The 208,778-nt window shown below is 40.6% G+C and overlaps 2 protein-coding genes across 4 annotated transcripts; both read right to left on the bottom strand.

Annotated features, from left to right (window-relative positions):
- Nucleotides 1-1,137: 1,137 nt before the first annotated feature.
- On the bottom strand, nt 1,138-62,067 carry LOC138756715 (ADP/ATP translocase 4-like). The gene is given in 6 exon segments (XM_069923105.1): nt 1,138-1,371; nt 2,646-2,800; nt 6,641-6,758; nt 32,908-32,949; nt 32,951-33,036; nt 62,022-62,067. Coding segments are annotated over 6 exon segments (681 nt in total).
- A 2,136-nt stretch (nt 62,068-64,203) lies between these two features.
- Nucleotides 64,204-151,715, bottom strand: intu (inturned planar cell polarity protein). Of its 3 annotated transcripts, XM_069925242.1 has the most exons (17): nt 151,493-151,715; nt 133,605-134,200; nt 128,406-128,491; nt 114,225-114,434; nt 106,482-106,600; nt 105,813-105,902; nt 105,637-105,714; nt 102,414-102,597; nt 94,081-94,134; nt 92,162-92,224; nt 82,774-82,992; nt 81,717-82,196; nt 77,057-77,154; nt 76,026-76,215; nt 68,730-68,890; nt 66,113-66,225; nt 64,204-65,579 (listed from the first exon to the last, which is right to left on the bottom strand). In XM_069925242.1, the coding sequence occupies exons 1-16, from the start codon at nt 151,669-151,671 to the stop codon at nt 66,114-66,116; spliced, it is 2,919 nt and encodes a 972-aa protein (XP_069781343.1). In that variant the 5' UTR covers nt 151,672-151,715; the 3' UTR covers nt 64,204-65,579; nt 66,113. The 3 variants fall into 3 exon arrangements, with proteins under 3 accessions (XP_069781343.1, XP_069781344.1, XP_069781345.1); XM_069925243.1 differs by lacking the exons at nt 64,204-65,579; nt 114,225-114,434 and having other exon boundaries at nt 65,858-66,225; XM_069925244.1 differs by lacking the exons at nt 64,204-65,579; nt 66,113-66,225; nt 68,730-68,890; nt 76,026-76,215 and adding an exon at nt 81,395-81,529 and having other exon boundaries at nt 77,074-77,154.
- Nucleotides 151,716-208,778: the final 57,063 nt, after the last annotated feature.

Below are 208,778 nucleotides of genomic sequence, written 5' to 3'. Positions count from 1 at the left end.
TCATTTACCTTGCCTTTCCCTTTATCTATTTCACTGTATTCTTCCTCTTCTTCTTCCTCTGGGTTGGCCATCTGTTGTTTCTTTGTTGCCCTTTCCTTCTCTTCTTTCTTGTTTCTATTGTCTTCTGTGGTCTCTTCTTGCTGCAGGTGTTCTGCAGCTGTCGTTGCCGGCTGTGGAGATCGACTCCCCAGCTGGTCCCCCCTCCCGTCGGTGTGTTTTTTTTCATGCGCATCGCGCATGCGCGAGGAGTCGCGCATGCGCGGTTGCGCACTTTTACTCGGCTCTGCAAGCCATTTTTGTAGTCCTATTTCTACCGACCTGAGGAAGCGGGCTTCTCTCTCCACAGCGGGCCTCTTCGGACAGGTAAGGCCTTCTCCTTCTTCCTCCGTTGTCTTCTCTTCCTCTCTTCTTACCGTTGATTTTGATTTTTCTTTTTTTGTCGCCATCTTCTTTCCACCTTTATACTCACTTTTCTGTAACTTTTATTTCTGTGCCTTTGTATTTTCTCTTGTTTTTCCCGACTTTTCTGGAGAGGGCTGGAGTTCACCGTCCGGCCACTACTCCATCACGTGACTCCTCCCCGGTTGTATGTTAGGTTGAGGGGTTTTACAATGGTCAGGAATCTCCGCAGGTTGTTGCTGTGTTAATGCACCCCATTAAGAAGAAGCAGAGGTTGTTGACCATGACATACCAAATCGCTTCAAAGTCCAAATGAAATATAGCCATTGGCTAGCTTTCTTCCTGAATGCATCGACATGATAGCCCCAGGATAGATCTTCAGAGATGTTAACACTAGGAATTTGAAGTTCTTTACCTTCTCCATTTCTTTCCCCTCAATGAGGACTTGTTTCTGTTCTCCTGATTTCCCCTTCTTTAAGTCCACAACAGGTGTCATTGAGTGTCAGGTTATTCTTGTGACAATGCTCAGCCTGCTGATCTATCTTACTCCTTCATGCTTCATCACTGCTGTCTGTGATTCTGGTGACAACTGGTGTCTTCGGCAAATTTGCCTAACCTCACAATCATGGGTGTAGATCAGTGGGCTAAGCACCGATCTTTGAGGTGCGCCTGTGTTGATTGTCAGTGGAGGAGATGTTGTTACTGATATGCACTAACTGAGGTCGTCCAATGAGGAAATCAAGGATCCAGTTGCAGAGGTCCAGGCTTTGAAGTTTGATGACTAGTACTGAGGGGATAATGGTGTTGAAAGATGAGCTGTATTTGACGAAAAGCAGCTTGATGTATGTACTGCTGTTGTCCAGGTGATCCTGGGCTGAGCAGAGAGCCAGTGAAACTGCATCTGCTGCGGAACGATTGTGATAGTAGGCAAAATGCAATGAGTCAAGGCCTTTTCTTAGGTCTGAGTAAATTCTGGTCATGACCAACCTCTCAAAGCATTTTATTACAATAGCTGAGAGGACGACTGGGAGATATTCAGTGAGGCAGCTCACTCTGTTCTTCTTGAACACCCACATGATTGATGCCCTTTTGAAATACGTGGGAATCTCTGACTGCAGAAGTGAGAGCCTGAAAATGTCCATGAACACTGCACCTAGTTGGTTGGCATAAAGTTTCAGTCCCCTGCCAGGAATGTCAACAGGGCCTGCGCCTTGCAAGTGCTTACCCTCTTCAAAGATACATACCCTCAGCATGGTAACGGACCCTTCTGCCCACGAACCCGTGCTACCCAATTACATGGAATTGACCTAAAATCCCCTATACATTTTGAAGGGTGGGAGGAAACTGGAGCACCTGGAGGAAACCCATGCAAACATGGGGAGAAAACTCCTTACAGACAGCACAAGATTCAAACCCAGGTCTCAGTCACTAGCACTGTAATAGCATTGCACTAACTGCTACGCTAATTGTGCCGCCCTGTTTTGACGTTGGCCTCTGAGACAGATGTCAAGGGTCACCAGCTTCTGCAGGGATTTTCATTGGGACAAGTGGATTCTCCTTTTCAAAGTGAGCATAAACGGAGTTCATCTCACCAGGGAGTGAAGCATCACAGGCATTTAAGAGGTTAGGCTTAGCCTTGTAGGATGTACTTCACAATGCTCAATAGGACTCTCAAGTAATCCAAAGTGTCAGTGTCAAATAAGCAAATTATTTAATGACAACATGCTAGTAATCTTTTCTAATGTACACTTTAGATACATAACCAAACAATCCAAAGGTTCACTTTTTGTTTAGGTGCGATATAAGGCTCCAGTAGCTCAGCTATAAAAGGACTGGTCTTGCAAACCAGGGGTTGTGAGTTTATTCCTTGCTGGGGCCTTCTGTGAGGTCTGCAGTGGACAAAGTTAAAGAATTTCATGTATGTTACATTCTAAAATGTAGTATTACATGACAGCCTGCAAGTGAATTTGTTGAACTAAAGAAAATTACTACATGACCGAGTTTCAAGCCAGTCTTAATTGATAGTATTTAACAATCTAATCAAAAGAAAATCATAGTTCATGTGATCAAAATTTGTGGCTGAGATAAATTGAAGATAATTAAAATAGAGATCTTGGGACTCAGGAACCTTGATTAATATGAAATACAAGTGAAAAATATTTGCAAAGTCAACAGACTCAAGAATTGAACAAACCCAAAAAAGCAGACATTTTCACTAACTCTGAATAGAAATATTTTAAAGTCACCTTGATTGTATCATAGCATCCAAAGTAGGAAGCTCAGTATACAATGATGCCATTCACAGAAACAGCAAATCCTTGATAAAGACCCCGAGGTCCATCTTGCTTTGCAACTTTCACAATGCAGTCAGCAAGACCTGTAAATTGCCTTTCTTTCGGACCTAGTTAAAGGGAACACTCTAGTTAGAATTAAAAACATTTTTGGTGCAGAATATGTAAAACACTTTTGTAAAACTAAATGGATTTCAAATTGTGTCCCAAATGGATGAGTGTTTAATAAAAATGCTGGACCACCTCTAAATTTATACAACATAATTATAATAAAATTCAATTAATCTGGCATAGAGATGATGTTGATCTAGCACTTTCCAAACAACACTTTTAATTCTCATTTTTAAAAAGATGTTAGAAATATTTAAATTATTCATTTTTAAAGAAATGCAGAATATACAACCAGGTAAATTTTAAGAAGGGTAGGAATGCAGCAAACATTTTCTGATGAGCCAATTGCTGAACTACTGGGATTGCTAGAACTTCCCTGTCCTGATTATATAAAAGGACATTGTCCTGAAATGTTACTGTTTCTCTCTTCATAAATGCTGCTCAAATATTATCAGAACTTCCCATTTTAAATATATCCTCAGTCGACATAACTGATTTTTGAAATTAATTTGCCATGCCAACTTTTGATTTCTATCTCCTTGGGAATTTTCATTATCAAATATCCAATTTAAATCTTTGTCTTTCTTAATACTCCTGAAAATCCAGGACTGGATCCCTCTTAAATAATCCTGCATGGATGCTCTGTGCTAATCTTTTTTTTAAATCCTCTGTTTCACTTCCCTTAGTCAATAAACTCAAATTATCTCCATTTTGTGCACAAATATCCTTTGATTTAGAAGTAAATCCCAAAAATCTGTTGACATTATGGTTGAAGTAAAAACACAAAAGGATGGAGAAACTCAACAGGTCAAACAGTGTCCCTTATGTAGCAAAGTTAAAAATAGACAACTTACGTTTCAGGCCTGAGCGCTTCATCAAGGTATGGAAGAATGTTAGCATTCAGCAAGCATCCAAACAAAAGGATGAGGGTGGGGGAAAGGGGGGGGGAGCAGAAAAGGCAGGAGATGAAAGGTGGAGAAGAGCAGGAAGGGACAGAAGCATTGAGGGGGAGGACGGTTGTCTGGGTGGGTGAAGGGGGAAGGGAAGGGTAAAAGAATGGGAAAAAATGGAAAGGAGGAGAGGGGGAAAAAAAGCAAGCAGTTAAGCAGAAAGCAGAGGTCTATGTTAATGCCATCTGGCTGGAGAGTGCCCAGATGGAAAATAGGGGTTGTTCCTCCAATCTGTGGGTGGTCAGGGTGGGATGGACAGACTGCTAGTAAGGGAGTGTGACTCAGAATTCAAATGGTTGGCTACTGGGAGGTCTCGGTGGTAGTGGAGGGAGTATAAATGATCTCCAAATTTGCAACTGGTCTCTCTGATGTAGACAAGGCCACAAAGGGAGCACCAAATGCAGTAAATCAGTCCTGTAGATACACAAAAAAAGTATTTGGGGCCCTGGACTGTGGTAAGGGAGGTGGTGTGGGCTCAAATGCTGCACCTCCTGTGGTCACAGGGGGAGTTGCGGTAGGTGGGGAGGGATGAGTGCACAAGGTAATCACGGAGGGAACAGTCCCTTTGGAAGGCAGAGAGGGGAGGAGAAGGGAAAATGTGTCTGGTGGTGGGATCCTGTACTAAGTGCCGGGAATTCTGGCAGATAATGTGTTGGATGCGGATGCTAGTGGGGTGGTTGGTGTGTCTGGGGGCAGAGAAGGCCAGGGCAGATGAGCAGGAAATAGAGGAGATGCGGGTAAGGGCTGAGTTGATGGTAGTGGAGGGGAAGCCACACTTGTGGAAGAAGGCAGACATTTCAGAAGATCTGGACTAGAAGGCCTCATCTTGGGATCAGATGCGGCGGAGACGGAGAAATTGAGAGAAGGGAATGGAATCTTTGCAGGGGACAGGGTGTGAGGAAGTGTAGTCAAGGTAGTTGTGGGAGTTAGAGGGCTTGTAATATATATCGGTGGAAAGCTCATCTCCTTCTTTGAGTTTAACACCTCCATCTTCCACTCTCACCTCCTCTAAACCCACCCCCACAAATTTCTGTCCCCATCCTTTGATTCAGCTTTTGACAATGCGACATAGCATTTTATTTCATTTTCCCTTCTGAATTTTCTGCCATTCCATCATCATTTAATTTTTTTACAATCTAACTCATTATTCATGTTCAAATCTATTTTGCATACACTGTTTACTATTGTGGCTTAAAAAGAGCATCTCTGATTATTTTTTTCGCATCTCTCATTACAAATATACCTCAACCACCCATCAATCTTTCTTCAGGATTACACTGGAAAAGACCACACTCACCGTACTGTACTTGGAATCCATAACTGGCCAGCACTTGGCCTACCTTTCTCTTGCTCCTTAATTTTCCTTTCATTCACAACTTCACAGAATGGCATGAAGATGGTCATATAGGCCATCAAGTCTCTACTGGCTCTTCAAAGAGCAATCCCATCATTTCCAAAACCCTGTTTTTCCTTTTGACTTTGCAAATTATCTTAAATTATCCAATTCCCATTTGTAAGCCCTGAATATTTCAACAAAACAGTTTTTGCAACCTATTGTCCAAAAGAAAAATGTCATATCGAGCATACAATTAGTTGAGACCATGAATGTCAAGCTATCCATTGCCACTGGATCATCCTCGGCACCAAACATAGCCCATGCTTTACTTTCTCATCTATCATCATGTTCTGAACTGCATCTCTGTTTACTTTCAATTGTGAGAGACGTATTGACTTCTTTGACTCCAAGATCAAGATACTTTTTTCAACCTTTTTATTCCTGTGAGCAAAGGGTTAATTCTGGGCCTGAATCTCAATTTTGCAGTTTCACTTTCACCTTACTTATGAATCCAGGCTCTCACAACATTGCTGCTGTGGCAACTCTCATTACCAATGCTTTCGAAGCCACCAACTTTCCTCAAAAACATCATCCTCTTGTAAATTACCATTATATTTTTTTCTCCAGACAGACTGCCGTTGTTTTCCAAGTGTATGCTGCAATTCCATGCATTGAATTTTCCGAATCGACAAACATTTGCCATATTTATGCCTTTTTAGTTCAGCTGGGGAAAATATGCAGATACCACAATAATTAGGTATGCTTACTTTTTCTAGCAAACATTTTGAGTACAAGTGAGAAATCCTGTTGAGATTATGGCAGGTACATGGGCTTGTGGGCTGGAAGGGCCTGTAACCTTGCTGTATGTCTAAATTTTAAAAAACTTTAGAAAGGCCTCACTTTTGAGTGATATGTGTAGTTTTGGTTGCATACTGGAATTCAGAAGATTGAGAGGGGATCTTATGAAATGGATAGACAAGGTAGAGGCAGTAAACCTGTTTCCACTGGTAGGTGAGACTAGTTAGGGGACATAGCTTCAAAATTCAGGAAAGTTGATTTAGGACTACTTAATTTTTTTTACATACAACACAGTAACATGCCATTTCACCCAATGAGTCCGTGCTGCCCAATTTACACCCAATTAACCTACACCGCCGGTACGCTTCAAATGGTGGAAGGAAACTGGACCCCCATGGAAAATCCACACACACACACAGGAGAACGTACAAACTCTTTACAAACAGTGCAGGATTCGAACCCCAGTCCCGATCGCTGGCGCTATAAAGGTATCGTGATAGCCACTACACCAACCATGCGACCCCATAATGAGGAGGAGGAACTGCTTTCCCAGAGAGTAGTGAATCTGCAGAATTCTCAGCCCAAAGAAGCAGTAGATATTTTCTCATTAAATATATTTAAGGCACAATCAGATAGATTTTTTGATAGTAAGGGAATTAAGGATTATGCGAAAAATGTAGGAAAGTAGATGGTCCAATTGGACCATTTCTTATGTTTTAGTACTGATTATATTAGGAAAGATCTCCAATTACTACCTTTGCCAACATCAGCTGCCAAACGTGTTCGTGCGAAATCCAGAGGATATACAAAACAGAGGGAAGTGGCACCTGCAGCTCCTCCAGAGGCTAAGTTTGCCAAGAACCATTTTCCGAACTGAAATTTAAAAAATTCTCAGCCTAATGAATATTTTAATACAATATAATGAATTAATCTTGCATTTGCACAAATTTCATTTCAACAACTATCAGAGGTTTTAACATGTTATTTTAAAATCTCCTCCATGGAACTTCTGTATAACTTAGCCGGCACGGGACTGCAGGGCTAGGGCAGCCGGCGTGAGACGTCAGGGCTGGGGTATCCTGCACGGTTGCCCCAACCCCGTAGTCCCACATCAGGGACTGTCAGGCACCTGAAAGCTGCTAGCTGCTTTGCCTGGTGCTACTTTCTGGTGCAACAGGGGATTTTCCAAGTTGGAGAATATACCTACAGGAGGAAGGTTAGGTAATTTTCAGGTGGCCAACCGACAGCCACATTGGTGTAGAATAGCGGCTTTATAGTCGGGTATTCTGGCCACCTGAAAGCGGCTTCAGTGTTAACTACATTCAACTGGGCCATTCTTTCTGGGAACAGCATGTTCTTTCTGAGCTAAACTGCATACAGCTATAACTTTTCCCGTGCTATAGGCTCTGCAGAGCCATAGCTGGTAGCAACAGTGGTGACCCCGACAGTCCAGGTGGCACTCTCAACTCAGCAATGGAGACAGACCCTGCAATCAACTTTGTGTCATTGAAACTGCTAAACCTCTGGACAGCGCAGCCTGAAGTATGGTTCCAACAAATCGAGGGACCTCCGACAACACCCTTTACTACCACGTGGTGGGCGTCCTTTTTTTAAAAAAAACTTTATTTATTTGTTCAAAAAACAAATAATATATGACGTATATAGCAATTAAACTTAGAAAAATAAAAAAGAAAAGAAAAGAACCCCCCTTCAGCCAACTCTCCTAAGGAGAGCCATAAAAAAAAGAAAAAAGAAAGAATATTAAAAAAAATTAAATATACACATTAAAATCTAATCCATATAAATTGAGTATAACAGCCACATTAATAAAAAAGTTATAATTATCATGCAAAACATACATAATTTTTTCCATTATTAAACAATAGTATCACCACATCTAAAACACAAATCTGATTCATTAAAACCATATTTTTTTAAATTTTTCAGGTGTCAAATATAATTGATGAATAATGTGCATTTATCAATCGAGTTACAGTCCCGCAACTGTGTCTGCCTGTCCCGCATCAGATTTGTCAGCCACAAATGAGCCTGCAGCTGACGTGGAGATTTACCCCTCCATAAATCTTCGTCCGCGAAGCCAAGCCAAAGAAGAAAGAAGACAGTATCATAACAGATATCTAACTAATCCTCTTCAGAAAAAATAAAACCAATATCCACTTCCCATTTAATTTTAGATTTATCCCAATCCTTTTTATCCATACCATCCTGTAATATTTGATTCATAAATGAAATATACCCCTTCTCTGGTACCTTCATAAGAGTCTCAAATTTAGTCATTTTAGGTAAAATCATATCTCTACCAAACATACATTTTCTCAAAGATCGAATTTGATAATAAAGAAATAAAGAATTCTTATCAATACCAAAATCTTCCTTCATCTGATTAAAAGATAAAAACTTACCCTCTTTAAAACAATCTCCCAAATTTTTCACACCTTTAAATCTCCAATGCAATAAACTTTGATTATGTATTGAAAAAGAAATAAGTTGATTATTATACAATGGAGTCAAAGCCAATAATTTAACCCTAGAACCTATCATTTTATTTTTCTTTAACTTCATTAAATGTTTTAGTATAGGCACATTATATTGTTGTAACAAATTCATATTCCACCTAAACAATAATTGATGTATTTCAAATTCAGAAATACTTGCCATCTCAATTTTAGCCCAACTAGGAGGCCGTACCAAATCCATCAATGAGCTAATAAATTTAAGTTGGGCTGCCTCATAATAATTTTGAAAATGTAGTAAACGTAATCCCCCTAATTTATATTTCCAAGTTAATTTATTCAAAGCTACTCTTGAAAATTTACCTCTCCATAAAAACTCCCTAACCATTTTATTTAAATCTCGAAAAAAAATTTTATCAAGTAAATACGGAATAGATTGAAACAAATGTTGTATACACGGAAAGATATTCATCTTAATTGTATTTGTCCTTCCCACTAAATTAATAGGTAAATCTTTCCATTTAATCAAATCAATTTTGATTTTTTTCATTAACGGAGCATAATTTAATTTATATAAAGAATGATAATTAACATTCAAAATTATACCCAGATATTTAATTTGGTCAGTCCACTTCAAATTAATAATATTCTTATAAACTGAATAATCTCCTTTATTTACCGGTAATATTTCACTTTTTTCCCAGTTAATTTTATATCCAGAAAGACATCCATATTGTATTAAACGTTCCTTCAAATGCAAAAGTGACTGAGCTGGATTTGTTAAATACACCAATACACCAATACGTCATCAGCAAATAAATTAATTTTATACTCCTCATCTAAAACTTTCATACCTTGTATCTGTGTATTTTGTCTTATCAGCTGTGCTAAAGGTTCAATCACTAACGCAAACAAAGCTGGTGATAAAGGACAACCTTGACGAGTTGATTGAGTTATCTTAAAAGATTCCAAAATCAAACCATTCATCAATACTCTAGCTACGGGTTTACTATATAGAGCCCTAATCCAACCAATAAAAGAAGGACTAAACTTAAATTTCTCCAAAACTTTAAACAGAAAATTCCATTCAACTCTATCAAATGCTTTTTCTGCATCTAAGGGTATCACCATCGGATGATCTAAAAATTGTCAAAATCTATTAATCTTGAGAAATCCGCGTTATTCATAGGCATTGCTTCACTTTTATTTACGTTTATCTTGTATCCCGACACTTCTCCATATTCCTTCAATTTCTTATATAGTTCTTTTATTGATAGTTCTGGTTCTGTTAAGTACACTATCACATCATCCGCAAACAGACTGATTTTATATTCCCTGTCTTTTATTTTTATTCCTTTTATATTATTATCTCTTCTTATCGATTCTGCTAGTGGTTCTATAGCTAGCGCAAATTTAAGGAGGAATCCCCATTCAGATGGCAAACGCAGGCAATAAGATACCTAGGTGTGCAAATAAACAAAAATCTAGGCCAATTATATAAACTCAATTACAATCCACTAATGAAAAAACTACAGGACGATTTAGAGCATTGGAAAGAGCTACCACTAACACTGATAGGAAGGATAAACTGTATTAAAATGAACATTTTTCCAAGGATACTATACTTATTTCAGGCATTGCCAATACAACTGACAGAAAAATTCTTCAAAGAGTTAAAGAAAATAATAAGGAGATTTTTATGGAGAGGGGGGAAACCGAGGATAGCACTAGACAAATTAACAGAATGGTATAAACAAGGAGGCTTACAATTGCCAAACTTCAAAAATTATTATAGAGCCGCACAATTAAGGTACCTATCAGATTTTTATCAAACAAGGGAAAAACCAGACTGGACGAGACTAGAATTAGATAAAATAGGGGAAAAGATACCTGAACACATATTATATAAATGGGACGAAAAATTGGTACAACATAGAACTTCTCCAGTATTACACCATCTCCTCAATATATGGAAGAAGATACATGTAGAAAGAAATAAAATAAATTACCAAATACCAAAACTAATATTGACGCAAAATAAGCTACTCCCTTTTACAATAGACAACCTTGCCTTTAGAAAATGGGAAAAAAAAGGGATTAAAAGAATAGAAAATTGTTTTTCAGGAAGTAGATTCTTATCCTTTGAACAAATGAGAGATAAGTACAATATAACGGGAGATACAGCGCTGGCATATTACCAACTGAGATCCTACTTGAAAGATAAATTAGGAAGCAACTTGAGTTTACCAGAGGGAAGTAACCTTGAATATGTGATTACAGATACAATGTTAATCAAAAGATTTATAAAAAATATGTATATTAAACTGCAAGAAAAGGAAAATGAGGAAACAAATGGTAAAACTAAACAAAAATGGGAACAAGATTTAAATATAAAGATAAAAAAGGAAACATGGGAGAAGTTATGCTCTGGAACGATGAGAAATACAATAAATACGAGGCTGCGTATGATACAATATAATTGGTTACACAGACTATACATTACACCGCAAAAGTTAAATAAATGGGACCCAACAGTATCTGATAGATGTTTTCGATGTAAAAAAGAAAGGGGAACAACAATTCATGCAATCTGGACATGTGAGAGAGTAGAAAAATTTTGGGATGATCTCAATCAGATATTAAATAAAATAACAGAAAACAATATACCAAAGAATCCAGAGATCTTTCTCCTAAGTAACATAAAAAATAAAGAATTTGGAATTGACTTGGAGGATGCACAAAAAAGATTTGTTAAGATAGCCCTAGCTGTAGCAAAAAAATGTATTATGTCAACCTGGAAATTGGAAGATAATTTGAAAATACAACAATGGTATATAGAAATGAATAAATGTATTCCATTAGAAAAAATAACATATAGTTTAAGAAATAATATTGAAATATTCGAACAAGTATGGGAGCCTTACATTAAATACAATAGCGAAAACCTACCGGGAACAAACATTACCTAAGTTGATGGAAGGAGAAGAGAAGAAAAAAATGGACTCAGTAGAATTTCTGGTGTATTTTTGTTGAATGACAACATTGTCTAACTGAATTAATGCAACCTAGATTGTATAACTAAAATGGATGAGAGGGGGGAGGGATGGGGGGGTGGCTTGGGAGGAGGGAGGGGGGAGGGAGAAAAAGTCACTGTAAATGTGTGGAAAAGAAAAAGTGTATATCATGGCTATTGTGATTTATGGTGTGAAAAATAAAAAATTTAAAAAAAAGAAAAAAAAAAACAAAAAAAAAAAAAAAACATGAAAGAGAAAATACAGCAGCCAATGTTACACACAGTCATGTTCCACAGAGGAATGTGATTAAAAATTAACCCCTGTGATAAATATTGGCCAAGACCCTGGTCGTACAAAACCTCTGCTTACATTCTAAAGAGTCCCATGGAATGTTTTACCCCAATTACAGCAGAGGGGCACTGGGTAACATCAGCTGTGCCTGGGAAAACAGCCAACAAACAGTAAAAGTCTGAAAAACCGGACTGCTCGGGGACTGGGTTGGTCCAGTACTTTTAAAATCCAAATTTAAGGAGGAATAAAGAGATGAACAGGTAAATGTTGATAGTTTATTCATCAGCAAATTTAGCACGCTTCATTTATCAAAATTAGACATTTTAAAGAAAAATAAAATCATTGCTTGACAAAAGAATAAACATAAAATCTTTTCACTAAAAAAAAAAAAAAAAAAAAAAAATCTATTAATCAAACTAATCATGTGCAAAATGTTATCTGAAGCATATCTATTCTTTATAAAACCTGTTTGATTAATATGAATCAACTTTGGTAAAAATTTAGCCAATCCATTCGCTAATATTTTAGCTATTATTTTATAATCTACATTTAACAATGAAATTGGTCTATATGAAGATACTTTCAAAGGATCTCTTATCTTTTTTAGGAATTACTGTAATTAAAGCACTAGAACAAGACTCATGTTCTCCAACTTGATGTAATACATCCCCAAACACTGTAGATAAATCATCATAAAAAATTTTATAAAATTCAACCGAGAATCCATCATCGCCAGGCGATTTACCATTCGGCATTTCCAGCATAGCCATTTTAATGTCCCAATCAGTAAATGCTTCTTCTAACTCCTGAATATCTGCATCCTCTAATATCGGTAAATTCAACTATGATTAAAAAAAGACCAATTGATCCAGTTTCCTGTTTTCCTTCAGATGTATATAACTTTTTATAAAATGAATAAAATTCATCATTAATCTCACAAGGTTTATAAGTGATAAGAGAATTTCGACTAACAGCATTAATAGTCCTCGAAATCTGTTCTTTCTTTAATTGCCATGACAATACCTTATGTGGTTTCTCTCCCCATTTGTTATACCGTTGTTTAGTCATATTAATCACACATTCAAATTGATAAGATTGCAAAGTATTATATTTCAATTTCAGCCTAGATAATTCTATTTTCTGATCTTCTGTAGCATCTTTCTGAAATTCCTTTTCTAACTCATCGATCTGTTTTTCTAATTCAAGAATCTGATTTAATCGATTTTTTTTAATTTTAGAAGTATAACTAATTATTTGTCCTCTCAAATAGGCTTTCATAGCATCCCATAATATAAACTTACTTTGAACAGATTTAGAATTTTCTTTCAAAAAAAATTAATTTGTTTTTTCAAAAAAATCAATAAATTCCATATTTTCAACAACATTGTACTAAATCTCCAACGATAAGCTATTTGAATTTTCTCAGAAGTTTCATATGTAAAATATAACAGAGAATGATTTGAAATCACCCTACTTTTATATTCCGCTTGTTGTATTTTCCTTTGTAAATGTGCCGATACTAAAAAGAAGTCAATCCTTGAAAATAATTCATGTCTAGATGAATAAAAGGAAAAATCTTTCTCTGTCGGATTAATACTTCTCCAAATATCTACTAAATTAAGATCTTTCATCAATGCTTGAACCTGAATTGCCATCTTGGATTTTTTAACTTTCTTCGGAGATTTATCTAATAAGGGTTCCAAAACACAGTTGTGGGCATCCTTGAACAAGCCACAGCCACCAAGATCACAGATTTCTTGAAAAAGCCGTCATGGGAGGGCAAGTACAAAGCCATCTGAGAGTTATTGACCCGCACTTTCAGGCTGCCTGAGCACAAGCGCGCAGCCCGTCTGCTGCATATGGACGGGTTGGGGGTCAGGGACCCATCCGACCTAATGGGTGACTTGGTCTCTCTACATGCCCCCTGCTCGCTCTTAAAGGAACTGTCTTGGAAAGGCTGCCACAAAACATCCAGATGATGGTCCTGGAAGTGACTTCAGCGACCCATGAAAAGTACCAGAGAGGATGGAATCCCTGATAACCGAGAAGGAAACCGCTTTAGCATTCCATGAGACATCCACGCCCATCAAACACCACACCCCCACAGCACTGGAGCATGTGGGCAGGCTACAGCATCAAATACCCAACCGCTGACCAGCCAACCAACCAGCCACGAGGACAACAGACACCCCTGGTGAGTGATACTGTCGTTATCATCAGTGGTGGGGGGAAGAGGCCATTCGATGTCTCTCCTCCTGCACATTCCTTGGAAACGCCAAAGCCGGCCATCTTTAATGGTTGCGATGGCTGGTCAACTTAACAGCCTCCATGTCCAAGACTCCCTATGCAGCTGCCGTTTTATAGAGGACACAGGGGCAGAGATAAGTGTGCTCCCCCTGACCAAAACTGATGTCCACAGTGGCAAAACAGTCCAACAACTAAAGGCTGCCAACAATTCGGACATATCAACTGATGGCACTCGCACCATCCCTCTCTGCTTTGGGAACAGCCATTTTAGATGGGCCATCATACTAGCAGCAGTTCGACAACCACTCCTGGGCACGGATTTCCTATGAGCCAACTCGCTGCTTGTGGACATTAAAGGCCACAGATTAGTGTGTGCCACAACATTCCAGACCCTTGAACTAAAGGGGAAAGAATCCGCCACCTACCACCTGCATTCGGTGACGCCGGCTGACAATGAGTTTGTGCAAATCTTATCCGAATTTCCCGCCATTACTTACGTCATCCAAGACCAAGCATGAGGTAAGACACCATATTCTTACTACAGGTCCGCCTCTTCTTTCCAGAGTGCGCCGCCTTCCACCAGAAAAGCTCAGCCTTGCAAAGAGATTCTGTAAAATGGAGGAGCTGGGCATTATACATCGCTCTGACAGCCCCTGGTCCTCCCCACTCCACATGGCCCCTAAAGCTACAGGAGGGTGGGGGCCATGCGGGGATTACAGATGCCTCAATGAGGCCATGCCTGACTACTACCCAGAACCCCACATTCAGGAGTTCACCACACATCTACAAGGGTCACGGATTTAATCCGAGGCTACCACCGAATCCCGGTCCACCCAGAGGACATCGCAAGAATAGCCATTATCACCTTACTTGAGTTTTTAAGGATGCCTTTTGGACTGAAAAATACAGCCCAAACATTCCAACAAATAATGGACGCTGTGGGCAGGGACCTCGACTTTATTTTCGTCTACTTAGATGATATTCTAATTGCCAGCCACCAGGCTGACCATGTCACTCATTTAAGACTACTGTCCAATAGACTGAGTGAATATGGACTGACAATCAATCCAGCTAAATGAGAGTTTGGAAAAGAGGTAATCAACTTTCTGGGCCACCACATTGACATACATGGTTCTCGGCCACTACCCGAAAAGGTAGAGGCCATTAAATCCTTCCCACAGCCTACGAAAGTTAAAAGCCTTCAGAAATTCACAGGGATGATTAATTTTTATCATAGATTCATACTGGCAGCAGCCCACATCATGCGTCCCCTTTTCTCTCTAATGTTAGGCACCCAAAAAGATCTCAACTGGAATGCAGAAGCCTCAGAGACCTTTCAAAAGGATAAGAATGCTTTAGCAAATGCCATTCTTCTGGCCCACCCACAATCAGAGGCATCCACGGCCCTCACTGTTGATGCTTCCAATATGGCAGTCAGAGGAGTATTAGAACAATTAATTGATGGACACTAGAGACCTCTAGCTTTCCTCAGTAAACACCTGCAGCAACCTGAAATACGATACAGTGCATTCAACAGGGAACTACTGGCACTGTATATGGCCATAAAACATTTTCATTACTTCCTGGAAGGAAGGAGATTCAAAGTGTTTACTGACCACAAACCACTCACTTATGTTTTCATAAAGGGCTTGGACCCTTGGCCAGACAACAGCGTCACTTTTCTTATGTCTCAGAATTTACCACAGACATTGAACATATTGCTGGCAAGGTGAATGTTATGGCAGATGTGCTGTCATGCCCAAACATGCTGGCTGTCCATACCACTCCAAGCATCGATTACAAGGCCCTCGCCGAGGCACAGTACTCCGATCCCGACGTTGCAGCCTACAGAAGGGCTATAACCAGCCTCCACACCGAGGACATTCCCTTCGGTACAGGACATATAACTTTATTCTGTGACATCTTGACCGGTAAGCCCCGTCCCATTATTCCCACCACATGGAAGAGGCAGATATTTGAATCCGTGCACAATTTAGCCCATCCTGCCATCAAGACCACGGTGAAGATGGTGGCCAACTGTTACATCTGGCACGGCCTTTGAAAAGAGATTGAGCTAGAATGTGCACACTGTGCCAAACTTCACAAGTCCGGACACACATTAAAGCCCCACTCCAAATCTTTGAACCTCCATAGTGCAGTTTTAGCCATGTTCACATTGATATAGTTGGCCCCTTACCAGTTTCCCAAAGCGCTCGTTTCATACTTTCAATGGAAGGCAGATCTACCAGATGGCCGGAAGCCATTCTGCTACCTGAAATATCCACTGAAACATGTGCAAGGGCACTCCTGAATGCTTGGGTGGCACGTTTCGGGGTCCCTGAGCACCTTATCTCAGACCGGGGAGCCCAGTTCACCTCCAGTCTTTGGGAGGCCCTAGCAACAGCACTCAGGACACAGCTGCACCACACTACAGTCTACCTTCCCCAGGCAGATGGCCTTGTGGAGAGATTCCATGGGCACCTAAAAGCAGCCCTGATGGCCCGACTCACTGGGCCCAACTGGGTTGATGAATTATCCTGGGTCCTCTTAGGTATCCAAACCATGCTGAAAGAGAATTTGGAAGTCTTATCCACCGAAATAGTATAAGGGGTGCCGCTGGTCATTCCAGGCAAATTCCTGGCCACTAACAGGGGAACCGAAGAACCCCCCAGGGAAGCGCTAGCGCACCTTCATGAGAGGTTGGGAACCCTGGCCCATGGCCAGCCACACACGTTGGTCCCCAGAGATTTTCAGAACTTCACACACGTTTTCGTAAAATGCGGCGTGCAGGGACCCCTGTTGCAGAGACCCTATGAGGGGCCATACCACTTCGTCTGGTACAATGGTTCCACCTGTGTAATTGACATCGGAGGATGACAGGAGACCACCTTTACCATTGATAGGTTGAAACCAGTGTGGTGGGCTGTTAGACAGAATCAGACACACACAAGGTAAAGACTGTACAACAGGCTTTAATCCACAAAGATTTCCACAGAGCCAGGCTGGCTGTGGCTGCAGCAACTCTGAGTGAGGCCTCGGGAGGCCGGTGCAGGCTTATATCCCGGAGGGTGATTAACACCCGACCGGGTGGGGCTTGATCCATTCAGGCCAACTGATTGACAGCCGGCCAAATGTCGTCCTGTCCCCTTACACTTCTGCAGGTACAGAGGTTGCTCCCTGCAGTAGGCCGGTGGTGTACCACCACACACAGCCAATTGACCACCCTTCCCCACCCCACCCCTGCAAAAGAGGCCAGCCTTCCAAGAATAACAACATTCTGATCGCCGGTTCTGGGGGGGTGTGGGTGTTGTGTGGCAGCCCTTTGCAGCTCCACCAAGGGACCTCACAAAATGAAGGATGAACGTGACGATCCACCAGGCTGCACGAGGCCCACAGCACTGCCCTCCAATTGGCCACAACCAAAAGAACGTAACTGGCCTATCAGGGAAAGCGGATCACAAACACACCAATCAGTGCTGAGAGGGTTTTCACCACAGCTTGAGAATAAAAGCAGGGCTGTGAGCCCAATAAAGCTCAGTGTTAACTACACTCAACTGGGTTTGTGTCATTCTTTCTGGGAACAGCATGTTCTTTCTGAGCTAACCTGCATGCAGTTATAACTTTTCCTGTGCTATAGGCTCCGCAGAGCCATAGCTAGTAGCAGCTAGCTACATTATTATATTGTTAATTCAGTTATTCACTTTTACTATTGAACAATTATAATCAAAACAAGGACAAAAGATAAGGGTTGCGAGTCATGATGAATCATGTGGCAAAGATACAGGATAGGGAGGATGGGTAAAAGTTAATGGTGGCGGAATATCATGGAGAATGTGGTTTGAAGCATGATTAGATAAAGGAATGAGAAATAATGGTGGCAAACCAAAGAATGGTATGCTGCTAAAATAAGGGACAAGATCAATTGAACAAGCAAGGTTGGGATTGTAACTTAAAAAGAGGATACATGCTATGTCCAGTGGGTTTTGATCAGTGACTTGTTCTCTGACTGCCTTAGCCTTTACTTGCAAATAAAGGTTCAACTTTTCTGAAGAATTCTCCATATTGCCAGAATTTGGTGTTGCGAGCATGATTGGAAAGAGACTCATTAGAAAAGAGGTGGTTGGTTGAGAGTGCTTCCCAGCGCCTCAGGGTTCTTCTCGGAACCAACAGATAAAGGGTGGCCACCTGCAAAAAGTTAAGCAGTTTTCACTTTAAATTCGGACTAAAATCTGTTGGGAATGGGAAGTTTCTGGGGACACAGGAGTAGCAAACGACAGTCAGAAGATCTCTCTGATCCAAAAGAATCTGCTGACATATTGATTTTGAAGGAGGCTTGGAAAATTGATCAGGAAAACTGCGCAGTGGGGTGTACAGAAATAAGGGATAGAGATTGATTGAAGAAAATTCCACATGGTGTTAAATTCTCGTGGATACCGCCCAAGGTAAATAGGGGTCTGCATGGGCAGGATAAGACATTCTGTGGATACCACCCTAGGTAAATAGGGGTCTGCACAGGCAGAACAGATAAGACAGAGAGAATTGGGACCAATTGGATAATACAAAATCGCAAATTGTTAAATGAAAAATTAGAAAATAAAAGTAGTGTAGAGAATAGCATCTTTCTTTGGCTTGGCTTTGAGGACGAAGATTTATGGAGGGGTAAATGTCCACGTCAGCTGCAGGCTCGTTTGTGGCTGACAAGTCCGATGCGGGACAAGCAGACACGGCTGCAGCGGTTGCAGGGGAAATTTGGTTGGTTGGGGTTGGGTGTTGGGTTTTTCCTCCTTTGTCTTTTGTCAGTGAGGTGGGCTCTGCGGTCTTCTTCAAAGGAGGTTGCTGCCCGCTGAACTGTGAGGCGTCAAGATGCACGGTTTGAGGTGAGATCAGCTCACTGGCGGTGGTCAATGTGGCAGGCACCAAGAGATTTCTTTAGACAATCCTTGTACCTCTTCTTTGGTGCACCTCTGACACGATGGCCAGTGGAGAGCTCGCCATATAACACGATCTTGGGGATGCGATGGTCCTCCATTCTGGAGACGTGACCTACCCAGCGCAGTTGGATCTTCAACAGTGTGGATTCGATGCTGTCGGCCTCTGCCATCTCGAGTACTTCGATGTTAGGGATGAAGTCGCTCCAATGAATGTTGAGGATGGAGCGGAGACAACGCTGGTGGAAGCGTTCTAGGAGCCGTAGGTGATGCCGGTAGAGGACCCATGATTCGGAGCCGAACAGGAGTGTGGGTATGACAATGGCTCTGTATATGCTTATCTTTGTGAGGTTTTTCAGTTGGTTGTTTTTCCAGACTCTTTTGTGTAGTCTCCCAAAGGCGCTATTTGCCTTGGCGAGTCTGTTGTCTATCTCGTTGTCGATCCTTGCATCCGATGAAATGGTGCAGCCAAGATAGGTAAACTGGTTGACCGTTTTGAGTTTTGTGTGCCTGATGGAGATGTGGGGGGGGCTGGTAGTCATGGTGGGGAGCTGGCTGATGGAGGACCTCAGTTTTCTTCAGGCTGACTTCCAGCAACATTTTGACAGTTTCCGCAAAACAGGACGTCAAGCGCTGAAGAGCTGGCTCTCAATGGGCAACTAAAGCGGCATCGTCTGCAAAGAGTAGTTCACGGACAAGTTTCTCTTGTGTCTTGGTGTGAGCTTGCAGGCGCCTCAGATTGAAGAGACTGCCATCCGTGCAGTACCGGATGTAAACAGCATCTTCATTGTTGAGGTCTTTCATGGCTTGGTTCAGCATCATGCTGAAGAAGATTGAAAAGAGGGTTGGTGCGAGAACGCAGCCTTGCTTCACGCCATTGTTAATGGAGAAGGGTTCAGAGAGCTCACAGCTGTATCTGACCTGACCTTGTTGGTTTTCGTGCAATTGGATAACCATGTTGAGGAACTTTGGGGGGCATCCGAGGCGCTCTAGTATTTGCCAAAGCACTTTCCTCCTCACGGTGTCGAAGGCTTTGGTGAGGTCAACAAAGGTGACGTAGAGTCCTTTGTTTTGTTCTCTGCACTTTTCTTGGAGCTGTCTGAGGGCAAAGAACATGTCAGTAGTTCCTCTGTTTGCGCGAAAGCTGCACTGTGATTCTGGGAGAACATTCTCGGCGACACTAGGTATTATTCTATTTAGGAGAATCCTAGCGAAGATTTTGCCTGCAATGGAGAGCAGCATGATTCCCCTGTAGTTTGAGCAGTCTGATTTCTCGCCTTTGTTTTTGTACAGGGTGATGATGATGGCATCACGAAGGTCCTGAGGCAGTTTTCCTTGGTCCCAGCAAAGCTTGAAAAACTCATGCAGTTTGGCATGCAGAGTTTTGCCGCCAGCCTTCCAGACCTCTGGGGGGATTCCATCCATACCTGCTGCTTTGCAACTTTTCAGTTGTTCAATTGCCTTATATGTCTCTTCCTGGGTGAGGACCTCATCCAGCTCTAGCCTTAGGGGCTGTTGAGGGAGCTGGAGCAGGGCGGAATCTTGGACTGAGCGATTGGCATTGAAAAGAGATTGGAAGTGTTCTGACCATCGGTTGTGGATGGAGATCTTGTCGCTGAGGAGGACTTTGCCATCTGAGCTGCGCAGCGGGCTTTGGACTTGGGGTGAGGGGCCGTACACAGCCTTTAGAGCCTCGTAAAAACCCCTGAAGTCGCCAATGTCCGCGCTGAGCTGGGTTCATTTGGTGAGGCTAGTCCACCACTCATTTTGGATCTCCCGGAGTTTGCGCTGAAGATGGCTGCATGCGCGACGGAAGGCTTGTTTCTTCTCTGGCCAGGACGGCTTTGTAAGGTGAGCCTGGTGGGCAGTTCGCTTCTTTGCCAGCAGCTCCTGGATTTCCTGGCTGTTGTCGTCAAACCAGTCCTTGTTTTTCCTGGAGGAGAAGCCCAGTACCTCATCAGTGGACTGCAGTATGGTAGTCTTCAGCTGATCCCAGAGGGTTTCAGGGGACGAGTCAGTGAGGCGGATTGCATCCTCGAGCTTTGCTTTGAGGTTTGCCTGAAAGTTTCCTCTCACTTCGTCTGAGTGCAGGTTTCCAACATTGAACCTCTTTCTGGGGGCTTTACTGTTCCTGGGCTTTGGCTTGAAGTGAAGGTTAAGGTTGCAGCGAACCAGCCGGTGGTCAGTGTGGCATTCCGCGCTGGGCATGACCCTGGTGTGGAGCACATCTCGTTTGTCTCTTTCTCGCACCAGGACGTAGTCCAGGAGGTGCCAGTGTTTGGATTGGGGATGCATCCAGGTAGTCTTCAGGCTGTCCCTCTGCCGAAAAAGGGTGTTTATAATGACAAGCCGCTGTTCTGCGCAGAGCTCCAACAGGAGGCACCCATTGTCGTTGCACTTGCCGACACCATGCTTGCCCAGGATTCCTGGCCAGGTTTCTGAGTCTTTGCCGACGCGAGCGTTGAAGTCGCCAAGGATGACAACCTTGTCGGCTTTAGAGGTGCGTTGAATGAGGTTGCGCAGATCAGTGTAGAACTTGTCCTTTTCTGGTTGTTCCGCCTGAAGGGTTGGAGCATAGACACTGATGAGGGTGATGTGACGCTTGTTTTGAAGGGGGAGTCGCATGGACATGATCCGGTCCGACTGGCCTGTCGGGAGGTTTTCGAGTTTGGAGGCAGCCCGGGTAAGAAACCTGCATAGGAGAAGGCCACTCCAATATAAAACCTACGACCCAAGAACCTCGCTGCCACGTCCCAGCTTGCTTGGCACGGCACACGAACCATGGGTGTAAAGGGTGGGGCCAGTACTGCGCGCACTGCACTCCACCTAAAAGCTCCTTTGCGCAGGCCCGAGGACAGGTCCATGTCCTCCCCCTCCACGTCCTCCCCCTCAAAAGATGCTCACAAACTCAAACTAGCATGCTGGAACATCAGAACCATGCTAGACAAGGCCGACAGACACCGACCTGAACGTCGGTCTGCCCTCATCGCACATGAACTCCTCAGACTTGGCATTGACATCGCCGCTCTCAGCGAAGTCCGCCTTGCAGATGTAGGCAGCCTCCAAGAACGCGGCGCGGGCTACACACTCTACTGGTCTGGCAAGCCTATGGATGAACGACGCCTATCTGGTGTCGGCTTCATGGTCAAGAGAATAGCATAGTGACTGCAAAAAGCATACAGGGCAGAAAATAAAGACTAAGACTGGAGTGAATGATGACGTGTGCTGAACAAAATAGCACAATGAGTAAAGTAACTGCAGTTGAGATATTAAACAAGTTCCCAGTATCGAAAAACAATATCGTAAAAACCTCTCAAAAATGGGAAATAAACTGAAAAAATTGTTAACCAAATGGCCAAAGGAAGGTACCTTCGACATAAACTCATGTAATGAATGGAAGTACTGATCAAAATTATAAATCTAAAAATAAATCCTAAAAACGAGAACAAAAGAGAGAACTAAAACTTTTTAGAGTAGAAGAGAAGCTGGAGAAAGTGAACCAGGTGGTAGAGATAACTGAAGGACAAGGAAGAAGCTGGAAAAACAGTATGAAGGGAAAATGCCCCATATCCAAGCCCAGATATCCTTGAGAATACCCCTCCCTATTCAGGTCTAGGAGACTCATCGCAGAGCCCGGTAATAAAAGGAACAGTAGAAATAGCAGAAGTGGACATAAATGAGAGTAAGGAGTTGGAAATGTGGCAAGAACACGAGGCAAACAGAAAGGAAGAAGCTAGAAGAAGAGATGAAGAAAGTAGTAAAGCAGAGAGAAGATGGAAAAAGAATTAAGTAAGATGTAGCAAACAAGAGAATGGATGGAATTTGAGGAATATCGCAGGTTGTAAGAAGGGAAAAGAGAAAGTGCAGAAGGAGAAAGAGCAGTAGGAAGTCATGTCAGTGAAGGAAAGGAGCAAGATCCAGTCAGGACAGGGGTTCGCAGGATAGCAACCATTTGAGATAGATTCAGATCAGGATGAAGTTACAGGGGATTATAATAGCCCAGATTATGGGTTAGGAATCAACAGGGAAGAATTTTTTCAGCCTAACAGCATGATGCATATATTAATGCAGTTATGTTCCTTGGGGAACCTAGGATCTTGAAAGGCTGAAAAATGAATTGTCCAGCATTTACAAAGGGGCAGGAAAATGGATCAGGGCATTTGAAGAAGAAACCTTGGGATGAATGTTGGCTATGTGAGATGTAAAGGCACTGCTGGTGAAGGTGATAGGACATGCAAAGCTGGTAGAACTAATGGGGCTGGTGAGAATAATAAAAACATGATGGATCCACTGAATGATGGAGCGCCGTTTGACCCAGTGAGACAGAGGGTATGGGGAGCCCTCAGAAATTGCTACCCACCCAAAGTGGACCCCAAAATTTTGAAAGGGGATCCACTGGAGGACACTGAAAATCCAGCAGCCTATCTGGAAAACCAACTGAAAAAGTGGAGGCTTGAAATGGAACAGGAAGTAGAAGGCAACCAATTAATGACTACCATGTTTTGAACTGCTATTCTGGATGTAATGCCCCTTCAAGTTGTCTAGACTGGAGGAGATAGTGGGATTAACATTACCTGAAAGGAGAAGCTATAATAATGGGAAAACAGAGGGCAGCCTTACAAATTAAGTGGAATGCTTTTCTGGAAAGGTGGTCCAGGATACCAGAAGCTGCACCCATGTGATGTTGCTTGTGAATGAGGGTCACCAGTCCAAAGACTTGGGACCCTTGGTGATCGGAAAAAAATTACACCAAGAGTATGGAAGTCTGATAAGTATCTACATCAAAATAATGATAGACGGAGGAGTCACGTGATGGAGTAGTGGCCGGTCAGGGAATTCCAGCCCTCTCCAGAAAAGTTGAAAAAAAAACCGCACAAAACACAAAGGTACAAGAGTAAAAATTAAAACAAAGTAAAAATAAAGGTGAGAAGAAAATGGCAGTGAAGAGAGAAAAGTCGAAAACAACGGGAAGAAGAGAAGATGAAAGAACGTCGGAAGAAGGTGAAGGCCTTACCTGTCCGAGGAGGCCTGCCACGAAGAGAAGCCCGCTCCCTCAGGTCAGTGGAAGTCCTGGGCACGGGACTACAAAAATGGCTCGCAGAGCCGAGTAAAAGTGCGCAACCCTCGCGCATGTGCGATGCGCATGAAAAAAACACACTGACAGGAGGGGGGAACAGCTGTGAAGTCGATCTCCACAGCTGAGAGAGACAGCTGCAACACAGCAACAGGTGCAGAACATAGAAAATAACGACAACAAGAAAGAAGAGGGTAAAAAGAAAACAAGGAAACAACAGATGGTAAACCCAGAGGAAGAAAAAGAAGAACAAAAAGAAATGGAAGAAGAAGAGAAAGTCAAGACAATATATCTTTTTTTAAAGAATATATGGAATCAGTGAAAGAATGGCAATTACAAGAATTTAATAAGATAAAAAGAAGAATTAGGAGTGCAGAAGAAAAAATGAATAAAATAGAAATGGTCATATCAGAGATAGGAAATAGAGTGGATAATGTGGAAGAACGAGAAATAATCGTAGAAATGGAAGTAGAGGACTTAAAAGAGAAATTAGAAGAATCTAATAAAAAAAGTTAAAGAGGCACATGAGCTGTTAGCTCAGAAGATAGATATAATGGAAAACTATAATAGAAGAAATAATATAAAGATAGTGGGCCTTAAGGAAGATGAAGAAGGCAAGAATATGAGAGAATTTATAAAAGATTGGATCCCCAGGGTCCTAGGAAGACCAGAATTACAGGAAGAAATGGAAATAGAGAGGGCACATAGAACACTAGCCCCAAAACCACAACCGCAGCAAAAACCAGGATTCATTTTAGTAAAATTTTTAAGATGTTCAACAAGATAAAATATATTGGAGAAGGCAATGAAGAAAATAAGAGAAGACAAAAAGCCACTGGAATACAAAGGTCAAAAAATTTTTTTCTATCCAGACATAAGTTTTGAACTCCTGAAGAAGAGGAAGGAGTTCAATACAGCAAATACGATCTTATGGAAAAAAGGATATAAATTTATGTTAAAGTACCCAGCGGTACTTAAAATAGTTATTCCAGGGCAACAAAACAGACTATTCTCGGATCCAGAGGAAGCACGAAAATTTGCAGAACAACTACAAAACAAGCAGAGAGATGAAGACATGTAATGAGAGTAAAAATGACCATGAACTATATGTATGTGTATATATATCAAAACGGTCAACCAGTTTACCTATCTCGGCTGCACCATTTCATCAGATGCAAGGATCGACAATGAGATAGACAACAGACTCGCCAAGGCAAATAGTGCCTTTGGAAGACTACACAAAAGAGTCTGGAAAAACAACCAACTGAAAAACCTCACAAAGATAAGCGTATACAGAGCCATTGTCATACCCACACTCCTGTTCGGCTCCGAATCATGGGTCCTCTACCGGCATCACCTACGGCTCCTAGAACGCTTCCACCAGCGTTGTCTCCGCTCCATCCTCAACATCCATTGGAGCGCTTTCATCCCTAAGGTCGAAGTACTCGAGATGGCAGAGGTCGACAGCATCTGGGTCACGTCTCCAGAATGGAGGACCATCGCCTTCCCAAGATCGTGTTATATGGCGAGCTCTCCACTGGCCACCGTGACAGAGGTGCACCAAAGAAAAGGTACAAGGACTGCCTAAAGAAATCTCTTGGTGCCTGCCACATTGACCACCGCCAGTGGGCTGATATCGCCTCAAACCGTGCATCTTGGCGCCTCACAGTTTGGCGGGCAGCAACCGCCTTTGAAGAAGACCGCAGAGCCCACCTCACTGACAAAAGGCAAAGGAGGAAAAACCCAACACCCAACCCCAACCAACCAATTTTCCCCTGCAGCCGCTGCAACCGTGTCTGCCTGTCCCGCATCGGACTTGTCAGCCACAAACGAGCCTGCAGCTGACGTGGACTTTTACCCCCTCCATAAATCTTCGTCCGCGAAGCCAAGCCAAAGATATATATATAGATATATATATCTATATATATATATATATATAGATGTGTATGTATATATGTATGTACATGAGTGTATCTGTATTTAGAGGAAAATATATAGAGTATAGATAAGAATTAATAAGGGAATGAAAGGGAATAGAGGGAATAAGGAGGGAATTAAAAGGCTTTGTTATATATGAAAATTTAAATCTTTTCCGGGGAGGGCTGGGTGGGGAGGAGTTACGGACACTGCAAAATCAGTTGACGCTTGCGAGTGAATTCGCAAATCCAAATGGAGAGGGGAGATGTGGTTGCCCGGCAAGGGATAAAGGGCAACTCAGGAGGGGGAGGGGAGAATGGGGTTAAAGAAGTTTTAAATAGGAGAATAAGGAAAATGTTTGATGTTTTAGAAATGTTGTCTTATAAAGTGTTCAAAACAAGAAAGTAGAAATGGATAAGAAGGAAAGGTGATGATGGAGAAACGGAAAGGGAAGATAAACAAAGTATGAAATGGCTACGTTGAACTATATGACTTTAAATATTAACGGAATACATAACCAAATCAAAAGGAAGAGGCTACTAAATTTACTGAAAAAAGAAAAAAAATAGATATAGCATTTGTCCAGGAAACGCACCTAACTGAAGAGGAACATAACAAATTGAAGAGAGAGACTGGGTAGGACACGTAGCGACAGCATCATAAAATTGATATAGTATTTGTGCAAGAAATACATTTAACTGAATTGGAGCACAAGAAATTAAAGAGAGATTGGGTAGGACATGTAACAGCAGCGTCGTATAATTCAAAAGCAAGAGGAGTAGCTATATTAATCAGTAAAAATATACCAATTAAAATAGAAGAGGGAAATAATAGATCCAGCAGGGAGATATGTAATGATAAAATGTAAGATATATTCGGATTTTTGGAATCTACTCAATGTATATTCACCTAACGAAGAAGATCAAAAGTTTATGCAAGATATTTTTTTGAAGATAGCGGATACGCAAGGAAACATATTAATAGGAGGGGATTTCAACCTTAATTTGGATTCAAATATGGATTAAACTGGGAAAAAAATTAACAGAAAGAACAAAGTAACCAAATTTATAATTAAATCGATGCAAGAAATGCAACTTTTGGATATATGGAGGAAACAACACCCAAAGGAAAAGGAATATTCATATTATTCGGGTAGACATAAAACATACTCAAGAATAGACCTATTTCTGTTATCAGCTCGTATGCAAGATAGAGTAAGAAAAACAGAATATAAAGCTAGAATACTATCGGACCATTCACCCTTGATATTGACAATAGAGTTAGAGGACATCCCTCCAAGAATGTATAGATGGAGATTAAACTCCATGCTACTTAAAAGGCAGGATTTTAGAGAATTCATTGAAAGACAAATTAAAATGTACTTTGAAATAAATACAGAATCAGTGAAAGATAAGTTTATACTATGGGATGCAATGAAAGTAGGCAAATAATAAGTTATGTAACCAAGATGAAGAAGGACTACAATCAGGAAACAGAGCAGTTGGAAAGGGAAATAGTAAATATAGAAAAAGAATTAGCAATGAAGGAAGATACAACTAAAAGAAGAGAATTGGCAGATAAAAAAATAAAATATGAAACACTACAAACATATAAGGTGGAGAAGAATATAATGAAGACAAAACAGAAATATTATGAACTAGGTGAAAAAACGCACAAAATTCTAGCATGGCAGCTTAAGACAGAACAAGCTAAGAAAATGGTATTGGCATCAAGGAAAAAAGACAAACAAATTACATATAATCCAAAAGAAATTAAGGAAAACTTTAGAGAATTCTATGAACAATTATACCGAACTGAAAACGAAGGGAAAGAAGGGAAAATAGATGAATTTTTAACTAAAATTGAACTACCAAAATTACAAATAGAGGAACAAAATAAATTAACAGAACCATTTGAAATAGTAGAAATACAAGAGATAATAAAAAAACTACCAAATAATAAAACACCAGGAGAGGATGGATTCCCAATAGAATTCTATAAAACATTTAAAGATTTATTAATTCCTCCCCTCCTGAAAGTAATCAACCAGATTGACAAAACACAAAGCTTACCAGATTCATGTAAAACAGCAATAATTACAGTAATTCCAAAGCAAGGGAAAGATTCACTCGCACCAGCGTCATATAGACCAATATCATTACTTAACACAGATTATAAGATAATAGCTAAACTATTAGCAAACTGATTAGCAGATTATGTACCTAAAATGGTAAATCTAGACCAAACTGGATTTATTAAAAAAAGAGAGACAACAGACAATATTTGTAAATTTATTAACTTAATTCATGCAGTAGAAGGGAGTAAAGCGCCAACAGTAGCAATTGCTTTAGATGCAGAGAAGGCCTTTGACAGAGTAGAATGTAATTATTTATTCAAAGTATCGCAAAAATTCAGTTTAACAGAGAAGTATATTAATTGGATTAAAGCATTATATAAGGGGCCATTGGCAAAAGTGACAGTAAATGGATATATATCAAAGCAATTTAATTTAAGCAGATCAACAAGGTAGGGATGCCCACTGTCACCCTTATTGTTCGCATTAGCTATAGAACCACTAGCAGAATTGATAAGAACAGAAAATAATATAAAAGGGATAAAAATAAAAGACAAGGAATATAAAATCAGTTTATTTGCGGATGATGTTATAGTATACTTAACAGAACCAGAACTATCAATAAAAGAATTATGTAAGAAATTGAAGGAATATGGAGAAGTGTCGGGTTACAAGATTAACGTAAATAAAAGTGAAGCAATGGCAATGAATAATGCGGATTTCTCAAAATTTAAGAAGGATTCACCATTCAATGGCAAATGCAAGCAATAACATACCTAGGTATACAAATAAATAAAAATCTCGGCCATCTATATCAACTTAATTATTATCCACTAATGAAAAAATTACAGGGCGATTTAGAGCATTGGAAAGATTTACCACTAACACTAATAGGAAGGATAAACTGTATTAAAATGAACATTTTCCCAAGCATACTTTACCTATTTCAAGCATTGCCAATACACTTGACAGAGAAATTCTTCAAGGAGTTAAAGAAAATAATAAGGAAATTTTTATGGAGAGGGGGGAAACCGAGGATAGCACTAGATAAATTAACAGAATGGTATAAGCAAGGAGGCTTACAATTGCCAAACTTTAAAAATTATTATAGAGCCGCACAATTAAGATACCTATCAGATTTTTATCAAACAAGGGAAAAGCCAGATTGGACTAGATTAGAACTAGATAAAATAGGGCAAAAGATACCTGAACACATATTATATAAATGGGATGAAAAATTGGTACAATGTAGGAGTTCTCCAGTATTACATCATCTGCTCAATATTTGGAAGAAGATTCATGTAGAAAGGAATAAAACAAATTACCAATTACCAAAACTAATACTGACGCAAAATCAGCTAATCCCTTTTACAATAGATAACCTTTCCTTTAGAGAATGGGAGAAAAAAGGGATCAAAAGAATAGGAAATTGTTTTTCAGGAAATAGATTATTATCCTTTGAACAAATGAAGGATAAATATAATATAACTCAAGATACAGTGTTGGCATATTACCAATTGAGATCCTACTTGAAGGACAAATTAGGAAGTAGTCTGAGGTTACCAGAGGGAAGTAACTTTGAATATGTGATTACAGATACAATGACAATCAAAAGATTTATAACAAATATGTATATTAAACTGCAAGAAAAGGAGAATGAGGAAATAAATGGTAAAACTAAACAAAAATGGGAACAAGATTTAAATATAAAGATAAAGAAGGAAACATGGGAGAAGTTATGCTCTGAAACAATGAGAAATACAATAAATACGAGGTTACGTATGATACAATATAACTGGATACACAGGCTATACATTACACCTCAAAAGTTAAATAAATGGGACCCAACAGTATCTGACAGATGTTTTCGTTGTAAAAAAGAAATGGGAACAACAATTCATGCAATCTGGACATGTGAGAAAGTAGAAAAATTTTTGGGAAGATCTAAACCAGATATTAAATAAAATTACAGAAAACAATATACCAAAAAACCCAGAGATGTTCCTCCTAAGTAACATAAAAAATAAAGAATTTGGACTTGATTTGGATGGTGCACAAAAAAGATTTGTTAAGATAGCTCTAGCCGTAGCAAAAAAATGTATTATGTCAAGCTGGAAATTGGAAGATAATTTGAGAATACAACAATGGTATGTAGAAATGAATAAATGTATTCCATTAGAAAAAATAACATATAATTTAAGAAATAATATTGAAATATTTGAACAAATATGGGAGCCATACATGAAACACAATAGAGAAAACCTACCGGGGTCATCTACCACCTAAATTAATGAAAGGAGAAGGAAATGAAAAGAATTGACTCAGTGGAATTTCTTGTTTTTTTTTATTGAATGACAACATTGTCATTCTGTTCACACTGTTCCTTGCTTTCGGAACAGATCAGCAAATCATCTACATACTGTATCAGTCTACTTTCCAATGGTATCCGCTCCAAGTCACCATTAACACCTGATTTTAAAAATGTGGTGTTTGTTTAAATCCCTGCGGCATCCTAGTGTAGGTGTACTGAGTGTCTTTGTAAGTGAATGCAAATAAACACTGACACTGGTCCACTAAAGGAACACTGAAAAGCAAGATGCCTCTGGTGGGATATTAGTCAGCAGTGTATGTGCGTTTGGGACTACTGCTGGCCAGTCTTTCACTACGCAAGTCATGTACCAGTCTCCATTTGGACTTAGCTGCCTTAGATTTTGTACTTTAAATGAATGGGGGGGAGGTAGGGAGGGTGGGATGGGAGGGGGGGGGAAGAAAATGACACTGCATATATTTGAAAAGGAAAATGTATGTATCTTGGTCAGTGTGGTTTATGGTGTGAAAAATAAAAAAAATTTTAAAAAAATGATAGACATAGACATGTTAGGAACCTCAAAGGAAGTCGAAATAACTCCCCAGCAACACCTGCCATTGCTAAGAGAAAAAAGAGAACAGCGAAAGAGCAAAAGGTTAAGTGAGATGCCATCTACTTTTTGGTCACAACAAGATACAGAAGTTGGGAGAGTAAAATCAGCATATCCGGTAGAAGTGGAACTAAAACAGGGAGTGATTCTACATAGAAGATCACAGTATCCTTAAACCCAAAAGCAGAAGAAGGTATAGCACAAAGAATACAAGGTCTGCTGGAAGCAGGGGTCCTTAAAAAGACAGATAGCTCCTGCTGTTACCTGTTTTAAAGGCAGCTAAGTCCAAATGGAGACTGGTACATGACTTGCGTAGTGAAAGACTGGCCAGCAGTAGTCCCAAACGCACATACACTGCTGACTAATATCCCACCAGAGGCATCTTGCTTTTCAGTGTTCCTTTAGTGGACCAGTGTCAGTGTTTATTTGCATTCACTTACAAAGACACTCAGTACACCTACACTAGGATGCCGCAGGGATTTAAACAAACACCGCATTTTTAAAATCAGGTGTTAATGGTGACTTGGAGCGGATACCATTGGAAAGTAGACTGATACAGTATGTAGATGATTTGCTGATCTGTTCCGAAAGCAAGGAACAGTGTGAACAGAACACCCTAACCCATTTGGAAAGATTAGCACATGGAGGTCATAAAGTACTGTATCGAAAAAGAAGCTACAGTTTTGCAAACAAACATGAGTAGGCTAATATCTAAAGAAACAAAAGCAATAGCACCGGATCAAGTCGAGGCAATAACCAAAGCTCCCAAGCCTCAGACAGTAGGACAAATGAAAACATTTTTGGGAACATCACACACATAATTTAGTGTTAAGGATAGTTTAAAAGTTAAGACTATAGTTTAAGAATTAGAAATAAAATTACTGATTTAAAATTAAAGACTGTCTGATTTATTGCCTATTGGTGCTCATTACGCTCGGTTCGTAACACTACGTAATAGCAGCAGCGTATTTTAAAATACCGAATGTCAAAAAATAATACAGGTATTCCTTGTTTAGCACCGACAGCATTGTATCAGTGCCCACACTGATCCCACTGTCTCGATCTCTCCCTATAGCCCTTTATCGTTCCCAACACTGATCCCACTCCCTGCTCTCCCCTGACAGCGCTGTATCAGTCCCCACACTGATCCCATTGCCCTGCTCACTTGGGAGAGAGTGGGGCACGTTTTCTGATTGAACAAAATAAATGATTAACCAAGGAGGCTACAAAGAATTCACCTTAGGTGAATTATCAACGTCTATTAGAAAAATCAACGATGCTTGCGATTACCTTACTTTAACATATTGTGTGAAAGTAAATAACGAGTCACGTTACCATCCTAACTTCGAAAAATCACAAGTTGGACCATCGTAAGTAGAGGAGCACCTGTAGTCAGGTTTCCTTTAAGAGTTAGAATCAGTTAATGCAAGTTTATTTTCACAACTCTCTACAGATTATGAAATTAAACAGGTTTGTGAGAAAATTCATGCCACTTTCATTTCTAAGGTGAATATGGTTTCTTTGTGAAGCAAAGAAGTCACTGAACAATAACAACATGACATATGGGCACTGGACCATACATATTGCTATTTCAGTACAGTTTTATAAACTGCACAGTGTCTCGACTGTGGTTTTCTCATAAGGTAGGGCTGATATATTGTAAGTCTGTACAAAATTCCCTCAGTATCTGCTCACCAGGTTGGGAATGTAATGCTGTTGCTCTACATTTTTGCTAATAACAAACAAAAGCCAAAACAATTAGAAAGCAAAGTTAAACAGATACTTTATGAAGTCAAATAGGTCTATTTGTGATGAATTTTCCTTCTCCCCTTTTTTAATATGACGAAGTTTGCTGAAAGACTGGGGCCAATAAAGATCCATGTCCCATCACCTCATTTTTTAAAGTACATTTCAACAATCTTACTATGAATAACACTCCCTCCAAGATCATGGATAAAAACAAAATATGTAGATTCTCCCCATATCCAACCTATCAAACTGTTGTTTAATTATTTAACTGACAACAGGAGTTAAAGAAAAATAATATTCCAGCTATTTATACTCCTACTATCATCTATATTATACCTGTTTTTCTTTGTCATTTCCTCCCATAAATAATTGCTTGTAATTTATCCTTGAAGGGAAAATTCAGGGCTTGTGTTGGGAAATATCGAATCACATTTGCTAAGTTGCCACGCCAAAAACTCAAAAAACCTGAAAAGACAGAATTTATGTTGTATTTTTAAATATTAAGAATAAAAATTGTAAAACTGACTTGCAAATGGTTAATTAAATTAACAAAAATTTGTGTTTCAATTGGTGACATTCATGAAAAAAAGTCCCACTCCAGAGGTCTAAACTAGATTTATGGCCATGAACAAGCGTCACGAAATTCATTGTTTTGCGGCAGCTGTATTGTGCATTACAGGTGCAATAATGATTTTAAAAATTACATGTAATGCGTGTTGAAAGAATCAAAGATTTGTTGATCCAAACCAAGGCTTTTATTAACTAGAAGACTGGAGCATATCACAAGTAGGTCGACAAGTCCAGCATGACCTGATCTGGCTCAGAGCAATCCTTTAAGATTTGCCAGTAGGTGTGGCTACACTCTCAGCCAATCACAGTCATTCTACACTCTTCTTTCTTTGGCTTGGCTTCGTGGACGTAGATTTATGGAGGGGTATGTCCATGTCTGCTGCAGGCTCGTTGGTGACTGACAAGTCCGATGCAGGACAGGTAGGCACAGTTGCAGCGGTTGCAAGGGAAAATTGGTTGGTTGGGGTTGGGTGTTGGGTTTTTCCTCCTTTGTCTTTTGTCAGTGAGGTGGGCTCTGCGGTCTTCTTCAAAGGAAGTTGCTGCCCGCCTAACTATGAGGTGACAAGATGCACGGTTTGAGGCGAGATCAGCTCACTGGCGGTGGTCAATGTGGCAGGCACCAAGAGATTTCTTTAAGTAGTCCTTGTACCTCTTCTTTGGTGCACCTGACCATTCTGGAGACGTGACCCACCCAGCGCAGTTGGGTCTTCGGCAGTGTGGATTCGATGCTTGCAGACTCTGCCAGCTCAAGTACTTCGATGTTGGTGATGAAGTCATTCCAATGAATGTTGAGGATGGAGCGGAGACAGCGCTGATGGAAGCGTTCTAGGAGCCATAGGTGATGCCGGTAGAGGACCCATGATTTGGAGCCGAACAGGAGCGTGGGTCTGACAACGGCTCTGTACACGCTGATCTTTGTGTGTTTCTTCAGGTGGTTGTTTTTCCAGACTCTTTTGTGTAGTCTTCCAAAGGCGGTATTTGCCTTGACGAGTCTGTTGTCTATCTCTTTGTTGATCCTTGCATCAGATGAACTGGTTGACCATTTTGAGTTCAGTGTGCCCGATGGAGATGTGGGGGGGATGGTGGTCATAGTGGGGAGCTGGCTGATGGAGGACCTCAGTTTTCTTCAGGCTGACTTCCAGGCCAAACATTTTGGCAGTTTCCGCAAAACAGGATGTCATGCGCTGGAGAGCTGGCTCTGAATGGGCAACTAAAGCGGCATCGTCTGCAAAGAGTGGTTCACGGACAAATTGCTCTTGTGTCTTGGTATGAGCTTTTAGGCACCTCAGATTGAAGAGACTGCCATCTACACTACCATCTGTACATATGTACATATACACATTGGTGATAGAATCTGTACTATCACATTACACTTCTGTAAATACAATTTAAAAATAAATAAATTAGTGCAAAAGAAGAGAAAAAAAGCGAGATGGAGGGGAAGAATCTGTTTTTGTAACATTGAGGTTCCTCCTACCAGTGAGAAGGGCATGTCTGGGCAGTAAGGGTCACTGATGATGGAGGCTGGTTTCTTGAGACACTGCCTCATATAAATATCCTTAATGGAGTGAAGACTAATGCCCATGATGGCACTGGCCGAATTCACAACATTCTGTAGTCTTTTCCTGACCTGTGCATTGGCACCTCTGTACCAGACAGCGATGCAACCAGTTGGAATCTCTCCATGGTACACCTGTAGGAATTTCCAAGAGTGGTGACACATGAAATCTCCTCAAGCTCCTAATGAAATATAGTCCCTAGCGAGCCTACTTCATGATTGCATCAACCCAATGGCCCCAAGGTAGATCTTCAGGTATTTTGACACCCAGGAATTTGAAGTTCTTTACCCTCTCCAAGACTGTCCCCTCGATGAAGAATGGTTTGTGCTCTCCTGGTTTCCCCTTACTAGTCCACAATCAATCCCTTAGTTTTGCTAATGTTGAGTTGTTGTTTGACACCACTCAACTAGCTGACTTATCTCACTCCCGTACGTATCCTCATTGCCCTCTGTGATTCTGCTGACAATTGTGGAATCACTGGCAAATTTTTAAGTGACATTTGAATTGAGCCAAGCCACACAGACAGGGTGCAGAGAGAGTAGAGCAGTCCTTGAGATGTACTTCTTCTGATTGATAGTGTTACCAATCCACACTGACTGCAGTCTTCTGATAAGGAAGTCAAGGATTCAGCTGGGGAGGGAGGTGCAGAGGCCCAGGTTTTGAAGCTTGCAGAACAGTACTGAGGAGGATGATGGTGTTGAAGGGTGAGCTATAATAGATATAAAGCAGCCACAACCTGAGTAGATGCCTCTTTCAAGTACAGGGGGTTTGTACCTGTTAGTGTTCAGGCTGAGAAACAAGAACACTATGATGAATTAGTACTCATAATATCTTGAGGTAGTCTTTTGAAGATATCTTTTTTTTAAAAACTTTATTTATTTAAAAGATAATTTTAAGAAAAAAACAGTATACAATTCAATAAATATAATTTTGTATAAGTATAAAGAAATCACAAAAAAAACTAAAAAAAAACAAACAAACCCCCCCCCATCCCATCAGCCAACTCTCTTAAGGAGAGCCAAAAATATAAACAAAAAATAACTAAAAGTATTTAATAAATCAAAGTACATCCAAATGCAAATATTCCAAATAAGGTAACCACTTATTAACAAAAAGAGAATAATTATCATGAGATTATATGTAATTTTTTCCATTATAATACAAGCTTTCAATTCATTATATACCAATGCATTATACTTATATTATCTTTCCATGTACTAGCTACATATTTTCGTACCACAGACAACACTAATCGTACAAATGCAATTTGAAACTTATCCAACCCTAATCCCCTTAAAGGAACCATATAACCCATTAGAAAAATAGATGGGTCTAATGGTAACTTAATATTATATAATTTTTCCAAAATAACCTAATTTCTTCCCAGAATGATTGTACTTTAACACAAGACCAAACAGCATGTAAAAAAGTTCCAGAACATAAACCACATCTAAAAGAAGAATTCGAATTCTTGAAAAACCATATTTTTAAAATTTCTCTGGAGTTAAATATAACTGATGTAAAAAATTATAGTTAACCATTCCATATCATACATTCATCAATTTAGTTACACTATCATAACACATATCCACCCAATTATCTTCTGGAAAAATAAAGTTTAAATCAACTTCCCATTTAAGCTTAGACTTCTTCCATTCTGGTTTATCCATACTATCTTGTAACACTTGACACATAACTGAAATATAACCCCTTTTTGTTGTAGAGGAAATCGAAGATTCAAATTTCGTCAATACAGGTAAAATCATCTCTTTACCATAGATATCTTTTACCAAAGCTCTTTCTTTTCTTTCTTCCTTTCTTTCTTTGGCTTGGCTTCGCGGATGAAGATTTATGGAGGGGTATGTCCACGTCTGCTGCAGGCTCGTTGGTGACTGACAAGTCCGATGCAGGACAGGCAAGCATGGTTGCAGTGGTTGCAAGGGAAAATTGGTTGGTTGGGGTTGGGCATTGGGTTTTTCCTCCTTTGTCTTTTGTCAGTGAGGTGGGCTCTGCGGTCTTCTTCAAAGGAGGTTGCTGCCCGCTGAACTGTGAGGTGCCAAGATGCACGGTTGGAGGTGAGATCAGCTCACTGGCGGTGGTCAATGTGGCAGGCACCAAGAGATTTCTTTAAGCAGTCCTTGTAACTCTTCTTTGGTGCACCTTTGTCTCGGTGGCCAGTGGAGAGCTCGCCATAGAACACGATCTTGGGAAGGCGATGGTCCTCCATTCTGGAGACGTGACCCAGCGCAGTTGGGTCTTCAGCAGCATTGATCCGATCCTTGCGGACTCTGCCAGCTCGAGTACTTCGATGTTGATGATGAAGTTATTCCAATGAATGTTGAGGATGGAGCGGAGACAGCGCTGATGGAAGCGTTCTAGGAGCCGTAGGTGATGCCGGTAGAGGACCCATGATTCGGAGCCAAACAGGAGCGTGGGTATGACAACGGCTCTGTACACGCTGATCTTTGTGTGTTTCTTCAGGTGGTTGTTTTTCCAGACTCTTTTGTGTAGTCTACCAAAGGCACTATTTGCCTTGGCGAGTCTGTTGTCTATCTCTTTGTCGATCCTTGCATCAGATGAAATGGTGCAGCCGAGGTAGGTAAACTGGTTGACCGTTTTGAGTTCAGTGTGCCCGATGGAGATGGGGGGGGGGGGCGGGGGGCTGGTGGTCATGGTGGGGAGCTGGCTGATGGAGGACTCTAAGTTGGTAATAAACAAACAAAGAATTTTCAGAAATATCAAATCATTCCCTTAATTGATTAAAAGAAAGAAATTTTCCTTCCTCAAAACAATCCTGCAGTATCTTTATACCCTTAGAATCCCAACTCTTTAAATGATTATTAAACATAGAAAAAGGAATAAGCTGATTATTATATAGTGGGATTAAAATTGATAATTTACTTTTTAATCCTAAAACCTTATTTCTTCTAGTCCATACCTTTAACAAATGTTTTAATACTGGCATATTATATTCCCACAACAAATTCGTATTCCATCGAAATATAAATTGATGCACCTCAACTTCAGAAATACATGCCATCTCCACTTTCACCCAACTTGGATGTTGGTCCAAATCCATCAATCTACTAATAAATTCAACTGAGCTGCTTCATAATAATTTTGAAAATGAGGTAACTGAAGTTCACCTAATGCATATTTCCATGCAAGTTTATACAATGTTACCCACGGTAATTTACCTTTCCATAAGAATTCCCTCACAACTTTATTTAGATCCTGAAAAAAACCCTTTGAAAGGGAACATGGTATCGATTGAAATAAATATTGGATTCAAGGAAAAATATTCATCTTAATACAATTTACTCGACCAATTAAAGTTAACAGAAGATCTTTCCAGTTAATTAAATCTGCTTTAATCTTTTTAATAAAGAAACATAATTTAACTTATATAATGATTGATAATCAGTATTTACAGTTATTCCTAAATATTTAATTTTATCAGACCATTTCAATTTTGTAATATTTTTATACTCTGAATAATCACCCTCTCCAACTGGCAAAATTTCACTCTTGTCCCAATTAACTTTATATCCAGATAACTTTCAAAATTGTAATAAACATTCCTGCAAATGTAATAATGTCTGTTTTGGTTCTGTCAAATATATCGAAACATCATCTGCAAATAGAATAATCTTATATTCCTCATCCATAACTCTCAACCTTCTTATCTTTTCATTCTGTCTTATTGTCTGAGCTAACGGTTCAATAGCCAATGCAAGCAAGGCTGGTGACAATGGACACCCTTGCTGGGTCGAATTTGGTGACGCCTGTTCATGGCCATAAATCAAGAGTTTAGACCTCTGGAGTGGGACTTTTTTCATGAATGCCACCAATTGAAGCACAAATTTTCATTTATTTAATTTACCATTTGCAAGTCAGTTTTACAATTTTTATTCTTAATATTTAAAAATACAACATAAATTCTGTCTTTTCAGGTTTTTTGAGTTTTTGGCATGGCAACTTAGCAAATGTGATTCGATATTTCCCAACGCAAGCCCTGATGTTGATAGGGTGGAATGAAATTATCTATTTAAAGAACTATAAAAATTCAAATTACCTGAAATTTAAAAAATTGGATTCGAGCATTGTATAATGGACCTTTGGCAAAAGTAATAACAAATGAACATGTTTCAGATCACTTTAAATTGAATAGGTCAACCATACAGGGATGTCGACTAGCACCTTCCTTGTTTGCTTTGGCCAAAGAACCATTGGCAGAACTGATAAGAAGGGAACCCAGGATAAAAGGAATAAAAGTAAAAGAGGAAGAATTTAAAATTAGCTTTTTGCAGATGACATTATAGTATATTTAACAGATCCAAATAAATCAATAAAAAATGTATATATAAAATTGAAAGAATATGGAGAAATATCAGGATACAAGGTTAATATCAATAAAAGTGAAGTGATACCAATGAATATACTTGATTATACAAAATATAAAAAGGAATCCCCTTTTAAATGGCAATCACAGGCTATATGTTACCTTGGTATCAGGATAAATAACAATTTAAATTATTTGTATAAATTAAACTACCAACCGTTAATAAAAAAAAATACAAGAAGATTTAGAAAAATGTAAAGATTTACCATTAATTTTAATAGGAAAATTAAACTGCATCAAGATGAATATATTTCCACAGATACAATATCTATTCCCAACACTACTGATTCCCTTGACAGGAGAATTTTTTATGAAACTGAATAAATTAATAAGAAACTTTTTATGGAAGGGTAAAAAATCAAGAGTGGCTTTAGAAAAATTAACAAGGATGTATAAACAAAGAGGATTACAGTTACCAAATTTCAAAAATTATTATAGGACAGCACAATTAAGATATCTATCAGAATTTTAACAAATGGAAGAAAATCTGGACTGGCTCAAGATAGAATTATACAAACTAGGAGAAAAAAAATTCCTAGAACATTTATCCATTTATAGGATGAAAAACTGGTGCAACACAACAATTTACCAATACTACATCATATACTAAAAACATGGAAGAAAATACATCTGGAGCAAAAAATGATAAATTATCAAATACCAAAAATGCTACTAATGCAAAACCCATTAATTCCTTTTACAACGGGCAATTTATTTTTTAAAGAATGGGCGAGAAAAGGAATTAAAAGAATAAAAGATTGCTTTTTGGAAAATAATTAAAATTTGAACAGTTAAAAGACAAATACAAAATATCACATAGTACAATATTTTGATATTATCAGTTGAAAACTTATTTAAAATTAAAATTGGGAACTATCTTAAGATTACCAGAGAGCAGCTGTTATGAATACATAATAGCATTAGTAATTTTTTTATTGCAAATATGTACAGAAAATTGCATTGCAAAGAAAATGATGAAGCAATGTACAAACCTAAACAAGGTTGGGAAAAAGATTTAAAAATACGAATAAAGAACAAAACATGGGAGGAACTGTGCACAGGAACCATGAATAATACAATAAATACTCGGTTTCATATCATACAATATAATTGGCCACATAGATTATACGTGACACCACAAAAGTTAAAAGAATGTCAGACAGATGTTTCTATTGTAAACAAGAAATTGGAACAATATTGCACGCAATTTGGACATGTGCAAAAGTGAAAACTTTTTGGAGGTTTTAAACTTAATATTAAATAGAAATACAAAAAATAAGATACCAAAAGATCCAGAAATCTTCCTGTTAAACAATATAAAAGACAAAGAATTAAACCTAAAATTAGACAGGATTCAAAAATGATTTATCATGATTATGCTTGCAGCAGCAAAAAAATGCATAATCATAACTTGGAAAATGGAAGCAACCTTAAAAATACAAAAAGGAATGAGGAGTCAAATGATGGAGTAGTGGCCGGTTGGGTTGAACAAGCCCTCTCCAGAAAAAAAGAAAAAAAGTTTAGAAAAGACAAGGCTCAATGGATACAAAACTCAAGAAATAGAAGATAAAGTTACAGAAAAGAACAAGAAGATGGCACCCAAAAAAGAGAAATTAAGCACAAAGGGAAAAAAAGAAAAATCACCAGAGAAGAAAGAAGAAGGCCTTACCTGCACGAAGGAGCAGGGAGCTGCGTTGGTGAAGAGCAGCCGATCTCCAAGGTTGGTGAGTGCCCTGCGAAGTTGCGACCTCCCGACCGGTGGACTCCAAAAATGGCTCTCAGAGCCAAACAAAAGTGCCTAATCAAAGGAAAAAATGAACACTGGCGGGAGGGGGGCTCAGCCGAGGAGCAGGCAGGTACAACACGAACAGCTGAGGGACACGCGGCATCAGGGCGCTCAGCTGGAGGATAAAAAGAGAGGAAAGGAGTGAGGAGCCGGATGAAGAAGAATGACAGTGGGGTGACAGATAACAAGAGGATTAACAGCAGGAGGCCAGACAGACAAACAGCCCACGAAAGGAAGACCAACAGCAAGAGGAGGCCAGAAAAAGACATAGAAGTAATTCATCAGGAAAAACAGAAGAGACACAGATACAAAGAGAAGACACAAGCACAAGTACAGACACAGAAGAAGAGGAAGAAGATGACAAAGATCTTCACAGGGAAATAGAAGGTAAAACAGATGGACAGAATATAGATAAAGCTTTTTTTGAAGAACAGATTAGATCATTAAAAGAATGGTTATCATTAGAATTTAGTGTGATTAAAAGAAAAATGAAAAGAGCAGAAGACAAAATGCAAAGCTTAGAACTGGTCATTACAGAAATAGGGAAAAGAGTAGAAAACGTGGAGAAGCGGGAAATGGCTGTTGAATTGGAAGTAAATGGCTTAAGAGAAAAATCGGAAGAAAGTGACAAACAAATTAGAGACACAAGTGTTGTTATCTCAGAAAAATGATATTTTGGAAAACTATAATAGGCGAAACAACATAAAAATAGTGGGCTGAAGGAAGATGAAGAAGATGCAGACATGAAGGAATTTATTCTGAAGGCTTTGTAAATGACAGAATTACATGCAGAAATGGAAATAGAAAGGGCACACAGAGCACTAACACCGAAACCGCAGATACATCAAAAACCAAGGTCCATCTTAGTAAAATTTTTAAGATATACGACAAAAGAAAGTATATTGGAGCGGGCAAGGAACAAAGTTAGAGGAGATAATAAGCCATTGGAATATAAGGGACAAAAAATATTTTTTTTTTTTTACACAGACACAAGTTTTGAACTCTTAAAGAAGGGGAAGGAATTTAATACAGAAAAAATGATTTTATGGAAAAAAGGTTATAAATTTATGTTAAGACATCCAGCCGTACTTAAAATATTTATACCTGGGGAGCAAAACAGACTGTTCTCAGATCTGGAGGATGCACAAGAATTCGCAGACCGTTTGCAGGACAGAAGAAGAGAAGAAGAGATGTAAGAAGAAAGAAGACCGGTGATAAAGTATATATAAAGATGTAAAAATAATGTATATGTAAAGAACTAAAGATGGAAAAGAGAAGGGAAGGAAGGAAGAAGGGGGAAAAAAAAGAGCTTTGTTGTGTGTATAAAAAAATGTGTTTTCTGGGGGGGGGGAGAGAATAACCATCACTGCGAAATCACTTGACGTTTGCGAGCAAGATCGCAAGCCAAATGGAAAGGGGAGTTGTGGTTGCCTGGCAAGTGATAAGGGGAAACTCAGAGAGGGGGGGGGTGCATTTGGGCGTGGAATGCATAACCAAATTAAAAGGAAGAGGCTACTAAATTTACTGAAAAAAGAAAAAAATAGACATAGCATTTGTCCAGGAAACGCACTTAACTGAAGAGGAAACGTAACAAATTGAAGAGAGAGACTGGGTAGGACACGTAGCAACAGCATCATATAATTCAAAAGCTAGAGGTGTAGCCATATTAGTTAAAAATGTACCAATTAAGATAGAGGAGGAAATAATAGATCCAGCAGGGAGGCATGTAAGGATAAAGTGTCAGATATTCTCAGAATTTTGGATTTGCTCAATATATATGCACCTAATGATGAGGATCAAAAGTTTATGCAGGATATTTTTTTTGAAGACACAAGGAAATATATTGATAGGAGGGGGATTTTAATCTTAATTTGGATATATTGTTGAATAAAACTGGACAAAAGACAAGCAAAAAGAATAAAGTAGCCAAATTTATGGTTAAATCAATGCAGGAAATGAAACTTATAGATATATGGAGGAGACAGCATCCAAAAGAGAAGGAATATTCATATTATTCAAGAAGGCACAAAGCATACTCAAGGACTGATATGTTTTTGTTGTCGGCCCATATTCAAGGAAGAGTTAGGAAAACTGAGTATAAAGCTAGACTACTTTCAGATCGTTCACCCCTGTCATTAGCAATAGAACTGGAGGACCTCCCACAAAGAACATAAAGATGGAGGTTCAACTCCATGCTACTTAAAAGGCAGGAATTTAGAGAGTTTATTGAATGCCAAATTAAAACATATTTTGAAATAAACACAGAATCGGTGAAAGATAAATTTATACTATGAGACGCAATGAAAGCTTACATAAGAGGACAGATAATAAGTTATGTAACTAAGATGAAAAAGGATTACAATCAGGAAATAGAGCAGCTGGAAAGGGAGATAGCATGTATAGAAAAGGAACTAGTGAAAAAGGACGATATCAAGAAAAAAAGAGAATTGATGGGCAAAAAAAAATGTAACATTATAAACATACAAGGTAGAGAAGAACATAATGAAAACAAAGAAAAAGTATTATGAATTGGGAGAAAAACACATAAAATATTGGCCTGTCAACTTAAAACAGAACAAGCTAAAAGAACTGTATTGGAATCAAGGAAAAAGGACTTTAAGGAATTTTATGAACAATTATACCAAACTGAAAATGAGGGGAAAGATGATAAAATAGAAGAGTTTTTAGTTAAAATTGAACTGCTGAAATTGCAAGAAGAGGAACAAAAACAAACTGATAAAACCATTTGAAATAGAGGAAGTACAGGATGTATTAAAAAAGCTGCCAAACACTAAAACACCAGGAGAGGATGGATTTCCAATAGAATTTTATAAAACATTTAAAGAGTTATTAATTCCTCCTCTCCTGGAAGTAATGAATCAGGTGGAAGAAACACAAAACTTGCCAGACTCATGTAAGACAGCAATAATTACAGTAATACCAAAGAAGGGGAAGGATCCATTAACACCAGCATCATATAGACCAAAATCTCGACTTAATTCAGATTATAAGATAATAGCAATATTATTAGCAAACAGATTGGCCGACTGTATACCAAAAATAGTTAAACAAGATCAAACTGAAAAGACGAACAGCGAATAATGTCTGTAAACTTATTAATATAATTCATGCAGCTCAAGGAAATAAAAAACCAATGGTGGCTATTGCCTTAGACACAGAAAAAGCCTTTGACAGGGTAGAGTGGAACTACTTATTTAAGGTATTACAGAAGTTCAATCTGCCAGAAAAATATATTAATTGGAATAAAACAATAAAGAAATGGATCGAACCAATTCAAATTAAGTAGATCAACTTGGCAGGGATGTCCATTATCCCTCCTCATTGTTCGCCTTAGCAATAGAACCATTGGCAGAACTGATAAGAATAGAAAACAAAAGGGATAAAAATAAAGGAGGAGTATAAAATCAGTTTATTTGCAGATGACATTATAGTATATCTAACAGAACCAGGGATATCAATAAAAGAATTACATAAGAAATTGAAGGAATATGGAGAAATATCGGGGTACAAGGTCAACGCAAATAAAAGTGAAGTGATGGCAATGAGTAATGTAGATTACACAAAACTTAAAAAAGAATCTCCATTTAAATGGCAAGCACAAGCAATCCAATACCTTGGAATAAGGTTAGATAATAACTTAAGCCACTAATAAAGAAAGTGCAGGAAGACTTAGAACTTTGGAAAGAACTACCACTAACGTTGATAGGGAGGGTAAACTGCATTAAAATGAATGTGTTCCCAAGGAAACAATACTTATTTCAAAAGTTACCAATTCCCTTAACAGAGAAATTCTTTGATGAACTAAAGAGAATAATAAGGAAATTCTTGTGGAAAGGGGGGAAACTGAGGGTAGCATTAGATAAATTAACAGAGAGGTTACCAAACTTCAGAAATTATTATAGAGCCGCACAATTAAGGTATTTATCAGATTTTTACCAGACGAGAGAAAAACCAGACTCGACTAAGATAGAACTAGATAAAATAGGGGAGAAGGTACCAGAACATATACTTTATAAGTGGGATGAGAAGCTGGTGCAATATAAAAGCTCACCAGTATTGCATCATTTACTTAATATATGGAAGAAGATCCATGTAGAAAGGAAAACAATGAATTACCAAATACTAAAATTGTTATTGATGCAAAATCCACAAATCCCTTTAACAATAGATAACTTTTCCTTTAGAGAATGGGAGAGAAAAGGAATCAAAAGAATAGAAAATTGTTTTTTGGGAAATAATTTATTAATATTTGAACAGTTGAAGGACAAATATGGAATAACTCACAGTACAGTGTTTGCATACCATCAACTGAAAGCCTATTTAAAGGATAAATTGGGAAACAGATTGAGATTACCAGAAGGAAGCAGCTTTGGATATGTGATTACAGAAATAATGATAATGAAAAGATTTATAACAAATGTGTACATTAAGCTGCAAGGTAAGGAAATTGAGGAAATAAGCTATAAACCTGAACGAAAGTGGGAAAAGGATTTAAACATAAAGAATGAAGTATGGGAAAAGTTATGTTCTGGAACTATGAAGAATACAATAAACAAAAGGTTACGCCTGATACAGTATAATTGGTTACACAGGTTATATATCACTCCTCAAAAATTAAAAGAATGGGATCTAACCTTATAAGATAGGTATTTTCATTGTAAGAAGGAAATGGGAACAATACATGTAATTTGGCCATGTACAAAAGTGAATACGTTTTGGGAAGAACTAAATCAGATAATAAATAAATTCACAAAAAATAACGTACCAAAAAATTCAGAGATCTTTTAAGTAACATAAGAAATAAAGAATTAGGCTTCAAATTGGATAAAGCACAAAAAAGATTTATTATGATAGCCTAAGCAATAGCAAAAAAATGTGTAATGTCAACTTGGAAAATGGAAGAGAGCCTGAGAATACAGCAATGGTACAAGGAAATGAATAAATGTATTCCATTGGAAAAAATAACATATAATTAAAAAAATTAAGTCACATTGTTCAAACAAATTTGGGAACCATACATGGAACATAACAGAGAGAGCTTGCCTCGGACCTCCATATCCTAAAATGATAAGAAGACAAAACTCTTCGATTTAGTGTATGAAAATAGATGATACATTTTTCTTGTTTGTTTTTCTTTGTGTGAAGACATTGTTTTATGGTTTTATTGTATTGTATATGTTGAATATTTATTGGTTTTGGAAGGGGGTGGGAAGGGGGGAGGGAGGGAAGGGGAAAAAAGGGGGGAAAATGCCATTGTGTATAATTAATGAGAAACGTTTGTACATATTTTGGTTGTTCTGGTTCACAGTGTGAAATATAAAAAAATTATAAAATAAATCACAATAAATGTTCATTGGCTTGGAGAAAAAAGATACATGATACATAGAAATGAACAAGTGTATTCCATTATAAAGAAATTACCTACAATCTAAAAGACAAATATACTTTATTTGAACAAATTTGGAAACCATATATAGAGTATACAAGAAACCACCGATTTCAGACCTCCATCTCTTAAAATGATAAGCTACAATTATGAAAATATTTAAATATGGAATTTAAGATGACACAATTTTTTTTCTCTTTTGTATTCTTTTATTGTTTATTTATTTTCTTCTTTCTTTTATTTTTATGTAATAAGGGGTAGGGAGGGTGGGGGGAAAATATCACTGTATATTTAATGATGAAATATTGTTATATTGTTATGTACACATTTGGGAAAAGGTCAATTTGATCTGTGAGTGCGACATCAGGGCAATGAAGATAAAGCCACATTTCCATCCAAAATCTGTTCTACATATAATGTACACATTTGTTATTGAAGTGGTTCACAGTGAAGTATTAAATAAAAAATTATTTAAAAAAATGCAACATATAATAGATCCCACCAATAGGTGGAAGCAGAAAAAAAGTGTACAGGCTTCCTAGAAATTCAAAGAAAATTAATGCTTCTTGACAACATTCAGCAGTAAATACATTTTCCAACCAAATTTAGTGAATGTGCAAAACTGTATTGAATGTACAGTATTTCGTGCTATTTTCATGCAGTTTTATTTACCAGAAGTCCTGGGATGCATCCAATTTGGTGAAAAACTTTACTCCAACCATCTCACTTATAATTTCATCCCTGGTTGGAATCTAATCATGTAATCTGCAAACTCATTCTTCTCTTTAATTTGTACTTGTAAGCCACTATACTTGCCACTCATGTTGCTCGCATTGTCATACCTTTGACCATGGCAGTCTTTTATATCAATGCCATTTTCCTTTAAAAAAATCAAGTAAACTTTGAGCGACCTGTTCAGCACTATTACTTTCTATATCCAAAAACTTCACAAATCTTTCAACTGGTCCAGATGGCAAAACATAGCGCACAGTCAAAGTCAACTGGTCCACATTAGATATATCTGGAGTAGAATCCAATGAAACAGAATAATACCATTTTGTTTTCATCTTTGTGTGGCAGCTATGACTTTAGTTTAAAATACCTTTGTATTTATGTGTCATATTTGTATCACACACTTCCATTAATTACTATGCTAAAATAATAACCCAATTAAAGGATATAATTGGCTAAAATCACTAACCTTAAACACCAAGTTGTTCATAAAAGTTGAAGGCAGTATATATATAGTAAGTACTACAGTAATAGAGCAAGTGCAGAATCAGAATTAATACCTTGCAAGCATTTAGCATGGGGCCCTTGAAAATGTGTGGCATGTAGCTTATGCTACTTTTGCTACTAAATTAATCTGGCCCTGCAAACAACAATTCATCAGGACAAGTGGACAGTGCCATTGCATGCAAATGGCGCAGATATTCCTTTCAAGCTGGACACAGGGGAAAAGGTCAATTTGATCTGTGAGTGCGACATCAGGGCAATGAAGATAAAGCCACATTTCCATCCAAAATCTGTTCTACTCAAGGCCTACAATGGACACCACATTGACACTAAAGGAATGTAGACTCAAGGTGAAAATTAAAGGTAAAGAGCACCACTTCATGTTTGTAGTAGTCCCAGATGGACATGACTGTTTGATGACAAAGCATGTGAAAACTTAGATCTAGCCAAGAGGGTGTACCACATTAACAGCGCCAATGCACAGAACAGCATAGAGGAAATGCTGGATCAATTTCCAGACATCTTCAAGGGGTTTGGAGTTCTACCATTCACCTACAAGATACAGTTAAAGGAGGACACACAGCCAGTTGTCCATGCCCTGAGGCGGGTTCCAGCGCCACTAAAAGCTCAAGCAGGAACTCAACCGAATGATGACACTAGGGGTCATGAAGGAGCTCACAGAATCAGTGAACTCAGTGGTGTGTGTCAAAAAGAACCTATCCATGTGCATGGACCCAAAAGACTCGAATGCCACTATAAAGAGGGGACATGATCAGATTCCAACCAGGGATGAAATTACAAGTGAGATGGTTGGTGTAAAGTTTTTCACCAAATCGGATGCATCCCAGGGCTTCTGGCAAATAAAACTGCATGAAAATAGCACGAAATACTGTACATTCAATACAATTTGGCTGATACTCCTGTCTGAGGATGGCTTTTAGAATTTCCTCAGCTCTGAAGTGTTCCACAGGTCAATAGAGCACATCAGAGAAGGCATAAATGGGGTACACATGTACATGGATGACATGGTCCTATGGGGATTCACACGAGAGGCTCATCAAAGTGCCATAACACATCCAGAAGAATGGATTAAAGCTAAAGAGAGCAAAATGTCAGCTTGGTGTGAAGGAAGTCATCTTTCTGGGAGATAAGCTGTTCGAGGCAGGTGTGAAGCCAGACAAGAGGAAGGTGAAAGCAAATCTAAAAATACCCAGACTCACAGACAAAAAGGGTATATTGCGAGTGGTGGGAATAATCAATTTCATTGGTAAATTCATACCAAACCTGTCTTCCAAAACAATGTACCTGAGGGAGTTGTTACATGACAAATGTGAATTCAAGTGGATGGCCAACCATGAAGAAGAATGGAGATGACTGAAAACCAATCTAATTACAGAACCAATGCTTTTGACATTCTTTGACCTGACAGAAGGACGAAAATACCTACGGACACTTCAAAAAATGGAATAAGTGCTGTACTACTTCAGGCTGTTGGAGAAGATTGGAGGCCAGTTGTGTACATATCAAGGACTTTAACCACATCTGAATGACAATATGCACAGATAAAGAGAGTGCCTAGGTTTGGTCTATGAACTCGAGAAATGCCACAGGTATGTGTATAGTCTACCAAAATTCATGGCAGACAGACCACAAGGCAGTAATAGCTATTGTAATGGATTTATAATTTGGGAGAATTTGGTAACATTTGGGGAGAATTTGTAAGATTTAGAGTAGGTTACATACATATACACATTTTAAAACAGATCTTATTTGAAAGACTGAAGAAATACTGAAAATCTCTGGAGACTGTATGCACATTCACAAGTAGGTGTTAATTGAACTGACGTCATAAAATGAATGGACTGGAGACACTCTGGCTGTTGGAAGCTCTTTTCAAGGGTTTTGACACAGTGCACTCCTGGGTTTTGTTTATCTAAGACAACAACTTGAGCAGAAGGATAACTCCTGTTGTTTGCTGAAGAAGGTGGGGGTTTTTGCAAGTGAGAGAGTCACATGGGCTTGCTGGAAGTTTCAGTTGGAGAGAGAGGGAGAGAAGCCCTCTCAGCTTGTGTGTGTGAAACTGATGAAAAGCTGCAAACCAGTGGATGGCTGGAAGTGCTATCTGCCTGATGTTTCTCTTGAAATAAAGGAATAGAACGGAACTCTGTGGTGGCCTGAAAGAAAGAGGTTACCATCTGGAAAACCCTGAAGGGGCAAGTTTCATCAGTGAGACATTGAGGTGATTAATAGTGGTACCTCAGTTGTGGAAATCCTGGAACAACAAATCTCTCTCTGCAAACCCTACAAGAATCTTCCTGAGTGGTAAATATTTACCTTTTGAGCACCAAAGCCTGGTGAACTTTATACATGTTAAATTCTGTGCACAGTATAAGAATTTTCTGCATCCAGAGAACTTGGAAGAAGTGAGATTGAACTGTGAACCAAATAACTTTTCTTAAATTTACACACACATTACATACACGTGTGCTTAGAATTAGAAGGGGGTTAATTTGGGTTAGTTAAGTATAGAGTTAAGTTAAAGTTTGATTCTATTTTTCATGTTTAAAGTTGATTAAAATAACTTTTCTTTCACTTGTCTTGGTGAATGTTGATTGCTGCTGGGTTTTGGGATCCTTTGGGCTCTTAACACTATAATCAAAAAAAACCTCAGTGAGATGTCACCTCAAATCCAAAGACTGATGATGAAGCTACAATGTTACGACATTGATTTGGAGTACACACCAGGGGAAACTTATTGTGCTGGCTGATGTGCTGTCCATGGCGATGACGTAGAGTGAAGCACTCAATAAGAGTTTGTCGGACTCTGGCTTTACCTTACTCTTAATTTAGTCTATGTGTAGTCTGAGTCCAGCGTGTTCTTTGAATGAAGTGATAGGAGAAGGTATTCGGTTCAACAGTCAATTTATTACACAGCACAAGAATAAAACTTAACAGAGCTCTGGGTCACTCATTAGTTCATAGGTCACCTGCACAGTGAGCTACTCCCCAAGACTGACCCCTATTGTCCAGTTGGTTCAGTTTATATAGGTCAACCTTATCATACAGAACAAAAGTTGGCTTCCTTTGCTAGATTTCATTATCATACAGAACAAAAGTTGTCTTCCTTTGCTAGATCTTTTTGCATAAGGGTTATCACAAGTCCTCTCCTGTTTTGCAGATATCTGGGGTGTAGCACTCCCATCTTAATCCTCCAGGCCAGACTATCCTGTTGTGTTGATCAGAAATTAATTCATCCCCAGATATTTCTAATCACCATTCTGTTCTTGTCTGGCCAATTTCTGCTGTTCTCTTTAACACCTCCTCATGCCTTAATCTTCCTCCTAGACTGGTTTTCCATTCCCTTTGTTTCTTGCAGGCCATTCTTTGTTCTGGTCTGGCCTGTGTCTCCTGTGCTACTCACCACCTCCTTCAGTTTGAGCATTCCTCCTAAATCGTTTTATGCATTTCCTCTCCCTGTATTTGGGAGCAGACCATTTTGCTCAGCCAACTTTGCTCCATGCTGTGATTGCCACTTAATCACATTCCTCTTTTTCCCTGAACCAAGCAGTAAATATAAACTTATTAATTAATCATTTCTTTCATAATGTTTTAACCCCTAGATTCCAACAGTCCCCCTTTTGGTCTCATGAAAATGAGACCAACCACCAGTTAACTTATGGGACCAAGACCTCATGAGTTTTTGCAAGGACCGGCATCTCCGACCCCTTGTTAAACTTAACCTTACAAACTTGGCCATTATGAACACACTTCAGTCCAGTGGGGGCCCCCAACACAGTGTTCAGAAACGTCAGTCCAATCCGCAAAGTACTGTTTCAGTTCGTTATGGGCCTCCCAGGCTGACCACAAACCCTTTGTACAGTTGTTTCCTTCTCCAGATGCTTCAAGGGCTAGGAACAACATCACCCATAGTCCCCACATAGTATTCATCCCAGCTCCCTTCATTGTTTTGATGCCAATAAATGGATTATACCGTCAACCACTGATACACAATCACTGTAGTCCAATAGTCTCTTTAAAAAGGGATGTTAAGTGTTCTTAGTCCGTGGTTTCTTCACAGAGTCCCAGTCATCTCCGTTCGAATCTGTTCCAGTGTCCGTGTCGGTGGGTCCATGGCTGTTCAGACTCCAATGATACCACGTCTCGCTTTTTCCCTGTAGTCGAACCGCGTGGGACGTTCTCTCCACCGCTCTGTAGGGTCCTGTCCACCTGGGCTCCGACCACTTTCTTTTGATGACCTTTAGCAGAACCCACTCCGCGACTGAAGGTATCGGTGTTTCCCCTTCTCTGTTGGGACTTGTGACCTGTTGTGAAAAATCTGACACCAGAGCCGTTAGTTTTTCATAATAAAGTTTGCATCCCATTGAACTTACCTCATTCTTCGTAGTCTGAATTCCGGCTCCTGGTCCTGGAAACTGGTGCCCTGTTTGTAGTTCATATGGAGTAAATCCTGTCACAGAACTTACCGAACTCCTTATTGACATTAATGCCAGGGGCAACGCATCCACCCAATTTAGTTTGGTCCGTGCCTGTACTTTCCCGATCTTACCTTTTATTGTTTGGTTCATCCTCTCCACTTTCCCTTGGGATTGTGGATGGTACACCGTTCCAAAGGCATCTTTCAATCCCAACATCGCTTCTACCTCCTGTAGATCGTTATTCTTAAAATGACTTCCATTATCGGACCTAATTTTTCTAGGAAATCCGTGTCTCGGAATATACTGGTTGATCAGGAATTTACATACCGTCCTTGCATCTTCTCTTTTGGCAGGGATTGCCTCTGGCCACCCTGTCAACACATCTACGGCTACTAAGAGGTATCGATAGCCACTTACCCTCTCAATCATGTCCGTATAATCAAGTACGATTTCCTGCCTTGGTAACTTTGGTAACGGGAACTGTCCTTCATGTGGCTTTACAGTCGCCTTGACATTGAAAGTTATACATACCTCACACTCTCTAATATGGTTCTCCACCATCGCCGGCAGGAATATCATCTGCTTCTTTCCACAGTGTGTTAGCCCATGCGCCTCCTCGAGGAGGGGTTTCATGAGAACAGATGGTAAAACTGGCCTCCCGTCTATCGATCTCCATAGTCCTTGATCCTCGGTTGCCCCCCTTTCCTCCCATACCATCCTTTCCTGAGGTGATGCCTTTGCTTGTTCCTGTACTATTACTTCTACCCTACATGGTGGTAATAAGTCATGTGCTGTTCTGTCTGCCTGTATCATAATAAACTGAGGGCCGTATCCTGCTGCCCTTTTAGTGGCCATGTCCGCTTCCTGATTTCCCCGAGCCACCATCGTATCTGTTCTATCATGTCCTTTACATTTAAGAACTGCTAATGCCCTTGGTTTCAGGAGAGCCTCAACCAGTTTCCTAACGTCCTTCTCGTGTTTAATTGGGGTCATTGCTGCTGTTAAAAACCCACTTCTAATCCATTGACTAAGTTCAACCTGTATTGTCCCTACCACATATGCCGAGTCTGTATATATATATTGACCTCCATCCCTTCTGCCCATTCTAATGCTGCTATCATTCCCTGTAGTTCTGCGAGTTGTGCTGACTCCTTTCCTCTCACTGTCCCTGTAATGATTTCTTCAAATCCTCCTGTAGTTTTTCGTACCACCGCTTAGGCAGCTTTCAATCCATCTGTGGGGTGTCTATAACAGCACCCATCTGTAAACAAGGTTTCATCTGGTTCTCTTAAGGGTGTAGCCTGTAAGTCAGGTCTTATTTTAATATCCTTCACTACCCTCTTCTCACAACAGTGTGGTTCTCCCTCTCCCATATTGTCTGCCATGTTAATGCCTTCATGGGTAAACGTAACATTTGGAGCATTCAGGATCTTTTTTAGTCTCGTCTGCCTTAGCGAAGTCATTGTAAATGCTGTCGAGCTCACAAATGCTACAATACTATGTGTTGTTAATACCGTCAGGCCATGTCCCATTACTATGTGTGCCACCTTTTGTAGAATCTTTGCTACTCCCGCTGCATGTCTCGTACATGGTGGGTGTCTGTCTTCCGTTGGGTCTAGTGTGATACTCACATACATGAGCACACATCTTCCACCCCCTTTTTTTCTGAAAAAGAACACCATCAATTGTGTGTGCTTTTTCAGAAACATCCAAAAAGAAAGGTAGTTTATAATTTGGAATCGCCAAATCTGTAGCTGTTGTAAGAGCTTGCTTCAATAGAATAAAACTCATCTCAGCCTGTGCAGTCCAATCAAGTGTAGCTCCCAGATTCCTCATCCCCTGCTCATTCACCAAAGTTCGCAGTGGATGTGTCAACTCACCATACGATGGGATAAACTGCCTACTATAACCTGACAAACCCAAAAACGAAAGCATCTCTTTTACTGTCTTTGGTTTTGGATGATGTAGTATCGCTGTTCGATGTGTAGGGGAAATCCCGGTGCCTTTCGCTGAGACCATTCTCCCTAAAAAGGTGACCACCTGTTTGCAGCATTGCAGCTTTGAGCGAGAGACTTTAAAGCCTGCCTTGAACAGCTGCACTAGCAGGAGACAGGTGGCCTCCAAACAGGAAGTATGATCAGGTGCTGCTAATAGGATGTCATCTACATACTGGATCAGAACTACCCCACCTGGCAGTGCTAGCCCCCCCAGCTTTTCTTTCACCACCTGATTGAAAATCCCTGGAGATAAGATAAAGCCCTGCGGATGCCTAGTATACCGCAACTTTCTACCTCTATATGTGGACGAAAACACATCTCTTAATGATTTTGCCAGCGGCAAGCAAATGAAAGCATTCGCTAAATCTATGCAAGAGAACCACTTGTGGTTAGGGGTTAAAGTAGTCATGGCAGTATATGGGTTTGGTACTGGAACTGTGGGTGTTCGCACAATACCATTGATGCGCCTTAAGTCATGGGCCATCCGATATTTGCCCATGTCTTGTTTAGGAACAGGTAAAATGGGTGTATTCCAACTAGAACGCGAATGTTCCAACACCCCTGAATAGATAAGGCCATCAATGGTCTTTGCCAAACCTTCCTCAGCTTCAGGTTTGTGGGGATACTGCATCTGCCAAATAGGGGTGTAATCTGACAGTTCGAAGGTTATGGGTTTATGGGGATACTGCATCTGCCAAATAGGGGTGTAATCTGACAGTTCGAAGGTTATGGGATCAACCTGCTGACAAAAACCCACATCTGCTGATCCCACTGACCACAGGTTCTCAGGGAGAGAATCTAGCATAGGGGCCGAGTCGGGGTGATCCATCTTCTCTCTGCCATGAAAGCGTTCAATCTGTCTATGCTCAAGGAGGACTCGATCATATGTCGGGGACAAAATTCTGTATGCCTGACCAGATGAGGAGAACTGCACTGTCGGTAATTGGGTGTCAGATCAGTCACTAAGGGACATCAAGTTCCGACACATCGGTCCCAAATTTTTTGCCTGGTGAGTAGTGCCAATTGCAAGGGTGACATGAGGAATGGCCTCACCTGCCATCTCATACCATTCCAGCTGTTCAGATGTCAGTGCCACCGTAGCAGCCACTCCCTCCTTTCCTACCACTATGTAGTCCGAATTAATTTCCCATAGCATGCCCTCTACCTCTTCATAAAAGGCATGCTGATACATTTCATCCCCATCCCTATCGTAAAAGAGGGTCATATGGGGGGGGGGGTCCGAGGGAGGGGTATACGGGTGTAACGTCTGGATCCACGGCTTCCATTGATTATAAAGCTTTAGCAGCCCTCCCTTCTGTGGGTCCTCTGGTTCCAACAGCCCCCAGTAAATGTCAGCCCATTGTCCCTCAGACGCGGATCCTCCAGTTGCCGCCAACAACATCTGAGAACCGGAATGAAGTGTAGTTACTGAACAGTTCATAGAATATCCATTTGGAAAGGTGACCTCTATTCCGCTGGGTCCACAAAGGATCGATGCTCCGCACCTGACCAGCAGGTGTCTGCCCAAAAGATTTGTAGGGCACCTGGCTGACAAAATGTATTGATGTGTAAAAGTCTGTCCCGCCACAGAAGTGACTAGTGGTGTAGAAAACGGCAGATTTTCTGGTGTACCCGAGAACCCTATCAGCTGGACGCTAGAGGATGATGTTTTATCTTGAAATTCAGTGCCTGTGAGTGTTGAAAATCTGGCTCCCGTATACACTAAAAAGGATACTTCCATGTCCATTACTTTAATCTGCAGGAAAGAGTCTGCCAACCTAGCCTGCTCGTGGGTGCTCGGGCTCCGTCACTGTGGGCAATATTGCTCCTCCTCTGTCAGCAAAGGGAATTGTCTCTTCGGAGCTTGAGCCGCATAGGGTGCCTGAAGTACTGGGGGTGGCACTGACGATCTCTGGGGCTGGACGCAATGCTCATTTTCCCCAGTGTCCCGAGGATCCCAAGCTAGGGGGCAGTCTCTCTTCCAGTGTCCTGGCTGACTGCATACAAAACATACGGCTGGTTGCATTCGTGGAGCACCCCGACCTCTCCCTCTTACTCGGAATCCCCCCATTGGACCTCCCATTCTGGCCACATAGGTGGGACCCGGTGCCCAATATGGGGCCAACTCATATTATTCCCTTGTGGTGGCTGCGGAGGCTGCTGAATCATCTGGTTCGCACCCTTTGAGGAATTCTTTTTTGCCTCGTTTGCCTTTTTCCTAGCCTCTTCCAATTGAAGCTTAAGGAGTTGCACTTGTGCAGACTCCATAATTTGTTTGTCCTCCTTTTGCTTAGCCCTGTAACGTTTCATGTGATGGGTCAAATGTTTTTCCCATTGCTCACTCGAGCAGCCAGGAATATCAGGGTTATTCTCTAACGCTTCCCAAACTACAGCTGGCAGTCCACTTGTTATTGCAGCCCTAAAGAGTGTAGTCTGCAAGGGATCTGTGGCTGGGTGTAGTCCTGCTTTATCAGTCCAACTCTCCCTACACTGACTCAAAAAGGTCAAGATCTCCTCATCCTCTGACTCCTTTTGTCTATTGTGAGGAGTGGGGGTGGTGTGATCCTCTGACATTCCTACCGAGAAGGCATTCTCAAGTGTCTGTTCTTGCTCTCTCTCATTTGTTTTTTCCAGTCGCATACTAGTTTCCCTTACTTTTTTCCTTACTGCACATCTATCGTTCTGTACTTCGTGCACCCACTCTTTTGTTTCCTCCACTCTCTCCTGCGCAACTCTCTTCAGTCTCTCCTTCGCCTCATGTAGTTCTGGACCTGTTAACTCAGTGACATTCACTATTCCCTCACTTATCTGCATCGCTGGCATTTGGGGAATAGGATAAGGTGGTGGCAATGTCGCTGGTAACTTTGGATATAGCGGGGCTGACGGCTTCACCTCCCCCGTTTTCTCCTTTATGATAGGGGTCCCTTTTTAATATCATGTTGAAGGTTCGCTTCCACAGCCATGCAAGCCAATGTCATAATGTGTAAATCTGCCCTTCTCTGTTCCTTCACTTCTCTCTGTTGTTTAAACCTTCTTCTATTCCATATAGATCCTTGTCCTTTTGCCTCATGTTCCTGTACCTCCTTGGCTGCTTCCCTCTCTGCTTCTCCTAAGTACAGTACCAGCCGGATTTTTTCAAACCCTCGTGGTACCTTCCCCTGATTCTGCAGCTCTCTCCATATCTGTTCGTACCGTGCCATAGCCTGTACCTCCTCTCCCTTCGGTAATCCTCCCAGTAATTGATTCCTTGTTTTTTCCCACTGTCGGTTTACAGATGGGGGAACCCCTCTGTCTCCCCCGAGCTCTTGCCCTACATCCCTATTTACTCTTTCCATCTCCGTTCCGATCTTTAACCCTTTATACTTCGTACTTCACTGGGTCTCTCCCCTGGTAGGATTTTGACACCCTGCAATCTACTTCGTCCCTTCCCACGTTATTATAAACACCAGCGGCACACTACACACGATCCTTAAACAAATACTTATTATAAACTATTATGATACACTAGACGATTCCTAAACAGATACTTATCCACTATAGAAGCAAATAACTATAAAACAATACACCTTATACAGATACTGATTATACACTACTATGGTATACGATCCTTAATCAAATACTTATTACACACTATAAAAACAAATAACTATCACAATGCACCTTATACAGATACTTATACACTACTATGGTACACGATCCTTAATCAAATACTTATTACACACTATAGAAGCAAATAACCATCACCATACACCATATTCTAATTGGCCAAGTGTCTAAAGCTATCTCTCGAGATCGCTACGAGGGGACTCCAACCCCGTTCTACTAGGAGGACTCCAACCCCCTTTCTACTAGGAGGACTCCAACCCCCTTTTTACTACAGGGGACTCCAACCCCGTTCTACTAGGAGGACTCCAACCCCCTTCTACTACAGGGGACTCCAACCCTGTTCTACTAGGAGGACTCCAACCCCCTTCTACTACAGGGGACTCCAACCCCGTTCTACTAGGGGGACTCCAACCCCCTTTTGTTTTATTCTTTGGCTTTAACGAGGGCTTTTGCAGAGTAGTGACAACACACAATTTATCTTTGCCAATAGCAGAACTTCGTTTAAACAGGCGTCTGCTTACCTCCCTTTGTAGAATGGTCACTTGTTATCACCACACCACAATCGACCGGTGTTTCGTATCTTTTTCTTCCGTCACTTCTCCATCTTCATCACGTCGGGGTCACCAAATTGTCGGACTCTGGCTTTACCTTACTCTTAATTTAGTCTATGTGTAGTCTGAGTCCAGCGTGTTCTTTGAATGAAGTGATAGGAGAAGGTATTCGGTTCAACAGTCAATTTATTACACAGCACAAGAATAAAACTTAACAGAGCTCTGGGTCACTCATTAGTTCATAGGTCACCTGCACAGTGAGCTACTCCCCAAGACTGACCCCTATTGTCCAGTTGGTTCAGTTTATATAGGTCAACCTTATCATACAGAACAAAAGTTGGCTTCCTTTGCTAGATTTCATTATCATACAGAACAAAAGTTGTCTTCCTTTGCTAGATCTTTTTGCATAAGGGTTATCACAAGTCATCTCCTGTTTTGCAGATATCTGGGGTGTAGCACTCCCATCTTAATCCTCCAGGCCAGACTATCCTGTTGTGTTGATCAGAAATTAATTCATCCCCAGATATTTCTAATCACCATTCTGTTCTTGTCTGGCCAATTTCTGCTGTTCTCTTTAACACCTCCTCATGCCTTAATCTTCCTCCTAGACTGGTTTTCCATTCCCTTTGTTTCTTGCAGGCCATTCTTTGTTCTGGTCTGGCCTGTGTCTCCTGTGCAACTCACCACCTCCTTCAGTTTGAGCATTCCTCCTAAATCGTTTTATGCATTTCCTCTCCCTGTATTTGGGAGCAGACCATTTTGCTCAGCCAACTTTGCTCCATGCTGTGATTGCCACTTAATCACATTCCTCTTTTTCCCTGAACCAAGCAGTAAATATAAACTTATTAATTAATCATTTCTTTCATAATGTTTTAACCCCTAGATTCCAACAAGTTCCATAGAGACATGTGAATCTCCTCGTGAACCTGATCATTGGATCTCCTCCCGTATCTGACATGAAATCCAAGCAGATAGCAGCAGAAACAGAAAAGGACATAGTTATTCAGAAGGTCATCAAGATTCTGAATGAAGGATGGCCTAGAGGTGAATGTCAGCAATACTACAACATCAGAGTTGAGCTGAGTGTTATCAATGGGCTTCTACTCAGATAGAGAAGAATTATCATTCCTCAATCACTGTGACAAGAGATGCTGAAAGGAGTGCATGAAAGACACCTAGGAATGGAAAAATCCAAGAGGAGAGCCAGAACTGCTGTTTATTGGCCAGGAATAAATGCTGACATTGATAGGATGGTCTTGAGCTGTGAGACCTGTCTGAAACATCATGCAAAGCAGTGAAAGGAACCCATGACCATGAATGACTTACCAAAAGAACCATGACAGAAGTTGGGACTGATCTATTCCACTTGGATGGAAAAATTATCTATCCAACTTATCCTGAAATGGTGCAGCCTCCCAACATGTGTGATCAGATACATGGTTGATCTTTGCAAGATATGGAATTCCTCAAATCATCTACAGTGACAGTGGACCATGCTACAGTTGTAGAAAATCCTGACTTCCAACATATGACTTCAAGTCTTCTGCATCCCCAAATGGAAAAGCAGAGAAAGGAGTTCACATCAGGCACTTTCAGGTGGCCAATTGACCTGCTTGTAAAGCTGCTTATTTTGGCAGAATGCAGCTGTGGGAAGGCCACATGAATGCGCAGGAGGTGCCTGTGTGAGAAACAGAAGTACCTTCACAGAAATTGCTCCAGACAAAAATTGAGAACAAAGAACATTTATTATACAACAATGCAAAGTTGGGTGCTTCCCCTTACCTTGGGAATACACACATATACTGGGGCTCACCCAACTTTTATACAGTTCATTTTTCAGTGTAGGGGTACCCTCCCCCCAACATTCTTCTGACTCCTGGATAAGTTTGGCATTAGGCAATCCTGTCTGCCTACGTGCTGTTTCTGTAAACTTGGAGGACCAGGGGGTATCCTGTCGGTGTCCCATCATGTCATTGTCCTTATTCACCTGCCTTTGTCCTTATTCACACCTTCCCAACCCTCAGGGCTTACTAAACTCTTATATGCAGAACTTGCTAATTCTGTCTAAGGCTTACTAATTACATATGCGGAACTTGCTGACTCTCTCTCAGGCTAGAAGACCCTATCTCATTCAGACTAACTTTACTTTCTACATTCTATTATCTACCCCTTATCCTATTCATACCGGCTTTATTCATTACACATATTTTCATATTTTTTACTCATCTCTCACACCTGCAAAGGAGAGTTGGGTTAAGCTCCTCCGAGAGGGATAATCCCCGCAGCACAGCGGCCTCCCCACTGAATGCCTCTTCTCCCAGCCCCCACAATGTCAGGTGGCCGGCACGGGCTCTCAGTGCAGGGACGTCCCCACACTGATCCCACTGCCCCACTCTCTCCCAAAATCAGTCCCCTCACTGTCGGGCAGCCGGCGTGGACTTTCCCCACACTTTCGGGACTGATTTCGGGAGTGGAGAGAAAGGGGCTGGACCGGCCATCGGGGGAGAAGGGGCTGGCCGAAACAATGCCAGTACCCGACTCAAGCGCCTCCTTCTCCCCCACCGGCCACTCCAGCCCCTGTACTCACCTGCCAGCCATCTTCTCCTCTGCCAATGCACCAACCTCCTCCCAGCAGGCCGCCCCTGCCCCCGTATTCACCCACCAGTGCTCCAGCCACTCCAGCCCCCACCAGCCACTCCAGCCCCCACCAGCCACTCCAGCCCCCACCAGCCACTCCAGCCCCCACCAGCCACTCCAGCCCCCACCAGCCACTCCAGCCCCCACCAGCCACTCCAGCCCCCACCAGCCACTCCAGCCCCCACCAGCCACTCCAGCCCCCACCAGCCACTCCAGCCCCCACCAGCCACTCCAGCCCCCACCAGCCACTCCAGCCCCCACCAGCCACTCCAGCCCCCACCAGCCACTCCAGCCCCCACCAGCCACTCCAGCCCCCACCAGCCACTCCAGCCCCCACCAGCCACTCCAGCCCCCACCAGCCACTCCAGCCCCCACCAGCCACTCCAGCCCCCACCAGCCACTCCAGCCCCCACCAGCCACTCCAGCCCCCACCAGCCACTCCAGCCCCCACCAGCCACTCCAGCCCCCACCAGCCACTCCAGCCCCCACCAGCCACTCCAGCCCCCACCAGCCACTCCAGCCCCCACCAGCCACTCCAGCCCCCACCAGCCACTCCAGCCCCCACCAGCCACTCCAGCCCCCACCAGCCACTCCAGCCCCCACCAGCCACTCCAGCCCCCACCAGCCACTCCAGCCCCCACCAGCCACTCCAGCCCCCACCAGCCACTCCAGCCCCCACCAGCCACTCCAGCCCCCACCAGCCACTCCAGCCCCCACCAGCCACTCCAGCCCCCACCAGCCACTCCAGCCCCCACCAGCCACTCCAGCCCCCACCAGCCACTCCAGCCCCCACCAGCCACTCCAGCCCCCACCAGCCACTCCAGCCCCCACCAGCCACTCCAGCCCCCACCAGCCACTCCAGCCCCCACCAGCCACTCCAGCCCCCACCAGCCACTCCAGCCCCCACCAGCCACTCCAGCCCCCACCAGCCACTCCAGCCCCCACCAGCCACTCCAGCCCCCACCAGCCACTCCAGCCCCCACCAGCCACTCCAGCCCCCACCAGCCACTCCAGCCCCCACCAGCCACTCCAGCCCCCATACCCCCCACCCATGCTCCAGCCCTCTTACTCATCTGCCGGTGCTCCAGCCCCCATACCTCTCTGCCGGCCGCTGCAGCCTCCTTCTCCCCTGAAGGCCGCTTTAGCCCCTGTACTCACCCACCGGTGCTCCAACCTCCTCCCCCACTGGCCAATCCAGCCCCCATACCCCCCCACCCCCACCAGTGCCCCAGCCCCCACCAGTGCCCCAGCCCCCGTACTCACCTGCTGGTGCTCCAGCCTCCTCCCCCGCCGGCCGGTCCAGCCCCATGAGTGGGGAGAGAGTGGGGCAGCGGGATCAGTGTGGGGACATCCTGCACTGATAGCCCGTGCTGGCTGTGCCATCCTGAATTTACAACCCAAGGGACAGGAGCCGGAATGCGCTCAGGTGCGCATTCCGGCGCAGCTGTCCTTTCAGGTGGCCAGCGCTGTGCTTTCAATGCTGCCACCTGAACTGCAATTTAAAAGGCCGCTTCTTCGGGCGCATTCTTAGTGGATAATGCACCTGAAAAAGCCTATCGTTAAACAGCTGCTCAAGAAAGCACAAGACAGTGGCTCAAATCCTTATCTAGCTCTGTTGAGTTACTCACCACCTGAACATGGCATGTCACCTGCTGAGCTTCTGATGGAACGTATACTATGCACCACACTCGTCTACTCTGCAGACCCAATCAAGAACAGAGATGTGAAATGTAAATGTAAACAAAAGCATGTGCAAAGGAAACAAAAAGCAAACTATTACAAGTCAGCAAGAAGCATAGAGCCACTGGTACAACATGATACAGTGAGACTCAGAGATTCCAACACCTGGGACAAGAGACCACTGTTTTGGAGGAAGTAAATCCAAGATCCTACACTGTCAAGAGCAGAGGATGGTCAATTACTGAGGAAGAATTGAAAGAGTCTGCTGAAAACGCAAGTGACGCTGTAAGAAGAGACAAATGCAGATGATCCAGCCTGCACAGCAACAGAGGAAATACCAATGCTAGAAGTGTTGAGAAGAGTCACACGTGTTATCAAAGCACCCGGCAGGCTGAATTTCCAAAAGACTGCACTTTAAAAATTTGTACAATTGATGTTTGTTTGAATTCAACTTTAAATTGAAATGAATACTGTATTACCATGTAATGTTCCTAGACTGAACATCTTAAGGAAAGGGGATGTGGTGATTTGGATTTGGTGATCCTCCTGCCCACTGGAGGGTATTGGAAATGGAATGTCCTACCTTAGGTTAGATGCACAAAATGATGTGTTCCATGAGGTTGTGAGTTGATAAAACAAGTAATACAAAATAAATCAAGTTTCATTATCACAATTGAAGAAAGATCACAACGTAGAAGGACAAAGGCAGAGACGTCAAAGTTGTGTGGGGCAGGGGTTGTGTGATTTAAGATGCATGGTGATTGTCAGCTCACGATCACCCTTAGACGAACTGAAAGAAGTTGTGCAAAGCATTCTTCTGATCTGCGTTTGGTTTCTCTGATGTATACTGCATCCTCTATGTCAAATGCAATACACAAGGACTGCAATACAATGAAACATTTAATAAATTACTGCTTTAACAGGAAGGACTATGGGATCCTGCATAGTATGAAGGAAAGAGGTAAAAGTATGTTGGCAAATGGCGAAGTGCTGAGAGGACATGTTGGTAGAAATGGAAGTGTTGCATTTCTTCTGAACAGATTATCTGTAATTAAAATAATCTTCACTTCCCTCTCAGCTAACTTCAAAACTTGTATCCTCAGCAATTCTTGGTTTTCAGCCTAAAACAGACATTTCTTGTTTCCTATTGCCCCTCTCTTTAAAACTGAGTTCCAATTGAAGGTTAGTCTTGAAATATTAACTCTTGTTTCACCATAGATGATTCAAACTGAGTATACTGTATCTAGCAGTTTCTGAATTTCTGGCATCTGCAGTTCTTCACTTTACAAGTTAATTTAATGGTTCAATATATCCATGGATTTTGAGATATCAGGGGCTCAATCCATTTCTTTTCTTTCTGTTGTACCATTGTTTATGGCAAAAGTTGTTTGCCTCAATGGATGAAAGCCCCAGGAAGAATTTTGTTTATTTATTGGCCAGAAGCAGAGAAATGTACCAAACCATAAAGTACTCAAAAGAAACCTGGAAATTACATGATACTACCATTGTGACTGTTTTGAAAAAAGTTTATCATTACCAGTTTTTACAAATCTTACTACAATTGATTAATGGAATTAAGAATGTAAGCAGGTAACTGTAACCTCTAAGGTTTGTAAGAATCACTTGTCAAAAATTGGATTATTGTAGAATCCAGAACACAAGCTCCTCAATATTTACCAGCTTCTCAAGATTAAAAATTCCTGTGTGTAAAATAATCAACAGCATTAGACAATGATATCATAATGCATGACATTCTTTAACAGGATTCAAACTCAAGTTCAAGTTTATTGTCACATGATAGAGGTTGTTTTGTGAGCAATTAAACATCTCAAATATAGTACAATAAGATACTGTATAAATGTACAGCTGCAGAGCAATCAGATAAGGAAAAAAGGCAACAGAATTTCACTATTTTGCAGTTCATTCAAAAGTCTGATAACGGCAGGAAATAAAATGTCCTTGATGCACTATCTCATACTTGCCAATCTTCTTCCTGATCATACCGTGGGTGAAGATATTGTGGTTGGGGTGGTAGGAGTCTTTTAAGATGTTGGCTGCTTTTCCAAGACAGTGGGAGTTATAGATGAAGTCATTGGAGGGGAGGGAGCATGTATGATATTCTGGCCAGGTTCATAATAGTTTGCAATTTCTTGCAGTCTTGGGCTGAGCTGTTACCATACAACAGAGCTGCACCTTGATAGAATGCACTTTTAGTTGTCAAGGGAAGATAATGACTTGTCAAATTTTCTTAGGCCTCTGAGGAAATAGATGCATTGGTGTGCTTTTTTGGTCATTGTATCAATCTGGATGGACCAGGACAAGTGACTGGAGATGTTTATGCCGAGGAATAAAACTTTACTATCTCCACTCTAGTACCATTGATGTGGATTGGGGAGTGAGCTCTTCCTCTTCTCTGGAAGTCTATGACCAGCTCCTTGGTCTTGCTGACATTGAGGGAGTGGTTGTCCTGGAACTGAGACACAAGTTATTCTTGGGGTCAAACACAAGATTCTGTTGACACCGTGTTTAAGTGAAAAAACACATAAATGTTGGAGAAACTCAGCAAGTTATTCTACCTCTCCTCTGTACTCTGCTTCATCATTGTTGGAGATCTTGCCTACGAAGGTGGTGTCATCCACAAATTTATAGATAGAGCTGTGTTTGGCCACACACTCATGGATGCACAGGGAGTGACTGAGTAATGAGGAAGATTATCAAGGAGGTGCTCCATCAATTCTTACTGATTGTGTCTTGCAGGATAGAAAGACATTCAATTGCTGATCGGAATTCTGACATCAAGTCTTGGAGATTAGGTTGTTTGGTACTATTGTGTTGAGAGTGAAGATGGAGTTGATAAATAGAAGTCAGATACAAGTGTCCTTGTTGTTCAGGTGTTCCAGGGCCGAGTGTGGGGCCGTGGAGTTGGCATCTGCTCTGGACCTGTTTCAGCAGTATGCAAACTGGAGTGGGTCAAGGGTGACTGGTTGGCTGGAGATTCTGTGACCCATTGGAATCATTTAGGCTTGTCACTATCTTCATTTGAAAAGGAGTTGAAACAAAACTTGTTTCTCTTTTATTTTCCTAATGCTGTCAAACTTCCGTATCTTGTTGAAAGTGTGGAATGATTTGAACTATTGGTTTCTGTATGATCATTTAATAAATGAAATTAGACAATGTTGATTGACGTAGTCAATGCTTTAGTTACATTTATTATCTTTCCCAAAGCAGCCATAATTAAGATGTGTTACTTGCACAAAAAGAAATTGTCTCTTACTATCTTGAAAAGCACATCTAAAGTAATAGTTAAATTTCATATTGATGTATATTTAATTCAAAAACAATCCAGTAAGAAATTAAAATATTGTAAATCCTTATTTTTCTCTTTAGATTGAAATTATATTTAAATATTTTCTAGCCAGAGATTAATTGCTTTATTGTATGAATTGATCTATAAAATAAGAGCATGATCGATTTGGAAAATATTCTTGATGATTGTATATGTATTTTTAATTACTTGATGATTTACTGGTTCACCAAAAATATTTGTGGTATTTTGAATGCACATTTATGTAGGCTCAAATTCATGAAATATTCTGAGAAGAATTATGGGCCCAAGTTTTCATCATATGTGGAAATCAAATGCATTCAGAAATGGTTCTTAAATTAATATTTACATTATGTAATCAATCCAAATGAAAGTCTGAAAGCAAGCTCTACAGCAACCTCTGTCACAGAATCATGGAAACATACATAAAACTCTTGAGGATGAAGATCGACAAAAAGTCTTCTGCAATGGAAAAAAAAGAAAAAAATTACTAAGACTGTGAGCAATGTCAAGGAAAATTAAAATTTTAGTTCTGTGTAATGAAAATTATGTATTTAAATATGTCCATGGTCCTTCAAGGCACAAAGGAGGAGAACTTTATTTTGTTGCCCAAAGTTACATGGATGCAAGATTGGTTACAGTTACATTCAACCTCAAAATATTTAGTAACAACAACTGAATCAATTTCCAGTCGCCAGGGACAATTAGTGTCTGATGCTCTCATAGAAATTTAGCATTGCCAATTGAACATAATTTTTTCCTCCAGCGTATTCAAATATCTTTGTTTATAAATGTCTGGTTTAAAAATTACAGTCATAATGATATAAATTGTATGATAATGTACATGTATAACAGTTAAAAACATGAAACTCTGTAGATACTAGAGGCAGATGCACTGTACTGTAGAAATGTGCTGTAGAAACTCAGCAGGTCATGTACCATCCATTGGCAGTCAAGGGTAACCAACATTTTGGGCCTGGGTCTTTCGTTAGGAATAAGATAAAAACAGGCAGTTGCCTGAATTAAAAGGTGGGGGAGGTGTTTCTTTAATTTGTATAAACTTTGAGGTATTTGGGCATGGGTGGTGGTGGTAGGGAAGCAGGGGTAAAAAACAGACTCTATGTTATATACAGTACAACTCTGATTTATCTGAAATTGGATTCCCCAAAATACTGAATTATCTGAATTGAAAAAATTTTTTTGGATAAATGAGGATATCCCAAACAAATCAGAAATCCTCATTTATCCAAAATTTTTTTGGAGCTGAACTGACTGGGGACCTCAAGCTCCTGGCGGCAGCAGTGGACCTCGGGTTCCTGGCAGCAGTGGTGGTCTTTGGGCTCCCAGTGGCAGCAGTGAACCTTGGGACTCTCGGCGGCGACAGCAGCAGTTGACCTCCGGTGGCAGCAACGAACCTTGGGCTCCCAGCAGCAGCAGCAGGGACCTCAAGCTCCGGCAGCAACAGAGACATCGGGCTCTTGGTGGCAGTGGAAACCTCAGTGGAGAGGTGTCAGTGATTGGCAGCAGCTGGCATTTTTTTTGGAGAGAATTAAAAATTATTTTAAGGCTTCCCTTGTTTTTGTTGTTTAAACACTGTTACAAGTGATTTGCTGTTGCTACTGGGCTGTTTTAAAAAAATTACCAGTTCTCCAAAAAAAAACATTTATCCGAAATAGGCCCAGTCCTGACCATTTTGGATAATTGGAGTTTTATTGTACCATTGTTGAGAGAGAGATTGTATTGTTTTGGATTTGTGTGAGTCTTTGAAAATCAAAATTAAAATATTCAAAAAAAAAGGTGGGGGGAGGAAGAGATGGAGGGAAATGAATACAGGCTAACAGCTAAGAGATGATAGGTGGATACAGATGGGAGAGTAGAAGCTGTGAAGCAATAGGGGAGAGGGCAGAAAGCTAAAAATGGGACAGTACTCTAATAGAAGGGGGTAAGGAGCTGGAGGAAAGGAGGACAAATAGTGAAAGAGAGAGTTAGAGGGGGAGGGGTTTAATGGAAATTGGAAGTTGATGTTAATGCCACCTGGTTGGAGATTGCCACGGCAGAATATGGAGCTATCCCTCTCCCCCATCACCTCAGCTTTCCACCTATTACTTCTTTCCTGTTCACATATGCTTCTCCCCCTTCCTCCCTCCTCCCCCTACCTTTTTTATTCAGACATCTTTCTGTTTTTTTTTCTTATTCTTGACGAAGGGCCTAGGTTCAAAACATTGGTTACTCTTTACTTCCAATGGATGGTGTATGACCTGTGAGATCCTCCTATATAACAGTGATCTTACATTGGCAACAAATATTGAGCATCACAGCTAAGTTGGTAAATATAGGCTAGTTCATGGTAATGTGGAAATGTTTCTAATAAATCCTGTTCCTCTCTCTCAAACCTTACCCCAGTGCTAGACCAGAAGGGATATCTGCCACTGAAGTTTGCTAGTAGCTACCTTTCAGCATCCTATAACTAAACAAAACAATCTGGGTATATTTGACAATATCTTATTATTACTCTTACTGGGCAAATGTAATGACATTATGTAAATCAGATTTTATGACTATGTGAGTGAAATATGTTAAAGAAAGGAGTATTTTGGCTATAAAAGCAGAGTTAGGATTCGTTTTAACAGCCAGGACCATCAGGCTTCTCAAAATGAAAACAGAAAATATTAAAAAAAACTCAACAGCTCAGACAGCATCAATGGAAGCTAAACAGTTAATGCTTTAGGTCAAAGTCTCTCCAACAGAAAGTTATACTTGGTAGCAGAGAACATGGTTGAGGACAATGGATGGAACAAAGTGAATGTCTGTAAGAGGGTGAAATAATGTAACAATTAAATGTTAAGTAAGTTCCTCTGTGTAACATGTTGTTAATGTGAAGTTTGGGCAATGTAGAGTCTGGCCAAATGGGATATACTGAGAAATTAGAATTTCAAACATCACAACTTTTAATCATATGGACATACCCAACAACCCAGTAGGACATGCTGGGTGGTGGCTTCTTCCGATCAGTCCAGTTTTCAGGACTACATTGGAATAAGATACCATGTTCCTTCACTGGACCAAGTCCTGAGCTACTTTTCCTGAGAGTTTGAGCTGAATTGTGGATAATATCAGAACATTTTGCCTATTAAAACATATTGAAATAAAGTCTTAGTTATCCATAGATTATATACATAAAATTACTATTTACATCTTCAGTTACTATAATTACTATTAATTTAGTCATAGAGTCCAATTCTAAGAGTGAAATGGTGACAATGAACTTGTCAAAAGACTGCACAAATAATTATGGTTAGCATACATATTGATGTCATCTGAGTGGACATTTAAAGATATGTACAGAGAGGATATTTGCCTTGATAGTGCAAGTTGCATATAATTGAAACACAGCTGAGAGGGAGGTTTGAAAAGGTAAGGAACTCTTATCTTGCTTCTTTTTGAGTTGGAGTCAGGAGGCTGCAAGGAGGGTTTGTGCTGTGAGCAGCGAACCTATTTATTTATTTTTTGAGGACAGGATAGGAGAGGACAGACTGTGCAAGCACGTAACGTCGGCACAATTGAGAGGGAGGTTTGAATTTGAAAACATCAGATTGAATACACCATTGTACTCCTAGAATCTTTCGACAGGTAGAACGTCACAATCCAAGTCAAGATGCTTTCAATGAATGATGAAAGGAACATTGAAACAAATATAGCTTCAGGTCTACAGATTACTGGATTGAACAGCAATGAATTTTGTGATCTTTCAAGTGCACATACATGAGAAAACAGGTCATGGTGGTTATAATCACATATTATCAGAATTACGGCAGAAATATTGGATACTTGGTGCTTGGTCATTGATCAAAAGAATTATATCAAAATGTGTTATTTGTCGATGTGCAAATACTAAACCTGGATAACAAATGGCAGATTTGCCACAAGACAGAGTTTCACCTGATGAACCCCCCCCCCCCCATTTACCTATGTGGGAGTTGATTATTTTGGTCCTTTACAAGTAAAACGAGGAAGAAGGGTTGAAAAGTGATACGGAGCTATTTTTACTTGTTTGACTACGAGAGCAATTCATATTGAAGTAGTGTCATCACTCAATACAGACTCTTTTATCAATGTTCTTCAACGTTTTTAATCGCCGGATGTGGTTAAGTGAAGGAGTTATGTTCTGATAATGGATCTAATTTTATAGGAGCTCAACTAGAATTACAAAAATTGGAATCAACAACAAATTCATGATTCATTAATTCAAAAGGAAATTAATTGGATCACTTCATGGTGGTGTGTGGGAAAGAATGATTAGATCAATGAAGAAAATTCTTAATTCCATTTTAAATAAACAAATGCTGAATGATCATAATCTTCAAACAGTATTGTGTGAGACTGAAGCAATTTTAAATAGTTGTTCAAAAACTAAAATTTCTATTGATTCAATTGGCATCGAGGCACTTACACCGAATCATCTCTTACTTCTTAAATCTTAACCTTTAATGCCTCCAGGTCAATTTCAGAAAGAAGATATCTATGCAAGATGCAGATGGAGACAAGTGCAGTTTATTGCAGATTTATTTTAGAAATGATCACAAGAAAAAGGAACAGAAGGAGGCCATTTAGCCCATCGAGTGAAACTTCCCAAAGCTAAACTGTTCTCGCATCTAGTTCCAAGTTCCAGCCTTGTTCCCATATTCCTTGATACCCTGACTAATTAGATACCTATCAATTTCCTCTTTAAATTCCCCCAATGATCCTGCCTCCACAGCTGCATTTGACAATGAATTCCACAAACCCACTACCGTCTGGCTAAAGAAATTTCTCCTCATCTCTGTTGAAAATTAGTATTTTTTAATTCTAAGACTGTGCCCTCTTGTCCTGGAATCACTCAACAGGGGAAACATCTTATTTACATCTACTCTATCCAATCCTTTCATTATTTGAAATGTTTCTATGAGATCTCCTCTCATTCTTCTACATTCTAATGAAAAGATGGATTAAGGAATATCTTTCATTATTACAACAGAGACAAAAATGGTCTAAAGCTAAATGCAATTTTGTATGTGGAGACATTGTAATTAACATGGACAATTCTGCACCAAGAAATTCTTGGTTGCTGGGGAAAATCATGGAAACAGTTCCAGGCAAGAAATGTTTCGTTTGGTACATGAGGATTAAAACCAAGACTGGTTACTTAAATTGACCTATTACTAAAATCTGTCTTTTACAAGAAGCAGAAAGTTTTTATTTCTAATTTTATACTTACCATATTTATTTTTGTATCTGTAATAGTAATGTATTAGTCATTAATGTCCATTATAATAATTAGGTGGACAGATAGGAGGTTCTGTGGGAGAGATTGAGTATCTTGGATAGTATGTTGCCTCCCTGGTACAAGGGTCTGAGCTCTCCCAATTCTAAAGAGTGTGGGCAGCCAGATTTTGTAATCCATGTAAAGACTAATGATGTGGGTAGGAAGGGTGAGGAGGACCTACTAGGAGAGTTAGGTGCATAGTTGAAGCACAGGACCTCCAGGGTGATAATCTCAGGAATGCAACCTGTGCCAAATGCCAGAGGTTAGAAATGGGAAGATAATGCAGCTAAACACATGGCAAAAGAGATAGCACAGAAGGGAGGGCTTCATGTTTCTGCATAATGAGGCTTTGTTCCAGGGAAAGTGGGAGCTGTTCTGATGGGATGGTTTGCATCTGAACTGGAGGAGGGCTAGCATCCTACTTTTTTTAAAAATTTTTTAATTTTTCACACTATAAACCATATTGACCAAGATACATACAGACATTTTTATCTCTTGAATATATGCAGTGTCATTTTCTCCCCCTTTTTCCCCCTCCCTTCCCTCCCTCACCTCCTTCCCCATTTATTTGAAGTTCAATTTATAAGATACATTAAACCCGTTAAACAATGTTGTCACTTAATAAAAATAAACAAGAAATTTTACTGAGTCAGTTCTTTTCGTTGTCTTCTCCTTCTGTCATTTTAGGTGGTGGAAGTCCATGGTAGGATTTCTCTATTGTATTTCATGTATGGCTCCCATATTTGTTCGAATATTGTGATGTTATTTCTTAAATTATATGTTATTTTTTCTAATGGAATACATTTATTCATTTCTATGTACCATTGTTGTATTCTCAAGTTGTCTTCTAATTTCCAGGTTGACATAATACATTTTTTTGCTACAGCTAGGGCTATCATAACAAATCTTTTTGTGCTCCATTCAAATCGAGTCCAAATTCTTTATTTCTTATATTACTTAGGAGGAAGATCTCTGGGTTTTTTGGTATATTGCTTTTTGTGATTTTATTTAATATCTGGTTTAGATCTTCCCAAAATTTTTTCACTTTCTCACATGTCCAAATTGCATGAATTGTTGTTCTTATTTCCTTTTTACAGCAAAAACATCTGTCTGATACTGTTGGGTCCCATCTATTTAACTTTTGAGGTGTGATGTATAGCCTGTGTATCCAGTTATATTGTATCATGCGTAACCTCGTGTTTATTGTATTTCTCATAGTTCCGGAGCATAGCTTCTCCCATGTTTCATTCTTTATCTTTATGTTTAGATCTTGTTCCCATTTTTGTTTAGGTTTACCGTTTGTTTCCTCGTTCTTCTTTTCTTGCAGTTTGATGTACATGTTTGTTACAAATTTTTAAATTATCATTGTGTCTGTAATCACATATTCAAAATTGCTTCCTTCTGGTAACCTCAGACTGTTTCCCAATTTGTCCTTCAAGTAGGTTTTCAGTTGGTGGTATGCAAACATTGTATCGTGAGTTATATTATATTTTTCCTTCATTTGTTCAAAGGATAATAATTTATTTCCGAAAAACAATTTTCTATTCTTTTGATCCCTTTTCTCTCCCATTCTCTGAAGGAAAGGTTATCTATTGTGAAAGGGATTCGTTGATTTTGCGTCAATATTAGTTTTGGTAGTTGGTAATTTGTTTTATTCCTTTCTACGTGAATCTTCGAGGACTAGCATCCTTGTGGTAGATTTGCAGGGGAGGGGAACCAGAGAGATAGTGAGGTGCAGGTTAGTACATGATAGAAATAATCTCAGATGCATCTATTTCAATGTGAGGAGTATTACTAATAAGGCAGATGATCTTAGAGTATGGATTTGCATGTGGGATTATAACATTATTGCTATTAGAGAGACTTGATTACAGGACTGGCAGCTCAATGTTCTGGGGTTCTGATGATAGAGGGGGAGGTATGAAAGGGGGAGGAGTGGCATTGCTGGTCAGGGAAAATGTCAGAGCTATGCTTAGACAAGACAGCACTATGGACTCGCCTACAGAGGCCATATGGGTGGAGCACACTAATAGCATGAATTATAGACTACCCAGTCTGAGAGAATTGGAGGTGCAAATCTGTTGGGTGATAGCAGACCTCTGTAAAACAGAAAGTTGTGGTAGGAGGAGATTTTAACTTTCTGCATATTGAATGGGACTCCCATATTGTAAAAGGACTGGATGGCTTGGAGTTTGTCAAATGTGTACAGGAAAATTTTCTAAATCAATACGTAGAGTTATCAATGAGAGAGGATGCAATACTTGATCTCCTATTAGGGAACCAGGCGGGTCAGGTGGCAGAAGTCTGCATTTTGTGTCAAGTAGTGTAACCATAATGTCATTAGTTTCAAGTTACTTGTGGATAAGGACAGGTCTGGTTTCTAAATTGGTGAAAGGCCAATTTTGTGGAAACGAGGAGACAGGATTTCAGAAGACAGTCTATTGGAATAAGCTGCTTTCTGGCAAAAAGGTGTCTGGCAAGTTGAAGGCCTTAAAAAGTGAGATTTTTGAGGGTGCTGAGTTTGGATGTTCCTATCAGGAAAATTAACAGGCATAGGGAACCTTCCTTTTAAAAGGATATTGATGAATGGATCAAGAAGAGCGGTTTTATAAATGGTTAAGGCAACAAAGAGCAATTGTGGTACTTGCGGAGTATAGAAAATGTAAGAATACTAAAAAAGTAAATCAGGAAGGCAAAATGAAGGCATGAGGGTGTTTTGGAAGATGAGGGTAAATCTGAAGGGTTTCTACAAGTATCTCAAGAGTAAGAGGATAAGAAGGGCCAAAATTAGTCTCCAAGAAGATCAGAGTGGTCAACTATGTGTGGATCCACATGAAATGGTGAAGATCTTAAACAGTTTTTTTGCATCAGTAGTTAGTCAGGAAACTGGCATGGTGTGTTAGGAAGGGAAACAAATAGAAGTTCATGAAACATGGAGATTGGGGAGGAGGAGGTGATTGCTGCCGTACAGCAAATAAAGATAGTCAAATCCTCTGGGCTGGATTTGATATTCCGTCAGACTTTGGGGAGAGGAATGTTGAAATTGCAGGGGCCTTGACAGATATATTCAAAATGCCCTTAGCCATGGGAGAGGTGCCGGAGGATTAGAGCGTAGCTCATGTTGTTCTACTGTTCAAGAAAGGCTCCAAAATTAAACCAGGTAACTATAGGCAAGTGAATCTAACATCAGTAGTAGGTAACTTATTGGAAGGAGTTCTGAGAGATAGGATATATATGTATTTGGATACCCATGGGCTGATTAAGGATGGTCGGCATAGCTTTGTGTGTGGTAGGTAGTGTTTAAATGTAGAGTTTTTTGAGGAAGTTACCAAGAAGGTAACTTTAGTAAGGCCCTCAAGGTCCCACGTGAGAGGTTAGGTTAGAAGATTCAGACACAAGGCATACATAGAAGGGTTGTAAACTGGAGTCACAATTGGGTGTATGGGAGAAAACAGAATGGTAGTAGATGGTTGCTTCTCAGACCGGAGGCCTATGATGAGTGGTGTGCCTCCGGGATCTGTGTTGTTTGGTCTATATCAATAATCTGAATGATAATGTGGTGAATTGGATCAGCAAGTTTGCTGATGACATTGAGATTGGAGGCGTTGTGGACAGTGAGGAAGATTTTCAAAACTTGCTGAGGGATCTGGACCAACAGGGAGAATGGGCCATTAAATGGATCATGGAGCTTAACAAGTGTGAGGTATTTCATTTTGGAAGAGCAAATCAAGTAAGGAAGCACCCTGTAAATGGTAGGGCACCGAGGACTGTAAAGGAGCAGAGACCTGGGGATACAGGTACATTGTTCCCTGAAGGTGGCATTGCAGGTGACCAGGGTTGTAAAGAGAGCTTTTGGCATCTTGACCTTTATAAATCAAAGTACTGAGTATAGGAGTTTGGATGTTGAAGTTATAGAAGACATTGGTGAGGCCAAATTTGGAATAATGTGTGCAGTTCTTGTTGCCTAGCTACAGGAAGGCTATCAATAAGATTGAAAGAGTACACATAAGATTTACTAGGATGTTGCCTGGTCTTCAGGTGTTGAGTTACAGAGAAAGATTAAACCGATTAGGGCTTTATTCCTTGAACGAAGAAAAGTAAGAGGAGATTTGATAGAGGTTTACAAAATTGTGGGGTATATAGAGAGTAAATGTGAGGAGGCTCTTTCCACTGAGATTAGGAAAGATAAATATGAGAGGGGAGGGGTTTAGGGGGAACATCTTTGCTCAGAGTGGTGGGAGTGTGGAATGAGCTGCCATCTGATGTGGTGGGTGTGGACTCTATCTTGAGTTTTAAGAATAAATTGGATGGATACATGGATGGGAGAGGTCTTGAGAATTATGGAATGGGAGCATGTTATTGGGACAAACTCAGTGGTTTTTAACCTTTTTCTTTCCACTCGCATGCCACTTTAAGTAATCCCTATGCCATCAGTGCTCTTATGAGTAGGGGATTGCTTAAGGTGGTATGTGAGTGAAAAGAAAAAGGTTGAGAACTATTGGACTAGCTGAACAATGGTCAGCACAGACTAGAAAGGCTGAATGGTCCATTTTGTGTGCTGTAGTGTTCTATGGTTCTAATACTTGCTATCACTCAAACACTGATCTTACTATAAGGCAATCTAATTAGCCTTTGCCAAGTCATGTAACTGTAACAGTAATACAAGGTTCATTGAAATAAAGTAAAATCACCAAAATTGATGATAATAGGTTGACGAGGTAGAATTGGTGATATCATTGAATAAGACTTCAATTGTTAACTCATGGATATGCTGCATCAAAGACCACGACAAGCTCAAATTATTTCTTTCATTTAGGACCAACTTTGATAAGCGTGATTGTATCTAGTTATCCACTCAGTTTAACTTTTACATGAGTTTATCCAAGATAATTCAGTCCAAATACTATAAATATAAATAGACTACATTTTAAAATAATGACCATATATTAAATAACCTCACCCGTTTGTCCAAAGTCTGCTGGAAAACTGACCGTATTGATAAGCAACAACGATGGAAGTTTTTAATTAGCTGTGAGTGAATTGAACCATTGAGATGTGCAACTTCTGTATGTGTGGGTGTAATGAATATTCCCTGCAGTGTTTCTAAAGAAATATAGTGAAAAAGAGTGTTTTCTGATCCTGATGTCAATCTGAAAAACATGAGATGGTAAGCTTTCAACAAGGTTTAATACCAATTTTCTTAAGTACTTTCTTAAATAACAATATTCATTTGAGAAATACTTAAATCTACAAATCAATATAATCTAATGGCTTTGACACCAAAGCCTTTCCATAATTGAAAGAGATTCTTGGAGAACTTTACAAAAACATAGTGGGTAGGAGCTTTGACCACTTGCACCATTGGTCTGGTACCGTATTTGCCCAATATGCTACCACATATAATATAATTAGAAAATAATGGTTCATGCTGGCCTGACTTCTAAACGTAAAATTATACTTAAAAGGAATCTCTCAAATCTTAAGAATACAGCCCTATAATCTCAATATTTTATTAATTTAAATGTCAAAATTCCATGTTCATCTGCTTTATTTCTCAGTTTATTGCCTTTATATTGCTTAAATTTAACAGATTTACCAGTGTTGATCAAATGCTTGATGGAATGGCAGGTCTTACGTGATACACTGCAGGGGTCGGGGTAGGGGTTATTGCAGAAAGGGATGAGTAGAATATGCCTCATCCATGAAAAATTCAGACAAATGATTATTGGCCAAACTAGCGATACAATTTGTCATGGACAAAAATTATGAAGACATAATCAAACAATTAATTGTTAATTATTAAAAATCAAGAATTTTAGTGATATAATATCCATAGAAAGGCTCATTTGTTTTTTGGTCAAGTAAGTAATCAAATCATAAAACAGTGTTTAGGAAAAGGAAAATGTCACCAAATTTGGAAACTAAGGACAACCCCATCAATGTTCAAGTTACAAAAGCATAAAATGTATTAAATAATCTTTAAAAACTTACTTTTTAATATTATATATTTCCTCAGACTCTGCCTCTGGAAGGCTTTTCTTCATACTTCCCAGGTAAAATGGATTTGGAAAACGTTGTTTCTTCTTGTTCTAGAATTGCATTAGATTTTAACCAGTCATTTAAAATAAATAAGAAATGACCATCCAATAGCTTAAACTTAGCAGTAAACTATACCCAATTGTATTGTTTAGCAATGCTCTGCATTTAATTTTCAATTAACATAACATAACATAATTTACAGCACGGAAACAGGCCATTAGGCCCTTCTAGTCCGCACCGAACCAAACACCCCTCTCTAGTCCCACCTCCCTGCACAATGCCCATAACCCTCCATCTTCTTCTCATCCATATATCTGTCCAACCTTTTCTTAAATAATACAATTGACTCCGCCGCCACTATTTCTCCCGGAAACTCATTCCACAAGTCTACCACTCTCTGAGTAAAGAAATTCCCCCTCATGTTACCTCTAAACCTCTGCCCCTTAATTCTTAACTCATGTCCTCTTGTTTTAATCTTTCCTCCTCTTAACGGAAATAGTCTATCCACATCCACTCTGTCTATCCCTTTCATAATCTTAAATACTTCTATCAAATCCCCTTTCAACCTTCTATGCTCCAAAGAATAAAGACCTAATCTGTCCAATCTCTCCCTATACTCTAGATGCTTAAACCCAGGTAACATTCTGGTAAACCTTCTCTGCACTCTCTCCACTCTGTTTATATCCTTCCTATAATTAGGCGACCAGAACTGCACACAGAACTCCAAATTAGGCCGCACCAACGTCTTATACAGTCTCAACATCACCTCCCAACTCCTATATTCCATGCAATGATTGATAAAGGCCAGCATACTAAAAGCCTTCTTCACCACCCTCTTCACAGTATTTTTACAATGGGAATCATTTGTAATGATTTGCTGTTAGATGGAATAGAAATGACATATTACACCAAGTCTGACTGTAAGACGTGCTTAGGCAATTCTTGCCAGTGATGAATCTGTCTTCCTTGCAGCAGGCAAAAAGACATTTTCATGTAATAGGACACTATTTTATTTCTATGACAATAAATTGAATCTTGAAATGATCATTTTCAATACTTTAAATCTTGTGATATCATTTTAACTTAATTTGTTTCGAAATAACTGCATGGTATATTGAGCAAAAAACAATTTAATTATTAAGTACAGTTCATAGATTCAGGACAGGTTGATCAAAGGCCTAAATGCACATCTGTGATTGAAATCAATTAGCAAATCCACCTGAATTCACAACCTTTTCATTGTCAGAATAAACTAATATGGCTTAAAAAAAAATTGTATAATATACTGTGAGGAACTTTGTAATGAACTTTTCAAACATACTGTGATCCGAAAGGACAAATAGGAAGCTATTTGAATTTAACCATATGTTCTTCTTTGTATTCCTGTCATGGAGCTAGCGACAATTAAATGTTCTGGGATTGTAAATGAATTGGGTGGCATGGGTTCGTGTTACCATGCTGGTTGTCTAAAAACCTTAAAAAAACACTATTTACAAGTCAACAAATAAGTAATGAATATGATGTTGGCATGGGTGATTCTTTTTCAAAATGCCTTGGAAAGTTAGAACCTTCACCAGAGTAAAGCCAGTTCACCAACTTTTCAAGGTGACATTGTAGCGGCCCACTAACCGGGACACGACCAGTATACAAAATGGCTGACAAACACAGTAACCACAGACTGCGCAGGGGCCAACAAACAACCTTCATCCAAGGTGACCACGTGCATGGCGGGAAATAACGAGTAATGGCGGGAATGCTGCCCACTGCATCAGCAGCAAGTTGCCAATGCAATAATTCAGTCTTTGATCGACTCCTTGTGTGTGTTCTTTCCACACTTTGCAGTAGCGCACTTCTACATTGGTGACTGACAGATGGAACAAGAGGCTCTTCACACTGTTTCGTTAAAGCGACCAACTTTCTGGGTGTCACAGCCACATGTGTGGCTCGAACAGGCAGAGGCCCAGTTCCACCTTTGACAGATCAATGCCGATAACACACTATCTAGTGAGCTTGCTCAACCAGAAGACAGCAGCAAAGGTCATTGATTTCCTATGGCAGTCTCCAGAGCAAGGCAAATACAATGGTCTCAAGGAGCTGTAGACCCCCCCCGATCCAACAGTATTACTATTATCAACAGTGATGGGGTTCAGGGAGCCCATTGAGGCAGCTCACCCTGCAGGGAAACACTATGGGTAATAAATGTTGATTGGTGTGGCGGTTAACCAATGTGACAGCTTCCTCCACCTGTGGGCTCAAGAATGCACTTCCTCGTGGACACTGGTGCTAAAATGTGTCCTTTCTTCCCCCCCCCATCCCACCACAAGACACCTGGAATGGCAAACCGGGCCCAGTGCTGAGGGCAGCGAATAGCACCACCATATGATTGTTCAGCATCCACACTGACTCCCTCCACTTCAGTAGCAACCAGTTCACGTGGACATTCACGATTGCAGCTGTAGCGCAACCACTCCTGGGAGCAGACTTCCTGTGAGCCCACTCTTTGCTGGTGGACCTTAAAGGGTGGCAACTGGTGCATTCCAGTACTTTTCAAACCACTTCCCTGGAGGAAGCCAATTTACCTGCCCCCATCTCAATCTGTTACGCTTTCTGACATTGCATTCACGCAGCTCCTAGCAGAGGTCCCTTCAATCATGGCACCACAGTTTTCCACTGCTGAGTAGAAGGACTGGGTACGGCATTGAATCCTCACCGGGGCACGCTGTCTCTTTCCCTACCCCCCCCTCCACTGAGAAGCTTTCCCTCGCCAAGGGGTAATTTTTTAAAAATGGAAGAGCTGGGGATAGTGTGGTGTTTCGACTGCACCCCCCACCCACCCCCGCATAAGGTTCTGAAGGCAGCAGGAGGCTAGAGGCCATGTAGTGACTATTGCCGCCTCAACGAGGCCACCACACCCAACATCCAAGACTTTACCACTAACTTAAAAGGAGCAGAGGTATTTTCAAAAGTCAATCTCATCAGCGGCTATCATCAGATCCTAGTACATTACCCATTTGGACAAGAACGCAGCTCGGACCTTCCAGAGGCTGATGGATGCAGTGAGTTGGGATCTCCAATTTGTGTTCATCTATTTGGATGATATTATCATCGCCAGCTCCAACAACACTAAGCACTTGGTTAACCTGAGGCAACTGTACACCCGGATGCAGGAATTCGGGCTAACTATAAACCCTGCTAAGTATCAGTTCAGGTTGGAAATGATTGATTTCCTGGGGCAATGGATCAACAGCCATGGAGCAAAACCCCTGCCTGAAAAGGTGAAGGATGCTTGGCATTTAACCAAGCCCCACACAGTGAAGGGGTTCCAAGAATTCGCTGGTAATGATTAACTTTTTATCACCAATTCATATTGGCAGCAGCTTGCATCACTCTCATGGTCACTCTCATGGCAGCAAAGGGTAAGGAGATTACCTGGGACAATGAGGCCTCGGAGGCATTCCAGAAGGCCAAAGACTCTCTGGTCAATACCACCCTTCTGGTATACCCCAGGCCAGAGGTGCCAACCGGGATCATCTGGCTGTTCTTTTACTCCCAGCGTACAAGCAGACACTGAGGACCACAACACCAGTAATGAAGACAGCGAAAGTATGGTCAAGGGAGGCAGAGGAGCATCTGTAGGACTGCTTTGAAATGATGGACTAGACCATATTCAAGAACTCATCCTTAGACTTTAATGCAACATGTCACCGACTTCAAGACCTGCATGGACGAATGTGGGCCCATGCACACATACCAGGTGTTCCTCAACCAGAAGCCTTGGATGAATCAGAAAATTTGCAACCTTCTGAGGGTGAGATCAAGGGCATCTAAGGCCAGGGATCCAGATCTCGACAAGGTCAAGTACGACTTGCGGAAGGCTATCTTTGAATAAAAGTGGCAAAAGTGGAAGAAGCTAGATGGTCAAGAATTTCAAATTCCTTGGTGCCAACATCTCTGAGGAGATAAAAGTGATATTTTGGGTTGTATCACCTTGCAGAGGGCAATACCTATTTTTTTAAAAAAAGAATATGAACACCTTTTATTAAAACTTCAGTCCAATGCTTGAAAAACAATGGAGCTTTGCTTCTTCTTGGAGCTTTGTCTAAATTTGTGTACTTGTATCCCACAGAGCTAACATTCAGCACTAACTCATGTCCATTCTAGTCAAGGCATTAAACTTGCAGTGAAAGGCTGTAAGCACAATAAATCCAATTTTCATGAATGGAAGGTTGAAGAAGTGGGGGTAAGGAAAGAAGAAATTCCAGGAAAACTTTAATGGTAAGTGATACTCACTTTTGAAGGCAACTAATTGTTATAGAATGGAGAAGGAGTGGTTGGATTAGCCAACTTTTCATAAAAGATAAGTGGAAATACTGGTACTTGTTGCTGGAGGAATTTTATTTCTTCTGATGTGGTCTCCTGCTGGGACTTGAGAAAAAGCAAAATAAAGCAGCAGGTTCTACCCAGAATTCCTCTCCAGTTTACACAAACATGACAAATTTTTAGTTAAAAGTTTTTAACAAAATATTTTGATTTGTTATATCCCACACATAAATTTCATGAATATTTGATCCCTTCAAACCTTTGTCTTTACCTTAAATACATTTCCACTAACCTCAGATCCACCAGAACCTGGAATCTCACTACGTAGATGCTTCTTGATCTTGTTTGATGTAGAATATGAATCGAAGTCTACATTGAAGGAACCACTATCTCCAAATCTTTCATCTGCATAATCTGATGTACTATTGCTCCTTGGAGGATTAGATTTCCGCATCCTGAGGTTGGAGTCTCCAAATAATGTCCTCCGACTTGTTGGAGATTGTGTGGATTTAGAAGTAGTTTGCAATTTGCTGATGATGGGAGAACTGCTGAGACTTTCAAACATGTCACGAGGAGGGATGAACCTATCAGCACATGATAGGTATGGAGTGGAAGGATTGGTCAGCCTCTCTTGTATTCCGGCTTCTAGTCCCTCAAGTTTAAGTAAGATTGTTTTAACTTGGTCAACGTAAATACTGTCTGGTCCCGGATTTCCAATTGCTTTGCATGCACATCCTCCAGCTTCTAGCACCACACAGAGCATAAAGTGCCTCTGAAGAAACAGAACCCTAAATTAATCTTTATGTTTCAAATTTTTAAAAGACCTTACTACAAAATACTTATAAAATGATCCAATACTTGTCAACAAAATAATTTCTGGGATTTTGAACAAAGAATATGATGCTTGGAGGTATTTGGATAATTTTATATTAATTGTAAAATCATTCTGCAAAGGGATTAATGATTCTTGTTATCTCTTTCTACTGGCATTATTTTTAAAAGCAGATCCCTCTATTGTTATTCAATTTTTCATGATTTAATCTGAAACTAATGTGTCTTTATTCTATATCCCATAGTATATAATACAAACTAGTTGTTCAAATCTCTTTGAATTTTGTTCAATTCTTCATTTGCATTTTTTTTTGATCTTGGATTTTTCTTACTCTACAGTTAGAAATAGTTCACATAATTGGGCTCAATTAGTGACTATATGGGATGACTGTACATGATAAGAAGCCATACAATTTAAAATAAGGAAAGTGAATGGAACCAACACAACTCTTTAGCCCAACCATACATTGCTTGCATTGGAAATGCAGTGTGTCGTATATTCATATATTAATACATACCAAACCAACAATCAGCAAAAAATATTTTCCTTTCGGTTCCTGATAACCCTCAATGATTGGTTCTTCACTTGATATATATTGATATGGAAACACTTCACGCCATATAACCAGCTGACCAATCCGTTTTTCTGCTGCTAGGGGCAGTAGGCAATAATGCTGGCAATAAAGTGCAATGTCAAGGAGATCATCTTTGGGCAAATGATTGCCAATTAAATAACCCTTTAATTCAAATAGAATGAAAATAGAACAAAGTGAGAAAAGAATAGCAAAGGGGTGGTTAACCTTTTAATTTTTAATTTAGACATACAGCATGGTAACAGGCCATTTCAGCCCACTAGCACATACTGGGGGTGTAGGTTAACTGGGCAGCTTAGACTAGAGGGCTATATGTCTAAATTAAAAAGGTTGGCCACCCTGGATTGCAATAAAAATCAACAATTGCAAGTAAACATTACAATATCACTTATTTTCCACAACATAGCAAATGTATTCATGCAAGTTCAAATTGCACAAACCTTCTTTCCCAGTTGTATCTATGCTTGAACGAAAATCACTTCCACTTCAAATTACATTACTTAGATTAACCAACATTTCACAAACCTACATGTGGATTTATGACTTTATACAAAAATGAAATATAATCATTGGAATGGTTGTGTGCTTTGCATCATAGGTGAGACACTGATTTAACTTTAGATTTTGCTAAAGCACTTTCAATAGCGTCTTCATCTCTGATGTGTTATCATGAATACCTTCAATGAGAATACATTTCCACGGCCTTCTTCACTTTTCATGACCCTCTATCCTCAACTGTGCCCGATCTTACCTGTATACCACGTTTTACTGTTCTTACTGACCCTACCCACATTGATCCCTACTAACCACCACTCAGCAGATGCCTCAACATCATCCCTGAACACAATAGCAAAAGTTGTAACCACACAGGAGATCTGTCAGCTCTACACAATCCAACATTTTCTGTTTTTAACTTTTGACATCTGCATTTTTAAAAAAAATTAATTCCCTTATATCTTTTCAAAATAATCTGAAGAACAATTCCAGCATTTTCAGTTTTATTTTAAAATTTGGCAGCCACAATTAACAAGTCCAATTGGATTAACAACATGTAGCTATATGCATAGAACAGATTCCATTACGAATAGCTTGTTCTTTGTCCCTTAAAGCCTCACATAAAGAGTGAGTTAACAAAAATACCACTTGCATGGAAGATTGCTGCAGCAACATTCAAAGAAGTAAATGGTAAAGAGAAATAAGTTGCACAAAGGTTTGAAAATATTGTGTATTGTACAACTCCAATTATCCAAAATTCTTTTTGGAGCTGAAATGTCTGGGGACTTCAGGCTCCTGGGCAGAAGTGGGATCCTTGGGCTCCTGGCATGAGCGGCGCCTCGGTGGGGAAGTGTCGGTGATTGGCAGTGGCCAGCATTTTTTTTTGGTGAGAATTAAACAATTTTAACACTTAAAATGCCTTCCTTTGTTGTTGTTTATACACTGTTACAAGTGATTTGCTGTTGCTACTATGCTGTTTTTAAAAAATGACCTGTTCTCCAAAAAAAAGTTTATCCAAAATAGAACCATTTTTGATAATCGGAATTGTACTGTATAGGGATAGAAACATATTAGATTTAGATATACAGCTCAGTTACAGGCCATCCAATTACAACCAATTAACTTACAACCTCTGGTATGTTTTGAACAATGGGAGGAAACTGGAGTCCCCAGGGAAAACTCACGCAGACACGGGGAGAACATCCAACGCCTTACAGACAGTGTGGGATTTGAACCCCGGACCCAATCGCTGGTGCTGTAATAGCGTTGCACTAACCATGCTGTCCCAAATTAGATGGTAATTCTCTAGAATGCATGAATCTAAACCAAGTATTAGTCAGCGAGAAGTACAAATAAGTATGTGGGACAATGATGGAAGACAGAGAAATTGCTCAAAGGGGTCAAGACTGAGCACTTAATATGCTAGGATTGTGGTGATACGACCACCAGCCTGTTGTACAGTCGTTTAAGTTTGCGCTTGCTTGCTGCTACCTCAGCGCACCGCACAGGTACAAGGAAATCCTATTTCAGATTTATTGTCAGAGTACATACATGACATCACAGGCGAGGCAGAATTACCACTTAATGGTCGTACAAAAAAACACAATGTACTAATGTAAACAACTGTGCAAGAGAGGGGAAAAAAAAACAAACAATAAAGTGCAAAAGTATTAGTCTTTAAATGAGTTTATTGTTGAGGAGTCTGATGGTGGAGGAGAAGTAGCTGTTCCTGAAGCTGGAGGTGTGAGTCTTGTGGCACCTATACCTCTTTCCTGGTGGTAGCGGCGAGAACCGAGCATGTGCTGTGTTTGCATCCTTGATGATTGCTGCTTTTTTTAAAATTTTTTTATTTTTCACACCATAAATCACATTAGCCATGATATACACTTTTTCACACATATACAGTGACTTTTTCTCCCCCCCCCCCTCCTCCCAAGCCACCCCCCCACCCCCCCCCTCTCATCCATTTTAGGTATACAATCTAGGTTGCATTAAGCCAGTCAGACAATGTTGTCATTCAACAATAATACACCAGAAATTCTACTGAGTCCATTCTTTTCTTTCCTTCTCCTTCCATCAACTTAGGTAATGTTTGTTCCCGGTAGGTTTTCGCTATTGTATCTAATGTAAGGCTCCCATACTTGTTCGAATATTTCAATATTATTTCTAAACTATATGTTATTTTTTCTAATGGAATACATTTATTCATTTCTATATACCATTGTTGTATTTTCAAATTATCTTCCAATTTCCATGTTGACATAATACATTTTTTTGCTACGGCTAGGGCTATCTTAACAAATCTTTTTTGTGCATCCTCCAAATCAATTCCAAATTCTTTGTTTTTTATGTTACTTAGGAGAAAGATTTCTGGATTCTTTGGTATATTGTTTTCTGTTATTTTATTTAATATCTGATTGAGATCATCCCAAAATTTTTCTACTCTCTCACATGTCCAGATTGCATGAATTGTTGTTCCCATTTCTTTTTTACATCGAAAACATCTATCAGATACTGTTGGGTCCCATTTATTTAACTTTTGCGGTGTAATGTATAGTCTGTGTAACCAATTATATTGTATCATACGTAGCCTCGTATTTATTGTATTTCTCATCGTTCCAGAACATAATTTCTCCCATGTTTCCTTTTTTATCTTTATATTTAAATCTTGTTCCTATTTTTGTTTAGTTTTACCATTTGTTTCCTCATTCTCCTTTTCTTGCAGTTTAATATACATATTTGTTATAAATCTTTTGATTAACATTGTATCTGTAATCACATATTCAAGGTTACTTCCCTCTGGTAAACTCAAATTGCTTCCTAATTTATCTTTCAAGTAGGATCTCAGTTGGTAATATGCCAGCGCTGTATCTCCAGTTATATTGTACTTATCTCTCATTTGTTCAAAGGATAAGAATCTACTTCCTGAAAAACAATTTTCTATTCTTTTAATCCCTTTTTTTCCCCATTTTCTAAAGGAAAGGTTGTCTATTGTAAAAAGGAGTAGCTTATTTTGCGTCAATATTAGTTTTGGTAATTGATAATTTGTTTTATTTCTTTCTACATGAATCTTCTTCCAAATATTGAGGAGATGATGTAATACTGGAGATGTTCTATGTTGTACCAATTTTTCGTCCCATTTATATATGTGTTCAGGTATCTTTTCCCCTATTTTATCTAATTCTAATCTCGTCCAGTCTGGTTTTTCCCTTGTTTGATAAAAATCTGATAGGTATCTTAATTGTGCGGCTCTATAATAATTTTTGAAGTTTGGCAATTGTAAACCTCCTTGTTTATACCATTCTGTTAATTTATCTAGTGCTATCCTCGGTTTCCCCCCTCTCCATAAAAATTTCCTTATTATTTTCTTTAACTCTTTGAAGAATTTTTCTGTCAGTTGTATTGGCAATGCCTGAAATAAGTATAGTATCCTTGGAAAAATGTTCATTTTAATACAGTTTATCCTTCCTATCAGTGTTAGTGGTAGATCTTTCCAATGCTCTAAATCGTCCTGCAATTTTTTCATTAGTGGATTGTAATTGAGTTTATATAATTGGCCTAGATTTTTGTTTATTTGTACACCTAGGTATTTTATTGCCTGCATTTGCCATCTGAATGGAGATTCCTTCTTAAATTTCGAGAAATCTGCATTATTCATAGGCATTGCTTCACTTTTATTTACGTTTATCTTGTAACCCGACACTTCTCCATATTCCTTCAATTTCTTATATAATTCTTTTATTGATAGTTCTGGTTCTGTTAAGTACACTATCACATCATCCGCAAATAGACTGATTTTATATTCCCTGTCTTTTATTTTTATTCCTTTTATATTATTATCTATTCTTATCAATTCTGCTAGTGGTTCTATAGCTAGCGCAAACAATAACGGTGATAGTGGGCATCCCTGCCGCGTTGACCTGCTTAAGTTAAATTGCTTTGATACATGTCCATTTACTGTCACTTTCGCTAACGGTCCCTTATATAATGCTTTAATCCAATTAATATACTTCTCCGGTAAACTGAATTTTTGCAATACTTTGAACAAATAATTCCATTCTACTCTGTCGAAGGCCTTCTCTGCGTCTAAAGCAACTGCTACTGTAGGTGCTTTATTTCCTTCTACTGCATGAATTAAGTTAATAAATTTACAAATATTGTCTGTTGTGCGTCTTTTTTTGATAAATCCAGTTTGGTCTAAATTTACCATTTTCGGTACCTGTTCTGCTAATCTGTTTGCTAATAGTTTAGCTATTATCTTATAATCTGTGTTTAGCAAAGATATTGGTCTATATGACGCTGGTGAGAGTGGATCTTTCCCTTGTATTAGTATTACTGTAATTATTGCTGTTTTACATGAATCTGGTAAGTTTTGTGTCTCATCAATCTGGTTGATTACATCCAGGAGGGGCGGTATTAATAAGTCTTTAAATGTTTTGTAGAATTCTATTGGAAATCCATCCTCTCCTGGTGTCTTATTATTTGGTAATTTTTTTATTATCTCTTGTATTTCTACTGTTCCAAATGGTTCTGTTAATTTATTTTGTTCCTCTATTTGTTGTTTTGGTAGTTCAATTTTAGTCAAAAATTCATCTATTTTCCCTTCTTTCCCTTCGTTTTCAGTTCGGTATAATTGTTCTTAGAATTCTCTAAAGTTTTCCTTAATTTCTTTTGGATTATATGTAATTTGTTTGTCTTTTTTCCTTGTTGCCAATACCATTTTCTTAGTTTGCTCTGTCTTAAGCTGCCATGCTAGGATTTTGTGTGTTTTTTCACCTAGTTCATAATATTTCTGTTTTGTCTTCATTATATTCTTCTCTACCTTATATGATGATTGCTGCTTGAGGATTAATTCCAACAATAGCAAAGAAGAAAGCAAAAGGGTGATTACAAAAGTATTAGAATGCTGGGGAGAGCATGCCCCAGGTCAGGTATCCATTTGATTAGAGTATAGAAATAAATAAATTGTTATATTGTGGTCAGCAGAGCAGCTGTGACAAAGATGGCGTCATGGGTCCTTCTCTCTGGTACAGATCGGAAGTATATGTATGCGCTTACATCAGCATGATGCGAGTTCTGGTACATAAGCAGCAGGCTACAGAGGGCCTTAAAGGCTACAGCATGCAAAACAAAGTAAACTAGTCATGCTTAGCGAGTTCACAGCCTGCTGTCTCGGTTCTTCTCACTGCTCTTGCACACACACCACTACACTGGTGACCCCGAAGAGTCTCCACGTTCTGAAGACTCAGCACAATGGACCCCAAAACTGTACATGCTGTTGTGTTAAAAGTTGCCCACATTCTGAACAAACAAGTCCCATACTTGGTTCGGTCAAGTGGAGGTCCAGTTCTAGATCAAACAGATTATCTTGGATTTGACAAAATACTTCATCATCATCAGCTCGCTGAACCAGGAGGCTGCCACACGAGTCGATGACCTCATCCAGACACCACCCAAAGAAGGTAAATACACAGCTCTAAAGACCTCCCTCATAAACACTTAAGAGGCTTTCAAGATGCGAAAGGACCACCAACTTCCTCCACCTAGATGGCCTCGGGGACAGACACCGCTGCCCTCGTGGACGAAATGCTCATCCTCACAGAGGCGCACAAGGCCTGCTTCATGTTCGAGCAGGCGTTCCTCGAGCAAATGCCTGAAGATATAAAGCTGCTGTTGGCAGACACAGGCTTCAGCGACAAGCAAGGTTGCAGCACATGCAGTTAGTTGTCCTTTTCTGCTCCAAATTGTGAGACTGCAGGGATAGTCAACTGCGTTACAAAGCTGCCACCCAAGACAAGCCTGACATGTGAGCCAAAACAGTCCTGCCTACGAACAGAGAAGCCTGACATGAATCACAACTACCGCCTGTACATTCCTGAGCCCAGTGCCGGGGTCCTGACAAGCTTAATTTTATATCAACAGTCCATCGGTCTCTCCCCTCCACTTGGTGCCAAGTCCAATGGCATTTGGAGACCTTATGGAGAAAACAGGTGCCTCAACGACGGCTGACCGCTACCCGATCCCTCAAATACAGGATTTTGCAGCAAACCTCCATGGCGCATGCATCTTCTCCAAAGTCGACCTGATCCGGAGATATCACCAGATCCACGTTCACCTGAAAGATGTCCAGAAGACTGCTATCATCACCCCCACCAGCAGCGGCACTTATCTTACTTCTCAGAATTCACCACCTCCATCTGCCAGCTCTCCAGCAAAGAGAAGTTAGTCGCTGACACACACTCCAGACCAGCTGTTCACACCCTGTCGCACAGCATCAGCTAACACGAAGTGGCATGAGCCCAGCAAGGCGAGACCGAGACCCATAGCCTCACGAGTCTGCAGCTCAAGGACATTAATGGTGCGACTTTGCTCTGCGATGTCTCCACCGGCCAACCCTGACCAATTTTACCTGCTCAATGGAGACAAACGGTTTGCAACACGTTGCACGGCCTTTCCCATCCCTCCATCCAAACGACAGTGTAGATGATATCCACCCGGTTTATCTGGCACTGGCTGCGCAAGCAGATCAGTGAATGGACGCAAACCTACACACTGCCAAACCGGAAGGTCCAGTGGCACACCAAGCTCCACCTCCAACAGTCTGATGCACCGACCCACAGATTCAGCATGTCCGTCTCGATGTAGTGTTGCCAGTCTACCAACGGTCACACTACCTTCTCACAATGGTGAACAGATTTACCAGGTGGTCAGAGGCTGTCCCTATCCTGGACACCACCACTGACACTTGGGCCCAAGCCTTCCTCTCTGCCTGGGTCTCCCAATTTGGAGTCCCAGCACACATAACAACTGACCAGGGGCCCCAATTCACTTCTGCCCTTTGGAACAAACTCTTCAAATTCCTGGGCACCCAGCTGCACCGCACCACTGCCTACCATCCCCATTCCAACAGATTAGTCGAGTGCTTTCACCACCACCTCAAGTCGGCACTGATGGCAAGGCTAGAGAGGCCAAACTAGGTGGACGAACTGCCATGGGTCCTCCTCGGAATCCGCACAGCGTCAAAGGACGACCTGCAAGCCTCCTCAGCTGAGTTGGTCAACAGTGAACCCCTAGCTGCCCTAGGCCAATTCCTGCCTTCACCACCAGGGCAGGGCAGCAGCACCACCATTGTACTGGAAAGACTGAGAGACAAACTGGGATCACTCGCACCATAACGACGCTGTCACCACCCCACCCCCCCCCGCTTACCCCACTAGCCTAGATATCTGCGACTATGTGTTCATGTGCAAGGGCATACACAGGCCACTGCTCCAGCGTCCCCATGAAGGACCCTACAAAGTACTTCCCTTGAATGCTTCCACGTGACATTGATGGCAAAGAAGAACTTTTCACCATGGACTACCTCAAACTGGAATACTTGGGGTCAGCTACTGAAGCAGAAGATCTCACCCACAACAATGCACAGTGGGATCACCAGCACTGGTTCTGGGGGTGGGGTGGTGGTTTGTGTGATGGCATACATATTTGTAGCGACGAATCAGCTCCACTTGTTACACACGGTCAGCAGAGCAGCTGCAGCAAAGATGATGTCGCGGGTCCTTCTCTTCCGGTACAGACCATAAATACGCATACACACTTACATCAGCGTGATGTGAATTCTGGTATGTACGCGGCAGGCTCCAGAGGGCCTTAAAGGCTGCAGCATGCAACTCAAAGTAAACTAGTCATGCCTAACGAGCTCACAGCCTGCTGTCTCAGTTCTGCTCACTGCGCTTGTGCACACACTACCACAATGTTACTGTTTCTTCTAAAGGCTACAAAATAGTAGGCGAAATGGAAGAAATCTTCAAGGAAATTACAGATATACACAAGAGATGTAGATCAGCAGTCAGGAGCAGTGTTGAAGCAAATGACAAATAATTCATTATGAAAGTGTTGTTAATTTGATTTACTAACTTTTGAATTACAATAATTTATAACTGCAGATGCTGGAAATCTAAAATGAAAGCAGAAAATGCTAGAAAAACTGTGCAGGTCAAGAGAAAGAAACAGACTAAGGTTTCAGGTCAATGATCTTTTTATCAAAACGGGGCCCCTCTTTCTGTGGGCCAGCCATGGTAGCTATTCAATGGACTGAATTTAAGGATCCCAATTAACAATACAGATGGTAGCATTTAGTTACCTATCCATGTCTTTATATGGTGCTATAAGGTGGAGCAGTATTCTGTAGCTGAGTAGACAAAAGACCAGTGCTTGATATGTGATGTTCTGACACATTGCGAACTGGGAAAAAGTCAGAGATAAAGCATTTGTATGACCATGGAAAGGACATTATACAACTTACATTAGGTTGAAAATTAAATATTATCTTTATACCCTCATCTTTGGGACCACCCTGTTGGAAATTAATTGAAATATTCAAGCTTTAAACACACAAATTTTTTTCTATTGTATGTCAAGTGCTTAATATACAGATAATTCAATAATTTACCTTGGTGCAGATATAAAAGTTTAGTTTTGTATTTAAAAAAAAGCTTTGTTCCACTCTTTAATTTCCATTCTGCTCAACTTCATCCTCTAGGTATGTGGAAGGGAAGGGGCACGTGTGGACATCCTACATGCAAGTGGAGTGAGGGGGGGGGGCACAAAGGGTAGTGGAAGAACATATGTGCACGGAACCATAATATTTTCTTTTGGTTTGAAAGAATGATTATTTGGCAGGATATAACCCCCACTTTCCTCTCTCCACCTTCTTCTTTATGCTACATTCTTAAATGTAACATTGCCGAGAATGCTCAAGACACAATTTGAAACTTTTCCTCAAGTCTTGTCTGCTAATATCAAGAACTAGCCTCACCTTGAAGAATAGACAGGAGCCCAGTATCATGTATAATCGTTGCATATCATAAAAGTCTTCAGACTGAAATTAGAACAGCAACATAATTAGGTTTCTGGTTATCACTATTGCGAAAATAAACAGTAGGATTGCAACAAAATAAACTGATACAGGAGCATTCATCTGCTTGATTTAAATGTTGTTTGAAGAATGGCAGATTAAATAATTAATTTCTGAGCAGCTATAAGTGAATCACCCTTTAAGAAGCTTTTGAAAATTGTTCTTTTCAAAGGGTTTCACAGCCATACACCGCAATAATAATCCAAGCACTCAGTTATACAATTCCTGCACTGAGCCCATTTTATTCTTCCCACATTCCCAATACACATTTAAAAGTGACAAATTAACCTACTAATTTGCATGTCTTTGGTCAGGAGCATCTAGAAGAAACCTATGTTATAGGGAAAGCTTGCAAGCTCCACAGACAACATTGAAAGTCAGGTAAAAATACAATGCTGGAGAAACTCAGCTGGTCAGTGTACTTAATGTAGCAAAGATAAAGAAACAAAAACAATATTTTGTGCTTGAGCCCTTCATCAAGGAGCAGCTGAGTTTCTCCAGCATTGTGTTTTTACTTCATCCACAGTGTCTGCAGACCTTCGTGTTTTACTATTGAAGGTCAGGATTGGAATTGCTGGAGCTATGAGGATCAGCTGTACCAATGTGCTGTGATGTTTTTGTGGTGAAAAGAGCAAATTGCTTTTTATTTCTTCTTATCACCATTGTAAAAACATATATTGAAGTGATATTTAAAAAAGACATTTAATTTCAAAGTTTCTAATTCAGTTAAATGTGGATTTCATATATCCATTACTTCTACCTCATTTTTAAAAAATTCATTAGGACTCAAAGCTGTTAAATTCATAATATTAATTGGACTCTTAACAATTGAGTTCTGAGCAGTTTCACCCACCAAAACTTCCAATTCTGTTCCTAAGGTTTTCATCATGTGCAGTAAGTTGTGGAGAACAAGGACAAGTTTGTTATAAAAAAGTTATTATTTGGAAGACAGTTCCCAAAATGAACGGATGGATTGTGAAATTTGACTTTCTGATACCAATTGTGAGAGACAGGCACTGATTTTCTGAATGATGTATGCATATACATTTGTCACAAACATAACTGCCCATTATACTAGAAAAATTGAAGGAGTTGAATTGAAGGGTGGTAGGTAAAGACACCTTCACTCTGTCCCCACCAGTGGCAGGGACCTCCTAGTGGCCAACCATTTTAGTTCTGCATCCCACTTCCATACTCACATGTCTGATAATGGCATAATGTACTATCCCACCAAGACCGCCTGTAAATTAGAGGAACAACACCTGATTTTCTGTCCAGGAACTCTCCAGCCAGACGTAATTAACATCGAGCTCTCCGGTTTCTGCTAGCCTGCACTCCCTCCATTCCCTTTCCAGTCTTCTTTCCCTCAGCTCTCCACCCCCTTCCCTCCCTATTCACTTAGCCATCCCTTTACCTCCTACCTTTGGGACTGTGCTTCTCCCCCCACACCTCCTTACCTTTCAGTTCAGATGCCTATCGACATTTTTCCATACCTTGATGAAGGGCTCAAACCCAAAATGTTGGCTATGTATCTTTATCTTTGCAAATATAAAGGACAATGTCTGACCTGTTGAATTTCTCCAGAATTGTGCATTTAACTGTTGTTACATTGTTTACCTGAATCCTGAAGTTCTCATAAATATAAAATACATTTGGTGATTTTATGCATTTTTGACCCAACATATTACGTTAATCTTCCAACAAATGGCCTGACTACTTTTGCCAAATTCTGAACAGATATCAACAATTATATTACTTTAAATACAACCGAGAGAAGATGTGCATGCAATGATGATCTAGCGCCATTAAAGTATTATCACCAATTCTCCAAAGTCTGCTGATTCTAGATCACTCAGTGTAGTATCAATGTCCATCTGAAATTCAAATAATTAGAGTAAGTAAAACAAAATAACCTTTTTAATTATTTTCTAAAATGCCCGTCACTTTCCCATCGTTACATGATGTGCAACTGATGATTACTTAACTTCAAAATCTATAAGCAAAATATTTTAAATTGAGACATATTATGCATTGAGAAAATACAAATACAATACTGACTGGTAATTACACAATACACCAATAAAGTTTGTGATTCCTAATTTTGCTAACCAAAATGGTAGATGTTATTCAAAGTTTCTGATAGAATACATAATTTCTACAGACTCTGTTTCGGATATTCATGTATATTGCTGACATTTCGGAGCTGAAGAAGGCTAGACCAGCTGAATTCTTCAAGCATTTCGGTGTTTTTTTTAACTACAATCACAGGGTCTGCAGCCTATCATGTTTCTCTTCTAAAACTCAAGTTCAGCCAGTGCATCCCTTTATCTGTGCTCTTGACTTTCCAATCAATGTTCAACCAACTGAGGATCCAAGGTGAGGGCACACATATCCAAAATATTGCTACAATTACAGAAAGTATTGTTTGCATTCCAGAAAGCCAATTTTCTAGCAGTCACTTCCTTACCACCCATGCTAAATATCCTGCCTAAGGCTACTACTTTGGCCAATGGGAACTTCTCGATTCAGTGGACTGTTGCACAATGTCTAAAACAATAAACACAAGAAAGGCCATTTTTCTGGTTTTTGGCTAGACAAGCAAATGTTTAAACATACCTTTTCTGGTATTGTCTTTTAAATTATAAGCTATGAAAAAGACGGAAGCAAAGCCAAACCAGCTTTGAGAACTGCCCCTGTACTTATGTACACCATGATGAATCTGCAGTTCATATCTTGAAGACCAATAAATTATACCTTTTGTGCAAATTTTTATTACTTGCTGGTTTTTATTCTGGAGATCTGGTAAGCATTCTCTCAATGTGATCACTTTACTGTGAATAAATTGCAAACCAGGACCGAAAATAACTATAAAATATTTGCAAACTTTTTTGGTGGGGGAAATAGCTGGGGAGTGAGGCTAACTAAATTGTTCAAAAGGGCCCTCATGGATAGATGAACTCATCAGTCTCCTTCTGTGATACTATGATTTAAAAAGGACAAAATATGATCAGTGCTTTTTCATTGCCTAGTAATGAATGAACTAAGAGTTTATTGTCAAAAACATAATGTTTGAAACAAAAACATTTCCCCCCCCTCCTCTTTATTTGCCCCTGTGCTCCACAGGTTTAAATTTGTAATTAAATAATTCATATGTGATTAAAGTGCACATTTGAGATTTTATTTGTATACATTTTGGTATGATCATGTAGAAATTATAGCACTTTTTATACATAGTCTGCTCATTTCAGGGCACCATAATATTTGGGGCATAGCAGTGGCATGTATATTGAGGTAGTCATGTTTGGTACTTTGTTGCATATTCCTTGAATGCAATGACTGCTTGAAGTTTGCGATTCATGCACATCACAAGGTGCTGAGTATCTTTCTGGTGATACTTTATCAGGCCTCTACTGCAGCCATCTTAAGCTCCTGCTTGTTTCAGGTGCTTGTCCCCTTAAGTTTTCTCTTCAGCATATGGAAGGCATGCTCAATTGTTTTTAGATCAGGTGACTGACTTGGCCATTCACAAATTTTCCAGTTTTTAGCTTTAAAAAACTCCTTTGTTACTTCAGCAGCATGTTTGGATCTTTGTCTTGCTGTTAGATGAAGCACTGTCCAATGAGTTTGGAGGCATTTGCTTGAATTTGAGCAGATAAGATGTTTCAACACATCCCAGAATTCATTTTGCTGTTGCCATCAGCAGTTACATCATCAATGAAAGTACGCGTGCCAGTACCTGTGACAGCCATACATGCCCAGGCCATAACACCCCCACCACCAGTTTCACAGATGAGGTGATATGCTTTGGATCTTGGGCAGATTCTTTACACTTCTATATCTTGGTCCCATCTGTCAACAAAACCTTAATCCAGAATTCTGAAAGCTCTTTAAAATACTTCTTGGTAAATTGTAATCTGGCCATCCTGTTTATGTGGCTAACTTATGGTTTGTATCTTGCAGTGTAGCCTCTGTATTTCTGTTCATGACGTCTTCTGCTGACAGTAGTCAATGACACATCAACACCTGCCTCCAAAAGAAAGTTTCTGATCTTTCAGATAGGCGTTTTGGGATTTTTATTCATTATGACGAGAGTTTTTCTGTTATCAGCAGTGGAGGTCTTCCTTGCGATTACGGAGCTCACTTGTTCACTCATTCTTTTTAGGATTACCAAAATCAACTAAGGTTTGGGTGCTATACTGTTTTATACTGGTCTTTCAGTCTCATAAGAGCTTATTTGACTTCCATTGGGACAACTCTGGTCCTCATGTTGAAAAATGGCAACTAAAGACTCCAAATGTGATCAAAAGCTTAAAAGCAAGCCAATCTCTTTAATACCCACACCAATGAAGCAATTAAACATACCTGAGTACTCACAAACAACTATGAAGCCAAATGTCCCAAACATTATGGTGCCCTGAAATGGGGGACCTATGTATATATATAAAAAAAGTGCTGTTATTTCTACATGGAAAAATCAAAATTGTATACAAATAAACGAATACAATCTGGAATATGCACTTTAATCGCATATGAATTGTTTGGTTATAAATTTAAAACTGGAGCAAATAAAAATGTGTCTGTTCAAAACATTATGGAGGGCACTGTTCAAGTATTTGGATTGTCAGGGACCAATAATCAATATGGCTTTAGAACATAGCACAGGACAGGTCATTCAACCCTTAATGTTGTGCCGACCTATATATTCCTACCAAAAAAAGTACTCAACCCTTACTACCTTGTAATGCTCTATTTTTCTTTCATCCGTGTACCTGTCTAAAGAGTCTCTTAAGTGCACCTAATGTTTCAGCCTCTATCACCATCCCTGAAAAGGCATTCCAGGCACCCACAACACTTGTGTAAAAAGATGTCTCCCCTAAATATTCCTCCCCTCACTTTGTAGAGATGTCTCCTGGAATTTGCTATTCCTGCCTGACGAAAAATGCATCACCTCTCACTTTCATGATTGAATTCCATCGGCCATTTTTCCACCCAACTCTGAATCCTGTTTACATCATTTTGTTATCTATGACAACTGTTAGCACAATCTACAACTCCTCCAACCTTCATATCTTCAAAAAACTTACTGACCCATCCTTCTGCTTCTTCATCTAGGTCACGTAAAAAAAATCACAAAGAGAAGGGGTTCCAGAATAGATCCCTGCGGAATTCCACTAGTCACTGACCTCCAAGCAGAATACTTTCCATCCACTACTACTCTCTGCTTTACACATGCAACAATATGCAAGCTAATTTTTAATCCACACAGCCAAGGTTCTGTGGATCCCATGTCTCATGGCTTTCTGAACAAGTCTTCCATGGGGGACCTTGTCAAGTGCCTTTCTAAAGTCCATATAGACCACATCAACCACCCTACCCTCATCAATTTCCTTTTTTATCTTCTCAAAAAAACTCAATTAGGCTTGTGAGGAATGACCTTCCCTTCACAAAGCCATACTGACTATCCTTGAGTAGACGATACTTCTCAAAATGCTCGTAGATCCTATCCTTAAGAATCCTCTCAAAAAGTTCGCACACCATTGATGTAAGACTCATCAGTCTTTAATTCCCAGGATTCTCCCCATTACCTTTTTTAAACAAGGGGAGCACATTTGCAAATTCTATGGCACTTCCAGTGGACTCAAAAGATCATAGCCAATGCCCCAGCTATCTCTTTCCTCCCTTCCCACAGCAACCTGGGGTACATTGCATCTGGCCCCAGGGACTTTTATATAAATCTTAATGTTTTAAGAAGATTCAATACTTCATCTTCCTTAATCTTAACATCAACAAGCAAAGTATTTATTTAGGACCTCCCCAACCTCTCCAAGCACATGATGCCTCCTTTATCTTTAAGTGGCCCATCTTCATTCTCATCATCCATTCTTCACATATGCATAAAGCACCCTTGGGATTCTCCTTAATCCTACATGCAAAGGCCTTCTTATACCCCCTTCAAGTTCTCCCAAGTCCTTCTTTAAGCTTTTTCTGGCGACCATATACTTTTCATGAGTTCTTCCTGTTTCTTGCTTCCTAAATCTAATGTACGTTTCCTTATTCCTCTTAACTAGCTGCCTCACCTGTTTTGTCAACCACAATTCCTGTTTCCTACCATATTTTTCCCTGTACCAATGGGACAAACCTATCCTGAAGCCAGTGCAATTGGTCCCTAAACTTCCTCCACATTAGCTTTGTCCTTTCTCCCGTAAAAATCTGTTTCCATTTTACTCTTGTTAGTTCCTGCCTCATCCCATCATAATTAGCCCTTTCCCAATTGAACATTTTCCCATTTTGTCTGCTTTTATCCTTGTCCATAGCTATATGAAAGTTCAGGGAGTTGTGGTAACTCACTGAAATGCTCCCCCATGGAGAGGTCCGCCACCTGACCAGGTTCATTACCTAGTACAGGTACATGATCCTTTATCTGGACATCTAAAATCTGGAAAGCTCCAAAATCCGTTAAGTGGGGAGAGAGGCGGCCGGCGCTTGGGGGAGGCGGCCAGGTGACTGGAAGGGGGAGGGGGTGGATATGGCAACACAATTCAGGTGGGCTTTCTGAAATCTGGAAAAATCTGAAATTCAGAACACACTGTCCCCCAAGGGTTCCAGATAAAGGATCGTGTACCTTTACTGGATCCAGTATGCCTCTCCTTTCATACTGTGTTAGAAATCTTTCTTGGATACATCTGACAAATTCAGCCTTATTTATCCCTCTTGCAGTCAGAAAGGCTCAGTCAATATTATTTGGGGTGGCATAGTTGGCGTAGTGTTTAGAATATATTAGCTTAGATTGGATTCAACTTTATTGTCATTGTGCCAAGTAAAATACAAAGCCAATGAGATACAATTTGCATCCAACCAGAAGTTTAAAAAGTAGTGCTATATACAAATAACTACATGCAAATAAAAATAAGCGCATTCAGCAAGCAAACAATTATAAAAGTACTGACAGTAAATGTGAGTGCAGTACCACTCAGTGCTGTGATTTAAAGGTTAGCAGGGTCACAGCCTCAGGGGGAAAAAAGCTCTTCTTGAACGCAATGCCTTAACAGCATCAGTGATTAGGACCTGGGTTTGAATCCTGCGCTATTTATAAGGAGTTTGTACATTCTCCCTGCATCTGCGTGGGTTTTCTCTGGCTTCTGGTTTACTCCCACTGTTTGAAATGTACTGGGAGTATAGGTTAATTGGATGTGAATTGGGCGGTACACTCGTGGGCAAAAATGGCCTGTTACCGTGTTGCTGGTTTAAATTTAAATTAAGGAAGTCGAAGCCTCCGATAACAACAAGGTAGATTGTGGAAATCAAATTTAAAAGAAATGTTCAACAAAGTTACCAGGACCATTGATGAAGGAAAAGCTGTGGATGTTGTCTACATGGACTTTATTAAGAACTTTGACAAGGGCCCACATGGGAGCTTAGTCAGGAAGGTTCCATCACTTGGTATTCATGATGAGGTTTTAAACTTGATTCAACAATGACTTCATGGGAAAAGCCAGAGAGTGGTGGTGGATGATTGCCTCTCTGACTGGTGGTGTTGCCTCAAGTATCGGAGCTGGGTCCATTGTTGTTTATCGTCTATATCAGTGATCCAGATCAGATTCTCAACCTTTTTATGTCTATGGCCCCCTTTCCCTGTGAAGCAGTCATGTTGCGTTGGTTTCTTCTGTACTTCTCTCCCACTGATTGCATATAAAACAGAAAAATGTTATGATTCAGTCCATGGCCCTCCTTAAATGTGCTAAGGTCCCCAAGGAGGCTGTTTGGCCCCATTGAGAATGGCGTATTTAGATGATAATATGGTGAATTGGATCAGCAAGTTTGCAGATGACACAAAGATTGGAGGTGTAGTGGACAGCAAGGAAGGCTTTCACAGCTTGCAGAGGAATCTGGACCAGCTGGAAAAATAGGCTACAAAATGGGATATGGAATTTAATGGAGACAAATGTGAGGTGATGCACTTTGGAAGGACAAACCAATGTAGGATATACACAGCAAATGTAGGTCAGAGAAGTGCAGTAGAACAGACGGATCTAGAAATGCTGAGATACATCATTCCCTTAAATGGCATCGCAGGTAGATAGGGTCGTAAAGAGAGCTTTTGGAACATTGGCCTTCACAAATCAAAATACTGAGTATAGGAGTTGGGATGTTATGGAAAAGTTGTATAAGACAATGGTGAGGCCAAATTTGGAGTAATGTGTACAGATGTGGTCATATAAATAAAATTGAAAGAGTGCAGAGAAGATTTACTAGGATATTGCTAGGACTTTAGGAATGGAATTACAGGGAAAGGTTAAACAGGTCAGGACTTGTTTCCTGGTCCATAAAAGAATGGGGGGTAGATTTGATAGAGGTATACAAAAGTATGATGTTTAGAGATAGAGTCCTTGCACCAACCCTCCCTCTTTACTATCTTCTTCAGCATGATGCTGAAACAAGCCAATAAAGACCTCAACAATGAAGACGGTGTTTACATCCGGTACCGCACGGATGGTAGTCTCTTTAATCTGAGGCGCCTGCAAGTTCACACCAAGACACAAGAGCAACTTGTCCATGAACTACTCTTTGCAGACGATGCCGCTTTAGTTGCCCATTCAGAGCCAGCTCTCCAGCGCATGACGTCCTGTTTTGCGGAAACTGCCAAAATGTTTGGCCTGGAAGTCAGCCTGAAGAAAACTGAGGTCCTCCATCAGCCCCCCCCACATCTCCATCGGGCACACTGAACTCAAAACGGTCAACCAGTTTACCGACCTCAGCTGCACCATATCATTTGATGCAAGGATTGACAAAGAGATAGACAACAGACTCGCCAAGGCAAATAGCGCCTTTGGAAGACTACACAAAAGAGTCTGGAAAAACAACCATCTGAACAAACACACAAAGATCAGCGTGTACAGAGCTCCTGTTCGGCTCCGAATCATGGGTCCTCTACCGGCATCAACTACGGCTCCTAGAACGCTTCCATCAGCGCTGTCTCCGCTCCATCCTCAACATTCATTGGAATGACTTCATCACCAACATCGAAGTACTCGAGCTGGCAGAGTCCGCAAGCATCGAATCCATGCTGCTGAAGACCCAACTGCGCTGGGTGGGTCACGTCTCCAGAATGGAGGACCATCGCCTTCCCAAGATCGTGTTCTATGGCGAGCTCTCCACTGGCCACCGAGACAGAGGTGCACCAAAGAAGAGGTGCACCAAAGAAGAGTTACAAGGACTGCTTAAAGAAATCTCTTGCTGCCTGCCACATTGACCACCGCCAGTGGGCTGATATCACCTCCAATCGTGCATCTTGGCGCCTCACAGTTCGGCGGGCAGCAACCTCCTTTGAAGAAGACCGCAGAGCCCACCTCACTGACAAAAGACAAAGGAGGAAAAACCCAACACCCAACCCCAACCAATCAATTTTCCCTTGCAACCGCTGCAACCGTGCCTGCCTGTCCCGCATCAGACTTGTCAGTCACTTACGAGCCTTCAGCAGACGTGGACATACCCCTCCATAAATCTTCGTCCGCGAAGCCAAGCCAAAGAAAAGAAACACATGTAGGCTTTTCCCAGCTAGTCTTAACCGGGGACACGAGTTAAAGGTGATGGGGATAAGTTTAGAGGAAACATTAGAGGGAATTTCTTCACAGTGATGAAAGTATGGAATGAGCTACCAGTTGAAATGGTGAATGTGAGATCAATTTTAACATGGAGAATTTGGACAGGTACATGGATGGGGGAATGAGTATGGAAGGATATGGACTGGATGCAGGTCCATGGGATTCAGCAGAATAATAGTTTGGCATAGATTAGAAGGGCCAAATGGACTTGTTCTCTGTGCTGCAATGTTCTATGGTTCAATTAATATCTCCTAATAGTGAATTACAAAATATCTTGAGACAGCAAAGTTCATTTAACATAAAGATTGCACTTTTCTCCCGCCTTCACTTTATTTAAAAAAAACTTTATTTGAAAATGTGTTATTCACAATGCCCAGAGAACCTCCTTTCTCACAATAAGTTTTATTATGCAAACATTCATTAGTCACTTTTAGGATAAGAAAGATTTTGAATTTTGTGATAATATGCATTAGAAGGGGAAGAGGGAAAAAAAATCTCTAAAAAATGTTTCATTGTGTAGCATATAATGACAAAGAATATTTTTAATATACCTTAATATCCTGGGGTAATGTAAGCCAGCGAACTCCAGGTAGGCCATCTAAAAACAAAGCTGTTGAACTACTGTCAAACTGTGAACTGGAACTACAGTTCAATTTTGCTGGCTGAATGGTTCGTTGGAAGTACAGATTGAAAAAGTGGTTTAATCGTGGAACATTCTCCAACTTGCAAAAGGCACTGGAAGAGAACAAGATATTTGATAGGATTCTAGATTTCCTTTATTGTCATACAAAAAATGTAATATTACATGAAATTTTCTTTTACCTGCCATAAACCAAATAAAGAGTCTGGCTTAGCATGCCCAGCATCCCCAACAGTAAGAGAAACAAATGAGAATCCCTTCTGAGACACTCAGGTGCCCCACAACCTCGGCGGTCGCACAGACCTGTTCAATCCGTTAGCAACCCGAGTTCCAGATCCAAACCTCCAATATGATCAGGAAACTTTGAGGGCTCAAGGCCTTTCGGGAACCCTTCCTGCCATCAGCATCCTTTCAAATCGCAGTTGCAATATCTGGTTCCAATGAGCCAGTTCCACCATCATGCAGCCTCTCTGAGTCCTTCGCCTGCAAGTTGCCAATAGCCTGTAGCAGGTTTGAGTTCTTTGACCACAAATCACCGACAGGCCTCAGCCAGTGTGGGTCCTTTGGCTCCTGAGTCTCTTGGTGGTTCGCTGCCGTGATCACCATCCTATAGAGTCATCTCCTGGACTTCTCCTTCTCAACAGGAGGTGGGGTATTCCCCCCATCTCTGATGCCTGGTGCTGGTCTGTTGCTCCCCTGGAGTGTGTAACCCATCATGATCTGCTATCCAGCACATCTTGGTCACAAACCCCGTGATTGCAAGATTAAAAAAAATCATCGTTGGCTCCTTTAACAGGCTGTTTGAAGTCCATATGAAGCTGTTGGCATTAGATTGGGTGGTAGGACCTTGCAGAGCAGTGCTGTCCCTCTGCTTCCCGCTCTCCTGGTTCCACCAACAGCAACAGTGCGGGCATTTTTTAAAATGTGCTTAGATACTATTTTATAATTGTTTAAAACCAAATAAACAACAATAATTCAGTTTAAAATTTGCATTTAACATTCAGTTTACAATATTAACTATGAGAAGCTGCTTCGACATTATTTTCAATCTCAATTTGGTGTAACTAAGGGAAATAAATATCCATGTCATTTGTTCATTTGACTGGAGCACCAAGTAGTTATAATATCAAAAGTGTGTATATATCATTATTCAACACTGGGTTTTTTTCTCCAGAAACTTGCATCAATTTTTAATCCAACAAATCATGAGAAAACTAAACAATAGCAGAGAAAAGTTATGAAGTGAGTGTCCTAGAAAATCGATGACTATTAAATTCAAGTGTATCATCAAGTATGCTTAATCATTTTCTTCACACTACATTGTTCTACAATTTCTCTTTTTCAGAAATCACAAACGGTAATGTAATGAGGGCTTTGATAATCATAGAATTTTCTTAAGCATGCTATCAATGATTTTTCAGCCACTGTCACATGCTGAACCAAGCTTCATGCAGCCCTGGCATTCTGTTCAACTTCAAATGAAGTTGCTGACTCATGTCTTCCCCTCTCTATAATGCTGGTAATCTTAGGTTTGAGTCATTATGGACATCTATGTCAATGAATTCCCTCATTGTCAGCAGGGTTTTCTTTGAGACCAGCTTTTCAAAACTATTTGGTTCACATTCTTTTCTTTGCCAGGTCTCTTTATTAATCCACCCCCAACTTCACCGATCTACATCATCTCTTGATCCATTCAATACAAAGTTAAAAATTCTGTACATTAGTTATTAAATGCTTTTCGTCCTTCTGTTTAAATCTCTAATTTAATCGACGTCTTCAACCCAATCAAGCCTTCAACTTCTCCAATTCCTGTCATGTTCTCCCTTGTTTTGCTTGAATATTGGTTGTTATATCGGTTCTTGTGGTTTGAAATTGTTTCTAACATTCAACTTTTTTTTACTACATGTCCTTAAAAACTCTAACTAAAAAAATTTGTCATTCCTCGAAATGACAAAGAGGAATTTTCTTTGGTGAACTGGCATCCATTTTTCATGGATTATGTGTTTTTTTAAGCTTTCAAAGCACCAAATAAATGCAAGACTTTTCTCTGTTTTCAGAAAGGTTAAGTTCCCAAAAGAATTGTGGATTCCAAAAACATTGGTTGGAACAACCATATTTCATATTGGGCATCTGTGTATTAAAGAAATAACAAAGTTGCATTTATGCAATGCCTTCTACAACTGAAGGAAATGACAAAATGCTGTGCAGCAAATAAATACCTTTTGAAGCATGACTAACTTTGAGATTAATGTCATGCAAAAAAGGTCCCTTATTGCAAGGTGGTACAAGCTGCTATTTTATTTAGTGACATTGTCTGAGTGATAATTCAGAGCCAGAATCACCAGGCTGAGAAACATCTTATTCCCACGGCCAGTCTGACTGCTGACCAATTGAATGAACTGCTCAAACAAACGCTCTGAGTCTCTAATATTTATAAAATAATATTTATATATTTTTGTGTAGGTATATACAGACTGCAAATGTATCATTTGCTTGTATGTGTGTTTGCACCAAGGACCGGAGAACACTGTTTTGTCGGATTGTACTTGTACAATTGGATGATAATAAACTTGAATTAGTGGACACAAAATCTGGAGATCAGCTATGCTCTTCTTCTAATCATTTCATAAAATTTTAAAAATCCACCACTGGAGGCAGACTGTGCCTTCGTGACAGCACAATTGATGTAGTGGACTCTCAGTGCTACAGTATGTGGATTATGGCTTTTGATTTTGAAACAGAACTTGAACCCACAACAACCAAATATGGAAATGAGAGTGTTTTTACCAAGCCAAGACTTACACTTGTGATATTCACTGTAGTACAAAATTTGCAGTTTAGGTTTCCAGAACATAAATATAGATTTATATTGATATGCTCAATGACAGCAATAACTTAATTTCACTGATGATACAATATAGAACAAGACACTTTGAATATTGCCTGGGCCTCTAATCCAAATTTCAATGATTCAACTTTACTTAAACAATTAGTATCAGACAGAGACTGAGCACTTATCAAACTGAAAATTGTTCATACATTGAAAATGAAGTACACAAACTGGATTAAAATTCAAACTCAGTTGGAATTTATTATCAATCTATTGTTCATAAAGACTCATTTTTAGTACTTACCTATCTAATGAGTTGTACATGTACTGCAAGGTTCTCACGAGGTTCTTGATCATGTTTTTGAGCTGCGGAAGAGCAACCCTTTGAAGGAGAGAATAATTTGTTAATTTAGCATGTTCCCTAATAACTTCTTCCATGAAAGTTTATACTATATTAATAATCAAATGCTTTTATTTTACCGTTCAGCTGGTAGCCCGATGAGTAGCAGGTTGTAACCTTCCTTCCAATATCCTACATTAACAAGTTTTCCATTCATCAACAATGAAGTACTAGCCAAGGTAAGTGCAAAAAAAAAATGATTAAAACAAAATTAAGTAAATATCTAATTTTGTGATTTTCTATGCCTTGATTTTATAACATTATCTGACTTAGGGGGTTCCATGTAATAAATAATGATTGATGTTTCCACACAACATCATACGGAACATATATCTCTACTATATAAACTATCTTATATTTAATATATTATACTAAGCTAGAAAACTCTGCTCAGTGAGACTAACTGAAAAGGAAATGAAAAATGCTGATATTAAAATCAACCTATTTAACCACTCTGATCTTTCATAATTGGTCCATCTAAATTTGTAAGCCACAGGATGCACCATATAATACAGGCCTTTGTCATATCAAATAGATAACATGTAAGCAGTTGAAATTAAATATGCAAAGAAATGTTACTATATCAGACTCAAAAAAAATCATTATGTAACTCATTTGAACTTAGACCAGTTGATAGAAATGAATTGTTTATTATATATTAAACAGGATGATGGTCATTTTTGACCAAAATAAACACAATAAAATTATAGTTCTCACATTAATTAAAAAAAGAAAAATATTTTGTTCACCTGATAACTTGTTCCCCAGTTATATTTTCCAGCATATCACAGAGTGTTAGAAATATTCCCCGAATATTTTTCAACTTTTTAGATGCATCAGCCATTGGATAATGGTAAAGAATTTCTTGCTAAGATAAAATAAGAAAAACTACATAATTACTGTTAAATTAGGGCTGCTCAAGCAATTTTCTAATCTGGTTCCATTTTAGTTACTAACATTTTACGTGGGCCTTAAAGTTACAAAAACAACTAATAACAGTTGCCAAAGAAGATCCCACATATAGCACATGGTGCTAGCCAAATAAATGACCATAGATTTATGCTAATAGATAAATACTGGCTATGACACCAAAAAAAACCTGTATTCTTTGAATGGTACCATTATGTCCATCTGGCGATGGGTTAAAAATGATACCACCTACTGTGTAGCTCTCTTTCAATATTCTACTGGAGCTTCAACTTCATCTTAGGATTTTGTGCTGAGGATTTTGCTGAGATATGAACATTTTTAACTATTCAAAGAAATCATATACAGGTATTATCTAGATGGAGGAGATGTAATAAATAGTTTATTTACTGAAAAATGATCATTGTGACATGATAGCAATCAACAGCAACTGGCCTCCATAATTTAGTCTTTGCCACCTTTTGTCTGGCCTTCTGAGATGGTCAAAGTCTCCTCTTAATTTTCCTCTAATTTTCTTTCATGCCACTTGCTTTCCCTGATCTCTCTGGCCCGATTCCTCATCTTCTTTTCCTCACCCGCCTCGCCAACCTGACCTTTCTTCCTTCCCACCCATTCCCTTCATTCCATGATCAACTGTCCTCCTATCAGTGTCTTTCTCATATCACCTCCTAGCTTCTTACTTTTTCCCCCAATTATTCCCCCTGCCAGTTGTGCCTCTCCTCACTCCCTTTTATCTGAGCTTCTGCCCTCTTTCTTGCTATTCCTGATTAAGGGTTACAGCCTAAAACATTAACTGTCTATTGCCTTGATGGATGCTGCCTGACCTATTGATTTTTTCCACAATTTTGTGTGTTGATGTTTGTTTACCTCAGGGGTGTCAAACTCAAATTCACGGAGGACCAAAATTGAAAACTTGGACTAAGTCGAGGGCCGAACTAAATATTTATTGAAAATTTTCAACAACATCTGCATGTTTTCTCTTCTTTCAACATATGTAATGTTAAACTTTAGGATATAACTTTAGGAGGATAATGTTACAGGTCAGGAGTAGGTAGCTCAAGTTCACCCTTTGCTTGACCTGAGGGAAACCTATTTGGTCCCTGTGGAGATGTAGTCAGCATTCACAGGCTGTGTCCATTTTGGCCTGCATCAGGACTCAGCATTTCCTGCTCACTCCTCAGGCTCTAGGCCTCTATTCACCCTCGACTCACCATCCCTCTACCTGACCAGTCCTTTACCCAACCTCTACTCACCCCTCACTCCACTCGCTCTGCCTCTACCCACCCCATCCTATACACGCCCCTCTACTGCCTCTCCTCTCAACCTGTTCCTCCCTCTACCCGTCTCTCACCCTCTAATCACCCCTCCCCTACTCGCCCTGCCCCTCCCCTTTTACCTCATCCCTATCCACCCTCCTTCTACTCATCCCTCCCTCTAACTGCCCCTCGCACCACCATAACTTCCCCTGCTCATTACTCTTCACCTACACCCTCTGCCCACCCCTGCTTACCCACCCACTCAGGCTCAGCGCGCTGCCGATCAGCCTTTGTGAACAGCCACCATCTCTCTCTTCAGGGCTGAACCAGCCGTCCCTGGGGTCTGCGCGGGTGCAAGCGCTGAAGGCCGTGGCGACCGGAAAAAGTGCGCTCGCGCTGTGGAAGGGCCATCCGGTGCCAGTCGCGCAGGGCTCGCGCTGCCTGGGGGCCGTGCGCAGCCTGCCATGCCCGTCGCGCCGACAGGCAATCACAGGCGCTCGCCCATCCGCCACACCGCTCGACAGGTGGGAGAAGTGACTGGTTGTGCGGGGAGCCTTCCAACTGGCTTGCCGGCTGATGACATCGACAGACTTCTCGTGTTACAATTTCTCGTGTTACAATGGGGAAGGATGTGCAATGAAGGGGGAGGATGGTGGGGGTGACATTACCGAAAAACAGCATCGGCTCTCGCTGCAGGGCGGGCCACTTCTAATACATTTTTGAAATGATCTTGCGGGCCAAATATAATTATATCTTGGCCTGCGGGCCAGAGTTTGACATGTGTGGTTTACCTGTTCCTTCCTCTTATTTTTCTTCTGAGCTGTCTGTTTTTGTGGGTGAATTTTGGGCTGGAAATGCTTTCAAAGCAATTCCCAAGGCTTTTGAATAACTTCTCCAAGACAAAGAAAAGCATTTCCATTCACACAATCTATTAATATCTGTCATATAATCCTTTAATTACAATGCTTACATCTTTATGTCACTGCAAATTTGAGTACCATAAGAACAGAACAAACAATTGGTGGCCCAGCTCAGATCCTTGGAGGACAACAAAAGTAAATTCATGCCAGAGTATTCTCATGCGAGAGAATACCTACTTTGTTTCAATTTTGTTCAGCTCACTAACTGCTTAAATCAATAATTGTTTATAGCCTTTTATGAAGGCTTAATTCCTTCTGCATGTTCATATAAATTAAACCAATATGTATTCCCCCACAAGCTCACTTTTCTCTTCAATAAAATTCAGATGCCTGGATTGCACATTACAAATCGGTGCTCACTCTCTCTAATAAACACAAATGATCAAGATATTCATCATTATATTTGTGATTGACAATGCTGGTCACTGCCAGAAATTAAACTAACTGGTCCAAAATTTTATTGTTTCTCTCCCAGATTTATCAAATGGCTCAACCAAATACAGTGGAACCCCATTATAACACGATAGTTTGGCTAAAAAAAATGCAATGCGACAAAAGCGGGGTTGCGCTAAATCAGCACTTCAAAATAAATCATTGTAGTTACAGTTGAAATTAAAACACAAATTAATTTTTAGTAAACCGACCGTCCCCACTCCTGGTGGCTGCACAAGTCCTCGCTCGCCGCGGCAGCCCGAGGTCTCTGCTCCTGGAGGCAGCCCGAGGTCCCCAAGGCAACCTGAAGTCCCTGCTCAGCATGGCAGCCTGAAGTCCCCGCAACATCCCGAGGTTCCTGCTCCCCACAGCAGACCGTCACCCAAGACCAATGACTCATAGCATTATATCCTGATTCGTGTTAAACTGTGTCATGTTAAATCGGGGTTCCACTGTACATATCTTTCCAATCCAATGGAACAGATTCTGACTCATGAGAATCTTGGAATATAACCTGAGGGAATGTGCGATATTCTCACAAATTTCTTTTAGAACCTATGACTGAACCTATCTGAAATATGCCTCTGATGCCACTAATTCACTATTACTTTGTTTACCATAATCTAGGCATACCATTGCCCCTGATTCAGTTAGTTTTTTTGGGGGCAGGTGATGCTATCTGTACTTCTGAAGTACTTATGCAAATGAGTCAATAAATCTAATTTTTTTCCTGCACCCTTCATTTACAATAGTGTATCACTATTAACAGTTTGCAGTGGTCCACATTGTGCCTGACCATCTGCTTTCCCCTAAATTAATTTTTAAAAAGTAAAAAAAAATTTCTAACTCCCTCCCTCTTTACATCTTTCCCAGTTGCCAAGATCTGTACCATTTTTGTTTCTTTTTCTTTTTATCTTCAATGGTGGTTGTGACAATTGGAGCTCTTTTCCTCAGAGTAAAAATTGGGGGGGGGGGGGGGGGGTGGAAGGAGAGAACTCCAGTGACCCTCTCTGCCACTCTTATGGTCCTGTATTGACCTCCGATCCATTTCTCCGCAGCAACTGACGCAGCCGGCCAGAATGCTCTCAATAGAACTCCGAAAAAGGATGACATAATGGTGGCCAGTACCATTGCCCATTTCAGTCTTCTCAAGAGGTGCAGATGCTGTTTTGCCTTCCTGACAAGTGTGGAGATGCTGTGTGTCAAGGATAGGTCACTAGTTAAGTGAACTCCAAGAAACTCCAAGTGCTCTCCACTCTCTTTACTACAGAGTTGTTGATGTGTAGTGGAGGGTGGTCTTTCCTGGACCTCCTCAAGTCCACGATCATCTCCTTTGTCTTTTCCACGTTGGGATTCAGGTGGTTACTCTCACAACATTTCACAATATTTTCCACCTCCTCTCTGTAGTGCAACTCATCTTAGTTGCTGATGAGGCCGACTACTGTTGTGTCATCTGCAAACTTGACACTGTTGGAGTTGGATCTGGCGATGCAGTTGTGGGTCAGTAGTGTGAACAGGAGTGGGCTGAGCACACAGCCCAGAGGTGGGCCAATGCTCGATATTCTGCAACCAACCTGGAGATTGTTATCTTTCCATTTGGAAGACCAGGATCCAGTTACAGAGAGGGGTTGAGTCCCAGCGAGGATAGCTTCTCCACCAGCCTCTGATCATATTAAATGCTGACGCCTTGTATGAGGCGTCATTCTCCAGGTGGGCCAGGATGGAGTGAAGTGACAAGGTTACAGTATCATCTGTGGAAGGGTTTCTTCTATAGGAAAATTTGACCCAGCATCCCTGGGAGGTGCACTTTGATACATTCCATCACCAGATGCTCAAAGCATTTCATAATGGTGGTCATTGCCACACGGTGGTAGTCATTGAGGCCTGTTTTTGTCACCCTCTTGGTTACCGGTATGATGGTGGCTGTCTTGAACCCTGCAGGAATGATAGACTGCTACAGTGAGGTATTGAAGATGTCCGTGAAGACCTCTGCTAATTTGTCTGCGCAGTCCTTCAGTACTGACCAGGTATGTTGTCTGGTCCTGCTGCCTTGTGTGGGTTCACCTCACCTCAACAGTGGCTATGCAAGGGGCTAATTCCTTAGGGAGACATGGAGCATCATCCTGTTCTTCTCATCAACCATGCATAGAAGGTATTCAGTCTGTCCGGAAGGGTGGAGTCATTGTCCTTAATTTGCAAGGTTGACGTGATCCGTAATAGTTTTGATCTCTTGTGCCTCATGTCGCTGGTGTTGCACAGCTGTCTGTGGATCTTCTGTGCATACCCTCACTTTGCCTTCCGGATTGCACAGGAGAATGCACTCCTGGCTGATCTTAATGTCATCCTATCCCCTGTCTTGAAGGCATCATCATGAGCTCTGAGAAGGGCCTGGACCTCTGCATCCAACCATGGTTTCTGGTTAGCCCTGGTTGTGAAGCATTTGATCACGGAGCTTGTGTACTCCTCTATGCTTACATGACCGTTGTAGATGGCCACCTCCCTGAAACAGCTTCAGTCCGTAGTCTCACAGCAGTCTTGCAGTACTGCTATGGCCTCCCCCGCCCATCCCACATCCTGATCTCCCTGCGGAATGACCTAGTTTGCTTTGCCAGCAGTCTGTACACAGGGGTTAGCAGGACAGATATGTGATCCCACTAAGGTGGAGGCGAGGAGCCAGATCCAGACTTTTGAAGATACAGCGATATCGAGGTTATTCAGAATTTATTTTTCTTTGTGATGGCCTTTGTGATGAATCAAACAACACTTGAAATTAATGTGTTTTATTCTGCTGTTACAGAAATGAGGCATTATGTAAGATTTAAAAAAAAATGGGAAACAGTGTAATTATTGAAGATGAGGCCAAACAATATTTTAGAAATCAGTTAATAACAAAAACAATATTTTTCTTAATAGTTCATCTTGATAACATAATTCCCAAGTTACTTTACTCATTCCAGTCATTTGAGAATAAATATTCTGGCAAACTTCCCTAACACAATAATTCTGGATGAAAAGTCAAACAGAAGATTAACCTACCTGCTCAGATCCACACCACTTGAAGGAGAGGAGGGTAGTTATCCCCATCACCTTGGCTAAAATTTATCCTTTAATCAACACCAACCAGTTACTGTAATATGCTCAGCGGTACACTGCTATTTGTGAGTGCATACTGTATAAAAGTTGGTGCTATATGTCTGCCATCAAAACTGTGAGTACACTTCAAAAGAATTCTAATGAACACGTACTGTCTGAAAACATTTACTGTTTTGCTCTCTCAAATGCCATGCAATCTGCTGAGAATTTCCAGCAATTTGTTTTTATTTAATTTTGTAAGTATTTTATTGGTTATCAAGCACATAGGAATGCTGTAGGGTTGTGAAATGTGCTGCCAAAATGTTAAGACTACACTACACAAGTACCTAACTTACAGCACCATCAACCAGAGTTCGAATCTGGCACTGTCTGTAAAGAGCTTGTACATTCTCCCTGCGGCTATATGGGTTTCCTCTGGCTGCTCCGGTTTCCTTCCACCTTCCAAAATGTATCGGGACTGTAGGTCAAATGGGTGTAATTGGGCAGCATGGGCTCGTGGGCCAAAAGGGTCTGTTACCATGCTGTATATCTAACTTTAAATTTTAAAAAAGCCAATTCATTGTAACGCTCTTGCTCTTGAACCCTGTACACTTACAGATGCGTAACCTCCTGCACTTTAAAAAATCTCAACCATTTGGACTGCATGTTGCTTTGCTAGGAACCTAGTGCAAACCATCGTTCTCCTTGCTGTTGGACACTACAGTGCTGGAAACTGGTATGAATTCTTGCCTTTTGCTGGTACTTTCTCATCAACAAATTACCTAATGGCTTAATGTGCAGAGACTGCCTGTGGGGGCTGGCATTAGGGAGGTCAGGACAAACTGCTGCTGCCCAGCATTGGGATGTTGGCTCAGGGGTGCACTATGGTTGGTATGTCGAGTGAAGGCTATTTGCTGGCCATTGGCAGTAACTACTCCATATGTTGACAGACTATTTGGATCCAATGGTCTGCCTTATCACCTTTTGCATGTGGAGGCAGTACTGCTCGCTCTCCCTGTTGTTACTGCTGATAAATCTCTGGCTGGGGAGACACATGCAGCCAAACAACTAATTCTCAGATAGCAGATCCAAATTAAACCATGGATTTGTTCTAGGTTCCTGATACAACAGTGGCAAGAGTACTGGGTTCCTGGTAGAGAAAAAGGGCAGGAATTTGCACCAAGTTCCAAGTGCAAGAGCAACTCCCCTCTGTGTATATGCTGCAATTACCCCTTTTATTGGTGACTCCTTTTGAACTCTTAGTACTAGGATTGCATTCTGAGCACTAGGCATTTTACCAGTACACAGGGTGATAGCTAATCTAATTTGGAAAGAAGTACAGAAAAGTAGAGTTTATTTTTACTGCCTAAGAACATTATTACAACACATTGTTTACCCAGCATTGTTTGTATACATAGAGGATTAATTCTGTTACCGGAAAATAATTTTGACATTAATGTTAGTCTAATCAGTTGATGAAAAAAATACATACATAAACTTAGAATAGGTTTTAATCGAGCTTCCATCAAAGATAGATGTGTCCACTAGACTATCCCTGAGAGAATTATTCTTTCATAATGCTGGGAAGGGAAGGTATGTCTCGTGGTTCCATACTATTGGAGGCATTAATGCACTTTAATCTGCTACTTTCACTCGATTCTGTTTAAATAAACATCCTTTGAACATATTATTAAAATGCTACTAATTTAGTACCAACCACTAAGATGTGATACTGGTGTTTAGTCAGAGGCTACTTACAACACATATATTTATTTTTTTCAATAAACATGTAGCTTATATACACAATGAAATAATTCTACACACATCACCCATCCCACCCATCCATATTTTTTGAAAGGCACCAATATATAAAAATCAAACATACCTCTTCCTTGGAATTTTCAGATTCCATCTTTAAAGTTAAATACATTGCAATATGAGGAATTCTCTCAATATCCATTTGGAGATCTGCAGTGTCCTGACCCCATAAAAGTTTCACCAGATTGGTGCCACTTGGATCTGATTCACTGATATGTTCAAAAGACATGTCAGTTTGTACTTGATCATGGCTTAAAGTTTCAAATGTGAGTTTCACCTGTTAACAATCATATTAAAAAGAGATTAAAATTGCTCATAGCAGAAGATATTGGAAATGAAGTTGATGGTGAGGAAAAATTTATAATTTTATTCTTTTCATGTTGTTTAGTCTCTAATTATTTTATAAATTTAAGACAAAAATGCATGTTTAAAAATGAAGCAGGGATTTAGGTCAATTGGGTGTAATTGGGATGTGCTCATGAGATGAAAGTGCCTTTTACCATGTTGCATGTCTAAATTTAAATAGTGTAATTTATTTCATACAAACTCTGATTTACCCTTTCCTGTGTGCAAGCAGAAATTGGCAGACTTGTTGCTGCCATTAATATTTTAATTAAAAATGTCTGACTATTATCAACATTCTGATACAAATGTATGTTGTACAGGTACACAATCCTTTATCTGGAACCCTTGGGGGCCAGTGTGTTCTGAATTTTGGATTTTCCCGGATTTCAGAACAAAAGCCCCAGATTTAAGCCCACCCAAATTGTGCTGATGTATCCACCCCCTTTCAGTCACGCTGGCATCTCTCTCCCCCTTGCCAACCCGAGTCATGCTGCCATTTCTCTCTGTCCCACGTCCGCCCGAGTCTCACTGCCGTCTCTCACCCCCCCGAGTCGTGCTACCGTCTCTCTCCCCCCACCCACCCGAGTCGCGCTGCCGTCTCTCTTCCCCCTCGCCCAGCCAAGTTGTGCTGCTGTCTCTCTCTCCCCCTCTCCCACCCAAGTCGTGCTGCCATCTCTTCCCCTTCCCCAGCTCAACCTAATCGCGCTGCTGTCTCTCTCCCCCTCCGCTATACCAGCACCACGAAAAAAATGCCAGTCTTTGGAGCTTTCCGAATTTAGATGACCAGATGAAGCATTGTGTACCTGTACTTTACATTGCACTAATAGTTTTCTCAAAATCTCAACCTCACAGCAAATACTGTACACCACATGCAAGTCAGTTTAATATTACTTAGTGCTGAAATTCCTTTAACCTTTTCAAAAAAACATGCAATTTTGAGCATAACATAAACAAATTCATTTTTGGTAAATGTTAAATTTGAAGCATTAAGATAGATAATCTTAAAATATTAGGAAATATCTAAAGATACTAATTACCAGAGAAATGCACTATACCAACTTTATAATCAAAAGTTACAAAATATATGAAAGAATTATCGTGGTTTGCCAGATTATGTTTTTTTAACATTAAGGAATGAATTCTTAACACCTGGTGCAGTATAAACTATTTCATTCTCTTTTTTTTTTAAAATTTTTTATTTTTCACACCATAAATCACGTTAGCCATGATATACACTTTTTCTTTTTCACACATATACAGTGACTTTTTCTCCCCCCACCCTCCCTCCTCCCAAGCCACCCCCCCACCCCCCCCTCTCATCCATTTTAGGTATACAATCTAGGTTGCATTAAGCCAGTCAGACAATGTTGTCATTCAACAAAAATACACCAGAAATTCCACTGAGTCCATTCTTTTCTTCTCTTCTCCTTCCATCAACTTAGGTAATGTTTGTTCCCGGTAGGTTTTCGCTATTGTATCTAATGTAAGGCTCCCATACTTGTTTGAATATTTCAATATTATTTCTTAAACTATATGTTATTTTTTCTAATGGAATACATTTATTCATTTCTATATACCATTGTTGTATTTTCAAATTATCTTCCAATTTCCAGGTTGACATAATACATTTTTTTGCTACGGCTAGGGCTATCTTAACAAATCTTTTTTGTGCATCCTCCAAGTCAATTCCAAATTCTTTATTTTTTATGTTACTTAGGAGAAAGATCTCTGGATTCTTTGGTATATTGTTTTCTGTTATTTTATTTAATATCTGATTGAGATCATCCCAAAATTTTTCTACTTTCTCACATGTCCAGATTGCATGAATTGTTGTTCCCATTTCTTTTTTACATCGAAAACATCTATCAGATACTGTTGGGTCCCATTTATTTAACTTTTGCGGTGTAATGTATAGTCTGTGTAACCAATTATATTGTATCATACGTAGCCTCGTATTTATTGTATTTCTCATTGTTCCAGAACATAATTTCTCCCATGTTTCCTTTTTTATCTTTATATTTAAATCTTGTTCCCATTTTTGTTTAGTTTTACCATTTGTTTCCTCATTCTCCTTTTCTTGCAGTTTAATATACATATTTGTTATAAATCTTTTGATTAACATTGTATCTGTAATCACATATTCAAGGTTACTTCCCTCTGGTAAACTCAAATTGCTTCCTAATTTATCTTTCAAGTAGGATCTCAGTTGGTAATATGCCAGCGCTGTATCTCCAGTTATATTGTACTTATCTCTCATTTGTTCAAAGGATAAGAATCTACTTCCTGAAAAACAATTTTCTATTCTTTTAATCCCTTTTTTTTCCCATTTTCTAAAGGAAAGGTTGTCTATTGTAAAAGGGAGTAGCTTATTTTGCGTCAATATTCGTTTTGGTAATTGATAATTTGTTTTATTTCTTTCTACATGAATCTTTTTCCAAATATTGAGGAGATGGTGTAATACTGGAGAAGTTCTATGTTGTACCAATTTTTCGTCCCATTTATATATGTGTTCAGGTATCTTTTCCCCTATTTTATCTAATTCTAATCTCGTCCAGTCTGGTTTTTCCCTTGTTTGATAAAAATCTGATAGGTATCTTAATTGTGCGGCTCTATAATAATTTTTGAAGTTTGGCAGTTGTAAGCCTCCTTGTTTATACCATTCTGTTAATTTATCTAGTGCTATCCTCGGTTTCCCCCCTCTCCATAAAAATTTCCTTATTATTTTCTTTAACTCTTTGAAGAATTTTTCTGTCAGTTGTATTGGCAATGCCTGAAATAAGTATAGTATCCTTGGAAAAATGTTCATTTTAATACAGTTTATCCTTCCTATCAGTGTTAGTGGTAGCTCTTTCCAATGCTCAAAATCGTCCTGTAATTTTTTCATTAGTGGATTGTAATTGAGTTTATATAATTGGCCTAGATTTTGGTTTATTTGTACACCTAGGTATCTTATTGCCTGCGTTTGCCATCTGAATGGGGATTCCTTCTTAAATTTTGAGAAATCCGCGTTATTCATAGGCGTTGCTTCACTTTTATTTACGTTTATCTTGTAACCCGACACTTCTCCATATTCCTTCAATTTCTTATATAATTCTTTTATTGATAGTTCTGGTTCTGTTAAGTACACTATCACATCATCCGCAAATAGACTGATTTTATATTCCCTGTCTTTTATTTTTATTCCTTTTATATTATTATCTATTCTTATCAATTCTGCTAGTGGTTCTATAGCTAGCGCAAACAATAACGGTGATAGTGGGCATCCCTGCCGCGTTGACCTGCTTAAGTTAAATTGCTTTGATACATGTCCATTTACTGTCACTTTCGCTAACGGTCCCTTATATAATGCTTTAATCCAATTAATATACTTCTCCGGTAAACTGAATTTTTGCAATACTTTGAACAAATAATTCCATTCTACTCTGTCGAAGGCCTTCTCTGCGTCTAAAGCAACTGCTACTGCAGGTGCTTTATTTCCTTCTACTGCATGAATTAAGTTAATAAATTTACAAATATTGTCTGTTGTGCGTCTTTTTTTGATAAATCCAGTTTGGTCTAAATTTACCATTTTCGGTACCTGTTCTGCTAATCTGTTTGCTAATAGTTTAGCTATTATCTTATAATCTGTGTTTAGCAAAGATATTGGTCTATATGACGCTGGTGAGAGTGGATCTTTCCCTTGTTTTAGTATCACTGTAATTATTGCTGTTTTACATGAATCTGGTAAGTTTTGTGTCTCGTCAATCTGGTTGATTACATCCAGGAGGGGCGGTATTAATAGGTCTTTAAATGTTTTGTAGAATTCTATTGGGAGTCCATCCTCTCCTGGTGTCTTATTATTTGGTAATTTTTTTATTATCTCTTGTATTTCTACTGTTCCAAATGGTTCTGTTAATTTATTTTGTTCCTCTATTTGTAGTTTTGGTAGTTCAATTTTAGTCAAAAATTCATCTATTTTCCCTTCTTTCCCTTCGTTTTCAGTTCGGTATAATTGTTCATAGAATTCTCTGAAGTTTTCCTTAATTTCTTTCGGATTATATGTAACTTGTTTGTCTTTTTTCCTTGTTGCCAATACCATTTTCTTAGTTTGCTCTGTCTTAAGCTGCCATGCTAAGATTTTGTGTGTTTTTTCACCTAGTTCATAATATTTCTGTTTTGTCTTCATTATATTCTTCTCCACCTTATATGTTTGTAATGTTTCATATTTTATTTTTTTATCCGCCAATTCTCTTCTTTTAGTTGTATCTTCCTTCATTGCTAATTTTTTTTCTATGTTTACTATTTCCCTTTCCAACTGCTCTGTTTCCTGATTGTAGTCCTTCTTCATCTTGGTTACATAACTTATTATTTGCCCTCTAATGAATGCTTTCATTGCGTCCCATAGTATAAACTTATCTTCCACTGATTCCGTATTTACTTCAAAATACATTTTTAATTGTTTTTCAATAAATTCTCTAAAATCCTGTCTTTTAAGTAGCATGGGGTTTAATCTCCATCTATACATTCTTGGAGGGATGTCCTCTAGCTTTACTGTCAGTATTAAGGGTGAATCGTCCGATAGCATTCTCGCTTTATATTCTGTTTTTCTTACTCTATCCTGCATACTAGCTGATAACAAAAATAGGTCTATTCTTGAGTATGTTTTATGTCTAGTCGAGTAGTATGAGTATTCCTTTTCTTTTGGGTTTTGTTTCCTCCATATGTCCACAAGTTTCATTTCTTGCATTGATTTAATTATAAATTTGGTTACTTTGTTCTTCCTGTTAATTTTTTTCCCCGTTTTATCCATATTTGGATCCAAATTCAGATTGAAATCCCCTCCTATTAGTATGTTCCCTTGCGTATTAGCTACCTTCAAAAAGATATCTTGCATAAACTTTTGATCTTCTTCGTTAGGTGAATATATATTAAGTAGATTCCAATGCTCCGAATATATCTGACATTTTATCATAACATATCTCCCTGCTGGATCTATTATTTCCTCTTCTATTTTAAATGGCACATTTTTGCTAATTAATATAGCCACTCCTCTTGCTTTTGAATTATACGATGCTGCTGTTACATGTCCTACCCAATCTCTCTTTAATTTCTTGTGCTCCAATTCAGTTAAGTGTGTTTCTTGGACAAATGCTATATCTATTTTTTCCTTTTTCAGTAAATTTAGTAGTTTCTTCCTTTTAATTTGGTTATGTATTCCATTAATATTTAAAGTCATATAGTTCAGCGTAGCCATTTTATATTTTGTTTATCTTCTCTTTCCGTTTTTCCATCATTACCTTTCCTCCTTTTCCATTTCTGTTTTCTTATTTTCAACTCTTTACAAGACAACATTCCTACAACATCCAACATTTTCCTTATTCTCCTATTTCTATCTTCTTTATCCCCAATCTCCCCTTCCCCTCCTGAGTTGTCCTTTATCCCTTGTCGGACAACCACATCTCCCCTCTCCATTTGGATTTGCGAATCCACTCGCAAGCGTCAACTGATTTTGCAGTGACCACTATTTTCCCCCACCCAGCCCCCCCCAGAAAAGATTTCACTTTTCATATGTCACAAAGGTCACTCTTTTAATTCCCTCCTTATTCTCTCTATTCCATTACCTTCCCTTATTAATTCTTGTCTATACTATCTATATTTTCCTCTAATTACAGATACATTCACGTATGCACCTTGTCTCTATTCACTCTTATACCTCTTTACCCGCATACATATCAATCGTGGTCATTTTTACCCTCATTAACCGTCTTCATCCCTCAGTCTATTTTTGTCTTTACCCACATACATATCAATCATGATCATTTTTACTCTCATTACCCGTCTTCATCCCTCAGTCTATTTTTGTAATTGTTCTGCAAATTTTCGTGCTTCTTCTGGATCCGAGAATAGTCTGTTTTGTTGTCCTGGAATAAATATTTTCAATACCGCAGGATGCTTCAGTATAAATTTATACCCTTTCTTCCATAAAATCGCCTTTGCTGTATTGAACTCCTTTCTCTTCTTTAGGAGTTCAAAACTTATATCTGGAGAAATGAAGATTTTTTGCCCTTTATATTCCAGTGGTTTGTTGCCCTCTCTTACTTTTTCCATTGCCTTCTCCAGTACCTTTTCTCTTGTAGTATATCTTAGGAATTTTACTACAATAGATCTTGGTTTTTGTTGTGGTTGTGGTTTAGAGGCCAATGCTCTATGTGCCCTTTCTATTTCCATTTCTTGCTGTAGTTCTGGACATCCTAGGGTCTTAGGGATCCACTCTTTTATAAACTCCCTCATATTCTTGCCTTCTTCATCTTCCTTAAGGCCCACTATCTTTATGTTATTTCTTCTGTTATAATTTTCCATTATATCTATTTTTTGAGCTAGTAGTTCTTGTGTCTCTTTAGTTTTTTTATTAGATTTCTCCAATTTTTTTAAGTCTTCTACCTCCATTTCTGCTGCTACAGCCCGCTCTTTCATCTTGTCCATTTTCTTTCCCATTTCTGTTAAGGTCATATCTATTTTATTCACTTTCTCTTCTGTGTCGTTTATTCTTCTTCTTAAATCATTGAATTCCTGTGTTTGCCATTCTTTAAATGACTCCATGTATCCTCTAACAAGAGAGAGTATATCCTTTACCTTGCCTTTCCCTTCATCTATTTCACTGTATTCTTCCTCTTCTTCTTCCTCTGGGTTGGCCATCTGTTGTTTCTTTGTTGCCCTTTCCTTCTCTTCTTTCTTGTTTTCATTGTTTTCTGTGGTCTCTTCTTGCTGCAGGTGTTCTGCAGCTGTCGTTGCCGGCTGTGGAGATCGACTCCCCAGCTGGTCCCCCCTCCCGTCGGTGTGTTTTTTTTCATGCGCGGTTGCGCACTTTTACTCAGCTCTGCGAGCCATTGTTGTAGTTCTTTTTCTACCAACCTGAGGATGCGGGCTTCTCTCTCCACAGCGGGCTTCTTCGGACAGGTAAGGCCTTCACCTTTTTCCTCCGTTGTCTTCTCTTCCTCTCTTCTTTCCGTTGATTTTGATTTTTCTTTTTTTTGTCTCCATCTTCTTTCCACCTTTATACTCACTTTTCTTTAACTTTTATTTCTGTGCCTTTGTATTTTCTCTTGTTTTTCCCAACTTTTCTGGAGAGGGCTGGAGTTCTCCGTCCGGCCACTACTCCATCACGTGACTCCTCCAACTATTTCATTCTCAAAGGGATACCAAATTCTACAGATGGTGGAAAATTTAAAGAACCAAAGTGATGAAAATAGTCGGAGACAGAAAGAGACTTAACCTTTCAAGTTGATAATTATTCATTATGGAAGGTCATTGACTTTAAAGAGACAATTCACAAAAATACCAAAGAAACATTCTTAAAGCATTTTATGTTAAAATTGTAAAGAATATGCAATACACAAACAAATAATTCAGTCAACCTCCATCAGCAGATCTTATATTTTTCTGCCCTTTACTTACTTAGCTGCCCTCTAAATTTATTTATGCTTCTCACTTTAACTTCTCAGTGAATATGCAGTCTTAAAGGGCATACAGCATTTATCGTTCAACAATCCTTTATATGAAAACAAGTTTTAAAACTTTCATATACAACAGAAAAGACACCACTTCAAGTAATGTTATTGTTAGCTCTATTCCAGTGGCTTTGAAAATGTTTTCTCTAAAAATTCCTGTTTGAAAGCTTGAAAGGAAAACAAAAAAAAAAATCATGGAAATACACAGCAAAATCTAACAGATTCTATGTTTAGAGAAAAAGTCTTAATGTTTCGGGTCAATGTTCATTGTCAAAACTGCTTTTTGATGAAGTAAAATGGAAGTTCTTATTCCTGAAGAAGGAATGCTTTGCCTATCAGGTACATTAATTGTGAATAACAGTTCTTTATTTTTCATTCATTATAGAAGTTTAAAAAGACTGCAAAGGCAGTGATCACTGGCCTTTACATTCCTGGTCTTACCAGTATGTCTTTTGAAATTGAAAAGGAATAGAAGTACCTGATGCAAACCCATGCTCACAATGGGAGAACATGCAAAATCTGCTCAGGGAGCCCAAGGTCAGGTATGCAGCATTTTCAAGTACACGGGAAAGAAGATGTAGCTTCCTGGTCAACTGGAACTGGGACCAGAAGAAGCAAGAAAGAAAACAGATTTAATTAAAAGTAAAGGCAGTGGTAAAGTTTTAATTTCTTGGAAAGCAAAAGTTGATCCATCAAAAAGGGAAAAAAGCTACTTCAAAAGAGCTGAAAATTTCATATTTTTTGCTTCATGTTTGTCAAATCATTTGACCCCTCCCTACTACTGCAATAAATGGTATTTCAGGCCAATTAAGCAAAACAGAAATGACAATTATATATTAAGTTCTTAAATTTTATATTCACTACATATAAAGACCCATTGCAAGCAAGAAATTAGTCAGATATTCAAGTTGGCTGATCAAAAGATAAAATTTGTAGGCTTGGAAGTTACTTAACACAGGACAAACAGAACAGAACAGCATAGAAACAGTCCCTTCGATAATGATGTCTGTAACAAACATGATGCCCAAGTTAAATTGCTGCTTGCAATGAAACACATCTAACTATTTCTTGCATTTTCACGTGTCTATTGAAGAACCTCTTAAATGCTATTATGGAATCTGTTTCTCCACCATTACCACTGGCAGCCCGTTAGAACCATCTCTATGTAAAAAAACTTGACCTACATGACCTAAATTTCCAGCCCACGTCATTTTAAATACACGTCCTCTAGTATGTGACATTTTCACCATGGAAAAAACATTGTGACTATCTACTCTATCTATGCCTCTCATAATTTCATAAATTTCTATCAGGTCTCCTCTCAGCCTCTGATGTTCCAAAGAAAACAACCTATTTGTCCAACCTCTCCCTATAACTCATGCTCATACCCTCTGATCCAGGCAGTACCCTAGTTTATCTCTTCTGCACCCTTTCCGAAGCCTCCATATTGTTTCCGTAATAGGGTGATCAGAATTGCACATAATTCAAATGGTGGCCTAGCCCAAGGTATTACATAGCTTCAACATGATTTCCTTACTCTTAAGCTCAATACAGGATCTCAACCCAAATTGTCAACAATTCCTTCAGCCCCCCACCCCACAGATGCTGTTTGTGACCTACTAATTTCCTCTATCAGCTTGTTTTTTTAAAACTCTGGATTCCACAATCTCCAGTCTTTTGAGCGTCCAATGTTACAGTTTTTACAATTCTGATCCTTAAATAGAAGGAAAACAAAACAGAGAAGTATGAAATCAAATGAAATAAACTTAATTTAATGATGAAATAACCTTCACTTCTGAAATGTCATAAATGTCTTTATCTGCAGTTAGCTGCAGTTTGCTTTCCAATGTCAGCAAATAATTACAATGTTAATTATTCCAGGATCTGTTTAAAAAAGCCTCTCATTATGACTGAATGAAATAATCTGTCCAAAAAAGACAGATGTGAGTTTTAGAGCAAAAAAAAAACCTAAAAATCTGGCAATCCACAAGTTGTACTGGCTGAGTGGTGGAGTTAGCGGAGTTACTGCCTCACAAATCCAAGTCACGCTGAGTAGGTAGTAAATATAAAATAAAAATGGGATTAATATATTATTAGTTTTAATGGGTGCTTAATATTTGGAATAAAAACACAAAAACTCAAAGATCAGGCAGTATTTGTGGGATCCTTCGTCAGAATTTTATTGATCTTTCCACAAATGCTGCTTGATCTGTGGTGTTTTTCCAGCATTTACTGTTCTTATTTCAGATTTCTAGCATCAGCAGTTTAAAAGAAAAATCATTTAGTCAATGATAGGCAGATGGGGCAAAGGTGCTGTTTTTGAATGTGATCTAAGAGTTCTGATAGATACGGAAATGACCTTCCATTCAGTCAACAAGAATTAGGAAAGCCAGAAATGTAATCAAATTGACACTGCTGAGAAAGTTGCGTTAAGGTATTTCACTAGTTTAGATTTCTATAATAATTTTAGGTTAGTGGCCTTTATGAAATTCTTTCAGATTTAGCAATGAAGGGGGGAGTGGCATGATGGCGTAGGCAAGAGATGTGGGTGGATATCTCTCCTGACAGATTAAAGAAAAGCCAGTTTTGAAATACCTTTCTAACAGTATAAAAGTTTTAACAAAGTATTATAAGCAAAAGCAGAAATAATTATGAAAACTAGAGCTCAAACGATGAAGAAACTGATTTTAAAGCCTACCTCAGAGCTGGATCCAGGGGATTTGAGTCATGTTCCTCCTCGCCCCCAGCGAAAACCGGTGACTCAAAGAATGAAGTTGGCGGCAGTGCCGCGGAGCTCCGGCTAAGATGGCACCGACGACAAGCGACACTCTTCCATTGACACTGAAGAAGTAGTGTGCACATGCACTATACCAAGTATTTTTCTTCCACCAGGGTGGGGGGAGCTGGTGATTACCGACCCAGTGAGTCTAGGTCAGTGGAGGGTCGACCTAAAACCCATGGGGGTGGGGGGGAAAGTAAAAGAGTAACTGTGGTGGAGGCTGAAGAACTGGGGGCAGGAGCTCAGAGGAAGAACTGGAATTTAATGAGGAAGAAGAAGGGTTTGCACCTCATGGGAGGCCTACAGATAAACGTGAAGATTATTTTGAACAACAATTTCAAGCAATGTCTCAACAGATTTCTTTGGGTTTTAAATCTGTGAATAACAAGCTTTCTAATGTTATGGAAGAAATAGCAACTGTTAAAGCTGATGTAGTAAAATTGATAAAGTAGTAAATAAAGTACAAGAGAAGGTTAAGAAGATGGAAGATAAGCTGGAGGATTGTGTTTGTGATATCTCTTCTCTCTTTCTCTTTGGCTTGGCTTCGCAGACGAAGATTTATGGAGGGGGTAAATGTCCACGTCAGCTGCAGGCTTGTTTGTGGCTGACGAGTCCGATGCAGGACAGGCAGACACGGTTGCAGCGGAAAATTGGTTGGTTGGGGTTGGGTGTTGGGTTTTTCCTCCTTTGTCTTTTGTCAGTGAGGTGGGCTCTGCGGTCTTTTCAAAGGAGGTTGCTGCCCGCCGAACTGTGAGGCGCCAAGATGTGAAATTCTTTCGCCACTGTTTGAGGCGATACCAGCCCACTGGCGGTGGTCAATGTGGCAGGCACCAGAGATTTCTTTAGGCAGTCCTGAACTTCTTCTTTGGTGCACCTCTGTCACGGTGGCCAGTGGAGAGCTCGCCATATAACACGATCTTGGGAAGGCGATGGTCCTCCATTCTGGAGACGTGACCTACCCAGTGCAGTTGGATCTTCAGCAGCGTGGATTCGATGCTGTCAGCCTCTGCCATCTCGAGTACTTCAATGTTAGGGATGAAGTCGCTCCAATGAATGTTGAGGATGGAGCGGAGACAACGCTGGTGGAAGCGTTCTAGGAGCCGTAGGTGATGCCAGTAGAGGACCCATGATTCGGAGCCGAACAGGAGTGTTTTGTGATTTAGATCAATGTTAACAGATGTTGAATACTTTTGATGATTCTTTCACTGGATGGAGATTAGAGAAAAATGATTTACTGAAGAAAATTGATTCTTTGGAAAATCAGTGCCATAGGAATAATGTGCAGATAGAGGGACTTCCATAAGATTTTGAAGGCTCTGATCTAGTAAAGTTTTTTCAAAAATGGATTCCAGAGATTTTAAGATCAGATATGTTTGCAGACGGGTTGGAATTGAATAGGGCCCACAGAGCGATGAGAAGGAAACTGCTGCCTGGTCAACCACCTCGGTCTGTTTTGGTGAGGTGTATACACAATCAAGACAGAAAACTGGTATTAAGATTGGAGGTTCAAAATGCATGACAACATGGTGGCCCGTTGATGGTTCAGAATAGAAGTGTTTTCTTGTACCTAACTTGAAACTGAATTAACCCACTCAAACTGGTGTTTATTTGTCTCTCACTCTTCTGCTTATTTCTCAATCATTAAATCTTTTTGATTAGAGAAATATGTAGTTGCTTGTCCAGGTCAGTTTGGCCCCAGGGCTGAGCTTGTCATTATCATCTCAAATTTTCAGCAATTGCAATAGAAAATTTTAAACCATAAATATGCAAAGATTAGTATTGTATAATTTACTCTGGAATTTGTAATTTTTGTGCTCCAATGAGTACTGGCTAATTCTTGATGCACACCAATTGTTGAGGCATGAACATATTTCATACAAGACAGTCCTCAATAAGTGCCCAATAATACCAATACATCAACAGAAACATAATTATGACCATGAAATTCTACGCTATTATAGGAATATAAAAACAATTCAGTGAAACAATTTTCAAATTATATTATCATAAAATTAACAACTTGCTCGGGTAAATTTCTATATATTGACCATGTGGGTTTGATTCAAATCAAACTCTCCTCATGACTTTTATTGAAAAGATTTTAATGAAGAAGATAGGGTTGGAAAGAACAGTAGAGAAAAAAAGTAACAATAGCAGTAAATAAAGAAGAGATGGAAACAGATCAAGGTGGGGTTTACCTAACATTGAAAGAAATCTATGTTCATGCCATTGGGTTTAAGGCTGTTGACGAAAAATACCATATGTTGCCCTCAGGTTTACACTTGTCCTCTCCCTGGCAATGGACACACCCAAGACAGACATGTCTGTGTGAAGTGGTGAAAAAATTGAAATGGTTAATGGGAGTTCTAGCTTAGACCAATAGACAGAGAGAAGGTATTCAGTGAAGCAGTCACCCAATATACATTTGATCTCAATGACACAGAGGAGGCCATTCTAAGTACAGTGAATTTAGTAAATTAAGTTGGATAATGTGTACATGAAGGTCTGCCTCACTGGGAAGGTATGTTGTGGCCCTGAAAGGTGTGACAGGAGAGATATAGAACAACTTTTGCACTTGCTATAATTACAGCAGGAAGTGCTCAAGAGGGTGAACCAGCGAATCTCAGAGAGACTTATCCCTGCAAAAAGTGATCGGGGTGAGGAAGGGAAAATTTGGCTGATCGTGGGACTGCATGAACATTGATGAAAGTGGCAACAGATGCGGAAGCTGGTGGGATGGAATGTAAGAACCAAAGAGACTCTGTCCTTACTTTGCCTGGGGAGAGATGGGCTGAGGATGGAAGCACAGGGAAATGGAGAAGTATTGGCTGAATGAAAGACATCTGGAGGTGTGCGTCAATCCATATTAATTGGAGAAAAATTCTAGAGAAACTCAGCCTGTCTTTTCAGCATCTATAGGAGACAAAGATATATTGCCAACATTTCGGGCCTGAGCCCTTCTCCAAGGAAAAAGGGCACAGGCCTGAAACGTCAGCAATATAGCTTTGTCTCCTATAGATGCTTAAAAGTCTGGTGGAGTTCCTCCAGCATTTTGGTGTGTTTACTAAGTTAATGTAATTGTCAGCTAAGCATGGGGTGCAAGTGGTAGCACCAATGCAGTCCCTGATGTTGTGGAGGAAGAGTTAGTACCAGAGCAGGACTGGAACATGAACTGTTACACATACCTAACAAAAGACATTGGGGCCTCTGATATGGAGGAAATGGGAGGAGTTGAAGGAGATGTTGTGATGGAAAATGACAAATTTCACCAAGCATAAGGGAGGAGAGTGTTAGTAAGAGGCCAGAGCAGCTCTGTGTTCAAGAAAGAAGTGGTAGGTTCTGAGGCCTTCCTGAAGGGGAATGAATGAGTTTCGGGACTGTCCCTCCTTGGTGAAGGTGAGGTGGAGGTCAGAGAATTGGAAGTCTTCAAAGAGGTAGCGAGCACAATTGTCGCAGATGTGTGGGAAGATATTAGATGATGATATATTGAGTCATGTGTGGAAGGGCAATCTACTTCAGATTATTTACATGCAGAAAAATAGTCCACTTCGTTGATGACATCTGGGAATGATGTGCAATAGGTTTCCAGATGAAAGAAACAATGTTTAATCTTATTTTTTTTTGTTCATAAATATACCTGGATTGGACCTGGTGTACATGACAAAACACGTTCAATATTCTCAGTGGTTACTTCCACATCATTCACAGCAATTAGAACATCACCTGACAGAGAGAAAATCAATGTTATTACTTGTATGGTTAATAATTTTTAAAGAATTTATGCTTTCAAATAATCAATTGATAATTTACTCTTTTATTATGATTCCCAAAAAGAGTTCTCAAAAGGCCTTTTATTTTGAACCATATTCAATATAGTCATCTGTAGGTTGTAAAATAAACTCTGCATTAATATTTCAATATGAATTATTTACTATAAAACTACTAAATGATCTAACAATAACACCACAATAAATATTACTTAAGCTAAACTATTTCAGAATGGTTTCACTGGGTTTGATCAAGCATGTGATTGACAAAATCACAGGATCAGATGATAATGATAATCCTCTTAGCCAGTAACTGATGTACATTTTGAAAATACATATACTATGAATGACAGAATAGCATCAACAAAAATTTATTCTGAGTGGAGCAATATAGAATGACTGATTCATGACTGTAAAACATAATCTAGTGCCTTCATCTGGCAGATTTCCAAATAAATGGATGCTACTTCTGTTACAACACCAGCATAACTTTTAATTTACTTTAAAAAATACATGTTACACAATAAATTTTCCATGAAACGTGAGTTAAGGGAAGCATGGTATCAGGCCCCAGAAAGTTTAAAGTGAGTGTGGAAACAGGGCAGGGTTTAGAGTGATTGCGAAAAGGAAGCCCCAGTTAGGATAAAGTGAGTGTGAAAAATATCTGTCTGATCCTGAACATCTCCCCCTACCCCACATTAATTCAATGTCCTCTTTTTCATCGGTTCCCTAGCAAAAAGAATTTATCAAATTGCACAAACTCCTGCTGTTTGGTAACTATAGCATTGTGGATCTCCTTCATTGGCATGCTGACCTGCTAATCTTTAGCTCAACCTTTCTTCAGTTTAAAATTGTCAATTCAGAAGTATGCATTTGGATTTAAACATGAAGTTTAAATTTAGCTTCTGTGATTAATACAATTACTGATATCTCAGATTTGGTGACTTAGCAATAAGGATGTTTTAGACTGCAAACATGGTTAAGAAATTATATATGGAAAGTTCAGTATTCCATTAAAGCCAAATACTTGGGTTCTATTTGAAATGTAATTGAAATCAATAACATTGTGCAGTCTGTTCTATATGTCAACTGTGATTAAAAAAAATTTGCTGCACTGACTTGTGTATAGAAGTTAACTTACTTTTCTACAGAGCATTTACATCAAATAATTATCCAGATATACAAAACAGAATAAATTGTGATTTGTTACCTTAAAAGTTAAGGAGATATATTGTAAGGACAATCCATTTACTTTTAAAATGTAGTTTTCTTTCAAAATATTGTGATAGCATCACTCAACTGGTCAGTTGCAAGTGCCAGACTAGGGGTAGTCTTATACAGTGAATATAACTCAAATTGACATTTTAGGTAGAAATTCTTGGAGTCATCTTGTACGTGGATATATACGGTAACTTCTTTGTCCTGCATAGCAACAAACCTCTCGACTATTTCTAGAGCCAAATTAATCTCAGTAAACAAAATGACTTGCAGATGGTTAAAAAGATTTTGGTTTGTTAGAAAATTAATCACTTGCTGTAGTATACCCAGACTGATCTATTATTGTAATTACAACATTTGTTTCTGGCAAGGCAATTTCAGCATGTTCAGTGAAGGTGATGTCACTAAAAGTCAAGAAAAGGTTATCTTGTGGAGATGTTCATGATATTTGCAACAATGCTTTGGAATTTGATTGAAATTAAATACTGCTTCCATTCGATCAAAAAATAAATGGAGGCACTCCCGAAGCTGCTGTAATGGCAGCGCTGTGGCTGGTGCGGACCCGGGAAGAGTGGGGAGCAGAGACAAAGTGCTCCCCAGCAGGGTCCAACAATCTGCATTAAACAGCCTTCTAAAGGATCTGATGGTGTTTTATTAAAAATCCTGCAACCACAGGGTCTGGGCCCAAGACAGCAGTGCCTGTTCAGCAATGGCCAAGAGGGGTTGCAGACTCCAGAGGAACAGTGCAGGGAGTACTGGAGGTGAATCCAGACACTCTGCAATTCTGAGGGGACTTTCTTTTGCTTCTCTTTCTGACTGTAAGGGGCACCAGGCAATGCTGATGGCAAATCTTTGTTTGCCTTGTGGCAGATAAAAGGCAATTTTTGTGTAAACTTGCATTTCTGATTTTGTATATAATAAATAAGAATTTATAATGGACAGAAAGTAACAACAAAGTTCATTACATTAAGTCTAGGTCACCGATCCAAGAAAGTCCTTTATCAGTGTAATGTATGATTCTGATCTTTGAGAAAGAAAAGACAACAAATGAATTTATCCTGTATCTTGAGACAAGACAAAACCAGGTCATTTTCCACTTTGTCATGTAGATTCCCATACTCTAATGTGGAATGTTGCCAGAGCCTCTTACAAACAGTCTACTTCAAAGCGCTTGGTTCTCTCTCAAAATCATGAAGGAAGTTAGCTAATGTTGGTGAACTCTCTTGGAAGCCACAATAAATGATTCACTCCAACTGAAGTTAGTTGCATATAGCAATCTGAAGTGATAACTAAAAAGGGATTTGAAATTTGCCCACAAATCTTCATCAGGTCCCAAACAATAATCCCAAAGCCTCTCCATAACGTGTTCATTTGAAAACTTTAAAATCTTCAATTCCAGTACCATGTACTGACATCACTACTGTTACAGGTTATATTATATATATTAAATATAAATATATTTTTAAAAGTGATAGATTGTAGGGAGCTTAGTGAAGGTCACTTCACAAACAGATACTTACACTTGTGACGAGCCCAAAGGACCCCAAAACCCAGCAGCAATAGACATTCACCAAGGCAAGTGGTTTTTAAAAACAAAAGTTATTTTTAATCTACTTCAAACATAAAAATAAAATCAAACTTTAACTTATCTCTATACTTATACTAACGCAAATTAACCCCCTTCTAGTTCTAAGCGCATGTGTATGTAATGTGTGTGTAAATTTAGGAAAGGTTCTTTGGTTCACAGTTCAATCTCACTTCTCCTTCTTCCAAGTTCTCTGGATGCAGGCAATTCTTATTCTGTGCACAGAATTTAACATGTATAAAGTTCATCAGGCTTTGGTGCTTGAAAGGTAAATGTTTACCGCTCAGGAAGGTTCTTGTAGGGTTTGCAGAGAGAGATTTGTTGTTCCAGGACTTCCACAACTGAGGTACCACCATTAGTCACCTCAAGGTCTCACTGATGAAACTTGCCCCATCAGGGTTTTCCAGATGGTAACCTCTTTCTTTCAGGTTAGGACAGAGCTCCTTCTGTTCCTTTTAGTCCAAGAGAAACATCAGGCAGATAGCACTTCCAGCCATCCACTGCTTTTGGAACTTTTCATCAGTTCTTCCTGGATTGCAGGAAGAGGGTTTCTCTTCTCTCTCTCCAACTGGCTTCCAGAAAGCCCATGTGACTCACTTGCAAAACCCCCACCTTTTCCAGCAAACAACAGGAGTTCTTTCTTCTGCTCCCATCTGTTTTTAGATCAACAAAACCCAGGAGTGACTTTTCTGCGCACTCTGTCAAAACCGTTGAAAAGAGCTTCCAACAGCCAGAGTGTCTCTCCACTCCACTCATTTTATGATGCCAGTTCAATTAACACCTACTTGTGAAAGGTGCTTACATTCTCCAGAGATCTTCAGTATTTCTTCAGTCTTTCAAATAAGATCTGTTTTAAAATGTTTGTATGTTTGTAACCTACTCTAAATCTTACAAATTCTCCCCAAATATTTTACCAAATTCTCCCAAAATATTATAATCCTTACACGCTTCACCTATCATTTAAAATGCAAGAGCTTTGGCTGAAGCTAGACATTCAAGCACTAGCGATTTTGCAAAGACAATGGAACTGCTTTGGGAAAGAACTTCAAAGCAGGTCCAAATGGAAGTGTCCAGGCTCAAGTGCTGATAAAGATCTTTCAAGAATTGGGTTTGGAACCCTGCAAGGAGTTCTGGTTTTTACAAGCAGAGAGAGAGGAAAGACCAAACAAGATTTCTCTTTTAAAGAGAGAACTCAGTTCTTCAGTAACTTTTTGAGGCTGCAACATGGCAAGCTGGCAGGCTTGTTGAAAACCCCATTTTGAAGACAGGTTGTGAGTTGTGAGTTCAGCCTGTTCAAAACCCTTATAGTCCTTACAAGAGGAAATGGCTGGCTAGAGTGTTTCTCCTGGAAACAAGAGGAACTCTGTGGTGACCTGGAAGAAGTGGTTATCATTTGGAAAACTCATGATGGGGCAAGTTTCTGCAGCAAGACATGAAATGGCTGATCAAAGGAATCAGTTTGCTTTTAATTATCCTTAAACATCAACAAATCTCTCTCTGAAACCAACATGAACCTTCCTGAGCGGTAACCATTTAACTTTAAGCACCAGAGCCTGGTGAAAATTCATAAATGTTAAATTCTGTGCACAGTATAAGAATTGCCTGATACCAGTGAACATGGAGAAGTGAGAAGTGAATGATTGTACTGTGAATCAAAGAATTTTCCTGAACATATACACATTACATACAGGTGCGCTTAGAATTAGAAGGGGGTTAAGTTACTAGTAATAAGTTAAAGTTTGATCCTGTTTTTATGTTTAAAGAAAATTAAAAGCAACTTTTGTTTCAGTAATCGTTTGTCTTGGTGAATTTCTCCTGCTGCTGGGTTTTGGGGTCCTCTGAGCTCGTAACACTACTTTCAACATTGTAATTACCAGTTGTCTGAACAAAGGTGGTAGTGTTAGAACCAGTGAGAGACCATAAGACATAGGAGCAGAATAGGCTATTCAGCCCACTAAGTCTGCCCTTTCATTTAATCATAAGATGATCCATTTTCCCATTCAGTCCCACAGTCTGGTCTTCTCCCCATAACCTTTAATGCCCTGGCTAATCAAGAAAACATCAAACGCTATCTTAAATAAACCTAATAACCTAGCCTCCACAACCACCTGTGACAACAAATTCCACAGATTTACCACCCTCCATCTGAAGAAATTGTTGAAGATTATGGAAATAGCATACACATAGTGTTGAAGATTTAATGTTCAAATGAGTTATTCATCAATTTATTCATTCACAAAAATACATTTTGCTCGTATGATCTTACCGATAAATACTTGACCGCATTTCATCGCTGCACTGCCATGCACCAAACTCTGTACAATAAGTTTCTCTCCTGCTGTTGTTTTAGCATCTGTGAATGTGTTGAAATGTTTTTTGTCTGCTGGAATTTTACTTGCAGGCTGATGAATAATTCCTACACAAGCCTCCAACAGCTTTACCCCTTCAGTAAGTGATTCATTGTTTACTTTATTTGGATTAATATAAACAAGCACATCCTTGTAAGACAACTGCACAGGTACTCTGGTTTTAGAGTTGGGATGGTGTTTCAATATTGAAACAGGTCCTGGTGGCTGATTATCTCTCTGTTCATTCACTTTTTTGCAAGAATGTCCATGTACAAGACCTTTCTTTTTCAAAACATTAGCGAGCTTTTTAAGTTTATGATCATGTATGCAAGGCTTCTTCGATTTGTGATCAGTGATGATCTCCGCTTCTTTATCACTGAATCTGACATGATTAGTATAAGATACTGGCAATGCATTTGCTTGTATAAGTGCATCCTCTTCATCTTCACTCAGTTCCAAGTAGAACAGCTCTCCATTCTTCTGCACATCATCCAACCACTCGGGTTCAAGATCACTGCAAAAATAAAGAGATAATAGAGGTGAATTTGAGGAAAAGGAGAACGATTCCAAGCAACTGCTCCAAGCCACAAGATCACTCTCTAACTTTTACAATGCTTTTGTTTTAACTGCAATGTAACAGCCTGCAGCTGACGTGGACATTTACCCCCTCCATAAATCTTTGTCCGCGAAGCCAAGCCAAAGAAGAAGAACAAGAGAGAAACATCAATAGTTCTCTATATCTGCCTTTCTTAGTTTTGTAAAGACTACAGAAAAAAATTTTGAACATCTGCTTCTACTTTAACTACCTGTTGTTTTTTTTCTAGTTAAATACTAACACACTAAAAAAGTGATGAAAAACAGGACAATACAGCACAGTATAGGCCCTATGGCTCTTGATGATGTGCCAACTCATATATTCCTTCCAAAAAAAAAAGTACTAAACCCTCCCTACTGCATAACCCGCTATTTTACTTTCATCCACATGTCTGTCTAAAAGTCTCTTACATGCAACCAATGCTTCAGACTCCATCACCATCCCTGGCAAGGCATTCCAGGCACCTACAACTCTCTGTGTAAAAAAACTTACCCCTGATGTCTCCCCTAAACTTCCTTCCCTTAACTTTGTACATATGTCGTCTGGTGTTTGCTGATCCTGCCCTAGGAAACAGGCACTGGCAGTCCACTCTATCGATGCCTCTCATAATCTTGAAGACCTCTTCTTATCCTTCGACACTACAAAGAGAAAGGTCCCAGGTCAGCTAACCTTGCCTCATAAGACTTGTTTTCCAATCCAGGCAACATCCTGGTAAATCTCCTCTGCACCCTCTCCATAGGTTCCACATCCTTCCTATAATGAGGTGACCAGAACTGAACACAATATTCTTAAGTGTGATCTCACCAGAAATTTGTATAATTGCAACATGATGTCTCTACTCTTGAATTTCATTCCTATAGGCCTTCTTAACTATCCTATCAACCTGTGCGGCAACCTTGAGGGATGTGTGGATTTGAACCTCAAGGTCCCTCTGTTCATCCACGCTCTGTACCCAGCTTTCTGATTTGTCCTTCTAAAATGCATCACCTCACCCTTATCTGGATTGAAATCCATCTTCCACTTTTCTGCCCAAATCTGCATTCTGTCTATATCCTCTTGAAATCTTCCACAACCTTCAGTTCAATCCACAACTCTGTCAATCTTTTTTTAATTTTTTTTTATTTTTCACATTATAAACCATATTGACCAAGGTACATACAGACATTTTTCTTCTTAAATATATACAGTGTCGTTTTCTCCCCCTTTTTCCCCCTCCCTTCTCTCCCTCCCTCACCCCCTTCCCCATTTATTTGAAGTTCAATCTATAAGATACATTAAACCCATTAAACAATGTTGTCACTTAATAAAAATAAACAAGAAATTTTATTGAGTCAGTTCTTTTCGTTATCTTCTCCTTCTGTCATTTTAGGTGATGGAAGTCCATGGTAGGATTTCTCTATTGTGTTTCATGTATGGCTCCCATATTTGTTCAAATATTGTAATGTTATTTCTTAAATTATATGTTATTTTTTCTAATGGAATACATTTATTCATTTCTATATACCATTGTTGTATTCTCAAGTTGTCTTCTAATTTCCAGGTTGACATAATACATTTTTTTTTGCTACAGCTAGGGCTATCATAACAAATCTTTTTTGTGCTCCATCCAAATCGAGTCCAAATTCTTTGTTTCTTATATTACTTAGGAGGAAGATCTCTGGGCTTTTTGGTATATTGCTTTTTGTGATTTTATTTTATATCTGGTTTAGATCTTCCCAAAATTTTTTCACTTTCTCACATGTCCAAATTGCATGAATTGTTGTTCCCATTTCCTTTTTACAGCGAAAACATCTGTCTGATACTGTTGGGTCCCATTTATTTAACTTTTGAGGTGTGATGTATAGCCTGTGTATCCAGTTATATTGTATCATGCGTAACCTCGTGTTTATTGTATTACTCATAGTTCCGGAGCATTGCTTCTCCCATGTTTCATTCTTTATCTTTATGTTTAGATCTTGTTCCCATTTTTGTTTAGGTTTACCGTTTGTTTCCTCGTTCTCCTTTTCTTGCAGTTTTTTTTTAAATTTTTTATTTTTCACAACATAAATCACATTAGCCATGATATACACTATTTCTTTTTCACACATATACAGTGACTTTTTCTCCCCCCGCCCTCCTCCCAAGCCACCCCCCCCTCTCATCCATTTTAGGTATACAATCTAGGTTGCATTAAGCCAGTCAGACAATGTTGTCATTCAACAAAAATACACCAGAAATTCTACTGAGTCCATTCTTTTCTTTCCTTCTCCTTCCATCAACTTAGGTAATGTTTGTCCCCGGTAGGTTTTCGCTATTGTATTTAATGTAAGGCTCCTATACTTGTTCGAATATTTCAATATTATTTCTTAACCTATATGTTATTTTTTTCTAATGGAATACATTTATTCATTTAAATTTAGTAGTTTCTTCCTTTTAATTTGGTTATGTATTCCATTAATATTTAAAGTCATATAGTTCAGCGTAGCCCTTTTATATTTTGTTTATCTTCTCTTTCCGTTTTTCCATCATTACCTGTCCTCCTTTTCCATTTCTGTTTTCTTATTTTCAACTCTTTATAAGACAACATTCCTACAACATCCAACATTTTCCTTATTCTCCTATTTCTATCTTATTTATCCCCAATCTCCCCTTCCCCTCCTGAGTTGTCCTTTATCCCTTGTCGTACAACCACATCTCCCCTCTCCATTTGGATTTGCGAATCCACTCGCAAGCGTCAACTGATTTTGCAGTGACCGCTATTTCCCCCCACCCCGCCCCCCAAGAAAAGATTTCACTTTTCATATGTCACAAAGGTCACTCTTTTAATTCCCTCCTTATTCTCTCTATTCCATTACCTTCCCTTATTAATTCTTGTCTATACTATCTATATTTTCCTCTAAGTACAGATACATTCACGTATGCACATTGTCTCTATTCGCTCTTATACCTCTTTACCCGCATACATATCAATCGTGATCATTTTTACTCTCATTACCCGTCTTCATCCCTCAGTCTATTTTTGTCTTTACCCACATACATATCAATCGTGATCATTTTAACTCTCATTACCCGTCTTCCTCCCTCAGTCTATTTTTGTAATTGTTCTGCAAATTTTCGTGCTTCTTCTGGATCCGAGAATAGTCTGTTTTGTTGTCCTGGAATAAATATTTTCAATACCGCTGGATGTTTTAGTATAAATTTATACCCTTTCTTCCATAAAATCGCCTTTGCTGTATTGAACTCTTTTCTCTTCTTTAGGAGTTTAAAACTTATATCTGGAGAAATGAAGATTTTTTGCCCTTTATACTCCAGTGGTTTGTTGCCCTCTCTTACTTTTTCCATTGTCTTCTCCAGTACCTTTTCTCTTGTAGTATATCTTAGGAATTTTACTACAATAGATCTTGGTTTTTGTTGTGGTTGTGGTTTAGAGGCCAATGCTCTATGTGCCCTTTCTATTTCCATTTCTTGCTGTAGTTCTGGACATCCTAGGGTCTTAGGGATCCACTCTTTTATAAACTCCCTCATATTCTTGCCTTCTTCATCTTCCTTAAGGCCCACTATCTTTATGTTATTTCTTCTGTTATGGTTTTCCATTGTATCTATTTTTTGAGCTAGTAGTTCTTGTGTCTCTTTAGTTTTTTTATTAGATTCCTCCAATTTCTTTTTTAAGCCTTCTACCTCCATTTCTGCTGCTACTGCCCGCTCTTCCATCTTGTCCATTTTCTTTCCCATTTCTGTTAAGGTCATCTCTATTTTATTTATTTTCTCTTCTGTGTTGTTTATTCTTTTTCTTAAATCCTTAAATTCCTGTGTTTGCCATTCTTTAAATGACTCCATGTATCCTTTAATAAGAGAAAGTATATCCTTTATCTTGCCTTTCTTTTCTTCTTCTATTTCTCTGTAATGCTATTTCCACCCATCCTCCACCACTTTTCTACCTCCCTTCCTTTTTTTAAAAAAACCCTTGTATTTGCATCAGCCAATCTTGCCCTTCTTCCAGGAAAGTTTCAGTAATGGCCACAACATCGTAGTTCCATGTACTGATCCATGCTCTAAGTTCATCCCCTTTATTCCTAATACAGGTCCTTATCCCTTTATCCATGATTCCAATATGACAGATTATATTGTGTTTGTATTGTATATAGATATACCTTTGGGAGATAAATTGGGGCAGGTTTTTTAGTGTAGGTAAAACAGGGTTTGTCTGTGAGAATGAGAGAGAGAGAGAGAGAGAGAGAGAGAGAGAGAGAGAGAGAGAGAGAGAGAGAGAGAGAGAGAGAGGGGGGGGGGGAAATGCAGACACTCAGCAGCAACAGCTGGGACTGGAACACGACAAGCTGGGAAGCTTGTGGAAAAATCCCCCTGTCAGCCAAACTGGTGGAAAGGGACCAGGCATGGGAAGCAGCCCAACAGGGACCAGGCATGGGAAGCAGCCCAACAGGGACCAGGCATGGGAAGCAGCCCAACAGGGACCAGGCATGGGAAGCAGCCCAACAGGGACCAGGCATGGGAAGCAGCCCAACAGGGACCAGGCATGGGAAGCAGCCCAACAGGGACCAGGCATGGGAAGCAGCCCAACAGGGACCAGGCATGGGAAGCAGCCCAACAGGGACCAGGCATGGGAAGCAGCCCAACAGGGACCAGGCATGGGAAGCAGCCCAACAGGGACCAGGCATGGGAAGCAGCCCAACAGGGACCAGGCATGGGAAGCAGCCCAACAGGGACCAGGCATGGGAAGCAGCCCAACAGCAGCCGTGCCAGGCTGTAAGGAGGCAGACAAGGGCACGGCCGAGCCTGGAGGGGTGAGCGTCTTTTTCTTTTAATGCAGGACCAATGGCTGTCTTTGTTACCCATAATCCTCCATGCAACTGGAAGCACTCTGCATTTCCCAGAGCAGTTCCAGCTGCGTGGGGGATTATGGGTAAAATAGACAGCCATTGCTTGTTGAGCTGGCTTCAGTGCGGCATTGCTTCATCAAAAGGGCAATGTTTAGCATGAATCTATACCGCCACCATTTTAATTCCATAATCTCTCAACTGGTGGGGATGTGTGGCGGCATTGGTTGGAGGGGGTTTCAGAGGACCGGCAGGAGTGGTTGGGAGGTGTTGAGGATTGGCGGCTGTCTGCATCAAAGATGCCGCCTCGGGCTCTCTGACAGGAGTGGAGACCTCAGGCTCCTGGCATATCTGAATGGTAGAAGCATTGAGCCAAGGTGCTGGACAGGGGTGGATTGCGTTGGGTCATGTTTGGTGCCAAACATGAGCTTTGGTGTGCAGATGACATCCATGGAAAAAATAGTCAGTTTTCATAGGTTTCGGTTTTCAGAATTTTGGATAAAAGAGTGTGGCTTTGAACAACATGGACCAAAAGCAGGCAAACGATTCTAACAGTGGTTTTCAACCTTTTTATTTCCATTCACATACCACTTTAGAGAATATGCCATAGATGCTCTGTGATTAGTAAGGAATTGCTTAAGAAGGTACGTGGGTGGAAATAAAAAGTTTGAAAACCACTGTTTTAATTGTACCTAATTGACTAATGGGCTAATGACAATTTTTCTCAAGCAAAATATTTCAGTAACCATTGGGTCTAGAGCAGTGATTCTTAACCTTCTCTTCCCACTCACATACCACCTGAAGCAATCCCTATCACAGAGCACCGATGGCATGAATAACTTTTGAAAGGACGAACAGAAGTACCAATTTTAAAACATTTGCTTAAGATATGGAATGGAATCCATATGGAAGAGGAATACAGAATTATCAATGATCAATTAGCCAAAATGATATTAAAGCAGAATCCACTTATTCCTTTTACATTAAATAATCCTTTTTTAAATATCTGGCATAATCATGGGATAAAGAGGATAAAAGACTTTTTTAGGTTCCTTTTTTCTGACCTTTGAGCAAATGAAAGAGAAATATAATATACCAAATAATATGATTTTTTCATATTTTCAGTTCAAATCATATTTTATAAAGTTAGGTGAGAATTTTAGACTTCTGGAACATAGTTAATTTGAATATTTAATAACTAATACATTTATAAAGAAATTTATTACTAACACAAATATAAAATTACAAGACAATGCAAAAGAAAAAGAAATTATACAACTCCAAGCAAAGGTGGGAAAAAGATTTAAATATACAAATTCAAGAAGAGGTATGGTCAAAAATGTATCAAGAGAGTACAAATAATGCAGTAATACAATTAATGTCAGATATCAAATGGTACAATATAATTTTTTGCAGCAGCTAAACTAATACTCCATATAAATGACATAGACTTAATTCAAATTGTTCTGATAAGTGCTTCAGATGTAACAAGGAAATAGGCACCTTACTACATGAGGTTTCGTTGTCTGAAAAAGTTGGAAAATTTTGGGAAGATTTGTATGTATTATTGGTATGAATTATGAAGATACAAATATCAAAAGATCTCAGAATATTTTTGCTAGGTGAATTATATGAAACATATACTAAATTGAAGCTAGACAAATATCAATGAAAGTTTTTGAGTGTAGCAACAGTGGTGGCAAAGAAATGTATGGCAGTAACATGCAAGTCGGACAATATTGTAGGTTTGGATTGATGGCATGTGGAAATACAAAATTGTATTGCATTAAAAAAAATACTTATAACTTAAAGAACCAGAAAAATTTTATATGATTTGGAAACCATATATGGATTTTGTTGATAAAATTCCATCCATATTGTCCACTATACCCACTCCTCCCAATTAATATGTTCAAGATAGAATTAATATGTTAGAAAATATAAATAATGAATGATGCAAAATTATTCAGGTGTGTTTTCTTTTCTTTTTTCATTCTTTGGGAGGAGGGGGAGGGATAAAATTAAGTTATATATCATTTTGCATACATCTTGGCGCCTCACAGTTCGGCGGGCAGCAACCTCCTTTGAAGAAGACCGCAGAGCCCACCTCACTGGCAAAAGACAAAGGAGGAAAAACCCAACACCCAACACCAACCAACCAATTTTCCCCTGCAACCGCTTCAACCGTGTCTGCCTGTCCCGCATCGGACTTGTCAGCCACAAACGAGCCTGCAGCTGACGTGGACATTTATCCCCTCCATAAATCTTCATCCGCGAAGCCAAGCCAAAGAAAGATTATTCAAGATGAAGAAATATGTTTTTAATTGATGCAAATGGAAAAAAAAATTAAGAAAAATATCCATAAGGTTGTTAACCTGTGACATCACAGGCACCAGACTTCACTCCATTAAGGACATCTACATGAAGAGGTGCCCTAAAAAAAGCAGCCTCTATCCTCAAAGACCTCCAGGACCCAGATCATGCCTTCTTCACTCTACCACCATCGGGAAGGAGGTACAGGAGCCTAAAGCAGCACAAGGACAGCTTCTTCCCTGCTGCCATCAGATTCCTGAATGATTGGGGGAGGGGGGGGGCGTGGGAAGATGGCATAGGGGAAGATGTGGGAGCTTATCTCTCCTCAGCTAAAAAGTTAAGAACCCGAATTTAAAAACTTAATATATGATTGAAAACTTTATGAAAGGACTGTATATGATACGAGAAGAAAATTGACTGAGAAAACAAGTTCAACATTCGAAAAAAATTACACTTTAAGAAGGTGAAAGAGTTGGAAAAAACGAACCTTACTGAAGATTTGAAGCCTCGAACTCAAGTTGAGATGGAGCCGAAGAGTCAGCGACCTATATCTGCAAGGTTGGGTACAGCGACGGTATCTTCTACGCGCAGGACAACGCAAGATGGCATTTCTGCCACGTCACTGACATCACTAAGGGAGTCCTATGAATTGCGTGGGTCATCTGCGTTGGGTAGTGCAGCCGAACATGGGGTGGTGGGGAGACGTGACACATCCCTTGCGACTGCATCTTTAATGCAGTTCGCGAGAGATATGCCAGGGACGGCCTACCAGCCCTATGCGGTCACTGCGGGCAGCGGTACGCATGCGTGAGACTCTCGAAGGGGTGAAAGCCGCAGGGGCTGCCGCTCAGTGTCGGGCTGAGGAGCTCAGCTTGTCAATGAGTGAGGAACAGACCTGCAGCCAGCCTGAAGAAGTTCAGGAAGCTGAGTTACAACAAGAGATGGAAGAAGAATTAGAACACTACTTGGAAGCAAAAGACAATCAATTATTGCTAGCTGCAGCTAAAGTGGAAGGTTCCCCAACATCTTTGAAAGTACCTTCACCATACAAGTCTCCCAGCACTATGAATCCTATGCCTCCTTCTGATTTAATGATTATGTTGGAAACTATAACAAAACAAGAGTTTGATGGATTATGTTTCTAGTAGTTTTCAAAATGTTGACCAGCAACTTTCTGATATCAGACTTAAAATTACTGATATGTCTGGTGAAATTGCATCAATGAAAGTGGATGTTAGTAAGTTTGACAGTGGTGGATAAAGTCGAAAACAAAATTAAAAATGCAGAAGATAGAGTGGATCAAGTGGAAGGAGTGGTTGCCGGATGGCAGATTGAGAAGAAGAATTTTTTTTTTTTTTTTTTTTTTTTTTTTTTACAGAAGATGGACTCATTAGAAAATCAAAGTCGGCGGAATAATATTAAAATAGTGGGGTTACCAGAAGGATTTGAGGGAGTAAATCCTACAAAGTTTTTTAAAGAAACGATTGTTGAAGTATTTGGTCCAGAGTATTTTCCGGAAGGTTTGGAGATAGAGAAAGCTCATCGTGCGTTAAGAAAAAAACCATTACCACCTAGAGCTGTTATAGTGAGGTGTTTGAGGTATCAAGATCGTGAGATGATTTTATGTGCAGCGGTGTTACATACATGTAATTGGTAATTCAAAACAGTAAGATTTTTTAAATGCGGATTTGAGTCAGGAAGTAGTTATGAAACGGAAAGAGCTTAATTCTGATAAAACTGTCTTATGGAAAAAAAGGCTACAGATCTACTTTTAGATATCCAGCAATCTGAAAAATATTTTATAGGCAATATCAATCTCAGTTTTTTTGAAAATCCACAGGCAGTTTTAACTTTTGCTAATTCTTTACCAGATTTTAAGTTGACACAGGAATTTGCATTGAAACCATTGGTGGTGTTGGATAAAGCTGGAAATAGGAAAGTTGAGAAGAAACTGGAAGTTGAACAACTGATAGACTTGCAAGAAGAAATTCTGGAAGCATTCAATAAATGAAGGGTCTCTTTGCTCTCTGGCTGGGGAGAGGATGCTATCCCAGCTAAATCCTAAGTCATCAGCCACTGTTGGCATTAAACCACACCTGGTTAATAAGGCTCTGCAGTTTTTTTTGTTAGTGTGGGGGGGGGGGGGGTTTAAGGTTTTTTTTTTAAAAAGAGGGTTTTTTTGTTTATTTAGAAAAATTAACATAAAATGTGAAAAATAATTATTCTTTCTTTATTGATATGTGGGGATTATATTTGAAATGCATGGCTATAGAAATTAACTATACTTAATCAAGTTAAATTAATTAATTAAACTAAGTTTGGCACACCAATCAGGGAATATTGATTTTTGTTGTAAGTTTTTTTGGGGGGGGGATGGGGGATTAGAAGTTTTTTTTAGGATTTTTAGTGGGTTTTTTTGTGTTATAGGAGGGAGGGGAGGGGTTATAGTATATTTTCTGTAATTTGAAAATTTAAATACATTTGAAAAAAAGATTCCTGAATGATCAATGAACGAAAGACACTTCCTTTTTGTGCACTATTTTTTTATATATATATTATTCTTATATGATGGTTTTTAATTCACAATATGAATGTTTTGACTATGCAAAACACTGAATTTCATGACTTGTTTGTGACAATAAATTCTGATTCTGATTAACATCTGTAGTCAACAAAATGATTGAAATGAACATTAAGGCAAAAATAGAGATATATCTAGATAGAAATTTGAGATGTGTTGATTTTAACGTAAGGAGTATTGTGAACAAAGCAGATGAGGTTAGAGCGTGGATTAATAATGGAACTACGATGTGGTGGCCATTCTGAAGACTTGGATGATTCAAAGACAGGATTGGTTATTTCAAGTGCCAGGTTTTAGATGTTTCAGAAAGGACAGGGAGGAAAGCAAATGAGGTGAGGTCATGGCACTGTTGATCAGAGCTGCAGAAAAGGTGGATGTCATGGTGGGATTGTCTTCGTAATCTCTGTGGGTGGAGATTAGGAATAGGAAGGAGTCAATAACTTTACTGTGTGTTTTCTTATAGGATATCCAATACAAACAGGGATATCGAGGAGCAGATAGGGAAAGAGATTCTGGAAAGGTGTAGTAATAACTGAATTGTTGTGATGGGAGATTTTAATTTCAATTGGCATCTTCTGAGAGCAAGGAGTTTAGATCGGGTGGAGTTGTTAGGTGTGTTCAGGAAGGTGTCTTGACACAATATGCAGATAAACCTACAAGAGGAGAGCCTGAAATTGATTTCGTATTGGTAAATGAGGCTAGTCAGGTGTCAAATCTCTTAGTGGGAGAGCATTTTGGAGATATTGATCATAATTCCATCTCCTTTACAATAGCATTGGTGAGAGATAAGAACAGACAAATTAGAAAAATGTTTAATTGGAGTAAGGGGAATCATGAGGTTAAACTGGAAGTTTAAATTGGGTACAGAAGTTCTCAGAGAAAAGTACATAAGAAATGTGGCAAATGCTCACTGGATATTTGTGTGAAGTTCTTTATAGGTATGTTCCAATAAGACAGGGAAGTTATGGTAGGGTACAGAAAATGTGGTATACATCAGCTGTAAAAAATCTAGTCAAGAAGAAAAGCTTACAGAAGGTTTAGAGAGCTAGGTAACGTTAGAGATCAAGAAGATTATAAGGCTAACAGGAAAGATTTAAAAAAGGAAATTAGGAAAGCCAGAAGGGGCCATGAGAAGGCCTTGGCGGGCAAGATTAAGGAAAACCCGAAGGCATTCTAAAAATGTGAAGAGCAAGAGGATGAGAAAGAATAGGACCTATCAAGTGTGACAGTAGGGAAGTGTGAATGGATCCAGAGGAAATAGCAGAGGTACATAATGAATGCTTTACTTCAGTATTCACTATGGAAAAAAAATCTTGGTGATTGTAGTGATAACTTCAGCAGGCTGAAAAGTTTGAGCATGCAAGGTCAGTGGTTCTCAACCTTTTTCTTTCCACTCACATACCACTTTAAGTCTTTCCTATGCCATAGGTGCACTGTGATTAGTAAAGGATTGCTTAAGAAGGTATGTGGGTGAAAAGAAAGTTTGAAAACCACAGTTTTAATCGAACCTAATTTACTCGTTATGTGCAAGGTTTCATAACGCCAAAGGAAATGGCCCAATAAAAATTTTTCTCAGGCAAAATATTTCAGTTACAATTGGGTCTAGAGCAGTGATTCTCAACCTTCCCTTCCCCACTCACATACTAAGCAATCCCTTACTAATCAAAGAGCACCCATGACATATGGATTACTTAAAGTGGTATGTGAGTGAAAAGAAAAAGGTTGAGAACCACTGCTCTCACATAATCTGAACCATCATGTTAAAAAATCAAGCAGAATGAAGACAACCTCTTAAAGTTTATTTAGTCTCACAAGGATTTGATTTCCTTTGAGAATTCTGGTGACACCAAAAAAACCATCAGTATATTGAAATACAAAATTAACTTAATTCCTCATCTAAGTGTACATAGTAAATAAAGCAGCACAATTTCAATACAACTATTATCCATAGAATTTTTTTTTTGAAATCAAAATGACTTGCAAAGTTGCATCCAGTACATAAATAGTAACTGTACATAAAATAAACAAATTGACACTTTATACAGTTTTACAATGAGAAGACCACTCTGATTTACAACATTTTACAGCAAATCAAATGACTCAACAAATTATGTAGAGGCACTAAAATGGACAACAGAGGCAGCAGCCATCAACAAAGAACAGCTTCACAACTGCCCATTATAGCTCAGATGATTGGAAAGGAAAGCCGAAAGGAGGCAACATTAAGCAAGATCCTATACTTCTCCCTTAATAGGTGGCCCAAATCTGAAGTCATTCTAGAAGATCTTGTACATTAAGCTGCAAGATAAGGAAAATGATGAAATTATCTGTAAACCTAAACAGAAGTGGGTAAAGGATTTAAACATAAAGATAAAAAAATGAAGTATGGGAAAAGTTATGTTCTGGAACTATGAAGAATACAATAAACACAAGGTTATGCATGATACAGTATAATTGGTTACACAGGGTATATATCATTCCTCAAAAATTAAAAGAATGGGATTATCGGATAGATGTTTTCGCTGTAAGAAGGAAATGGGAACAACAGTACATGCAACTTGGGCATGTACGAAAGTGAATACGTTTTGGGAAGAACTAAATCAGATATTAAATAAAATTACAAAAAAATAACATACCAAAAAATACAGAGATCTTTCTTTTAAATAACTTGTCAAGAATTAGGCCTCAAATTGGATAAAGTGCAAAAAAAATTCATTTTGATAGCCTTAAGCAGTACCAAAAAATGTATAATGTTAACTTGGAAAATGGAAGCGAGCCTGAGAATACAGCAATGGTACGTGGAAATGAATAAATGTATTCCATTGGAAAAAATAACATATAATTTAAAAAATAAAGTCACATTGTTTGAACAAATTTGGGAACCATACATGGAACATAACAGAGGACCTAGGACCTCCATCACCTAAAATGAAAATGATAAGACAAAAGGACTTGATTCAGTGTGTAACAAATAGATGACGCATTTTTCTTGTTTATTTTCCTTTGTGTGAAGATATTGTTGTATGGTTTTATTGAATATGTTGAATATTTATGGGTTTTGGAGGGGGGTGGGAAGAGGGGAGGGAGGGAAAGGGGGGAAAAAAGGGAGAAAATGCCACTGTGTAAATTTAATGAGAAACGTTTGTACATATTTTGGTTGATATGGTTCACAGTATGAAAAATAAAAAATTATTTTAAAAAATTCTAGAAGATCTAAAACCTTACCACACACGCTGCCATGAACTAGTCAAAGAAGGATGTTTACTATGGGGTACCCGTACAATTATTCTAGCTAAATGGCAAACTAACATGTTATCAGAACTACACAACCATCCGGGAATGGTACAAATGAAGGCACTGACCCAGATGAATGTCTGGTGGCCCTCCATAGACAGAGACATTCAAACAGTAAGAGAATATAAAGTATGCCAGTCAATCCAGCCAAAAATCCCACAAGCCGAAGCTAACCCATGGAAATGGCCATCCCAACCCTGGCATCGGATTCATGTAGACTTCGCTGGACCATTCATGGGTGAGACTTTCCTAATATTTGTGGTTGCATACTCCAAATGGCCAGTAGTTTCACAGCTGAAAAATACCAAAGCAGATCCCATGACTGATGGTCTATGAGCTATCTTTGCCACTTAGTTTACCTCATGAATTAGTTACAGACAATGGGCCTCAATTTACATCAGAACATTTAAAAACATTTATGCGCAACAACAATATCAGACATATTTGTCCGCATCCTATCACCCAAGTACTAATGGGGAGGCAGAACATTTTATACAAACATTCAAAAAAGCAATGAAAACCATGAAAGTTCTAAATGCCTCCTGGACACACAAAATCCGCAGATTTCCTACTGGGGTACAGAAACATACCACATTCTACCACAAAACGCACCCCAGCAGAACTAATGTTTGGCTCTTACCTGCGGACCAGGCTGTCCACAGTTCATCCAGATCTGGGTCTCCAATTGCAAAAAACAGCATCGCCACAAACCATTGCAAGTGGGCGAGAGAGTTCTGGTACAAGATTATAGACAATATAGACATGGGTGGAATGACTAATCTTACAAAAATTGAGTCCCTGCTCCTACTCTGTTCTAGTGGGGGACAGATTGTGAAAGCGACACATTGACCAATTACGAGCATTGACTGATACTAAGGTCCATGAACTGCCTCATGAACTGGAGGAGGTGGAACAAGACCTGCTGTGGCCTGCCCCAACTATCCGACCCCTCAGGCCGAGTGGGAGGAAAGTGGGTGGCAAAGACAGTCACGGAGCCGAGGAGTCCAGTGAGGAATCCAATAACTGACGCATGCAGCCAGGAGGGCAGAGAAGACGGGCAGTCGCGCCGACTCGACCGGTGACCCGACTTTCTAAGGGTCCCGATCAAAAACAGGCACAGAAAACCACACTGAGGCAGTCCAAAAGAGAAAGACCACCTGAACGCCTTACAGACTATGTGCCCTGATTATTAAATACCTTCCCTTTTATAATTATATTTCCATATCATGAGATATATTCTAATTTTCACTTGTAATCCTGAGCCCAATGTAATTTTATTAGTTTGAAGGGGCCCAGTCAGCATTTACTACACAAGGGGGAAAGAGTGCTGGACATCATGATGCCCATGTCATGATGTCACCCTTCCATAATATATATATTACTTACTTTGGCTTGGCTTCGCGGACGAAGATATATGGAGGGGGTAAAAGTCCACGTCAGCTGCAGGCTCGTTTGTGGCTGACAAGTCCGATGCGGGACAGGCAGACACGGTTGCAGCGGCTGCAGGGGAAAATTGGTTGGTTGGGGTTGGGTGTTGGGTTTTTCCTCCTTTGCCTTTTGTCAGTGAGGTGGGCTCTGCGGTCTTCTTCAAAGGAGGTTGCTGCCCGCCAAACTGTGAGGCGCCAAGATGCACGGTTTGAGGCGTTATCAGCCCACTGGTGGTGGTCAATGTGGCAGGCACCAAGAGATTTCTTTAGGCAGTCCTTGTACCTTTTCTTTGGTGCACCTCTGTCACGGTGGCCAGTGGAGAGCTTGCCATATAACACGATCTTGGGAAGGCGATGGTCCTCCATTCTGGAGACGTGACTCATCCAGCGCAGCTGGATCTTCAGCAGCGTGGACTCGATGCTGTCGACCTCTGCCATCTCGAGTACTTCGACGTTAGGGATGAAAGCGCTCCAATGGATGTTGAGGATGGAGCGGAGACAACGCTGGTGGAAGCGTTCTAGGAGCCGTAGGTGGTGCCGGTAGAGGACCCATGATTCGGAGCCGAACAGGAGTGTGGGTATGACAACGGCTCTGTATACGCTTATCTTTGTGAGGTTTTTCAGTTGGTTGTTTTTCCAGACTCTTTTGTGTAGTCTTCCAAAGTCGCTATTTGCCTTGGCGAGTCTGTTGTCTATCTCATTGTCGATCCTTGCATCTGATGAAATGGTGCAGCCGAGATAGGTAAACTGGTTGACCGTTTTGAGTTTTGTGTGCCCGATGGAGATGTGGGGGGGCTGGTAGTCATGGTGGGGAGCTGGCTGATGGAGGACCTCAGCTTTCTTCAGGCTGACTTCCAGGCCAAACATTTTGGCAGTTTCCGCAAAGCAGGACGTCAAGCGCTGAAGAGCTGGCTCTGAATGGGCAACTAAAGCGGCATCGTCTGCAAAGAGTAGTTCACGGACAAGTTTCTCTTGTGTCTTGGTGTGAGCTTGCAGGCGCCTCAGATTGAAGAGACTGCCATCCGTGCGGTACCGGATGTAAACTGCTCAAACTACAGGGGAATCACGTTGCTCTCCATTGCATGCAAAATCTTCGCTAGGATTCTACTAAATAGAATAATACCTAGTGTCGCCGAGAATATTCTCCCAGAATCACAGTGCGGCTTTCGCGCAAACAGAGGAACTACTGACATGGTCTTTGCCCTCAGACAGCTCCAAGAAAAGTGCAGAGAACAAAACAAAGGACTCTACATCACCTTTGTTGACCTCACCAAATCCTTCAACACCGTGAGCAGGAAAGGGCTTTGGCAAATACTAGAGCGCATCGGATGTCCCCCAAAGTTCCTCAACATGATTATCCAACTGCACGAAAACCAACAAGGTCGGGTCAGATACAGCAATGAGCTCTCTGAACCCTTCTCCATTAACAATGGCGTGAGGCAAGGCTGTGTTGTCGCACCAACCCTCTTTTCAATCTTCTTCAGCATGATGCTGAACCAAGCCATGAAATATATATATATATGTTTCCATTGGTAGGTGAGACTAAAACTTGGGGACATAGCCTCAGGAATTGGGGAGCAAATTTAGGATGGAGATGAGGAACTGCTTTTCCCAGAGAGTAGGGAACCTGTATAACAGTGGAGGCTGCCCTATTAAATATATTTAAGACAGAGTTAGATAGATTTTTGAATAAATGGGGAATTAAGGCAGGTTGTTGGAGCTGAATCCAGGTCTGCCATGATGGAACAGAGTTGACAGTCTACTCCTGCTCAGATTTAAAAAAAAATGTTTTGCATAGACTCGCTGACTTTAGATAGGTTTCTGGCTAAGAAACTCCAGATTTTAAAGTTGTTATGATCATTGTCAGATTTGTTTCCTGACTTGTCACCTTTTCTAGCGCTATTGTCACACCCCTTTAATTTTATTCACTCAACCATTAGCAAGCCATGCTGACAGTTCTCAAATTAACTCCCAAAACAAATCTTCCTCTCTTCGTCTTCCTACATTTAAGAAGCTCCTTAAAACCCTACCTCTTTGACCATCCATTCCAGTAATATAGTGTCAATCTTTATTTTATAATGGTCTAGTGAAGTAAAAGACAAACTAATCATGTTGTAAAAAATTCCACATTATAAAAAGAGGCAAATGAGAGTGGTCTTGGCCAACAAGAATCACTCAGCCAAATAACAATGTGGTTATGTATTGAACTTGTTTGCAACTTTTCCATACATGATTAGTGTATCAGGACATTAAATGTCCTGATAGTTTGTGACTCACTATACTCATCTGATTCTGACCGAGCAGATTATGAAAATACGAGTTTACTCCTTCTTCGGAGAAAACGTTGCATTCAACCAAAAGCACACACCTCAATTGATTTGTGTGAAAATTGTTTCCCTTCAATACCAAAGCAACCAAAAAAAAAATCAAGGATTGCCCCACCAGGAGGGTATCATTTTCAACTCAGCTGGATTATTTTCTATGTCGACGTGTCGACAAGAAAAGTGATTTTCTGCGAAACCGTCCGTCAAAGGATCCAACATCTATAATAGGAACGCAACGCGGGAATGTTTTGGAGCTGCCCCTTTGAGTCACAGTGCGTGGTGCAAACAGTCAGTGCAAGTATTTCAAAGCGATGTCGGAGACGATAGTCATGTCGTTTTCAACTGGTAAGATACAATTATACGATAAGCTACAGGGTGCGAAGACACATTTCGGCCAAGTTCCGATTCCAACACGTGACTCCACTCCCCGCTCAGCGGTAGAAGCCCGGCCCACTTACCCCGACGAGCACGAGCCTGGCTCAGGGTGCGCGCCGGATGAGGTGGTCACGGTCTCCCTCTCACTGTCCTCCAGGGTGCCGGGAGTCTCGACACCCGCGTCCTCACTCCTCATCAGAAACGAAGAAGACACCGCCTCGTCTTGCGTCAGCACCTCCCGTCTCACAAAGTCCTTCACCATCGTGTTGGCATCCGGGACTCAATCCATCACGTGGTCAGGTCCGCCCACCACTGTTGGCGGTTGTCCGGTAACCATAGAAACGAGGGAACCTCTTCAAATGATCAACACGGTCGCTGGAGGGGCCGAAACTCTCGAGGAAATTCCCCCAGGAGCCAGTGTAAAATGGACGGGGTGAGACTATGTTCATCATTTTTTAGCCATAAGTGCTCATGACACGACAGCTTGGAGTTAAAATATGAAAACCCTGTTTATCAAAACCACATTATAATTTGCAGCCACTTGTTAGGCACATTTATACAAATCTACCATTTGGATCCCATTTTATTTTGCATCAATGTTGGGGTTGGATCCTCTCAAAAGTACACAAAGCTTGTCTGAACGTATGAAGATTAAAACGATTAAAATTGATTTTGTATGTCTTCAGAATATATTCATAGTATTTGTGCGGAGGTGATCCAATACTGAAGAATAAGCGCAGCAGCAATTTTATGAACCCTCTCTGCTCTTTCCATTCGCCTTCTCTTTCTTCGATCATAACACAGGCCGCTTGGCCCAGCGAATATTCGGAGATGATCACTTATTATTTACATGACTCCTGCATTAAAATTGACATTTCTATCAATTCCAAAGTCCTCCTCCACCCCAGATTCTACTGCTCACTTGCCCACTGAAGACAATTTACAGAGGCCAATTAACCTAAATGCCCTGCTGATATTCCAAACTCCACACAGTTTTCAATCGAGGCCTGGCTTGAACCTGGATTTCAGGTGCTTGGATGCAGTGGATCGACCAAGCTGTGCTACTGTACTGGCTAAATAAACAAATCAGATTGGATTTCAAATTTATTGTCAATGTGCAGACATGACATCACATACAACCCTGAGATTCTTATTCCTGCACGCGAGACAAAATTACCACTTACTGGTAGTGCAAAATAAAACTGTACTTAACATACACATGTAAACAAAGAAATTTAAACAAACTGCAATACAGAGAGAAAAATCAATAAAATCCTTAAATGAGTCCCTGATTGAGTTTGTTGTTCAGGAGTCTGATGGTGGAGGGGAACAGCTGTCCCTGAACCTGGTGTTTGGGAGAAGGCAGGAAAGAGGTACTGATTGTGGATGATCAGCCACGATCACATTAAACAGCTGAATGACCTACTCTCCTACACCTACTGTCTATAGGTGGTGTGAGTCTTATGGCGCCTCTACCTCTTTCCAGTGAGGACAGAGCGTGTGATGGATGGATTTGAATCCTTGATGATTACTGCTGCTCTCTGAAGGCAGCATTCCCTGTAGATGTTCTCAATGTTGAGGAGGACTTTGCCTGTCATGTCCTGAATTATGTCCACTACCTCTCACAGGGGTTTATGCTGAGCAGTTTTGGTGTTCTCATACCAGACCATGATGCAGATGGTCAGCACACTTTCCACCAGACATCTGTAGAAATTTGCCAGGGTTTCCGGTCATTATCAAACCTCTACAACTCCTGAAGAAGTAGAGTGCTGGTGTGCTCTCTTAAGAGACAATGCCATTCATGAGTTGGGTCCAGGAAAGATCCTTCAAAATAGTGACTCCCAATAATTTAAATTTGCTCACCCTCTCCATCTCTGATCCTCTAATGTTCATTGGATCAGACATCTCTGGTTTTCCCTTCCTGAAGTCAACAATCAGTTTCTTGGTTTTGGTAACATTAAGTAGCATTGTGCACCATTCAGCCAAGTTTTCAATGACCCTCCTGTATACTGACTCATCACCTCTTTTATACAACCCACTATCATGGTATGGCCAATGAATTGGTAGATGGTGTTGTCATACCAAACCACATAGACATAGGTGTATAGCGAGTTGAGTAGGGGGCTCAGGGCACAACCCTGTGGTGCTCTGATACTGATGGAGATTGTGGAAGGGATGTTCTTACCAATCCTTACTGATTGTGGTCTGGAGTGAGGAAATGCAGGATCCAATTACACTGTGGAATGCTGAATCCCAGGTCTTGGAGTTTGCTGATCAATTTTGAAGGAATCATGGCATTAAATACCGAACTACAGTCAATAAAGAGCATCCTGATGTATGCATCTTTGCTGTTCAGGTGTTCCAGAGATTTCTGTAGAGCCAGTGAGATGGCTATAGACCTGTTGCTACATTACATGAATTGGAACGGATCCATGTGGCCACTCAGACAAGATGATATACTTCAACACCAGCCTTTCAGAACACTTCATCATTGTTGATGTGAGTACCACTGGTCAATAGTCATTTAGGCAGGTTACCACTTCTTGGGCACCGGTACAATTGTCGCCTGTTTGAAATTGGTGGCTTTCATGCCCTGTCAGAGCAAGATGCTGAAGATGTCTGTGAATACATTGACAAGTTGATCAGCATAGGTTTTTAATACTCAGCCAGGTATAACGTCCGGACTGTATGCTTTCCTCAGATACGAATAGTTCATTGGGAACATGGGGGTGTGCACTGGTGGCTCCTTACTGTTTTTGTGGTCAAATTGGGCGTAGAAGGCATTGTGTTAATCTGGGAGTGAAGCTTTGCTGTCTCCTACTGCACCAGTTTTGGTTTAGGAGCAGGCTGTTATTGGAGGAAAAACCCAACACCCAACCCCAACCAACCAATTTTCCCTTGCAACCGCTGCAATCGTGTCTGCCTGTCCCGCATCGGACTTGTCAGCCACAAACGAGCCTGCAGCTGACGTGGACTTTTTACCCCCTCCATAAATCTTCGTCCGCGAAGCCAAGCCAAAGATTGTTTCCAATTTCATCTGGAAATTCTACTTTTCCCAGGAGATGGCTTTCCATAGGTTATACCTGCTCCTTCTGTAGTGATCTGGCTCTCAACAGGTTCTGGATTTCATTGTTCATCCAGGGCTTCTGGTTGGAGTAAAACCCTGAAAGATTTAATGGGGACACACTCATCCACAGCAGTTTTGATAAAATCTGTGTCAGCCTGGTGTAATCATTCAGATCCTCAGTTGATTCCTTGAACACCGCCCAATCTGCTGACTCGAGGATGTCCTGTAACTGTGTAATGGAGGATTTAGACCAGCTTATGCAAGAAGGGATGCAGTTGCATCAAAAGATAATCTAAATTCCACTATGGGGCCCAGGGATGCATATGAATCAGTAGACATTATCCAACTTCCACCATGAGGCCCAGAGATGCAGTTGTCTTTTGTTGGTTCGCAGACTGTCAGGAGACCTTGAAGATAATTAAATCATTTGTTCAAAGAGATAAGATCTGAAGTAAACAACTTTTGGGTAATATAAGCCATGGTCCCACTGCTGAATTTTGAGACTCTCCAAGAGGTGGCAACATCTCTCAGCAAGAAGAACTTCAAGAGTCCAGCTAACGTCCCGGTCCGGAGAGGTGGAGAAGCTGCTACCGGCGCCCAGACAACCTATTACAAATGTGCAGTCGTCGCCTCGCTTTGGCAGTTGGGGCCAGTCCAGGCGTTGATAAGTATAATTGGGAAGGGTTTGCATGTTGTAGTGTGAATTCAGCTTTAGATTTAGTAATAAAGACTTGTATAAACTAAACTGCTCTCGCTGTGTGTCTATTTCCTTTCGGTAGCTCGAACACTGTGACCAATCTAAAACTAACAAAGTGAGAGGTACAAGTTTTCCCAAGACAAACTGTTTTCCATTCTTCAGCCTCCTGTGACTTCCTCCTCATTTTTTTAAATTTATATTTTCACACAAGCTTGCACAGCCATATACATTTTTAATGCATCATTGGCAACTCAAATTCAAATTTATATATACTCCATTCTTATTATTGACTGTGTCTTTTCCAGCCCACCCCATATCTAATACAGGACAGATCATCCAGACTTCAAAAAACTTTCTACTCAAGGAAAATAAATAATAATTAAGGAACAGGGATTGTCGCAGTTCAATGGGCGGCCATTGGGCCAATATATGTTCCGGACTTCCCTTGATCGGGATTCGTGCGGGGAAGAGGACACTACAGCAGGGAACGGGGGAATCAATCACCGCCATGTGGTGCATGTACCACATAGATCCTTTGGAAGGTGTCATATTTGTTTCTCAAATTATGCTATTTTCTCCAGGGGAACACAGCTCCGCATTTCCATGTTCCATTGTTCAATACTGACATTAGAGTCAGACTTCCAACCGCAATGCACTTCCTGGCCACTGCCAAGGCAATTAACACAAATTGGATTTGAAATTTGGACAGCTTCATTGCAAGCCTTATGTCCATTATGTTTCCCAACAGGAATAGCTCCGGGTCCTGCTGGAATAGTTTACCTATGATTTTCTCTAGGACTAGGTTGCACGAACGCCCCAGTCGCAATGCCACATCTAAAGCTTTGGTCCGAGAGTTCGCTTTTAACCTGTTCATTTTCAATGGTGTGAGATACAGCTGGTGCAGGAAATTATATTGCACCAACCTGTACCTTGCATTGATGACCATGGTCATGCTTTCCCGGCATAAGTTGGACCAGCATCTCTCATCAATTACAGTACTCTCGATCTATGGAGGCCCGGTTTGGGTCCATCCGACTGAAGTAGGAAATACATTGCAGAAATGAATTTCTTTCCACTCCCCCTTTGAATCATGGTCTCTATGGCACTGCACTGAAGTAGGGTCATACTTGGACCCAATACGTCGCTTAAAAAAGATCTTATTTGAAGATAGCAGTGGAATGTCTGATTTGGCAAGTCATATTAGTTTTTGAGTTGCACAAACGACATTAATCGCCCCTGCTCGTAACAGTCTTCTATGCACCTGATGCCATTACGGAACCAGGTGTCCAGGATCTGGACATCTGGAATGAAATGCTCTCCCATTTACCACGTATGTCCTATTCTGATTCTTCTTACCAAAATGAAGCACCTCACACTTATCAGCATTAAATTCCATCTGCCATTTTTCAGCCCACTTTTCTAAGCAGCCCAAATCCCTCTGCAATCCTTGAAAACCTTCTTCATTATCCACTATTCCACCTATCTTAGTATCGTCTGCATATTTACTAATCCAATTCACCACCCCATCATCTAGATCATTAATGTAAATAACGAACAACATTGGGCCCAATACAGATCCTTGAGGCACACCACTGGTCACCGGCCTCCAACCTGACAGACAATTATCCACTACCACTCTCTGGCCTCTCCCTTTCTGCCAATGTTCAATCCATTTGACTATCTCAAAATTTATACCTAAAGACTGCACCTTCCTAACTAACCTTCCATGTGGTACCTTATTGAAGGCCTTACTGAAGTCCATATAGACAACATCCACTCTGCTACCCTCATCCACATTCCTAGTCAACTCTTCAAAAAATTCAATCAGATTGGTCAAACATGACCTTCCTCCCACAAATCCATGTTGAGTGCTCCTGATCAGACCCTGTCTATCCAGATGTTTATAAGTACTATCTCTAAGAATTTTCTCCATTAATTTACCTACCACAGACGTCAAACTTACAGGCCGATAGTTGCCAGGCTTCCTCCTTGAACCCTTTTTAAATAACGGAACCACATGCACAATGCGCCAATCCTCCGGCACTATCCCCATATCTAATGACATTTGGAAAATTACCACCAGAGCCTCTGCTATTTCCTCCTTCACTTCTCTCAATGTCCTGGGGAAGATCCCGTCTGGTCCCGGAGACTTATCCTTCTTTATATTCTTCAAAAGCCCTAAAACTACATCTTTTGTAATCTCTATATTCCCCATATTTACCCAATTTGCTTTTTTTTTTATCTCACATCTCCCAATATCCTTCTCCTTAGTGAATACTAATAAATTCAAGTTGAGCTGCCTCATAATAATTCTGAAAATGTGGTAAATGTAGTCCCCCTAACTCATATTATCAAGTTAATTTATTCAAAGTTACTCTAAAAAATTTACACCTCCATAAAAACTCCCTAACCATTTTATTCAAATCTCGAAGAAAATTTTTATCAAGTAAATACGGAATAGATTGAAACAAATATTGTATACGCGGAAAAATATTCATCTTAATTGTATTTATCCTTCCCATTAAATTAATAGGTAAATCTTTCCATTTAATCAAATCAGTTTTAATTTTTTTCATGAAGGGAGCATAATTTAATTTATATAAAGATTGATAATTAACATTCAAAATTATACCCAGATATTTAATTTGATCAGTGCACTTCAAATTAATAATATTCTTATAAACTGAATAATCTCCTTCACTTACCGGTAATATTTCACTTTTTTTCCCAATTAACTTTATATCCAGAAAGACATCCATATTGTATTAAACATTCCTTCAAATGCAAAAGTGACTGAGCTGGGTTTATTAAATACACCAATATATCATCAGCAAATAAATTAATTTTATACTCCTCATCTAAAACTTTCATACCTTGTATTTTGTCTTATCAACTGCGCTAAAGGTTCAATCACTAACGCAAACAAAGCTGGTGATAAAGGACAACCTTGACGAGTTGATCGAGTTAACTTAAAAGATTCCAAAATCAAACCATTCGTCAATACTCTAGCTACCGGTTTACTATATAGAGCCCTAATCCAACCAATAAAAGAAGGACCAAATTTAAATTTCTCCAAAACTTTAAACAAAAAATTCCATTCAACTCTATCAAATGCTTTTACTGCATCTAAGGATATCACCATCGGGTGACCTAAAGATTGTCGAAATCTATTAATCAAACTAATCATGTGCAAAATGTTATCTGAAGCATATCTATTCTTTATAAAACCTGTTTGATCAATATGAATCAACTTGGGTAAAAATTTAGCTAATCTATTCGCTAATATTTTAGCTATTATTTTATAATCTACATTTAACAACAAAATTGGTCTATATGAATACTTTCAAAGGATCTCTATCTTTTTTAGAAATTACAGTAATTAAAGCACTGGAACAAGACTCAGGTAATTCATAATGTTCTCCAACTTGACGTAATACATCCCCAAACACTGTAGATAAATCATCATAAAAGATTTTATAAAATTCAACCGAAAATCCATCATCACCAGGCAATTTCCAACATAGCCATTTTAATTTTCGAATCAGTAAATGGTTCTTCTAACTCCTATATATCTCCATCCTCTAATATCGGTAAATTCAACTGTGATAAAAAAAGATCAATCGATCCAGTTTCCTGTTTTCCTTCAGATGTATATAACTTTTTATAAAATGAATAAAATTCATCATTAATCTCACGAGGTTTATAAGAGAATTCCGTATAACAGCATTAATAGTCCTCAATATCTGTTCTTTCTTTAATTGCCACGCCAATACCTTATGTGCTTTCTCTCCCCATTCATAATACCGTTGTTTAGTCCTATTAATCACACATTCAAATTGATAAGATTGCGAAGTATTATATTCCAATTTCAGCCTTGATAATTCTATTTTCTGATCTTCTGTAGCATCTTTCTGAAATTCCTTTTCTAACTCATCGATCTGTTTCTCTAATTCAAGACTGATTTAATCGATTCTTTTTTATTTTAGAAGTATAACTAATTATTTGTCCTCTCAAATAGGCTTTCATAGCATCCCATAATATAAACTTACTTTGAACAGAATTAGAATTTTCTTTCAAAAAAAATTAATTTGTTTTTTGAAAAAATCAATAAATTCCATATTTTTGAACACATTGTATTAAATCTCCAACGATAAGCTATTTGAATTTTCTCAGAAGTTTTATATGTAAAATATAACAGAGAATGATCTGAAATCACCCTACTTTTATATTCCGCTTGTTGTATTTTCCCTTGTAAATGTGCCAATACTAAAAAGAAGTCAATCCTTGAAAACGATTCATGTCTAGATGAATAAAACGAAAAATCTTTCTGTCGGATTAAGACATCTCCAAATATCTACTAAAATAAGATCTTTCATCAATGCTTTGACCTGAATTGCCATCTTGGATTTTTCAACTTTCTTTGGAGATTTATCTCATAAAGGTTTCAAAACACAATTGAAATCACCACCAACTAAAATATTATCATTAGCCTGACCCAAACATAAAAATGCATCTGAAATAAATATTTCATCATCTGCATTTGGAGCATAAATATTAAGTAAAGTCCAAAATTCACTAAAAATCTTACAATTCAATTTAAGAATACATCCTGTCTTTTCCTCCATTGATTGTAATTCAAAAGATAAATTTTTATGTATCAAAATTGCTACACCTTTAGCTCTAGAATTAAATGAAGAATATACATGCCCAACCCAGTTCCTTTTTAATTTCAAGCTTTCCTTCACATTCAAAAGTGTTTCTTGTAAAAAAGGCAATATCAATTTTCATTTTCTTAATATACGCCAAGACTCGCTTATGCTTAATTTGGCTATTTAATCCTCGAACATTAAAAGTAACAAACCTCAACTTTGACATATCTACTATTATTACTAAATACCAATAATATCTTTATATAAAAACAAATCAACGTATATAGGCCCTCCAATAGAAAAAATCACAAATTAAAAACTAAATAAAATGAAAATTTAAAAAAAATAAAGAAAAAAAAAGAAAATCCACCCCCCCCCAAAAAAAACTACAATAAGTTAGTAATTCCCGAAACAAAAGTTGGGTGTGGATCACCCACCAGTGGCTGATGACTAATAAAGAACTTAGTGCAAATCTCTCCCTCCCCAGCCAAACAATCAATAACATCAAAATATCATAACAAAAGAAAAAAATAGAATAAGAAAATTCTTCTTTTCATCCAGAAGATTTCAATCTCGAAGATCCCATTTCAGACTCTTTCCTTTCCCGTTTTTTCCATTTCTGCCATTTCTTCCGTTTCCAGAGCAACCAGATTTTTCTTTAGGAGATAATGGTGGATTACGTCTTTGTCCTTTTATATCTGGCAATGAATCAGCAAAAAATCATTGCTTCATGATCAGTTTCAAAAGACCGAAATTGATAGTCTCCATAAAACACCTTCAACACTGCAGGGTAACGAAAAGTAGACTTATAACCTTTACGCCACAAAACTTCTTTAACTGGATTGAATCGACGTCGACGTTGAATGACCTCTTGACTCAAATCAGGATAAAAACAGACTCTGCTATTCTGAATCAATAATGGGGTTTGTCGTTATCTCGTATTTTGTACTGAAAGTCGAAGTATTGCTTCTCTATCCAAATAACTCAAACATCGAATTATTACCAGTCTCGGTGGTTGACCAGCTGAGGGTGTTCTTCTTAAAGCTCTATGGGCTCTTTCCAGTACCAATCCCCCAGAGAAGAATTCTTGCCCTAATATTTGCAGGATCCAATCTTTAAAGAAACAAAGAGGATCTTGTCCTTCTATACCTTCTGGCAAACCAACAATTTTCACATTATTCCTTCTGCTTTGATTCTCCAAGTAATCTATTTTTCTTTCTAGCTCCTTCTCACGTTCTCCTAGTTCTATGATTGATTTTTCCACCTTCAACACTTTTTCTGTGATAGAAGTCACTTGTTGTTTACAGTCCAAAAAAGCAGTCAGAAATTTTTTTAAGACACATGTCTTAACCATATTTAATTCTGAACTTATACTAGCATTCATTTGAACCATTCCATTCATTTGAGATGTCAACAAAGGTTTTATAGCAGCTTGAACAATAGCATTTAATTGCATACACTGTGATTCAGTAAAGCTCAGCTCTGCTCTCTCTAACATAGTGGCAGAACAAGGTAACTGCAGCTCCTGCTGCAATTCAACAGAAGGCATTTTAAAAGTTTTACTGCGGGTCTGGACTCCCAGCGACGGTACCCCGACTTCCTCAGGGGGTTGCCGCTGGTCTCCTCCCGCATCTTGTTGTTTTTTCATCAATTCACGAAGAAAAACGATTTCTTCAGATTGAAATGCTACCTGATGCATTTCCAACAATGGAGTTGTCTTCCTGCGTGCTCCCTCCGTTGAAATCGAAAGGCTTTCCAAAGCGGGATCCACTTCTTGGGAACACGCACCTTCTTCCAGAGAACGGGTAATTCCAGTGCCATAGGTTTTTTTTCAGCTCCCACAGGCAATCTTTGAGGTTTAGACAATGAAGAGATTGAGCCTGGGGATGTATCAAGTCGTCTAGGCCCCAGATCGTCAACACTTCGAAAATGTAATTTCTTAAGAACTTGAGGTTTAGTCTTTTTACCATTAGTGGCCATAATAATTCCTTAATACTTTAAACTAAAATTTAAAAAGTTTAAACTTGAAAACAGAGTTAAAAAATGGGTATTTAAAAGTCTGGCCAGAGAGGTCGAGATTGCACGTCTAGACTCTACGCCATCTTGCCACGCCTCCGGCGCTGGCTCCATTTGAGGCCACCATCTCTCGACTTGATGCCCCACTAGCGGATCCCAGCCATCAGAGAGCCCACCATTTAGCGCGTGAAATTGTGAGTTGTAAAGGGGAAGCAGCTGTCCTCCCTCGCTCCCCTTCTCCAGTCCTGGGGCTCTCACTAACTTCTACGCCACATGAGACAGCTCCTCCATTCTGGCAGCAGCCTGATTTCAGGACTCCCGTTGATGCCAGGATTGGGGGGGAACTGCGTCTTTTTCCACAGCTCTCTGATCAGCACTGCCATTGTTCCCGACACAAGACACCTCCACTTGCCTTAGATCCTTGCTGTGCTTTCCTTTTTTTGTTGATTGATCTCCTCATCCTATATCTTAAATCGGGCAGGATTTTTTTTTCCTTTTTATTTCCTATTTTAGGACTTTTTAAATGCTGTTTTCTGGTCTAGATTTGGGAGCTCCTAGGATCTGTGACCTCCTTATGTGCAAAGTCTCTCTTTTTAGGTTCTCCACAAGAAGCACAGCCAGGTGATCTGACTTGCCACAATTAGGTCTCAGAAAAGAGCAGTAGGCCTTCTTTATCCTGGTGTAGCAGTGACTGAGTGTGCTGGGATCTCTGATACAGCAGGTTACGTTCTGGTGGTAATTGGGCAAGGTTTTCTTGAGACAAGACTGATTAAAATCACCAACTAAGATTTGTATTGTGGGGTGGGCTTTTTCTTGTTTATTGACCACATCATGCAGTTTTACAAGTGTCTGTTTGTAATCAGCATCTGGAGGGATTTAATCCCTGGTGAGAATCACTGATGAGAACTCTTGGGATAGATAGAAGCGTCTGCAATTAATCGAGATGTGCTCTAAAATAGTAGAGCAGGAGATCACAGGACTTCAACATCTTTGTCCTCAGTTCATCAATTTTATTCTCTAGTGACTGGATATTCACCAAATGTGGGTAAAGCATGGAACTAGGAAGATGACATTAGACATGTAGGTAAAGCAAGTAGCTAGGAAGATAAATGTTAGATATTACTACAGGGGAATTGGAGTAAGATAGTGAGAAAGTCCTGTGATAGTTTTGTAAGGATTAACCATATAACTATATACAGCACAGAACAGGCCAGTTTGGCCCTACTAGTCCATGCCGGAACAAATCCCCACCCTCCTAGTCCCACTGACCAGCACCTGGTCCATACCCTTCTCATCCTCTCCCCTCCATGTAATTATCCAGTCTTTCCTTAAATATAAATAACGTTCCTGCTTCAACCACCTCCGCCGGAAGTTTATTCCACATCCCAACCACCCTTTGCGTGAAGAAATTTCCCCTCATATTCCCCTTATAATTTTCCCCCTGCAATTTCAAACCATGGCCTCTGATTTGAATATCCCCCACTCTTAATTGAAAAAGCCTATCCACGTTGACTCTCTCTGTCCCTTTTAAAATCTTGAACACCTCCAACAAATCCCCCCTCAATTTTCTATGCTCCAGAGAAAAAAGCCCCAGGCTGCTCAACCTTTCTCTGTAACTCAAACCCTGACATCCTGTCAACATTCTCGTGAACCTTCTCTGCACTCTCTCCATTTTGTTTATATCCTTCCTATAATTTGGTGACCAAAACTGCACACAGTATTCTAAATTTGGCCTCACCAATGCTTTGTACAATTTCATCATAACATCCCAACTCTTGAATTCAATACTCCGATTTATGAAGGCCAACATTCCAAATGCTTTCTTCACCACTCTATATATCTGAGTATCAACTTTGAGGGTACTATTTACCATAACTCCTAAATCCCTTTGTTGCTCTGCACTCCTCAATTGTCTACCATTCAATGTATATAACCTATTTAGATTTGCCTTTCCAAAATGCAACAAGTCACACTTATCCATATTAAATTCCATCAGCCATTTCTCAGCCCACTCTTCTAGCTTTCCTATATCTCTTTTTAAGCTATGGTAATCTTCCTCACTGTCCATAATACCACCAATCTTTGTATCATCTGCAAACTTACTTATCCAATTCACCACCCCTTCTTCCAGATCGTTAATATATATAACAAACAATAGTAGACCCAGGACCGATTCGTGAGGAACTCCACTAGTCACCAGCCTCCAATTTGACAAACAATTTTCTACCACTACTCTCTGACACCTCCCATCCAACCATTGCTGAATCCATTTCACTACCTCCTTATTTATACCTAATGCCTCCACCTTTTTTCCTAACCTCCTGTAGGGAACTTTGTCAAAAGCTTTACTAAAGTCTAAATAGACAACATCCACCGCCGTCCCTTCATCAATCTTTTTTGTAACCCCCTCAAAAAACTCTATAAGGTTTGTTAAGCATGATCTACCCCTGACAAAACCATGCTGACTACTACCTATCAATCCCTGTTCTTCCAAATATTTGTAAATGCCATCCCTCAGAACACTTTCCATCAACTTACCCACCACAGACATCAGACTCACAGGTCTATAATTTCCAACCTTACATTTGGACCCTTTCTTAAACAGTTGGAATTTCTCAGGTTTCCTATCTGAGAAAAAATCTTTGCTAGATTCTAGTGACCTTCAGTGTTGATGACCTCGAATCCGTGTTTCTTCATTTGTTGCAACAACTGCAAAGCTGTTAGATCATTAGTGACGAAATGTATTTTGGTCTTTCAACAATGCCTCAAGTTTTATTACCAGTCAGGCATCTTTAAAAGTTCGAAAACAACAGGGTCATAATTTGCAAAAGTAATAACTTAAAATTTTATTATTTAAAAAGCTGTGCACCTGCAGCCAACAATTAATTCCCAACATAGACAGGATCAGCATTATTTACTGCGTGAGAGAAAGAAAGAGAGAGAGAAAGAGAGAGCGCACTTACCCTATCTAAGAAACAGTGTCTACTGATTCAACAATCACTTTTGTTTCATCCTCAGCAATGTGGGTACTCAGAATTTTTCAAAAGGCATTCACATTTTCATTTTTCTGCATAAAATCTAACAAGCCAACTAAAATCTCAATTTTATTGAAAAGCAAAAACGATAAATGCTGGAAACCTGAATATGCAGTAGGTGAGGTAGCCTCTGGTGAGAGAAACAGGGTTATTTCAGAGTCAACTTTTCATCATTCTTTTTTTTTAAACCTGCTCACCAGCTGGTATGCCATACTGAAACACAAGATTCAAGATGCAAAGATGGAGCAAGCAAATTCTTTTCCAGTCAACAAATTCTCAACTTCCCAGTCTCCTCATCCAGCCCCAGTAAACATTTCAATTACTCCATGCCAGACATGCATGACAACTTTCTTTGGACTCCAAAGCTACTACATTGATCCCATTGTGCAACATTATACTCAAACAAAGCCAGCAATGTAAAACCTTATGGATTGTCCTTTATGGAAAAACTGTTGATTGTTTTGAAGTCTGAATGCTACTATCATATAAAGAAGTATCAATTAGTCCCATAAAAAAGTAAACAAGATAAAAGACAGGCTATTTTTTCTCCCTGAGAAAAAGTTAATGGAAATAAATTGTTTATTGATGATCATCACATCGACAGTCAAAACCTTTGATGTGCCTACTGTCCAGGCAATCAGCCCATAGGCAAGTACAACAGAGTGCAAAATAAAACAAAAGTACAGAATATTATAGTGTACTGAGAAAAAGTTCAATTAAAACAGTGCAAAGGCATGAAGACTTATTTGATAAGGCAGCCTTTCCTGAATGTAAAATAAAGTCAAGTCAAATTATTTACTATTTAGTCTTGGAGTGGTAAGGCTAACATCCCACAGACTAGGGCCCAAATTTGGTCCAGTTATTGTCATAGCTGAAAGAGCCAATCTAAGGGATAGTTCAATAAGTTTGCATTGTACAATATAAATATGCATTGAATTCTTGCTGCAACTGAACAGGTACTTTGTTACAACAAAGACAAAAACAACTATAAAACTACTACAATAGTACATTTAATTGATTTAAAAGAAACAAATCAAAAAAAGTGATGGATAATAAATATTCATAGTTATCCCAGTTGTGAGAGTGCATAGATATGTTTTTGGGAGATAAATTGGGAAAGGTTTGTTAGAGTAGGTCACATACAAACACTTTAAAACAGATCTTATTTGAAATACTGGAGCTTTGCAAATGCTAGACATATCGGCTCCACAGCTTTTGCAAGAGCTTTGGAGAGTGCCCAAGAGACTTCACTAATGGATTGTTGTTTATAAAAAGGCAACAGATAAAAGAGCTTGTCAGAGCCACTTCTGTCTGGAGCTGTGGTTTGGCAATCAGAGAGTTAAACAGGTTTTTTTCTGTGTGTGTGTGTATGTGTGTGTGTGTGAGAGAGAGAGAGAGAGAGAGAGAAAGCGAGAGAGAGAGACACACACACAGAGATCACCTACAGCCAGAAGAAGCAACTAGGACTGGAACAGGACAAGCTGGCAAACTTGTGGAAAGTCCCATTTAGAAGACGGCCTAGTCAAAGCCCTTGTGGTTCATGCAAGAGGAGAGGACTGGCTGTCTAATGTTTCACTTGGAATAAGAGAAACAAAAAAGGAACTCTGTCGTGACCTGAAAGAAAGAGGTTGTCATCTGGAGAACCCTGAAGGGGCAAGTTTCGTCAGCAAGACACTGAAGTGGCTGATGGAAGTACATCAGTTGTGGTTGTCCTGGAACAACAAATCTCTCTCTGAAAACTGACAAGAACCTTCTGTGCCAGTGTAAGAATTGCCTGCAACCAGTAAACTTGGAGGAATGATAAGTGAGATTGGACTGTGAACCAAATAACTTTTCTGAATTTACACACACACATTACATGCACGTGCGCTTAGAATTAAAAGGGGGTTTAAGTTTCAAAGAAAGAGGCTGCAAAAAACTGGTGGAAGGCCATGAACATTGTCACAGAGCAGCAGCCACAGTTATTACAACAAGTCTTCCAGTGCCCCCACTGTGTTAGGCTTTACATTTCTAGACTGTGACTGCAAAGTCACCTTCGTGTCCACAGATACACTGCACAACATGTCTTCTTTGAACTGAAGGATGATCAATAATAATATTTTACCTTTATATGCATAAACACTTCCCAATACACTAAAGCATCTTAAACATAATACAGTACATAATAATGCAGTAAATAATAATACAGGTAATAATACTACTGTATGTAATGATAAAAGAAACTACATACGGAAGTCATAAGATCATGATTAAAAGTTAACACTCACAGGAGAAGATAATGAAGAGATGTCTATTCTTTCGTGATGCTGGGCGATGGCAGTGCTCCCAACCCTGATTTCCTCTTGTATCTTCACTCCTTCCAATCTGCATCTGACTCCTTCACTCACACCCTCCTCCCTCCCTCTTGCTAGTTCACTCCCTCTCCCTTTCGAATGTTCCCGCAAAATGTGGTACGCTATTCTCTCACAATGCTGGGTGATGGCAGCATCACGCAAGAATATTGTACAGCATACTCTCTCTATAATACTAGGCAATGGTAGCATCACGCGAGAGTATCCTACAGCATAACCACACTCAAACCGGAAGTTCTTTGCACTCTACTTCCGGTCGGCTTCTCGGAACACAAGTATGAGTTGTTTGTAAATCGGGCGTTTTCAATCCAGGATTGGCTGTACTCTTGATTAGTACAGAGGACTTGTGCTTCTCTCTGTTTCCTGAAGTAATTGACCATTTTATTCTGACACAATGCTACCACATTCTTTATCTCCTTCCTATACTTTCACTTGTTTGAGATCAGCAAACAACTTGTCAATGGACTTATAGTAGTCTTTGACCACACAGTCACAAGGTTCATAACCTTGTGGAGCACCAGTGTGTGGGATTGTCATTGAGGTGCTATTATCACCAATCTTTGCTGCTTGAGGTCTGCAGATCAGCAAGTCAAGGAGGGATGACCTGTGTCTCTAAGTTTTGGGATGAGTTTGTTCAGGATTGTAGTATTGACTGCAAAGTTATCATCGATAAAGAAGAGCCAAACATTGGTGTCCTGATTGTTAAAATGTTGCAGGGTAGAGAGGGCAGGGCCAGAGATATGACATCTGCCATGCAGAAATCTCAGCAAATTGTAGAGGACTGAGGATGACTGGAAAGTTGGAGTTAATAAGGGCCATGATCAACCTCACAAAGTACTTCATAATGATGGATATCAGAGCCAACAGGTAATCATTATTGAGGCACATTATCTTGCTTTTCTTTGATACCAATATATTTTTCTATATTTCCCATCAGTTTTTTCCTGAAGAAACTTTATTGTTTGGCTATTAAATATATTTTGACAGCTGCATTTGATTCAGGTGAGAATAATTTCAAGATAGTAAAAACAAGTAAATCACAATAATCTGTAGACACTATGGTTGAAATAAAAACACAAAGTTCTGGAGAAGCACGGTAGGTCAAAGAGTGTCCTTTATGTAGAAAAGGTAAAGATACATATACGACACTTTGGGCTTGAGCCCTTCAAAGAATGAGAAAATGCTGGTAGGCATCTGAACAAGAGTTGAGGGGGGGAAGGAGGGGAGTGGCAAAGGCAGGAAATGATAGGTGGAGAAAGGAGGTCAGCATCTTATCACTTCAAGAGGTTTAAAAATTAATTTCAATAATCCTTTCCATAACACTAGTAATATATCCCTGGAATTATGATGGAAACCAAAATGAAATCAAATACTTTTGAGAATTATTGGTCAAGCATCAAAATTTACAATCCCAAGGATCCAAGTGATTAAATTATACAAATTAATTTGCTGATAAAAAAAGTAAAATATCTGTAACAAATAAAGAAAAATAAACAATCATCTCCTAATTATGAAACAGATGCAGTGGAGGTTTATTTTCTTTTACAAGCCATGTCTTACATTCAAGACTTTTGCTTGTGCATAGCAATATAATCTAAAATAAATTGTGAATCAGAAGATTAAACAAGTTTTCACACATAAATGCTTGTTTTTGTATTTATTGGGAAAAACAGACATGGAACCTTAAAAAAAAAATTCTGAGGCTGATTCTAAGGCACAATAATGAGTGGAAAGAAATGTAACCCACTATATTGTTGTTCCGCACTTTGGAGCTCCCAAGGTTCTCAGACAGGAATGATAGTAAAGTTGTTCAGATCATAGAAATCAAAATATCCAAATGCCAGTTAATAAGTAATATACTCGATATCAAAATGCAGAGGACATCTGCATTTCTCAAATCAAAATGTTTTAATCAGAGTTGTGTTATTTTAATTCGAATAGTCGAATGTGTAGCAAATTCTTTTAAATACCACCCACACAGACTTGCTGGAGAAATTCAGCAGGTGGACTGGATCCATGAATTAAAATGGACAATCAACTTTTCCCATGTGAACAAAGGGTTAACAGCCTAAACGCTGATTGACCATTTCTCCTCATGGGTTCTGTTTGACTGAAATTCTTTGTTTGCTCAAGATTGCATCTTTTCCGTTTCACGTACCGTTTTGTCAACCGATTCTTTAGCCATCGTGTAATATTGAGTGATCTTAATGCAGTGTTTTTGGTGATTTAAAACTATTGTTTTTGTTTGTATCTGGTCCATTAAATTAATTGCGTTTCAACCCGGCTTTAATCATTGAGCATTCTGACGCAGCCGAAACCATTAGATTAACTCCACAATTGCGTCGCAAGAGAAAGCGAGCATGCCCATTCCGTGGATTTTATTTTCATCGTCCAATTACACCAAATAATAACAAATAAAATAACAAATAAAAATTTAAAAATGTCATACTTAGAGAGGGATAGATTTCGGATTACTGCAGAATTTAAAGCATGACCCAAGCGTGAGAACCTAAGTCACATGAAATTCACCCAAGAATGCTATGAGAATTTTAATGAGTTGTCAGGGAACTAACGTCCACAAGTTTCCATTTTTAAAAAAAAATCTCGAATGCAGTTTTCTGAGCAAGTTCAAACACTCCAGTTTCATCAACTACTTTCGGATCATAATTACGCAGCGTTCCGTGGGGAAAACGATATTAAGCCGAAACAGGGTGAGACACCCACCTGTGAACAAGTATACTTTGTAATGAATCCAATTCATCCAGATTTCTTTTTGGGGGTCTTGTGAAGCCGGACCTCCTCACATTAAACATGATTCACTTCAAATCATGTTCGAATTGAATGCATAAATCTGGCGGTCATGTCGGATTGTATTTTTTTTTGCAGGCAGAGCAACCTAATACGCAAATTGACGATTTTGTATTTTTATCTCCTTCTGACTAAGCCTCACATCTGAGGATTGCAGGCTTTTATCCCGTCTCCGAAAAATGTCAAGAAGCTTTTTCGGAACAAGCTTGCCTGCCTTCTGAGTTCAGCTGCCAATCATTTGGGGAAAATCGATCCTACTTTGAAGATTAAGCAGGGATAGAGATCTGATGCCTGAAAATAGGGCTTCAGGAGAGACGCCGGGCACGGTGGAAAGAATCCCTGAGATTTACTACTTCCAGCGGAGCAGGTGGGTTCACCAGCACTTTTTCTCTTATCAAACCCAATCTTCATTGGTCCAAATGCCCGACCCTCCCGTCGGACTCCAATTGCCCGGGGATCCTTTAAACCGCGGAGAGCGCCCAAAAAGAAAAAGAACTTTTGCTTTTAATGTTACGATTCTTTTCCTTACCAAAAGTTGCTAAACAGATAGAAAATAACACATGCAGTTAAGAGGGTTGTTAATTCGCCCAGGACATCAGAGGCACCAATAGGCCATTTAATGCCGTAGCGTAAAATGAAGCTTCTTGGGAAATTTTCCAGGGAAACCTCCCGTGAACCTGCGGTGTGAAAAGGTCGGCCCGGGAATTTAAACAGGTCCCTCTCCCTGGTGGCCCGGGGAATCCTCTCCTTGGTGTGTGCAAAGGGCCAAGCAGGGGAAGCCTGGTAACGTCAGAACTTGCGTGCTGTTACACGTAGGCGATTAAAACTAAAAGATACCTACCTCCTGACAACAGCGGGCCGCATAATGCGGGATGAATAGCTGCCCTCGTTAACCACATTCCCTCACTCAGCAGGATTTCCCATAGCGGTTCCATTTGCATGAGGGATGATGGGAAACGAAGTCGGCCATTCATCCCGCATTGTGCCACCGTCGAGACGGTGGGAGGGTCGGGCGCAAAAACCAGTGGGGAGGGAGGGCTGGTCGAAGGCCAGTGGTGTGGTGTGGGAGGGGGTGGGCATGGGCTGCTGGGTGGAAGAGTGCGGGGGGGGGGGGTGGGCATGGGCCGGGGGGTGGGTATGGGTTGGTGAGTGGGTGGGCATGGGCCAGTGAGGGGGGTGGATGGTGCAGACTGGTCCGTGGGGGTGTGGGCCAGTTGGGGGCGGGGCGGCGGTTCGGGAGCTAACGAGCGAGTCGGCTCGTGTGAGAGTGGGCTTGCAATCAACAGACGAACGGGGGGGCGGGGGGGGAGTGTCTTGGGTAAACTTATACCGCTCATTTTGTTCATTTTAGATTGGTCACAGTGTTTGAGCTACCGAAAGAAAATAGACACACACACCGAGAGCAATTCAGTTTATACAACTCTTTATTACTAAATCTAAAGCTGAATTCACACTACAACATGCAAACCCTTCCCAATTATATTTATCAACGCCTGGACTGGTCCCAACTGCCGAAGCCAGGCAACGACTACACACTTGTATTAGGTTGTCGGGGAGCCGGTAGCAGTCGGGGATGTTAGCTGGACTCTTGAAGTTCTTCTTCTTGATGAGTGATGTTGCCACCTATTGGAGAGTCTCAAACTTCAGCAGTGGGACCATGCCTTCTATTACCCAAAAGTTGTTTACTTCAGATCTTATCTCTTTGAACAAATGATGACCAACAAAAGACAACTGCATCTGAGCCTCATGGTGGAAGTTGGATAATGTCTACTGATTCATATGCATCCCTGCCCCCCCCCCCCCCCCCTAGTGTAAATTAGATAATGTCTTCTGATTCAACTGCCTCCTGGGCCCCATGGTGGAATTTAGGTGTGTCTACTAAATATGCATCCTGGGCCTCATGGTGTAAAAAAACAAACAGGTTCTCAGCCTTGCAGAAGCAAAGGCTGCAAAAGTAAGAAATACGGTTTAAATCTTCCATTTCAGGGAGAAAATGTACTCCTGTGAGTATGTGAGTGTATAATGTTAATGAAGTTGGAGGCAGGAACCCCTCCCCCCAAATTGCCAAGGAGGGCAAATTCCTTGGAATTTTGACCATGGTGTGAAAGGCTCAGGAGGTCCTAAATTCCTGGAAATTTCACCAGGACCAAGTAGGGTAGGGACACGTACGCCTGCGGTGTGAAAATGGTTAACGCCCATCGAGGACATCTACAAGATAAAGTGTCTTAAGAAAGTAGGCCATGGCCTCTTCACTCTGCAACCATAAGGAAAAAGGGACAGGAGCATGAAGATGAGCACTCAGTGGCACAATGACAGCTTCTTCCCCTCTTCCATCAGATCTCTGAATGAACGATGAACCATAGACTCTACCTGACCTTGTCTTTTTATTCTTATGCTATTTTGTTTTGTAATGTGGTTTCTATAAATGTATCCACTGTGATGCTGCAGCAAAACGACGTGACATGTTCATGATAATAAATTCTGATTTCCTCTTCCAAATCATCTAGTGAAAACCACATCATTGTTGCAAGCCTGAAAATTATCTCTACTGTCAATAAAGATCATTTTAAGTGTAAGAATTTTTGACTTAAGTTTAGAATTATAAATATTCTACTATGTAACGAACAATGCATATGTAAAACAGGTAAATGTATACTGCCAACATGTTTAAATGTACACAATATTATAAAAACAATACAGTATAAACAAATTATTTAAACCAGAATTTAAACAAGTTTGGATAAAACAATTTCTATCTATGATCACCTGAAATAAAGTCAATCTTCTTAATTGAAAGAGGCAATCTCATAGCAGCTCACCTGCACGACAAGCGAACCAGCGCCAGCAGCTATGAGTAAGTACGTAGCCAGCGACGTGCACGGAAATGCTCAGTGTGGGGGGCAAGAATTGATATCACTTCCACCCCACTGGGTCGCTAAGGAATCTGGGATCAGGCGGGCCTCTTTAAGCACATGATTTAAAACCAGTAAAGCAGTTACTCTGGAACTCTGCAAGATGTTCTTTTTGGTTTAGTGTCTTAACAGCCACATTGGTGACCCCAACAGTCCAACAGCATTTGAACCCAATGCAAACAACTCCTGCAGCATGGGAAATGTGAATGACTCAACTTTTCAAAACAGTTTCGCTGAAACTCCTGCCTTTCTGGACTGCTCAGCTCCTTGTTTGATTCCAGCAGGCAGAGGCCCAGTTCTGGTTCAGGAACATTGCCTCAAATGAGACCTGATATTACTACGTGGTGGCTGAGACTGGTAGGTTTGAGGCACTCAAGGCCCTATTAGTCAACACATTTGACTTCCCATGCTGCGAACAGGCTACACAGTTGGTATGGATGGATGGGCAAGGTGACCAGGCACCATCAGTCCTAATGAGTGACATGCTGGGGCTAGCAGATGCCCATAAGCTGTGTCTACTCATTGAATAGCTCTTTTTAGAGCAGATGCCAGAGGACATCCTCCTTCTAACAAATGAGGATTTCTCTGAACTACAAAAAGTGGCCACTCATTCTTAAGTGTTATGGCGCTCAAAATGAGACAGTGGGGCCAATGTCAAAATTAGAGCTGCGTCACAGCTGAAGGGCCAACTAAACCACACCCCATCAGCTAAACTTACAACACCTGCACAGAGAAACAATACCAGTTCCAAATCTTGGTGCTTTTACCATCAAAGATGGGGATCCGGAGCCGTCAATGCCAACCGCCATGCTCATTTCAGGGAAATGAAAAGGCTAGCTGTGCTAATGGCTACAGTGGCTGGCCATTGCAATAGCCTCCTGCCCCCCTTGAGCCATAATACCAAAACTAGAGGGGCCAGATGGAGCTCAAGGTGGCTAACAGCAGCACTATCCACAGTTACGGCACACAGTCTGCCCCCTTGCAATTTGGTTCCAGCCTATTCACATGGACATCACACTGACTGTGGTGTCACAGCCATTTCTGGGGGCAGACTTACTCCATGCACACAATTTGCTAGTGGACCTGTGGGGTCAGAAGCTGGTTGACACCATGAATTTCCAAACTGTTCCCCTTGGGGAGGTCAAGTTGCCAGCTCTGCACTTTAACTCTGTCACGTGCTCAGACAATGAGTTCACCGGGGGGGGGGGGGGGTCATCAGATTTTCTGTCCATTGTCACACTGCAGTTTTCCACAGCAGCCCCCAAACACAGTGTGACACATCACATCCCCATGCAGGGACACCCCCTGCACGATCAGGCCCGCAGTCTACCACCAGCTGAGCTCCAGCTTGCTTGAAAGGAGTTTAACAAGATGAAGGAGATGGGGATCATGAAGTGCTCGGACAACCTATGGACCTCCCCGCTCCATATGGTGCCCAAAAATGCGGGAGGATGGAAGCTATGTGGTGTCTACAGGAGGCTGAATGATGCAACCATCTCCGATAGATACCCAGACCCACACATCTAGGACTTCACAGCCAACCAGCAAGGGGCATGCATCTTTTCCAAGATAGACCTAGTTGCGTGGGTATCACCAGGTCCCAGTCCATCCCGAGGATGTCCCGAAGATGGCCATCATAACCCTGTTCAGACTATTGGAATTCTTGAGGATGCCATTCGGCGCAGACCTTCAGCACCTCATAGACACAGACGGGCATGACTTGGACTTTCCATTCATCTACCTGAATGATATCCTGGTAGTCATCCACTCCTGTCAAAAACATCTGACCCATCTATCCCTCCTCTGCTGCCACCTCAATGACTAAGAATTGGTTGTCAACCTCACCAAGTGCTAGTTCAGCTTGTCCACTATCAATTTCTTGGGACACCGGATTGACTGTCATGGAGCTGTTCCCCTGCTGGGGAAAGTGGAGGCCATTCACCAACTTGATTGACCCAAAACGGTGAAATGTCTGGAAGAACTTGTTGGGATGGTTAATTTCTACCATCAGTTCATTCTCTCGGCAACCAAAATTATGCACCCACTTTTTAATTTGGTATCTGACAAAGCCAAAGAAGTTACTTGGATGGAAGAGGTGACGGCGGCATTCAACCAGGCCAAAGAAATGCTAATCCACCACCGGTTGGATGTCCAAAATGACAGTCAGTGGCGTATTCGAACAATTAATAGAGGACAATGGAAGCCACTTGCCTTCTTCAGCCGACACCTGTGGCCTCTGGAAGTCAAATACAGTGTGTTCAACATGGAGCTACTAGCACTGTACCTGGCTGTTCAGCACTTCAAGTATTTCCTAGAAGGGAGAGAGCTCACGATCTTCACAGATTATAAGCCCTTCACCTTCACGTTCACCAAAGGGTCCGACCCTTGGTCAGCCTGCCAACAGCGCCACCTGTCCTATGTGTCTAAATTCACCACCACGATCAAACACGACTTAGGGAAGAACAACATGGTGGGAAGAACAACATGGTGGCAGATGCACTGTCAAGTCGGTGCAAGCCCCACCCCAGAAATGGATTACACAGCACAAGCAGAAGCACAGGAGGACAGCAAAATACCGGAATACTGAACCATGCTCACTGGCCTCCACCTTGAAGACATACCCATTGGGCCCAGAGCTAACAAACTCCTCTGCCACACCTCCTCAGGGCAACAATGACCCAGCCTGGTGGCACCAAGTGTTTGACATTTTACAAGGGTTGGCCCACCTTTCCATTTGGGCGACCACCCAGCTAATTGCAGAGCGGTTCATGTGGCATGGCCTATGCAAACAGGTCAGACACTGGGCCAGGATGTGCACACACTGCCAAACCTCCAAGGTCCAGAGACATGTGAGGGCACCACTGCAACCCTTCCAGCCAACACACAGGAGGTTCGAGCATGTGCATGTGGACATCGTTAGCTCACTATCTGTTTCAAGAGGGGCAAGGTACCTATTTACAATGGTGGACAGATTCACAAGGTGGCCAGAAGCTGTTCCAATCAGTGACATGACAACAGAGACGTGCCAGGACCCTGATCACAACCTGAGTGGTGAGGTTCTGTGTCCTCTCCCACATCACTTCAGACAGAGGTGCACAGTTCATCTCAACTCTGTGGTCCTTGATGGCGCAGCTCCTGGGAACCCAGCTACACCGAACAACTGTTTACCACCCCCAATCGAACAGGCTAATAGAGCATTTCCATAGCCACCTAAAATCGGCCCTGATGGCATAACTCCGAGGACCAAGCTGGGTAGACAAGCTCCCCTGGGAGCTGCATCTGCGGCTGAGTTGGTTTACGGTTCCCTGCTCACACTACCCAGCGAGTTCATGCCTGCACTCAGCAGCCAAGGAAAACACACCAACAGAGGTGCTGGCCAAACTCTGGGAGAAGCTGGGGACACTGGCTCCAGTTCCACCATCCCACCACGGAAAACCTGACGACCTGCAGCAAAGTGAGTATGTGTTCATCTGCAGAGGAGTACACAGACTGCCCCGACAATGGCCGTACAAAGGACCTTTCAGGGTAGTTGCAACACAATGGGACAACCTGTGTTTTGCACATTGGGGGCTGGGTGAAGACATTTACCATCGAATGTCTCAAACTGGCTCACCCTAGACATTGAACGACCAGTCGTTACACCACTTGTTAGGAGAAGAGGCCAACTATGCAAAATGCGCAGTATGCAGGATTAGGTTCCCCTACCTCCCATCTTGGTTCTGGGGCGGGGGGGGGGGGGGGGAGTCATGTAGTGGCTCACTTGCATGCCACAGGTAAGTCCACAGAGATGCTCAGTGCAAGGCAAAGCCGCAGCCTGGAAGTTGATGCCACTTCCAACCTGCTGGGAAGCTAAAGACTCTGGTCTTTTTAAGCATGCGATTTACAACCAGTAAAGCAGTTACTCCAGAACTCTGCAAGACACAGCATGTTCCTTTCGGTTTAATGGTAGAGCAGCCACAATCTAACAATTTAGCTTTGTGGTAGTTTGAAATGGGAAATATTTTTGTCTAGCTAGAAAATATATTGATCGAACTTTAGCTACCAATATTTGTGAGGCTTTCAGATGACAAAATATATACACCTGAAAATGTATTGTTCAATGACAAAGAGCTTGTTGAATAATACCCTTTTCCTGTATTAACTATTGCTAAAACTTAACATGGAACATGCTGAAATATTAGATTGCTAAAGAAGTTATCTGGATTAAAATGTATTTATTAAAACAAATTTAAGAGACTCAACTAACTGACTGTCTAGATACACTGAACTGAGCTTTAGATGTCAGACCATTGAGTTGATTCCCAAGTAATACAGCCAATTTGGTGTGTTATGTATAAGGCTCATTCTCTCACAATGCGTCAGTGGAGATCAGCCTCTAGATATGAGTATGTCAAGGCACAGCTGCATATCGCAGGTTGATTATGGAGGTTGGTGGATCTTGGTTCAGGATTCTTGGTGCCTTTGGTTGAAGAGTTTTCCACTTTAATTACCATAATTTATAATTTGTTTCCTCATTTGAAAACCATGAAGATTATGATATCTATGTGATGCCCTGGCATGTCCTCCAAACCCCTGGTGTGGAAGATGAGGTTGTGAAATTGTCACTGAAATACCTTGCCACTAAATGTGAGTACTTCAGTCGAGGTATCATTTGTTCACTTGATATATGACCTCATCAGTCAGGTGGCAAACTGCTATATGATTTGCTGTGGAATGGAATTAAATGCATTTATGTCAAGGACATTGGGTTGAGGAGTTCTTTTAAATTTTTGGCTCTCAGTGGGTAGATAATCTTGATGGTGATGAGAAATTCATATGTATATTGGTGAGCTGTTGGCCTCCTTTCCCACCAACCATTAGTTCTTTTGGTCACAGGTTTACTGTTGAATCTTGGCTTTCATGATGTGAGGTGGGTCCAAGAATGTCTTCTTTTTGCAGTACTTTGATTTATGAAGGCCAATGTGGCAAAAGCTCTCTTCAATGATCCTATCTATCTCAAACCCCATTCAAGTGCACTGGTTTAAAGGAAACCCCTGGTATTTCAACTAAATGACAATGTACCCAACTTCCTGATATTCAGGTTAGCCATTATTCTCTATTTTAAGTACTATTCTCCCTTCAGATCTTCAGCTGCCTCATTAATGGCCTTCTTTCCATCATTAGGTCAGAAGCAAGATATTTGCTCAATTCCATAATCAATTTCTTAGAAAATACAGTATTTATACACTGTCAAGTATAAAGAATAGACTACTAAGTTACAAATAACATTTGTACTACATATCTGCAGTTAGAAAGATTCATCTTGGAGAACTACCTGTCCTTGATATTTAATGGCAAGAGTACCTACACTGATGGGAGGCATGGGGAAATGAGTTCGTCATTAACCAGATCTAACAGAATCAGACACATGAATATTCATATCAAAGGCAAACAGGGAGATTAAATGTTAAGTCTGCATGTGAAGTTTACATTTGATACATTAACGTAAAATCTGCCAAATTAACTCGTTCCTAGCAAAACCAACCTCTAACCCTTCTGTCTTTAGAAATTACCACCCTATTTATAATCTGGTTTCCTTGGACATGTGGCCTCCCAATTCAACATGCATCTTAACCATAACTCATTTTTGCATTCCTCCAATTAGATTTCTGGCCCATCACAGAGCTGAAATAGCTTTCATTTGAATTTCTAATCATATCCAATGTGTTCACAACAAAAATAATTTATCCCTCCTTGTCCTTCTTGGGCTATCCAAAGGTTTGACACGTTGATCACAGTATCTTCCTCTAATGGTTCTCTACCACAGGCTACCTGTACTTTTCTTTCCAGATGTAGTGTTATGGATCTATGTTAATAGCAGTATTTAGGTTAAATTATATTTCTTATAAGAATGTCTTAGTAAAGTAAATTATAGAATTAAAATATTCTATAATTCTTAGTCAATTGTGGGCTGGTAAAGGTCACACACAAGTCGCAGCACATTTACAGAGAACCATCATACTCAGAGAAGAGAGTTTATTCTCGCAGTCACAGAATCTTGGAAAGACAGAGCTAATGGATCTGAAGTGGTGCTTAATTATTCAAGAACAATGGAGTGTTTTCTTTATTAAAAACTGAAGTATCTAAGTACTCAATAAGAACTACTGAGGAAGCTATCTGTTTTTAAACAAAACCACTTCAGCCTCTTGAACAGAGATGAGGTCAGAGTTTATTATAGATATAGAGTGGTTTTGAAAAAGACCAGAATTTTGGTAGAAATAAAACTGATAGTCATGTGGTTTCCAAGAATTGGGACTGACCTCATTGATGATGTAACTGATTTGGAGAAATATATTATTGAATTCAGACATTTTTGGATCAGTTCAGTTTGGAAAGTACAGATATCAAAACCCTGTGACACACAGGGGTTGGAACCTTGTGAAAGACAGGGTTTAATTACAGTAACCAGAATAGGTGCAGTTGTATGTTACTCCTGGGAAAAGGGGAACTCAGAACAAGTGGTTTTGAAATAAGGAAGACTGCTGCACTGTCTCTTTGGAAAAGAGAACAGAATTCTACTGGGTCCATTTTTGTATAGCCACTTCATTTAACTGAATGGTTCTCAACCTTTTTCTTATCATTCACATACCACTTTAACTAATCCCTATGCCATCATTGCTCTGTGATTAGTAATGAATTACTTAAGGTGGGATGTGAGTAGGAAGGGAAGGTTGAGAATCACTGCTCTAGACCCAATTGTTACTGAAATATTTTGCTTGAGAAAAATTGTCATTGGCCCATTTCCTTTGGAGTTATGAAACCGTGCACATAACGAGTCAATTAGGTACAATTAAAACAGTAGTCTTCAAACTTTTTTCTTTCTATCCATATAGGGAATACTTAATGTGGTATCCAGCTGCGCTGGATGGGTCACGTCTCCAGAATGGAGGACCATCGCCTTCCCAAGATCGTATTATATGGCGAGCTCTCCACTGGCCACCGTGACAGAGGTGCACCAAAGAAAAGGTACAAGGACTGCCTAAAGAAATCTCTTGGTGCCTGCCACATTGACCACCGCCAGTGGGCTGATAACGCCTCAAACCGTGCATCTTGGCGCCTCACAATTTGGCGGGCAGCAGCCTCCTTTGAAGAAGACCGCAGAGCCCACCTCACTGACAAAAGGCAAAGGAGGAAAAACCCAACACCCAACCCCAACCAACCAATTTTCCCTTGCAACCGCTGCAATCGTGTCTGCCTGTCCCGCATCGGACTGGTCAGCCACAAACGAGCCTGCAGCTGACGTGGACTTTTTTACCCCCTCCATAAATCTTCGTCCGCGAAGCCAAGCCAAAGAAAGAGATGTGAGTGGAAAGAAAAAGGTTATAGTCTGGTAAGCTTGACACCCGTAAGTTAATGGAAAGCAGGCTAGGAATGTTGATGAAGGGAAAGCAGTGGATGTTGTCTCTGTGGACTTCAGAAAGGCCTTTGATAAGGTTCACCTGGAAGGTTAGTTAGGAAGGTTCAAGCACTAGGTATTAACTTTGAGATAGTTAAATGGATTCAATAGTGGCTGGAAGGGAGATGCCAGAGAGTTGTAATGGATAACTATTTGTCAGGCTGCAGGCCAGTAACAAGTGATGTGCCTCAGGCTTCTGTATTGGGTCCCTTGCTATTTGTCATTTACGTTAATGATCCTGTTGATGGGGTGGTAAATTGGATGTAAATATGCAGATGGTACTAAAATAGGTGGAATTGTGGATAATGAAGAAGGTTTTCAAAGATTGCAAAAGGATTTGAACTGCTTAGAAGAGTGGGCTGAAAGATGGCAGATGGAGTTTAATGCTGAAAAGTATAAAGTGCTTCATTTTGGAAGGAATAATCAAAACAGGACATATGTAGTAAATGGGAGGGCATTGAAGAATGCAGTGGAGCAGAAAGATCTAGGAATAATTGTTCATCATTCCCTGAGGTAGAATCTCATGTAGATAGGGTTGTGAAGAAGGCTTCTAGTATGCTGGCCTTTATCCATCAAAGCATGGAATAGAGGAGTTGGGAGGTGATGTTGAGGCTATTCAAGGCATCGGTGAGGCCAAATTTGGAATATCTGTGCAGTTCTGGTCACTGAATTATAGGAAGCATATCAACAAGGTTGACATAGTGCACAGAGGATTTATGAAAATGTTACCTGGGATTCAGAATCTTGATTACAAAGAAAGATTGAGCAGATCAGGTCTTTATTCCTTGGAGCGTAGAAGGTTGAGGGGTGATTTGATAGAAGTGTTTAAGATTATGAGGGGGATAGATAGAGTTGATATAGATAGGCTTTTTCCCTTGAGGATAGGAGAGATTGAAACAAGATATCATGAGTTAAGAGTTAAGATGCAAAAGTTTAGAAGTAACATGAGGGGGAACTTCTTCACTCAGAGAGTGGTAGCTATGTGAAATGAGCTTCCGGGAGAAGTAGTGGCGGCAGAATGCATTTTGTAATTTAAGGAAAAATTGGATAGGTATATGGATGGGAGGAGAATGGAGGGTATGGACAAGGTGGAGGTAGGTGGGACTAGAAGGGCCAAGATGACCTGTTTCCATGCTGTAATTGTTATATGGTTAACTAGAGAAATCTCTTGGTGCCTGCCACATTGACCACCGCCAGTGGGCTGATAACGCCTCAAACCGTGCATCTTGGCGCCTCACAGTTTGGCGGGCAGCAACCTCCTTTGAAGAAGACCGCAGAGCCCACCTCACTGACAAAAGGCAAAGGAGGAAAAACCCAACACCCAACCCCAACCAACCAATTTTCCCTTGCAACCGCTGCAATCGTGTCTGCCTGTCCCGCATCGGACTTGTCAGCCACAAATGAGCCTGCAGCTGACGTGGACTTTTTACCCCCTCCATAAATCTTCGTCCGCGAAGCCAAGCCAAAGAACTAGAAATTAATTTTTGCACTGCTTATTTTTTGGGTTCTTCTCATTCTAATAAAGTTCATAGGAATCATGTTTTTAAGCAGAAGAGCACTGTCTAACATCTTGTGAATGTAAGCAAATGCCTTTGCACAGGTGTTTTAAGCATGGGTTAGGGTCTTTGTATATGTAATTAATAGGCCTAATGCCAAGTCTAGATATTCCAGAAGCAGCCTAATTGGCCCAATTTCCAGTCTGTTCTATCTTTTTGACTCGTTATTGCATGTTCATGGCCATGTTGTGGTGGAGTATGCATTTTTGTGATGGTGTGGCAGACCACACTACTATTTACCTCACCAGAGCTTTGGAGATGTGGGTTTCTGTAGGCCCAGGAGTTCCCGGGAATTTCCTGTGGACTAATGACACTAAGGCTTCTGAGAGCTGCGTCATTTCCTGGAGTCACATAATGTGGGGAGCGCGTGAATCTCAGAACACCATTAAACTGGACAGCTCATCAGCTCGTAGCATCTCGTGTTCTTTATTGCTTCACCAATCGCTACAGTGGTGACACACTACATTGGTGACCCTAACAGTCCAACCTCACTATGGATGACAGAATGCCATTGTGCTCAAACTTCCAGTATTTTGGACCTTACAGCCACAGGTCTGGTTTGACCAGGCTGAGGCCAAATTCCATCTGTGCCAGATTACCGCTGATGCAACAAAATACTACTACTGGACCAAGACACCGTGGAGCATATTATTGGTTTCTTACACCAGCCTCCAGCCAATGACACATATGAAGTCAGCAAAGACTTGGTCAGACATACTTTCGACCTTTCCCAACACAACAGAGCAGTACAATTTCTCTATATGGATGGCCTGGGTGACCGCACTCCTTCCGATTTAATGAATGAGATGCTGCTGCTCATGGATGGACACGGGGCGTCTGCTTTTCGAGCAGCTTTTTCTCAAGTAAATGCCAGAAGACATCCATTTGCTGCTTGCAGATGATGACTTTAGCCACCCCTGTCATCTAACAGCCCGTGCTGATGAGCAGTATGGAAGACTTTTGGTTGGGCGCGTACTGGTGCATTGGCAAAGGGCACGAACTCTGCTCAGTCTGGATAGTGGTGCGGGGTCAGACTTGGCCAGGCGCAGCACAGACAGAGGAGCAGTGGTGCTAATATCATCAGTGACAGGGAGCTGCAGCCCGCTGCTGCCATCCCCCATGCACACATCCAGGAAACACCAAGGCCAACTGTCGGTAGTGGCCACGACGGCTGGCCACAAGGATAATCTCCTTTTCCTCAGGGAATGACACTCTTGCCATTGGTCTTTAGTTGAGACTGGGGCAGAGGTTAGTGTGCTCCTCCCCTCCGGCCCAGATACATATTCAGGAAAGAGGGACCCTCCCCTCGTGGCTGCCAACAACAGTAGCATCCGAACATATGGGTCATGGATATTTCCACTCAATTTCAACTTATCACAGTTTAGCTGGTCCTTCACTGTTGCTGATGTATCACAGCAACTCCTGGGAGCTGATTTTTGATAACACACTGCCTTCTAGTAGATCTCAAAGGTTGCCATCTGGTTGATTTGAAGACTTTCAAGTCCTTCACCCTAAACCCCACGGCATTGCCTGTACCTCACCTTGACTTGGTGACACTCTTGGACAATGAATCCTAGCGGAATTCCCCGGCATTATCACTCTGCAATTCATGATGGCCCAACTGAAATATGGAGAACAGCACCACATTCCGACCAATGGACATCCCCTGCGTACACGAACACGCAGGATGCCTCCAGATAAACTTTAGTTGGCTAAAGATGAATTCCGACATATGAAGGAAATGGGGATTGTTCGCTGCTCTGACAGCCATTGGGCATTGCCACTGCATATGGTACCTAAGGCTTTGGGAAGGTGGAGGCCTTGTGGGGACTATCAGTGTTTGAGCAACGTCACTACCCAGTTCCCCATTTACAGGATTTCTTTGCGATCCTTCACAGCACTAGGATTTTCTCCAAAATCGACCTGGTGTGTGGAATCCAAGTTCATCCAGATGACATTCCTAAGACTGCCTTAATTACTCCTTTTGGGCTATTTGAATTCTTCCGATTGCTCTTTGGTTTAAAAAGCATGGCCCAGGCATTTCAATGCCTAATGGACATAGTGACCCAGGGCCTGGATTTCATATTTGTTTATTTGGACAAAATCCTTATTTCCAGCCACTCAGCGGCAGCACTGGGTCCATCTCTGTCAACTATGTCAGCACCTAGATGAACTCAGATTAGCGATCAACCTGACCAAATGCCAGTTTGGCCTCAAGTCAATTGATTTCCTTGACCACTGCATCGATCAGCACGGAGCGATTCTACTACCTTCCAAGGTTGAGGCCATCTGCAAATTTCCAAGACCCTCTACCATCAAGGGCCTGAAAGAGTTTGTTGACATGATTAACTTTTACCATCATTTCGTGCCAGCTACAGCCAAAGTTTTGCAGCCATTTTTCATACTCTTGTCCAGACATCCCAAAGAACTTAAATGGGATGACGAGGCTGCAGACGCATTGGCAAAGTGCACCTGTGGGTTGACGTGCCAATGGGTCTGACAATGGATATGTCAGGCACTGCAGTAGGCGGGGTCCTGGAGCAGCTCATCAAGCTGCTGGAATCTGGAAACTCCTAGCTTTTTTTAGTCATCATTTGAGACCACTGGAGTAGAAGTACAGTGCCTTTGACAGGAACCTCCTTGCCTTCTACTTGGCCATATGGCATTTTCACTATTTCCTGGAGGGCAGAAAGTTCACAGTATTCATGGATCACAAGGCATTGACTTTCACCTTTGCCCAAGATGTCAGATCCATGGTTGGCATGACAACAGTGACAACTTTCCTACATTTCAGAATTTAGACTATGGTAAAGCACATCGCGGGGAAGAGCAATTTAGTCGCCGACATGCTATCCCTCACTGTCAACGCTTCTGTCCATTTGCCGGCTCCCAGAATAGACTACATGTCTTTAGCAGCAATTCAGCAGGAAGATGAGGAGATGGCCACGTATCGCACAGCCATCTGGGACTGAAATTGGAGGACATACACTTTGGTCTTGCAAATGCCTCCCTACTTTGTGATGTATCCACCAGACAACTGAGCCCCTTTGTACTTGCTGTGTAGCGACATCAGGTGTTTGATGCCATATACAATTTGGCTCACCCTTAGATTGGGACAACAACAAGGCTCATGGCAGACAAATTCATGTGGCACAATCAAGTCAGCGCTAGGGCAAGGAATGCATCCAGTGCCAGACCTCAACAGTTCTGCACCACACCAAAACCCCACTAAAGGGTTTTCCACGCACATAGCACAGGTTTGATCACATCCACATGGATATCGTCATCCTGTTACCCCTGTCCAAGGGCACTACTCACTTCTTCATAGTAGTAGACAGCTTCATGAGATGGCCAGAGGTTGTCTTGCTCTCCAACACCTCCGCCTCAGCTTGTGCAAGAACCCTCATCACCAATTGGATAGCACATTTTACATTTGGAGCTCAGTTTACATTTGGATTATGGTCCTCAATCGCACAGTTGCTAGGCATGCAGGTGCATTGGTTGATGGCCTATCATCCCCAGTCCAATGGCTTAGCAGAACATTTTCACTGTCATATGAAAATGGCTCTCATGGAATGTCTTAAGGGACCAGATTGGATAGATGAACTGTCTTGGGTACTTTTAGGTATCAGTACTATGCCGTAGGAGGATCTGGCTGTGTCCTCCGTAGAATTGGTGTATGGAGCCCCCCCCACCACCATTAGTTCCAAGAGATTTCATTCCTGCAGCCCAGGAATCTCCCACTTCAGTACTCAAATGCTTGAAGGAGAAGGTGGGTACACTGACACCTATCCCAGCCACCTGGCATGTGTCTCTATGACTTCATACATTCCGCCTGAACTCAAGGACTGCCTTTATGTATTTTTGCACAGGGATGAGCACAGGCCATGGTTAAAATGGCCATATGAAGATCTTTTCAAGGTGGTACAGAATGACGGATCCATGTTTGTTATAGACACTGGTGGCAGGCAAGAAACAGTTACGGTAGATTGCCTTAAGCCAGTACATGTGGATCTAGATCAGCCGGTACAGGTGCCATGCCACTGGCGTAGGAGGCACCCACTGCCCAATGCTACTCATGATAACAGGAGTGAGGCATCAACTCCTCACTCCGGTTCTGTTGGGGGGTGGGGGGGGGGGGGAAACGCGCCAGTACTTATCTCATTGGAGCTTCGGAGTTGCGGGTCTTAGCAGGCCTGGGAGTTCCCATGGACTAATGATGTTAAGGCGTCTGGGAGCTGTGCCATTTCCAGGAGTCACGTGATGCAGGGAGCACGTGAATCTCGAATATTTAAACGACTGTAAGAACACCATTAAACTGATCAGTTTATAGGGTCTCTTGTGTTCTTTGTTGCTACAGTGGTGACACACTACAGTGGCATAAAATAGATGGGAATATCAGGTGATTTAGAAATTCAATGTGAACAATGGAAATTATGTAATGTACAAGGCTTGCCATAGTTACAACTTCTGTGGTGGCAGGAGTGCAATGACAACTTTTAGATGTCTATAGTCACACATAAGTGCTAACATATTGGATAAAATATAGACAGGAGGAAACATTTATATTGTGAAGACAACTATGGATAACTGAATGCAGCTGGAGCCATTGCTGGAACGGTAATGATTGAGGTTGAAGCATGAAGAACATTTACACATAAGAAATAGAAGCATAAGAAGGACAATTGGTCCCATTAGTCTGCTCAGGAATTCAATAAGATCAAAAACTGATTCAATCTTGGCATGAACAACACTTTCCTATTTTTTTCTGAACAAATCCCTTGACTCTCTGCCAGTTCAAAAATCTCTCAATTTCTGCCTTTTTGTATCCTCAGCAAATTTAGCCACAAAATTGTATAATTAATCTCCTCATCCATTTCATTAATATGAATAATTAAGATCCTAGCACTGATCCCTGTGGCACTTCACTAGCTACTAATTATCAGTTTCAAGATGACCCAAGTGTTCTGACACTCTTTTTCTTTAGTTGGCCAATTCTCTATCCACACCATTTCTTAAAACCACATATGTACTCATTCTGCTCTTTCAGCTCTTTTTTATGAGGTGACTTTTCAAGTGTCTGCTTGAAATCCAAATACACTGCGTCTTCTGTTTTCCCCAATTTCCATCCTGTTTGCAATAACTTGCAATTCCCTTCCATGAAATCATGTTGTCTCTGTTTGATGGTCATATTTTCTAAATGTTCTATTATTATCTCAATAATGGATTTCAGCAATATCTCAATGATAGATATCAGATTATCTTCCTTCTTGAATTGTTGTGTTGCAATAGCAGTTTTCCAATTTCTGGGACCTCTTCAGAATTTAGGGAATTTAGTAGATTTCAACCATCTCTGCAGCTAGCACCATAGATGACTTATCAGCTGTGACAAAGCATTTTGAGGTGGCTTGGGATGAATTGCTAGAGTAGCTTGCGCACACAAACACATTTTAAAACACAAACTATTTGCAGGACTTTTGCAGAGTGCTTTTTGCAGAGGAGCAACAAAGTAGCCACATTCAGCAGCTTGCCTGGGAGAGCATGTGATCTTTGCAGGCAGGCCAGAACAGTTTTGCTCTCAGAGGGAGGGAGTGAAACAAAAGCTGCTTTCAGGTGGCCACAAAGCCCGACTGTAAAGCCGCACAGAATAGTCCTATGCAGCTGTCGGGTGGCCATCTGAAACTGGAAAAGCCGGCCAGGAGGGTTACTCACCTAACCCTTCTCCGAGAGGTATAACTAGCCTGCTTGGAGTATCGATTGTGGGAGCTGAAAGCAGCCGGGCTGCTGGGGACGGGCTGATGACGTCGTGGTGACATCGTCAGCCATCGACTCCATGGAGAAGGAAGCCAGACTAAAGTAGACTTCTTCAAATTTTATTTTGTACCCTCTCCTGCTGCCGGTCTTCTCCCCCACCTTTACCTGCCCGACTCCTGTTGCCGGTTCTCCTCCCCCACCTTTGCCCGCCTGACTCCCGCTCCCGGTTTCTCCCCCCCCCCCACCTTCGCCTGCCCGACTGCAGCTGCCGGTTCCTCCCCTGCCCAACTCCCATTGCTACTGTCAGTCTTCCCCCGCCCCTTCGCCCGCCCAACTCCCTCTGCCGGTTTCTCCCCCTCCTGCTGCCAGTCTCCCTCCCCCTACCCCCAAAGCGGCAGCGGGAGTCAAGTAATTTCTGAGCTGTTTGTTAGGCATGCCGTGACGTGCTGCTATGACATGAGGTCAGCGTGGGCAGGACCAGAGTAGCAGCTTTTGCTGCTAGATGGCTAGCAGCCAGCTGACACATTTAGGTGTCAGAAAGCCGTCCATTCCGTGTCCACCTAAACGTGCCAGCTGAACTCTTCTAGCCACGCCTGCAGGTGCCTAATCTTCTATCAGAACACCTGAAAGTGACTAGATATAAAGGAGACAGAGATCAGTTCCAGGGGAACAAGCTGGCAAATTTTGGAAGGCTGCCTGGTCAAAGGAGAAAACTGGTGATCTGAAAGGTGACCTGAAAGAAAGAGGATCATCTGGAGAGCCCTGAAGGGGACATGCTTCGTCAGCAAGACCGATTGAGAAGGAATCAGATGCGGATGGCCTGGAAAAGGAATCTTTCTCTGAAAACCAGCAAGAACCCTCCTGAGTGGTAACCATTTGCCTGTTAAGCACCAAAGACTGGTGAACTTTGTTAATGCTAACTTCTGTGCACAGTACAAGAATTGCCTGCAACCAGTGAGATTGGTCTGTGATCCAAAGAACTTTTCTAATCTTAAATATACATTACACCAGGGGTGGCCAACCTTTTAATTTTACATTTTAAATTTAGACATACAGCACACTAACAGACCATTTCAGCCTATGTGTCTGTGGTGCCCAATTAACCTACACTCCTGGTACGTACACATGGCCTGAAATAGCCTGTTACCATGCTTTATGTAATTAAAGATTAAAAATTAAAAGGTTGGCTACTCCTGCATAACACACACCTGCGCTTAGTATTTATTAGAGGGGGGATTAAGTATGTTAGGTAGGTTAAGTAAGTTGTTAGTAATAAGTTAAAGTTTAATTCTGTTTTCTTGTTCAAATATAATTAAAGACGACTTTTGTTGAAGTAACCCTGTGTTGTGGTGAATATCCATTGCTGCTGGTTTTTGGGGTCCTCTGGACTCCGTAACACAGCCTTTAACTATAGAACACTGCAGCACAGAAACAAGCGGCTGGCAAGGAACTGTTTCAGCCCATCTAATCAATGCAGAATTATTTATTCTGCATAATTCAATCGACCTAGACCAATGCCCTCCATTTCCTTCTCATCCATGTATCTATCCAATCTTCATTTGAATGTTGAAATCGAACCCACATTAATCACCTCTGCTGGCAGTTCATTCCACATTCTCATTCTCTGAATGAAGAAATTCTTTCTAATGTTCTTCCTAAACATTTCATGTTTCACCCTTAACCCAGGTGTGTAGAGTTGGAGGCTTTGGCTCGAGAGGCTGAGGACTTGCCTATCAGGTCAGGTAAGACCTTTTCTTGGTAACTTAGAGTAGTTAGTGGAGATGGCAGCTGGGGCAGTGGTATGTTCCAATTGCAGGAAGTGGGAAATGTGGGACAGCACAAGTGTCCCTGATGATGAGACCTACAAGAGGTGCATCCAGCTGCAGTTCCTGACAGACCATGTTGGGGAACTGCAGCTGGATGAACTCAGGGAGCAGAGTGGGTGATAGAAGCTATAAGGAAACAATCACAGGTAACAGTGACTTTTAGGAAAGGCAAGGGAAATAGACAGTCAGTGCAGAGCACGCCTGTGGCTGTTCCCTCAGCAACAAGTATACTCCTTTGGATACTCTGGGCAGGAAACCTATCTGGGCATGGCAGCAGCCAGACCAATAGCACTGTGTTTGCCTCTGAACATCAGAAGGGAAGGGTGAAGTGAAGTCAGACAGAGTAATAGACATTGGGGATTCAATAGTTAGGGGAACAAATGAGAGATTCTGCGATTGCAAAACATAGTGTATTGCCTCCTGGCTGCTCAGATCTAGGATGTCTCTGAGTTGTTGCAGAATATTACTAAAGAGTTGAGTGAGCAGCCAGAAGTTGTGGTACATATTGGCAGGAGAGGGGTAGAGGTTCTCCAAAGTAAATTTAGGGAGTTAGGAAAGAGGTTGAAAAGTAGGATCTCCAAGGTGATAATCTCTAGATTAATCCCAGTGCTACGAGCTAGGTAAGGTCAAAACAGGAAGATGGCACAGACGAATGAGTGGCTGATAAGATGGTGTTTCAAGTTCTTGGATTATTGGAATCTTTTCCTGGGAAGGGGGACAGGTTGTACCTGAACTGGAGGGGAACCAATATCCTCCCAGGGAAGTTTGTTAATGCCATTGGGTGTTGGGGATGAGTGATTTAAACTAGATTCACAGGGTGGTGTGAACTAAAGTGAGGAGGTAAAAGAAGAGGCAGTTTTTGCACAAGTGGAGTCAGCTGGTAGAATGTTTGTGTAAAAGGTCAGGTAATTAGGGTAAAATTGCAGCCATGGGGATGAGTTACAATGCAACAAAGACAGTGTCAATAAGGTTACAAATTCAAGGCTAAAGGTTTTGATTTTTAATGCATGCAGCATAAGAAACAAAATGGATGACCTTGTAGTACAGCTACAGATTGGCAGGTATGATGATGGAGTCATGGCTGAAGGATACATGTCATTGGGAGCTGAATGTCCAAGGATACCCAGTGTAATTGAAAGGATAGGTTGTATAGGCACTCACACAATTAAGACTCAGAGACGTGATGCTTTCTCATCCTTTACTTCTATTAGACTAACATGACTACTGACACACAGGAAAGGTGACATAAAGATGTGGACGTCTTGATGTCCAGCAGAGGGCAGGCTTATACCCAACACTCTTCTCCCCATTGTGCGTTAAATACTGATTGGGCCCCTTCAAACTAATAAGATTACATCAGGCCCAGGACTAGAAGTGATAATTAGAATACATCTCATGAGTAATTACAAGGGAAAGTATTTAATAATAATCAGGTAACATAGTCCTTAAAGCATTCAGGTGATCTTCTTTCTCTTTTGGACTGCCTCGGCATGGTTTGCTGTGCCAGTCTTTGCTCGGGACCCATAGATAGTCGAGTCGGTGGTCGAGTTGGTAGCGACTGCCTGCCTTCGCTGACATTTGGCGGCATCTTCGCTGCCCTCCAAGCTATGTGTCTCAGTCACTGGACTCCTTGGCTCCATGACCGTCTCTTCTCCCCCCATTTGGCCTGAGGGGCAGGTCAATCGGGGCAGGCCACGGCAGGTCTGGTTCCACCACTTCCAGCTCATGAGGAAGTTCATGGACCTTAATGTCAGTCAATGCTCGTAATTGGTCAATGTGTCACTTCCACAATCTGTCTCCCACTAGAACAGAGTATGAGTAAGGGCTCAATTTTTGTAAGATTACTCCTACCACCCATGGATCTCAATATTGTCTATAATAATCTTGTACCAGAATTCTCTTGCCCCCTTGCAATGTTCTAGGTGAGGTTTGTGGCGATGCTGTTTTTTGCAATTGGAGTCCCAGATCTGGATGAACTGTTGACAGTCTGGTCTACAGGTTAGAGCCAAATATTAGTTTTGCTGGGTTCATTTTGTGGAAGGAAGTGGTGTGTTTCGGTACCCCAGTATGAAATCTGTGGTTTTTTTGTGTCCAGGAGGCATTTAGAAGTTTCATGGTTTTCATTTCTTTTTTGAATGTTTGTATAAAACATTTTGCCTCCCCATTAGTACTTGGGTGATAGGATGTGGACAAATATGTTTGATATTGTTGTCATATATAAATTTTTAAAAATGTTCCAATGTAAATTGAGGCCCATTGTCCGTAACTAGTTCAGGAGGCAATCCGTAAGTGGCAAAGATAGCTCGTAGACAGTCAATTGTAGGATCTGCTTTGGTATTTATCAGCTGTGAAACTACTGGCCATTTGAAATGTGCATCCACAGCTATTAGGAAAGTCTCACCCATGAATGATCCAGTTAAGTCTACATGAATCCGATGCCAGGGTTAGCTTTGACTTGCGGCATTTTTGGCTGCATTGACTGACATACTTTGCATTCTCTTACTGTTGTTTGAATGTCTCTGTCTATGGAAGGCCACCAGACATGCATCCGGGCCAGTGCCTTCATTCATACCATTCCCGGATGGTTGTGGTACAAGGAAGTTTGCCATTTGGCTGGAATGGGTTTGTTATGGGTACATCATTCTTCGACTGATAGTTCATGGCGGCGTGTGTGGTAAGGTTTTAGATCTTCTGGAATGACCAGATTCGGGCCACCAATTAAGGGTGAAGTATAGGATTTTGTTTAATGTTGCCTCTTTTTGGGTTTCCTTTGTGATCATCTGGGCTGAAATGGGCAGTTGTAGAAGTTGTTCTTGGTTGATGCCTGCTGCCTCTGCTGTCCACTTAATTATTTCTTCTCGTTGTTGTGTCTCGGGGAGCGGCATGTGTGATAAGGCACCTGCATGGCTGTTGAATGTTCCTGTTTTATGTTTTATATCATTGTTATATGCCACCAGAACATAGCCCATCTTTGAATTCTGCCGCAGCTAATACTTGTATACATTTATGTGCCCCAGGATTAAATTAAGAGGCTTGTTGTCTGTGATCAGGGTGAATTTCTTCCGCAAAGATATTGGTGGAATTTTTTTACACCAAAAATTATTGGCAATCCTTTTCCTAGTTGGGCGTAATTGCTTTCACTTGTGGTTAATGTTCGCGAAGCATACGCTACTGGTTGCTCATCTTTTTCTGTGATTTGGGATAGTACCGGACCTAGTCCCACTGGTGAAGCTCCACGGCTAATGTAACTTCTTTACTAGGGTCGTAGGGGATCAGCACCCTTATTTGTTGACATTAGTATTTCCTTTAGGTGATCGACTGCGTTTTTGGTTTCTGTGTTCCAATACCATGTTGATCTTTCTTGAGTAATTGGTTCAGCGGGATGCATAGTGTAGACATATTAGGGATATGTTTTCGGTAGTGATTAACAAGTCCTAAGAAGGACTGTAATTCCAATTTGTTGTTTGGGTATGGGGCTTTGCAAAATGGTTTCTGTTCCTACTAGATTCATTCACACCCCTTTGTTTTCGATTGTAAACCCAAGATTTGTTACTGAGGGTGCATGAAGACACATTTCCATAAGGCATGCGTGTATAGGTGAATAGTCTCAGATGGCTATTGATTGTCACATATTCCCTTGATTGTTTGTTCAATTCTATCTGTTGATATGCTTGTGACAAATCTAATTTTGTGAATTTTTCCCCTCTGTTTAGTGCTTGGAACAATTCTCTACCTTGGGCATGGGGTGTTCAGGTATTTTGAGTGATGGATTGATGGTGAATTTGTAATCGCCGCAAATGCGAATATCACCGTTTACTTTTCGTATGATTACGATGGGCAATGCCCAATTGTTGTATTGTATTGGTTCTATATGCCTTCATGTTTCAGTCTGTTTAATTCAGCCTCAATTTTCCCTTTCATAGTTCTGGCTTTGAAGAATTTTGGTTCTACATGATCTTTTAAGTGCAATTTGGCTTGTGTGGTTGTTGAGGATTTGGTTGAGTTCTGGCTGGGAGATTTCTGTGTGGTTTACATTTAGTATTGGAGAGAGAGAGAGAGAGAGAGAGAGAGAGAGAGAGAGAGATAGAGAGAGAGATGTGTCTAACTCCATCTTCAGGAGGTGTCCATTTATTTTTAGCTGTATAAAGATTGCTGTGTTTCCTCCATTTATTCCTCAGATGTGTAATACCTCAGGATCTGAAATTTCAGGAGCTTGAAGGTCAGCATTTGGGCTGTTATCATCATTGCTAGGTTGCCTCTCTCTCTGCAATTGTTTTGACTATAGCTGCCTGTTTATTTGCAGGCCACCTGCGCTTTAGAAGTGGATATTTAGCTTTGATATGTCCTTCTGTTTTGCAATGGTTGCATTTAGAAATTTTGAAGAAATAGTTTTCTGGTCAGTAGTTGTATTTTTCACAACAGAAGCATGCTGGCGGGAAGACCTCCTGACCAGTAGGTCTGGTTGACCCACACTCAAGTTTTTATCTGCCATTTCAGAGCTGCAGGCAGTTTTGTATGCAATTTTTAGTTATAATGTCTTCATCCATTGCTAATAATTTTTGCCTTGGCGATTTGCCAGCCCCATCATTAATCTGTCTTGCAGTGTCCGATTTAGAAACTGCTCGAAATTATAGTGCTCCACCAGTTTGTTGTTTCTCCTGGTCCTTGTCTCCATTCATAGAATTGTTACGTTTTTGCCATAACTGGTGGTTTGGGGCTTAAATTGTTCCTTAGAGTTGTGCATAATTTGTTGAATGTCTTCGACCCTTGATCCTACCTGGCCAACAAGGTCTTAAGGAGGTCCAATGCTTGGCTGCCCATTATACCGAGGAAGAAGGCACGTTTGCGGTTTCCTGGACCTTCCACAATATTGTGGGCTACACAGTAGTGGTTAAACCGTTCTACGTAGTTATGCCAATTTTCTTGAATTCCCCAAACTTTCCCTCCACCATCTTGGTGCGCTTTCACCTTGATCGTTTGTCAGGAATTTGTTGGGGTTGTTAGGTAGTCATTTTCTACCTTTCTTCTATTGTTTTCTTTCTCATGGTTGGTGCATGGAGCATGTGTAGGGTTCATTTCATTCCTCATCACCACTGTTGTGTATGCACTCACACAATTAAGACTCGGAGACGTGATTCTTTCTCATCCTTTACTTCTATTAGACTAACATGGCTACTGACACACAGGGTTATGTATATGGAAGGGTGATTTATGACGTGGGTGTCGTGATGTCCAGCAGAGGGCAGGCTTATACCCAACAGGTAGATGGCTCTGTTGGTCAGGAATAACATTAAATCATTGGAAAGACCTGACATAGCATCAGTGGATACAGAATAATTGTGGGTTGAGTTAGAAATGGTCACTATTGACAGTTATATACAGACCTACAAACAGTAGTTGGGATGTGGACAACAAATTACATCTGTAAATAGAAAGGCTGTGTCAGAAGGGCAATGTTATGGTAGTAATGGAGGATTTTAGAAGGCAAGTAGATTGGGACTTTATCTTAAGAGAGAGAATTTGTGGAATGCCTATGAGATGGCTTCTTAGAACAGCTTGTGGCTGAGCCGACCAGGGAATGGAAATTCCAGATTGGACATTGGTAATGAACCAGAATTGATCAGGGAGCTGAAGGTAAGGGAACCCTTAGGAGGCAGGGTCCATAATATGATAGTATTTTCTCTGCAGTTTGAGAGGGAGAAACTAAAATCAGAGGCATCAGAATATACCAGAGAAACAAGAGAGGAACTGGCAAAAGTTAATTAGAAAAGCACATTAGCAGGGAGGATGTGCAGGGCAGCAATGGCTGGAGTTTCTGCAAGAAACAAGGAGAGTGCAAGACAGGTATATTCCAAAAAAGAACTATTTGAATGGAAAAATTATGCAGTTGTTGCTGACAAGAGAAGTCAAAGCTAAAGTAAAAGATAAAGAAAGGGCAGATAAGGAAGTGGAAAAAAAAAGGAAGACAGAGGATTGGGAAGCTTTTAGAAGTGTACAGATGGCAACTAAAAAGGTCATTTGAAAGGAGGTGTGTTGTGCTATCGAACACAAAACATAAAGTCTGTTCTACAGGCTTTATTCAACATAAACCCACAGAGCTGGCTGTGAGAATGCTGTGCAAGCTCTGAGACTGACCACGAGGGGCCAGAAGTAGCTTCTATCCTGGAGGGTGATTAGCAGCCAACCGGGTGGGGCTTGGTCCATTCAGGTCGGCTGATTGACAGGGGCCTGGTGTTGCCTTGTCCTCCAGTGCTCTTCTGCAGGTACACAGGTTGCCCCCTGCAGTAGGCTAGAGGTGTATCACCACAGGAGGTAGGAAATAATACCAAAAAGGATATTAAAAGCTTTTTAAAGTATATTTAAGAGTAAAAAAAGAGGCAGGAATAATTATAGGATTGATATAAAATGATGCTGGAGAAGTTATAATGGGAGATAAGGAGATAGCAGAGGAACTGAATGATTATTTCGCATCAGTCTTCACTGTGGAAGACAGTATACCAGACTTTCAAGGGTGTCAGGGAAAAGAGGTGTGTGCAGTCACAATCACCAGAGAAAACTGAAAGGTCTACGGGTAGATAACTCTCCCAGACTAAATGAAAGAAGAAACCATAGAAATTGTGGAGGCAATAGTAATGGTCTTCTAAGAATCAATATTCTGGCATGGTTCTGTTGGAATGGGTAATTACAAAGATCACTGCTATTTAAAAAGGGAGGGAGGCAGCAGAAAGGAAATTATAGACCTGCGAGCCTAACATCAGTGGTGGAGAAGTTATTGGAGTTGATTGTCAAGGATGAGGTTACAGAGTTCTTTGAGGTGCATGACAAGAGAGGCCAAAGTCCTGAAGGAAAGATCTTGCCTGACAAACCTACCACAATTTTTTGAGAGAATTACAAATAGGCGAGACAAAGGACATGCAATAGATATTGTATATTTAGACTTTCAAAAGGCCTTTGACAAGGTACTGGAGAAGGCGGCTTAATAAACAAAAGCCATGGAATTACAGGGTGATGCACCATCAATCACTCAAAGACTGAGGTTGAGACACCAATATAGGCTTTTATTCACTAAAGAACAAAGGCACATCCATACTGCTCGGCTATCCTGCACTGAGGGGGCTGTGGAACAGTTACCTTCATACAGGAGCCTGTGGGAGAGGCCACATGTACAACTGGTCAATGAATGACCAGACAAATACAAACAATAGTAGTTCACCACACAGGGAAGATACAGGGTAGAGCATTAGATGATCGTAAGGAAACAGAGAGTGGGAATAAAGGGATCCTATTCTGGTTGGCTATTGGTTACTATTGATGATCTGCAGGGGTCTGTGTTGCAGCCACTTCTTTTTACATTGCAGGATAAATGCCTTTGTGGTGAAGTTTGCAAATGATACAAAGATAGGTGCAGGGGCAGGTCGGGAGGAGAAAACAGAAAGGCTGTAGAGAGACTTAAGGAGAATGGGCAAAGAGTTGGAAGTTCACGGTTAGGCACTTTAGTAAAAAAGGAATAAAATTCAAAATTTGGAGGTGCAAAAGGACTTGGAAATCCTCATGCAGGATACCCTAAAAGTTAACCTTCAGGTTGAGTCAGTGGTGAAGAAGGTGAATGAAATGTTAGCATTCATATCAAGAGGAATAGGATACAAGAGCAGGGATGTGATGTTGAGGCTTTATAAGACACTAGTGAGGCCTCACTTGGAATAGGGGTACAGCTTTGGGCTCCTTATTTAAACAGGATGTGCTGCCATTGGAGTGGATTCAGAGAAGATTTACAAGAATGATGCCTGGAATCATTTGATGGCTCTTGCACTGTACTCATTGGAATTCAGAAGATGAGGGGGACCTCATACAAGCGTTTTGAATGTTGAAAGGTCTGGACTGAGTAGATGTGGCAAAATTGTTTCCTATTGTAGGAGAGTTAAGGATAAGAGGGCACAACTTCAGGATTGAAGGGTGCCCATTTAAAATAGTGATGCAAAAGGTTTTTAAAATCCAGAGTGGTGAACCTCTGGAATTTTCTGCCATGGGTGGTTGTGGAAGCCAGGTAATTGGTTGCATTTAAGGCAGATATTAACAGCTATCTGAATAGTCAGGATATCTAAGGTTATGGGGAGAAGGCAGGGGAGTGGGGCTGAGTGGGTGAAAGGATCAGCTCATGAAAGAATGGCAGAGCAGTCTCGATGGGCTGAATAGCTTACTTCTGCTCCTCTTCTGGTTCTTGTCTCACCTGACCTCAGTGGAGAAAGCCTGCTTGCATTTATCCTGTCTATACCCATCATAATTTTGTATACCTCTACCACATCTCCCCTAATTTTCCAATGCTCCAGGGAAAGGATCTGATGCTTTCAGTGAATACATCCTTCTTGAATTATAGACACAATCTCATCCATTACTGTTGCTGAGTTTCAAGTAAAAGAATTGCTCAGTGAGCATTTTGGGGAGATATTGCTCCCTTCATTTCTTCTTCCTCTTCTCCTCTTCCAAACTGATCTACTCTGCTTGCCTACTGTTCATTTTTGTTATTGAGAAATGCCTGCTAAAGAATCATGAATGGAATAACTGGTTTGAACAGAAGTCTTTGTCAACAAAGCATCCTTTAATCCTTGCTACGTCATACTAATTTGTAAGTAGTCATGATTCCTTCAGATGGTACCTGTGAGGACCTTCCTTACTGTTTAAGATATTCTGCTATGAAGGATTAAGGAAAAAGTAGTAAAGTGCTGAGCTTCAAACTTGCAATTTTGTCATCATATCATTGTTGGATATTGATCTGCATGCTTCAGCTTCTTATACTGCAATTGCAAATGTGCATGTGTGCGGCAGACAAAATCTAAGGAGATTTGAAGTGCCATAAAGCATGTGTTGACAATTTAAACCTCATGCTCAGGGAGTGTAAAGGACAGAATACATCTAGTAAATAGATTGGTTTTGAAAAACGGAAAATGCTAATTTTCTTCTGGTGGTAGTGAGGCAAAACACAATAATAAGCTGTTTAAGGTACATTTTACCTTGGGGAAACTCTATTGATAACAGATGCACAGTGCTCCCCAGCACAAATAGATGACTTGTAGCAATTTAATGGATTGCAACCTCCAGGTTATTGTAAGAGTAACACACTGCCATCAGATTAAATAGCATAGTTTTGATTTGCTTTAGATGTGATGCCAATTTCATAGTTCTGTAATAATTTTATTGCACACAAGATGGTTTTCTTTTTAATTCTAAATCTAATCACTTAATTATAAGACATAAAGTCTATATTAATTCCTCAGTCCATTCTAAATTATTCTTGATTATTTTAATTGTATCTAAATTATATAACAGTTTATGATTTATTTATTTTACTAATTTACTTTAGCTATTTTAAATATTCCCAGGTTGCAGAAATGTGAAGATTTTGTTTTCCCATTGTTTCCTATTTATACTGACAGTTTCTGAAATTTAGGACAAAATCAAATGAGTGTGTCCAGCAGATGAAAATCATCTGTTGAGTGTAGCAGCAAATCTTGGTGGTACATTCATCAGGGGCAGGTTTGGGAATTATGCAACCAGAAATCCTGAACTTTTTAACATTTTCTGGTTTTGTTTTGCAAATCCAAGCCACTCTCATTGCAGCTGTTCTTAATTTTAATACTCCCATACCTCCTTACCTCCTTATTTCTTGTGCAACTGCCTTTAAGATAATGGGCTGGAAATTCAATTCCATTGTCAGTCTTAAAGCCTGGATTTTCCCATATTTCCCACTGACATATGAGAACAACCAGTCTTTCTTATTTCCAGGACAGACTTTGGATTACTTTGGAGGTGTCTACTATTTCACTGATGGTCACTGTCCATGTATATACTGATATGTTTTCTTCTACTGTACTGGTCAGTAATTCCATGGCTTTTGTTTATTAAGCCGCCTTCTCCAGTACCTTGTCAAGGGTCTTTTGAAAGTCTAAATATACAATATCTATTGCATGTCCTTTGTCTCGCCTATTTGTGGTTTTCTCAAAAAATTGTGGTAGGTTTGTCAGGCAAGATCTTTCCTTCAGGACTTTGGCCTCTCTTGTCATGCACCTCAAGGAACTCTGTAACCTCATCCTTGACAATCAACTCCAATAACTTCTCCACCACTGATGTTAGGCTCGCAGGTCTATAATTTCCTTTCTGCTGCCTCCCTCCCTTTTTAAATAGCAGTGATCTTTGTAATTACCCATTCCAACAGAACCATGCCAGAATACTGATTCTTAGAAGACCATTACTACTGCCTCCACAATTTCTATAGTTCTCCACTTTTGCCCTGGCCATAAATGTCGAGCTACCTTCCCCTTTCCTGCATTCCTGTACTTGGATCTGGGCCAGCCAAAGTCTTGTGTGTATCGTTCCTTCAGTCCACGACTTTATGGTTATTGATAGAGCCTATCAATGTGCCACAGTGTTAAACTCTTAATTAGATCTGTAAATTTCTACAGATTTTCCAGGTCTAAGACAGGAAGGCCAGGCTGCTGATCCTATTTTAGCTAAATATGTTGCAAGCATACTAGTTCCATTTAAATGGAATGGAATCATCAGTTGCCAGGTGAAGTGTAGATAGAGCTTTTTTGAAAATTATTTGTCAGTTTAAAATTGTATTTGTCTTAGTTAAAGTGTGGTCAATATAACAGTACAACTCTGATTTATTGAAATCAGGTTATCCAAAATATTCAGTTATCCAACATTTTTTGGACCCAGAAATGATGTCTGTTCGCTTCTGAAATTTTTTTCGGAACAATTTTGAAGCCAAAATGCCGTCATTTCGCTTCTGAAAAAATTTGGATAAATGAGGATATCCGAAACAATCAGAAATCTTCAGTTATCTGAAATTTTTTGGCGCTGAACTGCAAATCACAGGTTGAAAACATTTTGGAACTTTGGAAAAACTACTAAGCAGAATTTTGAGTTTTTTGGTGTTAGATTTATCTTATTTTGTTCAGGTTGGTTTTGGTGAGAATTAAACATTATTTCATGCTTAAAAAGCCTTCCCTTGTTGTTTGTTTTTGTTTAAACACTGTTACAAGTGATTTGCTGTTGCTACTGGGCTGTTTTAAAAAAAATGACCAATTATCTGAAAATGTCATTTATCCGAAATAGGCCTGGTCCTGACCATTTTGGTTGTATTGTATTTCAATTGTTTCAAATATAAAGAAAGACAGTAATTTATTTTAAAACAAAATTTAACGTTTTGACAGATCATAGTGTGTATGAATGTTTGTAAACATCGGAACTGTTATCATTGTTAAGGTGTGCACTACACAGAATTCAGGGCTGTTAAATAGCATTGGAGCTGTGCTCACTTTAAACAAGGAATGGCATGTAAAGTATTGTAATCCTTGGTTGTCATAAGTCTGTACAGAGTTGCTAGTATTGGTAGTGTTCAGACCAATGTGACTGGGTTGTACTATGTATGAGTATAAGCAGTTGCTAGTCTCGGTAGTGTTAAATCCAATGTGACTAATTATTCTATGTATTGTGATTAAGAGTATTTGTATGTGTTAATCCCTGTTGCAATCCCTTTGTATGTATTTTAATAAAGATCCTTCCTGTGTTCAGCCTGTACCCAGACTTATTGCTCTTTGAACCCACTAAACGTTTCCGTTCCCACACCTTAGGATCACCAAAATCAACCGTATGGAACATCATGAAGAAGAAAGAGCGTACTGGTGAGCTCAGTAATCACAAATGGATTGTTAGGCCTAGGAAGATCTCCACTGCTGATGACAGAAGAATTCTCATCATAATGAAGAAAAATCTCTAAACATATGTACGACAGATCAGAAACTCTCTTCTGGAGGGAGGTGTGGATGTGTTAATGATTATTGTCTGCAGAAGACTTCATGAACAGAAATACAGAGGCTTCACTGCAAGATGCAAACAACTAGTTAGTCACAGAAACAGGATGGCCAGATTACAGTTTGCCAAGAAGTATTTAAAAGCACCTGCAAAATTCTGGAAAAAGGTTTTGTGGACAAATGAACCAAGATTAACCCATATCAGAGTGATGGGAAGAGCAAAGGGTGAAGGTGTAAAGGAACTTCCAAGATCCAAAGCATACCACCTCATCTGTGAAACATGGTGGTAGGAATGTGTGGCCTGGGCATGTACTGGTGCACTTATCTTCTCTGATGATATAACTGCTGATGGCAGTAGCAAAATGAATTCTGAGATGTATAGAAACATCCTTACCAGCACCTAATAGCCTGAATATGCCTGAAATTGTTTAGATCTCAGAAGCTAAGCAGGCTCAGGACTGGTCAGTACTTGGAGGAGAGTCTGCTAGGAACACCAGGTGCTGTAGAGGGGCGCTGGTCAAAGTGGTGACTCTCTGTCTGCCTTACAGTAGACAAAAATTAAAGAATTTCATGTTACATTCTAAATGTAGTATTACATGACAATAATGGAACCTTTACCTTTTTATCTGCTTAAGTTCGAGCAAATGCCTCCAACACAATGGATGGTGCTTCATCCTACAGGAAGACATTGATCCCAAACACACTATTAAAGTAAGAGGAGTTTTACAAAGCTAAAAACTGGAAAACTCTTGAATGGCCAAGTCAGTCACCCGATCTAAATCCAGTGGAGCATGCCTTACATATGCTGAATACTTAAGGGGACAAGCCCCCGAAACAAATAGGAGCTGAAGATGGCTGCAGTAGAGGCCTGGCAGAGCATCTTCAGAGAAGATACTCAGCACCTGGTGATGTCTATGAATCACAGACTTCAAGCAGTCATTGCATTCAAAGGATATGTAACAAAGTACTAAACGTGACTACTTTAAAATACATACTATTGCTGTGTCCCAAATATTATGGTGCCCTGAAATGAGGAGACTGTGTATAAAAAAGTGCTGAATGTTCTATGTGCTCAAACCAAAATGTATACAAATAACCTTAAATAAAATCTCAAATGTGTACTTTAATCACATGAATTGTTTGATTACACATTTAAAACTGAGGAGCATGGGGCAAATAAAGGAAATAAAAGTGTTGTTATCCCAAACATTGTGGATGGCACAATATGATACAAACATGGTTCACACATTGTCATCTCATTATTTCTTCCAATAAATTATTATTGATTTGAGAACTGAACTTGGAGCAAAAAAAACCTGTAGATCTTGGAAGTATCATGCAGCAGCCTGGAGAGAGAAACATAGTTGACATTTCAGATGAAGGATTAATCGTCACAAGTGGAATAGTAGAAAACATATGTTTTAAGTTAAGAGAGAAAGAGAGGTGGGAGGTTTGGTGGGGGAAAGAAAGTCTGTGATGGAGCGCAGACCAAAGTTTTCAAGAAAAAAATTCTGTAAAAAAAATCATTCAGTTAGAAGAGAGAAAAAATAAACTGAAACATAAAGGTATGGTCAAATCAGAGGGGAGAAGGATAAAAGTGGATGATTACCTGAAAGTATTAAATTCAGTATTAAATTCCAAACCCTGCAAAATATCCAGATGGAAGAAGAATTGATGTTCCTGGAGCTTATTCGCTAGTGTTAAGAGTTATATTATATATAAATATGTTTTTAAAAGAGATAGATTGTGGGGGTTCACATCTCATTTAAAATGCAAGAGCTTTGCTGAAGCCAGGCATTCAGGGACCAGTGGTTTTGCAAAAGACAATGGAACTGCTTTGGAAGGAACTTCAGAAGTAGGTGCAAATGGAACAAAGTCCAGGCTCAAGTGCTGATAAAGATCTTCAAGGATTGGATTTAGAGCCTTGGTTCTGAGTTTGACAAGCAGAGAGAGAGAGAGAGAGAGAGAGAGAGAGAGAGAGATTTTGAGGCTGCAACATTTCAAACTGGCAGGCTTGTTGAAAACCCCATTTTGAAGATGGGTTGTGAGTTCTGAGTTCAGCTTGTTGAAAACCCTTGTAGTCCTTAGAAGAAGAAATGGCTGACTAGAGTGTTTCTCCTGAAATAAGGGAAACAAGAGGAACTCTGTGGTGACCTGGAAGAAGAGGTTATCATTTGGAAAACCCATGATGGGGCAGGTTTCTTTGGCAAGACACTGAAATGACTAATTGGAGGAAATCAGTTTGTGTGTGTCTAACAAGCAACAAATATCTCTTTTACCTTTAAGCACCAGAGCCTGGTGAAAATTCATAAATGTTAAATTCTGAAACCAGTGAACTTGGAAATGTGAGAAATGAATGAATAGAGTATTAAAGCAAAGAATGTTCCTGAACATATACACATTACGTACATATGCACTTAGAATTAGAAGTGGGTTAAGTTAGGTTAAGTTAATAGTAATATATTAAAGTTTGATCCTGTTTTTATGTTTAAAAAAAAAATTAAAAGCAATTTTTGTTTAAGTAACCATTTGTCTTGGTGAATTTCTATTGATGTTGGGTTTTGTGGTCCTCTGGGTTTGTAACAGCCAGCATTGAATCAGATATTTTTTATTGGTTGAAGTTCACATCAAGGATATGCTTTTAAACATGGATTTATCTGAGCTGTACCAGGGTAGACAGGAGCCATCAGAATTCTCATTGGAGCCCTGCATTCAAATGAAAGAGGAGAATTCTGATCCTGGTTTATTGACTGCATTCTCCTTTGGTAAATGGGTCTGAACATTGAAGCTAGAATAGAATTGTTTTCCTTTTATTAAGGGGTGGTGGGAGTGTGTGTGGAGGTTTGGGAGGTAGTGGTAGGGAGTTGGTACAAGTGGGTTGGTGTGGGAAAGTAGGTTGGTGGGAGTAGAAGTTGGAGAATTATCTAAACAGCAAAGAACATATTTGATCTATATTTTATGAAGTTAATTCCATATATCAAGATGATATAAAATAATCTAATTACTGCCATGGCAGAATATTCAAATAGTTGCTGATATTAGAAAAATATCTGAAGTCAATTGTAGAGCTCGTCGAAAGAACCAAAGACTTGTTGATCCAAACCAAGGCTTTTATTAGCAAAAGACCGGAGCTCTTCACAGGTGGCCGACCAGTCCGGAATGATCCGACCTGGCTAGGGACACAACCCTTTAAGGCCCAGACAATAGGAGTGGCTTAGCTCTCAGCCAATCGCTGTAAGCACAGTCTAGATACAGTAACTATATACACTATGTACATTGGTGATAGATCTGTACTATCACATTCACCCCTTCTTGGAGAATTGACCCTGGAAAAAAAAACAAAAACGAGGGAGAGAATGAAAGGAAGGGGTAGGTCAAGGACTGTAGCGGTCAGGGGGTCTGACCATCCGGCGTGACCGTCGTGGTGCCGGGATTGGGGTCACTGGAGTGGTGTTGCCAGCGGGCTCGTCGGGAGCGACTGCTCCGTCGCTCAATTCCCCAGTCGTTTTGTCGGCAGGGTGGCCCGGGTCATTGGGATGCTGTTGGTCCTTCTGTTGCGGCACGGGGCCTGGAGAAGGAGTTGGGGGGTTTGCTGGGTCTACCGCGTCCTGAGCTAGGTCCCGCACCGAAACAGTGTCCTCCCGCCCGTCTGGGAACTCCACGTATGCGTAATGTGGGTTTGCGTGGAGTAGAGTCACTCGGTCGACCAAGGGGTCGTTCTTTGAGTGCCGGACGTGGCGTCGCAAAAGGACGGGGCCAGGGACGGTGAGCCATGCCGGTACAGTGGTTCTCGATTCGGATTTCCTCGGGAAAAGGAACATCCTTTCGTGGGGGGTGGCATTTGTTGCAGTACATAGGAGGGAGCGGATGGAGTGTAAAGCACTAGTGAGAACCTCCTGCCAGTGAGAGGTGGGGAGACCTTTAGACCGGAGAGCCAGTGTAACCGCTCTCCATATGGTGGCATTCTCCCTCTCGACCTGGCCATTACCGCGTGGGTTATAGCTCGTGGTCCTGCTTGAAGCAATACCACACTCCAGAAGGTACTGTTGCAGCTCTGCACTCATGAATGAGGACCCCCTATCACTGTGGATGGAATTGGGGTACCCGAAGATGGTGAAAATACTGTGAAGGGCCTGTATCACTGAGGTGGCAGTGGTGTCTGGGCAGGCTACAGCGAATGGGAAGCGGGAGTACTCGTCGATGGCCGTAAGGATGTAGGTATTACGGTTGGTCGACGGTAGGGGCCCCTTAAAGTCTACACTAAGACGCTCGAAGGGGCGGGTGGCTTTGATAACGTGGGAGTTATCCGGACGGAAGAAGTGGGGCTTGCATTCAGCGCACACTGAACAGGCTCGGGTCATGGAGCGGATCTCCTCGACTGTGTAGGGTAAGTTGCGCGCCTTGACAAAGTGAGCAAACCTAGGTCACCCCTGGGTGACAGAGCGCCTCATGGAGTTTCCGTAGTCTGTCCATCTGTATGCTGGCGCACGTCCCCCTGGAGAGTGCGTCAGGCGGGTCGTTGAGCTTACCAGGCCGGTACAGGATGTCATAGTTAAAGGTGGAGAGTTCGATTCTCCATCTGGCGATTTTGTCGTTTTTTATCTTACCACGCTGGGTGTTGCTGAACATGAAGGAGACCGCGCGTTGATCAGTCAACAGTGTAAAGCGCCTCCCAGCGAGGTAATGTCTCCAACGACGCACTGCTTCAACTATGGCTTGGGCCTCCTTCTTGATCGAGGAGTGTCTACTCTCCGGACCCTGGAGGGTTCTGGAGAAGAAGGCTACAGGCCGACCGGCCTGGTTCAAGGTGGCTGCCAGGGCGAAGTCGGATGCATCGCTCTCGACTTGAAACGGGACAGACTCATCGATCGCGTGCAGCGTCGCAGCAGCGATGTCAGATTTGATTCGATCGAAAGCCGCTGTGGCTTCGGTCGAGAGGGGAAAAGAGGTGGTCTTGATAAGAGGACGCGCCTTGTCGGTGTAGTTTGGAACCCATTGGGCGTAATACGAGAAAAGGCCCAGGCAACGTTTGAGAGCTTTCTGGGTATGTGGGGGGGGTAAGTCCATTAGGGGACGCATGCGGTCAGGATCTGGCATGACTATCCCGTTCTCCACCACACAACCTAGAATAGCGAGTCGTGTGGTCCGGAAGACACACTTGTCCAAATTGTAAGTCAGGTTTAGCTGACGGCCAGTTTGAAGAAATTTATCTAGGTTGGCGTCGTGGTCCTGCACGTCGTGGCCGCAGATGGTAATATTGTCCAGATACGGGAAGGTCGCGGTTAGCCCATTCTGGTCCACCATCCTGTCCATTTGCCGCTGGAAGACCGCGACACCATTCGTGACCCCGAATGGTACCCTGAGAAATTGGTATAGCCGCCCATTCGCTTCAAAGGCCGTAAATGGTCGGTCCTCGCAGCGGATCGGGAGCTGGTGGTAGGGCGAACATAGGTCAATAGTGGAGAAAATGCAGTACTGGGCGATCTGGTTCACCACATCCGTGATGCGTGGCAGGGGGTACGCATCCAGGAGCGTGAAGCGGTTAATGGTCTGGCTATAGTCGACCACCATCCGTAGTTTTTCCCCATTCTTGACAACCACCACCTGGGCTCTCCAGGGGCTTGAACTGGGTTCGATGATGCCCTCATCCAGCAATCTACGCACCTCACTCCTAATGAATTGCCTGTTTTCGTAACTATATTGCCGACTTTTGGTGGCCACAGGCTTCCAGCCAGGAGTGAGGTTTGCGAAGAGAGCTGGCGGGGCAATCCGGAGTGTGGAAAGGCCGCAGGATTGGCCCCGGGGCATGGGGGCGGGTTGCTCGGGTGCTTCGGGAGTGGGGCGATGGCAGACCGAGAGGGGGGCGTGGGGTCCCCCAAAGTGTAGGGACACCGTTTGGAACTGACACTGGAAGTCTAATCCCAGCAACACTGGGGCGCACAATTGGGGAAGGACGAATAATTTGAAGTGGGTGACCGTCACGCCCTGTACTTCCAGCGTGGCGATGCAATACCCCTTTATCCCAGTCGAGTGCGACCTCGTCGCTAATGAGATCCTCTGGGTAGTGGGAATAATGTCAAGTCCCCAACGGAGGGCCAGATCTGGCTGGATAAAACTGTCAGTTGACCCAGAGTCAAATAAGCAATTGGTGTAGTGTCCATGCACTTTAATCAGTTCCATTGCTTTAGTGAGGGAATGAGAGCATTGCTGGTTCAGTGTTATTGAAGCAGTTGACAGGGGAGTTTTGCGCGATGACGTCACGCAACGGGATGACGTCACGCAACGGAATGACGTAGTCAACGCTAGAGGAGCAGGTTGGAGGACCTCCCGGAAGTACTGTTGTGGCGGCGTTGGCGGGTGAATAGTAAGTATTGGGGTTTGTAGTTGCTCGCGATTGGCGGTGGGTAGGTCGTTGGTCGCGGCGGTCGGGCCCTGGCGGTCGTCACCGACGGACGCTAGGGTGAGCACCTGGTTGGCCGCGGGGGTGGCTGTGGCGGCGGCAGCAGCGGCTGTAGCGTCGGACCCGGAGGTGTCCGTGGCGGCGGCAGCAGCGGCCCCGGGGGTGGCTGTGGCGGCGGCAGCAGCGGCGGTAGCGTCGGCCCCGGGGGTGGCTGTGGCGGCGGCAGCAGCGGCGGTAGTGTCAAGTGTTCCGCACGGGGGCGAGAGGCGGGCCATCACCATGGTTGCGACGGTGGGTTGCCCCTTCCGGGTTCGGCGTCTCCGTGACGTCAGGCGTTGCCGTGCAAGGGAGCCCTCGCTCTCATTGGACGAGAGCTCTGGGGAAGAAGAGTTTGAATGGGAAAGCGGCGATTGGGCTTCACACGAGGCACTGTGTTTGCTGGCGGCCATTTTAGACCTACAGACTGCAGCAAAGTGGCCCTTTTTAAGGCACTTCTGGCACCTGGCTTTTCTTGCTGGGCACTGGGACCTGCTGTGCTTGTCCCTCCCGCAGAAATAACATTTTGGGTTCGCACGGGGCAGGGTAGCAGCAGCCGACAGGCCGTCAGGGGTAGGGTAGAAGGGCACTCTACTCACATCAGAACGAGGGGTCCAGTCCCTAGAGAGCTCGGTGGATTTTAAGGCTGCATCCTCCATTGTGATTGCAATCCGGGCCACGTCCTCTAGTTTTTCTACCCCTTGTTCGAGCAAGCGCAGCCTCACTTCATTCGATCTGAGCCCGGCCACATAGACATCCCGGACGAGATCGTTTGTGATCTCGGCAGCAGTTTTGTCCACACAGTTACAGTCCTTGCCCAATGCCTTTAATACTTGTAAATATGCTCTGCTGGACTCACCGGGCTGTTGCTTTCTCGACGCAAGCACGAGCCGGGCATGAACTCTGTTCACCGGTTGATCATACAGTCCTTTCAGTACCTTTATGGCTGCGGTGTAAGTGGTCTCATCCTGGATGTTCTCGTAGACTCTCAAGGACACCATAGACAGCAATGCT

The sequence above is a fragment of the Narcine bancroftii genome, chromosome 3, assembly GCF_036971445.1.
Source record: "Narcine bancroftii isolate sNarBan1 chromosome 3, sNarBan1.hap1, whole genome shotgun sequence".
Lineage (NCBI taxonomy): Eukaryota > Metazoa > Chordata > Chondrichthyes > Torpediniformes > Narcinidae > Narcine > Narcine bancroftii.
Note: the sequence above shows the minus strand (reverse complement) of the source record. Positions and strands in the feature narration are given on the sequence as shown.

Bases quoted from the DNA above. Each gene is read 5' to 3' on its own strand.
- intu (XM_069925242.1), bottom strand. From the start codon at position 151,671: ATGGTGAAGGACTTTGTGAGACGGGAGGTGCTGACGCAAGACGAGGCG. The intron at 128,492-133,604 runs GTAAGATCATAC...TCTCTCTGTCAG, and splicing joins ATGCGGTCAAGTATTTATCG to GTGATGTTCTAATTGCTGTG. The intron at 66,226-68,729 runs GTATGTCCATAT...TTTCCATTGCAG, and splicing joins ATGTCCTACTGGGTTGTTGG to AAGACTTTTTGTCGATCTTC.